At 44.3% G+C, this 269,183-nt stretch overlaps 4 protein-coding genes across 8 annotated transcripts in view; 1 reads left to right on the plus strand and 3 right to left on the minus strand.

The window, feature by feature from the left end:
* Positions 1 to 41,104: 41,104 nt before the first annotated feature.
* On the minus strand, positions 41,105 to 105,964 carry FMNL1 (formin like 1). Its single transcript, XM_083147464.1, has 26 exons — positions 105,457 to 105,964; positions 69,588 to 69,671; positions 68,896 to 68,979; positions 66,697 to 66,770; positions 64,593 to 64,676; positions 62,212 to 62,349; positions 60,788 to 60,890; positions 60,543 to 60,619; positions 58,424 to 58,517; positions 58,268 to 58,342; positions 57,391 to 57,501; positions 56,216 to 56,365; positions 55,945 to 56,046; positions 54,048 to 54,264; positions 53,394 to 53,930; positions 53,106 to 53,230; positions 51,061 to 51,263; positions 49,938 to 50,172; positions 47,882 to 47,950; positions 47,652 to 47,732; positions 46,379 to 46,508; positions 45,638 to 45,801; positions 45,035 to 45,136; positions 44,719 to 44,805; positions 44,516 to 44,636; positions 41,105 to 43,173 (listed from the first exon to the last, which is right to left on the minus strand). The coding sequence occupies exons 1-26, from the start codon at positions 105,613 to 105,615 to the stop codon at positions 43,073 to 43,075; spliced, it is 3,507 nt and encodes a 1,168-aa protein (XP_083003590.1). The 5' UTR covers positions 105,616 to 105,964; the 3' UTR covers positions 41,105 to 43,072.
* Positions 105,965 to 109,981: 4,017 nt separating this feature from the next.
* LOC146008306 (myosin light chain kinase, smooth muscle-like) lies at positions 109,982 to 181,143 on the minus strand. Of its 3 annotated transcripts, none has more exons than XM_083147467.1 (17): positions 181,097 to 181,143; positions 158,320 to 158,481; positions 157,838 to 157,951; positions 157,108 to 157,236; positions 143,432 to 143,467; positions 142,844 to 142,971; positions 141,402 to 141,555; positions 138,673 to 138,978; positions 135,087 to 135,189; positions 123,309 to 123,512; positions 122,247 to 122,464; positions 121,533 to 121,656; positions 119,634 to 119,786; positions 118,665 to 118,785; positions 116,571 to 116,658; positions 113,187 to 113,318; positions 109,982 to 111,331 (listed from the first exon to the last, which is right to left on the minus strand). In XM_083147467.1, exons 2-17 carry the CDS (start codon positions 158,471 to 158,473, stop codon positions 111,081 to 111,083), a joined length of 2,415 nt encoding a protein of 804 aa, XP_083003593.1. In that variant the 5' UTR covers positions 158,474 to 158,481; positions 181,097 to 181,143; the 3' UTR covers positions 109,982 to 111,080. The 3 variants fall into 3 exon arrangements, with proteins under 3 accessions (XP_083003593.1, XP_083003592.1, XP_083003591.1); XM_083147466.1 differs by lacking the exon at positions 181,097 to 181,143 and adding an exon at positions 164,996 to 165,082; XM_083147465.1 differs by lacking the exon at positions 181,097 to 181,143 and adding an exon at positions 163,408 to 163,647.
* A 7,033-nt stretch (positions 181,144 to 188,176) lies between these two features.
* Positions 188,177 to 227,069, minus strand: MAP3K14 (mitogen-activated protein kinase kinase kinase 14). Of its 2 annotated transcripts, none has more exons than XM_083147469.1 (16): positions 226,870 to 227,069; positions 208,965 to 209,219; positions 207,743 to 207,815; positions 207,241 to 207,430; positions 206,217 to 206,690; positions 204,562 to 204,699; positions 203,249 to 203,378; positions 200,449 to 200,580; positions 200,261 to 200,365; positions 199,171 to 199,334; positions 198,723 to 198,873; positions 197,638 to 197,874; positions 197,309 to 197,406; positions 195,765 to 195,894; positions 194,341 to 194,441; positions 188,177 to 191,992 (listed from the first exon to the last, which is right to left on the minus strand). In XM_083147469.1, exons 2-16 carry the CDS (start codon positions 209,197 to 209,199, stop codon positions 191,771 to 191,773), a joined length of 2,580 nt encoding a protein of 859 aa, XP_083003595.1. In that variant the 5' UTR covers positions 209,200 to 209,219; positions 226,870 to 227,069; the 3' UTR covers positions 188,177 to 191,770. The 2 variants fall into 2 exon arrangements, with proteins under 2 accessions (XP_083003595.1, XP_083003596.1); XM_083147470.1 differs by lacking the exon at positions 226,870 to 227,069 and adding an exon at positions 215,003 to 215,164.
* Positions 227,070 to 263,920: 36,851 nt separating this feature from the next.
* MYO1D (myosin ID) overlaps positions 263,921 to 269,183 on the plus strand; it is an 87,287-nt gene continuing 82,024 nt past the window's right edge. The window contains exons 1-2 of one of the 2 annotated variants that reach the window (XM_083147471.1): positions 263,921 to 264,342; positions 264,415 to 264,868. In XM_083147471.1, the coding sequence (XP_083003597.1) occupies positions 264,774 to 264,868 (95 nt within the window). In that variant the 5' untranslated portion in view covers positions 263,921 to 264,342; positions 264,415 to 264,773. The remainder of the gene's footprint in view (positions 264,343 to 264,414; positions 264,869 to 269,183) is intronic. The other variant, XM_083147472.1, reaches the window with a different exon arrangement.

The following is a 269,183-nucleotide window of genomic DNA, read 5'->3' on the forward strand; positions in this document are numbered from 1 at the left end:
TGGGTCTATGGTGAATTCAGGGAGCTGCTGCGTATGGGGTATGTCCAATTACCCTGTAGGTCATGCAGAAGTGAAAGGTATAATTAGCGCTCACCCTGGTGCTGTAGGTCTGATGTTCGGCCTGCCCAGAGTCAGCGCTGTGTGTGGATGGGTCTGTGCGCTCTACTCCCGGCTGGGAGGAGACTGTATGGGCAGGTATTGCTGACGTGGGTGGTGCTGTAAGGAGTGTCCCAATGCGTTTCAGCTGATAGGCCTTTTTCCAGGGTTATTGCTGGTACTGCTGTGATGTGCTTTATTGAGTTTATGGGGGCAGTAACTATTCACCCACTACCAATCCTGGAACAGTTACCGCCCCACAAACTCAATAAAGCACATCCTAATAGTACCAACAATAACCCTGGAAAAAGGCCTATCTGCTGAAACGCGTTGGTACGTTCCTTACAGCACCACCCACATCAGCAATACCTGCCCACACAGTCTCCTCCCAGTCGGGAGTAGAGTGCACAGACCCATCCACACACAGCGCTGACTCTGGGCAGGCCGAACTCTCGTGAGAATGGCAACGCCGAAGTCGCGCTGAGTCAGGGTCTGTAGAGCCGGGTTCTGCCGATTGCAACCGGCAGGCGCCAACAGAAGCAGGAGCAGATGCAGCAATCACAGACAACCAGGAGGGTAAGCAGCAGCCAGCGGGATGCTGCTCTCTGCTCACCATTAACTCTGTCTGTATCTGAATTTTGCCGTTACATGCCTCCATTCTACATTTCCGGACATTGCTATCCACACCATTAGTGACTTTATTGCTATACCACCTTTTTTTAGCTTTCAGCTAATTTTTTTTTTTTTCAACCCAAGCATCTCCATTCAGTGCCACAGACACGCTCACTACCCCCATCCCCATCAGAGACCGCTGCGGTCTCCTGCTATTGGACATAGGTCCCAGGATAGGGATTTATGGTTTAAAGGGTTGCCTTAAAATACCCTTAATCCCCGCACTAAGGCCACGCAGAGTGATACCTCGCTGGCCTTATTCCTGTGAGTTACCCGGAACATGACATTTTGCACGTCACTTTAGATTCTAAACAATAAATTTAACAATTTTAGACATTGTTTCATTCCATTTCTTTATTTATAATATACATCATGTGACACAGATACATCATGCCAGTAGCAGCAGAGCATGCCAGCGGCCAATCTGCGGCACAGAATACATCAAGTGAATATGGTAAGTAGCTCATGCGCCCAGCACGAGAACTGGGGTTCCTGACATTTACTGTTTAATAAATCTACCGCTAAAATAAGACCGGAGTACTGATTGCTGGCCTGTCAGAAAAAGTCAAATGCAAGTTTACAAACCAAATATGAGGACTTGCATAAACGTGCACACAATGGGAGTCCCCTGATTTGATACACGTTTTGCCTCACCTGGCTTGCTCGCAGATTTAGGGATCTATTTACTAAGCCTTGGAGAGATATAAAGTGGATGGATATAAAGCCAACCAGCCCCTCTCATTTTTCAAATGCCTGTGGCATGGCAGTTAGGAGCTGATTGACTGCTGCTTTAACTCTGTCCAGTTTCTCTTCATCCAAGGCTTAATAAATAGACCCCTTAGTTACCCTGTGTTGCTAAGGTAAGTATTAGCAAGAGCTTTCATCTAGTTGTTTCATGATAAGCATCTGACATAGAGAACAACAAAAAATAGGCTGTGGTGGAGCGTCCGATGCCATTAAAAGATAGCATGATTGATATGCCACCAATGGCACTATAGGGAGGTGTATCGCTGGCACACGAAACCCATCAATAATTATATAAACAAGATTTACATAAATAATGTAAACCAATAAAGCTTGGTAGCCACAGCAAAGTGATTAAAATGACTGAAAATATATACTACGGAATTGCTGATACTGTGGGCCTTATTCTAGTTCACTCTTTCTGACAAAATCGTTCTTAGAGGGACAAAACCATGTGCAGTGCAGGTGGGGCAGACATTACTTGTGCAGAGAGAGTTAGATTTGGGTGGGGTTCTACTTCAAAGTGAGATCTATATTGCAGTGTAAAAATAAAGCAGCCAGTATTTACCCTGCACAGAAACAAAATAACTCGAATTCTCTCTGCACATTTTACATCTGCCCCCCTGCAGTGCACATGGTTTTGTCCATCTAAGAAGGCTTTTGTCAGAAAGAGTGAACTGACAAAGGCCCATTATGTCTAAACTAGTTGCAACAAAACAGCTCCATGACAGCATGGGTCCTCCACCATATTTAGCCACAGATGTGGTGCTCTCCTTAGAAGCCGCTTAATTGTATCGCCTTAATGCAAATTGCTGGTCTACGTTGCCAAAGTGTTCTATTTTGGTTTTGTCTATCCACAGTAAATTTCCCTAGAAGAATGTTTGTTCGTCTAGGTCAGGGGTGGCCAAGCCGATCCTCAAGATCTACCAACGGTGCATGTTTTCCAGGCAACCTGTGGATCTATAGTAGGAATGAATGCAGCATGTTTTAAAATGTGACAGTTAGTAATGACTACAGCTGTGCAGCAACTAGGTAACCTGGAAAATGTGGACCGTTGGTAGATCTCGAGGACCGGTTTGGCCTCCCCTGGTCTAGGTACTTTTCAGCAAAAACTAATTGTTTTTCAGCAGTGGGGTTCTCATTAGCCTTCGCCCATAAGCCCTTCTTGGTTTGGTGTAAGTCCTTCCAGTTTGTTATAGTTTAGCTTTTGACTTTTTTTTTTTTGCAGTTTGTACCAACTTTCAAAAAACTTCTCTCATTGATTTCCTCTTTCCCACACAACCAGGAAGAAGAATATTGCGCACTGTTATAATATGAATGACAAGGTCTTTGGAGATGAACTTGTTCTCTTTGAGAGGTCTTGGCTTTGGCATTCTCACCATTGTGGCAAGGTAACAGGTAATAAAAGGTGTCCTTTTTAAAGCTACCCTTTATGGACAAAAGTATTTGGATGCCTGACTATAATACCAGACTATTCCTCCACAGGACATAATGTGACTGAGGGGCTTTACTTGTGGCAAAATGTGAATGAGCGTCATTACTAGTTGGTGGAGACATGTGTGACAAGCTAGTAACCATGTTCTGTGCATGGGGAGATGTTTCACAAGCTGGTGACCATTGTGTGACCATGCCGGAGTCCTACAGAGGAGGAGTCTGATGGCATATAAAAGGCTTGTGTGGCTCTGTTGGCATATATTTAATATATTTTAAACTTTACCTAATCTCCCAAGTACTTCAGAGTGGCCCATTCAAATGCGTTGTGGAATAATTAGTGCTATTGACTGATAAATATCCCAGTGGGGATTACAAACCGAAGATGGTGATCATGTTCATTATAATTATGCATACACACAGAGCCGGCCCTAGCCTAAATGACGCCCTAGGCAAGATTTTGGCTGGTGCCCCCTAGCACCGCCACTAGTTCCGCCTCTGACCCTGCTCCCCTTTCCCAGCACCATCAACCCTCATCATAGCAGTCAACATTTTGGTGCTCCTACCCGCAATATTTTAAATAGAAACAGCGCACACATTTGATGCGCAGCCCAAACAGGGGTGTGTTCTTGCTGGGAAGGGGCATGGCCACACAATAGTACCCCCAATGCAAATTATGCCACACAGTAGTGCAACTTTATTCACATTATATCATGCGATGGTGTCCCTTATTCACGTCACTTTACCTTATGTACATTACTCCCCACATTATTCACATTATACCCTTAGAAAAAAATCCTGAGAAAATATTGTATCCATGGTCACACTGCAACCCAGCACAAAGCAGTGTGTGCTGGGCAGAGCAGAAGAGCTGCAGCTGCTGCTGTCACTTAAGGGGAGGGGGCCCGGGGCCCCCACTGGGCCCTTCCATCAGACTTTGGCCTGGGTAATTTGTACCCCCTACCCCTTTCTCTCAGCACCCCTGATAATCCCACACAGGAATGCCCCTTGCACATGACACACATTATTAATATCCTTATAACCATAATGCCCCTTGCACATTATGCCAACCTTTATTAATGCCCTTCATACACATAATGACACACATAATGCCCCTTACACATATGTTGCACATTATTATGGCCCTTATACACTTGACACACATAATTCCTGTTACACATATGTCGCACATTAATAATGCGTTTATACATGACACACATAATGCCCCTTACACATATGCCGAACACTATTGCACAACCAAGCCACCCGCAGACAGCACTCGCACAGACGCTAACACTGTGACCTCTGCCTCTGTTTGGATACAGATGTTTCCTCATACATCTTGATTCAATAGGCCATGCAGCTCCTGGCCAGTTCTGCTAACATTGGGTGCCTTTTTTGCTGAAAATTCATCTTATTTGCATTGTTATGACACAAGGAGCTTCCAATGATTAAAATGATATGTGGCATGCCTATATTCTGTGAGCTGTTCCTGCATACGGAATGCTATGTTACAAAGATTTCCATGAATACACCATTTCATATGCAGATACAGCCTCACTCACACACAGAATATAGGTATGCTGCATATCATTTTAATCAGCAGAAGCTGCTGATGCCCCTAGGCATTCCAAATGCCCTAGGCAATTGCCTAGTTTGCTATGCCTAAGGCCGGCTCTACTGCTAATGTTTAACCTATGAAGATTTTTTTGCTATAGCCTACATTTGTTTTTATTATTATTATTAACAATTACTTATATACGTTAGAGACAATATGGGTGTGTTGGCCGAACCCGGGTGTCATCCTCTCAGCAGTTGATCCAAAAATGGCAGCTCCTGATAACAATCTGTCAGTGCATTCCCCAAAATGCTCCAGAATGATGTAAGTACGCACCGGGTATCATTGTGCATTACAATTGGGAGCAAAACTAATAAAACAAGACTGGTTAATAACAGACAGACGGTGAGATGTATCAAATGGAAAATGCGGTAAAACCCCGGTTTTACCGCATTTTCCAATGTATCAAAAATGATACCGCATTGAAGGGTATCGCCACCTTTGGGTGGCGATACCCTATAGAAGCCTATGGGCTTCTTTTCGCCACCTGCCGCGTCGCCGCAACCCCGCCGCCTTGCCGACCCCCCCCCCTCTCCCCCTCCCTTGGGCTTACTTTCTTGCAGGTCCTCCTGGACCCCGGAAGGTAAGCCCTTCCTCCCCCTATCAACGCAGCCGGACGTCCTTCCGGCTGCAGGGGGGAGGAGGAAGCGCCGGGGACAGCCTGCTTAGCTGTCCCCGGCGTGAAAGCAGCAGAAGCCGGCTGGGAGGTGACGGAGACCCCCCCGCAGACCACAGTACAGGTATCGCGGGGGGCCTCCGTCACCGCATCGCGATGCCAGCCGCATATGTTAGTACATATGCGGCGGCATCGCGGCGGGGGGGGCGCGAAGGGGGGCGATGTATTTTAATACATCCCGCCCAAAGTGGTTAAGAAGGAAGTGGCGGCATCCGGGTCAGTGGCATCTGATATAGTAAAAAGCTCACCCAACTTGCGCACAAAAAAGGGATTGCCTCGTGAGGAGGTCACATTTACTTCAATTTGGGTCATGTCCTCACAGGGAGGGGTGTAGCCTCCCAGAAATGCCCCCCTCATATATATATATATATACTCCAGGGGCATGTTCAGTTCAGGCATTTCAAGAGATGCTGGGTTACCCCTGGAGACCTTTTTGCGCTTCTGTCTCCTCAGTGACAGGAGCCGGACACTGCATGAGATTTTCACAATGCAGCACCCGACTCCCTGTCACTGTAGAGGAAACTACTTTATGGTTTCACCACCTGGAAGTTTTTGTAATCGTTATTTTTGAGCTGCTTAATGTACATGGTATCACTTTGCATAAGATGGGTAGGTGTCGACAGAATACTAGTGGAGTAAAGAGGAGAGTTGACCTTGTCAAACATGTGCCATGGGGATACTTCTTCACCTTAATTTCAAATATTAATTACTAAAGGGTACTTATGTATTATCTGGGCGCCCGATTTTTTCATTGCATGCCACTACTTAAGGCATGTGATGCGATTTTTCATTGTAAAGACACGATTTTTAATTGTATAGTCAACCATGGGTGATTTCATACCCCCACTATCCAACTACGCATGGCGAGCGCAGTGGATTACGTTACATGTATTCTCTGTCCCCTCGCAGGGCTCGCTGCGCTCGCCACGCTTCGGGCTCGGTGGCTCGCTGCGCTTGCCACACTATATAGAAATCAACTCCATGCGTAGTTGGATAGTGGGGGTATGAAATCACCCATGGGTGACTATACAATTAAAAATCGGATCTTTACAATGAAAAATCGCATTGCATGAATTGTATGCCACTATATTGCATGCGATGCGATGAAAAAATCGGGGGCCCAGATATTACATAAGTACCGACTAAAGACCCCCATTTACTTGTGTGATTTGGGCCCTTTTCATCCGATTGTGAGGCATCAGGCCAAAATCACATGTGTTTAACCTCCTATACCGATCCGTTGAGCGGTCTCATGCGCAACATATCGGAGCCGGTGATTGTCAGTGCTGCACCAAGGATCCATTGGATCCTTCAGCAGGGAATGGGATCTCATGTGATGTATAGCATGCAAAACAACTGCATGCAATGTATCGCATGCAATCTTGCCGCCCAGGGCATTCCTGTTATTCAAACTGCAGCTTCATGGTGTTTACGATCCATATGGATTTCCAGTCACTATTTGCCCTCACACATGCGAGATGTGTACAGTACGTAAATGCAGTTATTTGATAATCGCTTGATTTGCAAATTATCTGATTAGCAATTCATACTGAATTAGGTACTAAATCCTTAGAGTACATGGGAGGACAACAATAAAAAACAACCAGAGATTTCTTTTTTTTTTTCCTAGTTTGTTAGTAACTTACATTTTCACATAAATTAAATTCCGTAATCATTCCCATACATTCAGCTGAAGAGAACATTCAAGACTATGAATGCTCCCTAACATCCTGCTGTGGATTTATGTCAGATGTGATATTACGACACCTCATGAAATAGGGGTAGTTGGCTGCTGGACTATTTCGCTACAACGCCTTGTACCTAAGTTACACACATCTGGACCTCATTACAGTCTGCACATATTGTGGCCTGTGTGGACATTGTTTCCACTAGAGGGCACTGGGTTTGTTTACATGTTCACGTGTACATAGTAAGCCCACATATATTTGCGTGTTGTGTCCTGTTGAAACTCATCAAAGTCATTTCTGAAGTACAATTCATGCTTAGGAAGTAGGTTTTCTGATATCAGTTTTTTTCATGTATCTATACACACACACACACACACACACACACACACACACACACACACACACACACACACACACACACACACACACACACACACGTACAGTAACTATTGTCTGCTGTAGAATAAATTCAGGAAGTAACACATACTGTTAAAGTGAAAGAACTCAATTATCAGAATCAACTTTATTTGCCATGTATACTCGCGTATACTAGGAATTTTTTGCGGATTATGGTGCAGCTACAAGCAAGGGGACAGAAGGGGGGAAGGACATACAAGTTTTACGTTTCAAGGATAATCATAGTTAGTCAAGCATAGTTGTATGTTTCGGTTAGCAGTAGTTAGTCATACATTGTTTAATTGGCAGATAGCTGTAGAAAAGAAGCTTCTCACAGTTCTGGATGACTTGGCAGGGATCGACCTGAAGCGCCTGCCCGATGGAGGAATGTCAAATAGGTAGTGTCCAGGGTGGAGCTTGTCTGCCACGATCTTCTCTGCGTGCTTCTTTACCCTAGCTGAGTGCAGTTCCTGTATAGGGGGGAGTCCAGCCCCAGTGATCTTCTCTGCTTTCATTGATTTTTGAATTAGCTCCTTCACCCCATTAGCAGAACTTAATAGTAACTATTTAGGGTATCCAATTACCTGGGAAGAAACATCGGGAGTGAAAAACCGAGGTTTTTTACGATTTTCCATATGTTTCTATCAATACCGATATAAATATAACCAGATGGACAATAAATGAAGTGCGCAGTTTACGTACTACAGTATGTCCGTAAAGTAATACCTTTTACTCCTAGCTATGAGCGTACCAATTGTAACGCAGTATAGCGAACCTTTGTCCGTGCTAGCAGCACGCTATACAGACACCAACAAAGCGGTATACTTACGCTGTACCAAGTACCCAAACTGGTGTACACATGTAAGGATTGTTTCCTTATATTACCCTCTGTCGCTTATAGCGAATAAATGCCAAGACACAGACTTAAATAAAAAGATTTAGTTCATATATTATATTTTCGGTCCCTAGCGGACAACAGGGGGTTACAGAAAGGAAAAAGTACATTAATACAAGTTATTCCATCAGTGATACAAGCTAACAGTTGAATCTACTAAACAAGGGAAAAAGAAGAGATACATAATATAATCAGCCACACTACATATAGGAATACAAATGTTACCGTCTAAATGAGCTGCGCAGTCCGGTCGAGCTCACTAGGGGGTTTATTCTAGTTCATTCTTTCTGACAAAATCCTTCTTAGATGGACAAAACCATGTGCACTGCAGGGGGGGGCAGATGTAACATGTGCAGATAGAATTAGATTTGGGTGAGTTATTTTGTTTCTGTGCAGGGAAAATACTGACTGCTTTATTTTACACTGCAATATAGATCTCACTTTGAAGAAAAACCCCACCCAAATCTAATTCTCTCTGCACAAGTTACATCTGCCCCACCCGCAGTGCACATGGTTTTGTCCATCTAAGAAGGATTTTGTCAGAAAGAATGAACTAGAATAACCCCCTAGGTTCAAATATAACATAGGCCGGTCAGGATGAAGTGGGGAAGACGAAGTGAAGAAGAGACCAATCCAGCCCAGGGATAGCTACTTTTATAGTGTCCACACAAAGAGAGGTCAAAGGTAGTTTCCATTGGTCAGGGGTTCAAAAGTCAGGTTCTCGTGGATTGGAGCAAAGGGATGCACTTTAAGTGGATTGGTGCAGAGGGAATGTACTTCTGTGTCCTTTGTTAGCTGCATCGTCATAGGGGATTGTAAATCAAACACAAGAACTGGTTACAACTTGATCCTTTGTCTTCCTCAGTTCACATGGCAAAAGTACATAGATTATGGATTTTGTCCGAAATTATTAGACCTTAATCTTATGCTGCCCATACACGCTGCGATCACGGCGTGCATTGTGGGCTTAAATAGCATCCATCACATCGCATTGCATGCCTTGTGCATGCAATGCGATGTGATGTGATGAAAAGCAAGTACAAAAAGTATGTACAGCACATACTTTTTGTACTGTGCGATGAGGTGCCGCGGGAGCGCGCACCTCAAAGCACACATCGCACCGCCGGGAAACGCAACGTGTATGGGAGGCTTTAGGACTTGCAAACTTTTCATTATGACTGGAGTGCTGCGCATATGACACGGAACATAAAGATATGAAACATGTACAGAAACAGTCGTCTATTTATTGGTTAAACTATGTGCTGCGAACGAAACCTATATTTAACTATATTTTATTTTGTGTAAGTGTGGGATATGAATTTATGTGTATTAGTATGGCAGCGCTCAAGGTTCGCTTTGTTGCACAGAACTTGGGTATTATACTTTATTTGCGCAACTCTGCGAACCAAAATGGCGGCCATACCATTCTAAAATGGCGTGTATGCAATTCAACTTAAAGTATTTGAGGAATGTTATTTACGGATTCTCCAACTACAGTAGGTTTCTTGAAAGCGTTTGGTAAAATCTGTATATTTTCTCCAGCCCCATCCTCCTGCTTCAAGGGATTTGGTTTTGCCTGCCTGAATATTTAAAATGTCTGCAGTTCACCCAAATAATCTTATGGTAATGGTATCAGATGCTGTGCATATAAACTATTAAGGTGCCCATACACGGTGCGATGCGCCCTCCCGCAGGCATCGCACAGTACAAAAAGTATGTGCTGCACATACTTTTTGTACTGCCTTCTGATCGCATGCAAAACACATATGATGCTATCCTGCCAATAACTGGTGCGATAATCGCACCATGTATGGGCACCATTTAGTATCAATTTCATTTCATATTTAGAAAACAGACGTCGTCCTGCCTCAGCATACTTTGTGCTGCTATGCTTTTTGTAATGAGCCGGGCAGCTGCTCATTATGCATGCAAAGCGGAAGGAGGGGAGCGTAGTGGGCCGGGCAGTGTACTCGCATCCAGCTGAACCGGGACTAAGAGTCGCCAGGTATTTATTTATTTGTAGCGGCGACCAACAGAATGCCCTCTATGAGTAATTAGTAATTACAGAGCAGGCCCTTCAGTCGCGGCTCCCAAGTGACATCACTGTGGCACCCAAGGGAGCCACGGTGCACAGTTTGGGAATCACTGGATTAGGCTATTGCTGATATTTCGAACTGTTGGAAATATTGACACATATTGAATACCCCCCTATAGCATTACCAAGTCTGTCCTCAAAAAATAATTTATATACTGTATGCTCTATACACTCTACTTGTATCTTCTTTCACTTGTCTGACTTCATTTGCCTGCTACTTTCCCTTTTTCTTTCTGGTGTTTTCTTTCCACCATCTATAATTCTTCTTGGTGCCAATTCCTTTCACTGTAGTCCTGTTACCTGTATCCCTATTCCTTCCTCCTGACCTATGCCCTCTACCTTTTTAGATTTCTCTATAGTGTTTCTAGGTGTATTCATTCTACCTATGCAAAAAATAATTTAATAAAAAAACACAATTCATAAAGAAACTAACAATTAACACTAGAGCGCAACAGGGGGCAATACTACTGGAGAAACTAAATGTATCTATGCATATCGTAGCAAAATGTATCTATGCATATCGTGGCATGGGTCAGGTGAAAAAAAACATATATTTATTCCTTATATATACATTCCTCAACTGTCACTGGTAAAGGAAACCAAATAGTAGAAAGGAATGTATATATTCAAGACAATTGTCGGTATAAGTAACAACAGGTAGTTTTAAAGACCTTGAGGATTTTGGCTTGGATGAAATAGTCCAATGATCCAATGTAACTTCGCTACTTTTTATAGAAGGACTGGACCCCAGACTCAAGAATTTAAAAGACAGCTGTCTATCTTAATAGATAAGAACCACTTGGCCCATCTAGTTTAAAAAAAGGGCAGACTAGATGGGCCAAGTGGTTCTTTATCTGCTGTCAAATTCTATGTTTAACATAGAGTTTTAAATTAAAAATGATTTGGCTGCCTCCAAAAAAAAGGGAAGTGGAGGAAGTCAAGTTAAAAATAAATGAGAGTAATATGTATCAATTCAGGATGCTAAGAAAAACCCCCAATGGATGTAGAAATATTGTAGAAAATAGCAAGAAAGAAGAATAAGAAATTCAGTGAAAACAATACTTCTCTATAGAGAAGAAAAGAGATTTACCAAATAACCCTAAGGGAGGCAAATCTGCAACAGGCACACTGAACTTTAATACCTTATAAGGAGGATACAAAAAGGCACACGGAATCCCCACACATGCTTTAACACGCACGCACATACTTTTTTGATTCACTTTGTGTTATATGTTAAGTGTTGTATATGTTTTGCAGTTTTCAACATAATTCCATAAAGTTACATTTTAGAGGTAAAGAGGTAAACCAGAGAACATCCCCCGCTTGATCCCGGCATTTAACATCAGAGGTAGGGACAGTGTCAGTCACTGTGTCAGTCACTCACCGGACATTTACTCACTCTATTAAGAGTGCAAACATTATTTTAACTATTTTTCTTTACAGGTGCTTTGTACTCTTTTATTCTTTACTATCTACCTTTCTCTTGTTTAATATCCATCATCATGCTGTTACATAATTAATATTCCTATAAAATTTCTAGCGCTCATTCTTTCCTTTATCTACTGTTTTTACCATTTGAGCTGCTTTAACATATTAAATAGTGCAGTGCTCCACTATCCCTATTCTACATTTTAGAGGTGTTTTTTTTTTCTTTCTGGTGCACCACACCTAGATAAACTTCAATATTCCAAGTATTTTTGTCTGTATTAGCACATTCATTTATTGAATTAATTGAATAGACATTCATTAATATAATATTTTGGGGTCTTTGATCTATATGTGATATATATATATATATTTACACAGTATATACATTCATTTATCTTGTGCGATTGACTCCTGTATAGTATCTCCATCAGGGACCCTACAGGGTGGCAGTATCACATGCGACACATGTGGCCCTTCTGTATGTGATGTATCGCATGTGATCCCCGCTCCCTGCCGCTGTGAGGGGGTCCTACTTGGAGATGCTATGTGCAGCACTTATGGTCTCCAGGTCCGTTCCGATGTGCACCTGACATCGGATCGGACCACTGACACATGGTATTTGGGCCGATTTCATCCAATTTCCAGGCCTGATCCACCGGAATTCGGTGAAATCGGGCCCAAATTGCATATTGTATGGGGGCCATAAGTTTCCCAAAAGGGCAAGGAATAGTGACTGTGTTTATACATTGGCTAGTTTCCAGGCTCTACTTGTCGAAGTAAAAAGAATATTATTAAGATGGAGTGATTTTAAGCATGTTTTGAGATCAATGTAGCTACATTGATCTCAAAACATGCTTAAATCACTCCATCTTAATAATGTGGTAGGGATTCTAAAGTTGTGCCTCACTTAATCCAGTCAACTGCAAATCTAAACAGACGTTCAAATATGTACTGTTTATCGTTGGGCAGTTTGATACCCTCAATTTGAACAGGTTGCTGTAGTTTAAGGATGTCTCCCATACTAGCGGTCTTCTTCTAAAAAAAAGTGTGACACTCTGGTTAAAAATGAGCAGACCTTTAGAAGGAGGGGGGTTGTTGTTGAAGGGGGAATGAGATCATCTGCAGAACATTAAACATCCCATCATCTTACCTGTCCTTCTTCAGCATGTAAAACCTTAAACACTTTAACTTATTACTATATAAACCTGAAATAACGACTCGGAGACTTGGGTTTGGCAGAAAATTGTTAACTGATTTATTTATCGGAAATTTTAAGCTAATTTGATTATTTAAATTAATTGATTGATTAATGGTGGCCAAGAAAGAACGGCTATTAGCTAAAACTCCACCCCAACTACACACGTGACTGGCCTAACTCAAAAATAGCGGTATCCAACCTCACTGCATTAACTACCCACCCAGCCGGGTGGGGGTTACTGACCCCGAAACGGGTGTTACAGCAACAGGCCTAAATCAATGAGAGGTGAGAGCACCGAAACAAACCATATACGCAAGATCAATAACTAATGTAAACTTAATTTTATTAAAAACCAGCCGTTCTTTCCCGCCAAAGCGGGGAATCTAAACGGATGCCCCGCCCCGCCACCACCTAACTACAGACTCAATGCCCAAAAACAGATCCTCCAGAAACATAAACAGTCCCTCATCGCCTAGATGAACCCCATCCGGCCGGAAGAGGTACTGGCACCCAAACCTAATCCTATCATGGGAGACCACTGCCCCCCCAGAAGCCAGCACCCATCGAGCTATTGCCACATTAAGTTTCTTCCTGGCCTCATCGATCGCTTTAGGATTACTAACCCCCCTCCAAATCAACCTGGGAACCACAAAGGACCAGACAATGGTGCAGCCGGGCCAAGCTGTAGTAATGGCAGCAAGATCACTCAAGATCAATCTCCGAAGCTCCAATTGGGACATTTTCCCAAGGTCATTACCTCCTAAATGAAGCACCAGTACTCTGGGCAGCCCGTATTTGCGGACGTTCAACATAAGGAAACCCCGAAGTGCCAACCATGACATACCCCGGACTCCCAGCCACCTAATTAACCCGGTGCAAGCAAAGGAGGGACCCCTACCTGTGCCAGCTAACCTGGCCACCCAGTGAATAAAGGAGTGGCCGACTACCCACACCTGGAGCCTATCGAGTCCCAGACCTATAAGGAAGAGATATAAAAAGTTTGGGGTTAGGATTGGTTCATTGAATGTAGGCCTATTTACATATAAGGGGGATCTGCCAAAAAGAAAAAAAAAATTTGATAGCATTAACTAAGGCACAAAGTATTGGTGCCAAATAGACATGCTCCAATCACAATTGGAGCCATCCAGGACACAATGGGGAAGTGACAAACAAGGGGAGGGTAAGGTACAGTAAGGAATGAAAGGTGTACTCGGCCGGAGAAAAACGACTAGACCTGCTGAGGGACTCTTAATTAGACTATAGCCAAATTAGTAGCGCCTGATTCAGTCCGTCAGGTCAGGCAAAAAAGCGAGAAAACTCCGGATGCTGGCCCAAGAGCAGAGTGTAGTTAAGCCCCGAGTAGGGTGGACATAGGGTAGGGAAAAACAAATGACCATCCATCACACCAGACAGTCAAACAAGACAAGCACAGCAACGTTCAGGGCAGGAGATGAGGTCTAATATATTTCCTATAGCTCGCTGAGCGCCATCTACCTAAGGATTTAATGTCAGCCACTGACCAGCCAGCCGCAGCAGCCGCGGTAGCGGCGCCAATGCGGAACGAATGAGTACCAAAATCTCCCGGAGACAGCCCCAATCACACCAAGCAGCGGCCCAGCATCCATCTGAACTGGTACACCGTCATGGGCGAACCATCATAATGCAGGAGCCAAGAGCGCCCTGCATGTGGCCTCACTTGAATATATAGGGATACCAACGACACCGGGCATACTAAATCCGGAACAACTGGGCCCATGGAGGACCATCTGCCCCTGGCTGACTGGTCAGTCTTGGACCGCCTAATCCTAAACCATAGCGCCCCACCCTCTAGCCGTATGTCAGACCCCAGAAAAACAGCATCCCTGGTCTTTGAGGGAGCAACTAACTCTGATACCCTAAATGCACCGTGAAAAGCCATGAAGAAAGCCAATCTAAACAGCAGAGTTTCAAATGCAGAGCTAGCGCAATGTCTAACCTCCTCCAGCAGAGCTGAAAGAAGAGAAGCATCGATAGGCCGGCGGCAATCAGGGGGAGACGAGGCCATTCGGGACCAGCCCTTCATGGCCTTGGTTATAAGAAAACCCTTAGTGAAATCTGGTCGACCCCTAAGCCTAGCGATGAAAGATATGCCCGCTAAGTAGCGTGCAGCTACTGCCCTGGATTTTCCTGCGCTGTATAGGGACCAAAGGAAGGATAGTAAACGCTGTTGTCCCCGCCTACCTGGCTGCGCATCCCCTCCAGAGAAAGACTCCCATTCTGTCCAGGCTTGCCGATAGGTCCGCAGGGTAGCAGGGGCTAAAGAGGATACCGCTAAACCCTCCAGTCCGGCCCAATCACCTGCCAAACATAAGAGGGGCAGGGCACCCCCACAATATCAGCCTGTGGAGCCAACTCTCTAAAACGCTGCCACTGGCAACGGGAAAGTGCATCCGCTATCTCATTCTCGACACCTGGTACATGCTGGGCCCTAAACGAAATGTTACATCTTAAACACTGCAGGGAAAGCTGTGCAAGGACCCGCAGAACCAAGAGAGACTTGGCCTTCTGGTTGTTGATTGCATGGACCGCGCTAAAGTTGTCGCACCAGAATAACACACTCCTATTGCCAAGAGCGACCCCCAGATCTCCATTGCGACCATAATGGGAAACAGCTCCAACAACAACAGGTCTCTAGTGAGCCCGGCCGCGGCCCAATCACTGGGCCATGTCCCGGTGCACCAATGTCCGGCCAGGAAACAACCAAAGCCAGTCGACCCAGCGGAATCTGTGAATAGTTGCAGCTCTGCATTGGCAACAACTGGGGAGAGCCATATCCGCACACCATTGAAATCCTCCAAAAAGGAGGACCATACCGATAAGTCGCGCCGAATCTCGGAGGACAAACGAACCAGATGGTGTGGTCTGCTCACCCCGGCGGTGGCCAGTTCTAATTTCCTACAGAAAAGCCTACCCATGGGAATGACCCTGCAAGCAAAATTGAGCTGCCCTAAAACCGACTGAGCCTGGCACAATGTAATCTTACTCCTCCCACTGCACAGATGAATTGCTTCGCCGAGTTTAAGGACCTTGTCGTGTGGAAAACTACAACAACCCCTTACAGTATCAATCTGAATGCCCAGGAACGACAGACAAGTGCACGGGCCTTCAGTCTTGTCGTCAGCAATAGGAACGCCAAAGTCCCGGAAGAGTGCTTGAACCCTGGACAGGAGGTTCACGCAGCGGTCGGTCCGATGCACAGGAAGTCATCGAGGTAGTGAGCGAGCCCGCTCTCCCCCGATGAATGTTCCACACACCAATGCAAGAAGGTACTGAACTTTTCAAAAAATGCACAGGATACCGAGCACCCCATCGGCAAAAATTTGTCGATGAAATACTCCTCCCCTATGCGAAAGCCCATGAACCTAAATGCATTGGGGTGCAACGGAAGTAGACGGAAAGCCGACTCAACATCTATCTTAGCCATGAGTGCTCCCCATCCAAATGACAGTACCATTTCCAGGGCATCGTCAAATGACTGGTAAGTCACCGAACAATATTCCGCCGGAATAGCGTCATTGACAGAGAACCCCGCTGGGTAAGATAGATGCTGTATGAGGCGGTACTTCCCTGGGGCCTTCTTAGGGACAACCCCAACTGGTGAGATGACCAGGTTATCCAATGGGGGATGGGAAAAGGGGCCGGCCATGCGGCCCAACTGAATCTCCTTGTCAACTTTCTCCCTCAACACCTCAGGAAGGGAGAGGGCAGATTGCAAGTTCCTATAGGAACCCCCCCCCCTCCCCCGTACCTCCCCTTGAATTGGCAAACAAAAACCCGCACTAAAACCCTGGAGCAGGAAAGCCGCCACTTCCCTATTCGGGTATCGCCGGAGCCACTCAGACATGGCCTCCACCCGCACTGGCGTATATGCTGTAGCGAGGGTTCCTGTTTCCCCCTGGCCTGGGGGCAGAGGCTGGACCCGCCCCTCTAGAGGGGCGGGTACCCCGAAAGCAGTGAACGGCTGGGTGGTTGCCTGAGCAGATGATGCATGTGTGCCAAAAACGGCACCGCTGCCCCAACTGGCAGGATGAATTATTGAAGGCATAGCATTTGCCCTTAGAGAAATGGAAAAATTGGTTTTTAAGATCCAGAAACAGTACACAGCGCTAAAATTAAATACAAAAATATCGTGAAAGTGAACAAAATCAATGTGCACAAGTGTAAGGTCAAAAGTACTTCCCTTTCATATGTCTCAATGGGATGTCTCAAACCAATTTTTCCATTTGTTCAACTCCAAGGACCTTTCTGGTGTAGGTCCTATTATGTCCCGGGAACCACTCATAGCTGCTTTTAGCGCAAAATTTCAGTCACGCACAAAATTTGTTTTGTATTTGCCCTTAGAGGCCCCCACAGCCACGGGCTTATTTCCAGCAGGAAAACGCAGTGTCTGGGGGTGTCTGACCCTGGCCGTAGTGGGGGCGGGGGCCACGACAGCGGCCACTGGAGACGCAGCGGAGGCCTCCGCTGCATCCGAGCGAACCCGTGTGAGCCCCATCCAAATCTCAACGTCCTTGCATCCCATATCTAAAATGTATAAACAGTCCTGCTTTTTCCTGAACTGCTCATCATAAATACGCCAGGCAGTCCCCCCATACGTACGCTGCATCTCATGGACCATATGAATATAACGGATCACATTTATGTGTTCATCCGGCCGATCTTCCAAATAGCAGGCTGCAAAGACGCAGAAGCCGGCCAACCAGTTATCGTAAGACCGGTACGCCTCAGACCCAATGCCACCTTTTTCTTTGGCTGCCTTAAATGCCTTTTTGGAATCCTCAGTCAGACTAAACACATCGACATAATCACCCCTCTCAATCTTGACCCTACAGCTCTCGTGCAACCCTCTCAAGACTGCCGTGTAGTTGCAGTGCACCACTCCTGGCTGGTTACGCATTTTTCTCTCCCTGCGTGACATGTCCCTAAACGCCTGCATAAATTGAGAGCACCCAGAGATGGGTTCCCGGGGAAACCTGGAGGCTCTCCTCCTCCCCCTGTGTCCCCCTCCCGTGCCTGTGGGCATGCTGTCGGCCAAGGGTGCAAGGGCTCCCGCCACAGACGATAGGGCGGCCGAGAGCAGGGAAGGGTCAAAAACCGGGGCTGGGGATCCAGTGTCCCGTCTCTGGCTATGCCCAGTAACAGACCCCGGGTGGCCCGAGCATCCTGGAGCCCTCTGCCTGCTGCGGGCAGGCCCCTCCCTGCTTCTCCCATGCACACCATCGTCGTGCGGCAACGCTCCCACAACCCTGGGCGGTGAAGTGGCCCGCCTACCCCTGGAGCGTGTGGCCCTCCTGCCTGCTGACTGCCCTGGGGACCCACTTGGCTGCCCACCCTCCCTGCCAGCGGCCTGTCCCCTCCGGGCGGCACCCTGTCCACGAGAGCGCCCGCCGGAACGGGGGCCTGCTGCGGGAGGCGTACCGTCAGCCCCAGCATGTGCCCGACCTACACCCCTGCCTCCTTCCCCCCCGCGGACTATAGCCGGCGCACCTCCACTCCGGGCCCGGCTGGACGAGCTCGGAACCCCCAGATCCCCCGCCCTACTGCGCGTCATCAGCCCGCGCCGGCCGAGTAGGCCGCACAGGTTCCACGGGCGCGATGCCCACATCACACTGCGCCTGCACTCGGGAGCGGCGGCCGGGAGCTGGGGAGAGGACGGCAGGATCCAGCGGCGCCATCGCGGCCGCCATCAGGTCGAAAACGTGCTGGCTGCCGGGCGGAACGCCGCCGTCGAGACGGAAGGAAGACATGAAGACCAAATACCTTCACTATCTATCAGTCCCGTGCAAAGCAGCAGGCCGGACCAGAGAGCTCCCAGGGGCACGTCCACACACCTGAATTTCAGCAGGAAGAAGAGGAATCCTCCTCCCCTTCCTGCCCCTATACTGTAGTTAACCTAGGCCAAACCCACCCAGGCTATTGGATCCCCTAGTCACATGCTTACCAGTGTGACGTAGATGGGGATGTTTAACCCACTACATGCCTATTGCAGGCACTGCGTTATTCATAGGAGCATTTTATTGAACGACCTCATGAGAGAATTATACAGAGCTGTGTTGGCTGGTTTAAACCACCTTGGTTTGAACATGAAACCAGTTGTTTGTTTGTTTTGTTTTTAAAACGACCTTGTTTTTAGATATTATTATGCTATAACTAGGTGCACAACTTGAATTCTTAAAGATTTCCTGTTATACTAAAAATTCTAGTGTTATTCATGTTTAATGCCAATGGCATGCCCAGTGTTAATGCTTGTGTGTGTGTGTGTCCTTTTGAAAAGTGCTTTTCAAAAGGACTTTTATTATTTCCATTAATCCCATTTATTATTTCTATTCAGTAATATATCGGCAAGTGTGTCCCCTGATACATCTGTGAACATCATCGTTCTGACATATCACGTTGGCTTTGTAGCACAGCCGATGGGCAATATATCTGCAGATGCATCGGGTCATCTGGCTGTGTGTATGGGTGGTCCGCCAACCACAAATACACTTTCTGTGGAAGTTGACATTACAGCTGGGTGACTAACTTTAAATGCCAGCCCAGCTGGGGATGCTGACTGACACGTTGAGTGTTTAATTAGTAAAATTGTGTACACTTACCTTGATCAGCTGCTCAGTTGGCGCAATGATAGGTTGGTCATGTGTTGTTCAGGTGTGAACCTAGCCTAAGGCAAAAGACGCTAAAGCGGTCACTAATTTGGCCCCTTTATGTATTGTGACAGAATTCAGTAATACTATTGTTGTTGTACACTACGGTTGGACTATTCAAATGTACGATTTTAAGATCTTTATAGGGCAACATTTCTGAATCTCATTGTTTGTTTCTTGTTACATTTTATCTTAATATTACCTTTTGTATTCGTTTAGGTTATTGGGACAATTGGCTGACAGAGTTATTACATGTTACATATGCTATGAATGCATAGTATTAAATGTATTAATTTTATTTTGTTACTGTTGGAGCCAGTAGGCCTGAACCAATTTGAAGACAAGATAATCATGCATAACTGAAATAACATGTGAAAGCTGAAACAATCTTTATACGGGTTGGGATCATTTGGTCTATTGCATTATGGTCGAAAGTCATTAGGTCGAATCCATTAGGTCGACATGCTAAAAGGTCGACATGACTCTAGGTCGACATGGGAAAAGGTCGACATGATTCTAGGTCGAAAGGTCATTAGTTCGACAGGTCATTAGTTCAACAAGGTCATTAGTTCGACATTGTCTATGTCGACATTCACAAGGTCGACATGGGGTTTTTCACTGTTTTTTTACCTGAATATCAACACGGTCGACATGGACACAGTTTAAAGTGCACTGCATCCCCTCGCATCGCTCGCTGCGCTCGCAATGCGTCGGGCACTATTTTATTCTCCCACCACGCCCTAGTGGATGGTAGGGCATGAAATACCGCCTGTCGGCACATGTTGGCTCAAAAAACAGTGAAAAACTCCATGTCGACCTTGTGAATGTCGACATAGACAATGTCGAACTAATGACCTTGTCGAACTAATGACCTGTCGAACTAATGACCTTTCGAACTAGAATCATGTCTACCTTTTCCCATGTCGACCTAGAGTCATGTCGACCTTTTAGCATGTCGACCTAATGGATTCGACCTAATGACTGTCGACCATAATGCAGTAGACCAAATGACCGCATCCCCTTTATACTGTATATAAAAGGCTCCTCACCTCTGAGGTAAAGTGCTGCCTGTGATCACCAGAGGCCACTCAATGGACCAAATTACTCATTAACAGAAAGTGAAAGCAAAATTATTTGTTTCAAACTTGTGGCTATGGAGAGAGGGAGCTGTGAAGTCAGAGATTGGAGGCAGGAGCAGATAGGGACTAAGCTGAAATTTTGATGGGCTTTTAACTAGTAAGAACCATAACGTAGAAGGTGAACTGGTGAGGTCAGGCATATGACAACCAAGCATACCACTGCCGGCTTATCTATTACTCATTAACAACCAGCAATAAAATGAGTGGCAGAGAGAAATGCACCACTGGCTTATCTGTAACTCAGGAATCTAGTATGCCAACAGAAATAGAACATCACAACATACTTACCTACTTTTGAAAGTAGTTTCAGGGAGATTAGAGTTGGTATTATAATTTTGGTTACTTGTGTTTTAGCACGGCACCCGATTTTACTACGTACGCAAACGTAGTGAAATCGCATCGCATGCCGTTATGGTATAGCATGCAATGCGATTTTGATGCTTAAAATGGCATTTAATGTACTATAGCATTAAATGACATATAATGTCATTTATTAAGGCCCCCCACCCCAGTATCGATGTGATCACGAAGCGTGGCGAGCGCAGCGGTACGCGTCCAACCGACCTTTTTATACCCCCACTATCCACGTCGGCGTGGAGTTGTTTTTATATAGTGTGGCGAGCGCACGCGTATTATGTTACATGTATTACGCGTGCGCTCACCACGCTTCGGGCTCAACTCCACACCGACGTGGATAGTGGGGGTATGAAAAGGTCGGTCGGATGCGTACCACCGCCGCTCGCTGCGCTCGCCACGCTTCGGGATGACGTGGATAGTGGGGGCCAAAATGATACATTATATGTCATTTTACCATTAAATGCCATTATTCTAGGTTCCATCAAAACTGATATCTCATCGCATCGCATGCCATACCATAATGGCATGTGATGGGATGCAATTTTTTTTATCGCACACCATCGCATCGCATGCCATACAATTATGGCATGCGATGCTCTTTTTTATTGCATCCTATCTTTTTAATGGATTCCCTGACACAGAGCAGTGAATACATTAGATAGGAAAATCGCATTGCATACCATACAATATGGCATGCGATGCAATTTCACTACTGTGAATAGCCCTGTACGCAAACGGCGTAGTGGGCGCCGTGATAATACACAAGTACCGAATTTTGCATGGCGCCCCATTAAGGGGGCGTATCATGCTGCACCCAAAAGGCGTGTCTAGCTCTATATATGGACCAGAGTCAGATTAAATGGGGGGCCCAGGGTGTCAGTGTCTTCTGCCTTAGGATGCCCTTTGGCCAGAGTGATGCCTATTTTCTTCTAACTCTTTTTGTGTTGCCATGTTTTGTCATGATCTTAATGTTTATTATGGAAGAGAGAGTTAGCAGGCTTTGCCAGCATTCTCTGCTCTTTGACTATGCCCTGACTGCATGCACTGATTTAGTTAGCAAGAGATAATTAATCTCTCTGGGCATACACACAGAGCAATCTGTGCTTACTTTCTAAGCAATCTAGTCAGATTGCTTTGCAAATAGCACAAATTTGCTCCATGTGCATGCCCCTCTAGTCAGTGCATGCAGTCAAAATCTAGTCAAATTGCTTAGCAAGTAACTGCAAATCTCACTGTGTGTACAGAATGAGAGCTAGTTGATCACAATCTCTCATTTATTTATTTATTTATTATTATTAACAGTTTCTTACATAGCGCATACATATTCCGCAGCGCTTTACAGAGTATAGTTGAACATTCACATCAGTCCCTGCCCCAGTGTCTATATTCCCTACCACATGTACATGCACATGCACACACAGACATTCTAGGGTTAATTTTGTTGGAAGCCAATTGACCTACCAGTATATTTTTGGGCTGTGGGAGGAAACCAGAGTACCCGGAGTAAACCCACTCAAACACGGGGAGAATATACAAACTCCACACAGTTAGGGCCATGGTGGGTATTGAACCCATGACCACAGGTCATGGGTTAATGCTAACCATTACACCATCCGTGATGCCTCTCATTCTGAACCACTACCCTGCCTTTTGTTGCTTAAGCAAAATGAATGAGCAAAATCGCTTAGCACAAATCTCTGCATGTGTATGTGCTCTCCATGGGAAATCTGCACTCCAGGAAATTGCCTTAGCACACATCTCTACGTGTGTATGCCCCAGACAGAGCATACACACAGAGAGATCTGTACTTACTTTCTAAGCAATCTAGTCAGATTGCTTAGAAAATAGCACAAAATTGCTCCGTGTGTATGCCACTTTATAGCAGAAACATATTATACAGTGGTAATTTTAAAATGTTTATAAATCAACAATTTTTTTTCATTAACAAACAAAAACAATAATAATTAAGAAATTTTTAATACTGCTGTTATTTCTTTTGTTTGAGGTGTCATTTATACAGCTGGTTGATCCTAGATAACCCAGCCAGTATCATATTCTGTGTATATTCCGTCTGGATGCAAAGGTTTGGTGAGTAAAAAAAATGAGAAAGATCTTCTGTGCTCCAGTAAAGATGGAACAGTGTCCTTTTCTCTCTGCAAAGTGCTCACTGTCAATTGTCTCCTACTCCTAGCCATAGATTACAAAGAGAGACGTCTACAGCTGACTCCTTTATAAATGTGTATTGTGGCAGTATCGGGTTAAACATGTTGAATCTTGATTTGTAGAGTTGTCACTTGACCAGAAGGGGGAGACATTTCCCTCTTTAGCCACTCTATCTTTCAATATCGTTTCTGGAACAGTTAATATACTGTAGATGTAGCAACCTAGAAGAGAAAAGAAGAATCTTGTTGCTGCATCCCTCTTTTTGTTTAATAGTTTTAATAAAATGTGACATTTTTATTTGTTTACACAAAAAAAAAACCATAGTTAGTACTATTTAATATCTATAAGTATTATATCAAATGTGAATGATAATTATAGGGTTAGTACATATTATAGGTAAGCATAAGTATATAAGAAGGGATTTGGGGCCTGATTCAGGTTTGCATGTTAAACTGCGAGCATCACAGCTTATGGAGCACCTAAGATGCTGCCACGCCAAATACCTGCTCCCCCACCACCGATTCCCCTCGGTATAATGCGAGAGGATGCTGTAGAAATCATTTGGATACCAGGGTAAGATACACTGGGGCAGATGTATTATAGTGGCGGTTATCGCACCAATATAATACTTCCTGCTTAGCCTCATTAGCGAGGTGAAGAAGGAAGGGACATTGACAAGATGTATTAACATCTTGTCTGCCGAAGTGGGGGAGCGCTAACTCCCCCCTCCGGCGATGTCCCCTCCTGGAGATAGCGCATCAGTTTACAATGATGCGCTGTCTCCTGTTCCCCAGTCGGCTGGACTGGGCATGCGCGGGATCTCGCTACTCACACGAGATCCCCAGCGCAGCCCAGAGCTAACAGCAGGACAGAGCTGTCCCTGCTGTTTAGATAGGGCTTCGCCAGCCTGATGTTGGCGAAGCCAAAACAGTCGTCGCGCGGAATGGTCAGCGATGCTGACCGTTCATACATTCGGCCTGCTATCATTTAGATAGCAGCGCCGATATGTCCTTTACCGCACGCTGGCTCCGTCATACATGGGGGAGAAGTGGTATCCGTGCACATAACGTGCGCTGATACCCCTTCTCCCCCATAACGCCCAGTCATACATCTGCCCCACTGTGACATATATTTAGTCTATTTATATACGGTATCCAAAGTGAGAGAGAAATGCCCTGACAGTGATACTGTAAGTAGCATATCTAGACCAATCATTCTGTCTGGTTCTCAATGAAATATGTGCTACATTTTTATACTTTTATACTTCATTTTAGAGTATAAGAAATAGCTGTCCAGATTCATATGTTACTGGGGGCGTTATGTATGCAAGCAGAGCTACTACTGGGGGCAGTATGTATGTATGTATGTATGTATGTATGTATGTAAGCAGAGCTACTACTGGGGGCAATATGTATGTATATAAGAAGAGCTACTACTGGGGGCAGTATGTATGTAAGTAGCACTGCTAATGGGGGGCATTACATGTATAAGGGGCTACTACTGTGTGCCTTATTATGTGTATGATGGGTGCTAACTCTGGGGCATTAGGTGTAAAAAGGACGCTACCACTGTGGGTATTATTATGTGTATATCAGGTATTACTACCTTTGACCGTTACTATGTGTATAAGGGGTGCTATTATTGTCGGCGTTATTCATGTAAGCGGCACTAATACTTTGGGCAGTATGTGTATAAGCGACACTACTACTACTGTTAGAATAGTTTTGTGTATAAGGGGAGCTACTACTTTGGACATTATGGGTAAAAGGCACTATTGTGTCATGTTATGGGAATAAGGTGCAATGTTGTATAATAAGAATCAGGGGCACTACATGTGGTGTAATGTGAATACGCATAGGCAAATTCCCTAGCCCTGGTCCTGTGTGGAATATATATTTTCTTTCTATTTTATTCTTTATAAATGTATAATTTTATTTCTTAAAAAATATAATCTGCATCATGACCGTCCCCTCAGGTATTATAATCACCAGATACTGGTGAAGTCAGGCATATGTGTGTCATTTCTCAGTGGCGTAACTATAGTGCCGCAAACGCCGCGGTGGCTTGGAGGAGCCAGGGCCAGCTGCATCTGCAGGGAGCACTAAAAGTACTGAAGTTGCTCCTGCAGCATGGAGAGAGACAGCCGGGCAGTGCGCAGTGTGCGGCTCATGCCGCAAGGTAGCACTCCTAGTGACTGTGAGAGCTTGGGTAGACTCTCTGCCTCATACTCCATGTCCTGTATTCCCCTCTCTGCCTGCTGCTAGACACCCCCTTCTACCCCCTGGTGCCACCTGCCAGCAGTATCGGACCACCTACTGAGGAACAGGAGGCCGCCACCCTCTTGCGCAAAGCTGCCAGCCCGGGCCTCCTAAAGCACCAGCAGCGCTCCCAGCAGAGCAGAGCCCGATCACCAGTGGAAGGGACTGGTGTCTTCAAATGACCCGTGTGGCAGTTCATGAGAGGGTGAGAGTGCTGCACAGCACAGGCAGTGTACTGTGTATATTATCACAGGGGGGAAAGGAGACAGACCATTATATATATATATATATATATATATATATATATATATATATATATATATATATATATATATCCACACTTAGAGGGTTATTCAGACCTGATTGCACGGTTGCTAAATTGCAGAATCCTGCGATTAGGTAATCGGCGGCCAGCCAGAGTGAAATCCTGCCTGTGCAAGCCTGCGAATTGCTTAACACGGCTCACCATCTAATGAATTTCCCAGTGTGTGCAGTCTGTGTGTAGCCCAGGACACAGCATAGATAACCAGCCAGCACATACAGTATATTACATACATCACAATATGTATGTTTATAATGTACTATGGGATTCCCCTCAAGTTTTAGTATCATAGGGTACTTGTGTAGTTTTACGGCGCCAGTATGGCTCCGTGCGTCCGAGTCCCCTTGCGGGGCTCGCTTCGCTCGCCCACGCTGCGGGCTCGGTGGCTCGCTACGCTTGCCACGCTATTTAAAATCAACTCCATGCCAACATGGATAGTGGAGGTATGAACTATCCATGTTGGCATGGAGGTAAGTTACTTTTTTAAACATAGTTTGTGGCGAGCGTAGAACCCGGAAGTAGCACGGCGCCATGAAACTACACAAGTACCTATCATAGTTATAAAAACTGATCTTATCTTTGTTAGGTTACATGTAAGTCCCTTCCTTGTGATTTTCAGGCAGGGGCGGGCTGGGCCGGGGGGCAGAGTGCCATATGCCCCCCGGGCCGCTTACCCACCCACTGGCTGCGGGCCGTGCTGCGGCTGGATCAGCTTCTCCAGCCCTCCTGCACTGGCCGCGGCTTACAGAACACGGCCGCGGCTACAGGAAAATGGCCGCCGGCCCCCTGCACTGAGGACATGTTCTCAGTGCAGGAGGCCGGCGGCCATTTTCCTGTAGCCGCGGCCGTGTTCTGGAAGCCGCGGCCAGCGCAGGAGGGCTGGAGAAGCTGATCCAGCCGCAGCACGGCCCGCAGCTAGCGAGTGGGTAAGCGCTCTCCCCCCCCCCCCCTCCCTCACCCCAGCATATGTGTTTCTGTCACTGTGGGGGGCATATCTGGCACTGTGTGGGGGCATATCTGGCACTGTGTGGGGGCATATCTGGCACTGTGTGGGGGCATATCTGGCACTGTGTGGGGGCATATGTGTATCTGGCACTGTGGGGGGCATATCTGGCACTGTGGGGGCATATATGTATTTGGCACTGTGGAGGCATATGTGTATCTGGCACAGTGGGGCATATGTGTATTTGGCACTGTGGGGGCATATGTGTATCTGGCACTGTGGGGGCATATGTGTATCTGGCACTGTGGGGGCATATGTGTATTTGGCACTGTGGGGGCATATGTGTATTTGGCACTGTGGGGGCATATCTGGCACTGTGGGGGCATATGTGTATCTGGCACTGTGGGGGCATATGTGTATCTGGCACTGTGGGGACATATGTGTATCTGGCACTGTGGGGGCATATGTGTCTGGCACTGTGGGGGCATATGTGTATTTGGCACTGTGGGGGCATATGTGTCTCTGGCACTGTGGGGGCATATGTGTCTCTGGCACTGTGGGGGCATATCTGGCACTGTGGGGGCATATGTGTCTTTGGCACTGTGGGGGAATATGTGTCTCTGGCACTGAGGGGGCATATGTGTCTCTGGCACTGTGGGGGCATATGTGTCTCTGGCACTGTGGGGGCATATGTGTCTTTGGCACTGTGGGGGCATATGTGTCTCTGGCACTGTGGGGGCATATGTGTCTCTGGCACTGTGGGGGCATATGTGTCTCTGGCACTCTGGGGGCATATCTGGCACTGTGGAGGAATATGCGTATTTGGCACTGTGGCAGAATATCTGGCACTGTGGCGGCATTTGTGTCTGGCACTGTGGGGGCATATGTGTGTGATGTTGTCAGACTGCGTGCAGGTGTGTGACCATTACCTGATGTTCCTGTTCTCCTCTCGGCACTGCTTGGTTGCTACCGGACTGCTTCACTCGCCTGCAATTCAGAGGGCGGAGGGACAAAGGCACCACGGGAAGACAATACCCCAACACAACTACACAGAATGGTCACCACACGTGAGGACGGTGATCAAAAGGATTTATTTTTGGTAGCAAAAAGGACTGTAGATCACCGCTACGAAAATAACTAAACAATGCAATAACAAGAATGATAATCGGCAGTTTATGAATACAGATCTAAGAATGTTCCACCTATATGATATTGTGCGCAATGGGGCCACTGTGGCACCATAGGCCGCACCTCACACAATATACTACACGCCAAAGAATGAACAAATTCACACAACAAGTGCAATGAATGACAAAAGAATAATAATGTTCTATAAAGAGAATACCGTGCGCGATGGGGCCACCTGTAATGCCTGCAGGCCGCAATTCGCACGGTATACTGCGTTACCCAGATCACTATGCAATATGATTACAGTGTAAACAATTCAAACCATCAAAAAGAAATGCAATAGCTTTCAAATGAATGACAATAGTATGCAGCCATTTATACCTTGCATAAATAACAATAAGTGTCCAGGCTGAAAATAATAAGTCCCTGAACTGCGCAGTTCTACAATAGCACAAGGTACCTGTTGGGCCTAGGTGCACCGTAATTGAAGTAGCAACTACTGTAATGCAGAATTTGTAATCCAGGGCAAAGGGTGTCCAATACTGCGTGTGACTCAAATAAAAGGTTTCCAATAAATGGCCCAGTCAGCCTTCAGGCTGTGATTACAGGACTAGGACTTGGGAAGTACAGGCCCTAATTGAAACAGGGCAAGGGCTTGTCAGTGCGGGCATAGCAGGACAGTTCCTGGGGTAATGGTGGGTGGCAAGTGTGAGTGGGGCAGTGTCAGGGTACCTGAGGCTCTGTTGCCAGCTCCTGTTGCTGACTCCTGCCAGTCACGACTCCATGTGCTGCAACACTCTGCTGGCTCCCTGCTGTGAGGCACAGGCCCTCCTGCCCTTATGCTGCCAAACAATGCTGGGGTCCTCTCTATCTGGTCCCTACTGTCAGTCTGGGCACCTTCTCCCTGCAGACGCTGGTCACTGCAGAACACTCCCCACGTGCTGCTCCGCTTGGGATCTCTCTCTCAGCTCTGCTCAGTCCTCCTGCTTACTCATTACACAGCAGGGGCTCTCCCTCTCCAATGTCCTGCGCACTGCTCACTCCTTACTCTCTGGGCACACACTGCAGACTGCCTTCCTGGCTCCTCTGACTGCACACAGCAAACTTGTTACACTCAAATCTGCCCAGCAACAGGCAGGTCTCTAACTTCCTGCTTCTCCCAGCACCTTGCAAGGTCCTAAAGTCCCTCCTTGCTGCTGCAGGTTGGTTGCCTAGAAACCCCCTGAAATCCTGTGCATTTTTAGGCAGCCCTGGCCACCAACGATTCTGTGGCACAAAAGGTGGTACCCCAATTCTGGGATGCCACATGCTTCCCCGCTGGAAGAATGCCAGTCCGCGGGCATTATGTCGGAGACAACTAAAGTCCTGGTACAGTCTCTTGTTAAAGAACAAAGCATTAACAATTAACGTCACCTATAAACTGTAAACATTTTCAAATTTCTGCATTACATCAATACATTTTTTACAATTACATTCAGGGCGGGTTACCTAAGCCTGGTAAAAGCCTGTCAACTATGGGGCCTGGGTTGTGCAGAGGCATGTCCCCCCCCGGGTTCCCTGCTCCTCCGCCTCAGGCAAGTCTTCTCTCCCATTCTTCAACAGTATTCTTCGACTGCACCTTAAATCACTGCATGCGGTCGGCATTGAGCACGTGCTTCCTCTCTCTGCCTTTTCTTGGACCTGTTGATGGCCTGTTGCATCAAGAATAGGAATTTTTCACTCGAAATCGTTGTGTACTCATACTCACTTCCAGGCCTCTCTTCCTTAGACTGGGCTTCGGCCTTCTCGACTTCCTTTGGGTTCTCTGTAGGGACATTGGGTTTAGACGGTGGCATAATGGGTTCTGAGCCCTTCGGTTCCATGCGGTCCATCCTTTCTTCCGCTGCCACGTGATGCACGGTTTCACTGCCCTTTCCTCGGTCTGTCGCTTCAACATCTGTCAGTCGAGGGTTGGCTTTTCCGTTATCTGCATCTTCCATTCCCTGTGTAGCAGCACGCTTCTGCTCTGGAGAAAATTGTGGCCTAACCACACCTTCCATGCACTGCTGCTCTGTTTCGTTCTGAGTCATCACGACTGGTCTCTGGCTCGTTTCCAGCCATTCCCTCTTCCTGGGGACTTTAGGTTCTGGTGGTCTTGGCATCTGCTCAGGTCGCAGAGAATTCGTGTTAGGCCTGTCAGTCTCGCCAAGACCTTCCTGTAGTCTTCTTTCCCTTTGGTTCTGCTGACCATATGGCCGGTGGCTGTGTGGGTCATCACAGTCATGCGTGAAGCGTCGGCGTTCACTCTGGCCTGTGTCTCTGTTGCCTCTTACCGCAGCACCACCGGGGCCTGTCACGTTAATGGCCTTGACGCCTCTCCTTCCACTTGCCATTTCAAATTCGACCCACTCTCCATTTGCTAGGGTCCGGAAGCATTCATTCCGATGGGTCTTCTGGATGCCCGTATAGTGGACATATACGGTTCTCCCATTATCTGTTCTTCGGATAATCCCATAGCCACGTGCTACGTTAAACCACATCACTTGGCCTGTTAACTTTCTTGTTCTGATTCGCCAATCCACAGCGTCGGATGGCACATTCACTCGGACTTGGTTCTGCACTATGGTTTTTGGGGCTTCTCTTGAGAGTCTGCCTCTTGCCTCGGGATCCTCTTGTCTGGAGGTGGCGTTTGGGCAGTACCTCACAATGTGCCCACTCTGGTGGCACCTTCTGCAAATCGGTTGGCCTTGTAGATCATACTTGTCGGTGGGTCGTCGGTTCGATTCTCGGGTCACCTCCCGCCACGGACGGTTCCTTGTGTCACGATCTTGACGCCATTTACTGCGTCGGTTTCTTTCTTGATTTCTGCCGAGTTCTTCTACTTTTTGTGTAATTCGGAACATGTTACACGTCATTTCTGCCATCAGGCGGTTCATTGTCTCAATTAGGTCTGAGTCTGACATCGCTGAATCCTGTTCGTGACGCCAAGTGTGATGTTGTCAGACTGCGTGCAGGTGTGTGACCATTACCTGATGTTCCTGTTCTCCTCTCGGCACTGCTTGGTTGCTACCGGACTGCTTCACTCGCCTGCAATTCAGAGGGCGGAGGGACAAAGGCACCACGGGAAGACAATACCCCAACACAACTACACAGAATGGTCACCACACGTGAGGACGGTGATCAAAAGGATTTATTTTTGGTAGCAAAAAGGACTGTAGATCACCGCTACGAAAATAACTAAACAATGCAATAACAAGAATGATAATCGGCAGTTTATGAATACAGATCTAAGAATGTTCCACCTATATGATATTGTGCGCAATGGGGCCACTGTGGCACCATAGGCCGCACCTCACACAATATACTACACGCCAAAGAATGAACAAATTCACACAACAAGTGCAATGAATGACAAAAGAATAATAATGTTCTATAAAGAGAATACCGTGCGCGATGGGGCCACCTGTAATGCCTGCAGGCCGCAATTCGCACGGTATACTGCGTTACCCAGATCACTATGCAATATGATTACAGTGTAAACAATTCAAACCATCAAAAAGAAATGCAATAGCTTTCAAATGAATGACAATAGTATGCAGCCATTTATACCTTGCATAAATAACAATAAGTGTCCAGGCTGAAAATAATAAGTCCCTGAACTGCGCAGTTCTACAATAGCACAAGGTACCTGTTAGGCCTAGGTGCACCGTAATTGAAGTAGCAACTACTGTAATGCAGAATTTGTAATCCAGGGCAAAGGGTGTCCAATACTGCGTGTGACTCAAATAAAAGGTTTCCAATAAATGGCCCAGTCAGCCTTCAGGCTGTGATTACAGGACTAGGACTTGGGAAGTACAGGCCCTAATTGAAACAGGGCAAGGGCTTGTCAGTGCGGGCATAGCAGGACAGTTCCTGGGGTAATGGTGGGTGGCAAGTGTGAGTGGGGCAGTGTCAGGGTACCTGAGGCTCTGTTGCCAGCTCCTGTTGCTGACTCCTGCCAGTCACGACTCCATGTGCTGCAACACTCTGCTGGCTCCCTGCTGTGAGGCACAGGCCCTCCTGCCCTTATGCTGCCAAACAATGCTGGGGTCCTCTCTATCTGGTCCCTACTGTCAGTCTGGGCACCTTCTCCCTGCAGACGCTGGTCACTGCAGAACACTCCCCACGTGCTGCTCCGCTTGGGATCTCTCTCTCAGCTCTGCTCAGTCCTCCTGCTTACTCATTACACAGCAGGGGCTCTCCCTCTCCAATGTCCTGCGCACTGCTCACTCCTTACTCTCTGGGCACACACTGCAGACTGCCTTCCTGGCTCCTCTGACTGCACACAGCAAACTTGTTACACTCAAATCTGCCCAGCAACAGGCAGGTCTCTAACTTCCTGCTTCTCCCAGCACCTTGCAAGGTCCTAAAGTCCCTCCTTGCTGCTGCAGGTTGGTTGCCTAGAAACCCCCTGAAATCCTGTGCATTTTTAGGCAGCCCTGGCCACCAACGATTCTGTGGCACAAAAGGTGGTACCCCAATTCTGGGATGCCACATGTGTATTTGGTACTGTGGCGGAATATCTTGCACTGTGGGGGCATATCTGGCATTGTGGACATCACATTGTGCGGTGTAATGGGCATCATGGTATGGGGCGTAATGGACATTACGGTGTGGGGAGCATTGGGTAATTGCCATCACAGTATGGGGTGTAATGGGCATCAAGGTGTGCAGCATAATGTGTAATTAGCATCACAGTGTGCGGTGTATTGAGTAATTAGCATCGCAGTGTTTGGGCGTAATGTGTAACTGGCATCATGGTGTTCAGCATAATGTGTAATTGGCATTACGGCATGTGGCTTTATGTGTAATGGGTATTACAAGGTTCGCTAAAATGTGCAATCTGCAGGTACACAATACAATCATGGTACAGGCAACGCCCCTTATGATAGGCCACGCCCCTAATTTTTCGGCGCGCAAAAGCATTCCTTCCGACGGTGACTTGGCTGATTATGGGCCAGTGCTCTGGACTTGCCCCCTAGGCTAAAAGTTGCCAGCCAGCCCCTGTTTTCAGGTACCAATTCATACAGAGGAGTGTCTAGAGATTGTGTGGGCTGTAGGTCATGGGTGGGGTGGGGTTATCCAAATCTACCATGGGTGGGGTTATCCAAATCTAGAATAAAGACATTACATTGATGTAGAACCAAAACACGAGTCTGGGTGGTATTTTCTTGTCTATCCTAGTGGCAGACTATTTCTAGATAATTGTATTCTAATCCAGATCCTTGTACTGTAGACTCTTAGCCTTAATATCCTTTTCTCAGAGGTAGTTTCCCAGCATTAATTTAATGATACTTTGTTTGGGTAATTCATCTGTTGCCTGCAACTAGCAGCAATAACAGATGATACTTATCGTCACAAAAATGTTATAATATAGGCCCTTCGAATGGTCACACTTGCGCTAATAGGCCTTCTGTCTCATGTAATAATTTTCTATCTATCCATCTATGCCCTTTACCTGTTTGCTGTGCATGCTCTTTCAGCTTGGTCAAATGCAGAGCCATAGAATACACGCATAGCATTCTGGGTTTTCAGGTGCATTGCAGTCTAAGTGGTCTCACAGCTCATTAAACTCCCTGCTTGCTGGTAAGCAAGTATATGGCAAAAGAGAGCAGCATAGATAACCGCTACATGAATCCTGGCAGCTGAGGGCCCCTGGTGATACCCTTAAGCTGCAGAGTCCCATAACAGGGGCTACCTGTGCTACTCTGGTAGTTGCGCCCATACTCTAGTCTATTATTAAGCAAAACATGCCCTTCTTCTTAGCTGTTGCTGTCTAGCACTGACTAATTATCCTATAGCACCATCTAGTGTCTAAAATACATAACTGCTGTAAACACTTTCTATAAGAACACACTTAGTTGCCAATGTTGTTAAAAACTAATTATATGGATCCTGCTTGACGCTGTCAATCACAGCACAGCCAATCTAGATACTACTATGCTAAAGTACTGTGTGAGACTGCAAGTAATTCATTTTGCTTTTAAATTGTGTCACCATCAGTGATCTAAGGCAGCGGTTTCCAACTTTTTGCTCTCCTGTAGCCCTTGATTAGACTTGTCATTTATGAGTATCACCTCCTCTCATAAATCCCCACCCATTCTCCCAGTGAGCGGTATGCATGTTCATACATTAAACCTAGTAGTGTAGGGGTGGTGTGCAGTCAGAAATCGAGCCCCCCTATGTCTGGCCACTGGCTGTATTCTGTCTCCTGGGTTCCTGCTAATGCCTGTAACACCTGTTTGATTATTGCTGCTGCTTCCTCTACCCATGTCAGCATGGGGCTGGTGAATGCTGAGGTGACAGTCTGCTCCCACTGTTAGGAGGCTGGCCATCATTTATCCGTCGGAGTGCAGCGCGAGTTTATTTGTATGAGGGTAACCCAGGTAGCTCCCAGTGGATTGCTGGCTGGGCAAAAGACAGAACCAGAAGTTTGTGATGCAACCCAGTTCGCCTCCATGGCAACGGGAGACTTGTTGCGCCCTTAGTAGACTTCTTGCGCCATTACTTATATTATTTTCAAGTACCCACAACCGGTCTGCAGTGTACCCAGCGTGCTGATCTAAGGCATACCTGCAACCGTCCATATTTCAACAGAGCAGACACACTGCTGAGAGAGTATGGGGCAGCTGAGTGATGGGCAGGCACCAATTGATTGGTGCCTGATTGGGTGGCTCTCAACTTAGATATAGTGGTAAGTTCTATTATCATGTTGCCTTAAATGGCCTACACACAGGGCGATTTCAGGCCATTTTCTAAGCGATCTAGTCAGAGGCCATTTAAGGCTACGAGATAATAGCCCTTACCAGCGATGTGTACAGATCAGATACATGTTGCCTGTATTGTATAGACGGGTGCCGGACGGGTTCCCAACAGTCGGGATCCCGACAGTCATTTACCCGACGTCGGGATCCCGACTGTCAAAAACAGAGGGAGAATAGAATAGGTGGCTCGCGTAGCGAGCCAACGTGCCCGCAGTGTGGCTTTTTTGCACTCGCCATTCGGTCTGACTTTGGGCAGTCGGGATCCCCACGTCAGGATAATGACTGTCGGGATCCCGACTTTCGGAGTCACATACCACACCCGTATAGACAAAATGACAATGCTGTCTGTATTATACAGAGCTAATATGGGCCCAGACACAGTTGAAATAAAGAATATTCTCTCTTGGCACCACTCTTTCCAGTATTGTACTATTTTAATATGTGATGATTACCATTTGTATACATACTGTAACAGAACATTAGACCGCAAATGTCACCAGGTACGTCCTCTGTGCACATGTAGCCATTCAACCAACTGAGGGCCTGATTGCAAGAGCAAAATCTTTCTGAAATGGGCATATCCATGTGCACTGCAGGTGGGGCAAATGTAACATGTACAAAGAGACTTAGGGCCCAATGCAGAACTGGTCGCAGACAAGTTTGTTCTCAAAATGGGCAAAACCATGTGGCAACAATAAAATAACTGTACAACCATTATGTTGTACATTTAAAAAACAAACGGGTAGTGCGCTAAAATAACCTTACAAGTATCAGTATCCTCAATCTTCGCTTTGCTGGAGATATGTGCGCTTGGAACCAGCAACTCTCAGCCTCCACCAACCAGGTGTCCTGAGTCCCACAGGTTCAAGCAATTCTCTAGAAAAATAAGCAAGAGCTCTCCATAGTACAATATATTTGTAAAACCAGAGATTTATGCTGTTTACTTGTGGTGTTTTGAACTACCCTCGGTACGTGATTTGCTCCATATCCCATATTCTCCTTTAATAAACTTGATTTAACAAATATATTGCACTATGGAGCGCTCTTGCTTATTATTCTAGAGAATATATATGTCTCCATGTTGTGGGGATAGCACTCTCCCAGTGAGCACACTGGAGAAGGCAGGAAGGGGGTCTTGAGAACGTCGACCTTATGCCCACTGTCATGCACTGGTTGATATAAGTGGTATGTACAGTACCAACGAAAGAGTTGCTTCTGCAAAACACACACACACACACACACAGAAATGTAATAGGATGAGAGAATCAGAAAGTGAGAAATTTGGTAAGAAATCTCCAGGTTTTTTTAAAGCTGCAATCATTTACACTGCAAAACCAGTTTGATTCTCTCATCCTATCACATTTCACCCACAGTGTCTGTTTCTATAATGCCCCTTTAAACTGGCTCTGAAAAAGCTTTTCGTTAGAAGGTGTATGTTCACAGGAGAATTTATATTTACCAGTACTCTGTTAGAGGATGAAACAGTAATCACCTAGAGGATATTGTAATATCAGTCAATGATGATCTATTGAACAGCTAGGGGCTCAGCAAGCCCCATACTCCCCAGAGGCTGATGCAATGCTGACAGTTCAAACCCTGATTACCCCTTGCTATCTGCCTTTCCTTCTTTGTAACTCAGAAATCAGTGTGACTGCATTGTGCAGCCATTAACCTCTTTCTTACCCATGGAGAGGAGTTACCAGAGCCCCATGCATCATGTTTCAGATCTAACATTTTGCCTTCTTCGCTCATCCTCATATGAAAGGCTGACTATGGCACTGTCTGAGTGAGAGCAACAATAAGGAACGTGTCTTTAGCTAAATCTCTATCGCACCATTTAAACATCTGCAGTATTTAGGTCAAGTCCCACTACTAGTCCTTAGTGACAAAAGGGATGAAGCAATGCTCCTAGTTAACGGGTTTACTTTCAATTACCAATTGTTTCCCCTAATGGAGCTCCTCTGTTTTAGGCACTCCTTCCTGGTTCTCTCATTATCAGAACTGTTGGGATGGCTGAAGTAGGCCATTAATATAATAACAATCAGGAGGTATGCTGCCTCCTCAAATGTAGAATTGTGCAGCTCTCTAAATGATAGCAATAAAATATCACCTAAAAATTGGTCCTAGATTTTTTGCGAGATGGGTGGTATTCAGGGGCAGATCCAGGAGAAAATGACAGGAGGGGCACCATGATAGGAGAGGGTTTGGGAGCGGGAGGGGGGGGGGTGTTAGTGGTGCCAGTGTACAAGCTAAGAGAGCAGAGAGAGAGAGAGGAGAGCAGAGAGAGGGTGGGAATGGGAATAAAAATAGGCCCTGGCGTTTAACGTACACAGGCCCACCTTGGAGACAAAAGTGAAGGATGTAGTTGTGCGCACCGGAAAAGGTGTGTGGCCACTCAAAAGAGGGCGTGTCCTTGAGTGTAGCGTACCACACCATATACAACTTCTACACATTATGCAACAAAATACTAGACCCCATTATACTTGCCCCTTACACATGATGCCAAACGGAATGAGCCAAAATTCACATAATGCCACACGTATTGAGAACTAATTCACATAATGCTACACAGATTAAGCCACAATTCACAATATGCTTCATTCATTATTATTCATTAACAGGGACATTGCACATCAAAGACGTGCATTAAAATTTACACCATAATGCCCATTACATGATAAACCACATATCATAATGTCCATCACGTATTGTGCCAAGCACCATAATGCCTATAAAACAATTATGCTACACAAGTGCTGCTTACCTACATGCTCATTGCCAGGGGTTCCATGCTCATTGCCAGGGGTTCCATGCTCGTTGCCATGTGGGATTACATGCTCATTGCCAAGGAGGAATACATGTTCACGGTAACTGGGGGACAGCCACTACTGGGCGGAAGTGACAGCCATAGACAGCTGGGCAGAGAGCGGACCGGCTATACCTTCGGAACCAACTGATCCATTTTCATGAAACCAGTATCATATTGAAGTACTTGAGTGGGCTTCGAATGATTTTGGTCCTGTGAAACTGGGCCATTTGGTTCTAGAGAAATCTGCCCTCAAAGAACATGAACAGTAGGGCGGAGTGAAAAAACTGAAATTGAGAAATTCAAAATCGGCTAGTGTGGAAAAGTTGTGACTTGACCTGAATAAGAAACGTGCAAAAGCATTTTGATGTGAGTCAACATCTTCTGTTCTGGCAAGAGACCTAAAGTTTCACTTTTTAGGCGAAAATAACGAAACCTATGAAGATGCTCCGATCTAGTTAAAATTATGTCAGGATGTCTTAGAGCGGTTCATTAATATACTTTAGCATAGTAAAAAACCGTACGAGCTTGTCCTAGTGCAAAGTGACTGACTTTGGCGGTAGAAAAAAACCCTGATAATTGACCCATTTTCATGGTCACAATTGTGAACATTGTGTGTTTTCTCCTGAACGTGTTTATACTCTAAATGGAATTTCAGTGACACTGTGTGAAAAATAACACTGCATAATAGCCCTTAATCAGACCTGATCGCAGTACAAATTTGCTGCATTGCAGATGGGGCAGATGTAACGTGCTGAGAAAGTTAAATTTGGGTGGGGTGTGTTGAAACTGAAATCTAAATTGCAGTGTAAAAAAAAATGCAGCCAGTATTTACCCTGCACAGAAACAAAATAAATCACACAAATCTAAAAGGTGGCCATACATCTACAGATCGATTGTCAGATTGGGCCGGTTAGAACAAACACTTGGTACAGGTTGAGTATCCCGTATCCGAATATCCGTTATCCGAATTATTCCGAAAACCATACTTTCCAGAAAGTGGGAAAAAAAATTTGTTTACCTAAAAACTCACTGGGGACATATGTAACAGCACTACTGAGGACATGATATGTAACTGGCACTATATATATGTAACAAAGAAGGAAAGAAAAGAACTCTCTCTTTTGTGGGGGCACAACTTGATTAGTTAAATGTTATTAAAAATTAGCTTTTATTAGGTTATTTATTAAAATATTGGGTGCCAACCTTGACGACGAAAACATTTATACACACGTACATACAACACGTAATGCCTGTCAGAGAAACTGTATCTCCTGGACAGGACAGAAATGAAATTTTCCAAATGATAGTAACAGTTACTGTAAATGTCTATTTGGCGATTTCTATGCTATGAGAAAAATACATTAATTACCCATAGATACAGTACAATTATACATACATACATACATAGAACATATATCGTCTGTGGAGAGAAAATGTCTCTACTAGACAGATACTGTAAACAACTATATTGTAGCTGTATATTTTTGCTACATGTCCTTGATTACAGCTAGCGAAAATATACCTTTTAGGGAGTATTTACCCTGCACAGAAACTAAATAAATCACACAAATCTAAAAGGTGGCCATACATCTACAGATCGATTGTCAGATTGGGCCGGTTGGAACAAACACCTGGTACAGGTTGAGTATTCCGTATCCGAATATACGTTATCCGAATTATTCCGAAAACCATACTTTCCAGAAAGTGGGAAAAAAAATTTGTTTACCTAAAAACTCACTGGGGACATATGTAACAGTACTACTGAGGACATGATATGTAACTGGCACTATATATATGTACAAGAAAATGATTGCTTGGCCTTCAAATTCAATATCTGAGATAGTACACAAATTTTGTTTCATGTTTTGAAACCTTGTTTTTTGAACAAATAAAATATATTTGTGTGTATTTTATGTGGTAATAAAATATATTTGTGTTTATTTTATGTGTTTATACAGCATAAATGCAAGATACTTCAAAATACATCATTGAAATATTAAAATATTCCAAAATATGGAATAATACGTTATCCAAAATTCTCCTGTCCCGAGCATTTTGGATACGGGATACTCAACCTGTAATATCTGAATGACAGTTTTTGGCAGTTTTCCAGCATTTCAAAGCAAATGGTCAACTGTCATTTGCTCTCATCCATTACCAGGATTTTGTTGCAACCAAACAGATTGGACAATACATCTGTTGATGTATGGCCACCTTAACTCTCTCTGCACATGGTACATCTGCCCCACCTGCAGTGCAGCATTTTTTTTGCCCATTTTGAGAATAAATTTGTACTGCAATCAGGTCTGATTAAGGGTCATTATGCAGTGTTATATTTCACACAGTGTCACTGAAATACATGAAATTGGATTTATGCTGCTCTCTTTGCAGTGCATATATAAAGATAGACAATCCTGTGTACATAAATAAGAAATAACTGTTGCAGTCTGTTATTGAAAAACAGTAACTGTTACAATAAGAGAAAATGTATATGGTATGCCAGTGCTGGCTACTACAGGGGTAAAAACGGGAGCGCGCACCCAGCGATATATCGCCGGTGCACACTCCCATCGTGGGCAATATGGTCTCTTAGCGACCATATTTCCCACGATATTATACAAAATCACCCCAGTGTGTACGCACCTTAAGACATCCTGACATAATTTTAACTAGATCGGAGCATCTTCATAGGTTTCGTTATTTTCACTTAAAAAGTGAAACTTTAGGCCTCTTGCCAGAACAGATGTCGACTCAGATCAAAATGCTTTTGCACGTTTCTTATTCAAGCCAAGTCACAACTTTTCCACACTAGCCGATTTTGAATTTCTCAATTTCAGTTTTTTCACTCCGCCCTAATAAACAGCCATGAAATGGGTGCCTGACGGGGTCCTGACAGGCATTTACGAGATGTCGGGATCCCGGCTGTCAAAACAGAATAGAATAGGTGGCGAGTGCAGCGATCTGTAGGACCCCTGTACCACATCCCATGAAATTACATTTCCGAAAAAAATAAATTGGTTTAACCACAATATCTCCGGAACCAATTGACCCATATGGACCAGCTTGCTATCAGATTGAAGGCCCAGTGATTTGGGTTCGAATGAACCACATGCTTCTGTGATGCTGGGGGAGGGAGGGGGAACTATCAGCCGTCGGAACTGGGTGAGGGTCGGAATTAGCAGGTCCCAGCTTTGCCCGGCAGTATCTCTGATTCCCAGGGGGCTAGCGGCACGGGACTGGGCTTGTTGGAAAGCCTCAGTCCTTATGTTACAAATGACAGGGGGGGTGGGGGGGGGGGGGCACATGCCTGTGTACCCCCCCCCCCCCCCCCCCCCCCGAATCTGCCCATGGTGGTTTCTTTCTTTACCTTAGACTGGTAGATCAGCGGGGTCCAACTGCTGTCAAATTAGGAGCTAGATATCGGTGTTGTCTGATCACCGGGTGCTGCCTCTTCTTCAGCACTGGTATTTGATTCTATAGCTGATGTACTTTCTGTGGATGCAGAAGACCTCTCTCTAATAGTGTGAAATGTTGGTTACTTAGCCCAGTATAAAATTACAGATAATGTAAAAACAAACCAGTATATTCTTCAAATGCTTCTTTTTATTATTGAATGTATTAAAGTACAAGTTTAAAAAAAAAAATACAAATTATTTTATAACCCACACTGACAATATACATTTAAAATGTTAACAAGGAGTATTTGAAGCCCAAGCATAGTTATCTGCTATGTGTAAAAATTTTTTGGAATTTAGTATTAATATATAGCACACAAATCACTGATACAATCGCACAGAGATTGCAACCTTTGGACAGCCTGTGGCCATTGGATGCTGGAATCTGTAGTTCAACATTATCTGGGGGCACTGCAGTTTGCCTAATTGTGATATAAATAGATACTATTGCCCTCTATGAAAAAATAAAAATGCGTAGTGGACCTGTCATTCAAATAAAGCTGGTGAAAGGGCAGGAGCTTACATTTCATTGGTTCTGATGCATATATACCAGAACACGGTCCTCATAGCACCCCAATGGTCCATGTTTTACATATATCCATGGATCAGTACAGATGGTTAAATCAAATTCACTGAGATATTAATTAAGTCACCTGTGGCAAAGCATGCAGAGGTAAAACCGGGACCATTGGGGTGCCTTGAGGACCATGTTTAGGAAGCTTTGGTATAGCCAATAGTGGGTGACTTCACTCATACTTGCAGATATTTAATTGGTGCCCTGCAGGAGAACCTGTACAGGAAGGTCCTGATAGTATTATGAGTAGGGTCACTTATGTCTCACACCTTGATAAAGCTGGCGGCAGCCCAGTGAAACGCGTTGGTGGTGCTACTCCTGTTCCAGATCCGTGTTGTTTTACTGGACCTCATTGGTGTACCTGTCCACATAAGTGACCCTCCCATCCTGGACCTCCATAAACTGGATCGTTTTTCTCCAATTGGATACAAATGATGGTGAGGTAGCAGTTGGGCTCCAAACATCAGCCACTCCCTCAACCACCCCATTTACCCCACAAGGGTTTTCATCCCCTTTCTGGACCTTGCCCTTCACAGGGACCATTGACGGTGAGGACAATACAGGTCATACACGTTTTTTTAGTGTGGACATTCCCTACCACGTGAGATCTGGATCAACCCCTTATTTTACTGTTTTTAATGTATACCCTTTATCACTATTTTATTCATTTGTATTGCAATAAATGTATTCTTTTTTAACAGAATTGATTCACCATCATAAATTTAGCGCTGCTCACCACCCTTCTCTTTTTTCTCATTTTTATCATACGTTTAGGTAGTTGCAGTGATTTATACTAAGCTGTGTTCATGTTGGTGCGTGTGCTGGTGTATGAGTACAAGCAAAATTACTTCAGTCTATAATAGCCTTGCATGCCCTGCCCTCTATACATTTCAATGATATGTGTGCATATGGTCTGCTAGTACCTACAGTAGGTGACTGATCCACCATATATACAGCAGCTGTGCTCTTTAATATCCCCTGTATATTCACCATGAGCTTGTAGTCTATGCAGTATTACGTTCTATGCTATATACAGCAGTAAGTACATTACTTACTGTTCCACTAATTTCAATACAGTATGAAAGAGTCATTGTTCTATTTACACTAGGGTTTAAAATAAATCATCAAAAATAAGACCAGAGCATCAATGATATTGTCTATAATGAACAATTTGACATCTTTGAGTCCTCTGCAATTTGTACCACAGCTGTGACGGGCTTCTTAGCCCATCCCATCTCATTTACAGTTGTAACTTTGTCAGATCTGTATACCTTTCTAGAGTAGAAAATTATATTTCATGATAAAAATAAAAATTGTATTTAGATCTATGTTTCTGAATTTGAAATCTGTGTCTTTAAACACATTTATCCATGTGGCATTGGGGTGTTAAGGGGACCTGAGCATACGTTTGGGAAAAAACTGCTATACGCTAAGAGCTAAGAATAATTAGCAGCTCCTTTTTTCTTTCTCAGTGGGAAGCAATCAGAGCCTCCAGATATTCCTCCTGTTCTTACAAGTGATGTCAGACAGCTATATCTGCAGTGCTCACTGCTTGTCCGTTATTCTGCTTCTTTCCACTTTTCCGGCCAACGTCTGTTCTTCTGTACGGCTGGTTTCTCAGGTCTAAGAGAGAGAGAGAGAGAGAGAGAGAGATTACCAATATACCAGGATAGCTGAACAGTTGAATTCCATAGAGAATGACATGGACATACCTTTTGCAGAAAGGCATATACTGTATTATACACCTATATTGTACCTAATTCAAGTCAGTGGTAACTGAATAGACTTTGCTTAACCCTTTGAGTGCCAATGTTGCTGTGAGAGATGTGCAAAATATCCGTTAAAATGCGAAGGTCGAAGTCAAGGAATATGAATCCCTTTAATTAATTGACTTCAGATCATTTGCCATCAATAACTAAAGTTTTATTAAACATTGCAAAAATAGTCTCTGTGAGCAATGCAGACATTTTTAGCAGATATTCTGCACATCGCTCACAGACACATTGGCACTCAAAGGAATAATTGCATTAGTACAATGATGTCAGAACCATGGTTTCAATCCTGAGTGTCCTACTGGCTAGCCAGACTAGGGGTGTGGGGTAAACATAATAGTAAATATGCATTCCAAGTTCTGCATCACCTATATATCCATAGCAAAGTACAGTGATTATTACCTTGTATTCACAGAGTAAGAACAGTCCACTCTTTGCCTACATAAACATATGTTACAGGTTGAGTATCCCTTATCTGAAATGCTCGGGATCACATGCATTTTGGATAAGGGATTTTTATGGATTTTGGAATATATTTTTTTTCATGATACTTAACTGGTCCCCTGTCAGTGCCCCGATGGTCCCCTGTCAGTGCCCCGATGGTCCCCTGTCAGTGCCCCGATGGTCCCCTGTCAGTGCCCCGATGGTCCCCTGGCATTGACGCCGCCTTCGGAATCCTCTACATCTCCGGTCCCAGGGGTGCATTGTGCACACACGCACTTGTGCAATGCAGCCCTGGGCCTGGAGATACCGCTGAAGAGGATTCCGAAGGCCGCCGTGGACCCCAGGGGATGAGGTAAGTATGAAGAAAAGAGGCTGTAGGGAAAAAACAAGCAATGAACTATTCTGAAAGACCAGTTTTCAGAATATTTCGTTTTTTGAATATACGGATAAGGGAGAGTGATGTGCCGCATACACACTGACTGATATAATTCATGATATCGGCCAGTGACGCCACCCCCCCCCCACCCCCCACTACGTACATTCAGTCGCTGATGATATTGTCAGGCTGAGCTGCTTGTACAGGAGACAAAGGGGTTGTTAATGACCCGCAGCTGTGCAGATCGTTAACAATATTGAACCTACACACTAGACAATATGCACACGATATTGTTAACAATATGGATATCATCCATATCGTTAATATATCACCCAGTATGTACCCAGCTTAACTGTTCCTCAAGTCTCTTCACCTGTTATTATATCTTCTATTGCCCAGTTCTCCTCGTACACACGTGGCTCTTTTGTCTGCAGCTTTTTGTTGAGCTCTGCCATCAGATTGACCTGTGGTTTTGGGGATTTGGTTGATGGAGACTGGAAGCAGAAAAAAAAGTTGGCTTCTTAAAACTGAAAGACAGGGAAAGGTGACGAATCCAAGAGCTGCCTATTTGCACACCTGTGTTGGTTTCTCTGGAGATTGTTTCTTCTCCTCGCTGGCTGCAGCCTCCTGCTTCTTCCACATCTCCAGATCCTTCTCAGCTTGCTGAGAATATAATGTGAGAAGCTTGGTCAGTGTACAGATATTGTATTGTAAACCTATACAATGAATAAGCAGATCCATAGTGCTGACAATCTAATGTGTAGCTCCCCTGGGGAAAATTTAGTGGTGAGGGCACAACAGTAATGGAATATTTCATAGTACAAATATTAGTCAATGTACAAACAAAAGCAAACTGACACTTTTTTTTTCTACCTGAAATAAACCATCTCACCTTATAGGCTTTCCCAAAGCGTAGGAATATGGGGAAGAAGGATGAGGGAGCAGTAGTCTTGCTGTTCTCACCAAAATATCCAACAGCTGCTTCATAGGCTTCCTTAAAAGAAAATGAGGGGGCAGAAGGAAGAGTACATGTTGAGTTAAAAGCTAGTGTTTGTATTTATTAATAGCAAATAGAAGAATATACTCTTGCTAGCTGACAGGGGATGCATTTTACAACACTTGTGGAGCCACAGGTTATCCAGGACTAGGCTACAACAACATGTAGGGACTTTTACTTTAATAGCAGCAGCAGTGAGGCATTGGTCAAAATGATGTTGGAAGATAATAATATTAAATGTAGGTTTATCGGTCATACATTTGGAGCGAATGCCAGGGCGCCCATATTTCTGCTCACAACTTCTGTAGGTTTCAAGCAAAATAGTCTGGTTTGGGTGCTTGATGAGGACTTTGGATGTGTTTAGCTTCTTTACGTGGCTAAACCTGGAGCTTTTGGGCGCATCAAGTGCAATAACCAATGGGTGCCCTAAATCTATCAATTCACCCCCCACCAAAAATCTGGTATGATTATAAGGAGCACATTGTGCATGCCTCCCACCTGTGCAGTCTTTGAGTCGACTATGAGTCTACCCATTACATCCATGCTGGATTTTAGAAACTCCTTGAGATGGAGACTATCGTCTTGCTTTGTAAATTCCTTCTGAGTCTGTTCCATCCCGGCCTGCAAGGAGCGGACATCGGACAACACAGAATCCAGGGACACTGTAAAAGAAAGAACCCAATGTTCGCTGACTCTTAAGTGGTTGACTGGGATTACAAATCACATTATGCAAAGTACATGTCTGATTTAAAATGAGTTTGTGCATTTACTATAGATATATATGTACAGTCAGTGCTATGATAAGGATCGCAGAAGATATATATGACCTAGTGCTACAGAGCCAAAGATACTTATACAGCGATCCATGGGGCATTGCGGATGGTGTAATGGTTAGCATTACTGCCTCACATCACTGAGGTCATGGGTTTGATTCCCACCATGGCCCTAACTCTGTGGACTTTGTATATTCTCCCCATACTTGCGTGGGTTTCCTCCTACAATCCAAAAATATACTGGTAGGCTAATTGGCTCCCAACAACTTAACTCTAAAATGTCTTTGTGTGCATGTACATGTGGTAGGGAATATAGACTGTAAGCTCCACTGGGGCAGGGACTGATGTGAATGTTCTCTGTAAAGCGCTGTGGAATATGTGTGCGCTATATAAGAAACTGTTAATAAATAAATAAAATGTTTTGTACTAGATGTTGGGATAGAGGAGATCTCAGTGTCAGTGGTACCTGTGGCTGCCTTTTCCAGAAAGTGTAGCTCAGATTGAAAATCGGCCAATTGTGGGTATTTCTCCTTGACTACTCGTACCAGATAATGCAACAATGTCTGTTTCCTGTCTGTGGACTTAGTCTCCATAAGCTGGGCAAAAAGAAAAGTGACAATTATATACAATTACAATTTATACACACACATTTACACACTTAATATTTAGAGAGCAGAATTTTACATAAGAAAATAAATACATACAGTTTATTGCAGTTACATACAGAGAGGATTGCAGATGCCACTTGATGTCCTCTAAACTACAAGTTAATAATACCCCTTTCACAACGCACAGGAATTCTTTTAACTTTTGCTCCAAAATATATTTAGACAAGCTGATGTTACCCCCTTGATTTGAAAGGAAGGAAATCATCGGAACCTTTAAATGATGGAAGGAGGGGGGCCACGGATAGGAGGGTTTGGAGCCGTGAGGGGTTAGAGCTGTGTGTGAAGTGGAGTTTGGAGCTTATTGGAGGTATGGAAGAGAGCAGCAATAAAAGGTTTGTTACCTTTTATTGCTGCTCTCTTCCTTACCTTCCATCCTTAGAGGCCACAAGCCTCAGGAAACAACTCACTGCGCAAAATGTGCCACTCTCTTCCACGCTGTGGGGGGGGGGGGGGGGGTGCTTGTAGGCTACTGATGACTGGAGGAGCAGGAAAGATAGCCCATTCTCCTACACATGTCCTACGTTCTATGCTGCGGGCCTCTGCCTGGAGCTGCCAGTGCCTGTCACAATGTGATGCACTGCTGGGGGGGTGGGGCAACATACAGTCTGCACCCCTGTAGCTCAGCCCGGCCCTGCCTACATAGGGGAAGTAATGTGTGCCAGGGCACGGCACCCGGCAATCCAGGGATGAGCAGAAAAATGTGTGGGTAATAACCCCAAAAAAAAGGTTCATATACATGCCTGGCTGTGTCTCAGGAGTGCGACCTTTCATTACCCCCAGGAATTTCATTTAACCCCATTTGGGATAATTTACCGCTGTTCCCTGACCACTGTTCTAGAAGGTGCTATATAAATGAGAGATAGATACTGATTGGTTGCCCAGTTGCCCATGTGAAACAACTCCCATCTTAGTAATTTTTTTTTTCATAGAATAGAAACCCAGTTGATGTATTCCATCCAATAAAGAATTCCTAGGCATCTTGAAGTATGGAAATGCCATTTGTTTACCGATAAATACATCTATCTAAAAGTTGAGTCTCTACTTTATCCTGAAATATGTGTATTGCCTTACCACATCAAGCGACTGTAGCCGAAATCCATAGGCTGCCCCTCTCTTACTGCTATTCATGTAATTCCCAAACGCCAGGATCAGCTGAAACATGGACAGATTACAGTTACAGTGAGGGAGTGTAAAAAGTGGAAAGACAACAAGCGGTAACTGGCAGAGAGGTTTTTAACATATGTGCAGCCAAAAGTCATATGCGAGCTATGAAAGAGGAGAAGGACAAGAGGGCAACTTACCTCTAGGATCCCTTTTAACTTCTCTGAGGATTTGATTGACATGGATGCGGCAATAAGGGCATTGAGTTGCTGCAAACAGAAATGGTACGTTTAGGACTCTTTTTCCCTGTTTTATAAATCCTTTCATATGCATAAGCTTCCTTAATCTTGCCACTGAGGTTACACTATTACAAAAGGAGTATGGAGACATGATTGGACTGGCATTTTTGCTGCCAGCATTACATCTACATTGATGACATGGCCACCACTTTGGAAATACCTCATATGTACACAATGAAAGTATTTCACTAGCAACTAAAAGAGATCATGAACATTTCACATTAGCTGAAAAGTGTCCCCAACACAAGCTACAATTCCTACACTCTATCTAGCCCATGGCCTATGTGCTTGTCTACAATGCAAGGCCAAGTTATGGCCAACGGAAGCAGATTAAAATGTATATAACCAAAAAAAGGGGTTAACTTAGACCACTCAGGGTTTTGGGGCAATCATGCATTTCAGCTGCTGTCACCATGAACTATCAACAATGTTCCATAAACATATATATGGCAGATGCTCAATTAGTTTAGTAATACCACTCAGATGCATGAAAGGGAGGAGTGATTCTGGGTAAGAAAAAAGAAAAGGAACTCGCTGAATACTATTATCATGTAGTGTTCAAGGAAACAATGTCTTTTTTTTTCTTACCCAGAATCACCACTACCTTTCATGCACCTGAGTGGTATTACTAAACTGATTGAGCATCTGCCAGTATATATATATATATATATATATATATATATATATATATATATATATATATATATATATATATATATGTTGTGAGAGGCAGAATGGAGCCTGCATTAGGAGGAGATGCAGGGCCGGTGCAAGCACTGTCAGCGCCCCAGGCTCCCTGATCCTGCTGGATTGAGTTCTGGGTGGCACTTTCAGCTTCTGCACTGTTTAAACTTTCTATGGTACCTGTCTGGCGGCTCAGTACCACCCTCCAGTGGCCATATTTTAATTACATCTCATTATGTTCACTTTCTGTATATAGATTTGGCTTTTAAAATGGGCATACACATGGGCCAATTACAGCCCCTATTCTACGGGATCTGACTACTAAATCAATGAGAAAAGGAGCACGGAACACTCCATGTGTGTGCCCTGCAGCCATGGCAATGCGCGGTTCCATGCGTCAGTATCGCTTGCAGGGAAAGTTAGTGCTTGCACTGGCTTTTCCTAGATTGCCAGGCTTTGCCTATTATAAAAGTAGGTAAAGCCCAGCTCAGCACAAATGCTCAGTCAACAGCATCGCAGTGTGCTGAGTGGGTGTCCCTTTATGTGCTAAGCCAGTGGTTCCCAAACTGTGTGCCTAGGCACCCTGGGGTGCCTCAGGACACTTGTAGGGGTGCCTTGGGTTGGTGGACCAAGATCAATTCATATTATTTATGGACAATGTACCAGGCAAAACCAGTGTTTGTGGCTGCCAATTATAACATATGTGGACAAACAGAAGCAAATTCTGTCCCTCACCACAGAACTGTGACATATAGACACAATGCACTTAATTTAATATTTTTTTTTCTGAATTTCTCGATAAGAAGCATTTGGCCTAAGGGTGCCTTGAAAATATTTTGATGCTCTAGGGTGCCGTGATTCAAAAATGTTTGGGAACCACTGTGCTAAGCGTTTGTGCTGCAGCACGTTGCTCAACTAGAAAAGTTAATATTTATTAACACTATAGTATTTCACTGGTGTGCTGCTCTGGGCGTTCCGGCTTATGCTGATTTTTTGGGGGTGCTGCACCCTGCACCTGAATATAGCGCTAGGGACCCCCAATATAGAGAGAAGCTTTGATGACGGCTTGGGGACTTATTCATACATTTGTGCAAATATATGTAACCAAGATCTCTGAATACTATTATCATGTAGTGTTCAAGACTGGTTACTAATGCCATTCAGTGTGATAAAGGAAACAAAATATTCTGTAAACGCAGCCAAATCCCAAACGCAAAACTAAAGTGTCCAACGTTTATTTATCATGCATTGCTGTACAGCTATATTCACTGACCGGTGTAAGACGTGTAGTGGTTTCTGGAAAGCTAGAAATGAAGGTCATGGTGTTAACTCGCTCAGACAGTCTTGGTATGGAGCAGAGATGGACCATGAATCTGTCTTCTGCCCCCAGCTGGTCAAGAGGTTTCTCTTCCCGCAGGTACCGAGAGATTTGCTGTCGCTCCCAGTCTGTAGGTAGGAACCTTGAGAGAAGCTCTAGAAAATCCACATTCAGGGCCTGCATATCATACCTATAATAACAGAAAAATAAAGGGCCTTATTCTAGTTCACTCTTTCTGACAAAATCCTTCTTAGATGGACAAAACCATGTGCACTGCAGGTGGGGCAGATGTTACTTGTGCAGCGAGAATTAGATTTGGGTGGGGTTTTAATTCAAAGTAAGATCTATAGTGCAGTGTAAAAATAAAGCAGCCAGTATTTACCCTGCACAGAAACAAAATAACTCACCCAAATCTAATTCTCTCTGCACATTTTACATCTGCCCCCCTGCAGTGCACATGGTTTTGTCCACCGAAGAAGGATTTTGTCAGAAAGAGTGAACTAGAATAAGGCCAAGAGAACAATACACTGTTTGTGTGGTCTTACTAATATAACTGGGTATACATTAGACGACAATGAAAATGATGCAATGTCACTAATAATTTTTCTTGAATTGCATAAAACTCCTGGATGAATGATATATTGTATACACATAAAACAATATTGTACTGTGGCCACATTCAGGAGTATGTTGTTGACTATATAGTCTCGGTTTTACTGTGTGTACAGAAGACAGAGGGGGTCAATAACGACCCGCTGGAGCGTGCACAGCAAAATGCATGAAATATAATTACCGATAATCGACTAATATGTACGCACCTTAAAGATAAAAACTGCCATTTTAAAAGTACTGTGAACTTACATATATATTTGCACACGTGTGCTCAATAAAGGGAGATAAATATTCTACCACCACCCTTAAAATGGGATAACAGTACTGTATTATATTGTAAGCCCTATAAGAAGCATAATATTATACATCCATCTCTAAATATTCTAATTAGCTCTATTTCAGGACTTCCTGTAGCATCTCAGATGTTGATGAGCACTTACTGACTTGTGAGAACTCACATACTTACTTCTGAATAGCAGTAGTGATGGCCTCAGGAGCCAAACCTCCTTTTCTCAAAGTAATTGCAAGATTCTTTGCCCGATTTGCGTCAATTAGAGAAACCTTGTTTGGTTGGTTTTGTGCAGCCTTTACTCTCTTTGAGAATGTGTTTTGATTCGGTCCCTGAGCCTTGGTTTTAAATTGGTCCTCAAAGTCACTCATGTCAAGTTCCTGGTGGTGAGGGAAATATAATACACTAACTGCAATGATCGCCGTAAAACAGGGAAATATACTGTAGCACACCAATAATAGCAGTACAACAGGAAAATATAGCACACCCACCCCACCTCCTACCTCACACCCTGCCATCCCTACCCAGCCTACAGAGGTTCAGTGCTGGGGCTCGCCAGAATACCCCCGCTGGACAGCCGAACCTCCATCTGACTGGGACGCACGAGTGTCCCACACGCACGCGCGTCCCAGTTACCAGATGGCGTTGGGTACCAGCCACAAGGCGGCGGGGACCTGGGGAGTTCTGATTGAAGGGGATGCACGTGCGTCTCGTGCGCGCGCATCCCCTTCCAGTGGCTGGCGGGGGATGGCGGCTGGCGATCCGACCACCAGCCCCTGCAAAGATTAAAAGCGCTTCATCTGTTCTTCCTACCCTCAGGTCCTCATCCACATGCTCATGCTTCATGTCATCTGTTTGTTGCCCCTCTCCCAGAGATTATAAACTCCTATGAGAAAGAACCTATTCCCTCCTGTTCTTACAGCCCTCTTCTCTAGCACTTCATTGACAACATTCACCTACTTAGTGGCCATTTAGCCCACAATTCTTCTCGCTCCTAGCTATTCATCTCTTCCAGCGGCTCTACTCTTGCTAGTGATGCCATCCAGGGCCATCTTAACGCATGGGTTTACTGGGCAGCTTCCCTAGAGCCCCACAATTCTAGGCGCCTTTGAGCAGGAGTTTGCTTGTGCCTCTGGAATTTCTTGTGAGGCTAGTAGAGATTGCTCCCTGGCTTACAAATCTAAACTAAAAGAAATGTAAAATATAGACAATGTCTATTACACATTTCAGTTATATCACGGTATGCAGATTACTTATATTCACAAGTTGGATTACAAAATAGTGCACTAGAGAGCAATGTTTCTCACATTTTTTTAGTGATTGTTAACACTTGGGAAGGCACAACAGTCCAGCATCTCCTATATATTTAGCCAGATCTGTCAATCACTGTGTGTATAATGCTGAGCGGAGTTACAGGTACACTCTCCAGCCCCCTCCCAGCGTTATACACACACCGCCCCCCTCCACACAGATCTGGCCAGCCCTTCAACCCCAACCTCCGCCCCCCTCCACACAGATCTGAAACAAGAAAAGTCCTGTCTGAGCAAACAGGTCACTTTATGCTCAATTCATCTCACCAACCCCCCAGGGGTGCGAGCAGTGGCGCAGAGAGGGGGGGGGGGCAGAGTACTTTTTACTATTTTAACACAGTTCCAGGTCAATGAAGGGGCCCGGGGCCTGCTCCATCCCAGACTTGCCCGGACCCACCCGCTGCCCCGCAAAGCTTGGTATTCCTCCCGGTTTTGGAAGGTAACCGGTAATGGTGCAAAAATCCAGATTGCGCATGAGCAAGTCCGGAAGTGCGGAGGGGTGGGGCCTACTCGGTTCATGTGACCACATGTGAAGTCACTAGAAGGCAGTTTGTCCCAACCCGATCAGCATCCTTGCGTCCTTGCTGTGCATATGTCATCAGCGGCTACTGCTCTTCAGTGTCGCCCCCCCCCCGCGCGATGGCCGGCTGTGACTTCCCTATAGTGGCCCGGCCCCCACCAGTTTCAGATGCACACATGCACAGTCCGAATTTCACGGAATGAGTCCCAAATACCAAGTGGTATGAGGAGGTTTGCGAGCAAAAGGAGGCTCAGGCAAAAATCAGGAGCGGTAGGCAAGTCTGGTACAGATTAATCATTTAAGAGCTTGCCTCCAGTCTATACAATAAAAGTTTGTTTTTTCAAAAGCTTAGGTGTATAAGTTTGATGCTATGAATCCAAATGATCTCTTACCTGGAGCACCTTATCATCATTAATCTGAGTAAAGACTGTTCCATTGATCTGTGTGGGCTGCAGGGCAACCCAGTTGAGGATTTGCATTCGTTGCTTTGTGTGGACTGGTTTCTTAATACTCACACCTAGGTAAAGAGGAAAGTTACAGTAGGTGCTTGAGAAAATTCATTCACTCTATGATATCAATAAAACAATAAAACAAATACCTATAGGTAGATACTTGATTAAACTATAACATTCAATCTGATATAAAATTGTATTGTGATAATACAGATGTTTTTTTAATACCTGTGTGTAGGGCACCTGTGGAAGGTGGAGCAGAGCCTGTAGAATGGCGGAGGCCACCAGGGGGTGGTGGTGGAGCAGGGGGGCCACCTGGTGGAGGAGGTGGAGCTGGTGGGCCACTAGGGAGTGGTGGTGCTGCTGGTTGGCCACCAAGGGGTGGTGGTGGAGGAACAGGTGGGATACTAGGGAGAGGTGGTGGTGCCGGTGGGCCAGGAATAATTGCAGAAAGAGGAGGAGATAAAGGAGGTACACTAAACGAACTAGGAAGGGGTGGGGGTGGGGGTGGATGAAAACCACATACAGTAGTAGTTAGAGGATGAGGTTGATCAGTAGGTTCACAAGGAATAGTTGTTGGAAGAGGAGATGCAGGATACTCTGCATCATTCTTGGTTTCTGGGAAAGGAGAAGTAGCAGTGGCATCTACATCTGAAAATGGGAGAGAAGGGGATTCAAAGATGACCTCTGACTCCAATCCTGACAGTAGAGACAAGGGTGAAGTGTGGGAGTCGGGTGATGGTTCCAACTCATCCATAGGCAGATCTAAAAAAACAGAAGACAAAACTTATTTTTCCCCTAATGGATGATTTTCAGTCTAGAAATTTTCAAATGTTATGGTGCAAAGTAATAAAATATGGTAATTTATCCAATCTGTGTTACCTGGAGCAGATGTTGTTACTATAGTCAACCTGATGGCTGATGGTGAGACTGGGGGTACTGTTGTAGTAGTTGGAGACTCTGTGCGATCACTTAATGAAGAAGAATCTTCTGTACAAGTATCACCCGCAGGTTCAACCCAGAGGACTCCTTGGTTATTTGACTTTATACCAGTTAGGTTTTGATGGGTAACCAGCGGGAAATGTGAAGAATGCTTCTCCTGGGAGAGAGGAAGAGTAAATAGTTACAACTACACACAATGGACCCTATACTGGTCTGTTTCCAGACAGCGTCTGTTCGCACGGGGACCAATGTTGTTTGGTGTATGCACATATGCAGCCACATTTCTGTGCATGTGCATACCCTGGGTGCCTGTAGCCATGGCGAACAGTCTGTTCCCCTGACGCACGCACCCTAGGCTGCAGCCAGGGAGCGTGGAGTGGCGATGCATAGTCACGCCCATGGGAATGCCCAGCGTTTCATGGGCTTTCCCATGTAAATGCTGGGCGTTCCCATGGTAATCGGGACGTGACGTTGGGGCCGGGGGCAGGCAGCCACCTACTTCCTCCCAAGGGTGCACATAGGTGTTACTCTCAGGTCACTTAGATATGCGTGCACGTTCCACATAATTTGTTAAATATCCATTCGCAGGCCCTGCGTGTGAACACAGGCTACAAAGGGGGTCGAGCGTGCAACCATTCTGGTTGACTGACAAAGGGTGCGAATTCACATCCGAACGAATCAACCAGAATAATCACTAATGTATATACAAATATATAGTTAAATATATATACTCCACACACTGGGAAAGATTCTGAGCTGCATGCACGTCTATGCATAGCAGGACACTATGGAAAGCCGTCCACCGCGCCGGTCTTCTGTTAGTAATACCAGCAGATGAGTGGCGGAGGCAGGTGATCCACTCTCACTGCTAGGCGGCTTTGGTGCTAAAAACGGTACTCTTTACCTAGCACGGCGCCCGCGATTTTGATCGCGGGCATCGCAGGTAAAAAATCGCGGGCATCGCATGCACTAAAAAAATGGGTGCGATGCGATTTCCCATAGGGAACAATGTTAAATGTCTCAATTGACGCGATTTTCCTGTTCAATGCCTCAATGGACCCGATTTTTCCATAGGAAACAATGTTAAATGGGCCACAGAGGCCAAATAGGCACCCTGAAGTGTGAAATGGCCCCCACAATTGTTAACGCCACCCCACGATCAACGTGAACCCGTGAAGGTACCTCGCGGGGCTCGCCACGCTTCGGGCTCGGTGGCTCGCTGCGCTCGCCACACTATTCTATTCTCAACTTCATGCCGACGTGGATAGTGGGGGTATGAAAAGGTCGTAGGACGCGTACCGCTGCGCTCGCCACGCTTTGGGTTCACGTTGATCGTGGGGTGGCGTTAACAATTGTGGGGGCCATTTCACACTTCAGGGTGCCTATTTGGCCTCTGTGGCCCATTTAACATTGTTTCCTATGGAAAAATCGGGTCCATTGAGGCATTGAACAGGAAAATCGCGTCAATTGAGACATTTAACATTGTTCCCTATGGGAAGTCGCGGGCATCGCGTCGGTCGCATCGCACCCGTTATTTTAGTGCATGCGATGCCCGCGATGCCCGCGATGGGTGCCGTGCTAGGTAAAGAGTACCCTAAAAACAGTTCAAATGGTGAAACTGAGCTGCTTTTACCTCAAAACCGCCCCAGTGTGTATGGACCTCAACACAAAGCAATATTGAAGTATCTTACCAATGTGAAGCACTAGGGTGATACAATTGTAGTTGGCATTATCAGCTCATGTTTTTTTTTTAACTATTCACCTCCCCCCATCATTTGTCTCCTAAACTCCCACCTTGCACTAGCTGTAAAGACACCCACATATAACAAGCTCTCACCTTTCCTGCACTCAGCTCCTTACGAGATTGGTTGAGTTGTTTCTCCAGCTCAGCCACTTTTCTAATGTATTCATTCTCAGTTTGCTGTAACTTCTCCGTGAGCTAGGGGGCGATAAGAGATAAAGTAGCTAAATGTAGCGCGTGAATACCAAAATTACCAATCACACACCAATAGTTCACACAAAATAGACATGGAGCCAGGAATTGCTGACATTGTGAATATTAATATCAGTCAGAGCATAATTTACACTGAAGAACAAAAATTACTTACATGAACTAAATGTCCCTGGAGGTCCTCAACATGCTCCAGCATCTCATTCCTGTTTTCAGTATCTTCAAGAAGACTGTTCACATCAAATATATTATCAAGATAGGCTTGTATTTGTACCTGGAGCCGCTCACTCTCCGTGTGCTTCAGTACCTGGCAAATGGTAGTCAGACGATATTTATTGACTAGCCCCTCCAAAAATGTATAAAATGACAATTAGTAAATTAAATTGATCTCCACTCAACCCTATCCAGCGGGTGTGGTACAGGGGTCCGACAGTCGGGATCCCGGCAGTCATTAACCCATCGTCGGGATCCCGACTGGCCGGACCCAGACAGCATGGTGAGCGCAACTAAGCCCCTTGCGGGCACGCTGCGCTCGCCACGCTGTGGGCACGGAACCACCTATTCAATTCTCCCTCTATGGGGGTCTTGGACTCCGGCTGTCTGTGTTTAGATAGTCGGGATCCCAACATCGGGTAAATGCCTGTCGGGATCCCGTCCGGCACCCATATCCAGCGGTGCAGAAGGTGGCGAGCAGGTACTTTTTACCCGGGTCTGATGGAGGGGCCGGGTCCCGCTTCCCCCACCCACGTTGCAGGGAACCAGGCAGTGGGAGTGAGAGGACAGCACAGCCTCTCTCTCCTGCCCAGCACATGCACATTTCAAGTGTCGATAGCCGGGGGGGGGGGACGACAGCCTTGCTCTCGCTAGCTATATCCTCCGTCATCTTGCATGTACAGGCAACAAAGGATATCGGTAACGACCAGCGGAAGCATGCATTGATAATACAGTGAGTACACAATAGACAATATGCACAAAAATATTGTCAAAGATGTGGCTGCCAGTGGGAACGGAGGGTTTGCAGCAGCTATCATAGATATCTGCTTTGGTCCCTCCATCATACATTCAGGATTCAGGGTATACTTAATATTTGCAGTCAATCCCCAAAAATGGGTGTTTTGGGGGAAATAGCTGCCAAAATAGTTTGATAAGCACCTTGAGTACAAATAGAAAAAGAGAGCAGAGCAACTGTATATATAAATTATTATTATTATTATTATTATTATTATTATTATTATTATTATTATTATTATTATTATTAATAATGGGCCCCATAAAGACAGAGCATGGTTTATTGTGTTTATACATTTGGTTTATTATTTGGTAACCACCTACCTCAAGATACTCATCCAGTCCTAACAGGGAAAATTCATACTGCAGGTAGACCCGGAAATTCATGTTTTTTACAGAGTGAACCACAATATTAATAAACTGCATACAAGCCACCTAGAGATATAGACAAGCATGACATTATGTTAAAACATGCAGAAGAAATTATAGCCAAATAAACATTGCCGTTGAACCCCACCCCCCTGGAGAAATGGGTGTAAAATAGAAGCCCCCAAAATCCTGGGTTTGTGTCTTCATTTATCCTGATTTTCCAATTGTGACTTTGGGCGGGATGTATTAATATACATCGCCGCCCTTCGCCTGACAACGATTCTGACGCATATGTACTAACATGTACTAACAACCCCCGTTTTACCGCATTTTCCCTTTAATTACCATTACCAATGTACAGATCAGTATAAGAAAATTGCCCAAATTGGAGGTGATTGCCTAATGTATGGGGCCTTAATGTAAGTAAGTGTACTTTGTGTGCTGTATAACTCTGCCCAACATCTCTGCTTTGATATTTAAGGCTGAAACGGTTACAGCCTAAAGGTGGTCATACACTGCTGCGATGTCTTTCAGCGCATCGGATCAGATTGAATGTCAAAACACATCCAATTTGGTCAGTTTTCATCTGATCCGTTGGCCCAATCCGTCGGAATCAGATGAAAAGAGGCCATATCTGACCTGTGTATGGGGGTCTTTATATTAAGCATCTACACAGGCTACAACCTGATCCACCCAAGCTATAATAATGAAGGTGAAACCACAACACCTTTCTAGCAAACTATGATCTTGGACATTGACAATAAGGACTGATGAGGGTGAAGTTTCAAGCAATCCCTGCATTGTCTTCAGCTAAGGTGAAGACAACACTCACCATAAAATCAATGTTGGAATCTTCAGTCTTGAAATATTCCATGAGTTTTTCAAACCTTGAGCCTTCATTGCAAGCCTGTGAAAACATCACTGTAAGTATACAGGGCAGTATTGAATGCAACAAAAACCTTAGCGGATTGTCCTCATCGTACAGTACCTCCATAAAGTAGTTGAAAGCTGAGAGAATTAACTCATGTCCTCCACGGACTAGACACACTGCAGCCAGTAGCTCTAGAACCAGGGCCTTAGTGCTGGGGAAAAGATGAATATTGGTTAGAAAAAGAATGAGGCGACGGGAGGAATGATGTTTATACAGGATATTTATGCATTCTGCTCTTGATATCAAAGTAGTAGTAGTACGTTTATTTATAAGGCGCCGCAAAGTGTCCGCAGTGCCGTACATAGCAAACAAAAAACAAATGACAAGGTAACGTACAGGGTGTGTTGAAAAATACAGTATAAATAGGGGTATAGCTGGTAGAAATAAAATCAGCATCAGTTCAGAAGTAGGTGTCAAAATTGTCGAGGAGACTGAAGATGAAGTAGAGGAAGGGAAGAACAGGACAGGAGGACAGGTGAGGTAAAGAGGTAGGGTGAGTATGTGAGGCAGGAGGACCCTACTCATAAGAGTTAACATACTAAAAATAGGTGGGTGGACGAACGAAAAACAACAGGATAAGTAGGAATGGAGGGGAACGGAGGCAGGATAGGAGGATCAAAAGAGGTTAGGAGGAGGGATAGGCTAGTCGAAAAAAGTAGGTTTTGAGGGAGCGCTTGAAGGAGGTAAGGGAATCAGAAAGCCTGATGCGTGGCGGGAGGTTGTTCCAGTGCAGGGGGGCAGCGCAAGAGAAGTCTTGGACACGGGAGTGGGAGGAGGTGATTAGGTGAGAGGTCAGTCGGCGGTCAGCGATGGAGCGAAGAGGACGGGAGGGAGTGTGGATAGAGATCAGTGAAGAGAGGTAAGGAGTGGTGGAGGAGGAGAGAGCCTTGTAGGTGGTGGTGAGGAGTTTAAAGAGAACTCGGAAAAGAATGGGGAGCCAGTGAAGAGATAGACAGAGGGGGGAGGCGGAGGTAGAGCGGCGGGAGAGGAAGATGAGCCTAGCAGCAGCGTTAAGAATGGTTTGGAGAGGTGCGAGGCGGGTGAGAGGAAGCCCAGAGAGAAGGATGTTGCAGTAGTCAAGGCGGGAGATGACAAGAGAGTGAATGAGAATTTTGGTCACGTCAGTGGAGAGGAATGGTCTGATGCGTGAGATGTTGCGTAGGTGAAAGCGGCAAGACTGTGAGAGAGCATGAATGTGGGGGGTGAAAGAGAGGGAGGAGTCAATGATGACACCGAGGCAGCGTGTTTGGTCGGTGGAGGTGATCTCGGTTTCACCAATGCTGAGGGAGATAGTGGGAGAAGAGGGGATGTTCGGGGGATGGAAGATTAGAAGTTCAGTTTTAGCCATGTTTAGTTTCAGGAAGCATTGGGTCATCCAGGCTGAGATGGCCGTGAGGCATTCGGAGACCTTGGACAGGAGTGATGGGGATAGGTCGGGGGAGGAGAGATAGATTAGGATATCATCAGCATAAAGGTGGTAATGAAACCATAGGAGCTGATGAGGGTGCCCAGAGAGGTGGTGTAGAGGGAGAAGAGGAGAGGGCCAAGGACTGACCCTTGGGGAACACCGACTGGCTGCGGGGTAGTAGGAGAGGAGGAGCTCGGAGTGGAGACGGAGAAGGAGCGATCGGAGAGGTATGAGGTGAACCAGGAGAAGACCGTGCCAGTGATGCCAAAGGAGCGGAGGGTGTTGAGCAGGAGAGGGTGGTCAACAGTGTCAAAGGCAGCCAACAAAGTGTGTATGGCTGGTCTCTGATCACCTTTATATATACTATAATCAATCACTGTTGGTGGGATAGAGCAGCCCAAATTCAACCAGATCATCAGAAATATCACAAGTGCACTCATCTTGTGTGTGAACTGCTGCTTTGTGTTATCAGAAAACTTGTGATAGTCAGTATCATAATGCAATGAAAAGATATTCGGGGAGAGAGAACTAACAGCCGCTGCAGCAGCCTCTCTTCCCAGCCGAGCATATGTTGCTAAGTGCTGTGTACAGAGTTGGAGAGTGAAGCAGCTGCACCCTGCCAGATTATGGTGCCCCCCCTGCACAGCCACATGAACCGGGCAGAAGGAGGCAGTCTTGCCCTTTTTACCATCGGCCTGGAAGAACTGTCCGCATCCCTGGTATTTTTTACAACCACGATTAAGTTGGAAACTCACGATCATTACTCACCGTGGGCTCTTATTGGTAAGGCTGAGCGTAATCTGATTGACACAGGATGGATGAGACATCACCATACTGAAGCCTGACTGCAATGGGAGAAGATGGCAGCTGTTAGCATTGTATATCTTATATTTGCTAAGATGTACTGTAGTGTAGATGTTTTTGTGTCTAAACACAGGCTTAGTATGTGCTTTAGGTTTTTAATTTACACATTATGTTTTTGCATTTGCCCTGGAAATATATAGTGTACATACCTGGTAGTTCATGATTGCCCGCAAACACATGATACACACATGTACATCATCCTTGATGTTCATGTGTCGAGAGTTTCTCATAGTGGCCCGATTGTATAGATATCTGATAAGACACAGATTAAACAGCTCTAAACCATGCTTAATGCCATTGGAGGAACATCATTTTTGAAGGTAATTATCCAAAAGGTTTGCCTGGCCATCCTTCTGTCAGAGGCAAAAACAGAAATGGCACCCTCATCCCTTATACAATGTGTCACACACTCAATCATCAAGGGACCTTAATGGTTCAAGTTTTAGGATATCCATATATACCTATGCACTGGTATCTTTATTAGTACCTGAGCAAATTTGATTTTGCCGTCTATGCTTTGTGCTCAATCATGGATTCCTTACAACCAGGGCTGTTAAAGATGCCTTAAGGACTGAGTTTGGGAATAACTGCAGCATACAAATGGCTTTAAACAGTTGTTTTTGCAATGTGTTCACTTTAAATGAGAACTATTGTGATGTTTAACTAAAAGTTATCTACTATAATTCGTGTATTTGTAGTTGGGGGGTCGTTTTCAGGGATCCAGGTACGCCTAGTTGGGGGTGGGTTGTACAGGGTGGGGGGTTATAGGGGTGGTTTGCTTTGGGTTTTTGGATGGGTTATGTTAATTTTCTATTTCTCCTGCTAGACCAGACATTTGACTATATAATGTCACATATAGTATACTGATCCTTCTTAATGGGTATTATATTGCCAAGCCAAACTACGTTAGTCACAAGGTTGATATTTGGCTACACTCTAGTGTGGTATTTTACTGTGGACGTGTACGTATACACCTGCTATTCCTGGAGCCCAAATGGCGCCTTTGGGTAACGGGAACTTCTATATCCTGTGATGAAACGACTTCATTTAATTTTCTCCACACATAATACCCTTGATCTACTGTGATCTTCAAACACTAATTTTTATTATTATTGACACTCTGTGTATCATATGTTTTATACGCACCCTGTTTCTTTATTTCAGTATATGAGGAATTTGTCTGTGTCTATTACACCCTATGCTTACTGTGTCTTGGGTGTTCTGTTTGTTTATTCAAAAAATCACAATAAAAATTACGGAATTAAAAATAAATAAAAATTAGTGTATTTGTATCAAGAACATTTTATATTCTTACTATGTACTAAGAATTCTTTTATTTTACTGCCCTACACCATACCCAAATCTTGCTGCCTAAAACAGTTGCCATGTTTGCTTTAATATTGCCTTGAACAGTCTCGCAATCGGGTGTCATACTTGTAAAAGGGCTACAGGGAGGCGGACCTGCTGTGCTCCCATCATATAGGATTACCTAGCTGTCAGGGGTCATATTTGTAAAGACAAAATGTGTAACCTGGTGGTCAGGTGTCATACACATGAAAGAGGAAAGGATTACCTGGCAGTCAGGTGTCGTGTTCTTGACGGGGTGGTTGTGGGGGAAGAGGATGAACTGCTTATATTTAGGTCCTCCAAGGATCTCTGTAACAACTTTGGTTTCTCATTTGTACCATTATCTGAGTTCTCCATATCTAACCTGTGAAAGAAAGTGAGCTTAATGGTAAAGAAAATGCAATGAAGAGATGGGGAGATGAGGACAGTATTTGTTACATGGCAACTAAAACAATATAGCTCAAACTCATGGTTGTACAAAATGAAGTTGACAAATATATCCTTTATTTTTATTGCACCGGTATTTCGGTATTAGCACCTTTTATGGTTTTTTTTATCACTCTTAAAGCTAGTACTAAAAATAGACATATCACCTAAAAATATTAAATACACAAACCATAGCGCTGTCCTATCTACCCTATATCACCACACTGATCTGGTGGTAATGCCCTATATGCACTTAGGAGTTTCTTTTACACATAGATCAGCATACTTCCTCCCTTTCGAACCTTCCTGGTAGTACGAACACCAAATTTTTCTGGGTGCCACTGCCCAAGCACATTACTGAATACTGACCTCTGTTTAAGGCCCTATGTGCACACAAGGGTCTCTTTGTGCGCTGGGTGGATTGCCAGAAGACCTCCCGACTCCCTCACTCACAGTGGTAATACAGGTGACCCAAAAGTGGGGGCATACTGACCTTCAAAAAAAGCCCTATGTGCACATCTGGGTTTCTTTTATGCAACAACTTCCCTTCAACTTTTCAGCAATACACCCAAACAAACTTCAAAACAGGTCCCCTTTGTATATCAACTCACCTCAATAACAGGCCCTATATGCCTTAAAAAGTGTGATATAGAGTGCCAGATGACAAATCGAGGACTAGAGTTGAAAACTTATTTTTTCTTCTGAATAAAAAGAGGTCCCTATTGATTGTTATATACAGTAGATAGGACAGCGCTATAGCTTGTGTATTTCATTTTTTTAGGTGTTATGTTGCAGAGGGTGTGGTAGACTCAGAGATACACACCTTAGTCACGGTGAGAGGTGCGCAATTATTTTCTGGATATTTTTTGTATAATGACAAGTATGAATTCATTAAGCATCTGAAGTCAGTTTGTATGGAAGATACTATAAATCTTTTATCATCATGTTGCTTTAGGTGAGTCTCTCCTAGAGAAAATCACTGTGTTTAGCACCAATATATGCCATTGTGATGTACTTTTAGAGACTGTTACTCCAGCATTTCAATCCATACTTGCCTACTCTCTCAAACTGGCCAGGAAGCTTCGGAAAACTAGGTGGCGCTCTAGACTCTCCCTCCCCATCCCCATTAGAATGCCGGTAATCTGGGCACTGAATGGCATGGACCATGATGATGAGAGGACGCATGCATGACCCTGCACTGCCCACCCATGATGACTTGTACTGACCTGGCTGTCCCCTCCTGCATCAATCTGTGCCACAATAAAACCTACATGCATATTCCCTATTGCAAGCACCACACACAAAAACCAGGTTCAATATTAGTTAAAGGTTCACTTACCAATATGTCTTTGTACCAATAAATGAAATCCATGTAAAGCAGCCCATACACACTGCAATGCGGGCTGTCCCGATGTGTGCTTTGAGGTGCGCGCTCCCGCGGCACCTCATCGCACAGTACAAAAAGTATGTGCTTCATCACATTGCATCGCATTGCATGCACAACGTGTGCACAGGCAATGCAATGCAATGTTTCCGTGCTAATTAAGCACGGAAAGCACGCCCGTTTTGGGGCGTGTATGGGCAGCTTTAGACATGGGGGGAGGGTGGTAAAGTCAGTGTGTAGGGGAAAACTGTTAAATACATAGTCTAAGATAGGTCGGCACAAGAAAGTTCGACACTCCTTAGGTCGACACTGGAAGATCAACAGGCAGAATGTCAACAGGGTCCTTATGTCGACCGGCGGAAGGTCGACAATGCAGAAGGTCGACACAGATTTTTTTTTTCCCCACTGTGGTTCCAGAACAGGCAGTAGTTCATGCCCTACCATCCACTAGGGCATGGAGGCATAATAGAATAATGTGCTGAGCGTAGCAAGGTACCGCGCCCGAAGCATGGCGAGCGCAGCGAGCATAGTGAGGGGCTGCCGTACACTTAGACAGTGTCCAGAACTAGACGTCTAGATCTAGACGCATAAGAAAAAAACCTCAAAAAATATTTGACGACCTTCTGCATTGTCGACCTTCCGTCGGTCGACCTAAGGACCCGGTCGACCTTCAGTCAAGGTCAATCTTCTGCCTGTTGACCTTTTTGGTGTCGACCTAAGGAGTGTCGACTGAATGATCCATACCCGTCTAAGTATCTGATCATATGTATAATATATTGAAAATGGTGCTGACTTACGGGAAGGTGCACTGAGCAAAAGACAGGTAATCCACTAGAGCATCTAGGCCTCCAACCTTCTCACTTAGAAATTCTTCAACCCACCTGTGATCAGGAAGACAAAGTTATACAAAGGCCGCTAGATATTACAGCATCTGTACTGCAGTAATAACAGACATAAAATACAGCGCCGAACAAAACATAGGGCCTAATTCATATTTGTCAATTTTTCAGCCTACGGACTCGCAAGCAAAACTGCCGCTAAGAAAAATATAGACGCCCTCGCCCACCAGAGCCTTTGTAAAGTCCTCATCAACTGTGTGCGCATATGCAGCATTGACATAGTAATGAGGAACTTTGATGCCCAGAATAAGTCTGATGTCACACAGACTGCCTGTGGCAGAGAGATGCTAGTGGTTTGTTCCTCTGTGTACATGATCGCAGCTGAAGGCAGGTACACAGCTCAAAAATAGCCATGACGTCTGCATTTTATGCTGCCACTCCATATTACCTCCACCAAATAATTCCTTCCTGTTAATCACTCTGCATTTAAATTCTCACTGCAAGCGGCATTGCCTAAGTACATTGGCATGTGTGCAGTGCCATAACAGCATATTCGCAGTCTACTGATAATTGCTCCGTTGTCTGAACATCGGCTTTCCTTAAAAACATGAATTAGGTCTATAGTAGTGCATTTACAGTGCAAAAACAGTGCTGTAATGACGTGAACATGAGAGTACTTGAGGCTTTATCATTGGATGCTTATTATATGCTTGCCACGGAAGTAATAATGGTTCCCAATGCCTGTCACATGCACGTACCAAAGCTGCATGATGCACTGTGGTTGTACATCACCACTAATTGAATTGTCGGCTAAATATTTTATTTATGACATACGCCTACCCACAACTAATTATGCCCCGTTCAGACCGCACATATTAACCGTTATATTGCCCTTTTTTTACCGTTTATATTTAACGGGTTTTTTTTTGTGTCTAGAACGGGTCTGAAACGGTATCCCCCCCCCCCCCAGCGCAGGGAAGGGAATGATTGCGCTGGGGGTCCCTGCAGTGTATATTATATCAGTGGCGGGACCCTACAGGGAGTGAGAACTAGTAGTTCTCACAGCTGCCCTGTATACCCAGCGCCTCTGGTCTGAAGAGCAGTGCGGGATCCCTAGCAGCATCCCCGCATCTCTCGGACACTTGTGTGTGGGGCACTGTGTCCTGCCTTGCCCGGGGTGAGAGTGGGGGCCGCTGCTACTGCTGGCGGCGCAGTGGGAAGCTCCCAGCAGCAGGGTGTATGGATAGACGGACTGCGCTGAGGAGGCGAGCGGGACGGGCGGCTCAGGCTGGGCTGCGGGCAGCTGTCTGCCCTGTCCCAGCCGGTGTACCTGGTTGCAGGTCCCGGACCGGGGCGGCCGTGGCTGATACCTCCAGCAGTGGAGTGCGGGCAGCGGGCTGCGGGGGCCCGATGTGGAAGTGGATGTCCCGCTGCCTCCTCGCCCTCCCTGGTGGGGGGGCTGCTTCCCGGGGGGGGGGGGGGGGGGGGGGATGCTGCTTTAGACCAGGTATTATTATGCGATGGGAAAGGGGTTAAACTTGCTCTGTCCCTTTTTTTTTTTTTTTTTAAACGTTTTAAATACCTGGTCTATGCAGGTTTTGTGGTGTGAAAGCAGCATTAGCTGTCTCATCAATTGCCATCTGCAGAATGTTACATTCATAATTTTGTGTGAAACCTTATGCATCATTGGAGTAAAGGGGATTTAGTTACTGGTCCAAAACCAGGCTTTGGATATTGCAGAAGTAAACATTTTTAGTGCAGTAGTCATAACTGTAATATCCACACTGGTGGCTGTGTGGAGCAGTGGCACATCTGGCGGGGGGGGGGAGGGTGATTGAGGCGATCACCCCCTTATACTGTCCATCCTTAGTTCTCACTGCATCCAGATGATCTCTTTTCATTAATATTGAACCATAAAAACAGTCTAGATCTGGCCCTAGAACAGAGCAACACTTGAATTGCTCTGTTGGGCATCATCTAGTAGCCACTAGGGTAAATTCACCTCACAGAGGTGAGGCGCAGTGTTAGCCTTGTATTACATGGGATAACTTATATTACTCACCCAATATGATTAGTCCTTAGGGAGATTTCTAGTTCTCTCAGAATCTGGGTTGACTCCTGGACCCTCCTCTTGAACTAAACAAAATATATATTTACAGCATGTATTAACTCACAGAGGGCCAGATGTACTAAGCTTCAAAAAGTGATAAAGTGGAAAGTGATAACCTATCAGCCAACCTGCTCCTGTGACTGTAAATTTTTTTCGAACCCAGACTGTAACATGGCAGGAGCGGATTGGTTGGCACGTTATCACTCTGCACTTGAACAATTTCTAGGGGTGTGTGTGGGTGTAGTTTTTGTGAAAATAAACATTTCTGCAAAGAGTGGTCCCAATGAGCTCTACCTTTCTGTATGTGCCTCTAAAAATAGGCAACTAAAATGACAGTATGCAGCTGCTTCCACAATGTAGTTTTGTACTTTATCAAAGGACTAGGGGGGGTATTCAATGTGGGGTCAGCCGTTCTCGGTTTCTCAAATATTTAGGTTTCTTGTAACTTGTCATCGGGAGATGGCTGCAGGAGATTGAATACCCCCTAGATCTGGCCATACACATTAAGATTATCTGTCCAGCCATCCAACTAGTTAGCTGAATGGTATGAAAATCTGGCAATAAATGTGCACAAATGAAAATTATTTACTCCCAAATACAGGAAAACGGACAAAAATGGCCATGTTTGATTTAACTCATTTGTTTTAATGTTTGGTGTGGGAGAAAATGGTTGATCATCATTTGGCCACATGCATTACTAGATTTTCATTCCAACCAGCAAGTAGTTATATGGTTATAATTAGGGGGAGATTTAATAAAGCTTGCAGAGAGATAAAGTACTAACCAATCAGTTCAAGTATTTTTTTTACACCGCCTGTAAAATGGCAGATAGGAGCTTGATAGTTTGGATTAGATGTATTATATCCTTTATCAAGCTGGTATAACGCTTCCTGTTTTGTCTCTTTACCAAGACAAAGCAGCTGTGTCGAGATAAATTACAATTTTGGATGCCAAAGTGGAGGAGTGGAACCATCCTACCAGACCTACCGCAGCGCATCAGCCTAGTCCTAATGTACTGTGTCTCTACCCCGGCCAGCTCCCATTCACGTGATCTCCTGTGCAGACTGAAGCCAGCAGACGCTACGGCCTGGGACATCACTGTCCTTTCTGCTGATACCTATTGGTAGCTGCAGATGTCAGAATGGTTGGTGCCTTTGACCATTCATACATTGTCCTCCGTATATTGGCATGCTATCTTGTTGTTAGCAACGCCAATATAGTCACCGAGCATGCGTATCCTCCTTCATACATAGGGGAGAAATGGTATCAGCACACATAAATTAACTGATGGTACTTCTCCCCCATAACAATACTTCTTACATCTATCCCTTTAGCTCTCCAAGTGTTGATAAATTACCCCTAAATTCACTAACATATAAGCATATAGACACTCACACACTGGGGTCCATCAAAGGAGTCATGTAAGTAGTGAGTTAAGGCCATACACTTATGCAACCTCTAGGAGGGAGTAGTTGCATTTGAATTCAGATGAACCGCCCAGAAATCACATGCAATCCCATTCCCTACCGCCAATAGACTGCCTGTGTCAGAGGTAGAACCTGCAAGCAGGTCCAATTTCCGACTCCGATGCACACAGGACTGCACATCAGATCAGATGTCAAACACATCCGATCCGGCTACTCTTCCACAAATTTCTCGGCCCAATCCATTGGAAGCGGGTGAAAAGTGGCCAGATTGGACAATTGTATGGCCAATTGTTTCCCAACTCAAAGACGGCTAACACTGCATGTTATACAGATCTCCTTAGTATCACAGGTGTAATAATGTGATGGTGATAGAAACATAGAATTTGGCTACATATAAGAACCACTTGGCTTGATTGATTTAAAATGTCTATTCCAGTCATTAATACACCTGTGCACCAATTAGAATATCTGGAAAACATGGACTATTAGGACTGAGGTTGCAGTTGATCTACCAGTATTATTGTGGAACATTGGAGGACAGCCAGGAAAACATGGGAGAACATCACAACACTACACAGATTGGTTGAAATCACAAAACAAACCCTTCAAAAAGTAAAAATCAGTGTAAAAACAGTGTAAATGACACACAGGTGCCTGACATGTATATACATTCATTACAGTTGATTACAGTAAAAGGATGTTACAGACATGCTCTATACCTTACCTTCCGGCTGATCCCTCCTGTGTCCACATAGCTTCTCAGTTTCTGTATGTAGGCAGATGGTGGGTTCTTTACCTGGAATCTCTCCTGATAGTAGAATACAAGGAATATAATTGACAGGCCAGATCAGTACTAGTAGCCATAGTAACACGGTGATAACAGGTGAAAGTCTCCTGACCCCAGAACGGATATGGATTTGGAAATGATAGGCAGATTTAAGTCAGGAAAATGAAACTGCATTTTATTAAAGTTGTGGAGAGTACTGTACGTGTAGTAATTCCTTCCTATTTGTCCATGTAAAAATGTAATTCTGTATGATTTTACAGAGAGAAAATATGGAGATGCCCGAGAACATGGCAAAAACTAGATGTAAACAACAGAGTGTTTAGCTATGGACAGAATACCTCATAAGACCCCATATAGATATAGTCTGTCATCATTGCTTTGCTGTTCTCAGCCACAGGCTGCTGGCGCTTACCACTTCCTGTATGTGCATATGTCATCTGGCCAAGCTCCATGTCAAGCAATATTGTGATATGAACCAATATTCCCCAGGATGCAGTATTTTACTTTCATATTCATGTTAGCAATTAGATATGTTGCACTCTCATAGTTATTGGTTGTAGCCCACAAATGATTGCCTCAGTTGTACTTATCTGAGAGGTCTATGCAATCTACACAGCAAATCAACTTACCTGGTCACACACCAGCTCCCATTTCTTGTCTTGGTCATACTGCCGGAGAACACTTATTTTATCTGGTGGAAGGTTCATGGCATTCTGGGAAGAGAAAAAAAGGCTTTTAGAGATATCCTGCCATCTATTGGGTATGCAAGTACAGCTTTACAATGTCTAGTGGAGATAGCCAATGAATACATTGGTACTCTTTACCTAGAACGGCGCCCATCGCGGCCATCGCATGCACTAAAAAACGGGTGTGACGCGATGCCCGCGATTTCCCATAGGGAACAATGTTAAAAGTGTCAATGGACGCGATTTTAGTGTTCAATGCCTCAATGCCCGCGATTTTTCCATAGGAAACAATGTTAAATGGGCCACAGAGCCCAAATAGTCCCCCTGAAGTCTGAAATGGCCAGCACAATTGTTAACGCCACCCCACGATCAACGTGAACCCGAAGCGTGGTGAGCGCAGCGGTACGCGTCCTCCGACCTTTTCATACCCCCACTATCCACGTCGGCGTGGAGTTGAGAATAGAATAGTGTGCCGAGCGCAGCGAGCCCGAAGCGTGGCGAGCCCCGCGAGGGGACGCGGATACCTTCACAGGTAAACGCGTCCCTTCGCGGGCTTCACAGGTATACGAGCGCAGCGAGCCCCGCGAGGGGACGCGGATACCAGTGAAGCCCGCGAAGGGACGCGCTTACCTGTGAAGGTATCGGCGTCCGCTCGCCACGCTTCGGGCGCGGTGGCTCGCTGCGCTCGCCACACTATTCTATTCTCAACTCCACGCCGACGTGGATAGTGGGAGTATGAAAAGGTCCGAGGACGCGTACCGCCGCCCCTCGCGGGCTCGCTGCGTTCGCCACGCTTCGGGTTCACGTTGATCGTGGGGTGGCGTTAACAATTGTTCGGGCCATTTCTGGCTTCAGGGGGACTATTAGGGCTCTGTGGCCCATTTAACATTGTTTCCTATGGAAAAATCGCGGGCATTGAGGCATTGAACACAAAAATCGCGTCCATTGACACTTTTAACATTGATCCCTATGGGAAATCGCGGGCATCGCGTCACACCCGTTTTTTTAGTGCATGCGATGGCCGCGATGCCCGCGATTTTTTACCCCCGATGACCGCGATGGACATCGTGGGCGCCGTTCTAGGTAAAGAGTACCAATACATTTAAGTTATTATTATTATAATTTTATTTATAAGGCGCCACAAGTGTTTCGCAGCGCCGTACAAAGGAACAGTACAGGGAGACAAAACTTGGCATAACATTGAATAAATAACAAAATTAGGAGTACAAAGAAAGAGCGCCACAGTTCAATACACATTACAGGATAAAAATTGAAGTAGTGAGGACTCAATAAACATATTATAAGAGGCTTGAGGCCAATGATGGAGATGAGAATGCAGACGAAGATGGTCACTGAGTGTTTGAGTATAGGACAGCTGTGAGTGAAATGTGAAGAGTTGAGGGCTTTAACAACAGGAGGGAAGAGGGCCCTGCTACATGGAGCTTACAATCTAGTAGGAAGGGGAGACAGACAGATTACAAGAGGTGCAAGCAAGTGGGTGTGGCTAAATAGCAGGATGTAAACAGGCAAGGGGTCGGAGAACCAGCTAGTTTATGCAGGACTAGTTTATGCAGTGGATGGGTGTACTTTGATGAATAGGTGAGTTTTCAGTGCCCGTTTGAAGCTTTGCAAGGTCGGTGACAAGAAACCTAAATATATGAGTAAAAAATTATATTTAATAAGTTATCTTGCCCATATACTATGCAATTCCCTCCTCGCATATATTTTACCAGTTTGTGACGGGTGCAGCTAATATTTTTACTCAAAGAGTGCATTTCTTATAATGTGCGTGTTAGAATTATTAAGGGAAATATTTGTTAGGCAGTCATGGCAACACATACACTGAATGATGTGGCCAAAAAATAATGGATCAGGTGGATTGGATTTGGCATGTCCGACAAATCATTATATTGAGATTGATTGCATGCATAGTACAATACTTTGGGATTGATCGCATACGTAGTACAATTATTGCAGACTCTATTATCAGCCCACCATACGTTGCTGTGGGCTACGCTGGAGAGGATGTGGGGAGGCTGCTGTCACTAAGCAGCAGTCTCTGCCCTCTCTTTTTGCCAGATACTATGCAGTGGCCAATGAAAGAGTGTGTTTCAGAGGGGAGCTGAAATCACTCTGAGTGCTTTCCTAGATCCACACTGACCCTCGTGTGTCTGTGAGAAAATATAGAGTGAGAATATAGTAAGCTCGATTGGGGCAGAGACTGATTGAATGACTAAATATGCTTTGTAAAGCGGTGCATACATTAATGCACTACTAATATATATTACAGCAGGCATTGCTGCACTGCTGCTTGCTGTTCCTGGGTGTGAAAGCTCTGCCTTCCCCAGGCCATCGCCCTGCATTCATCTAGTGCTGTCAGCCAAGTAGCAGTTTCGTTGTTATTGGGTACAAAAAGCAGCAGCTACTCTCTAGCCATTCCCATATCCACCATACATTGAGTAACAACCTTTTACCACTGCCTCCTCCTCCTCCTCATATCCCTTTCACCTTCCTCCCTTGAGGGGACTCATGTTTCTTGTACTCTCTCTGAGCTCTCTTAGGGCCTGATGTATCAAGCTTCAAAAAGTGATCAAATGTAGAGTGATAAACAGCCAGCCAATCAGCTCCTATCTGTCATGTTATAGGCTGGGTTTGAAAAATGACAGGTAGAAGCTGATTGGCTGGTTGTTTATCACTCTCCATTTTATCACTTTTTGAAGCTTGATACATCTGGCCCTTACCCCTTTGCTGACCCCATCTCCTTTTCATTACCATGCCTCCAGATTCATTGCAGCTCTGGTCTATATTCCGCAATTACTTATTACTGCTGCTCTGTCTCACCTTGCTCTCTCTTTCTCACTCTCTCCATGGACCCCATTCTCCTTTCCACAAAGCCCAACCCAACCGCTATCACAGCTTTGGTCTGTATCCCTCCTAACTGCTGCTCACAATCTGTCCGTACATTCTCCCATGGGCCATACTCTCCGCACCCACCACCAGGCATCCCACCTCCTGTTTACTGGATGTACCACTTAAGGGTACATCTTCTTTCACCACTGCCCCTGTACTGCGCCTTCCCTCTCACATAGGGCCTTATTTTGGTTCATTCTTTCTGACAAAATCCTTCTTAGATGGACAAAGCCATGTGCACTGCAGGTGGGTCAGATGTAACATGTGCAGAGAGAATTAGATTTTGGTGAGTTATTTTGTTTCTGAGCAGGGTAAATACTGACTGCTTTATTTTTACACTGCAATATAGATCTCACTTTGAAGTAAAACCCCACCCAAATCTAATTCTCTCTGCACATGTTACATCTGCCCCACCTGCAGTGCACATGGTTTTGTCCATCTAAGAAGGATTTTGTCAGAAAGAATGAACTAGAATAAGGCCCTTAGTGCTCAGAGCTTGCTCTTGCATTTTCCCTCTGTGCTATCGGGAGAGATATCCTATGAGTCCACAAAGCCAGAAGTCTGATTAATGGTCACACATAGCACACTATACTCAACATCTATACTGAGGATGGTGAAAGTTAAGGCCCATAAACACTGGGCGATTTTGAGCTGAAAGCTGCTCAAAACACCAAGTTTGAGCGGCTTTCCATACACACTGGGCAAAATCGCGTGTATGGACCTTAAGCAACAACAAAGTAACTATTTTATTGCAACAATGCTGCCAGTGAGCATGTTACAAATACCAATACATATACTGCTGCATATTTTTGAGAGGCTCTCTTTACATCATATAAATATTTTTTGCTGATAATCACAATTTATCAAATATATATCAAATATATCAAATATATATACATTAAAAAGGTGTTTATTAATAGCCAGAAAGACGCTAGTGGGTGACAACATTTTCAGTGCACTGCCTGCCCGCAACCTTATTTTTATTTCACACCTTTTCTATTCTATTCTATTCTATGTATCACGTGTTTCTTTTTTTATTTTGCCGTTTTATATATATAAATTTTTTTTTTTATATAAAAAGTTTTATTTTAAATATAATCAGGTGCATATGACAAACTTTTTTCTTCTTTCTATTGTCAATAGTCCTATTATCTAGTGGTAGCACACTTCCAAATTAAGATCATTCATATTGTTATTGGAGGGGTCCTCTTTCAAGAAATAAATATTGTCCTGTGCGATTGGCGCAACCCACCTCTCTCTATACTGAGGATGGGTATCATAGGGTTGACAATGTCTAAGTCAACAAACACAATGACAACACTGGAAAAAGCCTACAAAAGAGATTGACACAAGGGTTTCACTTTTTTAGGTCAATGTCGACACTTGAGCATGTGAAAAAATAATTTGTGTTTATATTTGTTTGCCATGTCTCGGGACTTTATTTACCACCATCAGGCAACTTTACTGTTTCTAATCGTAATCCACATGGATGGTAAAGTATGAAATAAGATTTAAAACGTGTCAATCATTGCCACGTCAATATTTTGTCTATGTCGATCTTGTGCATGTCGACCTATCACCCAGATCCCACCAAGGATGAGTCGTAATATGAGAAGTATGTCTTGGAGATGTGCACAAACCAGCTTCTGTTAATAGAATGCTTTCCTGTGTTTTAAAACAGATGCCCACCTCTTTTCCTGCCATGTCACAATCACTTCCTTGTAAAAGAATTTCCACACTGTACGGGCATAGACTCTTCTAGTGACAACCAAGATCATCTCGGGTACACAGTCTTCCAAAGAACCAAAAAGGATAACCAGGTGGCAATGTCCATAGAGGACAGACTAGTGAAAGAATTATGCCAGCAGCTGGGTTTCAGCTCTACCCTTCCAGGCACACAGCCTATAACAGAGCAAGTACGTAAATGTTCATCTTCATGTAAAAACAACTCTCACAGAAAACCAGAGATGGAAGATCATTTCTTCTCTTTTATGGGCAAAGGACGTGCCAAGATAACCCCGATTCTTAAAGATACAGAATAATGCTAGTACCTGCAGTTGTTTGGAGTATATCACCCAAAATAAATCAGGTCAGATTAGAGTTGTGTTAAGTACACTCCTCAGATTCAGGTGTGGTTTATGGTCCCGACAGTCGGGATCCCAACTGGCCGGACTCAGACAGCGGGGAGAGCGCAACAAAGCCCTTTGTGAGCTCACTGCGCTCGCCATGGTGTGGGCACGGTGGCTCGCTACACTTGCCACCTATTCTATTCTCCCTCTATGGGGGTCGTTGAACACCACGAGGGAGACTAGCCAGTGGCTGTTGGGACCCCAAGTATCGGGGTTTTGACTGACGGGATCCCAACGTCGGGGTAATGACTGTCGGGATCCTGACTGTCGGGAAACTGTCCGGCACCCCTCAGATTCTGTAGAATAAGTACACTCCTCAGAGAATCCTGGTATTCATTCTTGGACATTGCTTCATTTGGACCTATCCGAACCAGCCCTGAAACCTTTTGCCGACTACAGCACAGGAGGTTTATACATCAACCCCCACACCGCTAGCTATCCTCCTTTGGTGAACTGGACCCATGTTTGAACCAGCCCAGAAAACACCTGCCCAGGAGGCAAACAACAGAGCCGGACTGTGCCCACACATGGTGAACGGTAACAAACACCACTTTATTTACCTTTGGGAAATGTTAACCAGGGCATAATAGGAATGGACAGATCCACACATTTCAACTCAAGTTTTACCAGGAACTGTAAAGGTTGTTTTATAGTCTAGTGCACTAGCATTTTTTAAGAATAAGGAAAAATACACCATCATTTTTCCAGTCATTTATTCATTATTGTATACATTGTTTTATTTGAATATTGGTCATAATTTATTGAAATGTTTCTTTATATGTAAAACCAGTCCGATTTATTTTTAGCAATTGGTGTTAACACATTTAGCGCTGCTTCTCTACCCCTCTTCTTTTTGCCTTGTTCTAGTCTTTAGGGGACTGCCGCCAACTAGCAGCTGCTCAAGTGAAATCCAACCAGCTGAGAGCCACTATTACCCCCTAGGGGGCTTTGTTTGTCTAGACCCATCTCTAGTCTAGGGGAAAAAAATGCACAGATTGCCACTATATCATCTTGAAATACTGACACGGTACTTATGTAATATCTGGGCTCCCGTTTTTCTTATGAGACCGCATCCCCTCGCGGGGCTCGCTGCGCTCGCCACGCTTCGGGCACGGTGGCTCGCTGCGCTCGCCACACTATATAAAATCAACTCCATGCGTAGTTGGATAGTAGGGGTATGAAAAAATGGGGTGCATTTAACATGGGAGTCCAGATAATACATAAGTACCCTGACACTAATAGCTGCCTGGACATCACATTATCAATGGCTATACCACACACAGCCCGGCAGCCATTGATGATGATTGCCATGTATGGCTGTGTGTGGTACACATTTTATACCACACACAGCCATACATGATAGTCATCATCAATGGCTGCCAGGCTGTGTACCGTACTAGCAGGATATATCATCAATTTCTGGGGGTACAGTGGGTATTTATATGATTCCCTTCCTTTGAAATCTTTGGAGCAACGTCAGCGTATTGGAATATATTTAGGGGTTAAAGGTAAAAAGTTCCCTGACCCCGCCTGAAATGATGTTCTCCTGACAGGACCAGATCTAAACAACAAACTCATTTGAGTACTTACAGTATCTGTTTCCAAATGGACCCCATTGCCTTCACAGCAGACATTCAACAAATGTTACATTGCTTCTATTGTGAGAGAAAAAAAGGAATTTCCCAGGATTCGCTTGTCTCAGAGACAAGGACACCCTTACAAATATTGTATTGTAGGCATCGACATGCCTGAGTTCGCAGTGGAAGGCCCAGCATTTTAATGAGGATGCCCATAAAATGTGGGTGTTCCCCTGCTCCAGTCCCCTTCCCTCCCACTATGGAGCATGCGCAAACCCCAATCAGAGACTAATTCAGCCCTTAGCAAATGGGTCTGAATGGGCCCCATAGTTCTGACGTGAAACAACTCATAGAAAAATATCTTTATGTGGATGACTTCAAATCTACGCTAACAGAGGAGACAGCTTCCGCCTTTTCAAAAGTCAACAGAAATGCTTGCATGTTGTAATCCCAGACTCCACAAAATACAGATGGAGTGCCTGTCAGGCAGCCTGCAGGATAGCCAGATGTCCGGAACTGGCGCAGGCTGGTGGGCAGGATCTCTATCTGACAGGGATGCGCAAGAGACTCACAGGCTCGTGCATCCCCATCAGCAATGCAGTGGGGAGCGGCTTCCCTGCCCATCTCCACTTCAGTGGGAGATGGGCAGGGAGTGGGGGCTGCGAGGAAGCTGGGAGGAGCCAGCGGAGAGCTCTGACAGAACAGGGCGCGTGAGCATCTTGTGCACACGTGCCCCCTTCTGTTGGAAGGTGGCGGCTGGTGCAGAGAGGCCATGGGCGCAAAAATTCTTGTTACGCCACTGCCCTGCACCCGCTCGCATCCAGCACAGAAGCCGGAGCCGCGATCGCTGTTGCCGGGTGACGTCACCAACACAGACCCGGACAGCGCTGAAGACTAGCGGCTTGATTCTGCAAGCCGCTTCTAAAGCCTTCAGTCACGGCTAACTCTGGCAGCTTGTGTTAGAGGTAGGGAAAGCACAGCCCCACGGACTTCTCACTTCTAGCTCAGAAGAGCTGTATACATTTTATTAACCCAGTTTTTCTTTTCAGGTGCTTTTATTTTCTATATTTGTCTTCTCTTTCCTTTTAATTAGCACTCATCCTCCTATTTTTTTATTTACTTATTTTTTTTACTCAGTCTTGTCTGCTATGACCCCTTAGAATTTGAAACTCCATTTGCCTCTTCATGGTACAGCCATGCTCAGAGACCTAACCTGCGAGTCATCTTGCTGGGACACACCACTGCCTCAACAGAGAAGGGATTTGTGAGAAGAAAGGGAAAATACTCTGCCTTTATATTATACCTCCATATGCTCCTGTATCTTTTACAGAAATACAAAATCAGAGGATGTATTATCTAATGCTTAAATCCAAGCAGTTGCAAATGTTGCGTATCTTTAAATTGTAGACATTAAAAGGACACTCGCCCATTGAATTTGTAATAAGCAAAGCGAAACTGGTACTACTTCCAGAGCACACTGTGCCCAAACTAGAACTCTGTGCTGCAATACTAGCTTTAGGGCTACCTCAACTCATTTAATCAGAGTTCTGCTGCTCAGAAACAGAATTCTACACAATTAGTAAAGTAGTGTAAAGCCCCGCACACATGGGGCGATGGGAGCTTTGTGCTGAGCGATCTAGTTAAGCACAGATCACCCAGCACACATCACTGCACCAGAGAACACTGGCGATGACCAGATGTATACCGCATGCCATCAAAATCTAGTCAGGTGATAGTGGCGTGTGGGACCACACATTGTCTTCATCAGGGGCCATACACATGGAGCAACCTACGCTCCATTTCTAAGCAATCTGGTCAGAGTGCTTAGAAATGGGGCGGAAATCACTTTGGGGTTTATTCTAGTTCATTCTTTCTGACAAAATCCTTCTTAGATGGACAAAACCATGTGCACTGCAGGGGGGCAGATGTAACATGTGCAGAGAGAATTAGATTTGGGTGAGTTTTTTTGTTTCTGTGCAGGGAAAATACTGACTGCATGATTTTACACTGCAATATAGATCTCACTTTGAAGAAAAACCCCACCCAAATCTAATTCTCTCTGCACAAGTTACATCTGCCCCACCCGCAGTGCACATGGTTTTGTCCATCTAAGAAGGATTTTGTCAGAAAGAATGGACTAGAATAACCCCCTATGTGTGTATACCCCATAAGGCTACATATACAACAAACCCAGGTGATTCCATTTTTAGGTCAATAATCATCAACAATTGGGTACTGCGAATGAGGAGATCCAACAATACAAAGCAGTGGCACTATTTATCTACTGCTTGCACTATTTATCTACTGCTTGCAATCCTGCACTATTTATCTACTGCTTGCAATCCTGCAGACTATACCACAAGAGCCATCTTAACCTCTCCTTACATATACTTACATATACTTCTTGTCTCAGAGGACCTGAATTCTGTACAATGCAGATTAGAGAACAGTCCTGAAAGTGTCACATTGAGCTAGTAGGCACAGACTCAGATGTTGCAATACTCCCACAAGTCACATACATACCATAGTTTTAGAGATTGTCAACTTCACAAATTTAAAGATTCTCAACTTGAAACCAGCAAGGGCTGGTAGCAGTGGACAAACGCCAGGTGGAACATCTTGACAGTTTCCGGGGATGCATGAGGCTTTACATCTTATGCTGTCTTGGTTTGCAATTCTTGTGGACATTAACACATTGGTGAGAGTCCATTGTTACACTCATATTTTAAATTGTTTTTCTAAAAAGTTTAATAAACCTTCTTCACTATTTGAGGCATATTTTGGTTGCATGATGGGAAACCTCTGAGGGAAAAAAGCGTTTATTTAGGAAAGAAAAAGTAGTGTCTATAGTGCGATGCACCTCAAGAAGAAGAATTGAACAATAAGATATAACTTTTAATGTTGATTATTAAAAACTTAGCGAAAAATATTAAAAAGAAGAAACATACATACATAAACAGACAAGTGAAAACAATGTGCGTGTTAAAACAGCACGTGTGGAAATATTGTGTGTGTTTTAAATGTCTCTGGTAGTTTTATTTATTTATCCAGAAACTGTTGCATGCTTACAGGGTCTCTATAACCAAGGAAATGATCCTATTTCTTTTTGTTATATTGTAATAATTCTTACTCTTGTGGCAAGACAAAGAAACAGTGTTGCACTGTTTAAAACACACTATGACTGTTTTAATATCCTGTATTGTACATCAAAGAGACTATTGCTGCATACATAAACAGCCAGGGAGTGCATTTCTTAATTACCATAGGATACAAAGACAATCCTTGGTTATTAAAGAAATTTGCGTATGGTACTGTTTACACTAAGCAGGCAGTTTATCAAACTTGCCTTCAAATCTGGCTATTGCCGTAAACATAAATCCAATTAGTACATAGGATTTGTGATTTCACATTTATGTGGTGCGGCCGCAACCACTTGTCATATGCGCGCATAGTACTAGCAGTATTAGCAGAGACAGACCGAGCGAGCGGTGTAACGGTCAATTGCTGATACAAGCTGAGACCTTCAGCGTAAATGATGTACTAATTGGATTTATGTTTACGGCAATAGCCAGATTTGAAGGCAAGTTTGATCAACTGCCTGCTTAGTGTAATAAGTACCATACGCAAATTTCTTTAATAACCAAGGAGTCATAGGGAAGGCAAACGAATTGTAAAGGATCTGCAGGAAAAGGTAATTGAACTGTATAAAACAGGAAAAAGATATAAATAGTAGAGATGTGCAGGATCTGATTTACTCTGATTTCAAAGCAGGATCTTATTGGCTATCCCAAATCACATGATAGTTGTTGACAGTTGATAGCCAATAAGATCCTGCTTTGAAATCAGAGTAAATCAGAGCCTGCACATCTCTAATAAATAGATATTCAAGCAATTGAGAATGCCAACCAGCAGTGTTCAAACTCTTATTAAGAAGTGGAAAATGAGGGATTCTGTGGAAACCAAATCACGGTCAGGTAGACCCAAACTTCAGCCACAACTGTCAGGAAAATTGTTCGTAATGCAAAGAAAAATACACAAATAACTTCAGCTGAAACAATTGGTGTGGTTGTTTCAAGATGCACAATAAAGAGGCATTTGAAGAAAAATGAGTTGCATGGGCGAGTTGCCAGAAGAAAAGCCATTACTATGCAAAGCATAGCATGCCACAATGCATCCCACTTACAATACTCCAAACGGCACAGAGACAAGCTTTAAAACTTCTGGAACAAAGTCATTTGGAGGGATGAGACCAAAGCCTCATCCACAACTACCACACAAGACTTCAAGCTGTCATTGATGTCAAAGGGGGCAATACATGGTATTAAGAACTGGGGTATGTAAACTTTTGATCAGGGTCATTTGGGTAGTTTCTGTTGTCATTATCATTTAAAAAGAGTAAACACAATTGTTTGACAATAAATGGCTTCACCCAACCACTAACCATGAGTGAAAGAAAAGTGTGTTCATTCATATTTTCTGACAAATGGGCAGAATATCACAAATTCTGCTGGGGTATGTAAACTTATGAGCACAACTGTATTTATTTTTTTTAACCTCCATGGGAAATCGCTGCTCTTTGCCAGAGGGTTTCAAGATACAAATTGCATGATGTCTAGATCAGGCCCCACCCCCAAAGTGCTGCTGACAGTCTCCTCTCCAGACTTCTCCCAAAGAGGAGACTTTAAAAGTAGGCAACCCTGATATGCTTCAACCCTGTCTTGCTTCAAATAACACAATTCTAGACACATGCCGGTCCTCTCTTTAAACAATAAGATTCTTTTGGGATCCGGTAACTTAGGGCCTTATTCTGCTCGATACGGTGGGACCGTATGCGGGCAGATCGGGTTTTTTTCTCAACTGCGCATGCGTAGCTTTCGCAATGCACAGGTGCAGCGACCTCACTCACGGACGGGTCTCTCCATGCGAATAAACCTGAAGTAAAGAACCCCAATGAATTATAATTGGGGTTCTTTACTTCATACCTTGTCCCTTCCCCCCTCCCCTCTTCCCCCCCCCCCCCTTTTTTTTCCTTTTTTTTTTTTTTTTTTCTTCCCCTCCTTCTCTCTCTCTCTTTCCCTTTGGGGGGTATGCAGTACAATATGAGATGGTTTGTTGCTTGGTGATAGAGAAGTGGTCTAATGTCAGGTATCTTTATTTTTCTTTTTTGTTCTTTTCTCTCCCTTTATTGAAAAAGATAAGAACAGTGCCAGGAGGGGTGGTGGGAGGGGGGAGGAGGAGGGAAAGGAGTGGGAGGGAGAAAGAGAAGATTGGTTGGTCCTTGTTGGGAAGCTTAGAAATATGATGACTTTGGGAGCGGGGGAGAGCCCCCAACCTGTAGCCATTAAATTGATTGCCTCAAAACAGCTTGATGTAGATAGGAAAGGGAGGAGGGGGGGGTGGGTAGGACTGGGTATAAAGCATGTCATGGATAGAAGAGAGGGAGGGCATGCAGGGAGGGGGGTGGAAGGGGGAGGGGGGGAAAGGGTTAGGTTGATGAAGAATGGGAAGCTTTTCTCCGCTATGAAATGGCTACTAAGAAGAAATTTAACTCCCTTCGGCTGTGCCCTCAACCGAAAAGGTGAATGTCGGTAAATTATAGTTTCCTCACGTGGAACGTGAGGGGAATGAATAATAAAATAAAACAAGCTCTTGTCATGAGATACATTCGTCAACAGGCTGCAGATGTAATCTGCCTACAGGAGACCCACCTGGAAGGTGGTAAGGTGTTATCACTAAAAAAATCTTGGATAGGATGGGCTTACCATTCAACTCACACCTCCACCTCTAGGGGGGTCTCCGTGTTGGTACGTAGAGGGGTCCCATTTACCATGGATAAGATAGTGGTTGACCAATGGGGTAGATATATTTTTCTTAAATCTCGAATTGGACCCAGGACTCTGCTGCTGATGGCTGTATATATACCACCACCGTTTAGCTATGAGGTGTTGAGAGCAGCAGCAGACTTCATGGCACTGTATCCTAATGTACCCATTGTAATGTTGGGGGATTTTAACAATGTTATGAACCCCAGTTTGGATAGGAAGCGAGCAAGGAATACGGGAGGTGCAATACGGAAAACAGGATTCTCAGAAATTATAAAGGAAATGGGACTTCGGGATGTATGGAGGGAGAAAAACCCGGAAATACAGCAATACTCCTGTTTTTCGAGTTCCTATGACACATTGTCAAGAATTGATCTAGTTTTGGTTTCCGAAGAGTTAATCCCGAATACCCATGAAGTCACTTATTTAACACGGGGAATTTCAGATCACTCCCCAATACTGTGTAAAGTGAACCTGGGTGATAAAAGGGGTTTTACCTTTTGGAAACTGAATACATTTTGGTTGACACAATTGGAGGAGGGGGAAAAACTAGAAGCTATGTGGCATGAATTCTTCTTAACTAATAACGGATCAGCACCCATTGAAGTAGTCTGGGATGCTTTCAAAGCCAGCGTCAGGGGAACATTGATAAGGGAGATAGCGGGACTTAAAAAATCATACCGGATTAAGGAGCAGGAGTTGGAAAAAAAATGTAATACCTTGGAATCAGTGTATCTCCTTAGTAGTACTGAGGAAAACAAAAAGTATTGGAGGGAGGCCCAAGATGTGTGGCGACAATACCTAGAGGAGAAAGAAAAAATACGGGAACTATACGCAGGGCATTTAAGATATGTTGAAGGTGATAGGCCTGGGAGCTTTTTAGCAGGAATCGTAAAGCAGGATAGACCTGCAAATACGGTAATAGAAATTAAAGTAAAAGAAGGAAGCTCGGTCTACCAGACACCTGAAATAGCTGAGAAATTTAGACAATTTTATTCCCAACTATACCAGTCTAATCAGACACATACCCCTGAGGAGATTCGAACTTATTTAGCTGACATAAGTCATCCAACCCTGTCCCTTGTCTCCAGGGAAATCCTAGACGCCCCTATAACCTTGGAAGAGATTAATGCGGCAATAGCCTCCATTCCAGGGGGGAAGGCGCCTGGAATGGATGGAATTCCCCAAGAAATCTATAAAAAATATAGTAGTTTTTTTTCGCCTAGGTTCCTGACTCTATTCAATGAAGTATATTCACATGGAAAACTTCCTGTTTCAATGTCAGAAGCTCTAATAACAGTAATTATTAAAAAAGATAAAGATCCCAAAGAGGTGGAGTCCTACAGGCCAATATCCCTCCTAACGAATGATGTAAAGATCTTGGCTAAGGTCCTTTCAAATAGGTTGAGTCAGGTTTTAATAGAAGTTATACATAGTGACCAAGCCGGCTTTATGCCGGGAAGGTCCACAACTTCTAATCTGAGAAGACTGTTCCTTCACCTGCAAATACAGCAGGAGGAAGGACAGGCCGCGGCTGTTATTTCACTCGATGCGGCCAAAGCATTCGATACTATTGAATGGACCTATTTGTGGGAGGCTATGGAATGGATTGGGATCGGCCCGGCGTTTATCAATTGGACTAAATTACTGTACTCATGCCCAACCGCAAGAGTATCAGTTAATAATTATATATCCCCGAGTTTTGAGATTAAAAGGGGTACAAGGCAGGGATGCCCGATGTCCCCCGGTCTCTTTGCAGTGGCCATTGAGCCTCTGGCGTGCCTCATAAGAGAAAGTACAATAATAAAGGGAATTCATATTGGGAAAAAAGAAGACCGAATTGCGTTATACGCAGATGATATCCTGCTCTTTGTACACAATCACTTGGAGGCAGTTCCGGAGGTGGTGGGGACTGTGGAGAGATTTGGGGGATATTCAGGCCTTAACATCAATTGGAATAAATCCTGCATATTACCCCTTGAGGGCCCATGCCCCCCGTTGATTACAGCTCCGGCCCCACTTAAATGGGTTGAAGAGTTCCAGTACCTAGGTATAAGGGTCGCGAGGGATACCTCAAGGTTTGAGGCATTGAATATAGGCCCGCAAATTGAGTATATTAAATCTAAAATAGAGCCTTGGGGACGTCTTCCTTTAACGATAACGGGGAAAATCAACTTAGTCAAGATGATAGTACAGCCGAAGGTTTTATACGTGCTACACCACTCCCCAGTTTATCTACCAAGACGGATTTTTCGTCAGATAGAAGGATTATTATCATCCCTAATCTGGTCTAATAAAAGACCAAGATTAAAGTTAAAAACCTTAACCCGGCCAAAAGGGGAGGGAGGATTGGCATTGCCTAACCTCTGGCTGTACTATCTAGCCACACAACTGGCGCATCTAAGAAACCTGACCAAAAGTGGGATAGAAGAGGATGGTTTTAGTGAGATAATTAGGATTCTAACCCCCGGGCTCACACCTTTGGAAATGTTGTTGAGTGGCAACATAAGGCGGAAATGGCCACCAATTATTAGACAGATGAATTTGGTATGGAAGCAGGTGGAAGGAATACTGGGAACTCAGGGAATTGACCCGGAAATGCCTCTGGCCGGAGCTAGAGTATTAACAGAGTTAGGGAATTTACAAATGGACAAGATATGGGGAGTGAAAGGGGTTAAAGCCGTGGGGCAATTATATGAAAATGAGGAGTTGAGATCATTCCAGTCCCTCAAAATTGAATTTACACTTCCCAATAAATATTTGTTTCATTATATGCAATTGCGACATGCCTGTAATACTCAATTTGGAAGGGTTGGCCCGAAAATAGAACATGCAGCAACTAAAAAATTACTTAAGAGATGTCCAAGTAGGCATGAGGTATCCTATATATACCGGGCCCTCGGCCAAGAAATCAATAGGGATGAGCTGAGGGAACTAAAGACTAAATGGGAGGTAGATCTAGGCCCCATCCCTGAACAGGAATGGCAAGATACCCTTGTTAACGTAACCCTAGCAACTAGTCAAGTGAGTCAGCAACAGATTCAGTTGTTTATAGTCCATCGGACGTACATGACGTCGGAGTTACTGTATAGAATAGGGGGTAGAGACAGTGCTAATTGTCCTAAATGTACTAATAATATAGGTACCTACTGGCATTTACTCTGGTCCTGTCCAGAGGTAAATAAATTTTGGGAAGATGTGATTAAGGAATTAGTGATCAGAAGAGTTCCTAGGGAAAGCCTTACACCATCCGTTTGTGTATTATCTAGTATAAAGAAGGGGTCAATGGAAAACTATTGTAGATTATTTGTTATTATAGCACTCACCCTTGCAAAAACTTCTATAGCCCGCAAATGGATGGCTAAAGAAGGCCCTGACATAGATACTTGGAAAGCCCTGATGAATGCTGCTATGACACATGAAAAATTTATGTATATGGCAAGGGGGAGGATAAGCACGTTTTATAAAGTTTGGAATAATTGGAAGATGTAGGAGGGGGAAGTAATAATTAATGGAAATTAAAGTAACCAGAATTTCATCACGAAAAAAGGAAAGAAGTTAAAAGTTCAAATCAACCTAAAGGGGGGAGGGTGGAAGGGTAAGAAATTAGTAGTAAATGATATAGGAATATGTAATGGCAAGAATGCTGAAATGCGTACTCGAAACTCGGGAATGAAATATAAGTAAATGGAGTAGTTTAAAAAGTGAGAGAAGTGGAAAAAAATGTAAGTCAAGGGGCGAATCCCACGGCTCCTGTGGAAAGAGGGACTACACTAAAATAGTGGTAATAAGGAGAAATTGATGTGTGTATGATACTATATTGAGATAAGGGAAAAAGTTAAGTATATAGATGATACACGTAATAAAAGGTATAAATAGAATAAAAGGAATATAACATGGTGAATGATAAAAATACAGAATTAGGCACATGTACTTCACGTATAAGAGAATAAGTTGGTGCACGTACAGACACACATAGACGATACACGTAATAAAAGGTAAAAATAGAATAAACGGAATATAACACAATTAATGATAAAATTTACAGAAAGAGGCACATGTATCTCACGAATAAGAGAATAAGCTGTTGCACGTACAGACACACTGAGTTGTAAGGATGAAGAAGTAAATATACAGTGATTAGGCATGTAGATAAACTAGATAGGAAAAGGGAAAGTAGGCAAAAGACAAGATGAAGAGAACTGAGCACAAAAGATGAGATATATAAAACACTAGAGATTCAACAAGGGTGATATAATTCTAGGGGGAGGAAATAGAAATTAACATGAATTAAATTAAGATTAAATTAGAGGGAGAGGTGGAGTTCGCCCCTTGATATAAGAAGAAAATGTAAAATCAATGTATGTTAAGGAGTACCCCAAAATGTATGATATAAGGGTACTGCATGTAAAGCATTCTGTCGTTTTAGAAAATGTTTTTAGACTTTCGTAAAATGAAAATAAAGTTGAAATTTAAAAAAAAACCTGTCCGCAAGAGTATGGTCATTGTTGGTGGCATGGGGGCGTTTTTAGGGGAGCGGCTGGAATAATGAGGAAAACTGGGCGTAAACATGGGTGTGAACCAAAAATGTACGGTGCTACAACCGCTCGATCAGCGAACGCACCGTGCATTTTGGGCCAAAAACAGGCGGATGCCAAAGATAGCTCCAGACCACCCCTACAGATACCACATGAGAGCTGATGCCTGGGTCTGCTAATTAACGCCAATTACTACACCTGAATGTAATAAGCAATGCTGCAGCCTATTAAGTGAAAACCATGATTTCACTACCTGCAAGCCACACACAGCCCTCAAACACATTGGAAGCATATCTTTCTACACTTCTCTACATGTAAAGGTTGTTTTAATTTTAGGTAAGATTCATTCAAAGACCTGCTTACATATGTCAAGGTAGTTATTTTATAACCTACACCCATTCAGTAAGTGTTTTTGTAAACTTTAAAAAGCAGGACACTCAATTCACAGAAGTCAACATGTGTCAACTTTTTCACTGTAACACCAACTTAACTTTATTTAAAAGTAAAACAAATGTGGGGAAACATAGATAGAGATTAAAATGCAACATTAGAACATAATAAATATACATGTAATGAGGGTTCAAATGTTGTTTTATCAGGATGTTTATTAAGGTACACAATTGAGTTAATAGAAAACAATTATTGAATAACAGTTAGAATAATTAATTGTCTTAATTATAGTTCAAAGGCAAGATTTTCAGTGCCATATATGTGAAGGGTATGCCACCGTGCACGGACGTACGCTCACTCTCACGATCGGTGACACACGCTGAGTTTTCCATTGAAAAAAGGCGAGACCCGTCCATGCACTGTGGCGTACGCTCAGATATACGGAAGATGTCGGTGTGAAAACAGACGAGACCCATCCATATACGGTGGCGTACGCTCTGTTGCACGCCAGTTAACGGTGTCTAAGAGGAGACCCGTCGGTATACGGTGGCGTACGCTCAAGTGTACGCCACTCCCCATTGTCGGTGTTTGTGACTGTCCGTATGTGGATGTTTTGTGGGAGGACTTACGCTCACCGTCCGCGTACGGGAAACGGACCGTACGTACGTTGCACTGACCGAACCAGAATAAGGCCCTTATTTTCAGTGATATTCTCTCTTATATTTTATATTTTTACAATTCTCAGAAAGAGGAACAGGGAGATACTGTACATGGAACAATTAGACATACAGGCAGGATGTGATCATATTTGTGGTATATTCATTTCAGCAATGTGAAGAGATTGATATTGAGGAAAGTAAGTAATATAAGAATGCCCATTTGATGACCATCCCTAATTTAGATTTCAGTTTGGACACACCCCTCTTACATCTAAATCTCTGCACATGATGGAAGTATCTTACCTGCAATGCCGGCTGCATGGTTTTACCAAAGTGCACAGTTACATGCTCTTTCTTGCTTTGCTTCCAACTATGAAGTATATCCTATTAGTGGCGTTTATTTACCACTGCTAATAGGTTAGGGCGGGACTATCCTATAAGCCCTGACACCGGCACCTTTCCCACAGTAACCGCTGAGTTATGCAAAGCACGTGTTTTTGTCCGATCTAGGGCCGTCGTTTCGTATGGGCTTAATGGGCACTTGCCCAGGGGCCCCAGGTGTTTAAGGGCCCTATGCTGATAGCTGAGGTTCCCCTTTTTCCAGGGATACCAGATTTTTTTAAATCGGCCCTGGGGAACTGGAGATATACAACTTCAAAGCAGCAGTCCACATCCGACCTGTTAATTGCACTTCCCAGTCATATTTATCAGGTTCTCTCTGACTTAGAGTTCTTCTGAGTATATTCCAAAAGCTGGGACTCTCCCCTTTCTGACGACACTAGCGGCTTGTCTCCATCATGCCCAGAACCAGAGATATCAGCCTTCCAGCAGCCAGTCACTACTCCAGCTCCAAATGTCTGGTGTACAGTTTTTTATTTTTGTCAATGGATTGCTCTGGCTCCTGATCTCTGATCCCCAAGTTCCCAGCACCTCCTGAAAGGTGGGACTCTAGGTTTTTATACTATTGAAGACTAAGAAATCTATTTCCAGATAATGGCGATATCTGCAGTCAAACAAGCTGCCCTTTTACTGGAAAATGATGAATATTAAGCCCACTCCATTATCCAACCCTCCCCAGCGTATAAAACACCCCCTACCTCCCTGGAAGTCATTTACAAGGGACCCTTCATTCAGCTCAGTGCCCCCTTCCACACGTTAGTGTTCTCCCTCCCACCACCTGTGCAGTAAAGGACTAATTAGCAGAAGTTACTGCTCCAGGTCCTATATGTTGAGTGGAAGATAGAGCACCCCCTGCCACCCGTGGGATATCAAAGCTGCTGCTGATAGCACCCCCCCACCCCTAGGAGGGGAGAATAGGTAAGGGCCCCAGTGCATAGCTTTGCCCAGGGGCCCAAACTGCTGTTAAGATGGCCCTGGTCCGATCCTGGGTTTGTTAGTGGCTACTAATTGGATTCCACAATAACGACTATCAGTCATTAATTGCGATATCCAGCCGTTGTATAATGTGAAATGGCTTTGGGGATAATAAGATATCCCCCTAAGAATCAGCATACCATAGTACAATATGTGCTTCTCTTTTCCTTTGCTGTGTGAGGGAGCCTGGTCACCATGACAACAAGGAGAAGATGGGACACTCACTGACCTGACGGGAGTCCAATTTTTAAAGAATGTGCTCATGGATGCTCATTTATACAGACATTGTAGGATTTTAAAAGTGTATGCACATAAAAAAAACTCCCTATAGTCACACCCCAAAAGTACAGAACGTATTTTATATAACATATCCTATAAGCAATCCACAGATCTAAATGAGCTTTGGCTACTTAATGTACTTTATTTTATAGGGTGATGATTGCTTTTTAATACGTTTTTGTATATACAGGTCGAGTATCCCTTATCCAAATATCCGTTATCCAAATTATTCCAAAAACCATACATTCCATACATACATTTTTTTTTGTTGTTGCAAAAAGCACAACTGGGGACATGTGTAACTGGCAATACTAAGGGCATGATATGTAGCTGGCACTAAATATGTGCAAGAAAGTGATTGCTGGCATTTAAATTCAGTACCTGAGATTGTACACAAACTTTGTTTCAGGTTTTGGAACCTTGTTTTATGCACAAATAAAATATATGCAAGGTACCTCAAGATACATTATTAAAATCTAAAAATATTCTGAAATATAAAAATTCTTCTGGTCCCAGCAAGTTTTGCCGGCATGCCAGCAGCCAGATACCAGCAGTTGGTGCGCTGGCGAAAACAAAGAGAGCGTCTCCATCTAGTATGGCTCAGCCATGCCTGCAAAATACAGTAGATCATGGCTCTGAGCAGCCTGAAGATTGGTCATAATTATGTGTTTTTTTGCACTCCCACACCTTGGGCCTTATTCTGACTGAAATTCGCTGCCTTGCAAGTCTATCAGATGCCGCCCTCCGCCCGCAGTGCCAGCCGTCCCCCCTCCCCCTCGCACATCGTGCCCCCCCCCCCCGACCATCGAATGCTTTCTCCCGTGCACGCAGTTCAACTTCAGAGTGACCTATATAGCCACTCTAAACTGCGGGCGCCCTGTGCAAGGACAGGGCGGGCAGCTGACATCCGGTGAGGTCAGCTGCCCGCCCCCTGCATGTCCGTCACAGCCTCATTAGCCTGGGAACGCCCAGCATTCTCATGGGAGCGCCCATGTAACGCTGGGGATTCCAATATGCTAATGGAGCTGCCCCCCCGCCCTTCTACACCCCCCCCTCGGCGTGTACGGTGCGTGAATCGAAAGTTTGCCATGGGTGCACGCACCCTGTGGCTATGCACCCTGTGTCTGCACATGCGCAGAAACGCGCCTGCACAGACACTAAACATCGGTCCTCTGTGCGAACGCGCGGAGGACCGAATGAATCAAAATAAGGCCCCAGGTGTGTAATAATAGATGAGAGGGGCCTGTGTTTAGTCTCCAACTGGGGGCTCCCTCCTCTCTCACCATCAGCTGGGCAGCATAGTCAGTGTCACAGCTGCCGAGCACTAATAGACTTTAGGAGTGGTGGTAATTTTAATGAGCATTTGCAGGACTTCAGGAATATGGTTGGCATGGTAATTATATTCACAGTGATTCCCCCTACTGTGCATGTGGAAAACTTTACAATGTTGCTGTAGCACTGCTGGGCTCCAAAGATTTATGTACTGATAAATGGGTGCAGCGCGAGTGAAGTGGACTCCCACCACACCTTGTATATGGTTGGAACTTCCTGCGCAGTGGCACCACCACACCCTGGACATAGTTGCTACTTCCAGGACTCTCCCAGAGTGAGCTTTTTAAGGCAGCCATTACGATACACCTTCAAAAATAAAGGCCTCTGAAATAGGAACAATTTAAGATGGTTACTTGTTCTAAAAATGCCAGCTGCTGTTTGATCTCCCAGAACCTGCATCTGAAGACCTTGTGTGTCAGAGTCACACTAGAAATATATGTCACTGCAGCAGGAAGAGGTTTCCCAATCGTGTCCTCATACCATGATGTTTCCTCAGACCTGCCTTGTGACCGCTCAGACAGATTTCTTATGCCTTCATATATGTGTGTGTGTGATATGTTTATAAAACGTTCTGCGATTAGGCTTAAACATAGCTTTGTCCATGTAGATTAGAATTGTGTGGGTTGTATTCAAGACACATTTGAATGCACAGATGTACCACAGTGTAGGGCTTTGGGTACTTGTGTAGTTTCACGGTGCCAGCTAACGCTACGCTGTCAGCATACCCGAACAGCAGCCTAGTGTAGTTAGCGTAGTGTCCCCATGGAAGCCTTGCGTAGTCAGCGTAGTGTCCCAGTCAGGCAACGTAGTCACCGTACTGTCTCCGTGAGCTGCAGCTCTGTCCCCTGTGTCCCTGGCAAGCCCAGTGAGTGCCGCTCACACACCGCTGGTAACCGCCAGATCCCCTGCGCTGGCGGATGCTGCCAGAGAGGCGATCATGTGGGCGCCGGCAGAGAGGCGCTCCATCTGCCTGAGACGCACGAGTGTCTCATATGTTTGAGCGTTTCAGTATTTCATGCGACAGGGTACGGCAACCCTGCCCGTGTCCGCTTCAGCTTCATAAAAACATAATGTATGCTGCTCTATGGTACAGAAAGGGAGATGTATCAAGCCTTCTAAACAGGGAAGTTGCCCATAGCAACTTCCCTTTTTATAGAATGTACTTGATAAATGCTAATTAGAATGCTGATAGTTTGCTATGGACAATTTATTCACTTGTCCCAGCATATTAAATCAGGTCATTAACCCTGTGAGATGTTCAACATATGCCAAAGGGTTAAAACAAATAAATAATCAAATATATTTGTGTGTATTTCATGTGTTTGATGTGCTTATGCAACATAAATGTAAGATACCTCAAGATACATCATTGAAATCTAAAAATATTCTGAAATATAAAAATTCTTCTGGTCCCAAGCATTTTGGATAAGGGATACGCAACCTGTATTCATACAGTTAGCATATAGTAAAATGTATTTATGGTAGGTAGATAGATAGATACTCTGTAGGACTATAGGAGACCTCACAGTCCCAGTGCTGCCTCTGATTATAAACCCTTCCATGACTAGGCTGCTGCAGCTGTCCTCCATGGGCCTGAGAAGCATGTAATGAGTTCCACCAATCATAGCTCGCACAAACCTCTCATCCTCTGCCCTCTTGTGCAAAGTGTCATGGGACTTAAGCTATGTACACAAGGGGCGATATATTGCTCAGTGTCTCCTTTTCATCAGCGACCAGAGATGGTCGCTGATGAAAGAGAACCTCTGCCAGGGGAGCCGCAGAAAGAATCAGCTGGTCGCAGGAGCAAGCTCCTGCAACCAGCGATCATAAGGGGCTAAAAACGGGAGCGCACAGCGACCATATTGCCAGCAATTAAAGCCCGCGTGTATGCACCTTAAGTCAACTCCCAGTAATGCACTGCACACTTGTGCAGTCAGTGTGCCTTGGCACCCCATGCTCAGCACCATTAATCATTGTCACATCAGCAGATAGGTGAAGCGGCAGCACTACTCCACACCCATGCACAAAACATTTAGCTAAAAAATAAAAAAATATATTTTTTAAAAACATGCCAACCACAGGAGGCCCCTTGCTAGAGGGGGGCCCAGGGGTACTGACCCCTTTTGCCCCTGCTTTAATCCAGCCCTGTCTATATGTTAAAGTGGGACTACTACTTTACTATACACGTAAATACAGCATTCTAACTGGAATAGACCACTCCTTCATTCTAGTTGTTCTCTGAAGCAGGTAACAGTTTGGTTCTCTCCTCCCTGTGGGTTTCCGGCCTCTGAGACTAGCAGCTTCATCTTCCTGTAGCTCTGTTATGCGAGGAGGAGGAGGGGAAACTATATATATGCTGTGGGGGGGATGATTAATCTGAGGTTTTGTGAAACTGTACCAGGATTAGATCGACCAGATTCATCATCCATGTTCTTATATCAATGGCTATATGAGGATACCATTAACATCACATGGATCAGTTATTATATTCTATTATGTTATGCTTTCCACAGCTCTGTATAAGGAACACATACCTGCTGTAGTCAATATGTCATCAGAAGAATACAGAAAGCATAGTTGTGACAGTTCTAATAATCGTTGTGTCTGAATTCTTCCAATGACATATTCACTTCCACTGTAGAATATGTTGGGTGACAGGACACCAGACACTTAGGGGTAAATTTACGAAGATGGGAGTTCTGTTGAATATGGTTTTATATATAAACTTATAGAAGGTGCTAAATAAATAATAAGAATGTGATTGGTTGCATTCTGTAATATGCTAATGAAGCCCAGAAAAGAACCGTTCTAGTGTGCCTGTGTACACACAATCTGGGTTGCCTGGGTAGACCACCTTTAGGAAAGCAGAGTATAGGGGTGCCAGACGGCTCCCCGACAGTCGGGATTCCGACAGTCATTCGTCCGACGTCGGAATCCCGACTGCTCCCTCGTGAGGGTCCACGACCCCCATAGAGGGAGAATAAAATAGGTAGCGAGCGCAGCTCGCCACCGTGCCCGCAAGGGGCTTCATTGCGCTCCCCACGCTGTGCAGTCGGGATTCCGACGTCTGACTAATGACTGTCGGAATCCCGACTGTCGGGCTACTATACCACACCCGAGTATAGAAGCGGTCAGAGCATGCTGGCTTCAACACAGGACAGCTGGAAAACAGATTACAGTGGTATCTCCTATCTGCAGGTCGCAGGAACTTACTACTGGTTATTATTGCTCAGTAGTATCTCTAGAACGGTTACACATCACTAAATGTAATGATAACCGTCACACACAGCCAGATAAAGAATGCTTTACATTGGCCTTTACCATCCTGTGTGTAATGATAACCTATAAAAATATTACTAAACTACATTACAAACAAAACAGCATGTGCGCAGGAACCGGGATCTGGTATCACCATAAAATGATAGATATATATTAAATGGTTAAGGTGCCTTAGCACAAGCAGGGCAGTGGAAAATGAGGACCCAAACACAGTGGGAACAATATAATAGAATGTTTTGTATCTTCTCTCTGAACTCCCTATCGTAGAATGCTTTTGTATTCTGGCAGAGGTGGTCACTGTCATGTCTAACTGCATTTAATATTCAATCCCAGAGAGTGGCGGGAGATATGTACAGAGCTGGCCCTAGCCAATTTGTTGCCCTAGGCATAATTTTGGTTGGTGCAGCCAAGCACTCTTACTACAGTAGTTCCGCCCCTGACTCATTTCTCCATATTCAGATTACACAATATTGCTACTTATTCCCTTTGTACCACACATTAGTGCCATTTATACAGGTAACGCCACGCCATAGTGATACCGACCCTTATACACAAGATGCCATACAGTAATGCCCCTTACACATTATACCACACATTGGTAATGTCCTTATACACATAATGCCACACCGTAGTACCACTAATATATAAGCTGCATGCCCCCAGGCATTCACAATGCTCTAATCATTTGCTTATGCCTAGGACCGGCTCTGGATGGTAGGTGCTATACATTTTGCACATACTGTGGGCCTGGGTTAGGAGCAAATTAAAAAAATGACAATGCTAGCGTCTACTGTGCCACATTGTGGAAGGTGTCTGCACGGAGTCTGCACACAGGTTGCCTAATCTCAGACCTCACTTGCAATGGGTTTTTAGAAGGGTGTTGCACCTAGCTTAATAAAAAGGGAAAAGCCACCCTGCCTTGTTAGGGAATGCCACATTGATTGGATAAACAGGATTTATGTGAACACTTCCCCTAGCATGAAGGTGGCCATCATCCGCGTCCTCCAAGCATTCCTGACCTGGAGCTCAGCCAACCATATTCTCCTCCATTCATTCCCTCACCCTGACATTTTAGAGAGCATCAGTGATGATTTGGATAATTCCCTATTATGAAGCACAGCCATTATTGTGTCCTCCATGCATTCCCGGCCGGACCCTGAGTATGCCTCCTCACTGCTGATCTGCATTTTCTCTTTCTTTGGTGGAGGCTACAGTCACAGATACCGCCAGGAAAAACTGGAACGTTTTCCCCATTGGATAACATGGGACCCACTAATTCTGACCACCAACCAGTTCCAACAGCTGCCAGTTCCCCCTCCGGCATCAGAGAAGCTGGAGGTCTCAGTCGAACCCAAATGGCTGGGCCTTCAATATGATACCAGGCTGGTCCATATGGGTTCATTGGTTCCAGAGATATTGCGGTTAAACCGATTTTTTAATTTCTGAAATATAATTTCATGGCTGTTCATGTTGATTGAGGGCAGATTTCTCTGGAACCAAATGGCCCAGTTCCACGGGATCAAAATCATTCGAAATCCACTCAAAAGCTCTTCAATATGATGCTGGTCTCATATAAATGGGTCAATTGGTTCTGATGATATAGCTGGTTGTTTAAAGAGGGGGGCGGGGGGTTAATTTTCTCTCCTCCTCACACCAGAAAATGCATGATCCTGGGACCATATTCCCAGGTAAGTAAGTCCCTGCATTTTCTGGTGTGGTAGGGGTATTATTTGAAATAGCTGGGACCTGCAGTGCCTTGAATACAGCCGAGCAGCCCCCTGCTCTCTGCCCGGCTGTCAATGGCTGTCATTTCTACCCGGCGGCGACTGTCCCCAGTTACCGCAAGCATGTATTCCCCATTGGCAATGAGCATGTAATCCCACATGGCAACGAGCATGGAACACCTGGCAATGAGCATGTAGGTAAGCAGCACTTATGTAGCATAATTTTTAATAGGCATTATGGCGTTTGGCATAATAAACAGTGGACAATATGGTGTGTGGCTTAACATGTAATGGGCATTATGGTGTAAATTTTGAATGCACACCTTTGGCTCACAATGCCCTGTTTATGAAGCATATTGTGTGTATTTTGGCTCAATCCATTTGGCAAAATGTGAATATTGCCTTAGTCTGTGTGCCATAGTGTGAATTTTGGCACATTCCATGTGGCATAAAGTGTAAGAGGCAAGTACAGTATAAGGGGATTACTATTGTGTTGGCATGATTTGTGTAAGGGGTATGTGGTGTGGTAAATGTAAGTAACCACATAAAAGGTGCTTAAAATGTTGTCTACCAATGTTTTGGCTTTCAGTATTTTTTTTTATGACTGGAGTGCCGCCTTACCCCGCAAGAATCTTAGGACACCGGCTTCCTGCGGGTGCACCTTTGGATGGAACCCGCCAATATATCTCCCTGCATTTTGCCTATGCCAGTCCCCTGCCTTTTCCAGGCATATATAATTAGTTGAAAATATTTACACAAATAGAGACACACCCATGAGCAGACCACCCAACCAGAACACTGGTCACGCCACCCACATTATCGCTCATAATAGGCCCTTGATCATTTTCAGCTCCATGCCCATTTAGACCTTAATCTGGCACTGGGGCTCACACAGTCCACAATTCACAATTGCCACACCCCCCCCCCCCCCCCCCCAAAAAAAAAGTAGATAGAGTAGCATCCACCCAACTATTCATAGGGATTATAAAGACATTGCCCTGCATGTGTGTCAGAATTAGTTGCACCAAGCAAATGGAGACGTTCTCAGCTGAGGTGGCACCGTAAGCCGGAGATGCTTGCGTGCCCCATTCTCGGCAATGGATGCGTGAGCGTGTGAGAAGCTCACGTATCCATGTTCGTCGGTGTGCCAGCAGCCAGATACCAGTATTTGGCACGCTAGCGACAACAAAGAGTGCGGCTCCATCTGTAGTATACCTCACCCAAGCCTGCAAAATACAGCGGATCATGGCTCTGAGCAGCCTGAACATTGGTCATAATTAGGTGTTTTTTTGCACTCCCACACCCTGGACATGGTTGCCACTTCCTAAGCTGTGGCACTAGGTGTAAAATAATAGATGAGAGGGGCCGGTGTTCAGTCTCCAACTGGCTTCCTTTTCTCTCACCATCAGCTGGGCAGCATAGTCCGTGTCACAGCTGCCGAGCACTAGTAGACTCTAGGAGTGGTGGTAAATTCTAATGAGCATTTGCAGGACTTCAGGAATACGGCATGGTGGACATTTTCACAGCGATTCCCCCCACTGTGCATGTGCAAAACTCAATTTTCCAGGGGTTTTGACAATGTTGCTGTAGCACTGCTGGGCTCCAAAGATTTATGTACTGATATCGGTGCAGCGCGAGTGAAGTGGACACCCATGTATATTGTATGTAGGTATATTGTATATGGTTGCAACTTCCTGAGCAGGTCCCCCCACACCTTGGACATGGTTGCTACACCAGGACTCTCCCAGAGTGAGCTTTTTAAGGCAGCAATTACGATACACCTTCAAAACTAAAAGGCCTCTGAAAGAGGAACAATTTAAGATGGTTACTTGTTCTAAAATGCCAGCTGCTGTTTGATCTCCCAGAACCTGCATCTGAAGACCCTGTGTGTCAGAGTCACACTGTAGAAATACATGTCACTGCAGCAGGAAGAGGTTTCCCAATCGTGTCCTCATACCATGATGTTTCCTCAGACCTGCCTTGTGACCGCTCAGACAGATTTCTCATGTCTTCATATATATATATATGTGTGTGTGTGTGTGTGTGTGTGTGTGTGTGTGTGTGTGTTATAGGTTTATCAAACGTTCTGTGATTAGGCTTAAACATAGCTTTGTCCATGTGGATCAGAATTGTGTGGGTTGTATTCAAGACACATTGGAATGCACAGATGTACCACAGTGTAGGGCTTTGAGAATAAAAAATAATGTATGCTGCTCTATGGTACAGAAAGGGAGATGTATCAAGCCTTCTAAACAGGGAAGTTGCCCATAGCAACCAAATACTACCTATTTTATTTATAGAATACACTTGATAAATTCTAATTAGAATGCTGATAGTTTGCTATGGACAACTTCTTCACTTGTCCACTCTTCATATATCTCCCACAGGGATGCGGTCAGAATCCTGCACTTTGTCGCTCTATGGGTGCCCACGACACCCATAGAGGGAGAATAAAATAGTGCGGCGAGCGCAGCGAGCCCGCAAGAAGGGCCGGTCTACGGCCCCCCTTGTCAGAATTGCGACAGTCAGGATTCGGTATTTCGACCGCCGGGATTTCATACTGATCCCCTCCCACATATATTAAATCAGGTCATTAACCCTGCGAGATGTTCAACATATCTGCTAAAAATACCAAAGGGTAAAAAAACCCATAACAGACATTCTTCTCGTGGGAAGACACCAACAATATCCAATTCAGACGATGGCTTTAGAGAATATTATCTGGAAATGTTTTAAATAGCAAAAACATTAACTATGCTAGAAGAAGCAACATGTTTTTACATTAAATAATGAACATATTTAACACCATTCTAAAACAGTTTGTACAGTACATGCATCTTATGAATATTCAACATGATCTAATAAAAAAAATGCAACAAGATAACCTTGTGCTAATTAACATGTTTTATACCAAAATGCCTGAAAATGTATGTACTAAAAGACATTTTCTATGCACTACTGAATTCCTTCGTAGGTTGGTGTAACAAACCGGATAGATTTATACAGACTTTATTTAGGCGCACACAGCACACCCCTCCTTTTGGGAACTCTACTCTTCCTCTCCACACACAGCCTACTCCCAGCTTCATACAGACAGATAATAGAAGTTCAATGATCACTTTAATTATACATGAAGCATTTCTGTGTGACCTCACTCTAACCTCCATATCTAGTGTCAGATCACAGTAAGTGAAAAACCTGCAGTATTTCCACGCATTGAAACTGTATCCCTATATATTTCTATGCTTGACAAGGTCTCCAATATACAGTTGTGATAGGAATGCCATAACACTTAATCCCCAAACACAAGGTGATAGGGGCCACGGGTCCTGATATTGTCCATACACACTGAAAGATATTGGTAATCAATCTTGTTCAGTGATGTCACAAGGACCCGCTGAACCGGCAGATTGTTTGGCTATATAGGCAAAGTTAACTGCCTGTTCAGGAGACATAAATTATAGTTAGCGCGCATCAATAACAATAATGAGTGTACACACTAGACTAGATCATAAAAGATCTCACTCAGAATGCCCCTTCTGTGCGATATCTTGTGCAATCTCGTCCAGTGTGTATGGGACTTGAAGGGCCGCCGTCCACACTACGCCAAAACAGATATTGGTGGAGGCAGGATCTGGGCAGTGGGGGGGGGGACTGGCATCGGCAAGTGCTGCACAGAAAGGGGAGGGGCGACCACAGCGAAGCAGTGACCGCCATGCTGCCATGCTGGACATCATTAACGGTGCACAGCGTACACACTGGACGATATTGAAAGCCCTTTCTGCACGGTATTGTGACCAATAGTGTGTATGGCTGCTGTGATTGCTGAGTGATGATCTCCATTCTCCATACCTTACAACTCATTGTGTACATTTTATGTTGGGTGGGTAAAGTGACCTAGGTCCTATTATGATCCTGTCCAGTTATCAGTTCTCTTGGGTTGAGTGTTGTAGTGTACTGCTCAGGAAATCATCATCATCATCATCAGTCTGCACACTATGCATTATGTATTGGTTGTTTACACTAGAGAACTATGGAACTGTATCTAGTAACAGAATTGTTCAACAGTCAGATCATGTCGGGGAGGTGTAGTTTCTAATGTCTGAATACAGTGCAATAGAACTACATTATGATCCTCATTTTTGCATTGTGGAACCTTTGTGGCACAATACAAATAAATTATTATTATTATTAATAATCCTATCCAGTGGTCAGAACAAGTGCCGGTACTTATGTATTATCTGGGCTCCCATGTTAAATGCATGCATTTTTTCATACCCCTACTATCCAACTACGCATGGAGTTGATTTTATATAGTGTGGCGAGCGCAGCGAGCCACCGTGCCCGAAGCGTGGTGAGCGCAGCGAGCCCCGCGAGGAGACGCGGTCTCATAAGAAAAACGGGAGTCCAGATATTACATAAGTACCCAAGTGCCTAATTCAGACCTTAGTATACATGCGCGAGGCCATCATATGATCAAATCTATTTGCTTAGTGGGCTATTCTGCATAGTGAAATCGCATCGCACATCGCATCCCATGGCTTTTTGTGCCTTGCAATGCGATGTGCGATGTGATCTCAGTAGTTAATTTAGTTAATTTATTCACTGCACCCTGAGTGAAATCGCATTGCATGGCCCTTTTTTTGTGGCGTGAGATGTGAGATGCGATCTCAGTAGTTCATATGGTAAAACACCTAAAACAGCACCACTATCCATGTCACCCTGAAGCGTGACGAGCGCAGGGAGCCCCGCAAGGGCCGGCGGAATGCGTCCTCCATCCTTTTCATACCCCCACTATCCACGTCGGCGTGGAGTTGATTTTATATAGTGGCAAGCGCAGTGAACCACCGAGTCTGAAGCGTGGCGAGCCCCGCGGATTACTTTACATGTATTAGTGGGGATATGAAAAGGTCGGAGGACACGTTCCGCCACGCTTCGGGGAGACGTGGAGAGTGGTGGTGTTTTACGTGTTGTTTTAGGTTTCACCATATTAACTACTCACCCCACAATATCACATCTCACCCCACAAAAAAGCGCCATGCAATGCGATGTGTGATGCGATTTCCAGAGCTGGCCCTAGCCTAAATGATGCCCATGGCAATATTTTGGCTGGTGCCCCCTAGCACCGCCACTAGTTCCGCCTCTGACCCTGCTCCCCTTTCCCAGCACCATCAACCCTCGTCATAGCAGTCATCATTTTGGTGCTCCTACCCGCAATATATTAAATAGAAACAGTGCACACATTTGGTGCGCAGCCCAAACAGGGGTGTGTTCTTGCTGGGAAGGGGCATGGCCACACAATACTACAATTCAATACACAATTCAAATTATGCCACACAGTAGTGCAACTTTATTCACATTATATCATGCAATGGTGTCCCTTATTCACGTTACATCACACAGTAGTACCACTTTACCTTATGTACATTACTCCTCACATTATACCCTTAGAAAAAAAAAAATATTGTATTTTAAGCACCTCCATGGCCACACTGCAACCCAGCACAAAGCAGTGTGTGCTGGGCAGAGGAGAAGAGCTGCAGCTGCTGCTGCTGCTGTCACTTAAGGGCCCTTCCATCAGACTTTGGCCTGGGTAATTTGTACCCCCTACCCCTTTCTCTTGGCACCCCTGATAATACCACACAGTAATGCCCCTTACACATGACACACATTATTAACGTCCTTATAACCATAATGCTCCTTACACATTATGCCAACTTCATACACATAAGGACACACATAATGCCCCTTACACCTTGCACATTATTAATGCCCTTATACACATGACATACATAATGCCCATTACACATATGTTGCACATTATTAATGCATTTATACATGACACACATAATGCCCCTTACACATATGCCGAACACTATTGCACAACCCACCCACCCATAGACAGCACTCGCACAGCCGCTAACACTGTGACCTCTGCCTCTGCTTGGATACAGATGTTTCCTCATACATCTTGACTCAATAGGCCATGCAGCTCCTGACCAGTTCTGCCAATGTTGGCTGCCTTTTTTGCTAAATAATCATCTTATTTGCATTGTTATGACCAGCACACACAAGGAGCTTCTGATGATTAAAATGAAATGTGGCATGAATATATTCTGTGTGCGACTGTGCCTGTACCTGCATATGTTAGTGATTTCCATGAATACACTATTTCATATGCAGATACAGCCTCACTCACACACAGAATATAGGCATGCTGCATATCATTTTAATCAGCAGAAGCTGCTGATGCCCCTAGGCATTCCAAATGCCCTAGGCAATTGCCTAGTTTGCCTATGCCTAAGGCTGGCTCTGGCGATTTCCCTACGTTAGCGTACGTAGGAAATCTGGGCGCCCTGCTAGGAAACAAGTACCAATCCTGCTACTTTGCTACTTGCCGTATTCAAGGTAATTGATAGGAATCCGGTGTTTGTGGTTGGTAACTGGATGTTTTCCGGGAGTGTCAGGGAAAATGCAGGCGTGCCCAGGCAATTTAGCAGACATCGTGTGACATCTGCTCCAGCCCCGAACAGCCTGTTTCTAATTCTATCGCAGTCGCTGAGAAAGTCCTGGGCTACGCACAGACTGCACACTGAAATCATTTGATGTTGAGCGGCTTGTGTGTGGATTTGCTGCTAACTGCAGGCCTGCAATATTTTCTCAAACCCTGCTAAGCAAATCGCTGGCTTGGAAAGGGTGGGATTTCACTCTGAACACAGTGCTCCGAAAATTATCAGCCCCGCTATCAGGTCTGAATTAGGTTATTATACCGATCTCTGGTCAGATAAGGTCTATGTGCCTTGGAGAGAGATAAGGTACTAATTAGCTCCTACCTGCCATGTTACAGGCAGTAAAAAAAAAAATATATAAATTCAGAAAAGAAGGCGCTTTTAAATAAAACTTATTTTATGAAAAGTATGTTTTGGCCTAGGATAGGTTCAGGAACTATGTTCCTGATGATGTCATATTTAATAAGAGGTTCAGGAACGGAGTTCCTGCTGAAAAACAGCACTGGCCGCAGGCTTTGTTTAAAAAAAGGTCAACTGGTTGGTACTTTATCTCTCCTCACGTCTTAGTACATAAACCCTTTTGGGGAGGGGTCGTTTACAATGTCTTTGTATACAATATTGTGTAACAGAATTGGATCATGATCCCTCACCCTGGTGCAAGTTGGGTAGGTGTTGAGCCACATTACGTATATAGCGTAACAATTTTTACCATTGAACATTTCTATTATGATCACCTGCCTCTAACACTCAGGAGACTTCGCTTTTAACAGATCTTAAAATACCATTAAACAAAATTCCCCCTAGATACAAGATTGGCTCCCATTATTTTGAAATTAAACATAGAACACCAATGAGCACTAAACATATAAATCATCCACATCTTACATTTCAGAACCCAATGTCATTTATGAGTTGGGTGCATTCTTGGACCTCTTCTTCTCTATCTCTATACGTCCTCTCTAGGGCCCTTATTCTAATCTGTGCGGTACGGCCCGCGTGCGGCCGTACCGCCGATGTTTTCACTCTGCACATGCACAGAGGTCACTCTGCGCATGTGCAGGCGAAATCGCCGCACACCAAAATTATACGCCGCAAAGGGGGCGTATAGGGGCGTGAGGGGCTTGATAGCCTCATTTACCTATGTATACGCCCAGCGTTTCATGGGCGTTCCCATGCAAACGCGGGGCGTATGCATGGTAATGAGGCTATGACGCCAGTGATGGGGGCGGAAAGCTGACATCGCCGGATGTCAGCTCTCAGCCCCCAAACAAGCTTTCACACGGACAAGTGTCCGTGTGGTCTCAGCTTGCGTGAGCTGGTGGAGCGTGCGGCCCTGCCTTCGATGGTCGCCGACCATCGAATGCAGGGGGCAGCTCCCACCATGGTGGAGGCGTACGCCCCACCATTTTTCATGCGGATCGCCAGCCGTCCGCGTACGGACGGCCGTGGCGATCCGTATTGGAGGCGGGGATTGATTTGTGCGGCCGGAGCAACGTATGCGGCTCCGGCCGCACAGATCTGAATAAGGGCCTAGGTGAGCTCATTTGCTCACTCAACTTCCACTATCACCTCTATGCTGATAATACTGAAATCTACCACTCCTTTCCTGATCTCTCTCCCTCTATCCTTACTCATATCTCCAATTGTCTCTCTGCTATCTAGTCTTGGATGGCCCAGCGCTTTTTTAGACTTAAAATATCAAAGACTAAGCTGACCTCTTCCCACCCTCCTGCATAAAACCTGACCATCTCTCATCCTAACCGGTTTATGCTCACTTCTTTCCCTTCGGTGTCACCCCTGTCTGTCTTACCCTCCCCTTTAGAATGTAAGCTCTCACAAGCAGGGCCCTCTTTCCTTATGTGCCTTTCTTAGAATATATAAACCTCTGTCACCCTGATGATTGCTTCAGTGTCCTGTTCTCTGTTGCAACTATCTGTATTAACCATGTACTTGTCCTAAACGGTCTTGTGCTGTAATTCGTTATGTGTTTTTGCTCATAACTATTCTCTGTAAAGTGCTACGGAATATGTGTGCACTATGTAAGAACCTGTTAATAATAAATACATAAAATTAGGAGCATTAAATGTATGGAAGCAAGCATTGGCAGTTACTTATTTCTGTTTGGGGTAAAAGGATCTGTCCATTTGTGTTTTTACTTGTGATTAAATAATCTAATGCACCACATACCATTTCATGTTAATCACATTTCAGAGCATTTTGTTCTGGTCAGTGAGTTGAATACTGTACAAATCACTTGTAAATTTCTGCCTTTTATGTATAATTTAACATGCATTACAAATTGTATTTCAAACCCTGGCGCGTTTGTAATCTAAACTTTATTTAAGCACTGGAAATATGTAGATGATGCTGGATTACCTGTGCAATTATACAGTAGATGCTACTAATCATGGGATGGACAAAATACCGCAGCCTACAGGACAGAATTAATTTGTTATTTTCATTTAACCTGGGATTTGACCTTTTTTCATATATTTTAAAAATTATAAATGAGAATAAGTTATGTAATGTGACTCCCTGAAGGATTTAACCTTTCATATTACAGAGGGATTCCTAAAGTATTTGCCAACACACAGTGGGAGCAGCCATTTTGTGGGCTGAACCACCTCCATGGCTAAGTGACTGCTCCCAAGGTATGTATTGTACACATGCACAGTGCCGACTGGAGTAGATACTCTATATATACGCAGTCACAGCCCAAAAAATAGTTGCCCTGCATTGAACCAATATGCTACAATGAAGCCTATCAATTCCATCTCAGCCAGTTACATCACTTTGACGTGACATGACGCACATCTCAGCAAAAATCACCAGTTTTGAACATTTACAATATTGCACAAACTTAAAGTCAGCCATTTTGTGGGGCAAGATAATAAAACATAAAAGTTGCATGACTTTCTAATGTAAATAAAACTAAACCTAGTTTACAAATCACAGCTGGAAACCTCATAAAACACTGTCACCCACACTACCTCTTAATATAGAGAGTTTGGAAGCCAAACACGCAATGAGGAGCTGAGGAATGTAGTGCTGTGCCATACAACTGTTTTGCACACTACAGTGTGTAAATAACCAATGTGAACCAGACATAAATTAGGTTAAAAAAGCACATTTGGAAAAATAATTTCTGCAGATATCATTAAATAGTCCATTACATATTTTATCAGACACATGGGGGGGGGGCAACATGCTGAAATGCCAAATCACCAGGTTAGGGTTTTCATTTTACCCAACAACTATAGTCTATCAGCATGTCAATACAGTGTACTCACCAGCACCACATTGAATCTTTCCTCCAGTTCCCCTGAATTTGGCCTTGGAATTTTAAAAGTGGTGCCTTCTCTCTGCTTCTGTGGAGGAGTCCCAGTGGATGGATGCGCCTTAGAATCCCGGACCTGGAACATCTCCAGGGACCCAGCGGCATTCCCCATAATCAAAGTTACTCCTCGTTTCAACACACCTAGATCCAGGCTTGATGCTCAATATATAAATCAGTCACAGTGCACAAAAGCTCAGGACAGGATCAGTAGAGACTGAGGTTGACACACCCAACTTCCGATAACACTTCAGCACTCTTTACATCATAAGTTTGCCACAAAGACCACATGGAGAAAGGGTGGTATGGCAGTTTATTATTTGTACTTTTCAAAAAAGGTATTTTCTGAGCAAGACAGAGTTTCCTTCCTAAAGTGTTGTCTTCAAATTGAAAGTTTCTTCTCGATGTCTCACAGTTCCCTGATTCACTTCTCATCCAATAGCTAGAGAGGTGTTTTGTAGATTGGATGTTTATCGCAAACATGTCAGCTACAGACCACAAAAAGGAAGTAGAGTTTCAAAATTATATAGTGAATGTAGAGAGGAGGCGGGGGTAGATGGTGTGTGGAAACTGCCCAGGCTTCTGTGTGCAATACATGCTGTTTCCTCACTGTGAATACAGGGCATGTAGATGGGTGACATGACAGTCGCATGTGACATCCAGGAGTGGAGGGAAAGAGAGCACAGTGTAGGATGATAGAAGGTAAGGTGCATGTACTGAAACTAAATACTACACTGGTTATAGGATCCCTGGGACTTGAATATGCAGAATCTATTAACCCATAGAGTACTGTACTAGCTGCTAGAGACAGTCAGTAGGGCCTATACAGCAGCCTAGAAACTAGCATGTGCAGTAGCTCACTTTAGAACTACACTGCTCAACATGCAGTGTATGATGGGAATTGTAGTCCAGCAAACAAGGAGCCTCAGCTTGTGCCCGTTCGATTTGAATTTTGTGGTCAATCCAGCCTGTGTGACAGACAGGAAACATCAATTTCCAAAACAGGAAATTTCCATATGCAAACAGACATATAAAAAAAAAAAAAAAAAAAAAAAAACAGACATTTGCATAGCTGCAGAAGCAGAACAGCTCATTTATATTACTTTTAAAGCAATGATGCATTGTACAAATCTATTAAATTCAACTGCTCAGAAGATCAATTGGAAACAGATGTTACTTTAAGGATAGCGTCTACAACAAACCAGTAAAATTTGCTACAATCTAAAACAGGTCAACATGAGTTTCATGTCTACACAGACACCGTATAAGTTTACTGTATCCGATCGCCATGCTTCAGGCACTGTAATATTCCCCCACCATGTCCACGGGGGTGGAAAAGTATGAACAAGTTTTTTTTTTTTTTAAGTGAAACATTCATGTCGACCCTCTTCATGTTGACCTTTTGCTTGTGTCAACCATCTGACCATGTCGACCTAATGCATGTAAATTTTTCATGTGTCGACCTTTTGACGGTCATTCTATAGTGGTTAAACCCTTTCACAGTCAACCTAATGACCGCACCCACTCTGGAAAAGTGACACCAGCTCCCAGACTGGTGAAGGGTGGGCAGTGTGAGTGCCCTGCGTAGCCCCTGCACCCCGGGCTGGTGCTAAGGTGTTCAGCGACCCCAAATGATAAAATTGCACCCTCCTATATGTAAGGAACAGCAAGTGCCTTTGACACACACTGCAAAAAAGGAGATAGTTACACAATAGTACTCCCAATTTAATTACAGCACACAGTAGCACAATCTTACACACATTCATATTGTACCATAAAATAGTGTACCCTATTAACATTACGAAACAGTAGTGCCCCTTGAACAAAAGGCACCACAGTAGTACCCCTTAGACATATCCCACACAGTAGTAGTTTCATACAATGCCTACCTAGCAGTGGCGCTTATGCTTATGTCCACAGGAAGGGGATGAGGGGAGACAGAGGACAGTGCAACTTACATGGGAGATCAGCAAGAAACTGAAGAGCTGCGGCAGCCGGTTCAAGCTGCTGGCACCGCTTTCAAAGCTGCAAAGGGGAGTAGGTGGAGAAGAAAGAAGGTAGCCAGAGGTACAGTAGCGGATATGCACAGCGACAGACACAGATCGCAATAACAAAGTAGCAGAGTGGAGAGAGCAACTCTTCAGCCTGACCAGGGCCGGTGCTAGGGTGTCCGGCGCCCTCCTGCAAACCATAATTGTTGCGCCCTTTCACATTGCCATTGCAGCAAGCTGCAGCTTGTATGCACTGCCAACTGTACCCGCTGCCTATGGCCTGCAAGCCTGTCACCACTCAACCTCCACGCCGCTGATTGCCTGTTGTGGGGACATGACTTCAGCATTTCATGCGAGTGGTCGAGACAATTCAGGCATGTCAGGTGGAGGGCTTCGACGGCTGGGTGACATCGCACACAACCAACACATGGTTGGCCTGCATCTGGCTTCACGGCTACTGTAGGCTGCGCAGCCAGGATGCTGCCGATACTGTGCAAATGTTTCACTGTGTAGCAAACCGCTCGCATCTCAGTGCTGTGTCTGCAAAATGTTGTAGGCATTATTTAAAAAGTGTCTAAATTTATATTAAAAAAATATACAATTATTAAAAAAATTTATAAATGTATAATAAAAGACTCACTGTTCTTTTATTATACGTTTGTGTAATTAATATGTGTCCCAAATTAAAGGGATGAGTTGGTAACCCTACCAACAGTGCACATTTTCCAGGTCTCCACATAGAAGTGACATAATTAGCTACACCTGTAGATCTTTTAAAATGTGTCTGAATAATGAGTGCACCTGCTGTGTGACCTTGAAAACGTGCAATGTTGGGGGTACTTGAGTACCAGGGTTGGGAACCACTAGACTAGGCCATTCCAACACATTTAAATGTTTCCCCTTAAACCACCCAAGTGTTGCTTTAGCAGTGTAGTTTGGGTCATTGTCCTGCTGGAAGGAGAACCTCCATCCCAGTCTCAAATCACAGGCAGACTGAAACAGGTTTTCAAATGCTCAAGAATATGCCTGTATTAAGCACCATCCATGTTTCCCTCAGTCCCTACTGCTGAAAAACATCCCCACAGCATGAAGCTGCCACCACCAGGTTTCACTGCGGGGATGGTGTTCTTGGGGTGATGGGATGTGTTGGGTTTGCGCCAGATTGAGTTTTCCTTGTTGGCTGAAAAGTTAAATTTTAGTCTAATCTGACCAGAGCACCTTCCTCCATACATTTGGGGAGTCGTTCATATGCCTTTTGGCAAACTCAAAAAGTCTTATTTTTGACAAGAAGTGATGTTTTTTTTTCCATAAAGCCCAGCTCTATGGAGTGTTTGGCTTATTGTTGTCCCATGTGCAGATACACCAGTCTCTGCTGTGGAACTCTGCAGCTCCTTCAGGGTTATCTTTGATCTCTGTGCTGCATCTCTGATTAATGCCCTCCTTGCCCGTTCTGTGAGTTTTGGAGGGCGGCCCTCTCTTGGCAGGTTTGCTGTGATACCATGTTCTTTCCATTTGAAGAGGAAGGATTTGATGGTGCTCCAGGGGATCAAAGATTTGTATTTAAAAAAGGTTTTATTTTTTTATAACCCAACCCTGACTTCAACAACTTTGTCCCGGACGTGTTTTTAGAGCTCCTTGGTGGTGTGACATCTCTTACTTCGTGGTGTTGCAGTCTTTCACAAAAGGGGGGTTTATACTGACAGATCATGTGACACTTCAATTGCACACAGCATGAAGCCCTGCTCAAGGGCCTGTTGTTGTCCAACAGCTCCTCACCAACAGCACTAAGACATCATGACGTCTCTCCTTACACACACTGCGGAAGCCAGAAAGTGAATCGAGCTCCAGCTACAGGAAAGAAGCCACAAGGCACCTGCTGGCAATAAAATCTCATTTTCCCAGCAAATGGAAATGGATGGGGCAGCTCCTCTCCAGCCCGGCACTTCCCTGAATTATAGAGCTTGCTTATCACATCAGCTCTGGTTGGGCGCCAAACCATTTGAGTCAACAAAGCAATTAACATTGTAGTGTACAGACTTTGTATTACCCTAAAATCAGCACCCCATTAATTATTCTAATTAGTTGTTTATTCTACACTTAACATTAACTACATGTGTCGTACCAGTCTTGTTCAAAACCCAATATGGAAAGTTCATGGGGGGTTTCTAATACCAATAAAGCAATCATAAATTCCACGGACCACAACCAGCGAACCCTTCTCTTATGTAAGGTATACAGTCCATTGCAACTGATGATCCAATGCATTCCGAATGATCTTTGATATGAAAAGTTTGACAAATCATTGTCTGTACCTTAATTATTTACATACGAATCAGGGTCACCTTTAACCCCCCCCCCCCAAATGTAAACATTAGTTTTCTAACCCCTGCACAGTAGAACCCTTCCATATCTTATCTAAATAAGGTTGCAACTAAAGTGTCTAGCAATTTCAATGATCAAATGGAGCAAAAGAAAAGGAAATCATTAATGTATAGTGAAAACTTTTTATTTTATTTATATGTCAACATTTTTAATTTTCCATAGTTTACAACTTTTATAAAGCATAAAAGATAGAAAAAAACATTAATATGGTATAAAAACTCAGTAGTACAGAAACACATCCCTCTCTTAAGAGTCTGGTAGTTATATACATAAAAGTACAAAGTCTGGCATCAAAACATGAATACTTCAAAAATAGTTATTTTCCTCATTTCTATTTGTGCCGAAACTGAATGTGGTCTGTTTGCCTCTCCTGTTCTATAGTGCTCTATCCAATGGTTATGCACCAGTCTGTATTATATGTTCTGAAGATATCAGCTGCAGGGAACAATGCTTCAGCATGTTGAAGATCGTTCTCTTATTGTGAAAATTAGTTTTATATTTTATTATTCACAAAACCTAACTTTCTTGTACAGCACCAACTATTGCTAAGAATTAAGCTGTTAAAGCAGAATGTTTGACTGTAACATACCTTCCAGTCTTGCCATAGATTAAGTGGATACAAACTAGAAACTTTTCTCAAAAAGTAACACGAACATTTGGCACATTGTTGCTACAATTTAGTCATGTGTATCCAGCGATTATAGAGATGCAAGTTTGTATTCATGTCATAGGATAATACAGTGTGAAGTAAATCTTTAGGCTTGAGTTATTGATCTTGTCATCAGGAGATCAATTACTACATTACAAAACTACAACTTCAGAGTTGTTATAATGGGCTGTTGTGATTTGTATTTACTCCAGCTGGAAAAGCCGTAACAAGCACACAACAAGAAGCCAAATCCAGCACACAACAACAAGCTTTGAAGGCTCATTGGTGCACTAAATGTTCTTCTAGAAGTTAACTAATGAATGAATTACTTTTACAGCAGGAAAAAAAATCTGCAGACAAGACAGACATTTCAAGGTAAACATATACAGTATATTGCACAATAAACACATTGACATGCAGTGCACAGTTACTAGAATGCCCAGAGTTTAATTAGCAGTCTACATATTAGTGTACTTTATAGCCACACTGGTAGTTTTCCAACAGTGCCCATTACACAAACAGAATGGATGATCCACAAAAGGCGGTACCCTTGCCAGGTCAGGCAAGCTTCCCAATTCCCTCCCTTGTTCGACGCTCAGCACGTAGAGAGTGGACAGTTAATTTGGCTGAGCATTCTTCTTGTCCATGAGCATTTAAAGCTTGGCATGTGTACACCCCAACATCCTCAAGAGAAACATTAGCTATAACAAGAGTACAGCTTCCTGAATCCTCATACTCAATCTGGAATCGCTTAGACTCTTGGATCGGGGAACCAGAGTAAAACCAAAGGACTTCAGGATCTGGGAAACCTGATGGACAGAAATTGTGCAGTGAATGAGGTGGCAGACATCTGAGCAGAACACATATAGATAGAAACATTGGTATTTGATGAACTAGAGAGCATCATTGCCTAAACGTTTGCCCTTGTTTATGCAGTTCCTAGTTTTCTATTAACTCCTGTCACAACCAGTTTCTCCTACTTTGAATCTAGCTGGAGTTGTCAGTTAATTATTTGTCTTCAGTACACTAGCACTTATTCTACAATAACTGAAACTCTCAACCCCCACCCTCCACAAAGAAACACCACCTTTCTCCAATTAATAAGCTCCTGGAGAATTATCAGGAATATCAGGAAAAGCTGAATGTATAAGTAGGATGCTTTGTAAATGAAATTTAAAAAAAAAAGTCCCAACAGCAAAAGATGTGGTGACTTTTTGAAAGGATAATGAAGATACTTTTTGCTAAGCAAAGACTTCGGAGATTGAGGACTACAGTATGTCACCCCAGGATTTGAGATTAGTAACAAACAAAAAAAATGGATATGATCATGCAATCATGTATCTCACCACCCAGGCACAGAAGCTTGACTCTCCTACTTCATAAAATTATCCAGTGCTGAAATCTCCCTTGGAAATCCCAGCAAAAACTAACAGGAGCAAACAAAGGAAACTGCCCCATGTAAAGATGAACCACCATCATATTAATATAGAGCTGATCATTTACTTAATGACTTAATTAGCCTACGGCTAATTTAATTAATGGACTATTCCTTGGCACCCATATGTTTTAAGGACGCTTTGTGGTTTGCCAGAAATCGTCTCATACCGAGGGAGAGTATGTCCATCCAGGATATCTGCTCAGAGACTATTCCATCATGGATAGCCATGAGGAAGAAGGGGACTAAACGCTCTCCCTCCCATTGTTTGAACAGTTTCATAAGACTTTGGGACAGTGGCCCCTTCCCCCTCACTTCACAATGTCTGATGTTTTCTTGATGTCTTTCTATTCATTGCCCCCCCCTTATATGTGTCTGTCTAATCAATAAAGTGCCGGGCCTGTGATTTCCCCTCCCTCCCCCACACCCATTGCCTTGTATACTTTTCTGTAATGTTTAATGTTAGAATGCATAGTTTATATTATGTACTGCTGTATACTACAGTATATGCATGTCTGCTGTGCTGCAACACCGTACGTATATTAATTGTTATAGTATTTTTCTGCATGCTTTATGTACAATAAAGATCTCCTTTTTGCAATCAAAAATGACGTCTTTGCCCATGGTAGACAGATGCGCTTTTTGAGAGGAGGAGGCCCAAGTGCAGCCCCCTCCAGCAAGGCCCACTCCTCTCTGCCGGGAGCAGCGTCGCACTGCACAGTGCTATAGTCTGAGCACTAGAGCACACAGACTATACTGCGCAATGTTGCAGTGGCCATTTTTGGGTGATTCCGGCAGCCCTACGGTCTTAAATTGCTAGACTCTGGAGAGCAAGTATTAAAAATGGGTGTAGTGTGTGTGGTGTGGGCCCTCTGGGACTCAGGGGCCCATGCACACAGTGTACATTGCACCCATTATAAATACACCATTTTGTCAGGACTGTAGAAAAAAGTCAGTTTACTGTATACCAGGCATTCCCAAACTTGGTCCTTAAGGCACTAACCGTGCAGATTTAAGAGATATCCAGGCTTCTGCACATATGGTTCGATCAAAATAGCTGAGGTACTAATTAAATTACCTGTACTCAAGCATAGATGGCACTAAAACATGGACAGTTAGTGTGTCCTGAAGACCTTAGTTGGAAATGCCTGGTTTATGACAAGAACGCTCTTTAACCTCTGGAAAAAATTGTTAAATACTCAAATGCATAGTCACAACTAGATCCTAACCTTCAATGTGGCAATGGAAACGAGCAGAGCTTCCCACTACTTCTGACTGATCCTTCAGAGGGGAAGTAAAGGCAGGAGGTTTTTGAAGTTGCTCTTCCAGGAAAGTAAACACTTCTGGACTTTCAGGGTTATCTGTAAAAGGACAGGAACAGCAAATGAGTCTCTGTGGTGTGGCGTGAAAATGTTACATATTGTCAAAGTAGAGGATGATTTTATGATATTATCATATATTGCATTCAGTATTTAACTTGTACAAAGAAAATATATCATGCGAATGGGTGGTGTTTATTTCCAGTGCACTAACAGCTGTACGACAAAGTCCTACGCTGAGGTTCCCAGGTCTCTAATCTCTAGCCCAATGGCTTGGCAGATTCTTTGAACTGAAGGCATCCCAAAACTTAAATATGACATCTCATTTGTATAGAGGGGTCTATAACAGGTATATGGTGCACACAGGCATTAGCCTCAAAAGCTAGGTATATGGTGCACACTGGCATTCGCCTCAAGGGTGGCCAATACCGCTCACTGACTTTACTTACCTTGGTAGCGCCAATTACATTTTTCCAGAGATATGCGCACTAGACACAGACATAGAGCTGGTGCAAGGGGGGCCTGAATGGAGACTGACACACTGGCTCCCACAACTAACAAAGCATCCATGTTTGTATACTACTATGGGATTCCTGCTCCCCATGCCCTCTTCTCTGTAAAGGTGTTTAGCCAATCACATTAAAATACCGCAATGCAGCAGAGGCTCTTCCAACACCTTTAAAATATTAGTTTGACAGAAGTTTAACATTTAATAAACTGCCATATAAAATATATCATCTATACCAAAATGTGCTTGATGTTCACTTCCCTCATGTAAGCATGGCCCAGATTGGCAATATTAATCGCACTGTTATTTTCATGCACCACATTACCATTATGTTCTTCTATTATGATCCACAAAATTGCTGTTCGACTAGCTATTACCCCATTATATTAAGCAGTACAAATTCAAACATAAAATTTTCTGCCTCTTCCCTACATCAGTGTGTTCGAAACAGGGACCTCTAATAACTGCAAGATGGGGTGGAGACAACCCCTGCACCGGAGCATGCACTGCAGCCATTGGCTGCAGTGCATGCTCCGGTGGATGGGTTGTCTGATGACCAAACATGGCTGCCAGATGGAGGGACTGTCTGCGGCTACAGTGTAATCTCTGTGCAGCAGGTGGGGACTGGACATGACTGCCCGCAGCTAAAGTGTAATCCCGAGGGTTCTGGACCTGACCACGGCTTTAGTTCAAGCTACCGATGGGTAGGACGGGTCTGCCTTCTTATTCCCACTTACACTGCAGTGTGGCTGCCAAAAGAAGGGGACTTTAGGAGGCTGGACACAGGCTGCCTGTACTGCCACCAAACCGCAGAGCAACAAATAAAGCAACCACAGATAGAGGCAGCGAGGGATCCGGAGGGTTGTGCAAAGCCGAGAAAGGCCAGCCTTCTCTTTGCGCTGATGTTCAATATAGGGATGTACATTGTTGCCTTTGCCATCTATAGTGGCCATTGATGGCAAAAGTGCAACTGGCCATCGATCGTGTTCAATGGATGAACAACCATGTTTTTACATATCGATGTAATCGTCATCCATTTTCTTTGAATGATTGGCCTGTGGGCCAATCAAAATACAGGGGCGGGGCTTCACGGGTGTCAGGAGCAGAGCGATGCTCAGTGTCCCGGGCCATTGGGGAAAAAGCAGAAACTAAACTAGGTACTTATGTAGTATCTGGACGCCCGATTAAAAAAAAAAAAAAAAAAAAATCGGGTTCATCGCATGCGACCAAATCGCATGCGATGCGATGGACCCGATTTTTACATAGGATTCAATGTTAAAATGGACTGAGTCCATTTTAACATAGGATTCTATGGGAAAAAGGGTCCTTTTCATTTCCCCACTATCCAACTACGAATGGAGTTGGATATAAACCTGTGGCGAGCGTAGCGAGCCACCGAGCCCGTAGCGTGGCGAGCGCAGGGAGCCCCGCGAGGGGGGGATGCGGAATACTTTTTAACTAATCCGCGTCCGCTCGCCACATAGAATCCTATAGAAAATCGGGTCCATCGCATTCGATTTGGTCGGATGCGATGCGATAATCGGGCGTCCAGATACTACATAAGTACCCTAAACTATTCATTTAAGCTTGACATCAATGGTGGAAACCATCTGGTTCTCCCTCATTGACTGCAAAACTATTTGACATCGGCCATAAACCATCAATGATTTCTAATCGATGACCATTCCTAGTTCAATATACTGTGTGCTGTGGCGAGTGGATGGGAGGATGTAGAACGTGTTCTGCCACCAATTAGAACTGAAGGAATGCAGTTCCACCCTACTTCGGCCCACTTTAACCCCTGCACGCACACACACACCAGAAGGCAGAGGTGTCAGGATGGGCATCCTGTGTCCCCTGTGGCTTTTAAAAGGTTATAACAGGTAAGCACACCAATCTCCTTTTCTCCTTAAATCCATAGAGGACATGGGATGTCCTAAGCAAGTCTCCTAATGGAGGAGACACTCCTAATCTGCACTAAGAACCCTTTGCTAAAATGCAGCATCAATGGAAGCAAACGAGTAGTGTATAAAAACTAGAAGTTAGGCCACCCTCAAGGGCATCCGACCAATCCATTATGGCTTTAGACACCCAAGTGGATGCTAGTATTGGGTGTGTGCCACAGCACCAGCATGAGAATAAATACTGTTAAGGAATGTTTCCAACATACTTCAGTATCTATTGGATCTTTAAGGGACACTATTTTCAGCATAGTGAGGGTAGTGTCTTTGACCAGTCAGACAATGTGAATGTGGACTCGGGGAGGAGATTCCCACCTGGTCCTATGACTGCTGGAGGATGATAAATGAGGTAATGCATTTAGATACCTGAAAAGAACTGTCCAAGCCTCTGCCAAAAACTTGATCTAGTTACATAGACATACTGGGCCAAATGTAATAGGGTGAGAGTTTCAGGGAGAGTTTTCCTATGTTTTTTAAAGCAGCAATCAATTACACTGCAACACCAGGTTGATTTTGCCATGTAATTGATTGCTGCTACTGTAATTAATTCTGCTGAAACACTTTTTGGTCACTTGAATACAAAAGCTTCAGGGGTTTACCAAGATGGTAGTTCTACTACTGAATATGGAATGTTGCCTTTAACAACCAAACAGGCCCTGTATCTGCTCCTGTAGGCACCAAACGAAAATCTGGGAACCAGAGTCTGTAGGAGAAGTGCGAAGGAGGAAGGGGGAGCTATATGGGCACAACACTGCAGATTACTCCCTTCAATCTTTTGTTCTAGACCTGTCAGGAAAGTGCCCTTACACACGTGTAAGACCATACCTGGTGTTGCTGGTGATGCAGAGTTGGTATCGGACTTGTTACTGAGTATTGCCATCCTCTTCAGAGCCAGAACAGCTTTGCCCGTTTTCTGCAGAAGAGAACAGCGTTAATGCACATCCAGACTACAGACAGTGAATTATTAACTGATTGCAGCTCACCAATAGCTTACAACAGGTGGCATTACTGAACATACATGATGGGGTCATCTATATGAATTAGAAACAATACAAACTTTAAAACAAAGCCCATTTCATGAATGCAGGCAGATAGGGCCTTTAAGTAGAAAGCAGTATGGAGTGTCCACCAACAGTGCGCTCAGCAGCCAGACAGATCAATGTATATAGGGTGTTTCCCTTAACCCTTAAAATATAGCAGTGTTTTAGAAAAAGTTATACATATCTCAGTATCAGGCGCTGAAGGGTTCAACAACAGATATCCCTTTCCCTTCGTTTGGGTATGGTACATATATAAAAAAATAAATGGGTGGATATAGTGAAGTACAGTTTAAGTACATATACTTTAATTGACACTAATATAACAAACAATGCTAGGCAGGTCACAATCTGATCCTGCTAGCACATCCACAGTAAAGGCCCCCATACACTAGGGCGACTTGTCCTTAGGACAAGTCGCCCCCGACTTCCCCCTGAGCTTCCCCGGCTGCTCCCCGGGGGAGCTTGATTAGATTGGCACTTGATGTGCCATTTTTTACATGTGATAAATCGTCTCGATTTATCACATGTAAAAAACCCGGGGAGCAGGGGGGGGGGCGCTAAGAGGTGGGAGCTGGTGGGAGCAGGGGGGCTGGGGACACATCTGTGTCCCCCGCTGCTGGGGACGCTGCGGGGGACATCGTCTGAGCGGCGAGAAGGTAGAGGGAGCAGGGGGGGCTGGAGACGCTGCGGGGGACACAGGCTGCATAGAGCCGGGCAGGGGAAGCCGGCCGGGAGCTGTCAGTAATGAATAAAAAAAAAAAGCCCATACAATGAATGGGCAGCCTGTGATTGGCTGCTGAGCGCTCTCTCAGCCAATTGCTGACTGGCTGAGAGAGCGCTCAGCCAATCACAGGCTGCCCATTCATTGTATGGGCTTTTTTTTTTTATTCATTACTGTAAGCTCCCGGCCGGCTTCCCCTGCCCGGCTCTATGCAGCCTGTGTCCCCCGCAGCGTCTCCAGCCCCCCCTGCTCCCTCTACCTTCTCGCCGCTCAGGCGATGTCCCCCGCAGCGTCCCCAGCAGCGGGGGACACAGACGTGTCCCCCGCAGCGTCCCCAGCCCCCCCTGCTCCCTCCACCGCCGCGCCGCCCCACTAGGTCCCAAGTCGGGTGGTCGGACGTGCAGCAGGTCCGACCACCCGACGCAGATCCGATGCGCACGGGACCGCGCATCGGATCTGAGGGGACATCAAAACTAGCCGATTTTGGTCCGATTTTGGCCAGATCCGACTGATCTGGCTGAAATCTGACCAAAATCGGCTAGTGTATGGGGGCCTTTACAATACAATAGTTTAAAATGAATCCATAGAGAGCCTTTCTGTCCGGCTCGGAAGGAGTAACAATTACCGAATGATTAGAACTGAGTGCCAGTTCAAAATAAGCTCAAGTGAATATGCCCCGGGACATATTCACTTGAGCTTATTTTGAACTGGCACTCAGTTCTAATCATTCGGTAATTGTTACTCCTTCCGAGCCGGACAGAAAGGCTCTCTATGGATTCATTTTAAACTATTGTATTGTTACTGTGGATGTGCTAGCAGGATCAGATTGTGACCTGCCTAGCATTGTTTGTTATATTAGTGTCAATTAAAGTATATGTACTTAAACTGTACTTCACTATATCCACCCATTTATTTTTTTATATATGTACCATACCCAAACGAAGGGAAAGGGATATCTGTTGTTGAACCCTTCAGCGCCTGATACTGAGATATGTATAACTTTTTCTAAAACAGGGCCTTTAAGTAGGCAGATAAAACTATGTTCCAGTTGAAACCATAATGCTGGGAATCTGTGTGCTTGATGTTCAGCCTTTGCATCAGGTATGGAGTTAGTTGGGGGAATTCTTCTTTAGGTTACAAATTAGGAGGAAAGCAAACCTGCCACTTTTGCCTTGCGAGGAACTTCTTTATGCGTTCCTTTGACAAGGTCTTTTTGCTGGAGATGCCTTTGTCCTGGATCCAAGGGTGATCTAGAGCCTGATCAGCAGTGAGGCGGGACCTAGAGAGAGCGAGAAATATATATATATATTTTATTTATATCCTATCAGTACGGATGGTGTAATGGTTCGCATTACTGCCTCACAGCACTGTTCCACCATGGCCCTAACTGTGCGGAGTTTGAATGTTCTCCCCATGCTTGCGTCGGTTTCCTCCAGGTGCTCCGGTTTCTGCCCACAATCCAAAAATATACTGGTAGGCTAATTGGCTCCTAACAAAATTAACCCTAGAATGTCTGGGTGCGTGTACATGTGGTAGAGAATATAGGGTTGTAAGCTCCGCTGGGGCAGGGACTGATGTGAGTATTCAAAAATATTCTCTGTAAAGCGCTGCGGAATATGTATGCGCTATACAAGAAACTGAGAATATATATATATATATATATATATATATATATATATATATATATATATATATATATATATATATCCCTGCATTTATGTGTGCCGTCTTGACTGCTGCTTTAATGTAGTGCCATTAGAGCTCTAGTACTTACATATAAATAAGTGGGTCCTACAGTAAGTTACTGGTCAATCAAATAATGGTTAAAGAAATACTATGCTTCAATTCTTCCTTTTCTCTCTGGAGGACCAAGAGGTCTTTGTACTATAGTTGTTCATGCACTAGGGTGACTCGCATGCAATTTGTCACTTTTGCATGCGACCTGAGGGGAGAAGTCGCACAAGTGTATGGCCAGCTTAAATCTTGGAGAGTGATAAAGTACCAGCCAATCAGCTCCCAAATGCAATGTTACAGTGTGTAAATAATGATAGGAGCCGGTTGGCTGATACTTTACCACATCGGCTTTATTTCCCCCTAAGGCTTAGTACACAGCCCCAAAAGTCTTACTTCGTGTTCTTTTGCAGCAGTCGCCTGATGAAGTCCTTGGCAGAGTCAGACAAGACAGCATCGGTTTCCTCATCAAATTCCCAGCATGCAGTGGTTACATTCTGCAGTGTTTCCACATCATTTTCACCTTGGAAGGGGGAATCTCCACTTAACCTGGAGAGAAGAAAAACACACAGAATTAGAACAAGCTAAACAAAAACAGCATATACAATTTAAAAACACTGCCTTTTGGGAGCAGTTCTTACTCACTAAACCAATACCATTGATTGATGCAGACTATAGGGTAGCCATGAAACCCTGAGATTCCAGTTCCCAACCTTCTATTGCTGCACGAACAGTGCCTGATTAACCAATAGGCTGATTAGGCTGCAGCCTAAGGACTGGTGGAAGGGGCCTTGCAGGTGACAGCCGAGGAACAAAGTTAAGGCCTAATTTATTCCATGCTCATTAGCTATCACCCATACTGATGTACTGTGTGGATAAAAATGACTGAGGTGACTGCATTAGATCCTACATGCCAGTTGTATAACCTTCATTACATGCACATGGGCAGTATGACTGGCAAGTCCCTGAGCGCACATACAGGTGTGTTTAGCAGTACAGGTTGAGTATCCCGTATCCAAAATGCTCGGGACCAGGAGAATTTTGGATAACGGATTATTCCGTATTTCGGAATATTTTAATATTTCAATGATGTATTATGAAGTATCTTGCATTTATGCTGTATAAACACATAATATACACACAAATATATTTTATTACCACATAAAATACACACAAACATATTTTAATTGTTCAAAAAACAAGGTTTCAAAACGTGAAACAAAATGTGTGTACTATCTCAGCACTGAATTTGAATGCCAAGCAATCATTGTCTTGCACATATATAGTGGCAGTTACATATCATTTCCCCAGTGATGCTGTTACAAATGTCCCCAGTGAGTTTTTAGCAAAAAAAAATTTTTTTTTCACTTTCTGGAATGTCCGTATTTCGGAATAATTCGGATAACGGATATTCGGATACGGGATACTCGACCTGTATTACAAAGGGTGCTACATGTGTATTAGCATGGGGCACCTGGAACCTTTAAATCAGGTCCTGTACAATATTCTGCGTAAGTTATTACATGCTGTGCTACTAACTGGTACTTTCAATTGACATTACTTTACAAAATAAAGTCTTGAATTTCAGTATTTATCTTTTAATCTTGTACGCACCCCAGCCTAGGTATAACTTCCGGTTTTATGTGCATTGTCCCCGTTCTCACTGCAGGCAAATTCCCGGGTCTATCATGCTGACCCGGGAATTTGCCTTTTAACACAGGTTTTTTTTTGCAGTGTGAATGGGTCGCATACCCGGATCTCATACACGGGTAAAACCCTTCTTTTTTACCCGTTTTTGAGATCTGGGTATGCAGACACTGGTTGACCCATTCTCACTGAATAAAAACCTGTTTTAAAGGCAAATTACCAGGTAGAACTTCTTCACCCGGGAATTTGCCTTGCAGTGAGAACGGGGGTCCGTCCCTGCAGTCCCCGGCATTATAATGCTGGGTAAAAGCCGTGTATTTCTCACTGGCAGTGAGAACACTATTAGTTGTGCCGGTAGCCCAGACACTTGGGCATGAAGACGAATACTACAGTATATGCAGGGCCATTAGAAAGATTGATCATAATGCTGTCCTATTACATTATATGGGCCACTGAGTTTATATATTTAAAGACATCTTTGCACATTTCATTTGAATCTCAATGTGAGACGCTAATCAGTGAATTTGGAAGATACTAGGAAAACAAAGATTTAATACAATTAAATGGGGCAATGAGGAGGATTAAACCACCTGGACTGGGATGAGGTATGATGACACAGGTAATGGATGTGTTTTCTAATTCACTTACAGAATGTAGCAAATAACTCCCAAACTCCACATGTCAGTGGTGAAGCTCACTGGCTCAAACGCAATGACCTCAGGAGCGACAAACTCAGCTGTCCCTTGTAACACCTTCATGGGTATTCCAGGTTCTAAGTGCAGAAAAGACAAAGGACAAATTGAGCCTAGAAAGAGCACAGCACTGCCTAGGAAAAAGCTTTACTGCGACTGCAACAAACACCATTACAGAACACTTTGCCAGATCTTGCTGCACAGGTTCATAACCATTTGTTTACCACTACCTAATAGAATCATAGAGAAGGGTGCCGGACGGGGTCCCGACAGGCATTTACCCGACATCGGGATCCCGACTGTCAAAACACTGAAAGCCGGGATCCCGACGGCCACCTGCCATTTTTATCTTAGTTGCGCTCCCCATGCTGTCCGAGTCCGGACAGTTGGGATCTTGACGTAGGGCTTTTATTCGGTTCTGTCTACACTTGAATTTCATTTAATGTTCATGTAGGTGAGCATTTCATGACAATAAAAGATATTATTATTATTATTATGACTGTCGGGATCCCGACTGTCGGACCCCTGTACCACCCCCATAGAGAATGCCCGATAGGTGTTGGCAATCCATGTGGGTTTCACAGCTCTGTAATTTTCCATTTAGTAAAGCAGTTTTGGTGGATTTATTTAAGTTTTTGCCAATGCTCATCCCTAAACATACACATCTCACCTAGTTTCCTGGCCAGGCCAAAGTCGATTATTTTGACCTTTGTGCTGATTTTGTTGATGCAGACAATATTCTCAGGTTTAAGGTCCAGGTGAACAATGCCCTGTTGGTGCATATATCCCAACCCAGAAAGAATCTGGGAAATGTACTGAATACTTGTAATTTCTGTGTGCTCGAAACTATCTGCCACAATCCGTTCAAACAGCTCTCCACCTGCAATACTGGAAAGGGAGCTGGTTTTAAAACAATATGTTGGGAGAGTGGATAAGAGGTAACATGGATGAAAGAGGGATGACTAATCCATAAAATTTGGAGATATGTTGCTGTATAAGGTGTGCCCAAATGAAAAGGAGACTTTAGCGGCGTTGTATCTAATCGCAGTGGGTTAATGTGTTTGCCGATAGATGGCGTGGCAGCTTCCTCGGTAGCATGTGTAGCAAACGGCTTCCCCTCAGTTTCTTCATTCCTGGAAAGTTGTTTTGTGCGGTTGGATGTATGATGGATTCCTCCAGATTAGTGCAGAGAGTTGTTATCCAATCTCTTCACGAAGATTGCAAGCATGCTTCAGAAATTTATTGCAGGATGAAGGCGGTGTATGGAGAGCAGTGTCTCACATGGCGCTCTACATTCCAATAGTGCCGATTCTGGCGAATGAGATGCTCCACAGCCGAAATCACATCCCGCCTCATAACAGACACCACCGGAATGAGGTGCACCGTGTGGGACACTGAGCAGAAGGTGTGCATGCGTCAGAAATGTTATCGCATGATGAGGGCGGTGTGTGCAGAGAAAATAAATTGGATAACAGCTCTTTGCGCTGATCTGGAGGAATCCATCTTGCATCTGACCTCGCAAAACAACTTCCCAGATATGAAGATACTGAGGCAAAGCTGTTCACTACACATGCGCAACTAGGAAAAACGCCACGCCATCTATTTGCAAAAACATTAACCCACTGCAATTAAATACAACACCACTACAGCTAAAGTCTCCTTTTCATTTGGGCTCTCCTTAAATATGGGTCCATGAGCAAATAGATGAGAAGGGTTAGATTGTATAACTCACTACTCCAGAATCAGGACCACCCAGCCAGGTTCCTGGAAAGCAGCAACGCAGTGCACAAGCCGTGGATGATGGAGTTTGTTCATCAACTCAACCTCTGCTCGAGCATTTTCCACATCCTTCTGTTTCCGTGCCCGCGAGAACTTCCCGGCAAAGATCTTTCCAGTGGCCTTCTCCTGCAGTTTGTACACTTGGCCAAATTTCCCCCTGAGAGATAGAGATAGACAAGCATGAGAACTGACTGCAGTCAGGACTGAAAGGGAACAACATGGTAATGTGGCATGGCAAGCTTCTGAGAGCAACAGAAGGATTTGTTGCATGAGGAAAACCAAAACCTCAGACGCACACTTACCGATTATTTTTTTTTCCTTTGCACAGAAATTTTTTTCTTTACCCTCCACAAATCGTATACTTTATACTCGTCAAATGTTGCCTGATTTATACCAGAATGGAGACCATTTATTTTAGTAAACTACCTTCTACCAGAATAGCCAATTTTAGATTAAAGGATCTATACATCTGCAAGCCTGTTTTATAGGAACTCATCTATGAGATCTGCATGCTGTTCACCTGCTGCAGGCTCTCAGACTGTAATGGGGCATACACACAGTACAATATGAACTATACAGTCCATATCGGTACAAAACATAGTACATATCACACTGTGTGTGTATAAAGCTTGTAATGCTGATGTGCACCACCGCAGGGTCAGTATCCGAAGAAAGAAAAAGAAAAAAAATACTGTTCAACTCTCTAGTCTCTCAGGAGAGCTCAAATAAGAGACAGAGTTGGTTGGATTCAATCGCACAGGATCGTGTATTGGTTGTGGATTATGCTCACAAAAATGCCCCCTATTTATGGTGATAGAGACCATATAGGTGCATTTATTTCAGGGGTGTGCTACCACTGACAAATTACATGTACTGTATGTCAAAAGAAGAGAAAAAGATTTGTCATGATGTGGTGCACCAACAAACGAATAAGTCCTAAAATATAACTTTTATTGTTCTATATTAAAGCAAGTGAAATATTAAAAAGAAAAACACAAATAGACAGACAAGTGAACAATGTTTGTGTTAAAAACTGCACGTGTGGGCGTGCCGTGTGTGCTAAATTTTTGTAATGTAATGAGCGGCTCATTCGGATGTACGGTGATCATTTGATATGCGCATAGTGGGTTCTACTGTTTCCCATCAGCCACAGGGACTGCCCGGACCCCGCTGCACCACCAGCACCGCTGCCTCCCCACTGCCCAGCATCCATCAGCTGCAGGCAGGGACCCAAAGTGCTGTGCCCATGCCAGTCCCCGCTGCCTGGATCCCCCACGCAGGTAAGTACTAGAAAAGGAGGGGGGCGCAGGGCAGGTACCAGGGGATACCGTTCCAGACCCATTCCCACTGGCAAAAAAACACCAAGTTATTACCTGGTAATGGGTTTTCCTCTACTCCACCATGGCAGCCCTCACTCATGGGTTTCTCCCTTCTGGGTAGTGCATTTGGAAAGGAAAGAAAGACACCAGTCCCAGCCCCCATAAAAGGGCTCCTCCTCCTTCCTCCTGTGTCTTTAAATTCTCCAGCTAAAAAACATAACAGGTTAGTACACACCACATAAATAACAACCAGTGAGGGTCGGGAATATATGCTGCCATGGTGGAGTAGAGGAAAACCCATTACCAGGTAATAACTTGGTGTTTCCTCTACCTCCCCCATGGCAGCCCTCACTCATGGGTCATACCCAAGCAGTATGCCAACACAGGGGGGGTTAATACTCACGTAACTGAAACATGAGCCTACTTCGGCTATAATAATCAAATAATAATTTTTCTTCAACTTCTTCACAAGACTGCCGCGCTCAGGATTCTTCTCCCAAACTTGGCATCTGCTGATGACATCACATCGACTCTGTAATGCCTTGTGAAGGTATGCACCGACGACCACCCTGCCGCTTTGCATAGTTCTAAAACTGAAACGGATTCTTTCTCCGCCCAGGATGAGGCGACCGACCTTGTGGAGTGAGCTTTAAGTCCTTCAGGCGGTACCGCGCCTCTTATTTGATACGCCTTTAAGATGCATTCCCTGATCCACCTTGATAGCGTTTGCTTGGACGCCGCCTGACCTTTTCTGTGCCCTTCCATCAGTATAAACAGATTCCTTGCTTGTCGCACTTCTGCTGTCCTCTGTTTGTATACTGTCAGGGCCCTGACAACGTCCAACATATGAAGACGCTCCTCCTTGCTGTTCGACGGGTTGGAACAAAAGGATGGGAGCACAATTTCCTGATTTACATGGAATTCTGATGCGACTTTCAGCACAAACTGTGGATTTAGAGTTACTTTATCTTCATAGAAATTCAGATAAGGCTCATCTATCCATAGTGCCTGCAACTCCGAGACCCTGCGGGCTGAAGTTATGGCCACCAGAAATAGTACTTTCCAAGATAGTAATTTGAGTGGTATTTCGTGTATTGGTTCAAAAGGGTCCTCCATGAGAACACCCAGTACCAGGTTTAAATCCCACGGTGGCAACGGATTTCTGACCCTTAGTTTCAGTCTTTTCACCGCTTGCATGAACCGGCGCACATCCCTGTTTGCCACGTCCCAGTATAGCATAGAGGCTAGTGCTGATATTTGCACCTTCAGGGTACTAGCTGAGAGGCCCATCTGTAGGCCTTTCTGTAGGAAGCTCAATATTGTCGCCACTAACTTTGGGTCTTTCTGCTCGCTTCTTGCCCTGTACATGTACCTTTTCCACATTCGATAGTATGTCTTCATTGTGGAACTTTTTCTGGCTTGAAGTAGCGTCCCGATAACTTCCTTGTCAAATCCTTTTGCCTCTAATGCCTTGGTCTCAGTAACCAGGCCGTCAGGTTCCAAGACGGGGGTTGTGCCCTCGTTACTTGTCCCTGCGATAGCAAGTCTGGAATTGCTGGCAATTTCCATGGGCCGTCTACTGCCAGTCTGCACACCGTGCTGAACCATGGCCTCCTGGGCCAGTAGGGAAGAATCGTTATGACTTGTACATTCTCCCTTTGAATTTTCTTTAGCAGTCTTGGGATTACCGGTATTGGAGGAAAGACATATGCCGTGTCCATGTCCCAGACTGCCGTCAGGGCGTCGACTTGAGCGGCCTGGGGCTCCCGGAATCTTGAAAAGTAGACTGGTACTTTCCTGTTCACTTTTGTTGCCATCAAATCTACTTGTGGCCTGCCCCACTTTCTCTCACTAAACTGTCGAAGATTGTGCTGTTGAGGGCCCACTCGCCTGGCAAGCATTTCTCTCTGCTCAGCCGGTCTGCTATCACATTGTCCTTGCCTGCAAGAAATACTGCCGAGATGCCTACCACCCTGGTTTCTGCCCACTCAAGGATTTTGGAGAGCTGTTCTAATAGTGCCCTGCTTTTCGTGCCCCCTTGATGATTTATATAGGACACCACCGCCTGATTGTCCGATCTTACAACCAGTTCTCTGTCCTGCGCTTGATCCTGAAAGTGAGCGCATGCCCGATACACCGCCTCCATCTCTCTCAGGTTGGAGTGGGATGCTTGCCATTCTCTCGACCAGTGGCCTTGAGCTATCTGGCCGGCACAGGTTGCCCCCCAGCCATACTGGCTGGCGTCTGTCGTGATCACCACCTGCTCTCTGGTGGCGAAGCTTCTTCCTTGTACTAGACGTTCCGTATCGGACCACCAATCCAAATCTTTCTTGGCGGCCTTTGACAGTGTTATCCGCTGGCTCAATTCCTTGCTGTCTTTGTCCCATTGTAACAGGAAGCACGCCTGTAGCTTTCGCATGTGAAACCGGGACCATGGTATTGTTTCTAGGGCTGCTGACATGAGCCCCAAGGTTTCCATGCAGTCCCGAGATGAGACCACTGTCCTCTTTCTCATCCATTCTACTTTTTTCAACAGCTTGTTTCTCCTGACTTTTGTCAGAGATACCTTCATGTCTCGAGTATTTAAGATTACTCCCAAATACTGAATTTTCTGAGTCGGGGCGAGATGACTTTTTTCCTCGTTTATGAGCCACCCATGGTATTTTAGGCAGTTTACCACTTCCGCCGTGTGCTGTATTAGAAGGTCCTCTGATTCTGCCACAATCAGGATGTCGTCCAGATAAGGGTACAACCTTATCCCCTTTCTTCTTAGCCACGCTATTATGACCACCAGCACCTTGGTAAACGTTCTGGGTGACGTTGCCAGTCCGAAGGGAAGCGCAGTGACCCCTTGTACCCTGAACCTCAGAAACTTCCGATGCCCTTCGAAGATCAGGACGTGAAGATAGGCGTCCTTGAGGTCTATTGAGGACATGAAGTCGTTTTGATTGAGATCCAGCATAACTGATTTTATTGACTCCATCCTGAACGACTTTATTCTTATGAATTTGTTCAGTCTGCGTAAATCTAGAATTGTCCGGAATCCTCCTGTGGCCTTCCTCACCACAAAGAATCGGGAGAACCATCCCTGAAACTGTTGCGGTTTTGCCACTACGCTGACTACCTCTTGGTCCAGCATTTCCTTCAAGCTGGATAACAGCGCTCTCCTCTCTTCCAAATCCTCTGGAATGGGAGACTGAACCAGGAAGTCGCCTGGTTTCCTTAAAAAGTCTATCTTGTAGCCTGAACGGACTACCTCTAGAACCCACTCGTCCGATGTGGATTCCTGCCAGGCGCTTTGGAACTTCAGCAACCTGGCTCCCACTTTTTGTGGGTTGGCGTCATTGTGGGTCTTTTTTGGAGGCGAACCTGCTCTCTTTGTTCCCTTGGCCTCGAAAATTGGCCCTGGAAACCCAAGATCCCCTTCTGTACGGCCTTCCTGGCCTATAAGCCCGTGACTCTCTGAACTCCTGCTGATATCTATTGAACCTCGGTGGCGGTGTCTTCTTAGCCGCCTTGTCTTGGGGTAACCATACTGATTTTCCCCCTGAAATTTTGGACACTAAATCATCTAATTGTTTTCCAAAAAGATAGTCCCCTTGAAAAGGCATTGATAATAGTCTATTCTTAGACTGTACGTCCGCCGCCCAGGGCTTTAGCCAGAGGGCTCTTCTAGTGGCAGCCGCTGTAGCTCCGGCCCTTGCCGCCAGGCGCACAGAATCTAATGATGCTTCGCATAGGAAATCAACCGCAAGTTGTACATCCTGCACCATTCTGAGCAACTCAGATCTCTTGAGGCCATCCAGCATGTCACTTTCAAGTTGCTGGCACCATCCTCTCAGCACTCTGGATGTCACGGCCATAGCCGCTGCTGGCTTTAAAGCGGTGCCTGCCACCAACTGTTGTTTCCTAAGACCCAACTCAATCTTTCTTTCCATTGGGTCTTTGAAAATATTGGCCTCTTCAAGAGGCAATGTGGTTTTTCTGGACAACCTCGCCACTGCTGCGTCCACCTTCGGTGGTACCTCCCAAGAAGCCACCTGCTGCTTATCAAATGGGTACATCTTGCTAACTCTGCTTGATGTCACCACCCGTCTATCAGGGTGTTTCCACTCCTCTGAAATCACTTCTTTCAGTGTGTTGGACAGGGGAAACACTTTCCCTTTGCGTTTTGTCTTTAAACAACATTTCCTGCAGACTGAGATCCTCTTGTGGATCATCGATATTTAATGATTTATATATCAAATTTAGCAGATTATCGATCATGTCGGGGTTAACCTCAGCCTCCATTTTATCCTGGCTAGGCCCCTCATCCCCTTGATCCAGATCAAACTCTGGTATAACTGCACTGGTAGATTGCCGGACTGAATCATCAGAGTCCTCACTAGCAATAATATGCTTTCTTTTGGATGATTTTTTCTCCACATCTGCTTTAGCCACAAACTTCTCAGCTAATGCAGCAGTTAACATCTCCACCAAGCCTGCCATTTGAGCTGGCTGCAGTTGTTGGGGGGCCTTACAACTGTCACACAGTATGCCGACATGCTTTTGAGGTAACCCCTTTTCACATGCTGCACATTTATCCAAATGTGGCTTTTTATGCTTAGATCTGCTCTCTTTATCCTTGCTGGTCTCTGACCTAAAAAAAAAAAAAACATTTCACTAAATAAGCTAGCCAAACTAACTCTAACCAGGTGGACACATACAGCACTAATAGCTTACCCTGACTTCCTTATATGATGCTCTTCCTCCATGGCAGCAGCGCACAGTCACTGAAATAAACCCACTAACAATCTGACAGGAAGAAACAGAAGTAGTAAACTTCCAGCCATTGAAAAACACTTATTCCCAATATCGAGGCAAACTGTGCAGCAGCATGCGCCACCGGCGCCTTACCCGGTTGTTGTGAGACCTCAGATCCTGTGGCGATACCCGCGTCCTCCCTGGGTCCCGCTGCAGGCGCCGGCTAATGTACGCATCCGCTCGCAGCGGAAATGCGTCATTCGCCGGCGCCGCGCCACGCTGCCACGCGCTGCCGCCGACGTCCGCCCACTCTGTGCTACGCACGCGGGCCAGGCAGTGACGCGGCAACGCTATCCCGCGCCGCCCTAAGCGTCACTCCTGCGGACGCCACCGCCTGTAGCTGCCCCCGGGGGGGACCGCATGCGGCCACGAATTCCGTCTCCCAAACAGACAGGGAGACCTGGTCATCTGCAGGGGGTAAGAACCACCGCAGAGACCTCCAGGAAGCCTTTCTTAGGTAGCCAGTGTCCACCTCCTACACCTGCACTTACCCGGAAAGGAAAAAAAGACACAGGAGGAAGGAGGAGGAGCCCTTTTATGGGGGCTGGGACTGGTGTCTTTCTTTCCTTTCCAAATACACTACCCAGAAGGGAGAAACCCATGAGTGAGGGCTGCCATGGGGGAGGTAGAGGAAAAACAGGGTAGGACACTGCTTTTTACCCGTTTAACAAATACCAGTATTTGTTAAAACAGGTAAAGTACCCTGGAGCTTTCCCACTGCAGCTCTATCCGTTTATAAAGGCTACAAAACGGCATTATACAGTTTAAGAGCTGCGTGGGAAAGAAGTAGGAGTCAGCCCAGTCTCCTTGAATGTAATACAAGTATTCTATATGGTTACTTTGTATAAACAATGAACTATTCGGTACTTGTTTCCTAGCACGGCCACAATCTTGTGGATCGTGTACCTTTAAGTTAAGGTACACGATCCACACGATGGACCCGATTTCCTTTGAAATCAGGTCCATTTTGCCGGCAAAAGTACAAAATCGGGGGCATCGCGTCGGTCGGGACCATTAAGATTGGTCCCGACGCAACCGACGCGATGCCCCCGATTTCCCCATAGGCTTCAATGTTAAAATATTTTTTAACATTGAAATCGTGAGGATCGCGTCGGTCTTGTGCCATTATAATGGCACAAGATGAGATGGACTTGATTAAGTCCATCTCACCTTTAAAAAAATGTGAAAAATGTGAAATGGGCCAATATGACCCATTTCACATTATAGATGTCCCCGTCGTCACCCCACGATAGACGCCAACCCGAAGCGTGGCGAGCGCAGCGAGCCCGCGAGGGGCGGCGGTGCGCGTCCTCCGACCTTTTCATTCCCCTACTATCCACGTCGGCGTGGAGTTGAGAATAGAATAGTGTGGCGAGCGCTGCGAGCCCCGCGTATAACTTCACAGGTATACGCGTCCCCTCGCCACGCTTCGGGCTCGGTGGCTCGCTGCGCTCGCCACACTATTCTATTCTCAACTCCATGCCGACGTGGATAGTAGGGGATTGAAAAGGTCGGAGGACGCGCACCGCCGCCCCACGCGGGCTCGCTGCGCTCGCCACGCTTCGGGTTGGCGTCTATCGTGGGGTGGGGTTTACGACGTTAAATTTGGGGGTCTAGGGAATATTTTACATTGAATCCAATGTAAAATCGGGTCCCAGGGACCCGATTTACATTTCATTCAATCAAAAAATCGGGTCGAAAATCGGGTCGGTCGCATCGCATGCGACCAAATCGCATGCGATGCGATCGACCCGATTTTTCCGACACGACCACCCCGATGTAAATCGGGGTGGCCGTGCTAGGAAACAAGTACCAACTATTCTTAGTAGGATGGTGGAAAACTGTATCAATCACATCAGAGTGGACTGTGCTACTGTTTATATAATGTACGCCAGCGCTACCTGAAAGAGCCCTAATTTTTAAAGTGATAGTGCATGTGATTAAGTATGTGACAAAGTTCACCTCCACCTATTCAGCAAATTAATAGTTGACAACTTTAACCATCTCAATAGGACAGCAATGATTGCGGCCTTTGGATAATATGTTCTTTAAGGAGATAAATAATGATACATTACTGATATAATGCTGCCTCAATCTCTAATGCAGTGAAGGAATAAAGTCATGTGTATGGACAAGTTAAGTACATTTTGATGGGTGTGGGTTGACCCTTATTAGGTTGCATTGGGTCGACCACTGAAGGATGACATGGCTTGGCTTAGGAAGACACCGGAAATAGATAGACATGGTTGGAATGTTGACAGGGTTGTAAGGTAGACAGTCAAAACATGGTCGACATGAGTTTTTCATGTTTGTCCCGAATGTCGACATGGACACTGTAGAAGTACACCGCGTCCCCTCGCCATGCGCCGGGTACACCATTCTAGTTTTCCTCCACGCCCCAGTGAATGCTAGGGCATGAAATACCACCCGTCGGCACAAAAAAAAAGGTGAAAAACTCATGTTGATGTTTTGACTGTCAACCATCCGATTGTGGACCGAATGCTTGTGTTGACCTTCCAACCTGGTCTACCTTAGCCATGTCGACCTTCAGTGGCAGACCTAATATGGGTCGATTTATGACCGTATCCCATTTTAATACCAGCAAAGTTTGTGGGCATTTTATCCAATTTGGTTTATTTCATATTGATTTCATCAGTTAACTTGCCATGAAGATACAGGCTGGGCACAGTACCACATTCTAATTTAGGTTTGGTTCTGACATGAGTGGGTTCCTAGAATCACAGGGCCACAACACTCCGTGGTCTATTCACAAAGTACTTAATGGGTTGAGGAGAAATAAGCAAATTGCACATGGTAACTTTTATCAAGTGCATTCTAGAACATTACATTACATACAGGAGCTGATTGGTTGCCATGGGAGACTTAGCTACTGGCACACTTCACTTTTCACTGCTTTATGGACCAGTCAGTGCACCCCCTCCCCCATTACTTTGGCACAGACCGATTTCTTTTTCTGATCAATAAATAGGTCTTCCTTCAAATATAAAATTATAGCATTTGTAAGAACATATGGGGGGGGGGGGGGGGGGGAGTATACACATGCCACTGATGAATATGCCTATGTTCTTGAATTTAGTATTAAGCTGATCTGTCCAATGCCTCTAACTCACATTGTGCAAGAACTTCCTATAGATGAGTCACAATCTAATACATGCTGTACTTCTCTATAATACTCAGACTTTATTATCCAACCTTGTCCTTGTGTATTTAACAGCAGGCCGTCTTCTTCCTGTCTGTTGCCAAAGAGTTATACTGTAGCATAAGTGCTCTCAACATGTCCATAGCTTGTTACCATGTTCCTTCCCCTCCCAAGTAGGCACCTGTATGACCAGTCACCTAATTATCAGTACTTTGACTTCAAATGCTATATTCCAACTTTATACTTATAGATTCTGTATTTAACATTTACAGGTAAAAAAAAAAAATTCTTGCAGCTTTACTTTAATTGAAAGACTAGTGACATCTAAATATGAATATCTATAATTAGCCACTAAAAAAAATAGTTAATAGTTTACAATAGTAAATTGCAAACGTAGCTTCTGTGTTCTGTTTGAAATGTAGTTTTTTTTTATGCTGGGTATGACCACTGTAATTCCTGTACACACTAAACAATATAACACATACAGTAACATAACAATACAACATACTGTAGCGTGCAGCTGAATGACCCTAGTGTTGGCAGATGGGCTGGGAGCATGGGTAGTGCATACACAGGAATACATACGAAATCCCAGCGGTCAGAATCCCGGTGTTCAAAATCCCGACGGGGGGGGGGGGGGGGGGGGGTGTGGATCGCTCGCCGTGCAGCGGGCCTAGTGCCTCGCTACGCTTGGCACACTAATTTATTCTCCCTCTGACTGCATACCCATACACACTGGCCCTTATTCAGATCTGATCGCAGTACAAATTTGTTCTCAAAATGGGCAAAACCATGTGCACTGCAGGTGGGGCAGATGGTTGTGCCCATTTTGAGAACGAATTTGTACTGTGATCAGATCTGAATAAGGGCCACTACCCAATGTGCAAGTTATGTCCGACTTGCTGGACTGACATCACCTAGTGCATGGGTCTTCAAACTGTGGCCCTCCAGATGTTGTGAAACTACAAATCCCAGCATGCCTTGCCACAGTTTTAACACTCCCTTATAGCAAAACTGTGGCAAGGCATTCTGGGATTTGTAGTTTCACAACATCTGGAGGGCCACAGTTTGAAGACCCATGAGGTCCTAGTGTGTAACTAGCTTTAGGTGGGTATTTACCAAAGCATGGAGTGGGAGATAAAGCTGAGATAGACATATAGCACAAAGCTGAGATAGACATATAGCACTAACCAATCAGCTTTTGACTTAAAATTTTACAGGCTGGATTAAAAAAAAAAAAAAAAAAAAATCTCTAGATGGAGCTGCAAAACTGCTTTCAAATCTGTTATGTAGTGACTGCTGCAAAAGAGCCAGCTTCAGCTACATCCTTAGCTTCCTAACCAGAGATTTTGCTTCTAGTCTGCTCTATACAGAGCTGATCTGTTTGGGAGTAAACAGCAGCAGCACTTTGATTGTGACACCCCAAACATTAAAACGCACTCTAACATTTTTTGATAAAGGTTTCTACTAAGTAGACATTGTACTCTCTGCCTAGTCATAACATTTATGTTTTAGACACCATTTGTCCATTACAAATTTTATTTGCATCATATGAGGAATAACCAAACATATGTTATTTGGAAAGACAACACTAAACTCTGCATGTAAGGAAGCCTGACATTTGTGTTACAGGATAATTCCCCTCCCTTTCTCACACATGAAAAGGTTGACATGGGGTTTGGGGGGGTTTTTTTTGCTTCTTTTTTTGGACTTTCATACTTTACCATCCACGTGGATGCTGACTGGCAATGGTAAAGTGTGCCACATGCAGCAGTAACTGAGTGAAGCACCTTGCCTGAAGCATGCCATGCGAGGGGACTCTGTACAGTAGTTTGGAGTCTACATCAGGGTTGCCGACCCTCCCGGAATTTGCGGGAGTCTCCCGAAAATCGGGTCCTTCCTCCCGGCCCCCGGAAGGGTGGGCAACCCTCCCGGAATTAGGGGGACCCCCACTGAGCCCCCCGATCGCGGCATTTATATGCCGCAATCCGCTGGTCTCAGGGGAGGGGGCGGAGCTAAAACGGCACAATCGTGACTTTTAGCCCCGCCCCCTCCATGGATAGCAGTTATTTCTGCTATTTTTATTTAATGGGGCGGGGCTTAATGACGTCAGTTAAGCCCCGCCCCCAAAACTCGTAATGCAAGATTCCTCTCCGGGCTTCTCCCGGAGAGGATTTTTTTAAAGTCGGCAACCCTGGTCTACATAATCCAATAGATACCAATAAATACTGAAAACAAACTCATGCTGGCCTTTTCAGGTGTCAATCATTGTGTGCACAAATTGAAAGTCTACCCTTTATGCCAAGGATGGGAAACTTTCAGTCTTACAGACATTGTTAAAGTACACATCCCAGCATGCAGTGCTACTGTAGCAGGGCATGCTGGGATGTGAAGTTCAAGAAACAGCTGGAGGGCCAAAGGATCCCCATGCCATAACCTCCACACTTACACTCCAAGCTTCTCCAGCTTAATGTAAAAGTCATCCACGGAGCCAGAGGTGTTAACAGAGACCTTTGCATACTCAATGGGTTCCTCATACTCCGATTCTCCATCTGTGAGTGACAACAACCAGACAAATCATCACAATGTGACAACACTGAGGTTTCATGATACAAATGTGGAAACAAAAAAACAGGACAGGACCTTCCCTTAGAAGGCTTTCTACACTTCTTCCTTTATGTAGTTCCTATTCTCCAGAAAATAAGATAATTTGGTTCATACAGAGGTGCATGGTACACCACAATCTTATGTGATTCAACTCCGAGAAAAATTAGAGACATCCACAGTTAAGGCATTACATTTCTTTGCTAAGGTGACGACCTTAATAAATAGGTATTACAAATTTTCTTAAGGTATCCAAAGACCAAGCTAGACAGCTGGCAAGTAGAAGTGAGTCTGGGCATGTGGGGAGCTATAATAGAAGATATAAATCTGTACACATCAGCAATGCACCTAGGATCACTGCCAATGCAACAAGGACGTTTTCACCCACCTCCTAAAAGGTCAAAGTATAAGAAAAAATAATTGTCTCAACGGAGACACTATCCATGGTTACATGTAAATGGGTATAAAGTTCACAACCAGGCTCCCATCAATAAAAAGGAGTGGAGGAGTACTACTGTATATCTGTAAGTAAAGTCCCATACATTGTCACCATGCTTTTCATTTAACACAGGGCGTTAAGCAGCATGGTACAAAAGGACCTACTGGTATTGCTGCCGGCAGATGGGATTTGCATTGCTAATATGGATTGAAGCTACTTGATTCTAGGATCCGTTAGCTCCAGTCCATACCATGACCATTCTGGTTTGAGTAGCAATTGGCACCCTAAGAAAGAATCATCACGGGAATTAAACTGGAGTATTTATACAATATGCTTGACATGTTAAAAAAAAATAATGAATGTTCTTTATAACTAATAATATATTTTATCCCAAAGGTGTTGCACTACTGCTTATCTTTTTTTTATTTTAGTGTTAGCAACATGGTACTGGCCTCATGACAGGTGATAATGGGAGGTTTGGCGGATTTAAAAAAGTTTCAATATGTGGAGCATCCTTCTATGAACAAGATAATAAGGGACCCAGTATCATTGCTACAACATGGAGGAATAATATTCATGATCAGTGGCGAATTAATCTTGTGGAGTGTTGCAGTGTGACGCCATTATTAACAACTTTACACTAGAAGCTTGATTTTCCTACAGCTCTATAGGTTATGGATCAAGTCTGTTTGATCCAATGACGACATAGTTGTGCTGCACTGTGAGATAGATGCCTTATGACATAAGATTGAGAATGTTTTTTTTCTGCCCAGCCTTTCATATTTCCGACCATGTATTAGAAGACTTAAGTATAACATTGAATGTATAAAAGTTGGTATACAGATATAAGATGTAGAAGTACCAGGCAAGGTACCTGTAGGATCCTTCCCTGGTGCTCTAGTCTACACTAGTGCATGAATGGTCAGCAGAATGCATTAACATTAGCGTGCCCGGCTCCCAAGCAGATGGACAGGGTATTTATATACCACAGGGCACATCGTAGCATAAAATAAATATGCCCTTTATACTGTTCAATAATCTGTTTAAGGAGTACAGATTAGGACCAAGCCACTATTCAAAGTTCATTCACACAAACCAGGTCTATTACACATTCGGGCATACATATTACTTTATACGGTACTTATATGTTAGTTGGGCACCCACTATAGTTAGTACACTCATACCCCCACTATCCATGTCGGCATGGAGTAGTGTGGCGAGCGCAGCAAGCCCGAAGTGCGGCGAGCGTAGCTAGTCCCGCGTAAAACTAAGCAAATAGCTTAGTGGGTGCCTAACTAACATAAGTACCCTTTATACCTGCATAAAGTTTACTTCCCTGATCCAGAATAGATCATCCTCAAACATTCGGCCACAAAGATCTCATAGGGCAGTATTCAATGACAAAGTTCTCTGTGCATGGAGAGCGTTTTATTTCGCTCTCCATGCACTCTCCGTGTTCCGGAGGGCTCGCTGCCACTCCTGCTCCCTCTATTCAATGTGGTTAAGACTCGCCGACAGTCTTAACCCCTGCAGCGGACGAGCGTCCGCGGCAGGGAGCTTTCAGGGAGCCGGGGGACGGAGCAGCCAGAGAGATTATAGTCTCCCTGGCTGCTCCAGAGGAATGTGGAGATGAGGGGGGCTCTCCGAGACCCAGGCAGCACAGGCTGCCCCCCCTATAGCCAGCGGGGGACCCAGTATTCACTGCACCCGATCGTGCATATTAACGATCGGGTGCAGTGAATATATGAATATGTAATGAGCGGCTCGAGCGCTCCGGCCCCCTGCTGGCTGCACTGTGTAAAAAAAGAAAAATAATAATAATTAAAAAAATATATATATTTTTTAAATTAAATATATATTCATGTGCTATAAGCACATGAATAAAAATAACATGCCCCTTCACAGAAAAAAAACAACTGATTTTCTGACACCAAAATTATAAAAAAAACCTTTTAGTTTAAAAGTTCACATTCCAGCTCCCCATCAAAAGATAGAGAATTGCTACACGGAGAAAATCACTTAGAAAGACGGAGAGAATTTCACATTGAATAGGGTTGCTCGCTTTTGGAGAGCAAAATGCTCCGTCCAAGGCGAACAAAGCACAAATTCTCCACAAAACACGGAGAACTTTTCTCATTGAATACTGCCCATAGTGTGGTAGAATTGACTTCAGCCCTGTGCTGAGTGATGCACTTAAGCACAGATGCGATACACCAGCGATTTACACTTTTTCCTATGCTCGCTAGGCGATCTAACTAGGTTAGACCATGCATGCACGGTCTATCTGAGTGGGTGATGGCGACGAGCACGACTGCGCTTCACCATAGTTTGTACACACCAAGCAGTCCATGCTTAATTTCTACACAATCAGTCAGATCGCTTAGAAATTAGGCAAAAATTAAATTTACATTTCTGGTCTCCAGCCTTCAGACATACACAACTTTGCCATAGTTTTGCATGCTGGTATGTGTAGTTCAACAGCAGCTGGAAGGCCATATGTTAAAAGCATACATGTTCAGGTCTGTACTGAATGTCCAGCAATATATGCAGTCTGTTGCGCCCTGTAACAGCATTTTTGCATAAATGTATGTAAAAACCCCCCATATCTATAACTAAGTATTTCTAAAAATGAAAAAAAATAATCTTTGAAAGCATTTTTAACAAACGTGCAGTATAGAAAGTCCAGTTGGCTGCTGTGAGTTTTAGCCCAGTCTATAATAGAGATTTATAAAACCTCCTTGAGAGGAGACACACAATGGCTTCTCATATCAACAATTCAGTATTGAATGGTCATTTTCTAAAACAAACAGCGCTACATCAATGAGTGAGAAGCTGATTGGTTGCTATAGGCAACCTATCCACTTTATCTCTCTCAAAAGGTTTATATATCTCCCTTTAGTTCACAGTTATTCACAGACTGGCATCAAGGCAGGAAAATATAATAGGTGATCACCCTTCAGTGTGTGTAGTATTCTCAATAATACTAGCTCACCTCCATTAGAAGACATGGTTACAATGTCTGACTCCTCTCCAGCCTCACTCACACCGTAAGTGTTACAGGCTCGTACCCGGAATTGGTATCGTTCTCCTGGTAACAGTCCTTCACTCACATGATACGAGGTGTTAACACAGGTGTTGGTAAGCAGGGTCCAACTGTCTTGCTCCGCCTGCTTCACTTCTATCATATAACTCAGAACAGCACTGCCTCCATCATAACATGGCCCCGACCAAGAGAGAGTGAGGGAAGAGGGCTGCAGGCCTGAGATGAGAGGCTTTCCTGATGGAGGAGATGGGTGGTCTGTATGACAGTAAAGAAGTCATTTTATTTCAATACACAAGAAAAAAAAATGACAAATATGTACAGAAAGGCAAAAAAAAAATAATCTTTCAAATCCACACATTGTTCTATAGTTTGGAATTCCCTAAAATTTCCCTTGATGGATAAATCTACCCTTTAAAATCTACATATAGCAGAACCACCGAAAACACTGCATATACTGTACATTCAATCGGTCGGCACGCTGTCTAGGAAATACTCAGACTAAAGCTGTGTACACACGCTTCGATTTTTCCCTGTTTTCGATTCTGCTTATAGAAGCAAAATCGAACCAACATTGAATGGTTTTTAGGACACTTTCGATCTGCATTCGATTTGATGCCCGCTGTTTCTCAAAATCGAATAGAAAAATCTACTGTGCAGCCAAGGAAATCTCGAATTCGATCCAGTTAATCGAATGAGTACATTGTGAAATCGAATCGAATGCACAAGTACAGATCTAAATGCCAAATGGATTGGGATGATCTAATGCCAGATGTAATAGAAAATCGAATCTAACATCAAATCTAAGCGTGTGTACAGGGCTTACGATTTGCAGATTCTGGGGGGGGTATTCCAGACAGTCAGAATCTCTGGCTAATTTTGCTCCACTCGACAAGACGTAATTCAAGCGTTTCTGCGGAAACTGCAGCAGATTGTTAAAACAGATCCGACTAGTTTTAAATTTGGATCTGTTTTGTCCGTATCCACCTTCAATGCGGTTGGAAAAAGCAGCATTGAGTAGGTGGCGGTTGCCTTTTCCCCTGCCGGAAATAGCTGTCAAGATGGAATACCCCGCTCTTACTGGCATTTTGAAACGTGTTAATATTCCCAAATGCGCAACCCGACTGTTGGGAGATCAGGACCTTGCCACAATTTCTCTGTAATGTATGGGCCCTAAATATTCCCAGAATTATTGTTTTAGCCCCCACAATGGCTTCCTCCACTGTAAGTATGCCACAGTATATACTGTCAGATATGTGCACTATCCAATATAAAATGATTACATAAAAGAGTTTAAACGAGGATGAACAACTTGAAGGTGTTTGTGAAGGTGGTTCTATAGGATGAATCCGCAAAGGCTTACATGTATCACAACAACTTCTAATAACCAGAAACACATGTGCCATTACAATGCAGTCATTGAAAACTAGTGGCTTTGAAATGTGAGCTGCTAAGAATGTTTGTAATAAACACATCCACACCCTTCTGCTGGTTGTATATTATAAGAGGTGGTGAATCATCTTACCATATTAATTTACATATGAAGGGAGGGTAGACAAAGAATTTAACTAGGAATGGAATCTAAGACCTTAGCAGGGCAAATGTACCAACCACCACCAAAAAAGAAAAAAAGCCATTCCGTTGCAAGGCGCAAGACCCAAAGCAAAGAGCAACACATTGCATTTATCTATAGTGAGGGTTTCTCCTCTCTTCGTCATATCTTTATATCCTAAGACAGAGGAGCTCATTTGTCATTGATCTCATTTGCAATGCAATCTGGCACAATGTTAGCACCCAAGATCGCATTGTAGAATGCAAGCACATAGGGTGAAGGTATCACTCAGCACAGACTCCTAAAGGAACCTGTCCCTACAATGTGCTGTAAGGCCAGACAGGACTTCTGCGCATAAACAGTCACTCCAACCACCATGCACATCAGGCATTTCCAGTGATGGGTTCCTGGGGAACCTTCTGGAACTACAGCACTGATCTGTAGACCATAGGCTGCAATGTGCTACCATATATCAGGAATGCTTTGCATGTCCTGTATTGATAAATCTGACACTATCACATCCCCTATAAAAAAATAATAGGGATATATCTGCTTGTGAGATTGGAGGAATTGCAAATGCCTGTTGCAGTCCCACTTTCATACATTCTAGTGATACTTAATATCCAAGTATCAATATTTAGAGGGAAGTAGCAAATATTGGTTGATAATTGGGATTTTTGTTTTTTTAAAGTCTGCAATAAAAGATTTAACTAAAAAAAATGCACAGCAGGCAAACAGAACAATAAAGCAATGTAACAAAATCTGCATCAAGTAATAGAATTCGCAAAAAAAATAAAAAAGTGAATGCGTATAACCAATACCAGGTTTTTTATTGAATTTAATGCGGTTTTCAATACAGAGTGATAACAATAAAGGAGGTCATGTGAAACATGCAAACTTCTGGTAATGTAACACTGTATGAAAAAGACACACAATTATTTATTTACAGTTTCTTATATAGCGCAGAATATTCCAATGTGCATTACAATTTAAATACATTACAATCGTAGGCCTAACTGGCTGCTATTGATGGCAACTTAATCTTTAAACCATTGAACAAATGTAATTTATGCCCGCCAATGTTTGCATCCATTTAGATTGCAACGAATGATCTACCAAGCCTACTTACCCACGACTGCTAGGATGGTGTGATGCTGTATGCTGCCATTCTGATTGTGCACACAAAGAGTGTAACCACCACGGTCTTCCTCACATACTTGTTGGATCAGCAAGCAGCTCGCTGTATCCGATGTCTGTACTGATACTCGGGGACCATCAATAACCTCAAAATTGAATATAGAGCGTTGTAAGAGCAGCAGAGATGGTGAGGGTGTGAATTTACATAGGCATGTCTAATCTAAGTATAACCAGTGTCCTGTGTGTATAGGAGGGAGGAAGGCAGATTAACAATCCCACCCAGTGTCATTTCCCTTGCTGCACTCTTCAGATATATAGTATACAGAACACTTGTTAACACATACACACACACACACACACACCATAGATAATGGGGGCTGCATGAAGCACCAAAATAACATTTGAGAGGAACCAGTCAGGTCAGAGGGGCAGGATTTGGGGGTGAGGGCGTCCCTAGGCATGATAATAATGGCATCCCTCCCCTGACTAATTGTATGATTTTTATTTATTAGTTGTAAGCCCTCATTTGAGGATAGACAATTTAATAGAAAAATAACAAAGCCACTAACGGACTAGTTGTTATGTATACATATTTACTAATTAGGATAGATTACAGGGGCAGTGTCTGCATGGCCTTTCCAGTTACATTTTATTCAAGATGGAATAGGTTACAGTACAGTGGAATATTTAGCAGCTTTTGGTACAATTCAGGCTAATAGTACCATCACAAGCTTTCAAGTGCCACCTTCAAACATGTGCCGCCCGTAGGCACGTGCCTCGCGGGAAGTTGGGGCTCTGCATGAACGGTAAGGAGCTGTGCATTATAACAATAGGCTGCACTGCCCCTTCACTGTACAGAGGAGGAGATTAAATAGAGCAACCTTGTAAACGTAATAGGCCGCACATTACACCACCTTCTCCATACAGTGCAGGGGCTGTGCATCCTATTACTTTAGTGCACATCATAGTCCCCACCACTGCCCAATTGGGCTGGTCACTGGGGGCCTCCTTGGCCAGAGCTACTGTGCCCCAACTTGAGCTCTCCAGGGAGGATTCTGCACATCTGCAGGCTCCATCGCCAGCAGGAACACACCCAGCAGCAGAACAGCTACTGGCCATACATCCTGAACAGCATCTGACTACTTGCATCCAGGCCAGTTGGAAAGAGAGGGGTACCAAAATCAGTTGACCACAAAAAAAAAATAAAAAAAATATATAAATCACACTTGTTCTGATGCCCCTGTCCACAGTCACAGTAGATAGCCATGCCACTACATAATGGCTATTTTACTGCAAAAGCACCTATTCCTAGCCTCATATTATAATGGGACTACTCATTTCCCCTTTTGGAATTTGTCCTGACTAAAACCAAAAATAGTTGAGGCTGCTGTAATTACGTCATTTAAATGCAAGCATGCAGTTAACTTTCTGTACCGGTTTCTTGTTCCGCACCCACGAAGCGGCCAATGGGGGCTTCCCTTGGAAAGCACAGCGTAGCTCTGCCTGCTCCCCTCTCTTCACTTCCACATGAGAAACTCCATCCAGGATTCTCAGATTGTCCTCTGCATAAAATAGGAGTAATAAGGGCAATAAGTTTCCAGATGTGTGGTGTAGCCAGACAGATCAGGTCAACTCTACCTAGTTGTTGACTGTAATCTTCTGGCTAAAAGCTTTTGTTAAATGTCAAGGCACAGAAGTATATTTAAGCAGCACTACACACCAAAGTAGTCCGCGTGTGCACTTCCTTAATGAACACATTGTTGAGACGCCAAATGGCACCTAGTCATTTGTTCTAATATAATAAGGACTTCATCAGATCTAGATTTATCATTGGGCCAAGTTCTAGTTACACTCAAAGGCCAATGGGTGTACATGCTACTGCCGGTGCCATTGCTAATCTAGTGTTACTTTTTGGTCAATTAAAATGTCATTTGTATTCCCCCCTAAAAATGGAATTTTAATTGATCAAAAAGTAACTTTAAAATATATAATTTGAAAGCATAAAACAAAGCTACAACTTACCAGACCTATGAGGTTTCCTCTTCGGTGAAACAGGTTCTGTAATAAACAGTAAAATAAAACTACAGTAGGCTTTATAGTAAAAATACCAGCATATTTTAGAGACAATTATAGGTACCCCCCCCCCCCCCAGTTAGTATTCCTTGGGCCCCCTCAAATCTTAAATAAGGCCCTGGTCAGCAGAGTTTTCTAAATACTAGAATATTAATACATCCCGCAGAAATCAGAAGTGACTTGTAATATCTGTACTGTACAGTAGGAGGAGCAATATTCCTTCTAATACACAATATTTACAGTGAGCACAAGGTATGACATCAGATACATACAGATGCTAAGCATAGGAATTCACACATTACATCACCATCTATTGTGTAATAAAAATGTACAGGTACTGTATAAATGTTCGAATGTTAATGTTTATAATCAATGAGTTCTGATATCATCACATCAGATTTAATTTTATTTATTTAGGGGGGGAAACAAAACAAAACATGTTTTGAACAATATACCCATTCAGATATTGGAAGCCACCTCAGAACTATGAAAGCTTACAGCCTCCTGCATTTATTTGGGAACACAGCTCCTGGGCAACTTCAAGAATGCCAACAAATTACAGCAGACTGTACAAAAAACACCATTATCACTTGTGTATTCTATCATAATATTGATTTTAAAAGCCGTGCCTCATCACTAATTCTGTGCCCTAGGCAGCAGTTGCACTGATCAAGATAATTGTTGCTTCATCTGTCTTTGTAAATAAGTTATATTTCAGTACAATCATTCTAAGCAGATCTCACGGTATCCCAGACACAGCTACACATCAGGTTTTAAGTAGATCAAGATGACGAAATTGTCTAGTGATCTACGATTTCATAAAAAAAAAATAAAACAGAACTCAACTAAAACTAAAGGTGCGTACACACGTAGAGAATTTTCAACCAGTCATTAGCAACAGGAGTAATTTCAGAGGATTGGAAAAAGAGCAAACATGGTACCACTGCACAAAAGTGGAAGCAAGGAAGAAATACTTTTGTAGATTATCTATGTTTACAGGATCCTAAACAGCAAGGATTTTTTGGGGAGTTCATGTCAAACAAACCTTATTGTCTTTTTTTTTTTAATTGGGTGTCTAAAATAATAGAGGGGCTGTAGATAGATCTTATCTAGACTTTAGTAAGGCTTTTGACATTGTCCCACATCGTAGACTGCTAAACAAACTCGAAAGCATGGTACAGGATACAAAGATGGTTGAATAGAGAAGAACTTGGTTGCAGGCTAGATAACAGTTTTAGTAAATGGAGTGTATTCACAGGAGGGCAATGTTACCAGTGGTGTACACCAGGAATCTGAACTTTGACCAGTGCTTTTAATATCTTTATTGCTGACATTGCAAATGGTAGTGAAGGGAAGGTATGCCGTTTTGAAAATGACACAAAAGTTATACAACAGGGTAGAGAAACCAGGAGGGGTATAACAAATATATGGATGATATAGGCAGACTAAAAAGGGATGGTGAAGTGCATTATAAACAAAAAAATTTAAATCATGCACTTGGGTCTCAAATAGCCAATAAAATAAATAAAGTATTAATGGCACTATATTTTAAATACTGTAGTGAGGAGGAAAGGGATCGAGTCACTATTTCATGTGACTTAAATGCAGGTAATCAATAGAACAAAGCATTGAGGAAGTAAAGTCAGATGCTTGGTTGCATAGAGAGGACAGTACAAGGACAGACAGAACAGTACTCTCTGGGTTTTGGGGGCACAACTTATTCAGAATTTCTTTAAAATTTAACTTTTAATTATATCTTTAGATAAGGAATAAAATTAACTTACAGCACATATACAGTGACATACAAATACATGAAACAAAAATTATAAATCGCCACTCTTTATAAATATTGGGCGGTTTTGGAGCGACTGACAGATAAATTAACTTTTTGAGTTTTGCGAAAAGATATACTTTTTGGTTAATGTATTACTCCAATATTGCAAATATCCTCTTGTGACTTTCAATTTCCTTGACTGTGTGTAAAATCAATAATCAGGTTAGTCACAGACAGAATATTGGTGCATGCCCTGTGAGTTAGAGCACAGTGGGAGATAGCAGAATATCTCTCCCTGTGTTCAGTGACACTTTTGTATAAACTTTTGTCTCTGACTGCATATATATTAAAGAGTCACGTTTGCAAAGGATGAATAGATATTAGTGCATGCACTTTATATTAGAGCACAGTGGGAGATAGCGGAATATCTTCCCCTGTGCTTAGTGACACCCTATAACAGATATTTCTAAACACTGTTTGATTGCAGTGTTAATTGGATAACAATATGGGTTGATTGCAGTGTTAATTGGATAACAATATGGGTAATAGAATAATTATATTGAAAACCTGACACCGACACAAGAATAATGATATATTCAAATTGCTTTCTGGTTAATACCAGTGTATAAGAAAAATGCCGCTGGTATGTCTGCGGTGCCTTTCAGAAAAGTGATAAATGGTGAGAAAACAACCCCCACCGGTTTTAGGGACTGCTGCTTCTTGTCTGGAATAACCGTGGTTTTTACAAGTGAGCGAGTACCTTTTCCTGAATAATAGGGTAGAAATTAAGGTATTACTTCTGTCCCTTTCCTAAAAAGGAAATTTGCCCTGTTGATACAACTTCAGTGCAGGGTATTCACCTTGAGTACTTGGGATGAGTGCGTACCAGTGAGAAAAATAATTAGGTGTATATATAGAGATAAAAGGTTATTTTCTCTATATTAATTCTATACACCCAATTATTTTTCTCACTGGTACGCACTCATCCCAAGTACTCAAGGTACTTGGGCCCCCAAAACCAGAGAGTACTGTTCGGTCTGTCCTTGTACTGTTCTAATTTACTCTCAGGGGAGCACCTCCACCTCAATACTGTGCAGCAGCAATTTAGCTTACTATTGTTTATATTGTGGAAAAACATACTATAAGTGATTAGTTAATTACTATTGTGCCACATGACTAGTGCATCGGTATCCTCCATTTTCCCCATTCCCTTGTTCATGATTGCATAGAGAGGAATCAGCAGCAGAAAGAAAGAAATAATAATGCCACTGTATAGGTCATTGGTACGACCTCATCTAGGAGTACTGTCAGCGGCGTAACTACATTTTGGGTGCCCCCCTGCCGTTAAAGGGAGGGCGCCCAGCCACTCACCCGCCCCTCCGCCCGCCGCACCAACCCCCGCAGTCTTACCGTGTTCAGTTAAGTATGCGCTGGTCCCGGCTCCCTTCTTCTGCTATGAGGACCACCACAAAATGTCCGCCCCCATACAGCAGACAGTTTCAGAGAACTGTTTGCTATATGGGGGTGGCCATTTTGTGGTTGTCCTCAGCAGAAGAAGGGAGCCGGGACCAGCGCTACTGAACACAGGTAAAGACTGGGGATGGGGGGGGTTTGCGGGGGTTGGTGCGGCGGGGTGTAACTATAGCACTGCAGCCCCCGGCGCCCGCACATGCATAGCGCCCCCCCCATGGTCACGGGGGCTGCGGTGCTATAGTTACGCCTCTGAGTACTGTATCCAGTTCTGGAGGCCAAATCTTCAGAAGGATATAAATACATTACACTGTACAAAAGTAAGGCAACTGAAATGGTGCATAGCCTACATAAAAAAAGTTGTCACCTGAAAATACTATAGTCTTCCCAATATGTATCGTTTGGAGCAGAGAAGGGCAAGTGGGGATATGATCTAAATGTTCAAACATAATCAAGGGTTTTACCAAGCCCCAGGAGGGAAACATTCTTTAGTAGTATTAGAACAAAAAGACATGCAATGAAACTGGTGGGAGGTTTAAGGGATATCAGAGGACACAAATTTTCACTTCACAGAAAGGGTAGTAGACAAGCGGAATAGCACCCTTCAGAGGTGGTAGAGGCCAAGACAGTAGAGCACTTTAAACTTGCATGTGACAACATAAAGGACATCCTTACAAATAAATAAGGATCAAAATAGGGTTTAAGGTAACAAGGAGGTTCAAAAAATAAAATAAAAAAAGAGGCAGACTAGATGGGCCAAATGGTTCTCATCTGCTATCAAATTCTAGGTCAGATTTCATTTTAATAAGCAGCAAGTCAGAGGCGTAACTCTGGGAGGAAACGGAGTCATCTGCCACCGGGCTCCTGCTCCCAAGGGGGCACCTTACCTCCCCTGCCACTTTGAATCAGTTAATTGAAGGCTGACGATATCTCTTCTGTGGCTGACTCCCCCTCCTAACATAATTTTTGCAAGTGTCACACTCTGTATTAGAACCCATGACCTGTCTAGAGATAGACACCTGGTTGAGGTATTTGGGGGGCACTAATATTTATCTTGCCTCCGGGCAACTGGAACAAACTGACGCCACTGCAGCAAGTACACAGCAAATTTAACTCATTTGATCAATAAAAGGCACAGCTGAACAGGGTATGGGTCATAAGGTCGATAGACCAAAAGGGTTGACACAAGTTTAAAATTTTGTGTGTCTGTTAACATATACACTGTATCAGTGTACCACTATGGTGTGCACACTATTATATTCTCCCTCTACGTGAATAGTTAAGTATGAAAAGCCAACTTTTTTGAAAAAAAAAACACACACAAAAAAAAAAAAAAAAAACACACCTCATGTCGACCTATAAACCACATACATTATTCATGATATTAACACCACAATGTTGACAGCTAGGTCAGACATTATCACTGTCAACATTATGAATGCTGACATGTTGACAGTCTCAGATGCACATGACTGTCGACATATCACACCCATCTTATTGTTAACACAATCGGCATTGGCTGGAGGTGAAGGATATAGTGCGTATTCATGAAACGATACTATTAATGCTATTGTTCATTGCTACATAGCCAAAATTGACCTGCATGCACAGACTACGGTGGGGGTCAGTAAAGCACGAGAGCAAGCATAGTTAATGTCAATGAGCATACACATACACATTTTTAAGAGAGATCACTCAGAAGGGCCTTTCTAAGAGAATATCTTTAAAGCCCCATTCACACTAGACTAAAATTTTAAGTCTATACATGTTGCCACTATACAAGCTGTAAGTCAGGGATGGGGACAGTTTGGTCCTCCAGCTTTTGTTGAACTACACATCCCAGCATGCCCTGCAACAGTTTTGGCATGGCCAAATAGCAAAACTGTAGCAGGGCATGCTGGGATGTGTAGTTCAACAACAGCTGGAGGGCCGAATGTTCCCCATCCTGCCTGTAAGTAAATAGCCATGCCTTTCTACATACTAATAAGCAGATTGTTATACGGTTTCCCCGAGTAGTCATGAAGGGGAGTGATAAATTATTCCAAAATCATAGGAAGTGGATCCATCAACAAAACAGGTCTTCCATGTAGATAAGTTTTATGATCATTAATGACTCCCAACATAATTATCTACATCCAGTATGCTGTAGCAAACAGATTTAAAAGCTAGCCTATAATTTTACTTTTATTTTCTATTTACATTTAAAAAAAGGCACAAACCTGGACTTTTGGAGTAGCACCATGACCACACTCACTATTCTGAATTTTTAAACAATATAAAAAGGACATGCATGCACACAAAATACCACAACCATACATTGCCAGCAATATACTGAGTAGTACACAAAGGTTAAGTTAATTAAAATGTTCACTACACAAATTAGAATTTTGCCACAGAAACCACTTAGATTTTACTTCTAATTCTCTAGTCATGCTAGCCTCAACAGAAAAGTACAGAACTTACATGTATAACTGAGAGTTCGGTATTATACTTCAGCCCAACAAGCAGAACAAAGTCGTAATACTGCACTTCCTACAGGAAACTGGGACACCAGTCAATTAATACAAATCTTTGTCCCTGAATTATAAAATCAAAGGATACAAAGTCCACAAAGCTGAAGTTAGCATGAAATATTGCAAACATTATTGGAGTCTAAAGGTCATTTTATGATGAAGTGTTTGGTATCTGAGCTCTGCAGTGTAATACAAAAAGGACATGAAGCAAAACGTCCAACAGGCAGGCTTTTTTGGAATTATAAAAGCAAGAACACAAAAACACCAAAGCAATGTATACCTGTAGGGAAAAAAGCATACTGCAGAAATTAACAAAAGTTACAAAATACAAAACGCACAGGTGGCAGACAGTAAAAGTACATTGCAATACTGTTTAAATAACTATGTTGCAATAAACAATGAGTCCAGTGCTTTGCATCCAAGACCTAGGGCCTGATTCAGATTCACTTGCAAACAGTGGCGTAAGTTCATCCCAGTTGCCCGGAGGCAAGATATTTATTGGTGCCCCCAGCACATCCACACACAACCATACATAGTACACACACACACATATATATGTCTCTTATGAAATATATATCATTTATATATAGAGAGAGAAAGAACACATATTTCAGAACTCAGCCACAGATGCTATTTCAATGGATTTCAATTAATGGATTTCAATTTGCTGGGAAGGAGAAGTGCCCCCTTGAGAGCAGGAGCCCGGCGGCAGATGACTTCATTGCTTCCCAGAGTTCTGCCACTGCTTGCAAAGGCAAATTCACTTTAATGGACAAAACCATGTGCACTGCAGGTGGGGCAGGTGTACAGAGAGTTACATTTTGGTTTTATTTTGTTTCTGTGCAGAGTAAATGCTGGCTGTTTTTTTAACACTGCAATATAGATATCGGTTTGAAGTACAAACCCCACCCAAATGTAACTCTCTCTGCACATGTTATATCTGCCCCCATGCAATGCACATGGTTTGGTCCATTAGAGAGTGAACCAGAATCAGGTCCCTAGTGCTAGGTTTGACATAACTTAGGGAGGAAATATTCTTAAAAAGGTGCAAACCAGGGTATATAAATAACGCAGCATTCAGCCTGGTAAATGATTAAAGTGAAGGACAAGTGTGTTGGCAGAGTATATAGCGGTGCCAGGAATGTGGTTTGAGTGAGCATAGAGTGAACGGTCATCAAAGAGTTAACTTTGCAGGTATGCAGTATATAGCATGTATAACATCACAGGCAGGTGTACACAGCGTATGCTACAGGTACTATACTTATAGTTATCCTGGGTATGCAGCAGATGGATGGAGGTAATGGACGTCTCTTTTGAAGCAGTGAAATCTGCACAGTGGCCAGACTAGTAACTGGTCTGTGAAGGCTGTCAGCGGGGCTAGGAATGAACTGAAGCGATAATTGGCAGGACAGCTCCCGGTGGGGATGTCTGCTGGCGGTCAGGACACACTGCAGGGAATGGTGCCATCCTGTGCTCCTTATCCAGCAGCACACTGTCAGAAGGCACGCTGGCACACTACAGCATGGGCTTCCTCTCCTCAGCAGCATGGGACACACAGCTCTGAATAGGGCTGGGTTAGGGGGGGGGGGGGGGGGAATCAGGGTGAACCCCCAGTCAGATAGATAGGTAGGAGGTATTTACCACTTTATAGGGCTGTTTCATTTGTACGATTTTTGCTGCATATCTTTTCTCCTGTCCCACAGTTACTTCCCAGTTAGATATTCCCTGCCAAGTGGTCTCTGACTGTATTGACAGAGAACTGCAGAGACAAAACTTCCTTTTTCAAATCCCCATCACATATCAAAATACATTAGTTAGATATTTTGATTATTAAAGTGTGGCATTAACACACTAGCTCCACTGCATACAGGGGCTTTGTCAAGACCCCAATAAAGAAAGTGTAATACAAATGGATCACTGGGGCAGATATATTATAGCGGCACGATAAGCTCCGCTATAATACTTCCTGCTTCGCCTCATTAGCGAGGCTAAGCAGGAATGGACATCGACAAGATGTATTAACATCTTGTCTGCCGAAGTGGGGGAGCGCTAACTCCCCCCTCCGGCGATGTCCCCTCCTGGAGATAGCGCATCAGTTTACACGGATGCACCGTCTCCTGTCCCCCAGCCGGCTGCACTGGGCATGCACGGGATCTCGCTGATCACGTGAGATCCCCAGCGCAGCCCAGAGCTAACAGCAGGGACAGCGAAAAAGCCAAAAGCGGCATCACGCGGAATGGTCAGCGATGCTGACCGTTCATACATTAGGCCTGCTATCATTTAAATAGCAGCGCATAGCGACCCTGTCCTTTACCGCAAGCTGGCTCCATCATACATGGGGGAGAAGCGGTATCAGTGCACATAACGTGCCCGGATACCCCTTCTCCCCCATAATGATCTTTCATACATACAGTATGCCCCAATGTAACAAATCTTTCTGGGCTTAATGCCAAACTGCACTATAGCAACTAAAAAAAAACCTAATGGTGTTTACACACGGTACTTATTGCCTTCCGATGTTGACGATAGTCAACATCGGATCGGATGCAGATCGCAAGGGTTTTAACCCTTTAGATCCCGATCCGCGTTCACGTATCGCAAGGCAGAAAGTCTTGTCTGCCTTGACTATATAGTGCAGATCTGCACTATATAGTCAGACTTGTATGCAAATCGGATGTGCATTCAGATACAATCCAATATCCGATCTGATCGGATCGTGGATAGTATCTGAAGGCACATCTGACCGTGTGTACACACCATTACATCACATTAACCAATATCTTCGTGGCATTTAACAGGCTCTGAGCCAGTGATTATAACACTACATCATTTCTCTCTTTTGTAAGCACAGTATATATGTTAAATGTGTTGTCTAGGTCTTTGATTTTAATCACTTATATCACCTTTACATTATTCTGGTCCATGTTTCACTAAAGTGAAGGATACATAGGAACAGCTTTTTAAACAAACTTAATAAAAGTTCAATATAAAACGTAACAATACACAAGTAAAAAACATGTTTCATTCCTAAATTGTGCGTCCAACAGTGCAACCTCTTCATTTACTGTACAATATTTAAAAAGGCAAGGCTTCTACTAGCCACATCTTTCAAGTAAAGGCATTGCTCTTTTAAATATCAAATCTGAAGGGACGTTTTATAACTCATCATAAAACTCCCAGATAAGGAAGAGGAAGTACTAACCAATCAGCTTCTAACGGAATTGACATTTTGCAGGCTGGGTTTGAAAAAAATGATAATTGGTCGGCACTCTTGCAAAGCTTTTTTTATCTCTTTATTAGTGATTTGGTACTTACAAAACTCTCCATCTTTAATAATTATACATTAACATAAAAAACACTGACCATAATCAAACTATGTCATAATTTAACAACTTTCCTATTCTTCTATACCATCTGTTTCCATCCCTCTACCCCTACTTGTGGGAACTGCTGTGCGGACACTTCTCATGTTATATTGGTGGATCATTAGCCTCTAATGCAGGGGTGTCCAAACTTTTTGCAATGAGGGCCAGATTTGGTGAGGTGAAAATGTGTGGGGGCCGACCATTCAGCCTGACATTCTTTGAACCATTTTACACATCAGAATGGTCCCCCACTCTGCCCCAATTCACTGTATGTCCCCCAGAGTGCCCCCACTCACTGTATATTGACCTGCCTGACCCCCCCCCCTTCTCTATGCCCCCCACACTGCCCCGCCTTCACTGTATGTCCCCCAGCATGCCCCGCCTTCACTGTATGTCCCCCAGCATGCCCTCCATTCACTGTATGTCCCCCACTCGACCCCTTCACTGTATATTCCCATAGACTGCCCCTCTCCTTCGCTGTATGTACCCCATTCACTGTATGCCCCCTTCTCTGTCCCCATTGACTCTTTGTCCCCCAGCCTACCCCCCCCCCCCCTTCTCTGAATGTCCATCACTCTGCTTCCATTCACTGTATGTCCCCCAGCCTGGTCCTCCTTCACTGTATGTACCACATACTGCCTCCCTTCACTGTACATTCCCCTGCAGGAGACAGATGCTTGGGCTCCCGCCCTCATCCACTCCGCATATTAGGGGAGCAAGCTTCCCCTTTTCTGCCCCCCCCCCCCTCCCCCCTCCCTGCACACTGCTGTCACTGAGATCACGGTGGAGGGTGATATATGATTGCACATACTCATCTGAAAGACGGCAAACACGTCTCACATTGGCAGCCGGCACCCCCTCACCAATGCAGACAGCAAGCCAGCAAGGTAAAGGCGCGTGCTGTAGTCCTGTGCTGTATATACCACGTCAGCCTCCAGCTGTCCGCTTCCGCCTGGAGGCTGCGGGCCGCTTGAGGTGACATCACGGGCCGCAATTGGCCCCCGGGACTTTGGACATGCCTTCTCTAATGTTATGTTATACCAAGAAGTATTTAATTGTTGTAGGAAGAATTGCAATATAGCTCTCCCACAATTCAAAGAATCCTTCCACTTTTAATTCTTTTGTCAAGGATACCACTATCCATTCTAGACAAAAATAATAACTTTTCCTTAAATAAAGAAAATGGTGGTATTTCTGATGATTCCACACTTGTAAAAAAATAGCTACAGAACTTAATATCAACAGTAATTTCCGACATCCTCTTGATAACAGTTGTCCCTGTGGTAGTATACTTAAAAATCGCCCATTCTGAGGTAAAACAGACATTATTTACTAGATTTTAGGCATACCTGCATACTTTAAGCCAAAATGCCCTTACTATAGGGCATTCCCACAAGCAATAATATATGTCAGCATTGTCCACTTGACACCTATAGCAACTATGAGTAGTAGAAGAACCCATTAAATAAGCCCTGTGGGGGCTGATATATGTTATATATGGTATACATTAAATAATAGTTCTTTATAAGAGCTAGCAGGTATCAGACCATAGGATTTATGTAGGTTTTTCAACAGGGATTTCACCGTTAAATTTGGAAAATGTTTTAGCCATTGAGGTAAGCCTGCGCGAATATTTTCGTAGTTGATTATGTCCCGTAACCCTTTATAATGTCTCGAGAGCGCCTGTTTGGTGGAAGGGTAGATAGAAACACATCCAGTGTATTATGCCAATCCTGATCTGAAAAATTTGCAAAGCTTTAAGGGCGAGATGTACTAAAGGGAAAATGCAGTAAAACCCCCGTTTTACCGCATTTTCCTATGTACTAAAACCCATTCGCTGCGGTTTCGCAGGGCAGGGTATCGCCACCTTTGGGTGGCGATACCCTATAGAAGCCTATGGGCTTCTTTTCGCCGCCCGCCGCAACGCCGACCCCCCCTTTCCCCCCTCCCTTGGGCTTACCTTCTTGCAGGTCCTCCTGGACCCCGGAAGGTAAGCCCTTCCTCCCCCTAGCAACGCAGCCGGACGTCCTTCCGGCTACAGGGGGAGGGGGAAGCGCCGGGGACAGCTTGCTTAGCTGTCCCCGGCGTGTAGGCAGCAGAAGCCGGCTGGGAGGTGACGGAGACCCCCCGCAGACCACAGTACAGGTATCGCGGGGGGCCTCCGTCACCGCATCGCGATGCCAGCCGCATATGTTAGTACATATGCGGCGGCATCGCGGCGGGGGGGGGGGCGCGAAGGGTGGCGATGTATTTTAATACATCCCGCCCCAATACTGTATCCTATAGATTGTAAGCTTGCAGCAGGGCCCTCCTACCTCCAAGTCTGTCTGTTGTTACCCAGTTTGTTTTATCACGGTCTACTATTGTAAAGCGCAACAGAATCTGCTGCACTATATAAGAAACTGTAAATAAATAAATAAATATCCCCCTAGGTCACTGTCTAGTGATGAATAGACACTAACTACCAAAAGGTGACAGATCATTTAAAAGAGGGGCAGCTTCTTTTCTTTTAATTTTTAGAAGCTTTAGTAAGTTTACCGCTGAAAAACCATAGGGTTTCTCAGATGGTTGATTATCGAAAAATCTGCTAGCACCTCTGCATGTTTGTATCAGGCTTGCCAACTTTTAGGCTGCATTCTCCGGGAGAGGGCACCCAGTTTCAGGAGGTTGGGGAGGTGGGCATGACGTGGAAGGGGCAGAGCTATACAGCAGCAAAGGAGCCTTGAGTGGGGCATGGCTATTGCATCACGGTGGCCATTGCCTCAGATGTGCAAAGCCTGTATTACAGACATTGCACAGTGGGGCACAATGATGGAGGCTGGGGCTATTGCTGGGGACTTGCCCACCACTTTCTAGGGGGGTAGACCCTGTTTTCTAGACAAGTATGGTTTGTATGCAATTCCTTGAATCTGCCAGTGTGTTTCTCATATTTCCAGGCGGCTGCACAGCATTGGTGGACATTTGCACATTACAGTGGCTGTGTATGCGATAGCAGCTGCCCAGCACAAGCATACATCTTTGAATCAGGCCTATTGTTCCTATAGTTTCTCATGCAGATAAATGCACACAATGCAGGGTAGGCATAGTTACTGTTACTTCGCCAGTCATCTTGTTCCTTTGCATTAATTATACCCAACTCATGCCTGCAGAAATCCACATATATAGGCTTATGGGGAACATCCAGATAATAAGGTTTTTATTATACAATTGCCATATCTGGCTGTCAAACTGAATGAGGATGGTACACTCCATAAACTGCACTGCTACAAGGATGTAGCCGGATTACTGTATGAGAAGTGATTATTGTTCTTTGCTGGGGTGGGACATTTAAAAACATAATTAACTCCCATGAAAATAAATATTCTGTAATTAAATGAAAACACATCTGACACACAACCCACATGGATAACCAACTTACAGCCCCGGGGTGAGTAAATGTTTATTATTGACAGAACCAATAACCAGTATGAAATGTGACGATTTATTCCCACACACACACACATATTGGGGCTCATGTCAAGTTGGATACATGTATGGATTTGTCCCAACAAACATGCATTCCGATCCTGTATGCACCTATTCGGTCATATGCAGTTTTAGTACAATATTACATTAGAACTCCTTGTTCTCGGATAAGCAGAAGCTTACAAGAGCAGTACAGCACAGTAGAGGAAGATCATGTAATCGTGACTGAGCTAGGCTCTGACATAGCCATCAGGAAGGGTCTGTTGCGGGTGCTGCAATGTTGGTGCTAAAATACAAATGTATTATGAAGATGGTCAACACCACAAGCTCGGCCATTACAGATGGCTTATTGCGCCTCACTTGGAAGTTGGGGAGGTTTGTGATTAGTGAGGCTGCTATATTCTGTGTAGTTGTGACAGTCTGTTCAGATAACGTAGTTGATATTTCAATTTGCAAATTGGCATAAAAATAAAAAACATTTTAACCTTAAAAAAACACAACAGAGGTATATTTATCTTATTTATATAGTGACTGAAAGACACATTTACCATGTAAAATGTAACTACAGATATAACACTGACCGGACGCTATTCTATTGGATGTTTGATACTTTATTACACTATTATATTGTGCAAAAATAATGTGACGCAAAGTTCACATTTACCGTCATCTGACGCATCGGCCAACGTATTCCCTACACTACTGTGGGGTGAAGGCATGCATGCTTTTCGCTGTTGGCATTAACCTGTCACACAAGCTAGTGATCTAGGGGCCATATATTGAGTCCACCTTAAATAGTCGTCTTTTTTCCTGGTTACATTTGGAGTCAAAAAGGTGTAAAACTTTACAGGAGACTCCTGTGATCCTAAGATTCTAATCCTTAGGAAATACTAAACATGTAAGCAAGTCATATTTCTCCTTTCCATGTAACAATTGCTTATCTTCTAGATAAAAAACACCTACTACTGTGCATAACTCCTACTGTATTGCCCTCTCTCCACCTAACCATCTGCCTTCCGAGATGCTGCAGGTTCTCACCTTGGGCTGGACTGGAGGAGTTGTAGGTGGCATCAGAGTGGAAGGACACTTCACATGAATTGCTGTTCTTTTTGTGAGGAGAATCCAATGCAGTTGTGGACGGTCTCTTTCCCTCCCGGTTCTCCCAAACTAATAGAAGAAATAGGAAATCTGTCACTTCCTTCAAGATTTAGGGCCAGCAAGAGAAAAAGCATTCAGTAGAATGCATACCATTCAAACACTGCCTAATATAACCCCTGTCAACTACAGGTCCACCAAATAAATTAAGATTTGATTCTTTCATTTGGTGCAAACACTATAAACCGATCTGTTAGTTGTTGTCCAAGGGGATTCATATATTTTACACTGGCTACTGAACTGGCACTTCATAAATTCAGTGAAATGTTTTACAAAATAAAATAGTGCGTCAGTAATAGCTAATGCCATCAGATTAACTGTGGTACCAGCAGCCCTACAGATAACTGCAGATCAGATACTTTTTATTCCATATAAAATCAACCAATAGCTCAAGGTTCCCATATGCGGTGTGTGTTTTATTTGTCACATTCCTACCTCTGCCAGTGTTCCCTTGTCTGTCATAAATACCTGGGCATTTCCAGTAACAAGATGGCATATTATAAACTGCTTGTATTATTTGCTTGCACCAAAGAAATTGTGATGCATTTTATAGTAAAACAAAATAAAAAGCTTCAGGGGGAATAAAAAAAATAAAGTGTGGGGAAGGGGTTACCTTTGCCAGGGTGGGTTTTGACCCAAATAGCCTCTTGGCTATGGGGGCTTCTCTCTTGGTGACAGGACTCCAGCAGTGCAGGGAGTGGACTGCTCTTACCAAGCTTTCTGTTTGCTGGAGAGAAAACACAGAGGTCAAATCCTGAAACTTCCGAGAGTCATAAATATTTCTTTCACTCAAATATTTGCCCTGAGGGAACTAGGTTGTTCAATGGGGGAAGGGGGCGGGGGAGAGAAAAAAAATTCACATAGAAGAAAATCCTGCTAGGTGACGTCACTGTAGCAACAGAAATAGGTTTTCACCTTGAAATTAAAAGCCGCAGAAGTACAGTATCAGCACTGTGTGTGCAGAATTTAAACATATTAAGAGTGAAATACTCATCTTCTCAGAGCAACCATTTGCAAAATTATCTCAGTTTCCTACTTCCATCATTGGTCATTTATGCAAAGCCACATTCGTTTATAGACCATATTTACACTCACCGTTTGGGACATTAGTGAGGATCGGCACTGGAGACTTTACTCTGCGAATACACATTTCTCCTCCATTCTGGGGGCAGAGTTCGAATGTGAGGGTCAGATATCTTTCACATGTTTTCACCACTCTGAGGATAGGGGACATCTCTTTTGAGGTCATCTTCTGAGCTGTCATTAAAATAAAAGTATGTGAGGCTAGGCAGAAAACAATTCTTGGGGACACAGATAAAGGGTATAAATTAGGTCACCTTTAAAATTAGAGATTAGCAACCATATCACTCATTAAATCACTGCCATAAGGTGCGTACACATGGGGCGATGTATCGCTCAATGTCTCCTTTTCATCGGCGACCAGAAATGTTCGTTGATGAAAAGAAACCTCTGCCGGCGGTGTCGCAGAGGTAATCAGCTGGTAGCAGGAGCTTGCTGCGATTAGAACGGGGCAGAAAACGGGAGCATGCACCCGACGATTTATCGCCAGCCACCATATTCCCAGCTATATCAGCCCCTATCGCTGCCGTGTGTACACGGCTATAGAGATCAATGACTTACAGCAGCGAGAAACAAAGCCCTAAAATAAAATACGGTTTCATAATTTGCTTGTCCCTTTTTCTCTTAAGTCTGGAATCACTGGCAGATACTACAATACTTGTAGATGCAAAAGTACTTTCAATATCTTCCTAAATGGTTAAATAAGCAAGTAATGGCAGTTATTTATTTACAGTTTCTTATATAGCGCAGCATATTCTGTTGCGCTTTACAATAGGAAACATTGATTAAACAAACTAGGTAGAAAAAAAAAAAAAAAAAAAAAAAACACAGGAGGGAGGAGGGCCCTGCTCGCAAGCTTAGTCTTTCGCAGTGGTTATCAAACTGTGTGCCGTGGCACCCTGGGGTGCCTCAGGGCACTTGCAGGGGTGGCTTGGGTTGGTAATCCAGGACCAATTCAAATTATATATGATATTTTAGTAGATAAAACCAGTGCTTGTGACTGAATTAAAAAAAATATGCGAACAGAAGTTAATACTGTTCATCACCACAGAACAGAACCTATGGGTTACGTATAAACCCAATTTACTTAAGTTAGTATTTAAGAATTTTTCAATAAACTCTTTTATAAGGGGTTATGTGAATTAAATCCTGATACTCTAGGGCTGGGGTAGCTAACCCTAGTCCTCGAGAGCTACCAACAGTGCATGTTTTGCAGGTCTCCTCACAGAATCACAAGTGAGCTAATTAGCTCCATCTGTGTATCTTTTAAAATGTGTCAGTGATTAATGATTGCAGCAGCTAGGTTGTCTGGAAAATGTGCACTGTTGGTAGCTCTCGAGGGCTAGGGTTGGCTACCACTGCTCTAGGGCATGGTGATTCACTGGTCTATAGGGATAATAGGAGGGATACAGAAGGATAAAATTCCATAGCATGGCAGTCCCACCAGATTATTCCTGGTGGCATGCAATTAGGTGTGAATGCTACTGGAAGTTATAAAGAACAGACCTTTAATTCACACTTTGTTGCTTAACCAAATAAGTAATAATTTCGGTGTAGCTGCCTCATCCACAAAATTCCCTGTTGGCAAGTGAATAACAACATGATACACAATTGTGGGATGGCGCTATATACACACACACAATTGTTGGACTAACAAATTGTCCTTAATACACCGCTCTTGGATGTCTTTAATAAAGTCCATAAAAGTTGTTTATTTAAAGTCTCTTCAATAGATCAAAGATTTTTTCATGAAGATACATGAATTGAATCAGCCAATGCATTTTGACTACACAAAGGCTTCATCAGGGGTTTGCTATATTATCTTGGTTGAGTATCCAGTATACGGATATCAATTATCCGAATTATTCCAAAAACCATGTTTTTTTGGAATAGTTCGAATCCCCCCCCCCTCTCCTCTTGCCCTTTTTTTTAATACTTACCTAGTCCTCCGGCGTCCACGGAGGCCTTCAGCTTCATCTCCGGTGTCTCCAGTGGTCCCAGGAGTGCATTACGCGAGTTCCCAGGCACGCCGGTGACACCATGGACGCCGAGGGACAATCGGGGACAGTATGTAATAAAAAATTTCAAAAATCCCTTATTCGAAATGCTCGTGGTCCCGAGCATTTAAGATCAGGGATACTCAACCTGAATATAGATTTTTATTATTGTGTCCTTTAATGAGACTATAATGTGAACATCACACAATAAAAAACACCACACCAATTTATATTTTAAGCTCTATAAAAGTAGGACACTTGTTTTAGCACATGATTTGGAACAATGGCTCTGCACAAATTGTTATGTGATGAAAACTCTATACTTTAAATCCCTTTGAAGATGACCAGAGCCTCACTCTGACAGAGCTTCCTAGAAAAAGTTTCATTACTTGTTTTTCTTCTTATAAAAAAACAATACATAAAAAAAACCATCAGGGGAGGAGGAGGGGGGGTTGGGGGTTAAAGGAATAGTCACTCCATTCTTTAGCAAGAACCTCTAGCGGACTCACAAATTTATGGAGGAATTGAAGAACCAAAAAAGAAAAAATTAAAGGTTCATACAGATCGGGCGATTTAAGTCCCATTTCAAATGATCTGACTAGATCACTAAGAAATGAAGCAAGGATCACTCGGTGATGCACCATATAAAAAGGTGTACACACTATCACCCACAGAGATATACAGCGCATGCATGGTCTATCCTGCTTAGATCAGAGTGTTTTGCTTATAATTCTTATTTAGCACCTTATTTATTAACAGCTTCTTATATAGCGAAGGATATTCCGTGGCGCTTTACAAAGGAGACAGTGATACAACAAACAGGGTATTTACAGACAGTCAAAATGTAAGAAAGCCCTGCTCGCAAGCTTACAATCTATAGGGAAATAGGCATTGATACATAAGGATAGATACTGTATTCTTTATTGCATCGATTCCACCTTCTAGAAGATAGTAGATAGAATCTGATTTGGTTGTTATGGGCAACATCCCATCTTCAAAAGAACTACGATCTTAGTAAATTTACCTCAAACTCCCGCTACATAGATTTCCAGATAGCCCAATAGAACCAACTATAGCACACATGGCAGGAGAACTGGAGATATCTGTTTACAGCAGTGGTTAACCATCTCACAACACCTCCTCCTAGCTGTTCAAATTCCACCATGCTTTTTGTCCCACTATCCAGCCCCTTGTGATCCCGAGAAAGGAAACCTAGCTTCCCATTGGCCAACAGTGGACATCGTTCAGTAGCCTGCTATGGGGACAGCCATTTTCTTTAAGCCCCAGCTGCTCAGGCCAGTGGTATACAAAACAGCAGTGTGCCTAGCTATTTTCTTGAATTAAATACACCGTGTTTCTAAAAAATAAAAAGCAACCATTAACACAAAAAAAAGAAAAACCCTGTAAAAAAAAAAAAAAAGTTTTAAACATCGTCATTCTTAACCCTTTGAGTGGCAACGTTGCTGTGAGATCCTCAAATTATCTGCTAAAAATTCCAGCGTCGCTGAGAGATGCTGGCATTTTAGCGGATATTTTGAGGCTCTCACAGCAATGTTGACAATCAAAGGGTTAATTCACTTTAGTTTGCTGCCCCTGGACATTGGTGACCTTTTTCAGAGAAATGCTTACATATTGAAAAAAAAAAAATACATCATCTGACTAATAGGTTTGACAATTCACTTTGCAGCCCACAACCCACACAAAAGTCATACACACAAGTCTAGATCTGTGGCTCTCCTAGTACCTGGATCCGATGCAGCTAGATTCCAACTGAGGGGGTGCTTTCACTCAGTGCTCTGAATTGCAGTACATGATGGAAACCTTACACCAATGGTCAGATCGTATAGATAAAATGTAAACATGCAACTGAACATGTAGAACAGGATTTTATTTATATATACAGCAGTGCCAGTAAATATTTTCTCTCAGAGATCAAGGAAGTCTTTGTGTAAAATAAGTACTGCAGTGTAAAATCACTTTGAAACAGTTTAGGTTTTAGGGGCTTCACTTAAATGGCTGTTTTCCCCCCCCATGAGTGACTGATCACAAGAGGTCATCATCACTACAAAAGTACCCACAACTCTAAGCCCATAGCCAAAATTACAGAAAGAGCTTGTGTATCTGTAAGCCCACTGTTCATATATGTACGCATTCAAGCGACAGTCATGGCCCCCCTAGACTGAACCCCAATTGACAATCAGATCGGCAAAGCAACAAAAACCTTGCAGTAAGAACAAAGCATGAAAAAAAAAAAAATTGCATTAGTTTCTCAGAATACACCCCTTTGGTACTCAAGACAACTGCATCCTAAGCATCGTTGTGACTACATGCCGCTAAACAAGTACATTACTAGATCACAGCATAGATGGCAATAATCACCAATTTCATTTTTCAATGCTGTTTATACACTGAATATTTCCACTAAAATTTGAACTCTGAATGCATTTCTCCATTTATTAAAATACTCTGCTTTATATATTTGTGTAAAAAAAATATTTATATAAAATAAAAATATATGTAAAATAACTTCTCCCCCCACCCCAAAAAAACTAAAAATATAAAACACACACACACACACACACACACACACACACAACCATATGACAATCACTTCACATAAGCCACTTAAATACCAGTGTGTAAGTATTAAGTAATAAAGCTTCCTACTATGGAAAAATAAAAAAGGAGTTACCTTGGAATTCTGTGATCTGTATAGGATTTGTGCTTTTATATGGTCTGGGGACTCCTTAGTGCCCTTTAAATCCCTCTATTTTATAGTGACAAAATAAATTAAGACCAAACTATTTGTGTTGCAGTGCCCAATAATTTTGGGTAACAATGATTTGCTGAATTTTGGCATTTATATTAAAAGTACAGATGTATTCCTAGATTAGACTAGAACCAGGTCTCGCAGTAACTAGACAAGAATGTTAGAAAGCACTGTCCAAACATTACAGGACACCAAGTACTCCTCCCCCCCGCTGCTTTTCTAACAGATCTGTTTTTAGTGTTTACTGGATTTCCTAAAATGCTCTGCATACACATTTTCCTTTATACTGTATACAATTCCTGAAACGACAGAAAACGGTACACACTATATACATACCCATGAGCTGCAGCCCTTTGCTTCCACTTTCTGGACCTTTGGGCTCAACTGCATCTTCACCATTCAATAAAGGTTTCCCCAGCTGGATCCTTAACGTGGATGTGTAACTCATCTTAAGGAAATCTCCAGTCTGTTTATCTGTCTAGCTGAGCTCATTCAAAGTGAGAGTGTGCATATATCTCTTGCCAGATCTCACTGGAGTGTTCCTACACACCCAGAGTCTGCCTACAACTCTCAGAGGAGCTAGTTATAAGGGCACAACGACTGATACTCGCTCACCACCAATCAGTGTAAACACACAGAGGCAGAAAACTAGGCTGAGCTAATAATCAGTAGCTTTGTTCCCAGTAGGGTATATTACACAAATTGGCTATTCCCACATTAGCATCTGTGCTACATGCTAAGAGAGGTTTCAAGCTTTTAGAGAAAAGTTGCAATAAAATATGAATCATAGATAGTGGAGACTGCCAGTACATGAATCATTATCTGTATACAAACCTCAACCTAGGACTTTGTAGTAGTGGTATTTATTGAACAGTTTCTTATATCGCTTTACAGAGACTATTTGAACATTCACATCAGTTCCAGTGGAGCTTACAATCTATATTCCTTACCATATGTACACGCACACACAGACATTCTAGGGTTAATTTTTTGGGCGCCAATTTGCCTAGAATTTTAGATGGTGGGCGGAAACCCACGCAAGTATAATACAAACTCCGCACAGTTAGGGCCATGGTTGAAATCAAACCCATGACCTCAGCGCTTTAAGGCAGTAATGCTAACCATTACACCGTCCGTGCTGCCCCAGTAGTAGTACCACAATTACTGCAAAGAGTTATAGTTCTAGCCACACGTTGAGGTTTATATTTTTTTGCTTTTATTTGTTTACAGATAAACATTTAGAACACTGTGCAGGGATAATGTGTGTCATAGGCAATAAAACCCGTTTCTCGTGAAATATGTATCTGGATGACTAAGTGACTGCCGACAGACATTGTTTATCGGTAGACTTTGTCAAGAGGTGAAAACAAGCAAAATGTCGATATGGCTATGGGCGACACCTGAACAGATTGACATGAGTTTTGGGGGGTTTATTCTTATTTTTTGTCATTTTTTCACACTCCACATGAACTCTCATTCAAAATGGTAAAGTGTGCTGCAGCGGTAGAGGAGCGACGCACCTTCCCGAAGCATGGTGAGCTAAGTGAGCCATGTGAGGGGGCCTGCCATACACCAATAAGGGGTTGACATGCTCAGGGGCTCCCATGAAAAACCCGTCAATATTGTCCACCCATGTCAACATTGTGCATGTCGGGTTACTGAACCACACCTCCTGCAATGAGGCCATCCCAAGGAGTATGCTTAATAGCAGATTCTATTCATGAAGAAATTCCATTCCATGGGCCAATTTACCCCTGCATGTATCATCGATGACCATTGAAAAAAATGATTCTCAACCATCAATGTTTCTGATCCAATGTGATGTTTTCCCCATTAGAATCCAGGTTTGTGATGGTTGCCATAAATATAATCACATGTTTCTCTTTAATGTGTGGTGATGGAGTACAAAAGATGAAATACTAACCAACAACCATCAGTGCTCCCTTGTGTTTCTGCAGACCAGCTCTGTCTTCTGCCCATGCATGCACACCACTGTGTAATGAACGTTTCAAACCCTTGAATGTATTAAAAATAACAATAAAATACTACTGCGGTATTAAGTGGGAAAAAAAGCTTCCATTAGTCCCCCCCTTCCAATGGCCAGCCCTAGCAGTACACCGTGACCAGTACATCACTGGGTGTGCGAAGATCACACAGATACAGGGTGACCAATCATAGAAGGCCATACTCCAATGCTTTCTCTCAGCCAATTCCTTCAGTCTTGGAAATGAGCAGCTCCCTACATTGCAGAAATGGCTAGGCATAGGATCCTGGGTCCCCATCCCCATACACAAAAGTAATACCTACAATGTTATCATAAAGAGCATCCTGGATCCCAGAAAAAAATAAGATCTAGGAACATAATATAGAAATAAAATCAAAATTGCTTACTTTTGAAAACTAGTTTCAGGGAGATAATAGTTGGTAGAAGAATTGTGCACAGCGCCCCATTGAGGGGGTGTGTCATGCTCCACTTAAAGGGCGTGTCTAGTTCCATATATGTAGAGATTGTGAACGTGGCACCTAGAAGCATGGGTGTGTACTACTAAATCGGAGAGGAATCTTTTAAAATGACTTAAGGTGCGTACACACGGAGCAATTTGGCAAATGATTCAATGTCTTGAACGATATCCTCTGAACTCCTGCACAAACGATTTGGTGTCAAATGATGAAGGATTGAGCAAACGATTACACATGAACAATTGATCTTCAACGATGGTGGAGGGAGAGGGAGCCAGTCAATTAGCCTTACCAAATTGTTCATACACATGAAATGATTGGTCGCTGATCTTTCTGCATGCAGGAAAGATCAGCGACCTCGAACGTCGTCCGTCGGGTACGCGCATTGTCCAATATATTGTTCATACATACAGAATGATTTGAGCGATTGGTTGTTTCAATCAGTCAGGAATGCCCAGATCTTTTGCCAAATCTATGTGTGTACACACCTTTATTTCCAAATGTAGATGAGCCCCAAAGAAGCTAGTTAGAGCTACTATAAGTGCTGGGAAATGGCGCTGATGATGCAATGTAAATCTCTCTCTAATTCCATTTCCCCCCCAAAAAATGTAACAGTGTAATGTGGGCTAGATGAAATGAGGAAGATGGTAGACTAAGGTGCCCATACATGGTACAACTGTTACGTGTGATAAGATGTGCGCTCCTGTCGCACAGTTTAAAAAAGTATGCGCTGCACATACTTTTTGTACTAGCTCTCATCCAGTGGTGTAACTATTTAATGTGCGCCCACCCTGCCTCCTCTAGTATCTTCAAAAACTGTCTGCAGTATGGGGTCAGCCATTTTCTAAGTGTCACTTTTCATTATAGCAGCAGGAGCCGGTGCCGGGAGAGACTGGACCGTGACCGTAGATGCGGCAGTCCAGGTACCGGTTATTTATAACCGCCAGCGGTTAACTATAACCATGCAGACACACCCCCCCCCCCCCCCCCGGCGCCCACACTTTCTCTGCGCCTCCCCGCCACCGTGGGGGCTGCGGAGCTATAGTTATGCCACTGATCTCATCTCATTGTATTGTACTGTGTATGGGCACCTTAATGAGGGAGAGAGGGAGATTGCTGCTATTGCAGGGAGTCTCCTGCAGAATGCAGGAGGGTAGGCAACCATGAATAAAATATACCTGGAAAAATTTTAACACCATATCCTAAGGGCCTAAATATTTCTGTTAATATTAATACTATTTACAGTGTTTAATCTATGTAGTTTAACTGTAATATTAACTATTGCTTGACTGATATTACACATTAACTCAACAAGTACATAATAACTACTGCCTGATGAGTTATTACCTAGTATTTAACATATATATTTCCTCAACTTTAACAATTGCTTGACTTATAAATACATATTAACTCTAAGAAACACATTAACCACTGCATAAGTACAGCTTTTATGACCATTTATAATTTCATGGCTATAAATTGCAAAGTGAATGTACATTGAGAAATACATAGATAAGGAATAGCCAAAGCTAAAAAGGACTATAAACAAGGAGAAAGAATCTGTATTTGTAGTAGACAAAGTTAAATTTTAGCATTTTACGGCTTCAGTTCTAATGATCAGTATGATATATAACTGTATATGCAAACTGCATATAGAACATGTTGGGCCAGCTGCACTAAGACTTAAAAAGTGATAAAGTGAAGAGTGATAAACTGCCAGCTAGTACACTCCTAACTGTCATGCTACAGGCTGGGTTTGAAAAACAGTTAGGAGCTTATTGGCTGGTAGTTTAGCACATTTTGAAGCTTGGTGCATCTGGCAGATTAGATATAGAAAATAAAGCTTCTTTGCCTTGTCACTCAATTTCAGGGAGACCCTACAATTGGGGGGGGGGCATTTCTCCTTTAAAAGTGGGAAGGAACAGGATGATGGGATGAATCGCAATGATACTCAGCCACCGTCTTGCCAAGCCACAAATTGCAGTATTTGGGCCTTCACCCTAGAGGTAAACCAAGGCTATGGAGGATATTCAATCTAGGATTCCTACTGTCTGAACGTCCCGACAGTCGGAATCCCGGGCCATTTTCATTTGATACAACAGTAACTCAACAGTTGGAATTCAAATGCTTCAGGTGTGGAGTGTCGGAAAGTCCATGGACTGGCAAAAACGGACGTGGGTTGTACAAAATCATCTGTGAAAAGATGTGCTGATATTTCCCCTGTGGATAAATATCAGCACAGAATTAATACCTTGCTGAAATGTTTTCATGATCACAGACGTCAGAGCTATTGGCCGGTAGTTGTTCAGATTTGTAATAGTGAATTTGTTGGGGACCGGAACAATAGTGGAGCTTTTGAGGCAGGAGGGAACCTTGCGTTGCTCCAGTAATTTGTTGAAGATCCTGGTGAATATGGGGGCAAGTTGACCCGTGCATAATCTCAGGGCCCTCTTGAACATCTCCTCCACATCTACTTGGGTGACCTGGAGTTGGCTGTCGACATTTGAGGCAGCACAGAGGGTATGGTTGGGTTCACAGTGGACTACCTTTTCAAACCTGCAATAGAAGTTGTTCAGCTCATCACCTACTGTAGGTTCTGGTACATCATTTTTGATAATACCTGCGCACTGAATGGTGGATTCAATGAGCTGCAGTAGCACTGTGGGATCTGACTGGAATCCCAAAAATTGCAATATTATATATACTTTGGGGATAGTGCCGCGCTCAATCTGATGTGGTTGATACTAATGTGGTACTTGCTCCACTAGGGAGCTTTTTTGCACATCTGCACACCAAATAACTATGATATTTCAGGAGGAGCCCCAAATCATTTAGTCAAAGAAGGGGGTGCTGCTCCCAACAGTCGGATATACAATATTTTTGAAGCAAGAGAAAAAAAAAAGAGACTTATGTGGGGAGTGCACTGAAAAGAAAGGAATCTTAAAATATAACCTTTATTACTTTAGGATTAATATTCCCGAATTTATGTGGGAATTGTGGTTTTGCAGTGAAAAATCCCGAATTTATGTGGGAATTGTGGTTTTGCAGTGAAAAATAGAGGTTAAAAACTTTTACGTACAGACATATATACACACAATGTGCTCAAAGGAAGGAAATAGTGTTTTAAAATCGCGACAATTCAGAAATAATGCGAACGTGCCCAATTTTAGCAGTTCAGAGATGGAAACATCAGATGGGGACAACTCTGATAATCAATCTTCCCTAAGGCTGGTTTCACACACTCCGGCTCCTGCCGGACGGTGAAATCCCGCACAGCCAGGGAGCCGTGCCGCACAAACTAGTTTAACATGGAAGGGATGGCCACAGCCTGGCAGCCGTCCCTTCCAGTGGTGGGATCCGGCTGCAGCCATGCGGCCGGGTCGTGGCCCTCACGTGTGAATGGACACAATAGTGTCCATTCACAACTAATGTGTGCGGCACGGCTCCCTGGCCGTGCGGGATTTCACCGTCCGGCAGGAGCCGGAGTGTGTGAAACCAGCCTAAGGGATCACAGGAGGATTTTTTTAGGACAAAATCAGACCAGACAAGAGTTTGGAGAAAGATCAGGAGGGGGAAGAGGAGGACGAAGAAGAAAAAAAAAAAAGAGACACTCTGGATTGGAAAGGGGATCAGAGGGAGAGGAGGAGGTATCAAGATTAAACACAACTATGGTAACATCAGCGGGAGAGGAATTAGACTCCTTTCGCATTATCAATCTGACGGACAAAATACTTACTAAAGACCAAGAGAAAATCCTGAAAAATCCTGAGTAAGGGATACCCAGCCTGATCCTTCGGCTGGGTATGTTCTGTCTCCACATACCCAGCCGAAGGATCGGGCTGAGATCAACCCCGGACCTAGTGACAAACAGGAACCGGCAACTTTCACCTGCTGATGTTCGAGAGAGACCGTCGGTGTGGAGAGGGTAAGTAGGAGGTAGCAAGAGACTAGCGAAGCAGGAGGCTTCCCGGGCAGGCAAGCGAGGCGGTGTTTGCGACGGCGGTGCTGCCCAACACACCAATCCCCGCTGCCAGAAGTCCCTGCAGCCACCGGGTACCAGCGGCGTTTGACGTACTGAGTGTACTAACACTCGTACGGCACCTCCGACACCCGAATAGCAGCAGAGAGACACCGGCACCCTAATCTGCACCAGTCCCATCTCCTCCGAAAACCCGCACAAGAAGTTTGAACCGTATAAAGGGGTACCCAAAGATATCCAGCACATTCTTATACAGCTGTTTGACGGGACGCCGCAAACAGCGTATAACCAAGCAAAATAGACTGAGACAAAAGCGCTGCAACGCTGCAGCCAGTTTTGGACATTGAACTGTGAAACATACAGACAAGGAGATTTTGCCATATATCGTACACAGAGACCAGGGGCCAGTGCACAGAACGTGACATTATCTGTACTGCATGAATTACAAAATCACTGTTACAATTTTAAAAGTAAACAACCTTTAGATTAACAGTGTGTCATGTTTATATATTACACTTGTTTAGTATCAACCACATCAGATTGATCGCGGCACAGCAAGTATATATAAGGTTTTGGTACATGGCGGTGGGTTTGGGTGTTTTCTTGTAGCTGGTTATAGATTGCATTCCTTTCCACACAGATACAGGGTCATTAGTTTACAGGTCATTTGTCAGCTTGTCAGAGAACCGCTTTTTTGCTAGCCTGATTTCTTTTCATGGGACAAGAACGTAACTATGGGCCTTATTCTAGTTCACTCTTTCTGACAAAACCATGTGCACTGCAGGGCACGGGGGCAGATGTAAAATGTGCAGAGAATTAGATTTGGGTGAGTTATTTTGTGTCTGTGCAGGGTAAATACTGGCTGCTTTATTTCTACACTGCAATATAGATCTCACTTGTCAGTAAAACCCCACCCAAATTGAATGCTCTCTGCACAAGTAACATCTGCCCCACCTGCAGTGCACATGGTTTTGTCCATCTAAGAAGGATTTTGTCAGAAAGAGTGAACTAGAATAAGGCCCTATGTACCTGCAAGGACAATGTTTACATTTAAAAAAAAAAAAAAATCTGCATCCTTATTTATTTACAGTTTCTTAGTACACCAAATCATACTTGCCTACTTCTGAAAAGTAGTTTCAGGGAGATTATGGTTGGTAGCAGAATTTTGCACAGCGCTCTATTGAGGGGGCAGGTCATGCTCCACTCAAAGGGCGTGGCTACTTCCATATATGGAGAAATTGTGTGTGAACGTGGCACCTAGAAGCGTGGGTGTGTCATTTAAAATGACTTCTATACAAATGTAGATGAGCCCCAAAGCAGTTAGTAAGAACTACTATACTTGCTAACATGCAGGGAAATAATGCAATGTAAATGTATCTATCTCTCATTCCTTTTTCCCCAAAAAATGTAACAGTGTAATGTGGGCTAGGTGAAATGAGGGAGATTGCTAGACTAATGAGGGAGATTGCTACTAATTCAGGGAGTCTCCTGCAGAATGCAGGAGGGTAGGCAACTATGCGTCAAATTCCATTACGCTTTACAATTGTATCCTTCTTTCTTAATGCAGCGGAGAGAGCCTGTAATAGTAAAGCAGCCTGTGGGAACAAAGATGGCCACGGAAGCCCTGACAAGAGATACTGTAACAGGCCAAGGGAGCAGAATAAGAAGCAAGAAAATAAATGTATATTCTAATCCTTTATTTTTCTCCATGGAACTGGGCAAAATAAATAATCCAGAGAGATTTCTCTCATTTGTAGACATTTAATAAATATAAATGGAGACTGCAGGATCATCAGTGATTTCTCTACACTTTTTCTTGATAGGAGAAAAACTGAACCAAAACAGAAAGCTGTGGATTGTTTTAAAGTCCTTTCAGAAAATGTTTTTCTGTCCGATTGCTTATTCCTTTTATGATGCAAGGGAAAATAATTAAAGGAAATACCACAAGAGATGTTATCACAGTGCTAACAGCTACATCCCTGCATAGGCTGCATATTAAATGGTAGCTCATTTAAAAAAAAAAAAAAAAAAAAAAGTGCAAATACATTTGCGGCTCACTGATGAAAGTGTACAGACACAAATACAGTACCAGTATTTCAGTAAAGTAGTCATTATGTCGGCATTTCAGCATAATACAAATGTCATCAGTGCACATGTTGACATTTGTTAGATGAACATGGTCTTCATGTCCACAGCACAAGTTCAGGGTTAGGCTCTCAACCATAGAAAGACTATGTCAACATGCACAGTGACCTATACACATAAGCAGGTCTATCTAACAGCCGGAAATAATCCCTAGAAACAGGGAGGATGTAGGAGAGATGCCTACTCTTTCAGGCTGCAGGGGACAACCCCAAAATCCAGGAGCCTCCCGCAGCATCTGGTAGGGTAGGCAAGTATACTATGGGCATCATCTTTAGTTTAGCTCACTGAAAGTTTGGAGACACCTGGTAGCAACCCTACTTATAGTTAGTGCTAGGCTGCGCAGATTCAAAGTGTTATTACAAGATTTACATCGAAGCTGGAGTTATACAGGAGTTAGAAGGGAAACATAAGGGGTACAATGGAGAATAATCTGTCAGCCAACTCTGCTCCTATGGACTGCTTTCATCTAACTTCTTACTCTGGATACCCTCTGGACTGTATCATCCGGGATGCAGTTACGATCCCGGCGGTCGGGATCCCGGCGTTCAGAATCCCGACCGCCGAAATGCCGACACATTCTCCCTCCTGGGGTGTCCACAACACCCCTGGAGGGAGAATAAATTAGTGTGCCGAGCGTAGCGAGGCACCGGGCCCGCTGCGTGGCGAGCGCAGCGAGCCCGCAAGGGGGGGGCGATCCACGTCCCCCCCTTGTTGGCATTTCGGCTGTCGGGATTCCGGCGTCGGGATTCTGAACGCCGGGATTCAATACTGAATCCGTATCATCCACCCACATGTCTGGACCACCTTGCTCCCTTATCAGGGGCAAACGCAGGATTTTCAGAAGGGGGTTTCCAGAGGGGCGGAGCAAAGCACAGAGATGGACACTTAGGTGACCCAGTATATGCCGGTCAGTTAAAGTGTTATAGATCAAATTTATGTAAAAATATATATATATATATATATATATATATATATATATATATATATATATATATATATATATACATACATATATACATACATACACACACATACAGGGGCACCAACAGCAGTGTAGACCCCTGGGAATAGCTTTGTATTGGGGCCCCTACTGATCCTCCAGTGGTAGGGGTGGGGGAAGCTTTGATGTCCCCCGGGTGGTAGGGGGTATTATATCAACCGCTCAGCATGTAGGGCCTGGATCAGTAATTTCCACTAATTACCCCTTTACTGCACAGATGGTGGGAGATGGGGTGGGAGAAGGGGGCATTGGGCTGAATGAAGGGACCCTGATACATAACTTCCAGGGTGGTAGAAGATGTTTAATATGCAGAGGAGGGGTGTATAGTGGAGTGGGCTTATTATTCATAATTTTCTGGTGGGAGGACAGCTTGCTTGACTGCAGATATCTCAAGTTCCAGGAAATAGATTTCTTAGATTTTAATGAAATTTAAAACTGGAGAATCCCACCTACCAAATGGTATTGGGGACTCGGTGATCAGAGTTCAGGAGGCAGTGAAATCTGCCAACGAGGATATAAAACTACATACCAGGTGTGTGGAGCTGGAGTAGTAACCAACTGCTGGAAGGCTGATATCTCTGGTTCTGGGAACAGTAGAGACAAGCTACCAGTGTCCATTAAGGGGGAGAGTCCTAGTTTTTGGAATACACCCTCAGAAAAACTCAAGTCAGACAGAACCTGAAATATCGGGTGCCGGATGGGTTCCCGACAGTCATTTACCCGACGTCGGCATCCCGACTGTCAAAACGCCTGCAGCCGGGTGACCGACGGCCACCCACTATTTTCCCATAGAGGGTGTCCGCAGCGTGGCGAGCGCAGCGAGCCCGCAAGGGGCTTTTTTGCACTCGCCATGCTGTCTGACTCCGGGCAGTCGGGATCCCAACGTCGGGATAATGACTGTCGGGATCCCGACTGTCGGAGTCCCATACCACACCCGAAATATCTGACTGGGTAAAGCAATTAACAGACTTGGATGGGGACCACTGCTTTGAAGTCAGATATCTCCGGTTCCCAAAGGTCGATTTTTACAATTCTTGTACCCATGGAAAGAGGGGACCCTCAGCTTTCAGCCTCGGGTCCTTAGACTCCTGGAGGGGTTTCTGGGTACTCAGAAACCCCCCTGCGTGCGCAGGGCCAGATTAACAATGGGCCTGAAGGAGCTACAGCTCCAGGCCCACTCTTCAAATAGGCCCATTTTGTAGCTGAGGGCCAGGGCTTTCCAACGAGCCCAGCCCCACATCTCTAGCCCACCGGGAACCGGAGATACCGACAGGCAAACCTGGAACGTTTTCCCATAGGATAACATGGGACCCGCTAATTCCGACCTCCACCCGGTTCCAATGGCCCCCTGGCATCACAGAAGCTCGAGGTTGATCCCAGTCGAAGCTGGGCCTTCATTCTGATACCTAATCCATATGGGTTCATTGGTTCTAGAGATATTTCTTTTCATTTCTGAAATGTAATTTCATGGCTGTTCATGTTGTTTGAGGACAGATTTCGAAGCCTACATGTAAATGGGTCAGTTGGTTCTGAAGATATAGCTGGTTGTTTAAAGGGGGGCGGGGGTGGTTTTCTCTACCCCTCACACCAGAAAATGCAGGGACTAGGCTGGTGTAAAAGGGGCCAGTCCGGGAATGTCCCTGCGTGATCCTGGGACCAAATTCCTGGATAAGTACTGTACCTGCATTTTCTGGTACGAAAGGGGTATTATTTCAAATAGCCGGGACCTGCAGTGCTCTGAATACAGCCAGGCAGCCCCCTGCTCTCTGCCCGGCTGTCATTTCTGCCCGGCGGTTGCTGTCCTCCAGTTACCACGAGCATGTATTCTCCTTTGGCAATGAGCATATATTCCCTTTTGGCAATGAGCATGTAATCCCACATGGCAATGAGCACGGAACCCCTGGCAATGAGCATGGAACCCCTGGCAATGAGCATGTAGTTAAGCAGAACTTATGTAGCATCATTTTTAATAGGCATTATGGTGTTTGGCATAATACGTAATGAACATTATGGTGTGTGGCTTAACATGCAATGAGCATTATGGTGTAAATTTTTAATGCGTGTCTTTCGCGCAATGTCCCTGTTTATGAAGCATATTGTGCATTATTGCTCAATCTGTTTGGAATAGTGTGTATTTTGGCTCAATCCATGTGGCAAAATGTGAATTTTGCCTTAATCTGTGTGGCAATAACATGAATTTTGACTTAATCCATGTGCCCTAGTGTGAATTTTGGCTCATTCCATGTGGCATAATGTAGAAGAGGCAGGAACAGTATAAGGGGGTTACTATTGTGTTGCATAATTTGTATAAGGGGTATATGGTGTAGTGAACTTAGGTGACCGCATAAAAGGTGCTGAAATGTTGTCTACCAAGTTTTCGGCCTTCAAAAAAAATTTTTATGACTGGAGTGCTGCCTGCACCTTTGGAGGGCACCCGCCAATAGCTCTCCCTGCATTTTTCCTATGCCAGCCTCCTGCCTTTTCCAGGCATATATAATTAGTTGAAAGTATTTACACAAATAGAGACACACCCATGAGCAGACCACCCAACCAGAACACTGGTCACATCCCCCACATTATTAGGTGCTGGCCACAACTGCTATTATTGTGCATAACAGGCCCTTGATAATTTTCAGCTCCAGGCCCATTTAGACCTTAATCTGGCTCTGTGCGTGCGCTACTGCTTATTGCTACAAATATCATCTGCTGCTCCCTGAACTATGTGAAATCTAATTCCATTACTTTTATAATGCGTTCTTTTATGCCACTGTTATATTTTCGGATTCAGTATGAAATCCCGGTGGTCAGGATCCCGGCGTTCAAAATCCCGACTCCGGAATCCAGACCGCCGAAATCCCGACAAGGGGGGGGGGGGGGGACGTGGATCGCCCCCCTTGCGGGCTCGCTGCGCTCGCCACGTAGCGGGCCCGGTGCCTCGCTACGCTCGGCACACTAATTTATTCTCCATCCAGGGGTGTCGTGGACACCCACGGAGGGAGAAAGTGTCGGGATTTCGGCGTCGGGATTCTGAACGCCGGGAACCCGACCACCGGGATTTTAACTGCATCCCATATTTTCTTCCTGTGAACCCAGAGCCAGTCTTAGGCATAGGCAAACTAGGCAATTGCCTAGGGGTATCAGCAGCTTCTGCTGATTAAAATGATATGCAGCATGTACATATTCTGTGTGTGAGTGAGGCTGTATCTGCATATGAAATAGTGTATTCATGGAAATCACTGTAACATAGCATTCCGTATGCAGGTACAGCCACAGTCGCACACAGAATATAGACATGCCGCATATCATTTTAATCATTGGAAGCTCCTTGTGTGTGCTGGTCATAACAATGCAAATAAGATAACTTTTCAGTAAAAAGGCACCCAACGTTAGCAGAACTGGCCAGGAGCTGCATGGCCTATTGAGTCAAGATGTATGAGGAAACATCTGTATCCAAGCAGAGGCAGAGGTCACAGTGTTAGCGGCTGTGTGAGTGCTGTCTGCGGGTGGGATGGTTGTGCAATAGTGTTCGGCATATGTGTAAGGGGCATTATGTGTGTCATGTATAAATGCATTAATAATATGCGACATATGTGTAACGGGAATTATGTGTGTCATGTGTATAAATGCATTAATAATGTGCGACATGTGTAAAAGGCATTATGTGTGTCATGTGTATAAATGCATTAATAATGTGCGACATGTGTAACAGGCATTATGTGTGTCATGTGTATAAGTACATTAATAATGTGGGTACTCTTTACTTAGAAGGGCGGCCTTCTCGGGCATTGAATGCACTAAAAAATCAGGTGCGATGCGACAGACGAGATGCCCGAGATTTCCCATAGGGAACAATGTTAAATGTCTCAATTGACCCGATTTTCCTGTTCAATGCCTCAATTGACCCAATTTTTCCATAGGAAACAATGTTAAATGGGCCACAGAGGCCAAATAGGCACCCTGAAGTGAATAATGGCCACCCGAATTGTTAACGCCACCCCACGATCAACGTCAACCCGAAGCGTGGCGAGCGCAGCGAGCCCGCGAGGGGCGGCGGTACGCGTCCTACGACCTTTTCATACCCCCACTATCCACGTCGGCGTGGAGTTGAGAATAGAAAGTGTGGCGAGCGCAGCGAGCCACCGAGCCCGAAGCGTGGCGAGCGCAGCGAGCCCCGCGGATACCTTCACAGGTATCCGCGTCCCCTCGCGGGCTTCACAGCTGTCCGCGTGCGCTCGCCACGCTTCGGGCTCGGTGGCTCGCTGCGCTCGCCACACTTTCTATTCTCAACTCCACGCCGACGTGGATAGTGGGGGTATGAAAAGGTCGTAGGACGCGTACCGCTGCGCTCGCCACGCATCGGGTTGACGTTGATCGTGGGGTGGCGTTAACAATTCGGGTGGCCATTATACACTTCAGGGTGCCTATTTGGCCTCTGTGGCCCATTTAACATTGTTTCCTATGGAAAAATCGGGTCAATTGAGGCATTGAACAGGAAAATTGGGTCAATTGAGACATTTAACATTGTTCCCTATGGGAAATCTCGGGCATCTCGTCGGTTGATCGCACCCGATTTTTTAGTGCATTCAATGCCCGAGATTTTTTACTAACGATGCCCACGATCAAAATCGTGGGCGCCCTTCTAAGTAAAGAGTACCATAATGTGCAACATATGTGTAAGGGGCATTATGTGTGTAATTATGTGTATGAAGGGCATTAATAAAGGTTGGCATAATGTGTAAGGGGCATTATGGTTATAAGGACATTAATAATGTGTGTCATGTGTAAGGGACATTACTGTGTGGTATTATCAGGGGTACAGAGAGAAAGGGGTAGGGGGTACAAATTACCCAGGCCAAAGTCTGATGGAAGGGCCCAGTGGGGGCCCTGGGCCCCCTCCCCTTAAGTGACAGCAGCAGCTGCAGCTCTTCTCCTCTGCCCAGCACACACTGCTTTGTGCTGGGTTGCAGTGTGTCCATGGAGGTTCTTAAAATACAATATTTTCTCAGGATTTTTTTCTAAGGGTATAATGTGAGGAGTAATGTACATAAGGTAAAGTGGTACTACTGTGGGATGTAACGTGAATAAGGCACACCATTTCATGATATAATGTGAATAAAGTTGCACTACTGTGTGGCATCATTTGAATTGGGGGTACTATTGGGTGGCCATGCCCCTTCCCAGCAAGAACACACCCCTGTTTGGGCTGCACACCGAATGTGTGCACTGTTTCTATTTAAAATATTGCAGGTAGGATCACCAAAATGATGACTGCTATGATGAGGGTTGATGGTGCTGGGAAAGGGGAGCAGGGTCAGAGGTGGAACTAGTGGCGGTGCTAGGGGGGCACCCGCCAAAATCTTGCCTAGGGCGTCATTTAGGCTAGGGCCGGCTCGGTGTGAACCTCCCCACTATATGTTATACCTTTACTATGCCCAACCTGCCAGCAGCAACCTACACTGTGCACCTCACTCAGATGGCTGCCGGGATGGTTTCTCCATTGGTAGGTGCATATTGATCTACAGATGGAGCGCCTATCAGCCAGCCTACAGGATCACCAGATGTCCTGAGCTGGCGCAGGCTGCCGGACAGGAGCTCCATCTGATGGGAACATGCAAGTATCTTGCGCGCTCGCACAACCCCGTCTGAAAGGTGGCATGGAATGGCTTCCCTACTCGTCTCCACTTCAGGGAGATGGGCAAGGAGTGGGGGCAGCTAGTGGGTTCTGCAGAGGACGGGGTGCAAGGCTGACATGAGGTGGCGATTCTATCGCCAGGAGCAGATCCATTGAGAGCTGCTCCATCTGTATACATGTGTGGCAGACATTCCTGGCCTTGGTCCTCAAAGTCTTTGTCGAATTCAGTCTTTAGCACAGATTGATAAAACAGAATAACTGAGTGAGTTACCTGTCCGCGTGCATGGATGTTACTGGGGCCTGGGCTGCTGATGTACTTTGGGGACAGAGTCTGGAAATGCCTGCATCATATTGCACAAGTGTGACATGTTTCCCATATATGCCTTGAGTCCTTGTATGGCTGATCTCCCAGCATAACCTCTGTAGTGCACCCACCATGGCTGCCTCACCTGGTACGCTTGTGGAAGGGATGAAAATGCATGGACCAGACTGTGTAAGGACCCGATTGTAAAGGTGCGTACACACGTACAGATTTTCTGACTGATCTATTTGGCGGTAACAAAAACCTGGAACCTTAAGCTTTAGGATTCTGCAATCACCTAATTTTCTGTAATCCATTCTGAGAATTACAGATTCTACCCAGGGTAATCCTAAGTAGTGCGCCAAATACGGCTGCCGCACCTTTCACGAGTGGCATAACCTAGTACTGAGGCCACTCTGTATAACCTAGTAGTGAGCCACTCTCCTTACCTACCGCTTAATGTCCTGATCATCCCTGCCATGCTCACTTCTTGCCTTTAAGCCTCCTTACCTGCACCTCAGGTCACCTGCCTGTCTCCCCCCTCCCTCTAGACCAGGGATAGCCAACTCCAGTCCTCGAGAGCTACCAACAGTTAACGGTTTCCAGGTCTCCTCACTAGGGATGGCCATCGATGGCAATTCTGCAACTGGCCATCGATAGTGCTAAACTATGCTATGGATGACCATCAATATTTGTACATATCGATGGTCATCCATTGTGTTTGGTTGATTGGCCTGCGGGCCAATCAAAACACGGGGCGTGGCTTCGTGGGTGTCGGGGGCGGAGCTATGCTCAGTGTCCCGGCACTTAAAAAAAAAACATTGTTTTGCTGTTCCATCGATGGAGGCAAACCATTTGGTTCTCCCCCGTCGATGACTAAAGTATTCGACATCAGCAGAAAACCATCGATGATTTCAAATCATCGATGGCCATCCCTACTCCTCACAGAATCACAAGTGAAGTAATTTGCTCCACCTGTGGATCTTTTAAAGTGTGTCAATCAGTAATGAGTGCACCTGTGCGGTGAGCAGGAATCCGTGAACTGTTGGTAGCTCGAGGACTGGAGTTGGCTACCCCTGCTCTAGACCAGGCACTCCCAACCACGGTCCTCAAGGCCCACTATTAGTGCAGGTTTTAGTGATATCCAGGCTTGAGCACAGGTGACTTAATTAGTACCTTAGTGATTCTGATTAAACCATCTGTGCTGAAGCCTGGATATCACTAAAACCTGCACTGTTGGTGTGCTTTGAGGACCGTGGTTGGGAACGCCTGCTCTAGCCTGTAAGCTCCATGGAGCAGGGCCATCTTTCCTCCTGATCTCACAGCCCTCTTCTTGCATTTAAAGAACAGCTCTCACGTACCGTCTATACCCGCATCTCTTCTCACTGGTGTTCAATTCTTCCACTGACAACTTGCCCCTGGTTACATGCAGACTGCTCCTCTACATCTCAGCTGTGTTGTGTACTAAGAATTGTGCTGCTAATGGTTACCTGTGCTCTGCTTTTGTTCTTCAGTTAAAGTTAGTTTTGTTTACCCAGTATTGTTCTTCTACAGGCTATATGTATGGCACTGTGCACCTTTTGTGGCGCCTTATAAGAAAATGTAAATATTATTAATCTTTTGCTGCCTCAAGATAATTCAAAGCAAAATTATTCAACAAAACACGGGACTACATACTGAAGTGTAAAAATAAAATGTGCCAACTAATCAACATGCAATTGGGGTGTGCAGTGACAGCCAAGCAGCTATTCATATTGGTTGTGGTTTTTTTGGGGGGGGACTCGGTCCTGCGTGCCTACTGATTATCACTAAGGTCACCCTCAGACCTTCAGGTTAAAAGGAAGTTGGTGTGATCACGATTGTCACACCAAACTTCCTAAGCTATTCATATTGGTTTCCTTTCCCTATTGCAGTGGTCAGAGAACTTGGTCCTCATTACCCCACGCAGTGCATGTTTTGCAGGTCTACTAAAAAAAAAAAGTGAAATAATTAACTCCACCTGCGGACCTTAGAATATGTGTCTGAGTAATTAGTACACCTGTGCACCTGCTGGGTTACCAGCAAAACATGCACTGTGTGGGGTATTGAGGACCGAGTTCCCTGACCACTGCCCTATTGGATAGTAAGAAGCAAATTGAAGACTTGCAATGTGCAGCTCTCAACACATGAGCAATATAAAGGCTCAATGAAACCAAAAAGCATTTCTTACCCCATCCCACAGTGGTGTAAAGGTTCAGGCTAATGTATACCTCTATACATTCCTGCACGTGGCCAAGTATGTAAAATAAAAAAATCTAGCACCAAAACCACAAGTATAATACATTCCTATGTGAAGAATGTTAATTTATCACAATCCATGAACAAATAAAAACAAACATGAAAAAAAGGAAAACCTTTAAAAGTGCAGAATGTTTTTGAATGCTAGAGCACCTCCCAAAACATTAATCAATTTACACTATAATAATATACCAATGGAACTGGTTTAGATTCTCTCCTACTACAGCCTACCTCTCTCCTTGCAGGTAGAAAAGTACCTTGTTCAGTCAGATGAGAACTTATTAAGAGCACACCTGCTGTTTAAGGGTGGAGTTTGTTTAAGTGGATTTTCACTTATAAATTAACCCTATACAACCTAGCAACCCACCCACCCACTAGCACCCTTCCAAGAAATACAGTAGTAGTCTCTACAAACAGATGGTCTTTTTAATGAGGTCCCAAAACTCACAATGAGACCATATCTCCTGTATGGGATCTCCCCTGCCAATAAAAGAACCATAATAGGGCTGAAAGCAATTGGTAGATATGGGCATAAGGAATGTCAATATTTAATGCAATGGTTATTTGCAGTGGAAACACCATTTAAAAGGCATGTAAAGCTACATTTATAGAATCAACTTTAGAAACCCATGCCATGGATGCTTGAAATTAGGTTAGTTAGATACTGTACATGTTGCATTCCTGCTTAAAACTATTCCAATGCATTCAACTAGCTGCAAGATTCCAGTGAGACTTTGCAAGGTTATGTGAGTTGCTCGTGCTCAGAGGCACAAGCAAAACAGGAAGGTTTTACTTCACTTTGTAACGTGCAGCCGCCACCGCAGCACATCACGTAAGACTCTGGGCCTTATTCTGGTTCGCTCCTTCTGGCAAATTCCTTCTTACATGGACAAAACCATGTGCACTGCATGGGGGAAGATGTAAAATGTGCAGAGAGAATTAGATTTGGGTGAGTTATTTTGTTTCTGTGCAGGGAAAATACTGGCTGCTTTATTTTTACACTGCAATATAGATCTCACTTTGAAGTAAAACCCCACCCAAATCTAATTCTCTCTGCACAAGTAACATCTGCCCCACCTGCAGTGCACATGGTTTTGTCCATCTAAGAAGAAATTTGCCAGAAGGAGTGAACCAGAATAAGGCCCTCTGTCAGAATGAATACATGGAATCTTCCTTCCATGTGCTTGGTCTCAAGTGTACCTTCCATTACAATGTTAAAATGTAGTACATTAAATTAAAAAAATTAGTTTAACTTGACAATTGTGTTTGCACATGAAAAAAATGAGCTTCCACTCTATAGCTGTTGCAGGCTCAGCCATTCTTGCATATTTTCCCTTTGTCAGTACACAGACTAATTGAATCATGTCAATTATGCTGTGACAAAATCCGGTCATTAGGTCAACAGTCAGAAGGTCGACACACTAAAACGGTTGACATACTTTAGGTCGATATGGGAAAAGGTCGACATTAGTTTTTTATGATTTTGGTTTTTTTACCAACTTGTTACTACCCTCCAAGTGGGCGGGGCCAACCCTCCCATTACATGGAGTACGCAACTGTGTAAGGCGCCAGAGTAATCAGGGCGCTGACAGTGTCTTCTTCATTGCTGTTAGCACCCTGATTACTATTGCACCTCACTCAGCTGCCGGTCATGGTAATGAGGACAGCCACCAGCCTGGCAGAATTAAATGCGGTGAAAGCCAGGCAGAGAGCGGTGGGCTGCCCGGCTGTATTCAGATGCAGAGCAGGTCTGCGGCTATTTTTAAATGCTGTGCTGGCTTGCAAGCCAATCGGAGCTTGTGGTCCGGCAGCCAATCAGGAGCCACCACTGCCACTCCTAATTGGCTGCCGGACTGCAGGGTCCAATTGGCTCACGAGCCAGCATGAGATTTCAAGATAGACTCAGACCTGCTCTGAATCTGAATGAAATTCCTTTTTATAGTACTTGAGTTTCTAATTCTTTAAGAGTCTTTCATAAACTGAATACCAGTTGCTCTGTTACCTGGTTGTTTTGTGATTTATTCTGCCTATCGTGTTGTTTGCTCCTCCTTGTGCACCTATTGGTAGCTTTTTGTATGACGTTCTCTTATAGGGCGAGAAGTACTAAGCTTCAAAAGTGATAAAATAGAGAGTGATAAACAACCAACCAATCAGCTCCTGCCTGACATTTTTCAAGCACAGTCTGTGACATGTCAGGCAGGAGCTAATTGGCTGGCGGTTTATCACTCTCCATTTTATCACTTTTGAAGCTTAGTACATCTGGCCCAATGACCCCTAAAGGGTGAGCATTGTCAAATGTTGCTGAAGTGTGACCATCCACGTCACTTGTAGATGTACTACTGTATATCCTTCATGGGGGCTTGGCTTACGATTCCTATTGGAAATTTTACGTTCTCCTTGTGGCTTTGATTTATTAGACATAAATAATCCTGGTTCTGGTCATAGTCCTGTTGTACTTTGCTAAGTTTATCATGTTTACATTTAATAAACTCTATACTGTTCAGTTTGCTTTCCAAATTTTCCAATTCAATTAGTATTATGATCCTGTAATACTAATTGGGAAAGTATTGGGAAAGTAATATCAGTATTGGGAAAGTTTTCTCTTTCCAGTACTGAGATTGGACCAACTTTCTCCTCAAGGGATAATCTCCTGCCTGAATCATCCACCAACAACTGTCGGAGTTTGACCTCCTTCGTCAGGTTACAGTCCTACAGCCAGGGTGTAGGCTTGTAACCCCAAAAGCTTGGATACAAATACAATCTTAAGGTGCCCATACACGTTACAATTATTGTATACAATATCGCACCTCGGTTTTGCAATGAGATGAGATCTAGTACAAAAAGTATGTGCAGCACAGAATGCCGGCGTTTAGGGGTGAAAACTGCATTTTCTGTGTGTGTTGGTGAAACCACGGGTGTGCCCAGAGGTTTTAGGGAGTGTCTTTGATGTCAGCATTGACCACTTCCAGACGGATTCATGAGCAGATTAGTGGAAGCCCATGTCTGGTGCATATGCAAAAAAACAGTTTTATTTTTGTGAATGTATCTGCGAACACAGCGCTATATGCAATGCATTGTCAATTTTTTGAGATGCATCTTTTCTTTCTGTCTGGGCGGTGACTTACTGCTCACAGTCCACTGCGAATTCTCAGATTAGCGATCCATGCTGAATTAGGACAGCTGATTGGTCAGTGTCATGGTGATGATTTAAAAATCAGTAGTGCTTCCTGCCGCCCAGCAAATAGCGCTACAGACTCCCAGTCGCCACTGCCCGGACCCCGCTGTGGTGCAGCCATGGCTGTCCTGTGTCGTTGTCCACAGCCGGTGTGAGTGCGGTGGTGGTAGTGAGTGTGTGCTGCTCCGAACCGCGGATGTGGCCATAGAGTTTTGGGAGAAGAGGCAGCAGGTGTCCCGGAGCCTCCTCTTCCCCCTGCCCCTCACACAGCAGCCAGAGCGCTGGTGGGCCACTCATCCAGCGCACGCTGCCCATACCCACTGCTCTGCCTGCGCCTCTGCCCGGGAAAGGTAGCTAGAATGGCAGCAGCCAGAGGAGAGGAAGGGGGGACGGGAAGCACCGCACAGCCAGAGAGAGAGGGAAATGCAAGCTGGGGATCACAGTGAGCAAGCCGAGGATCACGCTGCTGCGGGGTCAGGGCAGCGGCAGCTGGAAACTTGTAGCGCTATTTGCCAGGCAGCGGGAAGCGCTGCTGATTTTAAAAAGACTGGCTGGACACTGATTGGCTGAGAGAATTCAGCCAATCAGTGTCTGGCCAGTCTTTAAAAAAATCATCAATGCTTCCCGCCTGCCAAATAGCTCAGTGCTGCAAGCTCCCGCTGCTGTCCGGACCCCGCTGTGGGGTGGTGGGTGGGAGGGCGGGGTTGGGATTCCGATGTCAGTATACCGACATCGGAATCCCAACCGTTAGTACTTCTGACGGGGGAAAGTGCAAAGAAGACCCTTGCAGGCTCGCAGCGCTCGTCACAAGTTCTGTTATCCATCTCTGTGGGTCATGGTCTCCCACAAGGGAGAATAGCCTGTGTCAGTCAGGACAAATATTGGTCGAAAGTCAAAAGGTCAATATGGTCAAAAGGTTAACGCAGTCAAAAGGTCGACATGCAAAAGTTTGAAATGAGGTTATCATGATTTTTGTTTGCAAAAAAATGACTTGTTCATCTACGTGGGCATAGTTAGATTAAAATAGTGTGCCCCCATTGAAAAGGTCAATTTTTGTTGACCTTTTGACTGATGAGCATTATTTGGCGACCTTTTGCAGGCCTAGACACTGTAGATGTAAAATACCAAACCCTTTTTTATACATCATGTATGACATGCACAGGTATAGCAGTTGCAGTAACATTCTGAATAGCAGTTTTAGAAAGTCATTTAACAAAATGCGCAAAGCACATAATGTAAAATAGTGCCATGTGGTAATGCCCCCGTGCCCTAATAACCACCCTTGGTGTGATATATTAAAAATGACATACACATAAAAGAAGCATCCCATATTATTGTTGTTTGCTATCAGAGATTTGATATCAAGAAATGTTCCCTTTTTATTTTGTGAAAAGGCAAATATCCAATTGGTGTATAATCTTTTCTAGATGCTCCATCATATTTGACTTTGAATATGTTACCTACTGTATGTGTTGTCGGTACTTGTTTCCTAGCACGGCCACAACGATCATGATCGCGGTCATCGGGTGTAAAATCGGGGGCATCGCATGCACTAAAAAATCGGGTGTCGATGGGCCAGACGCGATGCCCGCGATTTCCCCATAGAGAACAATGTTAAATGCCTCAATTTACCCGCGATGACACCGATTTCCCATAGGAAACAATGTGAAATGGCTCAATTTACCCAAATTATCATAGGGAACAATGGTAAATGTGCCAAAAACACCCCTGAACATTGAAATGTCCCCCCAAAAGTAGTATACGCCACCCCGCGATCAACGTGAACCCGGAGCATGGCGAGCGCAGCGAGCCCGCGAGGGGCGGCGGTACGCGTCCTCCGACCTTTTCATACCCCCACTATCCACGTCGGCGTGGAGTTGAGAATAGAATAGTGTGGCGAGCGCAGCGAGCCCCGCGAGGGGACGCGGATACCTGTGAAGCCCGCGAAGGGACGCGTTTACCTGTGAAGTTATCCGCGTCCGCTCGCCACGCTTCGGGCTCGGTGGCTCGCCACACTATTCTATTCTCAACTCCACGCCGACGTGGATAGTGGGGGTATGAAAAGGTCGGAGGACGCGTACCGCTGCGCTCGCCACGCTTCGGGTTCACGTTGATCACGGGGTGGCGTAAACTACTTTTGGGGGGACATTTCACTGGTCAGGGTTTTTTTGGGGGGTTTCTGGCCCATTTACCATTGTTCTCTATGATGATTTGGGTAAATTGACCCATTTAACATTGTTTCCTATGGGAAATCGCGGTCATCGCGGGTAAAGTTACCCATTTAACATTGTTCCCTATGGGGAAATCGCGACCATCGCGTGTGGACCATTTAAGCATTTATAGCCGCACACGACGCGACCAACGCGATTTTCACTGTTTTCAATGCATTTCATTGGCAAAATCGGGGGCATTGCGTCGGTCGCAGGCCACTAAAAATTACACCCGATGGCCGCGATTGTGGCCGTGCTAGGAAACAAGTACCGTGTTGTCTTGGTACTCTTTACCTAGCACGGCGCCCATCGCGGGCATTGCGGCCATCAAATGCACTAAAAAATGGGTGCGACGCAATGCCCGCAATGCCCCATAGGGAACAATGTTAAAAGTGTGATTGGACGCGATTTTACTGTTCAATGCCTCAATGCCCGCGATTTTTCCATAGGAAACAATGTTAAATGGGCCACAGAGCCCAAATAGTCCCCCTGAAGTCTGAAATGGCCCCCACAATTGTTAACGCCACCCCACGATCAACGTGAACCCGAAGCGTGGCGATCGCAGCGAGCCCACGAGGGGCGGCGGTACGTGTCCTCCGACCTTTTCATACCCCCACTTCGGCGTGGAGTTGAGAATAGAATAGTGTGGCGAGCGCAGCGAGCCACCGAGCCCGAAGCGTGGCGAGCGCAGCGAGCCCCGCGAGGGGACGCGGATACCCTCACAGGTAAACGCGTCCCTTCGCGAGCTTCACAGGTATCCGCGTCCCCTCGCGGGGCTCGCCACACTATTCTATTCTCAGCTCCACGCCGACGTGGATAGTGGGGGTATGAAAAGGTCGGAGGACGCGTACCGCCGCCCCTCGCGGGCTCGCTGCGCTCGCCACGCTTCGGGTTCACGTTGATCGTGGGGTGGCGTTAACAATTGTGGGGGCCAAGACTTCAGGGGGACTACTAGGGCTCTGTGGCCCATTTAACATTGTTTCCTATGGAAAAATCGCGGGCATTGAGGCATTGAACAGTAAAATCGCGTCCAATCACACTTTTAACATTGATCCCTATGGGAAATCGCGGGCATCTCGTCGCACCAGTTTTTTTAGTGCATGCGATGGCCGCGATTTTTTACCCCCGATGACCGCGATGGACATCGTGGGTGCCGTGCTAGGTAAAGAGTACCGTTGTCTTTTCTTAAACTACCATGAATTTGTGCAATTGTGTAAGCCATTAATTGTAGTCAGCCAGCCCACTGCAATCATATTTTATTCGGGATGCGGCCATTTGGTCTACAGCATTATGGTAGACAGTCATTAGGTCGACACCATTAGGTCGACATGTGTCTTGGTCGACATAGGAAAAGGTAGACATGGTTCTAGGTCGACAGGTGATTAGTTCAACAGGTTGTTAGTTCGACAGGTCATTAGTTTGACATGGTCTAGGTCAACAGTCAAAAGGTCGACATGGGGTTTTTCACTGTTTTTGGGTGCCGGCACTGGGTCCGACAGTTGGGATCCTGACAGTCATTTACCCGACGTTGGGATCCCGACAGTCAAAACCCCGACACACGGGTGCCTGACGGCCACTGGCTATTCTCCCTCGTGGGGGTCCACGACCCCCATAGAGGTAGAATAGAATAGGTGGCGAGGAGCGTAGCGTAGCGAGCCACCGTGTCCGCAGAGTGGTGACCCCGCAAGGGGCTTTGTTGCGCTCACCATGCTGTCTGGGTCCGGTCAGTCGAGATCCCGACGTCGGTATAATGACTGTCGGGATCCCTATACCTCACACCTTTAAGTTGTGTTGGCATGTTGCATTTTTCATATAATTTTCCAGTCTTATGTCTAAAGAACATGTTCTGCTCTTAAGTTCTAAATAAATAAAAGTAATAAATAATTTAATGAATAAACGTGATAGAATGAAATGCACAAAGAAGTATAGAATTATCTGATTATTTTATTGCATGAATACAAAAGTGCTATTAAAACGAACATTAATTCAGTTATTGCACTCCATCGTCATGTGCATTACACTTAGAGCAGTGGTCTCAAACCTCTGGATATGTGACACACCCACCATGTTAATGATTTTTTGTGACATTAATGGTAAAATAAGCTAGTAAATAAAAATTATATCATGACATGCCAACATAAAAGCCCAACCCTAATGCTATTTAACCATTTTCAGACACACAAATGCAAAAAAGTGCACACTGATTCTGAATCCACTTATTGGTTCCTAATCAGTCATGGCACGAAGGGCCTGATTCATGGATCCCAAAAGCAAACTCTTTCTCTAATAAGCATAACCATGTGCAATGCAGGTGGGGCAAATGTATTCTGTGCAGAGCTAGATTTAGTTGGGGTTTTACAAACTAATCTAATTTGGCGTGTAAAAATAAAGCAGCCAGTATTTACCCTGCACAGAAACAAAATAACATGTTCCATTTACCCCAAATGCAGTCCACATGGTTTTGCCCATCAGAGACTTTTCTTGCTGAATCAGGCCCTTAATGTGGACCATTACCTACAAAATGATTTTGTGCACTTACAGTTACTCATATTTACTGAGGTTTTAGTTCTTACTGAATTCATTGATTGATACTGGTTCAGTTACAAGCTTGTGACAAATACAATAGGTAGCAATGTAAGCTTTGATGGCACCAAATCCTACAGTTTTCTGCCACGCTGATACTTATTGCAGAGTCCCCTGCTGATGCAGCTACGGTTATGTACCCTGTACTTGCACTCTATTGTATTCAACTGGAAGTCACTGTTTTGCATATTTATTTATATACTCTGTAATTGGGCGCTGCAGATCCATTGTGGCACCATTTAAATAAAGGATAATAATAATAAATGGCTTCAGTTTAATAATTTCTAAGCCCCTACACGCTAGCCAACATCAGCAGGGGGGGGGGGGGGGGGGGGCAATAGCAAGTGCATATACACTCAATGATGCCGGGGGGGAAGAGGGCGCAAAAGCAGGAGAGCGTCAGTCATGTTGCGGCTGTGGCATGACCATCTTCACATATACCACTTTTACACTGCCGAAAAATCCGGGTCAGCGGCAGTTCAGACCCAGATCAGCGGCAGTGTAAATGGGGCCGACCCGTGTCCATTTACAAGGGACCTCTACCCAGGTCCTGACCTGGGTGGAACATGGCTAGGACCCGTGTAGAGGCCGGTGTAAATGGTGCTATCACGGGTTGAGGCAGCAGGAGCGGTGTCCATGCACGACATGCAGCACTGGGGAGGCAGCTGAGTCCCTGCTGTGGATGGGAACTAGTAGCACTTCCCATCCGCTGCAGGGACCCTGTCGCTCTAGCCTACCTGCCCATTACCTTGACCCCACCTGACTGTTACCCCTGCCCTGGCTAGCATGGAGACCCCCACCTGACTTCCCATCCTGTGGCCGCAGCCCCTCTATCAATGGAGCCGCTCAGTCAGTGCTCTGCCGGAGCCGCCAGTGCTGCCGGGAGTTGTAGTCTTCTCTTCCTCCTCCTCTTCACTCCCTGCTCGCAGCTACCGAGTAGGAGCCCTGTACGGGGACTACACTTCCCAGCAGCACCCACGGACACTCGGCCACCAGGCTCTGGTGCCACAATTAGTCCTTTGTACTGTAGTGTGATAGATGCGTCTGGTGGCCCTGTGCCTTATCTACAGTGAGAGGGAGAGGGTAGCCAGCGCTGTACACATGGCAGGGGCTGTACCATGGTACACATAACTGTACCGGTATATACATGGGCAGCGCTGTACACATGGCAGGGGCTGTACCAGGGTACACATAGCTGTACTGGTATACACGTGGGCAGCGCTGTACACATGGAAGGGGCTGTACCATGGTACACATAGCTGTACCGGTATATACATGGGCAGCACTGTACACATGGCAGGGGCTGTGCCAGGCTACACATAGCTTTACGGGTATACATATGGCAAGGGCTGTACATGGGGGTACACTATACATAGCGTCTGAGCAATCCTTCCCCTGGCAATGAGCAATTTCACCCCCCTTGGCAACGAGCAATCCCCGCCCCCCCCCCCCCCCCCCTGGTAACGAGCAAGCAATTTTAATAACAGCCACATGAAAAAGCAGGGCTGACCCAGGTTCAGTGTAAATGGTGCAGACCCAGGTCCGACCCAGGTCGAAGTGCTGTGTAAATGGGGTATAAAGCTGGGTCCGATCCTGGAAACTCCAGTGTTCAAAGACCAGGGTCCGACTAGGAATTTTGGCATAAAAGGGCTATTAGTGTGCATGAGGCTTAAATCTATATCACTGTTGCTTAGAGATGAAATATCCATATACTGTATAATTAATAAGTGTCCTGCGCAAGGAGAATTTATAAGTGACTTTACACTTCAGAATTTAGACCTGCTGTACAGAAGGTGTATTAATGCACTGCCAGGACAATGCTTACAGGCCTTGTCTGGCATAGTCGTAGTATGTTATTATACCGGAGCCAGGAATATATTACCTAGCCAAGTCGCATCACATGCGATGCACTGCCCCACTCTGTCCCCTGTCATTTTGCTTAGGTCCGAGATCCATTCTGCAGGTACACTGGCCCCCCACAGTGATACAGAGGTCTCTGGGTGCTGCAATCAACAGCAGCAGGGGGGTACTGATCGTCAGTCCCCCCGAAAACACACTTTGCTGCACTCATGTAGAGGAAGGGGGACTATGCTCACTGGGAGTGGGGGACATGAAACTACCTCCATGGGGGCAATTTCTATAACCATTTATAGATGGTGAGAGAGGGATTATATAAAAGTTAGTTAAATAATGCTGGCGGGGGGGGGGGGGTATGGGAATCTAAAAAAATATATATACATTATAGGATTTAAGGCCACCGTTTTTTCTCCAACAATGCGGCTGTATATAAGCAGTGGAATCCGCATCAGCAGAAGATAGTCGAAAACTGATACATTTTTTTTTACTAAAACATGTAGATTCATGTGTTTTCCAAAAGTGACTATTTTTTCCATCAGTTGAAAAAACTTGGGGTCAAATATAATAGGATGCGAGATTCAGATAGTGAGATATTTGGTAAGAAATCTCCAGTTGTTTTTTTTAAAGCGGCAATCATTTACACTGCAAACCCAGTTTGATTTTGCAGTGTAAATGATTGCCTTTTTTTTAAAAACTGGAGATTTCTTATCAAATCTCTCCCTTCCTAAATCTCGCATCCTTTTATATTTCACCCTTGAATGTAAATTCAACCAAAAATTGGTGAAAAGTAAAATTTCACAAACCAGAAAGGATTGATTACCTCCTATGAATTTTATAGGTGTGTTTCTTTTTTAAACGCCGCTCGCAGTCAGTGTAATGCACCCTGGGGTTTTTCACCTCCAATCTGCCAGGAAGAGTCTAGCTATTATAAGTCAGAGGCATCACTTGTATATAGTAATATCAGATGTGTACATTTCATATTCACATTTGTCTGTGGTTTGGGGATGCCTGATATCATTCCAGACTTTGTAACCAATAAGAAGTTTTCACAAAAGTGTAAGAACCTTTTGCTGTCAGCAGTCACTTTGGTGCTTGTAAATTTTGGGCATCTGTCCCTCCGCCTGTATATACCTCCCCTGTATTCCCTTCTTCTATCTTTCCATTTTTCACCCTCCAAAGCCAACACCCGCCACGGTCAGATGCTAGAGAACATTGTAGCTCAATGCCGCAGTCTGCGATGTCCGTGCTCTGTGGGATTGATGTTCCATTCGCGTTTACTATGGTAAAAGACTTTATAGGGATCTGAAGGACATAAGAGCAAAAATTATATTATTAGGAAGACCACAAAAAGATATTCTACCTCCAGGTCCTTATTAAGATCTGATCGCAGTACAAATTTCCTACATTATCCTATTATATTTGCTATAGATTACAATGGTTCCCACGAGTTGATGGACCAGGGCCAAATCAAATACTGTCTGGTCAATATTATAGGCAAAACCAGTGCTAGTGGTCATAACATATGTCGACAATCAAATGCGTAGACCTGTCCACCACCATGGGTGTGGTACAGGGGTCCAAAAGTTGGGATCCCGACAGTCATTATCCCGACGTCGGGATCCCGACTGGCCGGACCCAGACAGCGTGGTGAGCGCAACTAAGCCCCTTGCGGGCACGGTGGCTCGCTACGTGAGCCACCTATTCTATTCTCCCTTTATGGGGGTTGTGGACCCCCACGAGGGAAAATAGCAGGTGGCCGTCGGGAACACGGCTGTCAGTGTTTTGACAGTCCGGCACCCCACTACCACATACAGTAACTGACCCTATGAATGACTGGTAAGCACAAATCGGTACTTGTTTCCTAGCACGGCGCCCACGATTTTAATCTTATGCCATCATTTTGTACAGGCACCCTGATGGGTGATTACTATGTAAAATGCACCCCCCTTGTTAACGCCACCCCCACTATGAACGCCAACCCGTGGCGGGCAGCAGTACACCTCCTCTGACCTTTTCATACCCCCACTATGCAGACCGAAGCGTGGTGAACGCAGCGAGTCCAGCGAGGGGCCGCGGATTACTTCACATGTATTCCGCATGCGCTCGCCACGCTTCGAGCTTGGTGGTGAGCTGCGCTCCCCACACTATATAAAATCAACTCCATGCCGACGTGGATAGTGGGGGTATGAAAAGGTTGGAGGACGCGTACCGCCGCTCCTGGCGGGCTCGCTGCGGTCGCCACGCTTCAGGTTGGCATTGATAGTGGGGGTGGCGTTAAGAATGGGGGTGCATTTAACATAGTAATCACCCATTGTACAGTTCGGCTCTTAAAACCCGAAAATCGGTTCCCATCGCATACCTTAATTAGTGGTATGCGATGGCATTATGGGCGCCGTGCTAGGAAACAAGTACCCACAAATCACTTAATGTATTAATTTCTGCAGAATATCTCACTGAGGGCCAGATGTCCCAAGCTTGAAAAGTGGTAAAATGGAGATTGATAAACCACCAGCCAATCTGCCATGTCATATGCGGTGTTTGAAAAATGACAGGTAGGAATTGATTGGTTGGTGGTTTATCTCTCTTCATTTGATCACTTTTCAAGACTAAAGGTACCCATACACCTACAGATTTATCTTCAGATCTGGCTGGTTGGAACAAAAATCTGGTAATATCTAAATGACAGTTTGTCAGTTTTCCAGTACCAATACCGATAAAAATATAACCAGATGGACAATTTCCAAGCAAATGGTCAACCGTCATCTGCTCAAATCCATAACCATGTTTTTGTTCCAACCAGCCAGATCTGAAGATAAATCTGAAAGTGTAAGGCAGCTTTTAACGTCCATACACACTGGGCGACTATGCCCAGTATGTATGGACAGAGATGATGCCAATCATCGTGCGCCGACGGAGGGGGAAGGACGGCTTTACATAGAGCAGAGTTATGCAAAGCCGTCCTGAAAGCCGTCCTGAAAGCCGCTCATCTGCTAGTATAACCAGCAGACGAGCGCCTTCCCTGGCGATGTTGCCGGAGCGCGCAGCAGCGCTCATCGCTCATACACACTGGGCGGCTTTGACCTGAAAACTGCGCAAACCTGGTGTTTTGAGCGACTTTCAGCTCGAAGTCGCCCAGTGTGTATAGGCCTTTAGTACATATCGACCTGAGAAACTTTGGCCTAAGGGAGCTGTGAAAAAATGCTAAGGTGCCATCGTTTAGCCATTGTAGTGAGTGGGCTACAATTTAACAGTTTTTTTCCAGAAAACTGCCCATACCAATGGCTGCAGCCTAGCTGACTGCTCTTTAGGAACTGGGTTTTCACAGGGGCCACAAGAGGAGCATTAAGTTGATATATGTTGGGGGTAAATAGAAAAACATTTAAAAATCGCCACAGTATATGTCAGGTATGTCCAAACTATGGCCCTCCAGCTGTTGTGAAACTACACATTCCAGCATGCCTTGCCACAGTTTTGCTATTAGGTAATGCTAAAACTATGGCAAGGCATGCTGGGATGTGTGGTTTCACAACAGCCACAGTTTGGACATGCCTGGTATAAGTTTAACTATTGGGGGCACAACAACAGTCTTAATTAAGACACCTATTGTATAAACAATGCTAAGCAGAGCCAACACCGTTTCTCCTTCATACCTGACTGCTTATTCCCACAGCTAGGTCTGCCAATTTTGTCCTGCCAGACTCCCAAATGTGCAGCATCTCCCCACTGAAGGTTTTCAATTTAACTTTGACACCTGAAAAACACATTCACGGCCGTTAAGAAAAGGAAGAGATGTAATTCGCACAGGTGGAATATGCGGTTAGTATTTAACAGACATTAACCCTCATTTAGGAATTTAACACCTTATCGAAACGGTGAAGTTTAAAGAGGGTGTGCTACCACAGGACATAGAATGAATACAATTTCAAGGAAAAGAAAAGCGGCTCTCAAATTTAAACACTGCATTGTTCACTTATTAAGTTTAAAAACCAGCATTTCTCAGCACCTCATAGGACTACTGAGGTAGTCACAGCAGGATAAATCTCCAGTTTTGTGTGTCTTATGCTACCCCGATTATTGGGAATAATATGTAATTGAGAATTAAATTGTCCACAGAACCAAAGGAGAACATGCAATGCTGAGGCACAATTAAACCTTACAATCAGTTAACATACAGTCAATAGAGTAACGGTCCCACTGAGGGTTAATAAAACTATTATTGTCATTTAGGGGAAAGCAACACAGTGGGGCCCTTCTGTGTGAGGATTGTATATCCTTTTTAAATTCACATTGTTTGTGTCTTACATGTTTGTCCTTATGTATGTCGATACTTCCCTACATTTTAACTATGTTTTTCAAATAAAAGTTAATTTTATTAAAACCTCTTGCTGAGTGCATTACACCGTGACATTCTTTTCTTTCCCTTGATATTGCATTCACAGCCGTTATAGGGTCATAGTTTATCAAGTTACACTGTAACAATTTATCATGATCAGGAACAGAGAGATTGATAGTCCACATTCTGAAAATGATAGCTCCCATTCTGGGTTGTTGAAGAGTGCACATGATAATTTTTTCAGTATGATTGACTAGTGGCTCCATTAGGGGAGTGCGGGTCACATTTGTTAAAGCCATCTAAAGAGGCGACTCTAAAATAGCAGAGCTATTATGGTGTCACCCTATCAGCATCACTGAGCTGCTGGGAGTGGAGGCAGTGGGCCACAGAGGAGGCAGGCAGCACGAATGCCTCAGGAGAAGTCACAGACATTGGCGGTAAGTGTCCAGCATTACAAAGCGGCTTCAGCACATGAGAGGACATGAGGCCATGCCTCCTTTATGAGCATGCACAAACTCTCATCTACTGAACTGGGTGTCACCACTGTCATAGACCACTTTGCCGCTTCATACTTTCTATTGGACCCTTTGTATTAATGAAAGTTGTATTTTTGTATCACATAAGTTCACAACAACTAGTGTTTACCACTCATCATGACCTGTATAACCGTATACTAAACTAAGCACATTTACATATGTCTATTGCAATGTGTTTTGTATAGGTTTAATTATATAGATTTACCGTTGAACCAACTGGGGGCTGTTGTGACTCCACCGCTGAACAAAGAACCACTCTGTAAGCTCCATGGTTCCATCTGGCTCTCCCACGAGTGAATCCCAGAACTTTTAGTGTCCAATGTAGTCATGGAGTCCTATATAGCAGAGAACAGGAGAAGAAACGTAATCATAGTTTTGCAGAACATGTGCTAAAAAAAACTTAGGTGAAAGAAATGACAAATAAGGAACAGAACTGAAAGGGTATTGACATCAATTTATAAAGCATAGAGCCATATTTAATATTTATCGGGTCCGTGATAGATAATTATAATTTCTTAGCGCTGGTATTGGCTGCAATATTAAATTCTGATTTGCCCAAATGTATTAAGATACATTGCATGGGCAGGCCCTGCACTTTGAAAGTAGTGAAGAGATGTCATTGGCTATCACCATCGTCATGTTCACATGCAAATTCCTCTGTGTGGGCATGTGTCAAATGTCAGAAGCCTGCAATCACCACAATGGTTTGGGGCCTAGGGATGTGCATTGACAGGGCTGGCTCAATGGCAGTCCCAGTAAAATGGCCACATAGGGTCGCCACTCCATAGGATGACCAATGACTGTCAGGCTTGGTGGCAACAATTGAATACTGACTGGGCGAGCTGTGACAGTGAGCAGGCAGCCCTGTTCACATATATGTCACGGTTAGCATTACTGCCTCGCAGCGCTGAGGTCATGGGTTCAATTCCCACCATGGCTATAACTGTGCGGAGTTTGTATATTCTCCCCGTAATTGTGTGGCTTTCCTCCAGGTACTCCGGTTTCCTCCCACAATCCAAAAATATACTGGTAGGCTAGTTGGCTCCCAACAAAATAACCCTAGAATGTCTGTGTGCATGTACATTGATTGTAAGCTCCACTGGGGCAGGGACTGTTAATGTTAATGTTCAAAAAAAAATAATATGTACTGTATGTGCTATATAAGAAACTGTTAATAAATAAATAAATAATAATGAGGTCTATACAGAGCCAGTTCTGCAGCTATGTTTAACAGCCAGGACTTTTAAGCCTATATGCATTTGATAAGGGGGTTGTCCTACAATATTTTCCTAGAAAATGAACCCAGCCCTGGATCTGATTGGCTAGAGTATCACCTGACAACAATCTATGTGGTTGCACATATACAGCTGGACAGTTTATGAACAATGAAGGGTAGCACTTCAGGATTGCTGTAGATGGCCAGGAGAAGTGCAACCATCCATGGTGTAACACTACTGGACAAAATAAGCAGGGCTAAGACCACAATATTTGACAGGGAGATGGCATTAGCTATTGGGGCCAAGCTCCGGTATACATCACATTTCGTAGCATTGCTCATTTGGCTACAAAGTATATATAGAAACTATGAGGACTGCTTCTCCAATATATGCTGTAATCCATGGCTATACACATTCAGGGCATTCTTATTATTTGTGGGTGCCCCTGAAAACTTTTTTGGGGGGGAGGGGGTGGGGGGGTGTACTGCAATAGTAATTGCTAAATAGGCATCTTATTCGCTTTTATTTATACCTTGTGGCTGGGCAGAAGCTCCAGACTATCACCACTCAAAAATATTTGTTGCTGTTCCTCAATATAGAACGGCTGTGAGAGGTTCTCCATGTACAGATCTACAAAAAGAAGGGTAATGTGTTAAGCAATTGTTGAGACACAGCATCAAGCAGCTGCGTTCTCCATTATAGTTTTAAAGGGTTCACATGCACAGTTAGCCATCCGTGCACAATGCCATGCTTGTACGCAGCTTATTCATTGGACCAATAAGAACAATGAAGATATCCTGTATTACACTTTATATCATTTTATCTTTAATGGACTGTCCAGTTTGTAGATTACTAACTGACCTATTTCTAAGCGCTCAATCTCCATGTCACATGAGATCTTAGCTTGATCCCCACTCTTGTCAGTTAGAGTTAAAGGTGGTGCCTCTGTTGTGTCCTTCATGTGGTAGTTGAACATAGTCCCAAGTTCTCCAGCACACAATGTGGATTTATGATTGACCTCTGGTACTTCAATGGAGACAGCAGGGAATCTCCTCGGTTCTCTGTATTCTGAGTTCTGTGAGAATTTCAGTCCTCCCACTAGGAAAAAAAAAACATGTTAATTAAAGTTTATAATTTACAGTTTCCTCTGTTTTCTTTATTGGTTTAAATGGTTTGAAATTGCAGATCTTTAGGAGTATACACATAATAGGAGATTTTGATCTCAAAGTAGCTCAGTTTTCCTGTTTTGAGCTACTTTGAGCTCAAAATCTGTTACTGTGTATGGCCGGTTGATGAGCGGTGAGCGCTGATGCGCACTTCCACATCATTGCCGGCTGCCACCGCCATCCGTCGCCCTGTTTCACAGGCCGAGTAAACCACTTTCTCCTACTGTAGAAAGTGGTTTACCCCCCGTGAAAATCGCTACACACTAGGTATATACACCCATTGTGTATGCACCTCACCTACAAGAAAGCTGGGTATCTGAGGATGTGTGATCCATAAAATTAGTTGAAAAATAATATGGTTGGACAGACACCTCTCAAATGCGGGTTCTCACCTGTACTAATTAAATGAATGTACATTTTTGTGGTGCTCTATTGAGAGTCCTACAGCACTTGCCACAGAGAATAAACTAGATGTTTAGTCCAGGAAATGATTACATGTTCTTCCTGAATTACTTGTTTTTAGTTGATGACAAGAATCTAGATTGCTAAATATTTTTTCAGTTACATTTACAGAATACAACTTTATTTGCATTTTTTCTTTACCACAGTATTTTACTTCAGCTTTAAAATATGCAACTCTGTATATCAGATTGAACAATATCTGTGCCTAGATCTCCACTTATATGGAGGTTTAGACAGATGTATAATGTATCATTGAATCAATATATACCAATATATGCCAGCTCACTACCTTTGCTTTCCAAAGATTACAGTGCTTACTTTCAGTGAGTGCAACATTCACTTTTTCTAGGAGTTTGTCTGCCGTTGCTCTGTTACTTGGATTTTTCTGTAATCCAGCCTCTATAAGGTTACGGGTTAGCACGTGACAGCTGGGGGGTATCTCCTGCATAGGTGGTGGTTCTGTAGCAATCTGCCAAGAGAATTGTATAGATTTGTAACTTGATTTAAAACAAATGTTGCTTGCAAATAAACCAAGTTATTGTTGAATTTTAAGTTGTTTTTACTGATACAGGGACAGATTTACTAAACTTTTAAAAGGGATAAAATGGAGAGTGATAAACCACCAATCAGCTCATAACTGTCATTTTTCAAATACAGCCTGTGCCTAGGCAGTTTGGAGCAGATTGTCTGGTGCTTTATGACTCTCTATTTTATCACTTCTCAAGCTTAGTACATCTGACCCACAGTATCCTATACAGCAACTTACCTTCAGACATAAAGGAGCAGTGTGCGTGCGGCTCCATGGATGCCAGCCGTTCAACATATGAAGGAACATGCAACATGCACTCCACACATCTAGTTTTGTGTCACATGGTTCTCCACGTACTATCTCTGGGGCCATATGTGTCTCAGTACCCAGGACATAGTCATCTGTAAGAACATAGTAGGCACAATTACAATACCAATGCACCATAACAATTTACAAACGCTTCCTTATTACCTCAATTTAGTTTTTATATAATACCCTCTCCTTTAGTTGTGCAGTAGAGGGGCAGCTGTACTAAGCCTCACAGAGTGATAATGTGGAGACACCAGCCAATCAACTCCTGCCACTGTAACACAGCCTGTAACTTGGGCGTTAGTAGCTGATTGGCAGGTACTTTATCTCCACTTTATCACTCTTCAAAACTTAGTACATCTTCCTCATAATCTGTTATACAGTATGTGAAAGGTTTTGTGGTATTATGTGTATTTAATACTTTGCCATTCATAAATTCTAGGCTATACCCCATGTAAATTACACATTTTATCTCGTTTCTCATGGGTAGATGTATTACAGTAGCGCTTTAACACTTCCTGCTTCACCTCTTTAACAAGATGAAGCAGGAAGGGATATCGACAAGATGTATTTTTGACTATATAATTAAAATCGAATGTCAAATTGTACCGTGTGTACACAGCATTTGTTTAGGGACTTTACAGATAACCGCTTGTAATTTGACAGACATTAATGCAATTAGGTGGGAGGGATTCCTCCATGTAATTGCTTTCATTCCTGCATTTAACCATAGTAAGGATTTGTAAGGATTTATCATAATATGCTCCAGAGCCAAATAAATATACAGTATGTAACTTCAGTGCAGTGTGTAGGTTATATCAGTATTATTATGTTTTCTACAGTATATCATGTGATCATTTCTGTTATTTCATTAAAGGTTGTTTTGGCCAGTTACAGTCCACACGTTCGAGAACTTGTTTCTTCAAAGAAACTTGTTCACTGTATCTTATATTTATTTAACTCTCACCAAACTATGTATGTTTCAGGGAATTGGGAATTGCACAGCATTGTCACTTACTTGTCACTAACTGAGTACTGGACTTTCCAGGTGGGAGATGTGCAGCATGCCCAAAGTCACACAAATACACAGTCTTACTATCCTCACTCAGGAGAACATTGTCAGCTGTAAATAGAGACAGGCTGATTACTAGGGAGATTGTAAGAGAGGCAAAATGGGCAAACACAAAGATAATGGGAGGGACTTACCTTTTATATCCCCGTGTACCACATTGGCAGCATGGAGATGTTTTAGGCCCTGCAATACTTGTTCCATGTAATACAGGGCCCTTTCCTCTGTTAGGTAGCCACTTCTTCTGATCAGCTGGCCCAGAGATCCCCCTGAATAACAGATATTAAAGCTTGTTAGAAAACAAGACAGCATCCAAAGCTAGACCTTATGACATTCCTAATTTGGAAATCAATATATGTTCAATCACTCCCTTGATCCACTTATTACATGTCCCCAGGACCGGTTATTTGAAGTACCATAATCAATTGAAGAACCACAGCCGTAGGGACATGCTTGGGAATTTCTGCCATAAATACATTCCTGCCACTGTTAAGTACAACCTGTTGTAGAATTTACTACTGCCACCGTTCCCATAATCTGCTTTCAGCCCAGCCAGCTATGTGGGTGAACCCAAAAGAGAAAGTGACCACAACCTGTGGCAATGGGGGTTGGGTATATTATATATATATATATTATCTGGGGGTGTATTAATTTTATCTTGAAGGGGTGGGTTGGTTAACAATATGATGAGGGGTGTTGTACTGTTGTAACGTTATGTACTAATGTATTGGGATATAAAGAATTTATTTGGGGATGTGGTGGTGTAATGTGTCTATGTGTATTATTGTTTTGTGGATAGGTAAGTATTCATTTTACCATGTACACATTAGATAACATTAAATTTCTCAATGCATATCATCCAAATCCCTGGAATAGGGATAAAAAACGGCACTTGGAGACGTATATTGAATTCAAACAGACTTTAGTGATGGAGGGTAACGTTTCGGGGTATTAACCCCGTCTTCAGACCCCAATCCTACAGCAATGTGACCCAAAACCAAAATCAAACTTATACTCACCACGCTACCCGCTCTCCCGGTGCCTCAGTCACGCCCCATCACTGCCGAAAGACACAGTTCGCCCACTTCCGGTCACGGATGCACAGCCAGGTTGCCAAGCAACCTCCGGCTTGCGTTTCAATACACAGGAAGGCGGTGGGGTGTGACTGAGGCACTGGGAGAGCGGTTAGCGTGGTGAGTATAAGTTTGATTTTGGGTCACATTGCTGTAGGATTGGGGTCTGAAGACGGGGTTAATACCCGAAACGTCACCCTCCATCACTAAAGTCTGTTTGAATTCAATATACATCTCCGAGTGCCGTTTGTTATCCCTATTCCAGGGATTTGGATGGTATATATATATATATATATATATATATATGAACAAGAAAAGTACCCCTTCAATGCGCTATAAAATTTATAGGTTGGAATGGGCAGCAACTAGGGAAGTCCCCTCTGTTAGTAGGGGATAAAGACAGAAATTAGAACAAAGAAATTATCCCAGTGCGCCCTACGTAAGAGTGTCCTCCACCAGACCAATAATAGAATACAGTAATGATTCTGTAACAGGAGTATTTAATATAAATGATTAAAAATTACAATAAAACATCATTTTCATCTGTATATTCATTTCAGTCAGTACATGGAAAACCCAACGCGTTTCGTCGACCCAGCGACTTCCTCAGGGGTTCATTAATCTGAGTGGTGGAGAGAAACCATATTACACACTACACGGGTATTAAGTGGTATAAGTCTAATGGACTTGGACTGTGTATGTACAGTCCAAGTCCATTAGACTTATACCACTTAATACCCGTGTAGTGTGTAATATGGTTTCTCTCCACCACTCAGATTAATTAACCCCTGAGGAAGTCGCTGGGTCGACGAAACGCGTTGGGTTTTCCATGTACTGACTGAAATTAATATACAGATGAAAATGATGTTTTATTGTAATTTTTAATCATTTATATTAAATACTCCTGTTACAGAATCATTACTGTATTCTATTATTGGTCTGGTGGAGGACACTCTTACGTAGGGCGCACTGGGATAATTTCTTTGTTCTAATTTCTTTGTTATATATATATATATATATACTTTTAATCATATCCCATGTCCTGTGTTCAGGTACTGGGGAAGGAAACGGCACTCGCAGATTTTGTAGAAACAAAGTTTTATATATTCAAGGTGACAGTGTATACAGCCTTATCGACGTTTCAAGGTTGGTTAGCCTTTTCTTCAGGATGCGCTGTAAAGTGCAAATAGTGCCTGTGCAGTTTTTATTTCACTGCACAGGCACTATTTGCACTTTACAGCGCATCCTGAAGAAAAGGCTAACCAGCCTTGAAATGTCGATAATGCTGTATACACTGTCACCTTGAATATATAAAACTTTGTTTCTACAAAATCCGCGAGTGCCGTTTCCTTCCCCAGTACCTGGACACAGGACATGGGACATGATTGAAAGTGTCTGAATTCTTAAGGGCACCGCGGTATGTGATTTCTTCGTCCGGAGTGCCGAACAACCAAAAATACTATGTCAAGGTGTAGGTGACTTCAATCCCTGCTACTGCTTGGTTGTGTGGTTGTCTTCTTGAAAAAGGCCGGACATCGGCCGAAACGTCGACCAGGACTGCGGTCCCCCACTATTTGGTGATGTACTAAATAAACCTTTCTGGTTATACTTGTTGGTGAGTGCCCTGATTGGACCCTGAAGGGCCTGTCGTATCCTGTATATATAGATAGATAGATAGATAGATAGATAGATAGATAGATAGAAAGGCTGCACTCATGTATGTTTTGGGCCACTGCCCATTGCGACTTTATTAAAGTGCGAATACTTCCCACAAATGTACAAAGAAGTGTTACATATTGTTGTCTTTGGCCATTTATATATACTGCATATAAAGTGCTTTGCTTATGATAATTACAAACTTTACCGTTGATTAACTTCATAAACACAGTAACGCAGGGTCCTTCTCGGACTGCCCCATACACTGGGAGTATTTTGTCAGAATCGACAGAGAGACAGCATGTCAACTCCTGGGATCGAAATCTGCTCTTGTGAATCTGGAAGAAAGAGGAGTAGTAGGTCAGACATTGAGGAAAATAAGTGGAAATGGGTCTCATTTCAAGCAATTTCTATGCTGAATATTTGCAATTGAGCCCCTTGTCCTATCTATTTACCTTACATGATTACTGTATGCTGTACAGTGAATTGGCAAACTCTAGCATAGATTATTCTATTTCAGACAAGCAGCAACATTGCTTGTGTGCCCTTGTGTGCACATTATCTCTGCTAGCTAGGAAACAATAAACTTGTCACACAGACTCAGGTGTCTGCATAATAGTGACGTTGTCAGTCACAGGATAGAACACCACTGATCTTTTTTGTTGAATTGTATGAAATAGGTCTAGTTGACCCCATATGTCATCTGTCATGAAGTGTGTATTCTCACTGGTACTTAATATGGCTTATCCTTTATTAACAGGAGTTTCAGCAGCCCTACAGGTGCCCATACCCACATACCCATTTTGCTGTGTGTTTTGTGCTAAATATCATTGCATCGCATGCGATGTGCATGCAATTCGATCGAAAGACTGTACAAAAAGTATGTGCAGCACATACTTTTTGTACTGTGCTATGAGATGCCGCGGGAGCGCGCATCTCAAAGCACACATCGCACCGGGAAAATCAGTGCGTGTATGGGCCCCTTACGTGACATGGTGTGCTGTATATAAGGGAAAAAGTGATATACATATAACCAGTGGTCGAAGTGGAAATTTTGAAGTGGGGGTATGGAAATTTTGAAGTGGGGGTATGGAAAAGCAAAGAGTGAATATAGTGCGCACCTTCGGACACCCCCCTGTCCATCAACGTCCCCAGCCAGACTGCCCCGTTGTACAGGGGTATTACAAAAGCACAATATGCGCTGCTGAGTGATCAGAGAGCATCCTGAGGGGGAGCAATCCTTTCAGATTAAAGTGGCGGTATGGCATACCCCCGTATACCGCCCCACTTCGACCACTGCATATAACCCATGCTATTGGTTCCCAAACGTTCTTGAATCACATCACACTATGATATCAGCAGTTTTTTTAAACTTGTCGACTTACTGATTGTAGACCACCTGGTGTCTGCCTATTGGCTGTCTACCTATATACTGTTGATCTTTTAATTCACAAAGATTGTCTGGTGTATTGTCTGTCCCTGTATACATCCAGACACACAAGCATGCTGTACCATTGTTACCTTTTTGGCTGCAAACTGGAATCCTGTTTTATTGTCCTTTCCCAGGTACACATCCCCGAAAGCTCCACTGCCCAGTACTTCTCCACACTTCATCCATTGGATATCTTCTCTATACTCATAATCCTCCATCTTCAGCTCCTAAGAAGAAGTGGGAATGGATTTGCTGTAATGTTGCCAATATATACATATTATACATTTATTTTCCAGTGTGTATGGGCAAGCAGTGTTAATGTCCGGCAATACATATGCCGCACCACATTGCCGTTAATGTATGGCAATACACATGCCGCACCAGGACTGAGTAAACTCCAACACCATATACTGTAGAAACCTCTGCAAGGTAACAAACCCTCTGTCTTGATTTTAACTATTGTGTAGTCATTTTAAAATATTTTTTACACTGCAATATAGATATCAGTTTGAAGTACAAACCCCACCCAAATCGAACTCCCTCTGCACATGTTACATCTGCCCCCCTGCAGTGCACATGGTGTTATCCATTAGAGAGAGATTTTTGGAATTTGCTTTTGCAAGTGAACCAGAATCAGGCCCAATATATGACTGCCTGTTTTGCCCAAACTTAGCTTTTTCCGTAATTATTTACTCAAGTAAATGGAAGAGCGCTGGGATATGCTTAATGCCACAATTCAGCAAACACATGTATGTTTTTAAACGTGAGAACATCAAGGCAAAATGCATTGTTCATGGTCTGATTATCCAATAAAGTTTTGTAAGTAGTGTTTGATGGAGTGTTTGTAAGCAAGGACAAAGATACAGATTTATTAACTTTTTTTCACTAAAATATTGTGAAAAAAGGAGTGCTTGCAGTGCAAAAGTATATGCTTAGAGCAAAGTATATGAATGTTTTTAAGGATGATGAGGGCAGGGGGTATTCAATCTCCCGCAGCCATCTCCCAATGGGGAGATGGCTGCAGGGCCCTATTCAATGCTGTCTTCCCCGACTGCATTGCACAGGGGATCTCAGCAGAACGAGCCTGACTTCACAAGCAGTTGGGCTCATTCTGCCGAGAATGGCCTGGAATTGACGAGCTCTCAGCTGCAGCTCACCTCTTCCCGACAGCAGCTCGCGACCACGCCCCCTTCTCGCCCCGCTATAGATGGGACATTGAATCCCACCTGCGATTTCTTGGTCGAGGAGAACGGGAAAGGGTCACAGCCAGTGTTCCCTCTAAGCTGTGCGCACGTGCGCGCGCACACACCTTGACGAGCGTGCGCACAGACATTACAACTGAGCGCACAAAGCAGCAGTGGTCTCTTTTTGCAGTTGTGGACTCAATTATTGTGTGTTTCACCCATTAACTACATTGTGTACTGTATTTTGAATGTTTAAATGTTTAATATAATTTTGAAGTAAAGTTAACAAAATAGCTGAACATCATTTTCCAGTTATATATAAGTGACGCACAAAAATGTAAATTTCATTCCAAAGTTGCACAGCCAAAATCTTTAGCCGCACACAGCCTTCGTAAAATTAGAGGGAACATTGGTCACAGCTGTCGGGCCAGCTCGACAGCCGCGACCCAAGATTGAATACCAAAATCTGGTTATGGCCTCTTTTTGATAAGTCCTGATTTTGTAATAATGTCTTATATTAAAATATCTGTTGCAAATTTGAATCCAGTGCATTGTTATACCTCTCTTAAAAGGATCCCTTCATTGTCCACGTCTTCTTCCTCGTCACTCTTCCAAGCCTTGGCTAAAGTGCACAGGTTGTGTTTCACTCCGTTGATCACGCTTCCCCTCAGAGCCAACAACACCCCTTCTTCCACAGATTGGGTTTTCGAGTCTATGCAGGAGTCAGTGATTTTGGAGAAGCCATAATGTGGGCTCAGATTGTCTTCCCAGTCATCTAGACCTAAGGCGCTGATAATTCCAGGCAGTCGATTGTTATATCGTGAATCGCCTTGTGGGGAAGTGGGAGGCTGTAGTTTTCCAGCCCCCACATGATATAAAAATTGTGATGGAGCGATAAGCTTATGATGAGGTTTTTTAATACAGTGCTCCTTGTTATGAAGAGGGTGATGGATGGTTGATCCATTATGTTGCTGGACAGAGCAGTTGTCCAGCGTATCATCCTTGAACCACTGCTTTGACTGGGAGTCATCATCCTGCATAAAACACCAGAAACACAAAAAGAAGAGAATCCAGAAACTGGATGTGACATACAGTCTACATAATCTTGTGCGCATTATACAGAAAATGCATGGTCATAATAGCATTCTAAGTAGGGTTAGGTGAGAGTTTTTATAGAATTAATAGCTGTATACATAGAGCTATACCCGCTCAGTAGATAATAGCACATATCTGTTCCACAACGGGGACATTTTACTATAATGAGAAGATGTATACATAACGTGATCAGAAACAAGGGCATGGTGACAAGAGATGGTATCTTGGCAAAACTGCAGTTGTAAGTCATTTTTGGTCAATTATGGTGATTGTTGAGCAAACCTATAGGTAGTGTCTATATACAGATATATTCTGAAAGAGTATATTCTGAAAGAGTACATTGACCATACTAGACTGCCATCTGACAAAGAAACTATGGCGTACAACACATAGTTACCACAAGATGGCACTATTGATTCAGGTAACTAGTTTGCCTCACAATTTCAACTGTTATTGGGTCCCCTCTCTTGTTTGATGTGTAACAATTACCTGCACAGGGATAGGTGTCCGGGTCTCTTGTTCTGGGGTAGCCTGGCCTCTTTTTGCTGTTTGTGTATCAATCTTGGCACTCCGTTTCCGTTTCTTTTTTTTGCTCTTTGGTGAACGCGGTAACTGTGCCAATTTGCACTCTGTAGAGTTTACCACATTATTTGGGATGTGCTCATTGCTTTCACATAAACTGTAAATAAAATATGTGAAGGTTGGTGATGATCACAGGAGTAGCTGACTGGCAAATAACTATGGGCCTGTCAGGACCAAAAGAACAAAATAAACGTATTTTTAATTAATAATTAATAATTTTGGGTATTTGCACTTATTGGCTAAACATAGATTCACCTGGGTCTCTTGGGAGACAAGACAGGTTTCTTTTTTTTTATTGCTTGTTATTGGCCGAGAAGAATAACTTCCACTAGACCAATTAGCACTGACCCATTGCCAGAGCATCTTTGAGAATTCATTAGTGCAAGTGGCTAGTTGTATGACATATTACCTGTACTGATTGTAGTCTGTCATATAAAGAGGGCCTTCCTGAGAACTCGGGCATATCTGCTGATTATTCTCACCTAGAATAGAATCGAAAGCATTGCCATATGTTATACTATGAAGATATTTTACGTAATAGCAGATATAGGGTCAGGTTATGTGGCAGAATTCAGAATTGGAACAGCTTTGTGGTTACAATTCACAAGACAAAATACGGTACTTGTTTCCTAGCACGGCGCCCATCGCATACCGTACTTAGTGGTGTGCGATGCGATATTCCCGTGAAATTAACAGGAGTGCTTGTAAAATGAAATATTGCATAGCATTGCATGCCAGCAAATGGCATGTGATACGATGCTTAATTGTACAAGCATCCTGATGGGTGCTTACAATGTTAAATGCACCCTCATTGTCAACGCCACCCCCACTATCAATGCCAACCCGAAGGTTGGCGAGCACAGTGAAGGGAGGCGATACGTGTCCTCCGACCTTTTCATACCCCCACTATCCACGTCGGCGTGTAGTTGATTTTAGATAGTGTGGCGAGCCACTGAGCCCGAAGCGTCGTGAGCACAGCGTGCCCAGCGCGGGGACGCGGAATACTATCCGGAAGCGTGGCAAGCACAGCGAGCCCCGCGTAGGGACGCCGAATCCATGTAAAGTAATCCGTGTTCCCGCGAGGGACTCGCTGCGCTCGCCACGCTTCAGGCTCAGTGGCTCGCTGCGCTCACCACACTATCTAAAATCAACTTCGGGCGTACCGCCACCCCTCGCCACACTATCTAAAACAACTCCACGTGTACTGCCGCCCCTCGCGGGCTCGCGGGCACGCTTCGGGCTCGGTGGCTCGCTGCTCTCGCCACACTATCTAAAATCGTCACCACGCGTACCGCCGCCCCTCACCACACTATCTAAATCAACTCCACGCGTACCACTGCGCTCGCCACGCTTCAGGTTGGCATTGATATTGGGGGTGGCGTTGACAATGGGGGTGCATTTAACATTGTAAGCACCCATCAGGGTACTTGTACAATAAAAAATCGAATCGCATCGCATGCCGCTATATTGCATGCGATGTGATGCTATTGTATAAGATGCACTACAATCAAACTCAGGGGCGCCATGCTATCAAACAAGTACCCAAAATACAATGGTATTTAAGGCATAGATGAAATAACGATCAATGAGTTGAATGATATACAGTAAAGAGGATAAATTAAAAGTCTTACATTCAGCTTGTGCTATGATTGATATCTTCTTTGCAGGACTCCCTTCCGTCTCTATGGCTGTGCCTTTCAACAGTACTGTGTTCCAGGGTCCATCCTTATTTTGTAGAAGAACATTATGATTTCCTGCTTTACTTATTTTGTTTTTCACAACCCCAGTAGATTGATACAGTTCGACTGAGTAATCCAGGGTGCTGGTGGAGACTGGCTGTTGACCTTCTTGGTAATCGATTGCCATGTTTGAAATCTTTGTTTAGCCTGAAAACAGGAGATAATGTGATAAACACAATAATCCTACAGACTGTTGTTATTATTATACACGACAAGTTCTGCCTAGGCTTCATCAGTATACAGAAAACAAGAGAATAGAACAACCTGCAGCCAACAGATTCATTGGTATGTTTACAACAGTAAGCAGAATTATACCCCTTTCACATCGCACTTTTAAAACGGTATATTGCCCTTTTTTTTCCATTTTAAAACGTTTAAGGCTGCAATGTGAAAGTGCCAGAGTTAATTTACCGGTTAAAGTTAACCGGTATTTCAACACGGTTAAAAAGCAGAGTCCTACACGTTTTAAAGTGTTTTTTTGGCAGTTTGAACAGCTCTATTGCAATGGCTTGAAACGTGTCCCTTGGGGGTTAAACGGGTTGAATGTTTGAATGATATTATATGATTTTTAAAACGGTTTTCACCTGCAATGTGAAAGGTCTCAAGGCTCAGACCCGTTTTAAAGTCCCATTTAAGAATACCGTGTCATTACCCATTTCTGCAATGTGAAAGCAGTATTAGTAGAGATGAGTGTACAAATCATGTGGAAGTCAATGACCCATCCACTTGTGTTATTATGTTACAAGGAGAGAGCTGCATGAGAAAGTATTATGATAATGTTAGAAGGGTAATGAAGGCAAGCAGCATCAGCTGTGACTTATACCCCTTTCACACTGCACAAATAACCCAGGTCCAACCCAGGTTGTTGCCGGGTTGGCTCGGGTCTATGTGCGGTGTGAAAGCCCCATTTGGAAAAACCCGGGTCCAGCAATTGGGCATTCCCAGGTTGAGTGACATGGGTCCCTTTAACACTATAGGGAGGAGGCAGCATCAGCTCCAAGCACTGCCACCTCCTCCTCCACCCCTCGATGATGCTCCGCCCTGCCCCTGTGTGACAACAGCTTATTGCCGGGTCACTGAGGGGAGCTTCACCTTGCAAATGATGGGTCGCTCCTGGGTGTGACCTAGATTTCACAACCTAAAGCATAATACTTGTTGAACCTTACTGTACATGCAGCCTAGCTGTTTGTGGCAACAAACACAGGAATACCCTCTAAAGGTGCATTAATATTTCTGTGACCAGAGTTGTTCACATATATATATCGTATCAGCTGTGCAACACAGCCAAAGCCCTAATTATCTAAAAATATATCGACGGTTCGTTCTGTGTGTATGGGTGATCCGCCAACCACCTGTACAGCCACCGGTGACTGACAGCTCAATGGTTTTGGTGTCAGTCATGATGGATCACACTGCCCGATCCGACTTTGGATATATCTGCAGGTCAATGGATCTGCAGATATATCTACTAGTGTGTACCCAGCTTTAGAGGTGTGTACCACTAATTTAAAAAATTACATGTGAACTAACTAAGGTTGCTCATTAAGAGTAAGACACAGCTGTGGCCGAGTTTCCCAGAACATGCCTGCTTTGGGATGCTTAAAAATCCTTATCCTGGTCTTTACAATACAAAAGTTTGGGGTTCCGGTCTTCTGAGGCGCAGTATTTTTTGACAAGAGTGTAAGGCGTCGGAGTCTCAATCACTGTTGCCACCACCTTGAGTATTCACTCCCAATGTATTCCCGATATACGGAAGGGACCAAATAAAAGAGAAAACCAACTGTTACATATCATTCCATATGGTTCAGCAAAGCTCAAGATGGACACACTGGGAAGAAGAGATAGATGGGCGTACCCCACTCACGGTATCTATGGCGGAGTACAGGCACGTAGCGTGATTTTTTTAGTATTAATCTTCTGGTTCTTGTCTATTCGATCAACCCTTTGTTCTCCCAATATGTATACATAAAAAATAAAAGAATATATTTGTGTGGATTCGTGTTAATAGTGATATGTCCTTTTAAATGGACAAGACTGGGTTTTTTCCTTTTTATGAGCGTACCTCACTCACCAAGTGAAAGGTGGGGGTACACCTATAAAGTTTTCTTTTGAATGTGACAAAAATTAATACGTATGGGTGGGCGTACCCCACTCACGGTAATCTAGATGTTATGTAAGCCCATAGCGGGTACATTGGGAGTGAATACTCAAGGTGGTGGCAACAGTGATTGAGACTCCGACGCCTTACACTCTTGTCAAAAAATACCACGCCTCAGAAGTCCGGAACCCCAAACTTTTGTATTGTATGGTCTTGTGAATTGTTATTGGGTGATAACTGTGGGATAGTACAGACTAGAGGCTGCGATAGCGCCAGCAGGTGGACAGTTCCTATATTCTTTCCTTATCCTGGTCTGTTTACCATCTATATATATGTCTAGTGTCCGTGAGTCTCCGAAACACTGCCATCTGCTGGCAGAGATGAAACATCTCTTTCTCACACATGCACAAACACAGAAGGTAGCAGACTAGCTTTCAAAGCTTTTGCTTCCAGTGGACTTACTAGTTTTATTATACATTCTGACAACCTTCCTAAGCTTACACAGCACTGATAAAGAAGACACTGCATATATGGCTTAAAGGCTAAAAACAAGCACCAGTAGGAGAACTTCATTTCTGCTGATCAAGGCAAATGTACTTAAATAATTTATGCAACTTCCCTTATTGCATAGTATCATAAAGAAGAGAAACAATGGTAGGCACATAGAGGAACCGAAGGATAAAACCAGTTTCCTAGTGTGGCATAGCTAGCTGAGCAGGTTATTAAAGAAGTGGAGTGGTTTCTAGTTCTCTGTCTATTATTCTTAAGCCCCATAAACACCTCTAGAGCAGTGATTTTCAACCTTTTTTGCCTTGCAACACACTAAATAAGATTTTATAATTGCCAAGGCACACCATGAGATCCCCACAGGACAAAAAAGCATTGGCCACAGAGAAAACAAAACAAAACACATTGGTCTCCACAGGTAACAAAAATAAAATACATTGGCCCTTTACATGAAAAGAAGAGACCAGTAAATAACAGTTGAACAGTGGCTGCAGTAAACTGGTTTGGCCATGTCTAGATCTGGGGGCACACTTGAGAACATTTCAAGGCACACTAGTGTGCCATGGCACAGTGGATGAAAAACACTGCTCTAGAGGATAAAGTAAAAGATATCGCTCAGAAAGTGCTTTATCGTTTAGTGTGTACACTCAATATCATTCACGATGCGCGCTACCAAGCATCATTAATCACCACTGATGTCTGCTGAACATGAAGGTCGATTTAGCTATATATATCCAAATGACCTGCATGTTAAGCGGGTCCTGGTGATGTCATTGAACAATTTTGTTCAGTGTGTACACTCAATATTGGCCACCCGATATTATTAACTATATCAGCCATGGCCTGGGTCGCCTAGTGTGTATGGGGGCTTTAAACAGATTATTTAGAGGCACAGGATTCAGGCACAGAACATTCTGAAATATGGTTCTAATTTTTCTTTTTATAACAAATTTGGTTGGCTTCTGATCCATTTTGTCAAGGAAAAAATGTTTCCTCCACTTGGCTACTTAGGAGCATATATATTAAAATGTGCAGCCTGCCACAAATAATAAAAAGCCTTATCACAGACACAAGTACTCTTTCTCGCCAAGATGTACCAATCTGAAGTGCTGGTATATACAGGCTCCAATCTATTCTATGTTTTGATCCACTAGCAGCTACTGTCCATACGTAGCTTTCCAGCTACACATGCGCAATGCTAAAAAGGCCACATTGAAGTATCTTTTCCAGCCGGGAAGTCCTATTGTAGGTATTGCATTAAAAACATCAGTCTTGTAAAAGACCATCCCCATACCATACATACAGACTTTCTGACTGCCCCATGCAGGAGGGGGTGTGGATGCGTGAATGTGTCACTGGGGTCCTGCCCCTTGTATTCATTGCCAGATTACCTCCACCGGACTGTCCAATGTCAAGGATGGCTGTGGCCAGCTCTGAGAGACTTGCCTGCCCTTCCGGGGGGGCCATGACCAGCGCCCAATTTTCAGAGGCCACCCGGCCGATCTGCTAGAGTAGGCAAGTATGTGCCCATACTAAACTTTAGGGACAGCTACTGTCTGAAGGAAAGTAGCAGATCTCTCCAATAATTCCTTCTTTCCTAATTGAAACAATTAAGGGAAACTTAATTCTGCCGGTCAACTTACAGAAAGAGTATATTTTAATGGCAGAATTGATTAATAAATAGGCATGTTAGTGCATGCCCTTACTAAAATACTGAGCTAACCACCTTCATGGAATTAGAAAAGGCAATAAATAAATATACATATTATAAATAAATATACAGGCACACATCTTTCGATGGTCACTGCTCAGAGCAACCTTACATATGCACGCACATTCAGGGGTGATGTCAGCTGCCAGCCCCCCCCCCCCCCCGTCTGTCATGCCCACATTAGCATGAGAACACCCGGCGTGCTCATGTGAACTCCCATGAATTGCTAGGCGTTCCCATATGCTAATGGGGCTGCCCGGCGGCGCCCCCCTCCCTCTCTGCCCCCGCCCTCTCTGCCCCACGCCCGCTATGTTGGGTACGTGCACCAGGAGAACAAAATGCATGCACCCAGCGAGTGCATATGCACTAACAAAACATCGGTCCCCGTGTGAACGCAGGCAAAACTGCGAACGGACCAGAATAAGGCCCACAGTGCATTCCTATTTCACAATACACATCTGACTGAGATCACATGATAGCAGTCAGTATACACGCAGCGTGCATTTATTCACTAACTGACAAAGTTAGGGGAGAGGCTCCTGGGAGATGGGAAAGTGGCCAACTCCCTGCATCGCACCACTTCTCAGGTGCTGTGTGCAAAAGATGCAATTGCTATGACTTGCTTCATTGTTGTCACCCCCCCCCCCCCCCCCCCCAATAAACACACAATCACAAACACATAGAAATGTAACAATGCTAGGAGTAGTGACAAAATATTTAGGGTATCACAATAAAGCAATTTGCTGTGCTCTGCAGTCCCCATCCCACACACATGGACCTCCACCATCACAGACTACTGGAGCTCAGCCCTCCAAAGTTGGCGAGTAGTAGCTGCTCAGTAAACAATGCTCTGTACACCCTCTTGCAGATTTATGGGTTAACTGGAAATGTGCATGGTGCAAAAAGTAAAGGCATCAATTCCAACTGCCTCACACTATCAGCAGGTTATCACCGTGATGCCTGGCTGCACACATGTCTGGCCAAAACTGCAAGTTTCACACACATTTAATTAGAAAACTAGAAAATGATATCTGAGAAAAGGTATAATGGGGTGAAGTGATAAAGTGGAAGGTGATAACACATCAGCCAATCAACTCCTATCACTTTCAAACACAGCTGATTTTTGTTTTTTTATCACCTTACACTTTATCACTTCACCAGGCTTAATACATCTGCCCCTGTGTTATTAAAGATCAGTAGCAGTGGTGGTAAGGGGTGGGTGCAGGAGGAGTGTAATTATGTTTTCCAAAGGGTCTTATCTGATGCCTCCTACCGTAGTATATACGTAAAAAGAGAACCACAAAATGTTGTAACCTGCAACTATATCAGGGATCCTATATAATTAGAGGCTATCGCTGCTCCTCACCGCTATATGAGAAACCTTGGCACACTATCTGCTCTGGAACTACATTTCCCATTATGCTAGTGCTTATTCAACAACAGCTCATGGACAGGTTATCATAACTACTAATGCTATTCACAGAAACACTGAATGCATAGTAGCAGCATATTGTACTGTAAGAAAATATACATGATCACTTCTATAGATGTGTCAGATACTATAAAACACACACAAACTCATTGAAAGACATTCATGTAAATACATGCACTTACTTAAACAGCTGTCTGCAACCTCCATGTGCCTGAAACCTAATAGTTATAATACTGTGCCCTACTTTCGGTTTCTTTAGAAAAGTCACCCATGCCTGCCAGTAATAGCACCGCCCTCTTCCATGCTTGCCTACCACCTCCTCTCCTGCCCTCCCAGTCCTGCTTTTCCATAGCTTTCAGAGTGAGAGCCTCCATCTTCTTTTCTGCTATCCTCCATCTTTCTACCACCTCTTATCTCTTGTCTTTCTCAGAAGAAAATAGTTTCTGTATCATTCTTTATTTAGCATCATTTATTTACATAATATGTTGCAATTACACCATAAGAGTACACAATCATGTAAATAAACCAAAGCGAGGGAGCCTGACAGCAAGAGCTTATAATACAAACATAACCAAATAGCAGAACATCTGGATGTGTTAAATGAAAACTTTAAAATTCTTTTTTTTTTTTTTAAACCTCTTCTTCTACTGCCGCCCTCCTTCCCCCTCTGTCTAGAACTGCAGTTCTTGAGAAATGTTTTATGCAATTCTGAAAATTGTATCTTTGTAATAAACAGGAAGCTGCAGCTAGCACACTGGCATTGCCTGCTGTAGACTTATGTGTAAAGGTCAAGATGAAATAACATACTAGTAAGTATGGGTAAAAACCAGACCCAGACATCAAAATGTAGTGTCCAGTCCGGGGGGGGGGCTTCACGTGACAGCTGTCACCAGGGAGAGGAGGAGGGGGAGAATAAAGCCTGCATGTATGGTCAAATATCTAATTACTGCAGTTGTCCTGTTTGCAGTGCAGAATTGTAAATGTATTACCATCTATGTAATGGAGCATTGGGGGACCTCCAGACAGGCTATTTACCCATCGGTCAGTGGTTCATTGCCCTGGGGCAGCACAGGGTGGCGCTGTCTGTTTGTGTGACGGAGAGGGTATGCTGGGTACACGCATTCCCGATCCTTGGCTGATTAGATGAAATGGTCCTGATCAGCAGAGCAGTGTACCCAGCATGACCCCTTGTGACAGGCAGCAGCAGACCCTGGAGCACTGGTGTATTTATAATAGTGCACAGGGGCCCATACCACACACCCTGCACCCATTTTTTTTTTTCAATACTTTCCCATGTTGGCACCAGCAGCACTGTAGAAAACACATAATCTGATTAGTTGCTATGGGCAACATCACCTGTTTTAATTTCTTAGAAACTTTAGTAAATTTACCCCTGGAACAGTACTAGGGTCCTCTAGTGCCCCTAGTACACCGGGTCTATAGTGCTGCTGGCTAGAGAGGAAGGGGCACAGATAGAGTCTGCACACTGCCTCCTCCAGAAGGGCCCCTGCCCGGGAGTGAAGGCTATTCTATAGGAACGGAAGGTTAGCCATTTATTGGTGAATGCTCCTGCATTGGTAGTGCATACACGCCCATACAATCGTCAGCTATTTACCCAATATCCACAGAACAGGCTGATGATTGTGTAGGTGTGCAACAAGTTATACAGTCCTAATCACAGAGATCTTTTGCCTACTCCTCCTTTTTTCAAACTTACACGGCTACATGCTGGGATTTGTAGTTCCACAACAACTAAAAGATGCAGGTTACTTATCTCAGCATTAGAAGGAATAGTGTTTTTGATACTGATCCATGATGTCCATAAAACCGCAGTGCATATTATTCACTAATGAATACCAGATTCTATTGCTCCAGAATTATTTTCATATACACTTATTTTTCATGAATCCATCTTACTGTAAAGGAACAAAGATTCTACTGGTAACTCTATACATTCATTTGAATTACTTATAAAACACAGTATATTAGTCTATATATCGCTTATGGACTCAGGTTTTTGTGAGCAGTGTCCCTTTCCCTCCTTCCATTCACAGTCTTTCAGTGTGATGCAGACACAGTTTTCTGCCAGGCCTGATGGTGGTGGGATTAGTCATTGGGACATCAGGATATCCTTGTGAGTGAGTCACTCATGCCTGGGCCTCTGACTGACCTATCATTTATAAATGTTTTTCGGGATTGTTCATAAAAAATGCTGCTAGTTTATGGTTTAGCTAAGGGAAGAATTCAGTTAGTAGAAGGACATCCTTTTAGTTCCCAGGTTAAAAGGCCTGAGCTATTCAATTTCTTGCTGCTGTAAGCCCTGGGTGAAGTGCACCAATCTATGCAATTGCATACCTCCCAACATTGTCCAGCCTTGAAAAGGGACCCCTCGAGCGATGAAGGCGCACGCCAAATTTTTTGTGGTATGCCCCGCTGTGTGGGCATGGCTCTCTGAGCTGTTAGCTATGTCCCTCAGGCTGCAGAATAGACGCTGTACTGAGGAGCTGGGGAGATAGTGACAGGGGGGGACAGGGGGTTCTCCCAAATGACCCCCGACCCCCGCCACCCATGCAACGTCCCCCCAAAAAAACAGGACATTCCCGTGAAAAGCAGGTCAGTTGGGAGGTATGCAATTGCTATGCGTAGTAAACCTAAAGTGTGCACAACTGTTTAAATGTTTAAGTGCATCCTTATGGGGCCTACACACTCAGCAAGATCACTCAGCACATGGCGCTGCACAGTGATATGCGAGTGATGTGTGCTGAGTGATCTGTCAGGGCCAGTGTTCTCCAGAGAACACTGGCCCTGACTGATTATCTGAGTAGATTTGTCCTGCATGCAGGATATTAAACCCCCCGGCAATAGCAATGCGTGGGACCGCACATCGCTTTTGCTAAAGTGTCTACACACGGACCTGGAAAACATGAACTGTGTGGGGTCCTGAGGGCCAAGTTTGAGAACCACTGTTCTAGAAGATAATGGATAAAATCTGATTGGTTGCCCTTAACAACATCCTACCTTCAACAGAACTCCCATTTTAGTAAATTTACCCCAAAGAGTCACAAGCAGCTTGAAACTTTTTGGTAAGACCACTATGCTGTACCTTAGAACATGTACATTAAGCCTCCCCCACCTATTACCCTTAATTTTACACTCACCACCATCCATGGTATGATTTATGAACTACATTGCCATATTTATCACTATTGACACACACCTACATTTGATGACTCATTTATTTATTTATTTACAGTTTCTTATATAGCGCAGCAGATTCCGTTGTGCTTTATACCAGCTCTTAATTTTTTATTCTATTGGAATATATCCATATATGTTCTTACTAGTTACCTACAGGTCTAATAAAATATTTTTTATGTGGAAACGCATGGCACAGGAAATGTTTTGCAGTCGTAAGCCAGGGAACACACTAGCACTAGCCAATGTGTGTACCCTGCACCATTGGAGGCAGCGGGACCCGACGCAGCACCGGCATCCGCATACACACTTGCAGATGCCGGTGGGGTTGGAGTAACGGCGAGAGAGAGTTAACGATATAAAATGTACACACTAGACAAGATAGTAAAAGGGCCCTACTGAGCAATATTTTTACTTTCTCGTCTAGTGTGTACAGGGCTTTAGGAGTTCTCAGTTTTGTGATAGTTAGACTTAGGGGTGCCCCTCCCCCCTGATTCTGGGACCACTAGGCAGCTGCCTAATGGTAGAGTGGCACTGCATATATCAGAACATGTATGTCTATATGTGCTAAGCGGTTTCTCAGGATGGTATAGTAAGGCTTGTCTGTGGAAAGAAGCATTGAAGTCTCCTATATTCATTGTTCCTCTCCATTATATGCTTCTGTCCACTAGCAGCAGGGTCTCAGCACTTCTGCAAAGTTTATTCTTAATATTCTTAATATGTGTGAACTGCTTTCACTAGCATGCAGGGAGCAATTCGGGTCCAACCCCGTGATGCAATTGAAAACTTTTGCTAAACAGCAAAGTGCTCACATAACTATGGCCGCCATGTTTCGGGTCCCAGCGGTTGTGTGTGACTTGCATGATGTAACACCCTCAGAAACGCCGCATTGGCGCCCCTCCCCCCCAACACCAACAGCACTTTCCTGAATGCGACTGCAATTTAAGGACTCATGCGTGCACTGATTTAGCGATTTTCTCACTGTGAGTCTGATTTAGCCCTGAGAAGTTGCAGCGGGCTGTGAGAAGAAAGCCGCCGCCCAGTCTCAAGAGAAGACGCCCCTTGCTGAATTGTGAGAGAATTGTGAATTGATTGTAGTCCACTGCGACTTCTCAATTTCTTTTACACCACACCCAGATAACGTCAGGTCTCCGCCCAGAAGTGTCAATCTCACTGAAACTACTGTGAACACCTACTGTATCAGTCAGAAATCTTGTCACTATTAGTGGCCGTGCATGCGGCTCATGTGCAGTCGTTCCATAATTGCCCGAATTGAGAAGTGCTGCTGATATTACAGGTACCGAGTTGATAGAATGCTTTTATCACTTATGGCAATTTATATGATATGTATTGCAAGCAAACTACAGCCACGTTTTTTGCTTGCATACTTCAGTCTTAAAAGGTTTCACTATGTCTACACACTATGTAAACAAGGAAACAGGTGCAAGTGTGTATGATATGACAACAGTTGCTGGTATTTTTTTTTTACACAGGCCCAATGACTTAAAATGTATACATTATCTACACCTATTTTTTTTAATCAACTAACATAATACTGTTCTAGATCTATTTCTGTGACTTCACAATTTTCAAACCACAATATTGCAGCGACATTCATCATAAATATCACTAGTAGGGAAAATCAAAAAGCAACAAACGATGTCAGCAAGTGTTATGAAATAGCCAATCACAATTACAGGAGACCATTATCAACAGCAGCGGCACCTCTCCCATGATTCTTCCCTCTTCCCAGGCAGTAGTGATGGGTGATCCCCAGGAACATTCACACCCTGCTGCTGTCTGCTCTAGTTAACATGACTGTGAAGTCTGTCATATGTGTAACTGGGGAGCAGGAGTTTTATATAATAATTTTAAAAAAATCCTGGGTCAAAACTCTGGCCCTTATTCTGCTTCGTGCGGTACGGCCCGCGTGCGGCCGTACCGCCGATGTTTTTACTCTGCACATGCGCAGAGGTCAATCTGCGCATGTGCAGCCCCCTTCGCCGCAGACGTATTTCGTCCGCCGCAAAGGGGGCGTATAGGGGCGTGAGAGGCTTCATGCCCTCATTTCCCTATGTGTACGCCCCGCGTTTCATGGGCGTTCCCATGCAAACGCGGGGCGTATGCATGGTAATGAGGGCATGACGCAACTCATGGGGGCGGAAAGCTGACGTCGCCGGATGTCAGCTTTCAGCCCCCATACAAGCTACCACACGGACGATTGTCCGTGTGGTCTCAGCTTGCGGGAGCTGCCGGGGCGTGCGGACCTGCCTTCGATGGTCGACGACCATCGAATGCAGGGGGCAGCTCCCACCATGGTGGAGGCGTACGCCTCCACCATTTTTATGCGGATCGCCAGCCGTCCGTGTACGGACGGCCGTGGCGATCCGTAGGGTGGGCGGGGATTGGTTTGTGCGGCCGGAGCCCCGTGTGCGGCTCTGGCCGCACCAACCAGAATAAGGGCCTCTATTATATTTTACTATATCCACAATACAAATACTAAAGAGACACTAATGTTCCATTAATATGTTTTATATAAGAAAAAAACTTCTTTAAATATTTCATGGCCATAATATTTATCTTGTATTAACACTTATCTCATTCAATGGAAACATTGGGTTTTAATGAAAATATAAACATTAATACAACATAAATTGTATGGCAATAAAATTTTAATAAATGTTCTTATACTGTATAACTTAGTAATACAACATTGCCATCATTGTAATATTTGCATTGTGTGTGCTTTGTTTAAGGCCCTACACCGACTAGGTCCCACCAAGAGGAACGACCCACCAAATTATTTTAGAACATTGGACATTTGAGGGTAAATGTACTAAGATGGGCATTCTATTGAAGATGAGATGTTGCCCATCGCAACCAATCAGATTCTATGTCTTATTTATTTAGCACCTTCTAGAAAATAATAGAATCTGATTGGTTGCAATGGGCAACATCCCAATAGAAATCCCATCTTAGTAAGTGTACCCCTTAATGTATTTGGTATAACACTGCAAAATGAAGGACACACACACTATGCTACAAGGTAATGGTCCATGACCAGCTATGATGTGAAAATTCCCAGGGTGGAAAATCACTCAGATTTTCCATCTGGCCCAGTGATTTTCACAGGCAGTGATCCACTTTCCACAGTAGGAGACTGTAGAAAGTGGTTCAGTCTGCTGGAAAAAGATAACAACGAACGGTGTTGGCCAGCAATGATGCGGGAGCGCGCATCAGCGCTCATTGCCGGGACATACACTCTGGAGTTGCAAGTAGCTCAAAACACCAAAAGTGAGCTACTTTCAGCTCAAAATCGCTCAGTGTGCATGGGCCTTTAGAATGCTTGAAGTTTTAATAGTTAGTTTTTTTCTCAAATTACAAAATGCAAAGTGAATAAATAGAAGAGAAATCTAAATCAAATTAATATTTTGTGTGACCTATTCTTCTAGGTACAGTACACTTGCACAAATCAGGGAGTTTATAAGATTACAGTTAGGTGTATGGAATAATTTACCAATCATACCAAACAGGTGATAATGATCATCGTTTTCATGTGTAGGTTGAAATTAAGAAACAGCTGTGTAGGAGGCTTAAAACTGGATGAGGAACAGCCAAACTCTGCTACAAAGGTGAGGTTGTGTAAAACCATTTCATGTCTTAGGTCATACACCATGGCAAGACAGCACATGGTAGTTATACGCCGTATATGACACCACCAAGGACTCCCATTCAGGCAAAGATTTCAAAGTAGATTGGGGTTTCAAGATATGATGTTCATGCTCTTTTGAAGCACAAAGAACTGGGCAACATTGAGGACCATAGTTGTAGCAGTCAGCCAAGGAAACATGTATCAGATGAAAGAAACATCATGCTTAATTTCCGTTTAAATTGGAAGATGTCCAGCAGTGCCAACAGCTCAGAACTAGCAGAAACCAGTGGGACCCAGATACACCAATCTACTTTTCAGAGAAGTCTGACCAGTGGTGGTTTTCATGGAAGAATTACAGCCAAAAAGCCATACCTTCAAATGAAAACATGGCCAACTTTATGCACAAAAACATGGAAACTGAGGTGCAGAAAAATAGTAGCAGGTGCTCTTGATTGAGGAGTCAAAAATTTTAAATATATGACAGAATGCAGTTTGTTCAGTGAAGAGCTGTATAGCGGTACAATAATGAGTGTCAGCAGGCAACAGTGAAGCATGGTGAAGGTTCCATGCAAGTTTCGGGCTGCATTTCAGTGAATGGAGTTGGGGATTTGGTCAGGATTAATGGTGCCCTCAATGTGAAGAAATACAGGCATGTACTTATCCATCATGCAATGCCATCAGGGAGGAGTCTAATTGGCATCCATTCTTGTTCTGCAGCAGGACAAGGTCCCCAAACATACAGCCATAGTCATTAACAACTATGTTCAGCATAAAGAAAACAAGGAGTACTGGCAGTGGTGATATATCCTACAGACCTGATTTCCACAGCATCAAGGCTGTATGGGATTACATGAAAAGATGGGGATTTGAGAAACTCTACTGCCACAGAAGATCTGCGGATAGTTCTTCAAGATATTTGGCACAACCTTCCTTCAAAAACTGTATGCAATTGTAACTAGAATGATTGATGCTGTGTGATGTGCAAAGCGCGGTTACACCAAAAATGTATTTGATTTAGATTTTTCTTCCAATTGATAAATATAAACTATTAACATTTATAGGGTAATATATTCACTGGGGAGTCACACCAATCTAATCTTATTGATATTTTTGGACTGTCTGACTAAAGAAATAGACATCAGCGTTCATCTGCCCTAAACTGACTCAGGTGAAGCAAGCAGCGGCATTACTCCTACAAGCATTATCAGGAACCCCTGTGACAGTACACAGCCAATGGGCAGACACAGAGTAACCAGACTCCTGACCGCACACTACCCCTCCGCTACTCCTTAATATAAGGACACGCATACCGTACACTCCACTCATAAGTACAGTGGATATTTTAAATTGAGAGAATGGGGTACTCATAAATAAAAAAAGACTAATCAAGGTGTACAGGAGAGAAAAAAGTTTGGGAACCGTGATCTAGATATACTAGAGGAATGGGCAAGAACATGGCAACTACAGTTTAATGCAAAAAAAAAAAAAGGGGGGGGAAAGGCAGCAGAAATAAAGAAGTAAGTATGCCCCTCCCTTTCAGAATGTAAGCTCTCATGAGCAGAGTCCTCTTTACCCATGTGCCCTTCCTTCTTATGCTAAACACCTCCATGCTTCTTTCAATGGCATTGAATCCCTCAGTTTTAGGCCACCATAATACTTATTTCAGTATCATCTGCTGATGCCGATAAGTTTACATACAATGTACTTGCCATCGTTTTCTTATTTTGTTAACTTGTTTATGAACTTTGTAACTTTAGCGCTGCGGATCCCTTGTGGTGCTATATTTCTAATAATATTAATAATAAAGTATAGGTCACTGGTACAACCTCATATAGAGTACTGTGTTCAGTTCTGGAGGCCATATCTCCAGAAGGATATAAATACATTTGAGAGCGTACAAAGAAGGGCATCTACAATGGTACATGGCCTACATCACAAAACTTACCATAAAAGATTAAAAGATCTTATTATGTATAGTTTCGAGCAAAGAAAGGAAGGGGGGGCAAGATAGAAACTCTTAAATAAATAAATAGGAATTTAATGAGTTACAGGAAGAAGATATTCTTCAAAAGAAGGGAAATGGAACAGCCTCCCTGCAGAAGTGGTAAGACAGTAGATAAAATTAAATATGCTTGGTATAGGCATAGTAATATTTGACAAAGAGAGTACATTTGAAGTTGGCAAAATGATAAAAGAATATAAAAGAAAAAGGGGCTGACTAGGTGATTCAAAAGGATTTTATCTGCCATCAAATTCTAGGTTTTGATGGATGGATTTAAATACCTAGAATTTTCTTGACAACATTTCCTGGACAAATAAATGTGGGTGTTACACCTCACAGGCACAGAATTGATAGAAGTCAGACTACTAATATTTTGCGGTACTTGTTTCCTAGCATGGCGCCACCGATTTTAATTGTATGCAATTGGGTTGCAAAAATCGGGTCAATCGCATCGCATTCAACCAAATTGCATGCGATGCGATTAACCTGACCAACCCGATTTTTTACATTGGAACCAATGTTAAATGGTCCCTGAGACCGCAAGGGGTGGCGGTATGCGTCCTCTGACCTTTTCATACCCCCACTATCCACGTCGGCGTGGAGTTGATTCTATATAGTGTGGCGAGCGCAGCAAACCACCAAGCCCAAAGCGTGGCGAGCAGAAGCGTAATACCTGTGAAGTAATACGCGTCCGCTCGCCACGCTTCGGGCACGATGGCTCGCTGCGCTCGCCACACTATATAAAATCAACTCCACGCCAACGTGGATAGTGGGGGTATGAAAAGGTCGGAGGACGCGTACCGCTGACGCTCGCCACGCTTCGGGTTGGCGTTCATCGTGGAGTGGCGTTAGCAATGGGGGGGATTTGACATACAAATTACCCATCAGGGTAGGTATACAATCAAAAATTGGGTATGGGGGGGGGCATTTAACATTGGTTCCTATGTAAAATCGGGTCCATCGCATTGGCCGCATTGTATGCCATTACAATGACATACAATGGACCCGATTTTACATAGGAATTTAAAATTACATACAATGCTTACAATGTAAAATCGGGTCGGTCGCATCGCATGCCATTATAATGGCATGCGATGGACCCGATTTTACATTTGTCGGGAAACCTCAAAAAAAGTCAGAAATCGGGTCAGTCGGGTCCCATCGCATACCTTAAGTTAAGGTATGCGATAGGACCCGATGGGCACCGTGCTAGGAAACAAGTACCTATTCTGCTTGTAACAGCATGGGCATTCACATATAAAAATAAATGACATATTTTACACAACCACAGACTATTTTATGTTTACACCATATTGTCTCTCTTCAAACAGTGTAGTTGTAGTACCTATAATTAGGCTATAAGTATAATTACCTCTGCACTATACCAGCTGCAAACATAAAGATACTTTGCAATATCTAAGAATGCAATCTGCGGTATTCAATGCTCTGACGGCGAGCTATGATGGTGAGCAGTGCTGATAGCTCGCCATCAGAGTATTCAACTGCCATTTCAAACTCGCCATTTCCACCTCGCTGGTTCCCTTCGACAAGGTGGAAATGGCGAGTGTGGCCATTAAGACGTTGAGGCCACAAAATACAGTGGACTCTTTCCAAACATTAAATATGGGGAGGGGGTATGATGACGAGGATTGCTATCCTAATAAGCCATCCTCACCATAGAAAAAACCCCTCACCGCGGCATTGAATACCGCACTTTGTATTTGTAAACTTTCATGAAATTATTTTAAAAAATATATATAAAAAAGGAGTCATACATGCCTATAGGCAAAGCAAGCAATAAGCATTGTCTACTGTGAACACCTTGTCAAGTGCAGTGCCATATATCTCATAATTGTTCACCTGATTCAGATGGATACATTTACTAAAGGTTCTAAAAATGAAAAGAGGTGATGTTACCCTTAGCAACCAATCAGATATGTGGGGTTTATTTACTAAGCTAGGAGTTCTATTGAAGATGGGATGCTGCTATGCGCAACTAATTTGATTCTATCGATTATGTTCTAGAAGGCGCCTAAACAAATAAGTCGATTCTTATTGGTTGCCCATAGCAACATCCCATCTTCAATAGATATAGGGGTGTATGCAATGCTCTGACAGCAAGCAGTGCCGATAGGTCGCCGTCAAAGTATTCAACTGCCTCCCCTTCACTCGCCGTTTCCAAAAGGGCGAGTGTGCCCATTAAAACAGCGGGGCTCACCACAAAATGCAGCAGGCTCACTGCAATTGTGGCGAACCTCACAGTTTAAGGGGATCCGATTCCAGCAAAACATTGAACACGGCGATGGGGGTTGTAAGGCGAGGATGGCTTTTCCTCACCAAAAACAAGACATCCTTGTCGTAAAAACCCAGCTCGCCGCCGCATTGATTACACCCCGTAGTCATTACAGCAAATTCTTAAAATCATCTATTGTGTACCCACTACATTGTTAGAGATGCACACTCAGAGAGGTCGCTAGCAACATCCCCTGACGTCTGTACATTCAACACATGTGGAAGATGTTCATGTATTGCCAATGGCGGCATCACCGCTCGTCCCGTCACTTAAGAGGCCACTGGGTACACATATCGTGTAGTGTGTACCCAGCACAAGGAGAGCCGCTCTGTCTGATACAACCTAGACTCACTGTGAAGTTCAGTGGTGGACCCATGTGAGTCCAATGTTTCCATTTTTGTATGTAAGCAGCAGGTGCCAGATGCCGGCAGTGGGTGTCTCTATGCACAAGACGGCGACTGAGTCATTAGCATATTTTCACAATCGAACAGTGAGTGAAATCACACCAGCATATGCATTTGTGTACATTTCTGAAGCAGTCCTTTATATATGTTCACAACAATCCTGATACATCTGCTATGAATGAGCCTCAGATTAGGAATATAAATGAGTGCATGCTTAGGCTTTCTATGTGTTTGCACTTACTGTACATGTGTCACAGTAACCTTAGTCACACACTTATGCTGCACATTTAGAATGTAAGCATGCAAGCGGGGCCCTCTTACTCCTCTGTTTGTTAATGATCTTGGTTTATTACTGTATTGCATACCATTATAGAACATGCTAGTGCTGTATAAACAATCACTTATAAAGTTACTTATAAAATTCTCCTCCCATATTCTTATGCCCAAGTTTCCAGACCTACAGTTGTAGCCCTCCCTAATGCAGTGAACCCCCCAGTGCTTACCAATGTCTGTGTTTTCTTTCTTTGCCTCTTCTTTCCTTGACTTTCACACTCGTTTCTTCCTCAGTTAGTTCACAACCTGTACTCTCCTGCCCTTCTCTCCCCCTCCCTTCCTCCAGCTTGCACTCTCCTCCCTCCCTGGTCTGCTTAATCTTTGGTCCCAAAGTTTAATGCTTTATTTTTTTTTTTCTACTTCCTCAACCAAATCTACAGCTACACAGAACTTCTCCTTCTCCCTCCTCCTCACATGTAATGATCTCATTCTCTCCGCCCCTACACTGGACTCCTGTGTAGGCCTGATTGGTTCTCAGGCTCATGGAATTTCCCGGCAAAGGCTAAGCTTACCAGAAGACAGCAGTTTGCAGTGTGTGATCTGTGACACCTCTATGGATTATTAAGTTTTGTGAACAATGTAACAATAAATATTAGATGTACACACTTTCAGACAATAACGGTTTTAAACTAGTCAACCGTTTAATTACTATTGCACTGCCCTCTTCTGCATCCAGTGGTGAATGCTCACTGTACAGTGACGCTGACAGTGGCACACATCTCTGCAGTGCTCACTCATTTATGACTCTGTCCTCTGTGAAAGTACATGAACTATTTGTGCTCTTCCACAGAAAATCATTTTGTAATGTTTAAGAAACCTTTAAGAAGAGACCGCTCACTGGAAAGTGAACAGTTAATTTTCTTTGGCAGCTTGTCAGATTCCGTAGGCGTACAGTTAGAGACATGCCCATAAATAGGACTTCCACCTAACAGCTGTCTGTTAGAGACAGAGAAGAGACAGACGTGTACACAAGGAGGTGGGTAGACAGAACCAAGGGATGGATCCCTGGGAGTGACAGCAGGAGGAGGAGGATTTAGTACAGAGGGAATTGGAAACACTGAAAGAAAGACAAGAAAGAAATGGAGGACACAAAATGGCTTTAAAAGTTAAAACAGAAGAGGGTAGGGCGGTGGTAAAACGAAAAAAATAAGAAGTGGAACAAAGGGGGTTATTCAGATCTGATCTCTCGTTTGCTACATTGCAGAGCCCCAGGATCAGCTAATAACTATCCAGCCAGAGTGAAATCCCATCCTATGCAAGCATACGATTTGCTTAGTACGGCTTGCGAAATTTAGCTGAATCGGCGATTAGCTGCAAATCTAATCTATCTCACCATCTAATTATATTTTCACTGTGTGCGGTCTGTGCGTAGCCCAGGACTTACTCGCCAGCTGCGATAGAAGCCATTGGATCGGGGCCGAAGCTGATGTCACATAGCCTCCATCCACACGCATGGGCACACTTGTGTTTTTCCTGACACTTCCAGAAAACGGCCAATTCTCACCCCCAAACATGGCCTTCTGTTAGTCAACTTGCATATGGCCAGCGATCAAAAAATATCAGGATTTTAATCACAGGATGGCCCCGTGCCTCCGCTCTACGATCAGTACGCATGCACAGTCTATCGATAATTACCCAGCCTGCGAATTTGCAGAAGTTCGATCAGGTCTGAATACCCCCCAAAGTTTAAGGGGAGTGAAAGAGAATGCACGTTTGTGCTTAAGCATTTCCTGCATTCATTCACACCCCTTTGCTACATAATTTGTAAAGAGCATATTAGGGTTAAAATTCACCATCAATGAATGCAAACCATCAATAGATTTCTTTCAATTATAATGGCTTCATTTGTTGATGGTGGATGTCCAAAGGCAAATGTAACTTTCTTTTCTGATTTTCACTTTTGCTGCCATGAAACCTTCAATGGTTTTCACCCGATGGTCATAAATCATAGACCGTGGATGGTTTCAGCCCTAGGGCAGAATACATAGCACATCATGGTCCAGTGAGAGTCAGTCTTCTTACTTGCAGACCAGCATTAGGGGCATAGGTGGGTAGTTGTATAGCGATCTTAAGGAGCAGACACTAGACAAATTGGAGAGGTTCTGATACAAAGTAAAAAAAATCATGTTTTCTTGAGAATAGAAGTACCTAGTAACCTAGTAATTAACCCCTTCAGTGGAACTCCCGAGAGTTTTCCGGGTTATGCTCCAGTACGCAGACTGGCAAACCAGGAAACTGCCTGCGCTCCCTCCTGCCAGGCAGCTGAGCTCTGATATCAGCTTCAGCATCTGCCCGGCTCCTGCTGCATGGCCCTGCCTCCTTCCCCCCGGCTGTGTGCAGCATGACCTTGTAACTTCACGCTGCACACAACCGGGTTGACAGGGGCAGGAAGTGTTCAGCAGCGTTGTCCAGACCCGGGAGTTACAGTGGTGGGTTTTTTTAGGGAGCGTTCCCCAGAAAAAACTTACCCAGTGGGGAGCTCTCCCTAAAAAAACACTGAGGCTGAAAAAAGAACTTAGTAGTTACAAGTCAAATAGGTTGAACTCGGTGGACTGACTTGAGTAAGTCATATCTATAGGATTCCCTTAGTGGCCAAAAATGTATCCAGCTTTAAATTCATTAACAGTAGTTGCTGTAACCGCCCCCACCGGCAATAAGTTCCAGAATGTTACTCTAATGGTGAAGAATCCTCTTCTTAATTCAGTACAGAATTTCTTTTCCTCGAGCCTCAGTGCATGCCCGCGTGTCCTATGTATAGGCCTGTTAGTGAACAAATCATCTCCCAGTTCCATATCATTCCCAATTCTGTATTTGAACATACTAATCATATCACCTCTCAACCGCCATTTCTCCAGTGAAAATATATTTAGCCTGGTTAACCAATCTTTGTATTCTAGTGTTTTGAGACCCTTTACTAGCTTAGTTGCCCTTCTCTGTATCTGAGGCACTATCACATTGGCATCCCTTGAATCCATTCCTTAATACTTAAATTAAGAGAAAGCATTAGGACAACACAGTTTTGTTTAGGGAAACATATAAATTATTTATATTGGGGCATATTGTTGCATACTTGGTGGAAAAATAAACCTAATTTAATAATATACATTGTTAATAATAATATACATTGGACTATACATTGGTCCTAATTCAGATGTGGTTGGAGGAGGCATCACTGAGGCTTACTAGGAAGTAGCAGCAATACACTAATATGGTAATGCAACAGGAGGTAGATACCTACGCAGTGCATGCTCCAATCATGTTTGCCCTTATTCCATTCCATTATCAGCCTATACCCCTTTAAAGAATGTTAGACTAGTCTGGTGCTTGACTACTAGAGTCCTCAGGACATATTTACTAAAACCCGGGACTTATGAACGGATTTATATATGCAAGTTAAAAAGGCAATAATTATACTAGCAAAACACCACCCAAGTTTGTTTGTAAAAACTAATCAAATCACATTCCTTCCTCTTGTGTGTTGATCATGGGCTCATATCTTCCTAGTCTTCTATTACCTTCAGCCCTGCTCCACCATGTACCAAATCTTGCTCACAACCTCTAACCAGGGCTCCTAGAATAACCTTACCTGTTTGGTCAGTCTATTTCATATTCTGTGATTCAGTGTGCACCAAACATAACATTACATTTCACCATGCCTCCTGTAATAATCTTTGTCTGCTGTTCTGACTCAGCATTGATGTAACATAGCATTACACTCTATCACGCCTACCACAATAGTCTTTGTCTGCTGTTGTGCCTCAGGACTGAGTTACCGTGCACCAAATAAAGCATTACGATTAACTATGCTTCTACGTTATGTTCCTACCCCACTTGTGGTCCTTACCCTGGCTGCAATATTTACTCCCTAATTGGGAATTCTACCTGTAAAGTTTACAGCTCTTGTCCATCTATATAAGAATATTAAGGAAAAAAAGACAAAGTTGATAATGCAAATAAAATGTAACAATAACATAATGAGTAAAGCAGTAACAAGAACAGTATTAAACAAAGTAAGCAAGCCTTAAAAAAAAGTCCAATAAACCACAAAATGTGACTATCAAATAAATAAATCCCTTTTAGGATAATAATTTGTATTTCAGTTGTTCCCGGGTACCCTGGTTGGCCTTGGGGTACTTGCAGGGGTGCCAAAGGATGGTGCTCCAGGACTAATTTACATAATTTATGGTCAATTTGATAGGCAAAATCAGTGCTGATTTGCTGCCAATCATAAAATATGTGGACAAACATAAGCAGAACACTGTCCATCACATAACTAAACCTAAGCAGGACAGGTAAGTAAAATTTACTTAATTTAGTAAGAATCTTTGACCTTGTGGTGCCGTAGAACCAATGCAGATACTCTAGGGTGCTATGACTCAGGAACGCTTGGGAGACACGGTTGTACCTAATCCAAACAGAGCCGGCCCTAGCCTAACTGATGCCCTAGGCAAGATTTTGGCTGGTGCCCCCTAGCACCGCCACTAGTTCCACCTCTGACCCTGCTCCCCTTTCCCAGCACCATCAATCCCTCATCATAGCAGTCATCATTTTGGTGCTCCTACCCACAATATTTTAAATAGAAACAGTGCACACATTCGGTGCGCAGCCCAAACAGGGGTGTGTTCTTGCTGGGAAGGGGCATGGTCACACAATAGTACCCCCAATTCAAATTATGCCACACAGTAGTGCAACTTTATTCACATTATATCATGCGATGGTGTCCCTTATTCACGTTACATCACACAGTAGTACCACTTTACCTTATATACATTACTCGTCACATTATTCACATTATACCCTTAGGGGAGGAGGCCCGAGGCCCCCACTGGGCCCTTCCATCAGACTTTGGCCTGGGTAATTTGTACCCCCTACCCCTTTCTCTCGGCACCCCTGATAATACCACACAGTAATGCCCCTTACACATGACACACATTATTAATGTCCATATAAAAATAATGCCCTTACACATTATGCCAAACTTTATTAATGCCCTTCATACACATAATGACACACATAATGCCCCTTACACATATGCTGCACATTATTAATGCCCTTATACACATGACACACATAATGCCTGTTACAAATGTCGCACATTATTAACGCATTTATACATGACACACATAATGCCCCTTACACATATGCCGAACTCTATTGCATAACCAACCCACCCGCAGACAGCACTCGCACAGCCGCTAACACTGTGACCTCTGCTTGGATACAGATGTTTCCTCATACATCTTGCCTCAATTGCCATGCAGCTCCTGGCCAGTTCTGCTAACGTTGGGTGCCTTTTTTGCTGAAAATTTGTCTTATTTGCATTATTATGACCAGCACACACAAGGAGCTTCCAATGATTAAAATAATATGTGGCATGCCTATATTCTGTGAGCGACTGTGGCTGTACCTGCATACAGAATGCTATGTTACAGTGATTTCCATGAATACACTATTTCATATGCAGATACAGCCTCACTCACACACAGAATATAGGCATGCTGCATATCATTTTAATCAGCAGAAGCTGCTGCTGCCCCCAGGCATTCCAAATGCCCTAGGCAATTGCCTAGTTGGCCTATGCCTAAGGCCGGCTCTGAATCCAAAAATCTTGTATATAAACTTCTTTGGTCTGTTTGTCTGAATGTTTGGTTATTAATTGAAACACCTATGCACCTATTGGAATTAAACCAATGCAAGGTGGTCCAGTTGGATCCTGGCCAGTTTTTTTCAGGGGGTTATGGTCCCGGTCAGACCTTCTGTTGGTGAACTCTGAGCAAAACTGGTACCCCTGGAGCCTGTTCTTCCACTGAGTGGATTTGGTCAAAAATTTAGTAACATTGGATCCTAGCCAACATACTAATTGGTTAGGGTCCTGAGCAGACAACCCGTTGGTGTTCACCATACAGAATTTAGACACAGGCAGCCTGTTCTGGACTTTTTTCAATGAATGGATTTGGATAAAAACTTTACTGCACTGTAATAGCTGATAGAAAAACCCATATATATCAAGATCATTAAATATCTGATGAAAATATCCATAAATCAATTAAGTTAAATAATTGTCCAAAATGGGGTTGGGAAGACAAAAATACTTTGTGTAACCCAAAAACTTGAAATAGCAACATTAATAACACAAGGAAAACTTTAAACCCATCTTGCAATATAAAAGTTATTATAAAACTGAACAAAAATGGCAAAACCCTAGAACAATGGGAGGACTATTAATTCAGATTTGTGGGGAGAGCTCAACAGCAGCATGGAATATAGGTGCACTCTCAACGTCTGTTACAAATTCATGCTTAGAAAATAATGTAATCATTGTGTGTTATGTTGAAGTGGAATAAGGAGTCTCTATCGTATCCATATCAAAGTGACATGGGGGAACATTTACTACAAGATTGCATATGCATTGCGATCTGGGCCGGATCCAGTGGCTAGATAGCAAAATCTTGATTGCATGGCTCGTAATTGTATCATTCCTGGGAAGCCACAACCTCTTTTGAAGATAATACGCCCCATTTTGCGAACAGACGAGTCCCAAGTGGGACACCAGGAATGTTGGTATATATTCTGCTGTAATCAGGGGTCAAATTGTGTGTGTGTTTGTGGGAGGGGGGGTAAAAGTATTATAGTTTGCAGGGGAGTACCAAATACCCTACCACTGGCCCTGGCTCTGCCTAATGGGGGGAGGGGAAGGGTGGAAATTAGGTGGCAGAGGGAAATTAGTTCCACCACCTCTCCAGAACCCCTATAAGCCCTGGCTGTAATGATGTGGATAATATATGCAGACTGTCTAGTTCCATGATGGCTAACCTATGGCACTATGACTGACACGCTGGGGACTAAAGACCTACCGCCTGCTGCCGAGTCCTGGCACCTGACCTGGAGGATCAACAGAGGCTACCAGAGGAGCTTTGGGCGAGGAGAGGACTGGGTTCTGGCGTCCTGCTGCTGCAGCAGCCATATTGAAAGGGGAGACCCTGCTCTTTCTGTCCAGGAGACCCATAGATTATCCTCACTGGGACATTTTTCCCACACATGGGCTTTATTGAAAACTCTGCAGGCTCCAAATGCCACACTATTCAGTGCTTCTGTTGGCACTGATAGCTGCCTTTTTGACATACACTGTATTAGTGCAGCCATCTTAAATTATATCTTGCTCTTTCACATTGACTTTAATATTTATAATGGGCACCACAGTGTGTGGCATATGTATAATGGACATCACGGTGTGTGGCATATGTATAATGGGCATCACGGTGTGTGGCATATGTATAATGGCTGCAAATATCACCAAATTATTGATATTTCTTGAAGTGACATGCGATTTGAGGAAGGATACACTTTTTTAGGATTTTCAACAAACCAAGCTGAAAAGGTTAGCCATCACTGGTCTAGTTTTTTGGCCCACATACATACAGTATGTGCACTCAAAAATTGATAACACTGATAAAATACTGTACAATGAAGTTCTGTGGAAATACTTATTAAGTACATAGTACATTATGCTGCACTGATAAAGTGAGGGCAAATTACAAGGTTTGTCTTTGCTTCTAATGATTGTTGTAGTACAATGTCTGCACAGACAGAATTATTATATTGTTTAACAATGATAGTTTTTACAGTGGGATATCTGAGCAACTGTTGCAGCATGGAAGTATGCGTACAACTAGTGATAATCCCCTACAGCTGGCCATACATCAGAATGATTTTAGGCCCAATTGTGCGATTGATTGTGTGCACATTGTGAGGTATTTCAGTACGATGACGATGCGATGCCTAAACCCGTGGGTCGAGAGGTCGACCCATATGATCAGTTAGGCTTGGGGTCGTAAGCAGATCGCATGCAGATCATATATGTGAGGCCTTTGTGTATAACACACTTCCCTACGTGATGCCCTGGGCCCCGCCTCCAGGTCTGCCCACTTCTTCAGTAGAGTCAATTAGTTGCTGTGCCATCTCGGCAGCGCGCAGTCTGTACTGCCGCTGTGGTGCAGAGTTTCTTTGCCTGGTTATAGGCTTATGTCAAGGTATACCCATCCAAAAATTGCACAGACTGTCACAATATCATCTTGAAATACTGACACTTATAGTTGCCTGGACGTCACATTATCAATAGCAACCACACCCAGCCTGGCAGCCATTGATGATGCTATACCACACGCAGCCATACATGGTAATCATCATAATCATCAATGGCTGCCAGGCTGTGTACCATACTATCAGGATATATCATCAATTTCTGGGGGTACAGTGTGTATTACAATGATATGATTTCCTACCTTTCAAACTAAGGGGGTAACGTCAGCGTATCTAAATATATTTTGGGGTAAAAGGTAAAAAAGTTTCCTGACCCCTGTTCTAATGTATGGCCAGCTTAAGTACATTTACCATGCTCCAGGAAGCGGAACCCTCTAGTGCTGTGTTATCTTCTTAGTAACAACTTCGGGAGGATAGACCTGCACAGTGAAAGCAAAGACTGTGGCACTGTGCAAGCGTCTTCCCGAATATCACTGGGAGGTGGGAACTGGCTGTGGAGAAGGAACCCGCTTTTTGGATCAAGCAAAGTAAGATGCTTATGTGTGCCCTACCAGATCTGCATTATCCTCCCCCTGTGTATGAACCGTAATTACATTTGTAAGCGCTGTGTCCCCTCCACAAGGAAAGAAATCAGGCGCTATGACAGTAGCTGTAGTTCTAGGTAAAGCTGCTGCTCAATATGGGGGGGGGGGTTAGTCAGTCTATGTTGGACCATAGCCACCAGGGTGCGGTGTCCGCCAAGTGAATGAATTGTTAACTGAAAAAAAGGGCTTCTGCTCATAGGAAACAATGTCCTCCCACCGTACTGGCTGGATGGTATTATGCCACTGGAGGGTTCAGGGAGCAGTGTCTGCCACAATATTGCAGTTTGAGCAGGGGGTTACCTGGTGTCAGTATGTCCACACTGGGCAAAGGGGTCCACACTTATTAGGTCCTGGGCGTGAGAGTTAGCTGTCCAACTAACGCGTTTCACTGCCAACTGCAGCTTTATCAAAGGTGTTATGTCCCCTCCGCCTCTCGTTCACTACCTCTGCACTGCTCCCTAGGGCCATGTACTATACTAAGAAGTGGGAAGAATATAGGAGGGCCATCTGCCATGGAATTTTGCAATTTACAAGGGCCACAATCCCCACCATTTCCACTCTTATTGGCTGGGAATGTTGTTGGTCTGGTGTTACCCCTTTGTCAGAAATTGCTTTACCCTTGTTATAGAAAGGAAAACAACTGAAAGTATTTAACAGTGATAGTTTGGGTGTGACAATACATTTTTCTTAATCATATGACTGCATACTTTCCACCCACACATCCTGTTCTCCCAGTCTCAAGTCATGTCTTGATTACATCGATGGTGGCCTGAAGTGCCAAAAATGTTGTTTGTGCATAACATTCCATACTGTAGAGAACCTCCCTATCCTCTGATCAAAAATCCCAGTCTAGAGGCAGGTTGATGAAACACACAGGGCTGTATTTATTATTTCTCTAGTTTGTCATGTCAAAATGGAATGATCATGTGACATCAAGATTACACAGGACCGTTTGGCATAAGTCAATGGTATCAAACTATTTTAAATCACTATGTCCTAGAGTATTTCTAATTGAGAAATGTTGAATAAACATTGAATAAACTAATTGTGTTTTTTTTTTTTTCATTTGATATTTATATTTTATTAACACTCAAATACATTACAATAAAATTATAAATCACAGTTGCACTTCATTTCTTCATTTCTATACAATTTTACCTTATTTGGACCTTCATCAAAGTTGACATATATCCATTTTTTCCCTTTTCCCAGATTTTCTTCCACTTTATATTTAATCTCTATCTTAATTTATATTCCCTAAAAAGGAGGTTCATTATTTGACATTTCTTGTAAATACCAGGATGTATTTGTAAAGGAATTTCTAAGTGCGGTTTTTAAAGGCGAATATAGGGTTCGTGCATATAGTAACCATACCTCAAAAATTGTAACTTATCTTTTCGGAGTGCTGTTTCTGTCCAGTCCATAAGGAATAAATGTATGATTCTAGGGAAGACAGGTGGTACAGGTGCGATTCACTGATATAGTATTGTTTTTTTTGTAGCTGCCACCAATTTAAAAAGTAGCCTCTTATTTCCTTTCGTCAATCTTTCCTGATCCGTTGTCGAATATATTCCCCAGAACACCCAAGTTCTAGAAATTACAAAATCTATATGTAGGGCCTGCCTAATATATTCCTGTAGTTCTGTCACACCAGGGGTCTGAGTCGGGAAGACTAGGACCGCTGGTGGGGGTCTGAACTGGTACCGGAACCTTGCATGTTGAAGGAGACCCTTGTGCATGAATTGCACGACAGAATAAAAGTACAACCGATTTATTAGCAGACGGTTGATAACAGTACAAGCAGTGAATGAAGGCAATGGTATGGCAATGATACAGTCACTGAGATGAAATACTTTACAACTTGTACTGATGGAAAATCAATGGTGGAACATCGGATGAGGAATGAGGTTATGGAATCCGGGGTATCGGACCAGGTAAGGAGCTGTGGAATCCGGAGGACGGATGGAAGACAGCTGGAGGTAGAACCGGATTATCGGACCACAGTCGATGATGGAACATCGAATGGAGCTAGGCAGGAGCCGGCAGGTCAGTATAGCTACAGGTGGAGAGTGCAGGTGAGCCTGTAAAGATACAGGGATTGGAATTCTGGCTGGACACAGGCGATGGAGAACCTGGCAGATCACAGGCGATGGCAAACATCGATATCCACAGGCGAAGGTGAGCCCGGATATCCACAGGCGATGATGAGTCTGGATAGCCACAGGCGATGGTGAGCCTGGGCAGGTTCAGCGACTTGGACACCTGGAGGGAACACTGCAGCAGAGAGAGAACACCAGCAGGCAACATTTGCATATGAAATGACAATTGAAGCACTAGCACTGGAGTGAGCGCTCCCAGGATACTTATACCCCCAGGATAGCCATGATTGGCTGAGCAGGTATCCTGGGAGATCAAACCAGGCTAGCATTGGCTGAGGCAGACATGTGACCGAGGAAACATGGTGATCCCCATGTCAGGTTAAGGCGGGAAAGAGTGTTTGTACTCTCCATGCTTGTGGCCAGGAGCAATGGCGGCAGACAGAGAGACTGCTGCGCACTGGACTCTGTCACTGGTGATGAGGGAAGCAGTGCACCGCGCAGCCACGGACCCAGCAGCGCTGAGTGGACCGGGAGATGACAGGGAGAGAGGCGCACAGCTCACAGGAGGCCGGCAGCGCCGGGACTTGCAACGCAAGCTGAGCCTGCGCAAGCACTTAGCCATTAAGAGACTTTGCTTCAGCACTCGGATCGTGACAAGTTCTAGCCAAAGAGTTTGTATCATCTTACATGACCACATACAGTGAGTCAAATCTGCCTCTGGATCTTTGCATTTATAACAATTATTATCTACAGATTCCCTGATCAAGTTTTTGGGTAAGATATGCTCTGTGTAACAATTTCTGGTGTATCTCCACATATGGGGACGATCCCAGGTTATCATTTAAATGACCATATGCTTTCAGCATTCTTTGCATCTTTCATTCTGGAAAATCTAGTTGCCATCTCAGCATTCCTTTAGGTTTTTGATCTAACTTTATCTGTGATCGGCGTCCATCATATATCTGTGATGTGGACGTAGATTTCCCTAGGCGTGTATTTCTATCTAATAAGCTTAGTGTGTTGTCTGTCCGATATTTTGTTACTACGAACTGGACATAGTTCTGTATTTGAATATAAACAAAGCTTGTGTATATAAAAGTGTGGATATTTCTCTTTCAGTTCTATGTATGTTATTTTTAACTTCCTCTGGTATCATCCTCGGTGTTCTATGTAATAAAGACATCAGGTTAATTTCTGGGATGAAGCTTTGTTCCTCCGAGAAATTAGTGTATCTTTCTGTGCCTGTTATCCAGTCCATAGCAATATGATAATTTGCGCTATGGCATATGATTTCAGACACGGCAGGTTCAGTCCTCCCAAATCCTTTTTATTGCTGCATTTTATACAGAGATATGCGTGGGCGTTTTCCGGCCCATAGAAATTTAGTAAGTTCTTTGTTAAATTTTGCTATATCGTTTTTAGAAGGAATAAATCGGCACATTTGAAATATATAAAGGAAGCGTGGAAATGAAATAATTTTATATAAATATCCTCTACCTTTATAGGACAGCGGTAAATGTTTCCATTTTGCAAAATCTGTTGTTGTTCTAGTCCATAATGTGTCATAATTTAATGAATACAGTTTGGAGAGACTTGGGGGGATTTTGGTCCCTAGTTATATTATCCCTTGTTTAGGGGCCCATTTAAAGGGAAACGAGTCTCGCCAGCCTATCTGCTTCTGGAATGAAGCTTAATACCTCTGTTTTCGAATAGTTAATTTTAAATCCTCCCACCTTCTCAATCTCTGCCAGTAGTGATAATATTATTGGAATTGTTTGTTTGGGATTAGAGATATATAATAAAATGTCATCCGCAAAGGCTGAAAGTTTGAGTTCTGTGTTTGCCAATTGGATTCCCCTCCATCCTCCGCTATGTGACATGTGTCTCAACAATGGATCTAATGCCATATTAAATAGTAGAGGAGAGAGGGGACATCCCTGGCGTGTTCCTCTCAGTAACTGCAAGCCTCTCAGCTGGCGCCTGCATGATCACCTCTCCGCCGGCGTCTGCCAGTGCAGGGGATCTGGCGGTTACCGGTGCTGTGTGAGAGGCACTCACTAGGCTTGCCAGGAACAGAGCTGCAGCTCGCGGGGACAGTATGGAGAATACACTGCCCGACGGGGACACTACGCTGAGCACGCTGGGATGTGTAGCTTGGCCTACGCTGACAACGTAGCGTAGCACGGCGCCGTGAAACTACACAAGTACCCATATTTTTTTCACCATTTCTATATTTTAAAGAAAAAAAAACTGTTTTTGTATTCACAATAATTATATGATGAGGCCCAAAGCTTGCGGTGAGATGAGGGAACCAAACTTCAGGTCAGCCAGAGACCGTCCTGTCACCCGCAGATTCAGGGGGGGCAACCAGGCACGTGCCACCCGCCATACGCCGCCAGGAAGAAGGGGGCAGGGGGGGCGAGATGCGGCTGTCAGAGCTGAGCTGACAGCCGCTCTGATCGGCGGAGCTTGTTGTGTGGCGGGGCCGCGGCAGCAGACACGGCTGAAACAGCTGACACGCTGCTAAACTCAGAGCAGCGTGTCAGCAAACTCCTGCCCGCCCTCCCCGCTGACAGGCCACTCACCTCCTCTGATGGGGGCGGCTGTCAACTGCTCCAGGCCAGCCAGGGATGAAACTACTGGGCCCTGTCTCCCCCACCCAGGAGGCCCTGCACCCTCTCCCCCTACCAGCAGGGCTTGCACATTCTCCCCCCACCCAGGAGGCCCTGCACCCTCTCCCCCTTCCAGCAGGCCCTGCACATTCTCCCCCCCACCCAGGAGGCCCTGCACCCTTCCTCCCCCAACACAGGAGGCCCTGCACCCTCCCCCCCTACCAGCAGGCCCTGCACATCCCCCCCACCCAGGAGGCCCTGCACCCTCCACCCCCCACCCAGGAGGCCCTGCACCCTCCCGCCCTACCAGCAGGCCCTGCACCCTCTCCCCCCCACCCAGGAGGCCCTGCACCCTCTCCTCTTTACCAGGAGGCCCTGCACCCTCATCCCCCTCAGCATGGATAAAGAAGCGGAGCTACTAGTCCACTCCTGTTACCACCCATGGATGAGGTGCATCCAGCCAGGCGGCACCGGATTATCACTGACACCATGGAGCCTGCAGCACACTGCACAAATTGGTGAGTGCACCTGTACCCACCTACCCACTTGTGTTACTCCATGTGCCCCTTTCCTTTCCATGTGTCCCTCATCCCAGTACCTACATCAGCCTCTCAGTATGGGGTTTGGCATAATGCGTAATGGACATTATGGTGTGTGGCTTAACGTGTAATGGGCATTACTGTGTAAATTTTTGGCATGCAATGTCCCTGTTTGTACGGCATTATGTACATTTTGGCTTAATCCATGTGGCATAATGTGAATTTTGTCTCATTCTGTTTGGCATCATGTGTAAGCGGCAAGTATAATGGGGTCTACTATTTTGTTGCATAATGTGTAGGAGTGGTATATGGTGTGGTACACTACACTCAAGGTCACACACCCTTTTTAATGGCCACGCCCCCTTCTTCCTCAAAACCCTGCGCCTTCGGCGCGCACACAACTCCATCTCCCCACTTTTCACACCAAAGTGGGCCCATGTACTTTAAATGTCAGGGCCTATTTCTATTTCTAATCCCATCCCTGCCCTCTCTCTGCTCTCCTCCTCTCCTCTCTGTCTCGCTTCACTCTCTGAGCGTGCACACTGGCACCACTAACACCTCCCACTCCCATCCCCTATAATGGTGCCCCCCCCCTGTCATTTTCTCCTGGCTCCGCCCCTGCGTCCTGTCATCTGAAACCTCAGGGTCACTACCAGCTGGTCCTCAGTAGAGTTAGCCATCCGATACTTGATATCTTGCTTCTTGATGTACCACATGCAACAATTCCTGGAAGGTGACATCATCCATTCAAAGCAAATATCTGTAGTCATCCGGATTATTCTCCCTAATGTACCTGAGTAGTGGCATGTTAGAACGAGTCTGACGACTCAGTAGCCGCTGCTTCGTCCAGCAAGATCTTGCTCTCCTACGCTGGACCCTCTGATGCCATACCTTCATCACAGCATTGTTCAGCAGATAATCTTGCTGGTAACAACTCATCATTGCAGATTCCATAATGGACATAGTAATGTAGAGTTAAAACACACTTTGTAATGGCAGCCAAAACAAAGCAGAGCAAAATAGCTATGTTAAGCATTCAGTAGGTATTCACCAAGCATCACTCATGTCTAAAATGGCTGCTGCTATTTCTATCCCCTAAGCTAATTCCGGCTATTATTTACATTTCAACGTCTAACGACCATCGTGGTCACATCCAGATCGGATCGAGATTGTTTCACACCAAAACACAGTGTGTTAAGGGGCCCATAAATGTATGGCCTATCCCACATACCCATGAAATACATAATGCAGGCCACATCATACCATCCCTAATTGAAATTGTGCCCCACAGTGCAAAACTACTCTAATGGAAATGGAATAGTGTGCGCCAAAGGCGCGCTGCAAAAATTTAGGGCATGACTTTGTGGGACAGGGGATTATGCACACCATAATGCCCATTACATGTTATGCCACACACCATAATTCCCATTACACAATATGCTACACACGGTAATGCTCATTACATAGCATGCCACATAAGTGCCTCTTTTCTTGCTCGATGCCAGGGGTTACGTGCACTGTGCCAGGGGTTACATGCACGGTGCCAGAGGGAACATTACATGCATTACGCCAGGGGAATTACACACACACAAGCATTAGAAAACATTTTTTATAATGCACCTCCAACAAAGCACTTCCCATCACTAAAAAAATTTTGCTACAAGAAAATCCCTCTGTAAGATCAGTATGGTTTTCCATCCAGCCGCTGCAATTTTAGCTAACAGCCTGCGATGTCCTGCAGGAGGTTTATGGCAGATCGGTGAGTAAATATCCCACAGTGTCCATGTAGGTGAAGGAGTGAAAATATTCCAAGTGTGTTTTGGATAGAATTCTGGATGAGTGACCAAAGTTTAGTGATCTCCGGACAGCTCCACATACAATGATAGAGGCCTGCATTGAGCATTTGATATTTAAAGCAAGCGGAGTCTGATGCAGAAGCTGATACGTCATTTCAGCATAAGATGCGGAAACTAAAAGCTTATTCAATTTTACAGAGGCGGCAAATATGGATGTAATAGAGATTGAAGGAAAATCGTGTGTCCATTTAGCGATGCCTGTCTGTAATGTCTCCAAATTTATGGGGTGTTTGATATGTGTGTGTGTAAGGTAGAAGGCCTTTCCCTGGGGATCGGTGCAGTACAGCATCTAACACATGGGCCTTATCAATTTCAGTCAATTTGGATAATATTTTATTGGCGTAACTTTGTACTTGTTAATAAAGAAAAAGAGGGATGGTAAGATGAGGGAAAAGTGCTGTGAGGTGATTATATGGAATTACTTTACGTGAGTCTGGGTCAACAATGTGATTCATAAAGCTGATGCTGCTTTCCCACTGCAGACCCGTTTTAAGTTACAGGTAATCTTAAACGGTATTTAACATTCCCACTGCAGCAGATTACAGTTTTAAATGCCATTTAAGTACCATTCCCATTGCAGGTAAAACGTTTTAGCTCTTCAAAACGTTTTTACAGCACAAATGAGTGCCTGTGACTTTAATGGGCTTTTCAGGGTTAAAAAGGTGCACACCCACAGTTGTTTTCTCATAATAAAAGGAGGGGGAGGGGCCAGTGGTGCGTACAAATCCCGCAGCCGTCAACATTTGTGCTATGTTTTTATACATGACAGTGTCGGCTCAATTTAACCCATGGTGGACAGTAATATATACATTGCTGGCCAGTGCCAGCTATGTATATATTACTGGCTAATAATTAAATCATTGGTGCCCAGTGGTGCCTGTAATAAATAGATTGCTGGCATGTGCCAGCAATCTATATATTACTGGCTTATGATTGTCATTGGTGCCCAGTGGTTCCAGTAATATATAGATTGCTGGCATTCTATGTTACTGTACTAACCCCGGTAGGGAAGTCTCAGGCTATTATCTTAGAAGGGGTCTTGAGTGACTTAAACCCAGAGGGGGTCCCAGAAGTGTTACCCCAGTAAAGGTCTCAAGTGGTATTACAGCCAGTGGGGGTTCTGTCGGCTCCACCCCAGAAGGGGGTTCTCTCTGTTCCGCCCCAGAGGTGGGCCCAGGCTGCCTGGCACCAGAGGGGGGCACATGCTTCCCGGCCGCAGAGGGGGGCCCAGGCTGTCCAGCCCCAGAGGGGGGCTCTGTCCATTCGGCCCCAGGAGGGGTCTTAGAAGGGGTGGCCACATCCTCAGCTGAGGTCCCAAAGGCCCAGCATCAGCAAGGGTCTCAAATACTATAACCCCAGGAGGGGGCTCTGTCTTTCCGGCCCTTAAGGGGGTTCCGATAGTTTCAACCTCAGGAGAAGTTTCTTATGATGTTATTCCTGCAAAGGATTCCAGTCTTGATGTCCCAGAAGACTCCGTGGATGTCTCCACATCAATAATTTTTTTATGGAGATTTAGTCCGATATCATTCATCCCAGGTCCTTTTTTCTCCAAGCAGGAGATTCGGATCCATCCCAGTGTTTCTAGATGTCGTCAAGGGAAGACTAAGAAAAGAAGAGAAATAAGCCTTGATCATTTTCCTTCATCCGGCTCATCACAAATATTTCTTGTGTTGTATCCTGTGGCCACCATCAAGTTTACTAGCTTGAGTCACAGCGTGTGTCTGTTTTTTGCTACGGCTTTCCTTCAAACCAATATTTCAGGTTCTTGTGTATCCTTGTTTGGGATTAAGCTGGATATTGGGGTTTATTGAACCCTTGTAAAGGGTTCTTGTCATGGGCCGCCTCCTTTGATTATTCTTGACAGTTTCTGTGAGCTTTCCAAGAGTCTGTTTCTAGTAATGGACTCTCTTGTGGCCTCCAGTGGTTAGTCTGTGCCTTTGCATCTCAATCCTGGTTGGGTTGCTCTATGCACAAGACTGTTGTTTAATTAGCTTGTTATCTCGGTCTCAGCTGGCAGCATTAGGACTGGGGAGCTGGGCTGAATCTTTCCCAGGTGATTGGTCACCTGACCCATTTTAAGGGATTCAGTCTAGCACTGCCCCGCCAGTGATAGTTCTAGCTTTTGCTACAGTTATCTACCTGCCTCTGGTCAGCTTGTTCCTGTCTTTCTCGGTCCTTTCCTGTAGTTTCCACTTAGCAGCTTAAGTTTAGAGCTACCTGCCTGCCTGCTCTCAGCTCCTGTTTGTTCCTGGTGCCCTGTCTCCTGGATGTTCCCAACCAGCCCAGCTGTTCCATATACCAGTGCCGTAAGTCTCCATTTGGAGACCTGGCTACTTTTCTCTATTCCTGGGTTATCTCTTGTTACTATCCTAGACCCGTCATTTCTTTGTTACACCTCTGGTGCTATCAGAGAGGGCCACAGTTCGGTACTTACCTTTATATGGTGCCATTTGGGTGTTTAACCCTTAACGGTGTTCTTAATGTTATTCTGTGTTGTTTGTACTGTTGTGTGATGTGCATTTTGGCGCGTTGTATTTCTCTTGTGTATGCGACTCGGTCGCCAGCGGTTTGGCGACTAGGCCACTGGCGCCTTTAGCTGAATTACTTACGGGAAGCTGCAATTCAGGTTTTTGTTTAACTGTTCAATTAAGTCCCTTAGTTAGTTTACCTCTTGTCTCTTGCACAAAGATCACTGTTACTTTGTCACATGCAAGACCTGGTGGCACCGGAGTTGGGGCGGACTTAATTCACCCCAAAAAACATGGCTATTATAGGTGAACATCTAGCCCCACAGGTACCAGTCCTCTTTGTGTTTAGGCAACAGAGTCAGAGTAGAATAGAGATTTGTGGCAGAAACAATAGATTGTAGCTACCACTTTAAGAAGCGCAGTCCTATTCAGAAAATTATTCACACAATCTGAATATCAATACATTTATTAAAAAGAATAATTCATAGCAAATTACAACTTTCAAAGTGCACAATGAATCGACAGACATGACATACAACATAAAACATATATTAAAAAGGCTATATATAGAGCAGGGTTGGGGAAAATCAGGCCCGGGGGGCTGCATGCGGGCCCCGTAGCCGGTCTGAGTGGCCCTCCCACCCACCCAGTGGCTTTGCCGGGAGTCAAGTACAGGGGAATTCTCGCGAGATTCCTTTTAATCAACAGCAGTTGGAGACTGTCAGTCCTATTCAGTGGCAGCCGCCGGAGCGTGGGACGGCTGCAGCAGGACAATTTGTAAGATACATTTTTACTTATGGCCACCAAAGAATTTTTTCCTCATACAAATGGCCCTTGGCACAAAAAAAGGTTCCCCACCCCTGATATAGAGGCTATTAGCGGTTAAGTGTATAAGGCTTATTTGATTATAGGCAAAGTTCCTTAAGAGGCAGTGGCAATAATATATTTACCAGTCCCGCAAATTTGTAATCCAATTTGGCTGCAAGGATGTTTGGTATGGTCCGTCAGTCCACTAATTACCAGATGTACTCCGGATAGTTTCCAATGGCAAATGAATTGCTGTGGGCAGACCTCAAAGCTTACTCCATATGACAGCTCTATTTGGGATGTATATCAGCGGGATCTAGTGGTGAAGGCTCTCACTAAAAACGCGTTTCTCCACCTGTATCCCCACTCGGCGAAACACGTTTTTAGTGAGAGCCTTCACCACATATCAATACACTCTGCTTCGAATATCAATTACCGCTATCATGTATGTCCTATAAAATCTTGTCATCAATTTGTAATTGTTCACATTTCAAAGCCAGTACCTTTCTCTTTCTTTGTACCATGTGATGGTGTATTCCATTGCTCTCTTGCCCACCAACTGAGAAGCCTTCTGATTCTTTTTTCAAAAGAGTAGATAAAATGAGCAGGATCCCACTGTACTGTCTATAATTAGGAGACCAAGGGCCCAATTAAGACCTGATCGCATGGCTGAAAATTTGAATGGCGGACGATTATCGATGAACTGCGCATGCGTATAGGCTAAGCTTTTTTTTGGAGAAAAAATAAATGTCTTTATTTTTCAACATAGTCGCCCTCAAGGGGGAAACATTTGGTCCAGTGATTGGCCCTTTTTTTTAATACCATTTGAAAAGTAAGGGGTCTCAAAGCCTGCAAAATATTGGCGGCAGTGATGATTTCCTTATCTAGGAGAATTTCTTCTCACAGAGCCTGATTTTCAAATTTTCTAAACTGGAAGAAGCTGAATGGGGCCAAATACAGAGATTAGAGTGGATGGAAAATCAAATCAAAGCCCAGTTTGTGTAATTTTGCCATTGCGATGGTCGATTTGTGGGATGGCATGTTATCTTGGTAGAAATGCACTTTTGTGCACTCCATTCTTGGCTGTTTATTTTTCAGCTGTTCTTTCGAACAGTCCAATAATGTTGCATACTACTCTCCTGTTATTGTATTTTCAGAGCGTAATCGACGTGTGGAATAATTGAACATTCCAGGTGTCCAGGGATTGTGGCACCTTCTCATAAAAATTTACCACTTATCAAATTAACCTAGTACAGTGGCGTAACTATAAATTTTGCTCATCCCTGCCAAAAAGCTTTGCTCCCCCAGGGGCTCCTCTCCAACGCGTTTCTCCATTACGGAGAAGCTGAAGCAGGATAGAGGAAGAGACCAGGCCACCCTAGCACGCCCATCCATCCTGTACACCCAATAAGCCAGCTATGTGTACAGTCAATTGAATCAGTGGGAGGATTTGTCATCTCTGCCATGGCCGGACCAACGCTGTGGCTGTCTTGCCTGCGGTGGGCAGCGGCAGGCAGCAGCATGTCAGTGCATCAAGCGGGTGCCGGCGCCCACACAGACCCCGCTGCCGCTTGCTCCCCCAAGCGGCAGCTGGGGCTGCCTTACAGTAGTTACGCCACTGCTCTAGTACAATTAAGGTAAACTAGTCCTACAATAAAAACCTTTGCTCATATATGTGCTGACTGGTTACCACTTGCATAAGGCAACTCAGCATAAGACATAACACTACCATACTTCTAAGCCCACCCCAGATTCCCAATGGCTAGTTTCTCAGGAGCCTGGGGGCAGGTTTAAAGGGAGAAGTGAAGCCTTATGCTGAGTGGCTACAGTTGAGCTCCATGTTTTTTACACTTCCTGCTCCATTTGATGCAGGCTGACTTGACAAATCCAAGGATCCAGGTAAACAATGCAGATAGTTAGTGCCAAACTATGGAAAGCAATGATTATTAGGTTTAGTGGATGCATACCTTCCCTATCAAATAAAAAGACCTAACTTATACCAAGATGACTCCTGATTTCTGTATTATTTTGTTTACTTCTGCAGTAAAATAGCATGGGACCTATGTATCATGCTTAAATGTATAGAGATAATTTTGTATTAAACGGTCAGCACCTCTCACAAACCTGGCTTTTTCATCTAAAAAATATTGCCATGATCAGAGCCTTTCTCGCACAGGATGCTAAGACCCTCATCCACTCTCTGGTCATTTCCAGACTGGACTACTGTAATCTTCTCCTATGTGGCCTCCCTAACAAATGTCTCTCTCCACTCCAATATATCCTCAATGCTGCAACTCGGCTCATTTTGCTCACCAAACGAACTTCGTCCACCTCCCCATTCACTGGCTTCCCTTGTCAGGGGGGCCCAGGTCCAGACACACAGGTTTTTTATTTTAATTTGGTGGTGAGTGTGCCGGTTTGAGTGCGCTGGAGTCAGCTGTTTAGCGGTGGCGTTGGGAGTGTAGACATGTGCAGGCATGGGGGGGCCGCAGCATCACAGAGGTCCTTCTGAGTGGCGTTCTGCTCTCTGACTCTAGGGCTTGCTGAGAGCTCGCCATGTGACCCAAGAGTTTACCGTGGCTCGGCAACAGGTGGATATTTAGGGTAGGTAGTCCCTGGGTGCCGGGAGGAGCTGGGACAGAGAGAGGCCACCTCCCGCAGGAATACCACCCACTCCGCAGCATCCAGCCCACCCCGCTCCCCACATTCTCATACCAGCTGCCTCCAGCAGCAACAGGTGCCAGTGCCATTTCTACAGCCCAGCAGTCCCAGACCTGGTTCCCACCCTTGTCCAGGTCCTGTTTTCCAAGTTGGAAGGTGGGTGGCTGGGTGCTCTGTGTCTGCTGCCTCCCTGCATGCTGCTGGGGCTGAGATCCAACTCTTGAAGTCAGCATGTAACCCCTGGCAGTGCATGTACAGTAACTCCATGACAACAAGCATTTTAACCCCTGGCAAAGCATGTAACCCATGGCAGAGCATGTACCTACATGGCAACAGCATGTTAACCCCTGGCAGAGCATATATTCCCTGTCAGAGAAGGTTTACCCCATGGCAAAGAGCATTTGTAATATACAGGTAAGTTTATCTTAGCTTTCTAGTGGCAGTCAGGTAAGTATCTCTCAATTTTGTTGGTAGCATTCAGGTGAGTATCACTCTACCTTAATTCGTGTCTTCTCGTTCTTTTCACAGAGTAGAGGTTCTTTGCAGATTTTACATAAACAATTTATTAAATTACAACAAATTCAATTACAAATTCTCTGGCACAAATTACAATTCACAAATTATAAATAAACCTTGACAAACAAAATACATTTATCCAAGTGGTACTCTTTCATGCTAATGATGTCCCTATTTTGGTTTTGCAGGCCTATTTAACCGTATCCAAATGGTTTATTACATGCTACCGTTGTTAATACTGTCAGTGGGAAACAGTTAACAAGAGCTATAACAGTTAATAGCTGCTTTGAGCTTGGCAAAAAAAAGTAACACATGCATTTGCAATCAAATATATAACTCTTTCTCTTGGAACACTTTAACAATTACAGTGTCTATACTATACTAGTGTCTCAATAAACTGTTTAACTTTTGCATACAGTCTTATTAAGGTGTCGGCTGTGTAGAAATCCTGTCTAGTTTTAGTCTTCTTTAACCTATAAGAGTTTGTCTGCGGAGGGAAAACTATGCTGACTCCTTTGTTAAAGAACTTTGTAATCCACAGAAAGTTAATCTTTTGAAGTAATATCCATACATATATATTATACACCTTTGTAAAATCCTTATAGATGTTCCTGAAGAACTGCATTGTTTATTATATAAATAGCTATTTATAATTGTCCCTTTATATTCGTAGAACTATACATTTAAGCTTAAATGTTTCAGATGAATATATCCTTGTTGAATTGTCTTCCTTTGTGCACAGGCAAATAAGTCTTTCCAGTAGTCAATAAAAAAACAATTTATATTGTTAATTTTGCCTCTTCTTATGCCCCTTTCAGACCGCACTTTGTAAACGGTATATTGCCGTTTTTTTACCGTTTTAAAACGGTAATCTGTGCGGTCTGAAAGGTGCAGGACCACTTAACTGGTTAGAAAATACCGTTTTTTTTAACCGGTTAAAATGCAGGGTCCTACCCGTTTCAGAGCCGGTATTTTAGGCTCAAAATCGGGTCTGAAACGGTATTTAGGACCCAGCCAATGAGCTGGGTCCTAAATTCAGCGCAGTGAATATTTAATGAGCGCTCATTAAATATTCACAGCACTGGAGCCGCCCCGCGCCCCCCGCGTGCGTGTCGACACCCCTCCCCCCTGCGCGTGTCGACGCACCCCCCCCCCGTGTCGACCTACCCCCCGTGCAGCCGGTACCTCCGTTGTGGATCCCGGCACTGCAATTCAGTATGGTCGGAAGCACTTATGAAAAAAAGTGTCTTTCAGAAAATGGCTGCCCCATAGGAAAACCTGTTTAAAAAAACTGTCTTTCGTATGGGGGCAGCCATTTTCCAAAAGTCACTTTTCTTATAAGAAAAGTGACTTTTGGAAAATGGCTTATAAGAAAAGTGACTTTTGGAAAATGGCTGCCCCCATACGAAAGACAGTTTTTTTAAACAGGTTTTCCTATGGGGCAGCCATTTTCTGAAAGACACTTTTTTTCATAAGTGCTTCCGACCATACTGAACTGCAGTGCCGGGATCCACAACGGAGGTACCGGCTGCACGGGGGGTAGGTCGACACGGGGGGGGGGGGTGTCGACACGCGCGGGGGGGTGTCGACATGCGCGGGGTCGACACGCGCGTGGGGGGGGGAGGGGAGGGCTGAAGGCTGCACTGGCTTTGACCCTGTATTTGGAAAGTTTCCAAAAACGGGTCTGCCAGTGTAAAAAAATCGGCACTTAAACGGTAATATACCGTTTAAGAGCTGCGGTGTGAAAGGGGTTTTATCTGGCAGACCCGTTTTTGGAAACGTTTTCAAATACAGGGTCAAAGCCAGTTATGCGGTCTGAAAGCAGCATTAGTAATAGATGTTAGCTGTAGTTAACTCTTTGGCCAGTATTCAATGCTCCCAATTCTCCGGGGTTTTTTGGGCGAATCGGGCTGTTTTCACTCCTTGCGGTGAATCTGTTTCACTGAAAATGTGATTCACCCTATTCAATGTTCACTGTTCGAAAGCAAACAGTGAATGCCGGCCAGTTCATGTTCGCTGCAAGTCGCTGGAGTATTTCAATGGAGTTTTCACTGGAATTCGCTGAGAGTGTATTTAATGCTAGGATGGAGAACTGCTTTCTCCATGATTTTTGCCATGATTCGCCGTTTTGCATTCAACATCATTTTTAGGTGAACACAAAAGTGATCTTTTGAAATAAAGGGTTTTGGGGGGGGGGGGAGTTTGGTGTCAAAAAATCTGATTTTTTTTTCTAAGAAAAGGCATGCTATCTGTAATCATGTGCTTACAGCACATTAATATATATTTAATTTCATTTTAATTTAAAAAAAAAAAAAATTGTATACACTTTAGCCAGCATGGGGCCGGGAGCCGAGATCACCTCATTAATATTCATTTATTCACTGCACTCTCGTCCCGATCATTACATATGCACGCTCGGGACCAGGGAGTGCAGCAGGAAGATGGAAGTCTCCCAGCCCCCTGCCAGCTCTGGGGGGCTCTGCCAGTGTCCTGGCAGCCCTCCTCAGTGTCAGACGCAGGCAGGGAGACTTCCATCTTCCTGCCTGCCGCCTTCCCCCAGCTCCCTGCGGCATTTGCCGCGGGGGTTAAAATTGGCCGCCAGGGGCTTGCTGCCCCTGACGAGTTGAATAGGGTGACACGGAGGGCTGGCAGTGAATTCTCCTGCCCTCCGGAACCCTACGAATGTGCAGCAAATCCTAAACAGGATTCGCTGCACATTTCGTAAATGTGCATTGAATACTGCACTTTATGAATGTAGCTCACAATTTCTTTACTTAAGCCTGAAATTGCAGCTGGATGCCAATTTACCTATAAAGAATATACATTGCTCAATAAAGTCTAAAGGAGCCAATACACGCTCCATTTTGCGGCTACGTTATTTACTTTTAAAGTACACATCGTATCGGATTGCATGCCTTGTGCATGCACTGCGATCCGATACAATGTGTAGCTAGTACAAAAAGTATGTGCAGCACATACTTTTTGTACCGTACTATGTGATGCGCGGGAGCGCGCATCGCATAGTACAGAACGGAGCCGGACACAACGGAGTGTGTATGGGCTCCTTAAGCTTTGCTTCCAAACTGGCTTTGTATAGGCTGAGTAACCATGTGACATGGAGTAATTATGAACAGTCTCTCTGTACTATCTTTTAGTCTATTATTGCTGGCTGGCTAGTTGAGTTGCATGTAATACTGTAAGTTCAATTTATAAAGGCATCCGGGGATTCCCTGCCAGTCCTTCCAGCAGTCAATTACCTCTAGGCTGCATCTCCATAGCCGCCCTCCACCAGCCTCCTTACAGTTAGGCTGCATCGCTGTTGCTCGGTCGCACTGGGAGGCTGTTGCATCACTTATGGTGTGTACACACTTTAGATGTGCCTTAAGATCCTATCCACGATCTGATCAGATAGGATCGTGGATAGGATCTTAAGGCACATCCGATTTGCATCCTATCTTGACTATATAGTGCAGATCTGCACTATATAGACAAGGCAGCCAAGACTTTCTGGCTTCCGATACGTGAACGCGCATCGGGATCGGATCGGGATCGCAAGGGTTAAAACCCTTGCGATCTGCATCCAATGCCGATCCGATGTTGACTATATCGTCAACATCGGAAGGAAATCGGACCGTGTGTACACAGCATAACTGTTAGGCCACACCTCCTGTCAGCTCTGTTTGGCAGTCTCTCCTCAGACCACAGTTCAAACCTTGTGTGTCTGTATGTGTCTGCGTCCTCACCCACCTCTCCTTCACAATCTCCACAGGGAGGCTGTCTCTCACCATCTGGCCCCAAGGTAGCACACTGGGTTTTCTCATAACAGTCCAGTATGGCTCAGTCTCCTCAAAATGGCTACCTCCAACCCTCTCCTCAGAGCCCAACTGTCAGTGCATGGCTTCTATTTATATACTGCAGTCACATAACCCACTGTCTGCACTTGCTGCTGTAACTGTCAGCTGCCCCTCACAGTTCAATATGAAAGTCTTACAACATTTTACAAGCATTGGGGTGCCATGTATTTTGAAGGTATCACACATGTTAACCCCTGGCAGAGCATGTAACTCTGGGCAGAGCATGTAAACCCATGGCAATGAGCATGTTAACCTCTGGCATCAAGCATGAAACCCATAGCAATGAACATTTAGATAAGCGGAACGTATGTGGCATAATACGTGTGGTATTATATTGTAATAGGCATTACTGTGGCAACATATGTAATGAGCATTACGGTGTGTGGCAGGGGCAGAACTCTGGGAGGCAATGGAGTCATCTGCCGCCGGGCTCCTGCTCCCAAGGGGGCACCTCTCCTCCCCTGCCAGTTTAAATCAGTCAATTGAAAGCCATCAATATCGCTTCTGTAGCTGACTTCTGAAATATATATGTGTTCTCTCTCTCTCTCTCTGTGTTTGTAAAACATATATATTTCAGAACAGACACATATTATATAAGGTTGTGTGTATGTGGGGGGGAGGGCACCAATATTTATCTTGCCTCCGGGCAACTGTGACGAACTTACGCCACTGGTGTGTGGAATAACGTAATGAGCATTATGGCATGTGGTAAAATATGTAATAGATATTACGGTGTATGGCATAATGTGTACTGGCCACTACGATGTGTGTGGCATAACGTGTAACGAGCATTATGGCATGTGATATAATATGTAATGGGTGTGTGACATGCGTAATAGGCATTACGGTGTTAATTTTTGTCCCTGTATCCACCTTGGAAGCAGTGGCGTAACAACGGACCCGCAAAGTGTGCGAGGAGTTAAGTCCGTGGGGGCCCAGGGAAGTTGTTTTACCGGGGCCCATGATTTCTCTTGGCGGCCCTGCTCCTGACTGTTAAGTTACAGGCTGGGTTTAAAAAGGGACAGTTAGGATCTTGTTAGAAGGTGATAAATGGACATATTTATTAAGCTCGGTGAAGTGATAATGTGACTGGTACTATAGCACCGTCCAATCAGCTCCTAACGGTGAAGTTACAGGCTGGGTTTGAAAAATGACAGGTAGGAGCTGATTGGCGGGTGATAAGACCACACACTTTATCACTTCACCGAGCATAATAAATCTACCCCAAAGTACCAGGCACTTGATCACTTATCACTGCTTCATAACACAAAATGTGCTGCAGATTCCACTACAGGCTGAGCCAGCTGTTCTGTTTTACCTAGGAAACTAGCTCACTCTAGTGGAAACAAGTGGATATGTCTTTAATGCTTGGTTTACTGTTGTTTTGTAAAAGGATTTTACAAATTCAACATTTATAACATTGACAAGCTACATTCGTATGTATAGTAAAGCTGGGTACACACCTAAAGATATATCTGCAGTTTCATCTATCTGCAGATATATATTTAGAAGGATTGGGCAGTGTGTTTTGAATAAATGCTGCACGATCAGTCATGCCTGATGTCACATCTGAGCAGGCATCTACAGTATATGCACCAGCCCTGTTGCTGTTAATTGCAGCTGGCTTGTGCGACAAGTGTATGGCGTATAACCCATAGGACCAAATGTACTAAGCTTGAAAAGTGATAAAATGGAGAGTGATAAACCTCCAGTCAATCAGCTCCTACCTGCCATGTCACAGGCCGTGTTTGAAAAATGACAGGTAGGAGCTGATGGGTTGGTGGGACGGTCCTGCAAAAAGCTGAACAGTTGGGAGGTATGTATATATTGACTATCAGCTCTGCTGCACCGCCAATGTAAAATGTCTGCAAATGATGTTATGTACAGATATATTGCTGGTACATACTAGCCCATGGACCATCGAGATATCGAATATATTCAATATATATATATCGTCCAGTGTGTACACACCTTTACTGAACCTGCAAAGCAGCTATCTCACTTGTATCTACCAACAGCAGAATTTGGATAATATAAGACAATGATCCAAACCCACATTTGACAGAGCTGACATCTATTTTGGGCCAATATAATTAAGAAAGTACTGACAACATTGTAACTTTATTGATTAGGTGATGTGTACAAGCAACACTTTCTATCATCCATTATAACTTAAAAGATTAGGTGATTGGCCTGACTCGGTGAGTGAGTAATATCAGAGAGTCTTTAGATATTGATAGGCTGATATTTAAGTATTCAAATCTAAAGTAGTGGCGAGATAGTAGAGAACATTCACAACACCATTACCCTTGTTTGAGAGGAATTTCAATAGATCTGTTTCATGATTTTTCCATTACCTGTAATTCTAAATTAATCACTTCAGAACTATGTGTATTGTAGACCATGGGCCTTATTCAGCAAGGGTGTGATCATTGGGTCGACCCATATGGTGGACATGAAAGGCTCAGATAGAAGTGTGCATTGAGGATCAGAGAGAATGGGGCAGTGCTCAGAGGGAAGGGGACATTGAGGAACAGATAAAGGGGGCAGGTATCAGAGAGAAAGGCAGGTGTACCTGCTGCAATATGTGATGGTCAGATGATCCTGCAGTTTGCTGGCAGTGCTGGAGCTCCGGGAGGTGCAGAGCGCTGTATATCAGCCTCTCTGCCATACAGATCTTCTGAGGAAACCGTCAGAATTTATGGACGGAGAAATGCGTCAAGACTATCTGAATTTAAATCCTTCCGACTACCACCATCAGAGATAGCCAAAGCTACCAACGTTTTGTTGCCCAGCATCCAGCCGACTGAATTGAACCATACTACCGTTTACCCGACTTGATCTTGGCGGTGTCCCAGCACCATCACAGGTGCAATCTCCATCGCAGAAACCAGGGCGTCTACACCTGTGTCAACTCCCAGCGCCGGCCCCTTCCAACTCGGGGCTACGCTGGTAACGAGTGGACCAAGCGTCACCCGCCATCATCTGCTTACTCCGGGAGAGGTATAACATCTATAACTGTGTCAGCTCCCAGCGTCGGCTCCCACAACATCGGGGCCACGCTGGTTGTCAGCAGACCAGTTCTCACCTGCTTCAGGAGTGTCTGCTCCCGGTACCGGCTCCCAGTCCATCGGAGCAACACCGGTGGAAGCGGACACGCAGCTACTGGACTGCTGCTACCGTCATCATCAGCCGGTAATATAACCCCATACAAACCTTGTTTCCTAAATTGAATTGGATACATCATAATAACTTCATTTGGAAGTGACATTCATTATATCCATTTGGGAACTCTATATTAAGTTGGCAATTGATCATGAACTTGGGCCGTTTTTTGGTGCTAGTCGGAATGCATTATATATTTTAAAGTGTATAATAATTTTTTATTGTGTATATGCATGTATGCATAATTGTGTATTTTAAGGTGTACCTATTATATTAAAAATAATAATTAAGTAAAAAATCTAATAACAAAAGATCAACACAGTGCGCTCTCTTTATTTTGTTTTTTTTGTTTACCAGCAAGGCTTAGTAGTCTTTTGTTGGGAGCAGCACATAAGCTGTGGATTTGAGTTTATATTTAATTTTTTACCAATAATTTAAATACATAAGCAAAACGGCGCCTGATTTTCCCATCTGGGCAACCCTTCTCTCTGCCATACAGGCCAGAGCCAACAATTGTAGCGCCGATGTTGTGCTACTTTCATGCACATGACAATCGGTAATTGATTTATTGGTACTTATGTAGTAACTGGGCTGCCGATTTTGAAATCGGGTCCATCGCATCGCATCGCACCCGACCATATCGCATGCGATGCGATGCGATGGACCCGATTTTTCCATAGGATTCAATGTTAAAATGGACTGAGTCCATTTTAACATGGAATTCAATGGGAAAAAGGGGTCCTTTTCATACCCCTACTATCCAAGTGGGCATGGAGTTGGATATAAACCTGTGGCGAGCGTAGCGAGCCACCGAGCCCGAAGCGTGGCGAGCGTAGCGAGCCCCGCGAGGGGACGCAGAATACCGTTCGCTCGCCACGCTTCGGGCTCGGTGGCTCGCTACGCTCGCCACAGGTTTATATCCAACTCCATGCCCACTTGGATAGTAGGGGTATGAAAAGGACCCCTTTTTCCCATTGAATTCCATGTTAAAATGGACTCAGTCCATTTTAACATTGAATCCTATGGAAAAATCGGGTCATCGCATCGCATCGCATCGTATGCGATGCGATGCGATATCGCATCGTATGCGATGCGATGCGATATCGCATCGCATCGCATCTGATTGTATGCCTTAACTTAAGGCATACAATCAAAAAATCGGCAGCCCAGATACTACATAAGTACCGATTTATTTGCCCTGGAAACAGATGGGAACTAGTGGGGGCTGCGGAGAAGGAGCTGGAGCTTTACTAGGGTTACCACCTTTTTGTTGAGAGATTCCCAGACAGTGGCCCGCCCCTTGACACACCCACTGCCCACCCCTGTCCCGCCCCCAGCTCCGCCCTTTGACTCACCTTATGTTGATTTTTTTTTTAACCTTTGCTTCAATTTTATTCTTGATTTTGCATACCATAATGCCAGTTACATGTTACATCATACACAGTAATGCCCATTACATGTTATGCCACACACCGTGATGCCCATTACATGTTACGCCATACACTGCAATGCCCATTACACGATATGCCTGGACTGAAAAAGTTTTTTGTAAAGGAGGAAGAATACAGACAGTGCGCGACGTAGGCGCGAATCAAAAATTTTCAACATAATGCCGATTACACATCACACACCCATTACATTGTATACAAAATGCTATAGTATACCACATGCCATAATGCCCATTACATGTTATGCCACACACCATGATGCCCATTACACATTATGCTTATTACTTGTTATGCCAGGACTCAAATTTTTTCTAAGATAGGCACGTTATGCCAGGACTTTAAAAAAAATTCACGTAATGCCGATTACATGTCACACACCCATTACATAGTATACCACATGCCATAATGCCCATTAGACTTTATGCCACACACCGTGATGCCCATTACATGTTACACCATACACCGCAATGGCCATTACACGTTATGCCACACACCGTGATGCCCATTACACATTATGCTGCACACCATTATGTCCATTACTCGTTATGCTGCTAGGACTCAAATTTTTGGACAGCAAGGACAAGGACAGTGCGCGCCGAAGGCGCACGCTAAAAAAAATTCAATGTAATGCCGATTACACGTCACACACCCATTACATAGTGTACCACATGCTGGGAGCAGTAGTGAAGTAATGACCAGGACAGCACAGAACACATAGGAACAAAGCACAGAACACAGAAAGTTAAAGTGAATAAACAGTAGTAAAAATAAATGACTTTTGTCACTCACCACAGCACGGTGTGATGGAAGAGACTGGTGTATGTCTCAGACAGTGACTGGTGGAGGTCGAGGAGGCCGAACTGGTGGAGACTTTGAGGGTGGTGGTGTAGGCAGGCTGAGCATGGTGGGGGAGGCCAAAGGTGGTGGAGGCTGAGGGTGAAGCAGGCTGAGGCTGACAGAGGCTGGGCATGGGGGAGGCTGATGGTGGGGCGCTGACTGCACTTGGCCATGGTGAGCACTCAAAATAACCCACCGAAGGAGGAGCCCGGAGGAGCGCGGGAGCCTGGAGGAGGTGGAGTCAGTGACACACACACACTGTCTGTGTGTGTCCGACCCGCCTCCCGATTCCCGCCTCCCTCCTCCCAGCGAGCGCCGCAGTGGAGTGACTGACAGTGTCACTCATGACTCTGCGCCGCGGCGCCCCCCCGCCTGCATCCTTCCAATCCTGTGTGTGGTTTGGAAGTGACAAATCAATCATGGCCGCCCGGCTCAGTGCACATAACAAGCGGAAGGACTCAGGGAGGAAGCTCAGTCGGGACGCCGGAGAGCAGTGCCGGGCCGGGCAGAGAGGGGGCTCATTCCCGGACTATGTATAGTCCGGGGAAGCCACCCGTCCAGACTCCAGACGCCGGTATAAATTACCGGTCGGGTGGTAACCATAAGCTTTACTGTCCAGCCGGCCCTAGCGGTGGGTATAAATAGACTTCTTCCAGAGCCACCCTCCCCTCCCTACACCCCTGTCTGCCTCTGGGCCCCCTCAGAATCGTGAGGCCTATCACAATTGTCCCTCTAGACCCCCCCCCCCCCCTGTCACCGGGCCAGCCTGACCCTCTCCTTCAGGGAGAAAATGCTCTGTACCTGGGCTTCCCTGGTAATGTATGATTGCCATCACCTGTGGTGAAACTAGGGTTACCAACTGATCCCTTTAATCCGGGACACATATTAATTACACAGGTTCTGTGGCAGTTTAAAACCAGGTGAAATGGAGTCTTGAGGTGTGGCAGTTTAAAACCAGGTGAAAGCCAGCCACAGAACCTGTGTAATTAATATGTGTCCTGGATTAAAGGGATGAGTTGGTCACCCTAGGTGAATCGCCTTTCTTATCAATTGACTAGCTCACCATGGGCCAGATGTACTAAGCTTCAAAGTGATCAAATGGAGGGTGATAAACAACCAACCAATCAGCTCCTGACTGACAGTTTTCAAACACAGTCTGTAACATGATTGTTTATCACTCTCCATTTTATCACTTTTGAAGCTTAGTGCATCTGGCCCCACATGTGATGGCAATCCTACTTTACCAGGGAACTTGAGGAATAGAGCATTTTCTCCCTCATGGAGAGGGTCAGGTAGGCAAGACAACAAAGTTTGGTTTTTGGTGGCATTTATGATTTACCACCAAATGTGGCCTCAAATAATGTACTGCTTCGCTCGCCATGCCTCTAGTAAGGTGTGACTAGTCCATGCAGTTGTATGTTATGGAAAAAGCAGTAGAAAATAACTCCTTATGTGAAGCCCCAACCCAAACATGCCGCACCAGGTATCATGTGACGCCCATGCGCATGTTAGTACATATGTGATTAGTATGTAGGTAATAATTGGCAGAATGTACCATGGTTATTTTTTTATTAACAGTTTCTTATATAGTGCACACATATTACACAGCGCTTTACAGAGAATGGGGCAGATGTATTAAGCCTTAACAATACCCCTTTTACACCAGAGTTTGGACCCGGGATATTGCCGCTCCAGTCCGGGGCAGGGCATGGTGTAAATGGGCTGAAAAAAAATAACACGGGTACTGTTCCCCGGGAATCTGACCCGGCAAATGTTCAGGGTCGGACACGGGCTTATCCGGGGCTCAGGGTGGTGTAAATGGTCATTATCTGGGTTATTTGGTGGGTAGAGGGGCGCGAAGAGCTGATTGGTGCTTCTGCGACTCTGGCAGATGATGTCATCTGCTGGAGACCCGCACAGGGCGCATGTAGCAGCAGCGTTACCATGCTCTGTGCTGCAAGAACACTCCACACTGTGTTTACAGCCTCATCTGCTACAGCACACACTGGCTGTCACGCAGTGTGTTCCACTTTGGCTGACCCCAAACCTGATCTGCACCATCTTGTCTGCAACTGCAACACAGCTACTCCGTCTGCCATCTTTGCTGCAATGCTGGGAGCAGAACCCACCCCCTCCCTTTTCCCTTTCTTGTGACCTCATCTCAAACAGCCCAAAGGTCAATTTTTAATGACACCAGCAAGGAAAGACAGGGCTGATCCGTTTTCAGTGTGAAAGGGCCTTACCCGGGAATAACCCAGATTGAATTGCAGTGTAAATGGGGTCTGAGGCAGGGCATGCCCTGGCAATTTCCCGTGTTCGATTTCCCGGGTCCTACCCGGTATTCTGGTGTAAAAGTGGTACAAGATATAAATGCAAGGGTGATAAAGAGAGATAAACGTCCAGCCAATCAGCTCCTTACTGACTTTTTTCAAACACAGCCTGTACCATGGCAGTTAGCAGGTGATTGGCTGGACGTTTATCTCTCTTGCCATGACCTCAGCGCGATGAGGCAGTAATGCTAACCAGTACACCATCCGTAATGCACCCTGCCTTATAGCTGTTATTATACAATATTACATAAACTGTTACATACAGTGTAGCCTCTAACAAAAGAGGCCTTGCATCAACCAAAATGAGTTCAGATTTTCTAGTCTTATGCTCCTTATTTTATAAAATTACAAAGACAAACCACTGTGGGCTGTAAAGACTTATTGAGGTTGTTCTTAGATCCATTTGACAGTAATAAATCACATTGTGTAACCCCATATGCTTCCCATACAGTTGCCAACTCATCTATTTAATAAGGGTCACATATGAACTACTTATTTGTTTTGAGTGGCAGATTAGGACCAGGTGAGATGTGGCTTTTATTAGGTAAAGCTGCTTCCTAGCTACCATCAGTTGCAGAGACTCAAGCCTGCTACACAGTACATGAATCACAGGAAAGCAACAGGGCGGTGGGCAGCTGCTACATGTTTATTGCTAGTCACATGAAATTTACTCATAGGAAAATCTCGAGTACTGTATATAGAGTATATAGACTGAAATCGCCTATGTAAGCACTCCGCACGCATACAATAAAAACTACTTATCCAGATTGCTATGGAATGAGAGATCCCAAGCTAGGAGAATACATTTAGAAAAAAGGTGCCCATACACGATACAATGGTGCTGTGTGATGCGTTGCGCGCTCCCTCAGGCATCCCATCGCACAGCACATAGTCTCTGCAGCTCGTGATTTTTTAACTAGGTCCCGATCGCATCACATCACACGCAAATCGTATGCGATATGATCTAGTTCAAAACTCACAGGAATATTGTACCGTGTATGGGCACCTTTAGTCAATAGTCTGATGGAACACTCACCTCCTACATTCCTCTATGTGTTTATTCTAATCGGGACCCTTCTATTTTGCTACTAGCTTTGGAGTTACAGACACTGCATCATACATAATGAGGAGTGGGTGCAACATATATAATGGTGAGTGGGTGTGTCATAAATATTAGGTAGTGGGTGTGTCATACATATTGGGAAGTGGGTGCATCATACATAACGAGGAGTGGGTACATGCTACATATTGGCATACCTCCCAACATGATGCTCTCCAGGAGGGCCAAAATGCTCTATTCCTGGACTATTCTCTTATGGGGAGATGCAGACCTCGTTGGCCAGGTCCAAATTCGCTCCCCTGGGTGATTATGCGCAAGTGCAGGCTCCCTGTTCAAACGTCTTTCGTTTGTGAAGGGAAGGAAGGGGGCTGGAGCATCGAACCCCCCGCATTATATGGGCATCCCATTAAAAACCCTAGGCGTTCCCTGGTTAACGCAGGCATGTCCATGCCTGCTTGGAGCGGGCGCCTGACGTCACATGATGTCAGCGCTCACCCCGAATTTGACCATTTCCTAGTCTAGACTGACTTTGAGAACGGGTAAAAAATCATTTGATGGTGAGCGACCATCGAATGATTTTTCACTCGTGTGGCCGCATGCGAGAGTATGTGTAAGCGTGCACATCCCCTTGCATGGATTTGTGCAGCGGGCAAGTGTCTGTTCACTAGGCTGCCTGACAAACAGATCTGAATCAGGCCCTTCATTTATGATTGCCGTCACCTGTGTTGAAATACTTTTTTTATCAATTGACCTATTCAAAACAGGTGATGGCAATCATACAATAAGGGGGTGATTCAGGTTGGCTCGTAAAGAGACGAATTTGGTCCCAATGTTGTGGGTCTGCACATGCATACAGGTGGAAATATGCATGTGCAGATCCGCAATGCGAATGCCTTCGGCAAGTATCACCTCCCAGTTTTCATCCAGGTGTTCATAAATAAGTCAGGCTAGACTGACACTAAAATATTTTGCTCAAGGGGGCAGGGTTAGGGGGGCCCGTCAGAGATATCAGTGTACAGGGCCCCAAGATTTCTGTTGCCGGCCCTGCCCCTAAGAGGGAAGTCCAGGAAATGAGCATTTTGTCCCTTGTGATGTGACAGGGGAGGACAAGGGGCGGAGAGAGGAGTTAGGTGGGAACAAGGGACAAAAATTGACCCCCGCAAGCTTGCCACGCTTTGGGCACGGTGGCTTCCTCTGCTCACCACCTCATACCTCCCAATATGACCCTCTCCAGGAGGGACACAATGCTCTGCTCCTGCATTTTTCTCTTCATTTATAATTGCCATCACCTGTGTTGAAACACTTTTCTTATTACTCAACCTGTTCCACACAGGTGATAACAATCATGAATTAAGAGGGAAGTCCAAGAGCAGAGCTCTGTGTCCCTCCTGGAGAGGGTCATGTTGGGAGATATATCACTTGGTTACTAAAGGCAACTAGGAGCAAGCCCCCCTTGCTCCTACCCCTGAGGGGATATGGTCATTGGGTCTACAGCAAGTTGGTCAACAAGCATTGGGTCGATATGGGGATAGGTCAACAGTCAAAAGGTCAACATGGGGTTTTTCATTCTTTTTTGAGCGGACATGTGCCGACAGGCGGTATCTCATGCCCTACCATCCACTAGGGCGTGGTGGGAGAATAAAATAGTGTGCCGAGTGCATCGAGGCACCGTGCCCAAAACTGTGTCCAGGTCGACAATCGGGTCAAAAAACTGTTAAAAACCCCATGTCGACCTTTTGACTTTCGACCTAGACACTGTTGACCTAATCCTTGTCTCAACCTATTGACCTGTCAACCTAAACCCATGTCGACCTAACTGTGTCAACCTAATGCTTGTCGACCAAACGATCCCAACCCCTCCTGGGCATGAAAGGCCAATTAGAATTTAGCAAGTACCCTCCTGGGATAGGTCATGTCGGGAGTTATGTATTAGGCAGTGGGTGTTAGGTGTAATAATACTGTAATTCCCCTTAACCAGAATCCATCTGGCAGCCCATGCACAGAGAGCACTGCAGACTACTACTGTACACTGCGCCTCTGATGCTGCCTGTGACATGTAGTTCCACAGCAGAAGGAAAGCTACGTGGTGCCTATGCCTGCCCTGCGCAGATCACCAGTACAGATTGTTTGTACAACGCAAGTGCACTTCGCACCCGGTAATAATCGCGCATAATTCACCGCAGGATTCGTCATTTGTGACGATTCCACGGCCAGCCCTCACCTGCTATCATGTCATTACATCCTTCCACTGTGCTGTGTTCCCATGTATGTACGCCCTGTTTCTCTATATCCCGCCTTTGAAACTTGTTTTTAAGTCCTCTCCCTGCCCCTTTCCTCACTTTCCTCCTTGCCCCTCCGCCTTCCACCCCTCCCTCATTTCCTCCTCTCTCACCTACCCCCAGATCCCTGTGAATGGCCCCTGTCACATTGCCCCTCCCCTCTGCCTCACCTTTCCTCTCTGTTATCCTACCTCCCCTGCCAGCGTCTACTACCTCTCCCCTCCCCTGTCTGCCCTTCCTCCTCCCCCCTCACCTCTCCGACACACTCTTCCTGCTGCTGCTTTCTGTATGGATGGGACAGAAGTGTGAGACATGAGACTTGCACTCGGGAGACTCACACACAAGAGACTGCTTTCCCTGTGAGACCTGACAGTGGGCATCAGTATAACAGAGTGTCCGTCTCCAATGATGATTTGCTTGCACATTGCTCCATAATGCACTGAAAGAGGTACCCCATCTTCCACTATGTCTTCTACAGTCTGAAACATGTGAGTCTCTGAAACTGTATGATTAATCAGATATTCCATCCTGCAGAAGTTCACTTGAGAATCTTTTTCCAGAGACTTTTATCATTGGACAGACTTCAGTAGCACACCTCCCTTAAGAGATATCACCTGCTAAGAGACATCTGGATGACTAGTTCCCAGAGGTATTGTGCTCTTCAGAATCATTCACACACCTGGGAATGACAGAGAGTGCCTGGAATCCAAGAGAGAGCGCCACATGATGTACTATACAGTCTGGGTGTGACAGAGACCGTCACTGTTCCTGCAGGCAGGGTGTAACTGTCATTGGTTGTGCAATTGTCCGCTGGTGTAGTTGTGCACTGATTGTGTAGCTTGTGAATGCAGGTGTAAGTTCCACAACTGAGTAGCACCTGAATTGGTTGTGGTGTCTCCAAGATCTCGGTGCCGCAACCATGGCAGTACAAGAGGGGTTGCAGTTTGGCAAAGCGGACTTTGTTCTTATGGACTCGGTCACATTACCAGAATTTATGGACAACCTGAAACTCAGGTAAGTGCCTTATACACTATCTTAAACACACAACAGTCTGATCTTCTGTCACCATCCTTCACAATGACACGTTTATCCTGCCACTCCCATGAGTACAAATGTGTGTTATATACCTTTCTGTGTCTATATTGCTGTATTTAGCTCATTTGGGCTTTACATTTATAATTGTGATCTGTTCTATGTAGCTTTATAATACACCTTCGTAATGGACTTTGATTACAACTCCTCATGTTTCTGAGAGATCAAACTACTATCTGTAGTGGAAATAAAATGCTACTGTTTGGATTTGGGTACCCTATGTAACCAGTGTTTCACATGCCAGTTGTGTTACCACAGATGCATTAAGCATCTCCTCTGTTTGATGTTGTTCTAGGAACCTGTGTTGTTACAGATTAAGGCTCCACTCAATGTCCCCCGCCGATAGATTGGTGCAACAGACTTTACTACATAGGAGGGCGTCCATTAATGATTGTCTCTCATTAACCGCTTAAGGTTGGACACTTAAGGCCCCCATACACTTGTCCAACTTGCCTGAGCCACATGTCGATCCGATTTCCCTTGAATTGACCCAGTCCTCACATCCGATTTGTCAATTGATGTGCCGTTGATTGTTTACATGTGATTTATCGGGAAAGCTCAAGGGAAATTGGATGCGATACACCATGGGTACTAAAAAGCACCCGCGATGGATTCGATTCTGATTTATACTTGGTGCAGCAGGTTCAATTTCTGGATCTTATCCGATGTGCATCGGATCCCATCAGATGTCAAACACCTGTGATTTGGCCACTTTTTATTCAATTGCTCGGCCCGATCTGTCGAAATTGGATGATAAAAGGCAAAATCGCACTAGTGTATGGCCATCTTTAGGGCCCAATTTCACAATAGCAAAAAGGCACCCAGCAGCATCTACTGGCTGCGCCCATCAGTACATTTATGCAGATGCTGTTATAAACTGCCTCCCTTGTGAACATCTGTTGGCTGAATGTCAAGGACTGGGATACCCACTTTCAGTGCCTGTGCACACTTTAATAGTGATTGGTGGGTTGTGTTCCTAGACACCACCATTGGTAGCATCATCACAACTTGCACATGCCTATTGCTGCTGCAGTTTCTCAGTCTTCCTATGGACTCTTGCAGCTGTGAATGCAGTCCTGCCTGTGACACTCCCATGATATGCCCACTGACCAGACCATTGTTGCGTTCATGACTAGCCACCTTCCAGTCACCACTCAGTAGCAGCTTTCACTTTTCTGCAATGTTTCTGATCCCATCTGTCCAGTAACACTGCCGCTGAAAAGCTGTGTACACACAGTGCGATTTGGTCGCTGAGCGATTTTGGCTTAAAATCACTCAGCAATATATTGCTCATTGTATTGGCAATATCTCTCAAATATATTGCTCGGTGTACAGTTTTCATCAGCGACCAGCGATTTTGGCTGAAAATTGTAAGCTATTCTGTCTCATTAGCCCCATACACACGGGGGGAGATATATTGCTCAGCCATATATAGCTGACCAGAGATGGTCGCTGATGAAAGGGAACCTCTGCCGGGGGAGCAAGCTCCAGCGATCATAAGGGGGCTGAAAACGGGAGCGCGCACCCGGCAATTTATCGCCGGGGCACACTCCCATCACTGGAAATATGGTCGCTGGCGACCATATTTCCAGCGATTTCAGCCCCTATCGCCCCAGTGTGTACACAGCTATTCTGTCTCTACCTCATTTTGACTAGAAATCGCTGGTCGCTGGTACACAGTGCATTGTGCACCAGTGACCTGTGATTGAAAGTCATAATTGGAGGAGCATGCTCCTGTGACCATGAAGGGCTGGCAGCGGGAGCACGCCTGGCGACTTATCACCCACAGCACATGAAATCACTGACTGGCAATATGGTCGCTCAGCGACCATATTGCCAGTGATATGTGCTGAAATCCGTGTGTACATAGCTTATGGTGTGTACACACGGAGCAATATGATCGCTGGCAATATATTGCTCAGCAATCACATTGCTCAGTGTCTCGTTTTCATCAACGACCAGAGATGGTCGCTGATGAAAATGTCACACTGCCGGGAGAAGAGGCGGTGGAAGTCGCTGGTCGGAGGAGCATGCACCTCTGACCAGCGACCATTAGGATCTGAAACCGGGAGCGCGCACCTGGCGATTTATTTCCAGTGCACACTCCAATCGCTGGCAATATGGTCGCTCAGCGACCATATTGTCAGCGATATATGCTGAAATCGGCATGTGTATACATAGCTTCGGGCTCTGTAGAATTTTTGCCTGTGTGCAGTTGCAAAAAGTACTCAACTACATGAACATCAGCATTGTGTGCATTGAGTTAATTTGGCCACTTAGGAACAGTGGTTTTCAATAATGCTACTTGCCATGATGTGATCTTCCCAAATGTGAAGAACTACAAGTCCCTGCATAGATCTGGCAATTGGAGCTGGAACGGTCTGGCAATTACAGAGCAACTTGATTGGTGGACAGATTTGAAGTAGCCCTGTATAAATATCGGTACTTGTGAGTTATCCGGGCTGCCGATTTTTTCATCGCGCCCGAAATCGTGGGCATCGCGTCGGTCGTGGCCGTTATAAGGAGCCGCGACGCGATGCCCACGATTTCCCATAGACAGTAATGTTAAAAGACACGATGGACCCGATTTCCGACACGATTTCCCATAGACAGTAATGTTAAAAGACGCGATGGACCCAATTTCCCATAGACAGCAATGTTAAAATAAAATTACAATGTGAAATTGGCCAATATGTTTTTAAAAAAAATGTTTCATGGCCCCCCACCACCGTTAACGCCACCCCGCTATTGACGCCAACCCGAAGCGTGGCGAGCGCAGCGATACGCGTCCTCCGACCTTTTCATGCCCTACTATCCACTAGGGCGTGGAGTGAGAATAGAATAGTGTGGCGAGCGCAGCGAGCCACCGAGCCCGAAGCGTGGCGAGCGCACGCGGACACCTTCACAGGTATCCGCTTGCCCTTGCGGGCTTCACAGGTGTCCGCGTCCCCTCGCGGGGCTCGCTGCGCTCGCCACGCTTCGGGCTCGGTGGCTCGCTGCGCTCGCCACACTATTCTATTCTCACTCCACGCCCTAGTGGATAGTAGGGCATGAAAAGGTCGGAGGACGCGTACCGCTGCCCCTCGCGGGCTCGCTGCGCTCGCCACGCTTCGGGTTGGCGTCAATAGCGGGGTGGCGTTAACGGTGGTGGGGGGCCATGAAACATTTTTTTTAAAAACATATTGCCCAATTTCACATTGTAATTTTATTTTAACATTGCTGTCTATGGGAAATCGGGTCCATCGCGTCTTTTAACATTACTGTCTATGGGAAATCCGGTCCATCGCGTCTTTTAACATTACTGTCTATGGGAAATCGGGTCCATCGTGTCTTTTAACATTACTGTCTATGGGAAATCGTGGGCATAGCGTCGCGGCCCCTTATAACGGCCACGACCGACGCGATGCCCCCGATATCGTGTCTTTTAACATTACTGTCTATGGGAAATCGGGGGCATCGCGTCGCGGCCCCTTATAACGGCCACGACCGACGCGATGCCCCCGATTTGGAGCTAAATCGTGGGCATCGCGTCGGTCGGGTGTCCTTAAGTTAACCAAACTTAAGGACAAAATCGGCAGCCCGGATAACTCACAAGTACCTAAATATCTTCTACCACCTGTTTTTCCTGCTCTCAGTACAGGCAGCCAATCCATTTGTTCGAAACTATGGACCTCATTGTAGTATGGATGGACATCAGAAGCCAACTATAAAATAATAACTGGGAATCTTTTTATGCGATGGTAGCTGACCATTTATCAAAAGAATTAGATAGAAAAAAAAAATGTATATGATTTGTGCATGCACATAAAAAAGCCCTTTACAGAGGCGCAAACATCTTCAGAATGGCAGCGCTTGCAGAAAGAAAACCACTGCATCGTGGCTGGCTGGGAGTTGTAATGGGGAGGAATTTTCACATTACCATCAAATGTTTACCATTCTATGGTGGCAAACATAAGAATGCGCCAGCGATATTGTAAGTAAAACCATTACCTACAGAATAAAAACATTGATAGTTGAGATCCATTGCAATGCAAGGTCCATCCAAACATCCCCCATGTTTAGGAGTCTAAGGGGCATATTAGGAGAAGAGGGGGCCCACAATGCTAGCGCTGGAATACCAACTGTCAGCATCTTCATTGTAAGTGGAAGGGTCAGGCTTTGTGTGTGATTGAGGAGGGTAGAAACTAGAGAGAGGGTTAAGCTATGGGGGGGGAGGTTAGTTAGGTGCTAAAAAGGG

Source organism: Crinia signifera, chromosome 6 (genome assembly GCF_055691185.1).
Source record: "Crinia signifera chromosome 6, ASM5569118v1, whole genome shotgun sequence".
Classification (NCBI taxonomy): Eukaryota; Metazoa; Chordata; class Amphibia; order Anura; family Myobatrachidae; genus Crinia; species Crinia signifera.

Coding starts and splice junctions, on each gene's coding strand:
- FMNL1 (XM_083147464.1), bottom strand. CDS start 105,615: ATGGGGAATGCCGCTGGGTCCCTGGAGATGTTCCAGGTCCGGGATTCT. Junction 64,677..66,696: donor CTAAGGACTAATCATATTGG/GTGAGTAATATA, acceptor TCCTGATCACAG/GTGGGTTGAAGAATTTCTAA. Junction 60,891..62,211: donor ACACGACACCTGACTGCCAG/GTAATCCTTTCC, acceptor GTGTCTTATCAG/ATATCTATACAATCGGGCCA.
- LOC146008306 (XM_083147465.1), bottom strand. CDS start 163,519: ATGAGTTACACATCCACGTTAAGGATCCAGCTGGGGAAACCTTTATTG. Junction 141,556..142,843: donor GGGTGCGGAACAAGAAACCG/GTACAGAAAGTT, acceptor TTCAATTTTGAG/GTTATTGATGGTCCCCGAGT. Junction 116,659..118,664: donor TCGCAAGGCAAAAGTGGCAG/GTTTGCTTTCCT, acceptor TCTCTTCTGCAG/AAAACGGGCAAAGCTGTTCT.
- MAP3K14 (XM_083147469.1), bottom strand. CDS start 209,199: ATGGCAATCGATTACCAAGAAGGTCAACAGCCAGTCTCCACCAGCACC. Junction 207,816..208,964: donor AATCATAGCACAAGCTGAAT/GTAAGACTTTTA, acceptor ATTCTATTCTAG/GTGAGAATAATCAGCAGATA. Junction 198,874..199,170: donor CTGCTCCTTTATGTCTGAAG/GTAAGTTGCTGT, acceptor TTCTCTTGGCAG/ATTGCTACAGAACCACCACC.